This window comes from Grampus griseus (genome assembly GCF_964374135.1).
Source record: "Grampus griseus genome assembly, chromosome: 2".
Taxonomy (NCBI): Eukaryota; Metazoa; Chordata; class Mammalia; order Artiodactyla; family Delphinidae; genus Grampus; species Grampus griseus.
This window is the reverse complement of record NC_139018.1, coordinates 96,304,074-96,537,059: the sequence shown is the minus strand read 5'-3', so window position 1 is coordinate 96,537,059 and position 232,986 is coordinate 96,304,074. Positions and strand designations below refer to the sequence as shown.

Genomic DNA, 232,986 nt, shown 5'->3' with positions numbered 1-232,986 from the left:
AACACAGTATCAGTCTAGATGGGAAGTAGGCTTTTCATCATGGTAGGAATTCACTCTCAATCCCTAAGACTGTCTCTGTGTGACATTGGAATCAGCTCATTGTAGTCCACCATGGATTATCTGTGAGAGATGTATGTCTTAAACTTGAACACTGTTGGAAGAGGCGGGGAACATATGAATGCCTACTGTGTGCCAGGCATTGTAAACAATTTATATGTTATTTAATACTTAAAGCCATGATTCAGAGAGAGTATGGATATAGTCTACAATGAAAGAAAAAGGACACTTGAAGTACTTGCCCAAGGTCCCATGGTCAGTAAGTTGAAGAGCCAGGATTCAAATCTAGGTTAGATCTTCTCTTTTCCACTCTACTACACTGGCATTTCACCCCTTTTTCCTTTTTTCTTTTTTCTACTACTAATTGTGGCCTGGCATCAAAATATACTTTTCATCAATATTCTTGGCAAAAAGTTAATTTGCTGTGTAATGAGATTATATAATAAGGCAATGCCTATTAATCATTAGGGGGGAAAATATTTTGATTAAAAAATAAAAGACTTTAGGAAGGAATGTCCTAAAGCAACTCAGAGGCCCTTCAACTTAGTATACTGTCAGGAGGCATGCAAATACAGTTATGAGAAGTTTTAGAAACATATTGTGGCAAATATTTTATGAGATTTAAATGTTTAAAGTTTTAAATATCTCTTCCATACCCCACCGTTCATCATTCTTTTTAATTCATTCAAAAATTTCCTATTCCAGCCTTTCCAGTTCGTATAATGTTCTCTTGTCTCACTAAGTCCCTAGAGAAGTGGCATCCTCCACTTCCAACACTCAAGTTGTTAAAACTTTTTTTTTGTTTTTTTACAGTTCTCTGACTTACTTATTCAGGTAATGTTCCCTGAGTTTTCTCACAGACATCACCATTTATACTCAGGGTTTTTTGGCACTCTGTTATCTAACTTGGTTTCTCTGCATTGATCTTCCAGTCTCTCCCTTTCATCAAAAATGTATTCTGTTTTTAGAAAGACAAATATCATATGATATCACTTATATGTGGAATCTAAAAAAAATGATACAAATGAACTTATTTACAAAACAGAAACAGACTCACAGAATTAGAAAACAAACTTGTTACCAAAGGGGAAAGGGAATAGGGATAAATTAGGAGTTTGGGATTAATAGATACAAGCTACTATACATAAAGTAGATAAACAACAAGGACCTACTGTATACCACAGGGAACTATATTCAATATCTTATAATAACCTATAATGGAAAAGAATCTGAAAAAGAACATATTTATATATATATATATAAAAGAACATATATAAAAAAATATATATATATATGCATCACTTTGCTGTACACCTGAAACTAACACAACATTGTAACTCAACTATACTTCAATTAAAAAAAAGGTATTCAGTTCTTGATACTTGCTACAATATCAGCAATGATGCAGGTAGACTTCCTCACTCAGCTGTTTGAGGAATGGATGGGGTGTGACTTCTCATCTCCTTTACTCACTCCTACAAACCCTTGAGCTAGGGCACCTAAACCTCAAAAAGACCCCTGATCTTTTTAAAACTTTTATATACCTACCTAGTTCCAAGCCTGAAAAATCTTTTGTGTGTGTATGCACCAGAATCACCAGGGGGAGCTTTGGCTAAACATCAGTTCTTTGACTTTGCCCCAGACTTAATGCGAATCTCTGTCACTAGGGTTTCTCAGTGATTCTAATCCTTGTAGCTAATTTAATTTAATTAAATAAAATTGAAAATTCACTTAGTTGTGCCAGTCACATTTCAGATGCTCATTATTCATATATGGCTACTGGCTACTGTATTGGCTAGCACAGATACAGAATATTTCCATCATCACAGAAAGTTCTCTTGGACAGCACTGATCTAGAATATATAAATGGCAGTTGAAACTATGAGGATGGAAATGATTTCTCAGAAAGTATAAAACTGGAAGAGAAGGGGATCCAAGGACAGAATTGTTAAAATCCTCCCATTAAGAGGCAGGTAAAGACTCAGCGAAGCAATGACCAGAGAAGTAAGAGAGAATAAGGGAGTGGTATCCTAAACATCAAGGGAAGAAAGTTTTGAGAAACAGGGAATTGGTGATCGCTGTGTAATTTTAAACATTAAGGTACATGGTTGATGATGCAAAAAGGAATATTACTTGGGGAAGGATGGCTTCTCAGACAGTCCCCACAGTGGGACATTGGCCTTTGTGGATTCTCCATTGACCAAAATCTGCCTCCCAGAAATCCAAACTTTCCCTCATGTGAGTGTCAGTATCTTTCAGGAACAGATTCTCTCTATCTAAGGTTACATATACTGATTTTCTATATATGTGCATCTATCAGATTTTAGCTCACAAATACATTGATGTAGGATATATACCAGAATGTCAACTCAATAAAAATAAAACTGTTAGATGCTTAAGTTAGCCTGACTAGTGCATTCTGCCTTCTCCCTGTAGGTCTGCATAAAAGAAAGGCAAATTTTCAGTAGGTTACTTTGTGAGTATGAAATGAGAACAAATATTTAGTTGATCTTATGAAGTTTCTCAGCTGGCCCAGCTTAAGTCACTCCCAAGGCATATACTTGTCAAAGAAAGAGCTCAGTCTCTTGAACCCTTGTATTTTAAATGCTCCCTTGCCTGACAAACCCCTTCTTTTCTTTCTCTAAAAGGAGTGTACTTTTTGTTTTTCAAGTTGCAATCCCAGTGCAATTTTTCCTGCCTGAGAGTCTACGTAGGACAACCTGGTTGAGTTTTTATGGTTTCCAAATTCCCACAGAACTGCATTCATCATCTGTTGCTTTTTACTAGTTTAACTTTTAGAGGGCAATCTTATTTCCAAGTTTCTGAGAGATGCTTCATTGGAACCACCACATATTGCCTGTATCTATTCAGATGTCAAGTAGAATAAGGATTCAATGTAAAGCCAACGGATTTGGCAATTAAGAAAGTCATTGAGGGACCTCCCCGGTGGCACAGTGGTTAAGAATCCACCTGCCAATGCGGGGACCATGGGTTCGAGCCCTGGTCCAGGAAGATCCCACATGCCACGGAGCAACTAAGCCCGTGTGCCACAACTACGGAGCCTGCACTCTAGAGCCCGTGTGCCACAACTGCTGAAGCTCACGTGCCTAGAGCCTGTGCTCCCCAACAAGAGAAGCCACTGCAATGAGAAGCCTGTGCACCACAGCAAAGAGTAGCCCCCGCTCACTGCAACTAGAGAAAGCCTGTGTGCAGCAATGAAGACCCAACGCAGCCAAAACTAAAATAAATAAATTTATTTTAAAAAATCATTGGAGGAGTTTGGTGCCAGCAGTTTGAGTAAATTTGTGGGAGTGGACCCCTGGGAGTTGACAAATGAGTAGAAGCTGAATTCCTTCATCAGATATTTATTAACTATCTAGGAATTTCTGGGCTCTGGGAACAAAACATAAGCAAATATGGACGAGGTCCCTGCCCTGATGTGGCTTATCTAAACAGGAAAGGTGACATAAAGTAATCACAACAAATACTATCTAATGATAAAGCGTGCATTGTCGAACTATGCAGAGATGTGACAGCATTTAAGAGGTGGATCTGACCTAGTAGGGTCTCAGTAAAAGCCCGAGGCGATGACGTAGTATTGAAGATGTGAAAAATAGGGTTAAGAAGGCGAAGCAGAGTGGGGAGAGACTTGTGGAGCACAGAGCTATGGGGCGCCCAAAAGAAAGTATGTATGGCCGCAGTGCGGAGAGCCAGGAGGAGAGCGGAACCAGGCGAGCCTGGGGAAGTGAAAATAGGAACGCTCCTGGAACCGAAGGGACCAGACTAGGTAGGTAAGTGCGGGGAGAAGCGGCTCCACTCATAAACTACAATTCCCAGGAAGCGTTCGGCGGACGGATGTGAGGTGAGGCGCGAGCCGCGACCTTTGAAGGAAAGAAGGAAGTGCTTGGGCGTCGCAGAGCGGGAGAAGCGGGCTAAGGTAGGCGAGGGCGCGGCGGGGAAGGGGCGGCGGGCCGAAGGGGCGGCGGGCCGGCGGCGGGCCGTAGTGGTGGCCGCTCTCCGGGCGCGGCGGGGCTGCGTGTCGTCATAAGGCGGCGGCCATTTTTGCGGGCAGAGACGGCCCGGGCGGGCGCTCGGGGAGCGGGGTGGGCTTGAGGCTGCGCGGCGGGCGGGCGGCCTTGGCCACCCGGTAATTGCTTCTCTTCCCGGCGTTTTGTCCGCAGAGGGAGCAGTATGTCCGCGGAAGTCCCCGAGGCAGCCTCCGCGGAGGAGCAGAAGGTGAGTGTGCCCGTGGAGCGGGCCGGGGAGCCCGCAAGGCCCGGGGCCGTCGCTGCCGGGGGCCGGGCCTGGCGGCGGCCTGGTCCCACCGCGGGCGAAGGGGCGCAGCCGGAGCCAGCCCGGCGCCGGTGCAGAGCCGGTGTGCCGCTCTTCCTCACCTGGCAAGGCCACACACTCCGGAACCGGCCGCCCGCAGGAGCTCGGGTAGTTAGCGCCGGCGTGGTGCGAGTTGGAGGTTCTCAGCGTCCTGGCTGAAACGTTCCTTTAGCGCCTGGGTGTGTCGGGGTTTCCCTTAATACTCAACTGTACACAAGAGCCCGTGACTTGGTCCTTATGCGTGGAGCCTAAGTTTTTCCGTGGGCTACACTCGGCTCATGAACCTTTATTTTTCTCTCGAAGAACTAACTGTCCAACTGCTTGTATTGTCTGCGTGTTCTTAGCTCTAAAGGCGGTATCTCGTGTTGGGGCGGTGACTTAGACCTGGGTTGGAATTTCAGGTCCAGTCATTGTTAGCCGTGTAACTTTGTTCAGTTACTAAACTGTTCAAGCTTCAGTCTTCTCATCTGTAGAATAAGAATAATAGTCCTTGCTGGATACAGTTGTTGTGAAGCTTAAATGTGGTGGATAACTTACCGCTTTGGCGCAGCGTGTGCTCCGAAATGTGTGCCAGTGGGATTCGCCTGTGGTGCTTGACTAAAACTCGAAAGGTTGGAATTTAAATTTTTTTTTTGCCAGCTGACTTGATCACGTGTTTCGTGGAAACATGGGAACATTTTGTGAACTCACTTGGTAATACCTTGCTGATGTAGGGAAATAGGCCACGGATCGGTGTGATTCAGATTATGGATATAAAGGCTTTATATTTGTCTAGGTTAGTGCTTGCTTCTAAATAACCATAATTATTTAAAGAGTCAGAGGGCATTGTCATAAATGAGATTTGGTCTAATACTTGGATTTTGTAAGGGCTTCTGCTTTAGGTTACAACCATGCTCCTAATCAGGCTGAAAATTTGATTAGTGTTTTAAACCCATTCCATGTGTTGTTTACCATGTTAACTTTCCCTGAATTGGATGGTTCTGTTATGATATTACTTGTAAAGTAACTGGAGAAAAAAGCAATAACAAATAATAGGCCAAGTCACTACCTTATTCGAGAATATTCCGATGTAAACTATGTTGGGTATTTTTCACACTTTGCTAAAAATCGAACTTGGGGGCAAAAAAAAAAGTATATATGCTATATATAATTTGAGGATTACAGTCATAATAGTAATATTAAATATTTATTGTAAAATATTTATCGTGATGTTCATTATTGCTTAGGATTTAGGAGCCCAGATAAAACAGCAAACCCATGTCTGTGCTGTCTTGTCCTAAACACTAAAATCAAGCTCAGTTTTGACTTCTGACGCACAATAATGTGCTATGTAATTTTCTTTTATGAGATTTGTTAATATGTTGCCAAAGCGTGGAGTGTTGATTTCTGCATTGTAAATGCTTTCACTTGGGAGAGCCTAATATTTATGTCTCTTAACAAGTTTAAGGCTGTCTTCAATGTGTTCTTTTTGTGTCTACATTAAAATTTTAATTCAGGTCTTTTGGTTTTAGGGCTGCTGTGTGAGGTTAGTAATATAATGTCCCTTCTTGAATTAAGGTTTGGCTGTAGATGTTAAGTGCCCGTAGCATGGATACCATCCCTAAACATGAGGAAAATGTGCAGAGTCACTTCTGTGTTCCTGTGAGCCAAATCACCTGTTTCTTGTATTTGGAAGAATAGTTAGATGACCTAAAAAAATTGAATTATTGTTTTTGTACTCAATTGACCTTTGAATTAAAGCCAAAGTAGTCAACTAAAATACCTTTATAGTTTTATGGTACGTCAGCCTATTGCTTCTGAAAAACTAAGGTAAAGAGATGATGAGCCTGGCATAGAGTAAGAGCTAAGTCACTATTTATCTACCTGAGTAGTATGTGCACCCTTGTTAAGAGAAGAAAACTATAGGCCACTATTTTTTATTGCGATACTAATTAAATATTACAAACGTAAAAATAAGTATAAACTCCTATCTCTCTTACACCACTCTAAATCTAAAACAAACTAAATACAGACAAAAACATTCTAAATTATTAATTCACTGTCACATGGTGTTTTGCTGAAACTGAATTTCCAGTGTATTGAGACTATGGTAGCAATTGTTAAAGTACAGGAGCCTTTTGAGTTTGGCAAGTTAACACTCCCTTAGACCATATGATCCCTCAGTTCTCCCTTTTTTAAGAGTTAGCTGTATGGTCATTTAACTGTAGTCTTAGGTAGATCATTTACATTTTAAATTCAGCTCTGTAGTTTTCTCATTATTTGGACAAATGGAGTAGTAGATGAAAGCTCAGACACCCAAGCACCATAGGACTGCTTAAATATAAGATGACAATTCAGATGCCCTAAGATATGCTTATATTTTTCTTTAGACTATCACCGAAGTGAAAAGTAAACATTATTTTAGCAGAGACCTCGTGGATCCATCATCCACTTTGAATAATACTTAGCTGAGACAGGCATGCAGTCTGATCCTGGGGGTGAAAAGGGACATGTGGAGCCTTAAAACACATAGTTCTGTTTTCATTGTGAGCATCTTAAACTCAGGACTCTCCTTTATTTATCTTTTCTCCCATGGCACCTAGGATAGTGCCTGGCATTGTTCTGAAAATGTTGGTTGAATGAATTTTTCTCCAAACTTTTCAGTTGAAACTATTGCCAAAGCACTATGTCAATACAAATGACGATACTAGTACTGCAGTTAAAAAAAGAGAGGGATAGACCATGGTAATATAAAAAACCTTAGCTTAGACCCACTTAAGAAATCTGAATGAAAGTAGAAGGATGTTTATATGTATTTTTTCATATATATGGCTTTTAACTTTTTCTTAGAGAAGATCTTAATAGCAGGTTCTCTAGAAAACAGGTTTTCTAGAGATTTTATTACAAAATTCATCAAATTAAGTTAGTAAGGTGTCTTGGGAAAGGCTAACTCAAGTAGAGCTTTCAACTTAAATATCTTTGTCAGTTTAAAAGGTATGCTTGGTGCTTTTATGACTGGTGGAGGAGGAAGAGAACTGCTGTTTAAATTACTTCATTATGTCATCAGTAAAGAGTGGATATAAATTGCTGTCCCATTTTCCCAGTTTTTAAAAAATCGTGGTTAATATTGGCCTTTTCTGGGACTGTTTTGACAGTACTTTTGGTAACCAAAAGGCTTAAGATATATTCAGTTTGGACCACAACCTGCTCCTCTGGTTTGTTGTGCAACCATTGATTCTTAACAATCTAGAAGTAAACCTCAGAAAAGTTTTAAAATGTCTTTCAAAAAAAAAAGGCTGTTTCATTTGTTGTATAGTAAATTGCTGAGATAGCAACAGTGTTTAGGCTTGCCTGTTGTTTGTGCAAGACTTCAATACTTAACAACTTCTATTCCTGAACTTATAGTGTCTACTAAACATGAAATATTCCAAAGATAAGCTGTTGGTGAAACTATCACGCGTTTAGAAAGTTTCTTAACTTTTAAAAAACAGTTGGAGTACATTGTATTTGTTCATTCAGTAGACTTTTATTGAACACCAGTTAAATGCTGGGGACTGGGCAAGCAGCAAGGACTTAATAGAACTACAGAATTTTTCCACAGAGGTTGATAACAGTATTGGTCCCTTCCTGACACTATACCAAAGGATTTGTTGGCTTTCATTAATCTTATTCATCAATCAGTGCATCAATGAACATATTGCTGAGCAGATTGAGAATTTACTTAGAGCGGTCAGATTTTTATTTGCTGATGTAGTTGTGTAACTTCCCTGCTGAAGAGCAAAAAGTGGTATTAATCATTCAAACTTACTATCAATTCCATGACAGACTACAAAATAATCCTTAATTATTTGAATATATGTATGTTTATATATGTGTATATATATGCTTTTATACCTTATACTCCTCCTACTTACAGAAAGCTTAGCTAGTATATTTCAATAGACTGATTCACAAAAATGCAAGTGCCTAACGTTAATAAATATTAGGCCCTGTGCTAATTGTAGAGTATACAACGAAGATTATTTTGGGGCATATGTTATTGCCAAGAGAATAACTATCACTTAAAATATTGTTTTTAAGTTTTTGTTTTTTGTACATCATAAGCATACATCTCTGTTGCAGTATCCTGGATTTCTGCTTTCCTAGTTTGTAGCCTAGAGTAAAAGTTCCAGAATTCTAATGATGCTTTTTCCCCCCTCCTCCCAAAGCTATTATCAGCATAGAAACCACTTAGCTAAATGAAGTCACTCATATTCCAGCATCTATTTCTAAAAACTAGTAAAATTTCAGTGTAACACAAAGGCCTCTTGGAGAGTAAAGATTCAAAACCAGATTTGAATTTTTAAAAATACTTTCTTCTTGGTTAAGCATGTCATTTCCCATCTTTGTTGATCCTTTCTATTGTATCTTTCTTTTTTATTTCATTAATTTCTGCTTTTTGTTTTCTTCTGTTTTCTTTGGGTTCCGTTCTTTGTCTAACTTCTCAAGTTGGATGCATAGCTCATTGAGTTTTAGTTTTCTTTAATATAAGCCCTTAAGGGACACTTGTATCCCACAAATTTGGTATGTGTAGAATTTTTATTATTAGTGAGTTCCAAGTAATTTTTTTTATTCCTATGATTCCTTTTTTAACCATGAATTATTTAGTAATGTACTTTAATTTCCAAATGGCAGGGATATATACAGTTTGAAATAATTGACTTTTAACTTTCTGAATTGCAGTCATAGATTGTGGCCTGGATGGAAATGGTTAAGACTCGCTTTATGGCCTAATATTTAGTCAGTTTTTCCATTTGTCCTTGAGAAGAATATGTATTTCCTAATTGTTGGATGCAGAATTAAAATCAAGTATGTTGACTACTTTGTCTTTTTCACATACCAATATGAGGAAGGTCTGTTGAACTCGCCTATGCTGATAGACCTATCAGTTGCTCCCTATAATTTTGTTGATTTATTTATTTTGAGGCTTTCTTACTAGAGGCATAAACATTAGATCTTCTGCATTCCTAATAAAGCTTTTTGGTCTTTTTTTTTTCCATTTCTTGTCCTCCTCCCCCCCCCCCCCCCCCCTTGTTTTTTTCAATTGACTGATTTTCTTCTTCCATTTTACCCCCACTATTAGTTTGGAAGTTATATACTTTATTTTGTTATTAAATTGATTCCCCCTGAAATTTTATCAAGCCTCTTCAACTAAGCAAAGTGTAAAATTAATATCATAAATCTTTTTGTAAATGAGACAGAAACATAGAACACTTAAACTTTAAAAAACTGTTGTATATTTTTGTTGTCCTTTTTTAACCTCACATATTAAGACATTAAAATTAGGAAAGTGTGTCAATTATATTTCAATAAAGCTGGGGAAAAAATAAGAAAAGTGACTTGTTCAGTATACATACATACATACCAATTTCTTGTTTGCTTTTTCCTTCTTTATCTCAGACCTTTTGAGGGATGTATTTTCATTCTAGCTGGAATAAATGTTCAGAAATTCCTTTGAAGGATGTTCAGAAACATGCAATCACACCAAATTTTGTGTGCTTCTTTGCATTTTTTAACGTGACTGTAGGGATAAATTGCCTTTTTAAAAAAAAATTTCTATTGCAGCTTTTTATTTTAAATCACTGTGAAATGAAATTCTCACAACATAAGACCTCTTCAAACTCCAAAGTCAGGCATCTGGAGTAGACTCTCAGGTCACTTCTCCCTCTTAGCCCTGTGTCCACCCCAGTCACCCCAAATCCTGCCAGGACCATCCTGGTGATCTCTTTTTATTTGTAATAGTTCTAGCAAAAGTTATACAACAGTTTATTCCTTTAATTTTAATTGGCAGTTTACATATATACATACTGCTATACATATTATCTCCTTTCTTTTAAATTACACAAATACTTTCTAGGAACTATTTCAGTAAATTGCTTATTTTACCTGATTTTGTCAGTTAATGTCCTGCTCTGGAGAATAGAAATCAATTTGGGTATTTCAGACAGAAAGGGATATGATTTAGGGGGTTAGGTTACAAATTATTTGAAAGGATAGAGTAGCAGAAAGGGGAAGATGATGTTTCCAGAGGTGAGGGATTACAAAAAAACCTTTGACACTGCAAGAGTGAGCACTATTCTGAGCCCAGCATCCTCTGCCCTATCTCATGTAGCTGCTACAATAGACCCTAATCATGAGCTTGATGCCCTTCTGCAGGAACACACAGGAGCTACTGCTGTCTGCACATTGTGTGGCATCACCAGGAATAAAATGGATTCTTTTTCCCATGCCTTTTAATTTGTTGTAGGTACCATTGGCAGAACCTTATAGGAATTCAGTCTGAGAAATGTGCTTTCAGGCTTATTCTAACTGTGGTGATTCAGAGGAGTGTTTAGAGAAGGGTGAGTGTGGGCTGAATGCCCATGGACACAGTCCACCACCTGACATGTTATTAATACTCCACAAGCAAACTGTACCTGCGTCAGATCATTGGTGAACATCCAGGCATTTGAACTTGCTTATCAATAAGCCCTAGAACTGTATACATTTGCAGAAGGTTTAAGAATGTTTCTGTATGATCCATTAAAAGTATTGTATGTGTCTTGATGGTACTGACTACATTTAAAAAATGTAGCTTAGGTCATATTTTCCACCCTTTTGGTGTTAAATGTAGCTGAAATCCTGAATCCAACTGCCAAGTTACACCTAGCAGGGACTTGCCATTGTGCTATGTATTTGGCCAGGAAGTCCAAGAATTGGTTTGTTTTTCTAGGACATATTACAAATTTATTGTAAATCTAAATAATATTTTCAGCTGTAGGTGCTGTTTTGCCCAAAATATTTTTTGATAGTAAACTGTTTCAATTTAATTAAACTGTTTCATTTAATTCAATATTATATGTAAATATATACATAAATGTGTTCCTTATTAAGAAAATAGGGGAGTACCAGATAAGATGGCATATTGTGCACAACTTTTTTCCCCTCGTATATAAAATGGAGAAATCTCCAGAAACGCTGGAAATTAGGGAAAGTTGCTACCCCATACTAGAAATTTTAAGGAATCTTTCTTAGATACAGAGAACTGATAATTCAAATCAAAGAAGTAGAGTGCTCTCATTTCGCAAGCCTAAGAAAGCTGGATGGTTTTAGTGGAAATGTAGGACTCTGTTAACATCCTTTAATTTTAAGGTGCTGGGACTGAAAGGCTATAATTGGGTTGGAGTCCTTTTCAACCAGTGTCCAAATTTAACGTCAGCCAATTTAAAAAACAATTGTATAGTGGAACCCAAGAGGAGGTCCCTCCCAAGTCCACTTATAAATTAACCACTATGGATACCCTGGGGCTGTAGTAGCGAAGTGAAGCCTCTGTGGTGACCCAGCGCACTGTCTTATACTAAACTGGGAACCTTAAATTTATATTATTTCTCCAGCTTATCTGATTAATACAATGTAGTCATATCTTGTATAGGGGTTAGGTTCTAAAGTTAGTAAGGCAAAAAATCACATATAACTGAAATCACCCTTGAAAAACCCAGTGAAGTCATGATCACATTAGAGACTGCCCCGTCAGTTCTCAGTAGGTCAAGTGGTAGTCACTTTTTTGTCTAGCGTTTGAACAGATGGCCGAGCTGGTTCTTCAGTTGATTGCCAGCTGAGGTAGTTGACTCCTGTTACAGGGGCCGAGTTTTTAAACACTGGAATGATAAACAGCATGTTGATACACTTACACTCTGAAAGAGACATACTCTGGGATTGAGACTCTCCTGGGAATGCAGGGTTGCGTCATAAACCTCACACTTGAGCTACCCTTTTTGAATGGAATGACTGGCAGAATCACCGATACTATTTAGAGTCTCTATCTCTGGCTGGGCACACATAGTTGAGTTTTTTGTACATCGAGTGAATGATGCAGTCACTTTAAAAAGAATGAAAATCAAAATATGTAGACGCATGAAACTGCAGCATAAGAAGAGAGTAGAACACTTGAAGCAGAAGGAAGCATACACATAAAAGAAGCCCCATAGAAAGGGTATATTTGACAGCAGCAGCAGCTTTTTTCTCAAAATCCTCTAAGACTAAAAATGAGAAAAGGTAACAACACATGAGGAAGCTTTTGAAGATGGAAAAAAATATTGACAATCTATAGGGTGAATAAAGTTGATTATAAAACATGTATGAAAATACTTTTGAGGAAGATATATGCAAAAATTATATGAAGTTTCTTGAGTTCCTAGATTAATAAATGATTACTTGCTGCTGTGTAAGAACAGTAGGCTTGACATTTATGGATAACATTTCTGCTTTTTGACTATTCATAAATAACCTGGAAGAATCAAGATATGCAGAGGTGTGTAATTTTGCTGAGCTGGTGTGCAGAAGTGAGTCCATTAGCTAAAAAGTATGCCTTGCCATTGCCCAGCCTCCCCTATCAAGGCAGCTCTATTTTTCTTGATTCATTCTTTCTTCTGCACTACTTGCCATGAAGTGGTAAACACTGCTTCCCTATAAAATACTACTCTTGGGGACTTCCCCGCAGTCCAGTGGTTAAGACTCCCCGCTTCCACTGCAGGGGGCACAGGTTCCATCCCTGGTTGGGGAACTAAGATCCCACGTGCCGTGTGGCACAGCCTATATATATATATATATATATAAATATATTTTATATATATATTATATATATATATATATGGAAGAAAGTAAGCTATATCAAGACTGTGTTAAAAGTGAATAGGCTTAAGATATTGATAGTCCTTGGTCAGAAAACATATTTTTGATGCATTAAAGATGGGATCTTTGGCATGAAAACTGTTTTCCATTAAATATGGGTAGAAATTAGGCAATAAAATATACAGATGTAAAGATTGGCAGAGATGATGTTTCTCTCCTTTAAAAATAACAAGGTCTTCTGCATTATTCAAGGAAAATATGATGGTAAGTAAGCTGCTGTTAATTTCTATTAAAGACTCTCAGAGCTTTCAATTAAATATGATTTTGAATAAACAGGAGGTCAAAAAGCTCTTTTTTATTTTAACAGTATTAAGATGGTTCTCTAAATATGGGCAAAGAGCTGATGAGTTCCATAGAAGGTGACTAACTATAAATGTATTATACATGACTGGAAAGTAATGGCAAGCAAGACTTCAGAGCTGAGCTATCTTGATATTTTTATCCAGTGTGTGGGGTGTTATACATGCATCACAGCTATAATAGAGCTGTCACATGGATCATTTGAAAAACAAGACAGAGATGTTTTAAAAGCCTCTGTGCTTGATTTCTTAGTCTGTTGCTGCATTATTTGGTATTTGACAACTAAAACCAGAATCCAGATATTTAAAAGGTGGAATTATCTAAAATAACTGAATTGTGATAGACAAGTAATTTATTTAAAATTATTTCAGGAAATGGAAGACAAAGTGACTAGTCCAGAGAAAGCTGAAGAAGCAAAATTAAAAGCAAGGTATCCTCATCTGGGACAAAAGCCTGGAGGTTCAGATTTTTTAAGGAAACGATTGCAGAAAGGGGTAAGTTCTCATGTGTAAATCTTCATATGTTTTAAGTCCTGTGAACTCATTGTGCCGAAAGAGATTGTGAAATGGGTGTCTGTGTATATAGCTCTTTACCACCAGATGTGTGTGCATTGATAAGTATATATGTTGGCTATAGTTATATGTGGATTATTTTCTCAAATAAACCAAATTGCAAGGGAATTTTTTTTCAGCTTTATTGAGTTATAACTGATGTAAAATATTATGTAACTTTAAGGTGTACAGTGTGATGATTTGATACATGTACATATTGCTAAATGCTTACCATAATAAGGTTAGCTAACACATCTTTTACCTCACATAATTACCATTTTCTTCTTGTTATGGTGAGAACGTTAAAGCCTGACTCTCATAGCAACTTCCAAATATACAGTCCAATATTGTTAACTGCAGTTAACACCATGTTGTCCATTTATTAGATCCCTGGAACTTACTTATCTTAGAATTGAAAGTTTGCACCCATTCACCAGCATCTCCCCATTTCCCCCACCACTCAGCCCCTGGCAACCACTGTTCTACTCTGTTTTCTATGAGTTTGATGATTTTAGATTCCACATATAAGTGATGTCATACACTAATTGTCTTTCTACCAAAAGAATATTTTAACATTAATTTTAGTTTAACAGATTACTTTTAAAAGTGGCAAAATATAGAATGGTGTTTTTATACAGCATGAAAGAATGACATTCACAGCTTTGAAATAATAGAATGACAAAGAAGGATTATACCAAAACATAAAAATAAAATCCTTGATCCATGAAAAGTAATATGGTGGGGAAATTATTATAAAAATGTTAGTTAATATTTGTAATACATAAAATGGTTTTTCAAATACACAAGGAAAACATTAAGGTGCCCTAGATAAAGGATTTTAGCAGAGGAAATATTGTTATGAAACACAAAAAAATGTTTATCCAGGATAGAAATCAATGGAGTATGAATTAGAACAATTATTTCTTTGTAGCTTTAACTATAATAAAAAGCAGCATCATTATTCAACAGCAGAGATATAGTAAATAAATTGTGATAAGTCAACAAAGTAGAACATTATGTGGTCATTTGAAAAGCAAAGACCATAATATACAGGATAAATAGAAAAAAGCAGCATTGAGAAACATGTTATGCATTCTTTGTAAAATGTATCTGTACCAAGTCTCATTTTGAAATCATTCCATCAGATGTGGTTTTAGTATGGAATTATGTAATTTTCTTTGATTATTATTATTTGGATTTGGGATTTGACTGTTAGTGTTTAGGAAACTTTTTTTCCTTTGCTAATCTTCAGTATAACTTATGCTAACAGCCTTTCCTCCAACATTTGGGCTGTTGACTTCGTCATTTTTCTAGCTTCAACGATTTATGACTTTAAGTATCTTCAAGTTAGAATTTATATACATTGTATCTTGGCGTTGGTGTTATAGATGTAAATAGTTGTCAATAAGAAAATGCCACTTGAATCAAGAAATTTATATAGAATTTGAGATGGGAGCTCTTGAATGATTCTGTATTTTACCAAAATGTCAGTGAATAAGCACTTTTATATTAGGGAAATGAAATGTTATATTCAACTATATAATTTCTTACTATGTTAAAAGAGTTTTTTTAAAAAAAAATGTCTGGATCACAGGGTTTTAGTTTTCCTCTGTCGTAATAGCAAACTGACAAGTTATCTTAGTATCTTTAAACAGTTTCTTGTTCATTGGAGAGGGTTGGTTAGATATCATGTATTTTAGGTCCCTTTCTGTTTTATTGTACTTGTTAATGTTATTTATTCGGATACCTATTTTTAGGCTTTTAACAATATGACGTGTGAGGGATATCAAGCAGCAGTCTGGCCCATGTTTTTTCGTATTTGTTGAGTTTGTGAAGTCCCAAGAAAACTGAGGGTCCAGTTTTAAGAAACATGACCTTAAAATTAAGTATTGTCACTTTGGTGATCCATTAGTGTCAATGCAATTATAAATATGGATGTAAGTGTGGCCCTTAAATTGAAGTGGGAAAAGGCTCTTATAAGAGTGTCATCTAGATGGTACAGAATATGTTAATTTTTAAAATTTTCACTTATACAAAATTTAAAAATTGTTAAAGACAAGTAATATTGCCTTCTTGAACTGTATCTTTTCCAATATGAGAAACATTGATCTAGTTCATTCCTCTACCTAAAGCAGTTATAATTATTAAGCATTGAGTTTAGTTTTTCTCTCACCACACTAAATAAATTTAATTCCTTTTCCTCAAGCAAAGTAGCCTAATCTACAGATAAGTGTGATCCCCTTGTGATGAACCTTTGTTTAATATAAAATAGGTAACATTAGAAACAGACTTTATTACGTTGGGGAAACTCTGCCTAAAATTTGCACTATGTGTTAAAGTTCTCATTTTGTGCTTTTGACTCTAAGAAATTTGGCAGTCTACTTTCTCTTTTAGAGGCTACTAAACTTCAGAAGTAGCTCTCTAATATAATATAGTACATCAGAAGTTCTGAGGTTTTTTTTTTCACTACACTTATTTTAAAACATGCAGAAATGAAGCTGCAGCAAGTCTTAGAAAGGCCTGGTCCAAGTTTCCTACTCTATGTGTAGTGACACATGAAAAGCAATTTCTAACTTTAGACTCTGGCCTAAGGCCAGATGCTTATAAAAGAATAGTCACTGGAGGGAGGCAGCCAGTGAGACCTTTTTTTTCAGGCCATTCAGCAATCTTAAACTAAGCTGTGAGTTCCTAGCTCCTTGATTTACCACTTGAGTTACCCCTGAAGTCTCAAAGAGAATATTTATATTTCCTCCCCTTCATCGTTTGTCCAAGCCCTCATCTCGTATCTGGATTCTTGTCTATGCTATAGGCAAAGGTTAGGTTCCCCTCCTTTGAGTAACCATAGCACCTCATGTATTTAAAACTGTAACAGTGGATTTACTTGACTGTTGTCCATCTTTATATCTCTCTTCATGATTCACACAGTGCCTCATGTAGTATTGCAGGCACTCACTAAAGGTAGGCTAAACATGATAGGTGAAAGTCGTAACCCAGGCAAATTCATCTGTTTTTACCTCGGAACAGACTAACTCATTAGGTTATCTATATTAAGGTTGATCTTTAGCTCCACAATTTATATTTCAGTGATAAATGGTGTGGTTGTTACCGCATCCATCTCCAACTAATAAGAGCGATTGTTGTACTTAGTGTCTTAGGTGAAAAATGGTGGTATAGGATAGGGTTGTGTATTTTAAGTGATAATTAATTTCTAATGAGTTCATTTCTTTTATTACCCTAAGCATTTATATTTTAACCTTAATTTTTATGTTAGTGAACTGCTGTAATTCAAATAAATGGTTTAAATCCTTACAGAACAGTTCATCTTAGATGACAGAGTACCAGCAACTATAAATAATAGTTTTAATAATTGTAAGCTTGATTGGAGGTGGGTGACATCCCAAATGCAAGTTGGTGGATTGTGTGTTTTTATTTTCAAAATCATTTAAACAAGAAATTCATGCTGGTTTTTCCATTAGTAAGTGAAAGGCTTGTGTCCCACTCTTTAAGTCCAGGGCTATTAGCTCCCAGATAGATTGATATGGAAGTTGATGTCAATATTGAGGGTTCCATACTGGCACTAGAATGATATATGTAAGCCTGAAGAAAGGGTTCTTGCCTGACTTCTCAGCTGTTGACTTGTGATAGAACTCACTGTAGAGTCATAGCTATTTCGTGTAGTTGATGTTTTTGTTTAAAAACTTTTAGGTTTATTTTATTTTGACAGTACAGGGTCACATCTATATCTTAAACCAGTGTAATTGCATATGAAAGCTTTTTAAACTCTAGTCTGAATTTTTTTTTTCTTGTAGCAAAAATATTTTGATTCTGGGGATTACAACATGGCTAAAGCAAAAATGAAGAACAAGCAACTTCCTACTGCAGCTCCGGATAAGACAGACGTCACTGGTGACCACATTCCCACTCCACAGGACCTTCCTCAACGGAAACCATCTCTTGTTGCTAGCAAGCTGGCTGGCTGATTAAAAGAGCTGAACTGCATGAATCTTCTAATTCCCATTATTTCTCCTTAATATGTTACTTCTCCACTTTTTATTTCCTTTCACTCACTAAGTCGTTTGAGAGTTATGGCTTTGCAGGTAGTGGTAGTGTGTGTGTAAGGGAATATACATGTGTAGAGTTTTGATTAGTTTAACAGTGCACTGATGAAAAGAACATGTTAGAGCAATGTAAAGTAATCTACTTGAAAATAATTGTATATATTACCTAACTCCTAGTGTAGGACTGGTTCCAACAAGTAACAAGCAAGTTTTACAATTTTAATGTTTTGGCTTTCATTAATTCATCTTAATTATAGCTTTGTATGTTACTCTTATTTAATGTAACCTTTATTGTATTGATTTCTTCTGTATTTTCCTTTTGAATTTTGTAAAACAGAAGTTTAAGACCACAAGTTAGAAGAAAGGTCACATATTTCAAACATAAATAGATGGGGCTTCAAAAGATTTGTATCCTGTGCTTGAACTTGAATGGCCTTAAATCTGTTTCAGCTTTAACAATAGAATTTTACTTGGGCAATATTTGCCCATTCTGGTGTAACTTATGTGACTCTAGTGCTTAACAGCTGCTGTTGAAGAGTATTCTTATTCAGTTCTGTAGTGTTAGAATACCTTTTGTTGTTGAAGATGTGAATGAAGTGTGCATGTGCATCGACTGTTGAATTCACTTTTGTGCCATTTTTGTAAATACAGTAGTTTTGCACAACCTCTCACAACTGTCTGTATTAATTTCACATATTAAAGAGTAGATGATGTGCCAACCAGAAGCACAAGAGTTCCTACACAAAACCCTGTGTGTCATTAGAGCTTTTGCATAGTAAGAGTAGTTTACAGTCTTGGGGTTATAGAATACCAAACTGAAATCTTTGCTCAGTCTGCCATAGACTTAAGCTTTTTCATTTGTTCCTCATATCCATGACATTCAGTGGCCTTGTGCAAATATGATATGTTGCTTAGGCATATCTTTTGTCCTATGCAGAACATTTCATTTTGACTTTTATGAAAATTACAATTCATGTAATTTATATAAACTTTTTTAATGTAGAAACTTTTTACTTCCATAGTCAATTTTGGGGACACTAGAATAAAATACTTTGCCTCCTGTGGCCCCTCCCTTCTTTTTTTCTTGCTTCTTTGACTCAAATTGTGTTGGGCTGTGCCGTTCAGTCTCTTCAGAAACATAGGTGTCTATATCTTTACTCTTGAAATTTGCTCTATTGAATGCTGTATATTCTAACACAATAATGATATTTTCCTTATAATATTTCTCAGTTGTTAATTAACCACTCTTAATCCTGTATTGTTAAGAATTGACAATTGTTTAAATAAAAGGAAATTTATAATGAAACAAATATTTGAGAAGATTGGCCCAGGAACCTAGTCAGGATGAGCTGAACTTTAAGTAATATAATGAGCTGGGTGAATTAGGCTTGTGACAATTAGAGGAATTTACATGATAGGTGGAACATATTCATAATAAATACTTAGATATTTTGTTTCTATAGATGTCACTTTAATAAAATACAATACTTATGGTTTATCTAGTTAGTAAGAACTTTAATTAACAGACTTAACTGGGACAAATTTGCTGGTCTTTTAGGAGCTCTTCCCATGATGCTGAGGATATGTAGCCTGAGATGACAGTATGTTTTTCTTCATCTTTGACTTGTGCAGGGCCTTCCCCTCTTTTGGATCCAGGCATCTTTTCTGGATCTTGGCTCCATTTGTATACCTGCTTTCCTGTGACCGCAAATCACCATAGATGGTGCCTTGAGCATAGTACCTGCACTTAAAGGCTGCCTAGCTCTCTGAGGAAAACTTGCTGATTATCTTCGTGCTTCACCCACCCCAAAAGGCAGAAAACAACAAAATCGATAATGTGTTAATTTGTTATTATAAGGATTAGTTATATATAAATAGATTTCTAACAGGAGTATGTAGGTTATTCCAAAGTATGTATAATCATTGTAGGATTATTTAAGAATTACAAAATAGCCCAAAGTAGAATATCTAGTGGTTTTGTTTTGTTTTTATGACTATTTGCAAGCTATCACCATTAAATTCACACACACACATCAGAGATTAATCTCAAAGATCAGACCATGTTACTGATTATGGTAGGACTCCTGCTATGGTTTGTAACAAGTGATGTAATCTCTGCCTGAGTTTTCATTTGTAAAATACAATGCTAATATTAACCTACCTCAAAACTTGTTGAGGATCTGTGAAATACTGAGTAAGTGCCCAAAATAAAACATTGTTGATTGTCTTTTTATTAAAAGTAAATTTCCTCATTAAACCAACCTGCCTTCTGTAAAGTCACAGTAATAGAAATCTCAGGATTTTCCATCAGAAAAGACCTGTCATTTAGGACTTGTAGGTATAATTGCTTAGCCTCCATTATTGGTGCTTGGGATAGAGGTTTTACATTTTTCTGTTTTTGTTCTGCTTCAAAGCTCAGTTAATTGAAGACATATTTGCAGGCTGTTTCACCATTGCTTGAATGAAGATTTTTGACCAAGGTGGGCTTAATCAAACATTTCTGTGATTTCAGAATTGTGGTTTGAGAAATGGCCAGTTTTAATCATTGTCCTTATTATAAATGAATGTTGGAGTAAACAAGTTGGAGATAAATACTTCATGAAAACTAGCTAATGTCTGAACTCAGTTATCTGTTTTATGTCCAGTAGCTCCTATTTGATAATACAGTTCTGAGAAACATTTCACTTTTAAAGGCTACATCTGACTAAAACAATTATTGGCATGTTGGGATAGTAAGGACTGTTGGATTGTTTTGAGGAACTGAAAGGAGCATTTTTGCAGTCTATTTACAAGTTATTCAATATTCCTTTGCTGCTCACCTAAAAATAAGTCTTAACTATTCATCAAGCCCTCTACTTGTTGTTACTTCACTTGGAATTTGTTGCTGTTTTTACTTAATGTAACAAAACTATACCTCTGAATGTTTATTGATACTTTTTACTAAATCAGACATATATTCTTTCTCAATCCAAATTAGTGAAGTTTTATCAGTGCTGAAATATGATCTCTACTTGAATTGTGCTCTAAACTTGGTGTTTGGTGATCCAGGGGCAAGTATTCAATAGGAAGAGCATGTCTGAATGGCAACTTAAGCAGTTTCTGTGGTGGCCTTTTTACATTCCCCAACATTCAGACACATTTCTTCCATTTTTCATTTTCCTTTTTCACCTCATTTTACTTCACTTCTCCCCCCTCCCATCCTTGCTTATTTCTTAAGCCGCCTGATGGCATCTGTTAAATGGTATTTAGGACTGATGAATGATCAATCCTTTAATACCCTTCTCAATATAACACAATTAAGGACCCATTTAAAATTTTCTAAAACACTGTCCTCATCTGGATAATGACAAGTTTGAGCCACCGTCCCAACTCTGCAATTCAGCATGCACTGCCAGTCTTCCCCCATATCCCTTCTCCCCCTGACATCACACCACACCTTGTAAAATTGGGATCAAAGAAGTCTCATTCTGGGATTGTTAATCTAAGGATAAAAACACTGATTTTAATACTGTTTTACTAGTTTCTGCCTTTTAAAGCAGGTAGGCCTATAGGTTTTATTCTGGAAATCACTGATGGTCACGACAGCCATTAATTATGTTTGTATTTTGTTATTTATCAACTAAACAGCATTTGAAAGAAAAATCTAATTTCTTTAATATACCCTCAGATCTGTTACTGCATCTTTTATTTGTGATGCAGTAGGACACTTGCCTGTATTAAAAGGGCCAAGAGTAAATGCCTTTTTTGTTGAACATGTCTATAGAGTTGGCAGTTAATGCTGAAATTTGTTAAATAGCCCTTCCAAAATTATACTTGTGAAATACACAAAAATAAATTGATCTACTTAATTTCTATTGATTCGATTTGCAGTTTTTGTCTCATTTAAGTGTTATATTGTTTTTCGGTGTATTTTCTGAAGTTGATCCCTTTAGATTTCAGCTACTACAATATGCAGAAAGAATTTGACTATTGTAGTCTTAAATTTTGTTTTAATTTACAGTGTTTGTTTATGAGGTCTTAGCAGCCTAACTTACATTTGTAAAGGCTTTGTAATTTAGGTAACATGAAATGCTTGCAGATTGTGAGTCTTTTCCATCTCAGGTATAAAACACTCTAGTACAATACTGTCAGAAATAGAAAGATTGGATGAGACATTCTGAGAAATTTTATATACATACAGTTGACCCTTGAACAATATGGGGGGTTAGGGGTGCCAACCCTGGGCGCAGTTGAAATTTTGTGTATAACTTACAGTCTGCCCCCCTTATCCGTGGTTCTGCATCCACGGATTCGGCCAGTCACAGATCGTGTAATATTGTAGTGTGTATTTAGTGAAAAATTCCACCTCTAAGTGGTCCCGCACAATTCAAACCTGTGTTGTTTAAGGGTCAACTGTATGTGTGTGTGTGCATTTAGATAGATGGATAGATAAAACTTAATGCAAGGTGGAAGTATTACATTCCTTAAGAGAAATAGGAATAATAAAGTTCCAGGAAGTCTAGAGGAATGCATTATTAAATTTAGGGGATAAATGGGATGAGTGGTAAATTAGGGAAATTTTAGAGGTAGTTTTGAGAGATGGGTTGCTGTAGGCATTGGTGGAGGGAAAGGGAGAAAGAAGCATTTTAGGTGGAGGGCTGTTATTTTCAAATAGGCAAGGAGTTGGGAAAATGTGGCTCTGTATAAGGAAGTTTGGTTGGAGATCAGGGCATGCGAAGGAACTTGATTTTCCTGCATAACACTGTCCTTTCCTCCAGCCTTCAACTCAGTAAATACACCTCTGTGCACTTGCCCACTTGAGTACTTGAGCCAACGTTAGAAGTTATCCTTTATTCCTCAGAGGCTGTGACCAACACCCACCAAAATACACTGAATTTGTCCATTTCTCTTCCCTGCTGGCACCATACCCAAAGCCACTATTTCTTAACCTGGACAACTGCTATAGTTCTAACACATAACTTTCTTTCTTTTTCGTTTTTTTGCGGTACGCGGGCCTCTCACTGTTGCGGCCTCTCCCGTTGTGGAGCACAGGCTCCGGACGCACAGGCTCAGCGGCCATGGCTCACGGGCCCAGCCGCTCCGCAGCATGTGGGATCTTCCCAGACCGGGGCATGAACCCGTGTCCCCTGCATCGGCAGGCGGACTCTCGACCACTGCACCACCAGGGAAGCCCTAACACATAACTTTCTACTCCTGCTCCCTTGTGCGTGCTGCAGTCCCACCCATTCCCACTGCCCCATCCCATTTCCATTCTGAAATCATACATCCAAGATCCTTTTGCCCCTGTTGAACATGTTTCTTTTCCATTAAACACTTCCCCTGTTTCATAGTTTGGCTAGCTCTTTTTCATTCTGAAGTCGGATCAAATTTAACTTCCTTAGATGAAGTCTGATTCGTTATTGCATCCCTAGCACCTAGAAACAGCTTATACATACTACATGCTTGTTGAATGAATAAAGTGAAATGGAATATTGGGTTGGAAATTAAGTGAGAAACCAGATTAAGGTTATGGATGCAGAGAGATGATGATTCTCCATTCAGTCACGTCTAACCTTTCCTTCGTTGCAGTAGGCCTTTATACTCTGTTTCTCTGCATGAGGAGAAATGTCAAGGAGCTTTGCTCTCATAAACCTCACATCACTGAAATTGGTGCGCCTGATTTTCCATGGCAAGGATGTATTAAATGTTCACTGCTTCTCTACTCTTGCTTGTGATCACAACCTTGCAAACATTCTGCATCTGGTTTCTGAGGCTCTTTATTGCCCCATTACCAATAACTTGGGCTGGTTAGTGTCTTGTAGACTCTCACTTTCCTGCAACTATACAAGCTAACATTCCTAATGACTTTGTCTATAGATGTAAGGTGCCAGTTGCTTGAGTTACTGCAAAAATGATCACTATAGGGCAGCCATATTTTTAGGATAAAGATCAGAAGCAGACACACCAGTGCGCAGCTTTCTGTCACACCACACTTAACAAGTTACAGAACACAAACCTTTCACTTCTTCAGTAGAATATCCTGGGTATATTCTGTTACAGTATTGCCAGCTGTTTGCAGTATATTCACATTCCTATGGGAGATTGGTTCTACAGAAGCAAAGGGAGGAAAAACTTCAATAAGAGGATGGTCGTCTACAGAGTAGAGTGCAGCAGAATGAAGAGTGGCACCTGAGAAAAGGCCACTGGAAGTTGGTATCACTGATCATTTGGAGAGAGCAGTTTCAGTAGAGGTGTGCATGGGCCTGGGACAGAGGGACAGAAAAAGAACAATAAGTGATTAAAGGTGAGTTAGTGGAGAGGATGTGATTTTTTGAGAATTTCTGAGGTACATAAAAGAAGATACAGTCTTTGGCTTTGCTTTTAAATGTAGGAAAGATTTGATTTTGGTTACAGATAGGCAAAACAAAAGCATGGGAGAAAAACCAAAGATATAGAAGAGGCAAGAGGGCAAGAGCTGGGGTTGAGAGCATGCGTGAGGAGATTAGCCTTGGCATGTCTTCTAAACAGAGGATGAATGACTAGAGTGCAGGCGGGGGAAAGAGATACTAGAGGAGAGTGGTCACTGAATGACCTTAGTCTTACTTGTAAGAGGGGGGTTGAGGTCATTTTCCTGGAGGGTATGAAGAGAAGAGGGTAGAGCTTTGAAACCCAGGGACTCTTTATAGCTTTGTAAAAGCATGTATGTACTTAACAGATCCAGAAAGGATCTAGAAATTTAAAAGTGGTTTCGTTGGGATCATTGTTTGAATTCACAACGTTTTTTAAAATTTAAATTTTTTTAAGGAGAACTGAATGGAGCAAATGCCTTCTGTGGGGCATCAGTCGTTGGGGTAAAAATGTGGAAAAGAATGGTAGAACCAAAACCTGGTTCTAAATTAAATTATTAGATTTCTTTTCCTGCTCCTCTTCACTTTTTTAAAAGGTAGAAGTATACTTGTAATGATTCTAAAGTCAAGTAGTACAGAAGGACATGGTGAAAAGCTAAGAATCACAAAATATGCCTCTACCACCAAGTTTAGCTCCTCTACCACTGGAGACATTCAAGCTGTTTTGTGTTTCTTCTGGTAGTTGCCCCCATGCCTCTCAATAGTATGTTTATACCACTGTTGCTTAATTTCTTAATTTTAAACATAAATTAATAGTTTTCAAGACTGATAAATGAGGATTAAGCTTATATTTCCCACCTCCCTTCCCTCCCACCCTCTTTCTAGGATCATATCACTACTTTTGATTCCTCTATAGGCTTCCTTTACAATGTCTAATATATTTTCACCATTATTTCTTATCCCATTGGCTGTCAACAGTATTTCTTGTCTCTCTAGTGTGTAATATGACAATATGAACACCACTGTCCTTCCTTTTGACTCTCCTCCCTTCTCTTGGCCTTTGTCATCTGTGTTCTTACCTTATTAAGGTTGATAACACTTGCATTCTATTTTATAATCATTATTAATAGTCCTCTTAGCTTTATAGGTTGATATAGTTCACTGCAGATCACAGTGTATACTATGATTTCATTTTTTAAATCGCTTTTTGTTTTTCTTGGTGTTTCTGATTATTTTTTCTCTTCATCCTTTTGGCCTCTATCATAACCACAATTATTTTAATGTCTCCCATCACATGAAGTATTCTATAGAGTCATCCTTTTACTCCAGAAAACTCCCCTGTAGGCAGGTCTCCTTGCTTCAGTCCGACCTTGTTGATTTCTTATCCTAATGCATAGTCATCACCTTGGGACTCAGCTGCTCCTCCTGAACTGAATCCATTATTTTCTAGATTGCATATGGCAACCATTGCCTTTTGCCAGTGTCTTATGTCATATTCCCCAGAAGTGGGAACTTCCCTAGAAGTGGAAGTTCTTTATTTTTTAAAAATTTCATGGATAGTTTTATGTGTCATGAACATCTTTCTCCAGTCTGTGGCTTGCTTTGTCTTAGTTCGTGATATCTATTGATACATTCCTAGTTATATTTTAGAACTTAATTCAAACATACCTTTGTGAAAACTGAATATTAATTGTTAATATTATTAATTAACAATTAATAATTGTTAATTATTCCATTTTCTGAGACACAATAACCATTTCCATATAACACTGTTTTAGCACTTAATCACAATACATTCTAATTGAGTTCATTTATCCTTTCTTACAGGAAAATTATCTTATTTTGCTCCAGCACTTAGCCTAGTGCCTGGCCGTTTTAAGTGCCCAATAAATATTTTCTGAAAGAAACTATACCCTTGAGATATAGCCATTCCCATTCACCACATTCATCCCATATACCACTCTATAATGGTCAGGGTTCTTAATCACAAATTCATAACTGGCTCATTTAGGTGAAAATGGATTCACTGAAAGATATCAGGTCACTTACAAAATTGTTAGAAAGGCTGGAGAAACAGTCTTGATGTAAATCTAGGAACAACCCCAGAAACGTGCTACAGCAATGGCCTGATGTGGATGCTGCTGCTGCTATCGCTGCTGCTGCTACCACTCCTGCCACCAACCACTGAAAGCCAGGAGCCCGACTTTGATGTGACCACTGTTGTCCTACAAACTTGGCTACCTCTGCTACTACCTTCATTGGCAAATGGAAGTTCTGGGCAGAGCCTGTTTCTCCATGTTTCTCACTTCTGTAACCTAAGTCTTGTGCAGATGAATCTGATCTTTGTGGCTTAGGTCATATGACTGCATCCAAGCTGCAAAAGAGGAGGGAATTTGCAACTATCAGGAGGCAGAACTAGTGTAGAAAATTCCCCCAAATAGAGAAAAGATGACAGACAGGCACAAATATGATAGAGACCATTATACCTTCCCGTGTGCTTCTGCAATACAGCATTGCAATGTTGTCTACTTGAGGGTGCAAGAACTTCATGGAGCTTATGATTTCCTTACTCATTTTGATTTGACATGCCTGGAAGCATTAAAAGAGGATCTTAAACTATACAGCGGTATTATACCCAAGTAAGTCAATAAATTGACACAGTGCTAATCTTTGAACTATTCATCATTTCTGGCTGACCCATCAAAATGCTCTTTTAGAAGTCACTCAGTTTTTATTCAGCTTCCATTGGATCCTGCAACATGGCACAACCAGGCAGTCAAAGGCAGGGAGTGAATATGTGAGGAGAGATAGGACTGAGAATTTGATTAATAATATCTTAAAATTGTAGAGCACTGTCGAGTTTCCAGTACACTTTCTCATTTATCTGATTTGAACCCCTCAACAATACACATATAAGTTGTCTGGTTTTTGCTTGTTTTAAAAAAAAAAAAGGCTCAGGTTTCTCACACTGGTAGAGTTTACAGGTGAGCTAGGGGACAAGGCAAGAAATCTATGTGGTAATAGATACAGAGTTGGAGACATCAGTATGAACTCTTGTTTGATTTAATATAGAGAGCTACATCAGAAATATTTTTAGAAATGTGTACATACACAGGTTAGTGTACACATAATTGCTTGCTCTGTGGCGGAGAGGGCCTAGAAGCAATGATACCCCAGTAGCAACAAGGCCCAGATCATAGCTTCTAATATTGTTCTCCAATGAAATGAACCAGGACTCCCTGGAGAAATGGCTGATTCTAGGACTGTGGCAAGGAATAGACAAGATAGAATCTTGTAGTGCTAAAAAGAAAGTGCTTAAAAAATAAAAAAACAAAACACACAAAATGATGGGGCAGTATGTCAAACGGACACAGGTATCAACTGAAATCTCCCAATGGCCAAAGCTTGAACAATTTGAGCAGCAAAATAAAGCAGTATTAGATTATAATGCAGGGACTTCCCTAGTGGTCCAGTGGTTAAGAATCGCCTTCCAATGCAGGGGACATGAGTTCGATCCCCAGTCGGGAAACTAGGATCCCACGTGCTGCATGGTGCAGTCCCCCAAAAAAAGTCAATTATAATGCAAAGTGTAAAATAAATATCCATGAGTCTATACTGATATAAATGAATGAATGAATAAGTGGGGGAGATGAGACAAATTGCCCACATAGAAGAATTCCAGGTTTATGGAGGTACTCTCCTCAAGGAGTTGGAGAACAACTCTCCACTCCTTAAGTGTGGGCTGCATATGGTGACTGTGTTAAGTGTATGGAAAGGGGCCCGAATTAGTTTGCTAGGGCTGCCGTGACAAAATACCATAGACTGGGTGGCTTAAACAACAGAAATTTATTTTCTCACAATTCTGGAGGCTAGAAGTCCAAAACCAAGGTGTCATCTATTTTGGTTTCTTCTGAGGTCTCTCTCCTTGGCTGACAGTTGGCTAACTTCTCCCTGTGTCCTCACACAGTCTTCCCCTTGTATACATGTCTGTATCCTAATCTGTTTTCCTAAGGAAACCAGTCATATTGAATTAAGGTCCAATTGACCTCATTTTAACTTAACTACCTCTTTAAAGACACTATCTTAAAATACAGTTATGTTCTGAGTTATTGGGGGTTAGAACTTCAACATACGAATTTTGAGGGGACACAATTTAGCCTACGACAGGGGAAAAGAATTGCTTTACAGTGAAAAAAACTTGACACTTCCTGAGCCAGATGATCAAGGTCGATATCAATCATGATGTTACGTCAACGGTGTTGTCATGTTGATACTATGACCCTTGATATAATGTGGTGAAAATAGCATTTTACCTCTGTGGTCTTCCTCACAAAAACCTATAACCCCAGTCTAATCAAGACAAATCCCAACTGAGGGACATTCTACAAAATACATGACTGGTACTACTCAAAATTCATGAAAAATATCCTTGTCATCAAAAACTAGGAAAGGGAGAAACTGTCAGCCAAGAAGATCTGAATGAGACATAATGACTAAATGTAATGTGGCATCCTGGAGGGATCCTGGAACAAAAAAGGACATGAGGTAAAAACTAAAGAAAACTAAGGAAACCTGAATAAACATAGGTTTTAGTTAATGATACTCTATCAACATCAGTTCAGTAATTGTAACAAACCTACCATACGAATGTAAGAAGCCAATAAGGCAAACTGATTTCTGGGTGTTTTAATCTGTTCAGGCTGCTGTAAAAAAATACCATAAACTACCGGGTGGCTTATAAACAATAGAAATGTATTTCTTACAGTTGTGGAGGCTAGGAAGCCCAAGATTAAGGTGCCAACACATTCAGTGTCTGGTGAGAGCTGACTTCCTCATACATGACTGTTTTCTCACTGTATCGTTACATGGCAGAGGGGTGTGAGATCTTTGGGGGGTCTCTTTTATAAAAGGCACTAATCTCATTCATGAGGGCTCCACCCTCATGACTTAATCACCTCCCAAAGGCCCCACCTCCTACTATCATTCCCTTAGGGTTAGGGTTTCAACGTATGAATTTGGGGGTGGCGGCATAAACATTCAGGCCATTGCACAGGGTATATGGAAACTCTGTAATATCTTTGCAGTTTTTCTATAAATCTAAAACTGTCTAAAACAAAATTTATTAAAAGACAAAACAGGGAGTTCCCTGGTGGCCTAAGTTAGGATTCCAGGTTTTCACTGCTGTGGCCCAGATTCAATCCCTGGTCGGGGAACTGAGATCCAACAAGCCCTGTGGCGTGGCCAAAAGAAAAAAAAAAACAAAAAGCAAGGCTCATATTGGCTAAGAGGCTTGCCCCAGGTTAGCACTGGGACTAGCATCTAGGTCATTTGATTCTAAGTCATTTTCACTACCGAGGGGCTTCCACCACTACCTCACGGAAGGGAGCTGTGTGTCAGTGGTTGCGGGAGGTACGGGATGAGAGTAGCTAATAAGTACTTACAATCCAGTAATTCTGGAAGATCGAGGCAGTATAAAGCACATGAGTGCTATGGATTCGAGCAGAAAGTATTTCACGATCTAGAACAAACAATCAACTGATAGAAGGAGCTAGGTGCAGAGGCTGCTCCAATAGCAGGTGGTCAGCACACAAGCTAGAAAACTGGGAACAAAGGGCCAGAGATGAGAGATATTTTAGGAAACCCAAGATTAGAATCTAGAATTAGAGTAATAGGTACTGGGAATAAAAATAATTGCACCGTTTGAATTAAGTACTGTCCTTTTTATCCTCCTTGCCTGGGGAGACATAAAGTGTGGCTAGGCCTAAGCTCCCAAGTGAGAGGGAGTGAGGATAACTGGCTGGAGCTAGGGAATTGAAGGGGTGGGGATCCGGGAGTACCTGTCTGCCTTCCAAATTTCAAGTATTTTAGGTCAGTCTTCCTCTCTTCTTCACTCTGCTTTTTCTGCTTCAGAGCCTAGGTCCCTCTGGCTGTTCCTTTATATATCTTGCAATGATAAATGACCCCTCCTCAACTCCATATCATCATTTGGATCTCCTGATGAGCTATTTGGGGTTCCCACCCAAATGTCGCCTATGCCCATGGCTAGTCCTCCGAAACGTTAAATATTGGGATACGCAAATGCCAATGAATGTACTATAACCAGTAACACAGTACTTTGCCTCTGGCCTCTAGAATTACGCCAGTCTTACAGAATTAGAATTACTACTTTATATGACCATGCAGCATGGACTGCCCCTTCTCCTACCCTTGCAGCCACTCCTTGCAGTGAGCTCCCCCAGGCCAAGGACCATATTTCATTCATCTCCATCTTTACTCTCTTCAGTGCTACCACGTGATAGACCCTCAATAGATTTTTTCTTCAATTTGAATAAAGCAATGACCACCCTACTAAAAATTGCTTTTTAGTTTTTCTCTCTCTTCCCTATTTAGTTTTTCTCCATTGTACATTGTTATGTGTTGAATTGTGTCCCCCTAAAACATGTTGAAGTCCTAACCTCCACTACCTGTGAATGAGACTTTATTTGGAAATAGGGTCTGTGTAGATGATCAAGTTAAGATCAAGGATTAGGGTGGACCCTAATCCAATATGACTGTGTCCTTAGAAAAAGGGGAAATTTGGACACAGAAGCACACATGCACACAGGGAGAACACCACGTGAGGATGAAGACAGAGATTGGGGTGATGCAGCCGAAGCCAAGGAACGCCAAAGATTGCTAGCAAACCTTTAGGATGTAGGAGAGAGGCATGGAGCAGATTCCCCCTTCCAGCTCCCAAAAGGAACTAACCCTCCCAACACCTTGTTCTGGGACTTCTAGCCTCCAGATCACCTAGTACATTACTGTCTAAAACACCCAGGTCATGGTACTTTATTGTGGCCCTAGCAAATTAATACACTTATCACCTTCACCTTCTAACTTTATAATTGTCTATCTTCCAGACTAAAATGTAAGCTTCGTGGGGTCAGGGATTTTATCTGTTTTGTTTACTCTCGAATCCTCAACATGTAGAAGAGTTTCTGGTACAATGTAGCTCTCAATATTTGTTGGAAAAAGTAATATCCATGAACACTTTAGAGGAAAGGGATTGTTCACAATAACTTGGACACTGTTTTTATTTGGAAAACAACCTACATGAAAATATTCCCACTTATAAAGCAATAGTTGAAAACATTATCAATTTAAAATAATATACAATATACTCTGGCTACTTTTTCAGAGGGGGAAATCTTAAACCCTCAGAAGTTGGTCCTATTGCTGGTTTCCCCAGTTTACCAATGACAGAGTGCTTGGGACTGTGAATATACATGGTTAAGGTAGGGAGGTCAGCCATCAGGGCTTCCTAGTTGTTTCTTCCAGCTTTTTTTTTTTGCTGTACGCGGGCCTCTCACTGCTGTGGCCTCTCCTGTTGCACAGCACAGGCTCCGGACGCGCAGGCACAGCGGCCATGGCTCACGGGCCCAGCCACTCTGCGGCATGTGGGATCCTCCCCGACCAGGGCACGAACCCACGTCCCCTGCATCGGCAAGCGGACTCCCAACCACTGCGCCACCAGGGAAGCCCTCTTCCAGCTTTTAAGTCTGCTCTTCTGAAGGAGATAACGTAAGGTCCAGGGCAGAAAACCCTTCTCCCTTTCCTCATCCTTATTACCTTCCTCCTACCATGGGCCAAATATTTGAGTGGTTGAATGCATGTGTTCAGGTATTAGAAGAGAATAATTCTAGTGTCTTTTCTTCCCTCTGTCACTAGGGAAAACAAAACAAAACAAACCAAAAAACTTCACTGACACCTGTAACACAACACCGTTTTAATTTTTTAGTTTTTTCTCAGTTTAGGGGAAGAAAATGTTTTCCTCCACCCTCCTAGGGTCCCTGGTTGGGCCTAAAAATTAAACTGACAAAAATAGATTAATGCAAGAAAAGCATACTAATTCATATTGTTTTACATGATACAGGAGCCTTCATAAGGAAATGAAGACCCAAATAAATGGCAAAACTTATTAGCTTTTATATTGGGTTGAACAAAGAGAAGCAATTGTGGACAAGTGACTTAACAATGTGGGGAGGCTAAAGGAAGATAAGAACTATTTTAACAAGGTCTGTTTGTTTAGAATTCTCTTGGTCTTAACTTCTCCCCTTGATGATAAGAACAGTACTTTCCTTCTGATATTAGGGAGGACATCTTTCATATAGGAATTTCATCTTCTGCTTTTAAGAAAAAGAAGGAAGGTCATTATTTTTCTTGTATTTGATGTTTTGCAAGTGCCCCCAACTCAAGATAGTCAATATACCAAAGCAGCGTCCCCTGGGGTGATACACCCTGCACCGCTTCATCGGCATACTCAGCATTTCTCAACAGTCCTAGGAGGTAGGTACTAGCTGGAGGGTGAGAAAACAGAGTGGTTACCACCTTACACAAGGCACAAAGAAACTCTTAAATCTCAATCCAGTGCCTTTTCTGGTGTACTGCTGATAGCTGCACAGGTTTTCTCTTTTAAAGAAAGGGTGGTATCCAAAAAGATGAAAGAGATTTACTTTCAGAATTGGAAGGTACAGAGCATTATGCAGGACTCTGTAGCTATTACCTCTGGCATGTCTGAGGAGACTGTGGGCAGTGAGCAAGGGGAGGAGAGGCCTGAGTTCCAGGGAGTGAGGACTGGCCTCAAATGTCCCCCTCATCAATGATCTTCCTTCAAATATACACGCAGGATACACACACTACCAAGGGGGCCAGCCTTGAGAGATAGTTTTGATAAAAACCATCCCAGAGTCCCATGACTGGCACTGGGCACCACTTAGAGTTCAAAGAAATAAGGAAAGATGAGCACACTAAAGAGGCTGGGATGAAAAAATGGAGATTAGCTAAACTGGAATGAAAGCGTGGGTGGGGAAGAGGTAGAGGGTGAAGACGGCATCAGGGTGGGGTGGAAAGATCACATTCTTGGGCTTGAAGTGCAAGGATAACAGCGATTAGATAGAGAAAGAGGGCTGGGGCAGAAGGTGAGTGGCACCGTTACGAAGGCGCAGGCCTAGGATAGAAGGAGGCTCTAGGGCCGCCCCCTGGGGGCATCTTGTTACCAGGTGCACTTAAATTTCTGTAGCTTAAAACAGGCCCCTACGCTCTGGCTTCACGAAACGACCCTACGGCAGATGCCGAGGTGTTCAGGGTGACCTTGGTGATTCTTTCAGATTATCCGTCCTCGCTCACTCCCAGACGTGTACTGCTAATAAGGCTCTTCTGGAATTCTAGGTTATTCCATGGCCTTCCAAGAAGCTTCTCCCCCTATCCTTTCCCTACCAATGTTTGGAAGCACAGGAAAAGCAGCCTGCAGACTCCCATTTACCTGGACACCCTGAGTGACACCGCTATCGCTGCCCCTCTCGGAGGCTGGGCTATTCTGCACGGTCCAGGGCTCGCTTGGGGCCTGGGGCATCCCGGGGGCGGTGTGCGGCCAGTGGGTGTCCTGGGGCGGGCTTCTGGGTCTCGGCAGCGCGGGAGGAGGCAGCGGCGACGCTGGCTGACAGGCTGATGATGCCCGGTGCCCGCAGCCGATGGGAGGCAGCGTGAGCCCGAGAGAACCCGGAGCAGCCGCGGTGGCAGCGCTGGAGCACAGCCTCCTCCCGCTCCCACAATGCACAGGGCGAGGGCGGCGGCGGCGGCGGCGGCGGCGGCGGCAGCGGCAGCAGCATCACCGGCTGTAGGGTTGGCAGCGGCGGCGACCCCGAGGACCCCGGGCACGCCGAGCGCGCGACACAGCTCGCGGCGAGCCCGGGAGTGATGGCGAGGCCCCCACTGGCCGCCCGCGGCTGAGACGCCCCACCCAACCCCACCCCGCCCCGCCCGGAGCGGCCCGCCCGGCCTGGCCCTGCCCTGCTCCCTGCCGGCTGCAGCCCCGGCGTTTCCTAGTCGGCGCGGGCAGCCGCCCAGAAGAGGTGCGGCCTCCGCACAGGCGGGGGGCGTCGGCGCCGCGGGGCCCGCCATGGCCGCGTCGGAGCTCTACACAAAGGTAAGGCGCCCCATGAGCCGCGCCTTGGGGAGGGGGCCGCGCGGCCCGGCGCCGCCAGCTGTCAGGCCGGGGAGGGGCCGGGGCGTGGGGACCCAGTCCGGCCCCTCCGGCACCACCCCCTTTCCGAGCATTTTGAAATCCTCTGCCTTGCCCGCCGGTCGCCCGCAGAGGCACCTTCCTTGTTCGGGCGTTGATGGTTAAGGCGGCGGAGGGAGGCCTGCCTCGGGGTGCCTCTGTGGCCCCTGCCACCCTTCTTGGCCTGGGAGCAGTGCGGGTTTCTAAGTGGAAAGCGGGTCTGTGTGGCTTTAGTAGGGCGAGCCTGGGGCAGGATTGCTCAGCCCTCCGTCTTGCTTTAGGAAAAATCCTGGCTGGTGGGAGATCCTAGATCTGACAGATTAGATGGTCGGTCCCTCCCCTGGGGACACGCGCTTAAAATAACGTCTGGTGTTGGTATGCGGTGCCACTTCTACCGCCACCCAACCTTTCTGTGAGGTATGGAATCTTGCAAAAGGTCGCCAGTCGATTTTCACCTTTAGGTGCCCGGTTTCAGATTGCTACCCTGGGGTGGAGAGCCCCTGGGGAAGATGCAGACGAATAAATGCGAGCTGATTCACTGGGGTGGTCGGTACTCATTTGTCGCTGGGAGTTTGCAATCTGCATGTAATCCCTTAGAGCCTTGTTAGGCTCCATGTCTTCACCATCCTCTGGGGTGAGCCTTTTCCTTCTGGGTTTTGTTTAAGGGAAGTGGCAGCCTTTCCTTCTTATACTGACAGCAGTATTCTCTGGGGCTGGTAATCTCTGAATGGCATATTTTGGAGAACTGTCCCTTCAAGACAGTGTGTGGTGCCCTTTGTGACTGTGTGTAGTCATGGCATTTTATACTATCACTCCTGTGTAGGTAGATGTTTTGCCAGCTATTAATTACCTCTAATTCCAGTTAACAGAATTAACCTTAACTTTTTGAGTTTGCATCTGAGGCCAAGTCTACATTTATGGTCTCAGAATCACTGCTTCCAAATATGACCCAAGTAAGCCCAGGGCTCAAGTTGCAGCATGTTATAGAAGGAAGAGGTCTGGACCCGCCATCAAGAGAACTGGATTCTAGCCCTTGATTCTAGCCGGGGCCTTTTCACTTACTGTGTGACCTTGGGCAAATCACTTAACCTCTCTGTGCTTTAGTTTCCTCATCTGTAAATGGAGTTAATTATACCTGCCCTACATCTCTTACAAGGTTGTTGTTGTGAGGATCAAACAATAATACATGGGAATGCTTTTCGTAACCTGTGAATTTCTCTACAAATATGAGGTATATTTCTTCAACCATGAAATGAGTTTGCATGAAACATTTCCTGGGACCTCTCTCTTTCCAGCTTCAGATTTGAGGACTGCACAATGAAACTTCTCTCTAAACCTGGTAATTCTTTAGGCATTGTAGATACCTAATGTATGATTGAATGCAATTGGAAATTGATCCAAAGTTACTTTATAAACAAAGATTTATATAAAGCTAACTATGTGCCAGGTACAGTTTTAAGTGCTTTACAAATATTAACTCATTTAATCCTCATAATAAACATATGAGGTGGGTACTAAGAAATATCAGAGTCATTTTAACAAGAAGAGATATGGTCTGTAAATATTCCTTAGTTACTTTGTATAGACCCCATTCTTCACTGCCCGAGGAGTCCATCCTTCAGCTGCCTGACTAATTGTAGGCTGCTTAACTAGACACTGGTTGGATAATACGTTGCTCTTGGGTTTTGGGTCTGCTTTTTTCTCCCAAAATAATTGGCAAGAAAAAATTTAAAAGATCCTGTGATTTTTAAAATTGTAAGGTTTGGGGTGGGCTTTGGTCATAATCACAATCTGTTTTAAAATTCACCTTCTAGTCATTGTAAAGACAAACTGGTTTAGACATCAGTAGGGAAGTTGAGCTTAAGTTGCCTTCTCCTAAATGCATTTATACCTAAGGATAATCTGGTTACTTGGTTTGTTTGTTGGCTCATTCTTTTTGTGAATGGACCTTAGCTTAATGGCGGACAAAAATATTTATTGAGCACCTCCTGGGTGCCAGGTACTCTGCTTAATGTTGAGAGGTTCTAATATAAACAAGACACAGTCCTTTCCCTCGAAGGGTTTACAGCCTGCTTCTTATATTCTTGGCCCACTTTGAATCTTCAAGGGCATAAATAACCTGCTGTTACCTCAGCAGCAGGCAGACAGCTGGTATGGTATTTATTTGTAGAAGTTAGGGAAGAGGTTGGGACATGAGAAGGTTGGAATGATTCTAGAGATAAAAGCTTGGGTAGTGATTTTTAGAGGACGAGGGAAATCATTAGAGGTAATATAAATGGATATTAAACACAAGGATTAGACTTCCCTGGTGGTGCAGTGGTTAAGAATCCGCCTACCAATGTAAGGGACACAGGTTTGAGCCCTGGTCTAGGAAGATCCCACATGGTGGAGCAACTAAGCCCGTGTGCCACAACTACTGAGCCCACGTGCCACAACTGCTGAGCCCACGTGCCACAACTACTGAACCCGTGTGCCACAACTACTGAAGCCCGTGCACCTAGAGCCCGTGCTCCGCAACAAGAGAAGCCACCGCAATGAGAAGCCCACGCACTGCAATGAAGAGTAGTCCCCGCTCACCACAACTAGAGAAAGCCCGCATGCAGCAACGAAGACTCAGCGCAGCCAAAAATAAAATAAATAAATAAAATTAAAAAAAATTGTATATAAACACAAGGATTTTCCCCTTGCAGAGGATTATAGGGAAGGAAGTTCTGGGGGTAGACTACAAGGAAAGATATAATAGTGACATGCCATGATTATGGTATTCAACATAGTGGTTAAATTTGAAAAGTGCCCTTTTCAAAATGTCATTCAGAGCTTAAAGGCAGATTTTGATGTGTGATAGAAATCAGCTCCTATTACAGTGAAAGACAAAAGACCATTCAGTTTATTCTTTTTAGCTAAAATGATAATGGTTTTGTCACAGCAGTTTAGCAGGGCTTCTCTTTTGTAAATTTTTCAAGCAGTATAAACATTTTAAAGGCAATAGCTGGGTTACTAGGATATAACATTTCTGGAAACTAACATTTTGGTTAAAACATGTTTGTTGATTGTTAAAATAACAGCTTTATTGAGGTATAATTCACATAATGTACAATTCACCAATTTAAAATGTACAATTCAAAGGTTTTTAGTATAATCACAGAGTTGTGTGTTGATTTATTTTTAGATCCACCTGACTCGTTCCTGAAAGAATTGAAGGTGGTTGTGACATCTTATTGTTTCTGGTTTTGAAAATATTTGCTGGTCTTGACTTTCCAGTGGGTGTCTGAATGATGACATCACTTGTAGCTACTTTCAGCACCTTCAAAGGATTCAGCATTTGTGGAGCAGGGTTTATTAATTAGACCTGGATGGATCACCAATAGCAATAAAATGGCATCCTAGTCATCCTCACATGAAGTTCCCAGACACCATGGGTACCACATAAATGCTGTAGAATGGCCAAGATTACCTGAAGTTTAATTAGGAGTCCCATAGTATGTCAGGATGCTGAATTTTCTAACAGTACAGAAACAGTCTAAAACCCTCACTCCAGAAGCCAAGTACACTTTCCTTAGATGAAACAACTATTAGGCCAGTAGATTGTATATCTGTAATCTTCCTTTCCCACCATATTTCCTCATACCTACTGAAGCTGCATGGACTAGATTTTTTCTGAGATAGTCCCAATTTTATATTCTATGCCATTGTCCCTTTAAATCATCAATCCTGGAAATTCTAATATTTTGGTGTTGAAATTGCATTTCTTAGACTGCTTCCAGCCTCTTAAAGCAGAACAGAAATCTCTGATCATGTTCCCTGATTTGGGCTTTGGCAAGTACATTCACTTTTCTTAAATCTCCTGTCATGCTCCTTCTATCTGTATTTCTTCCTGATGTCCTTTGGCCTGTTAATGGCTCTGCTATTTTCCTAGTCCCTCATGCTGGAAACCTCTGTAGCTTTTTCTTTGTCTCATATTCTACTTCTTCTTTACCAATTCTGATTTTACTTGACATCCAGCTGACAGTTCTCTGTCTTAATGACCTGTACACATTTCTATCTTATTATAGTTATCTGTATATATGTAAGCCACTCCCACAATACTGTAAGCCCCCTGAGATGCTGGTCAGGGTTTGTTTACCTCCTGTAGAGCCTATCACAATGTCTTCCACATAGTAGGTGTTCATTAAATATTTGTTGGATGGATTAAAAAATATTTAAACAGGAGAGAAACAGAAAATAATGGTTTGGGATGATTAGTCCACTTGTAGGAATGAAGCAGGGTGTAATGGAGTGGTTAAACAAGTAAGCACATTTTCAGGCATGATGAACAGGGTGAGTAATAGAGAAGAGAGCTGGGAGCCAGGGAGACCAAGGAAAATGTTGTAGGAAACAAAATGGAAAGTGATGGAAGTCTGGTAGATTGAAGTGCAGGCAGAAAGTGTGAGAGACAGGTCTCTGTGATGGAGTAGATACAGGAAGAGAAGGAGAGGGAATAGTGTAAGTTAACACCAGTGGCTCTAGCTTTGGAAACTGGAAGTTAATTCTCATTATATCATGAATTTTTGCTGACTCTGGAATTTGTAAGTGGCTCAGAAATACTTCTTTAGACTGTTTGAGCAAAGCAGAATGGTTGTGATCTCCTCTTGAAATTTGTTACTGTTTCTTGAAGTGTGACAGTTCGGTGTATTGCCCAGTGGCTAAAAGATTACAAAAAAGTTATAATTTTAATGAGAGTTGCTACTGCCACATAAACAGGTTAATTCTTCCTGGTGCTTTTAGCTTTTTGAAGTAAGGGGATACTGGAGGAAGGTCTGAATGGGGTTCCGGGGATTTAACTTAAACCTCCAAAAGGTTGAGGTGGAGTGGGGGGGATAACTTTCCTATAGGAGACTGTGGGAGAGGAGGGTAATTTAGCTTTTGTGTTCTTCACTTTATCATGACTTTTGCCTCCATCAGGAGAATCTAGGGGCACATGGCCCACTAGAGGATGGATTGGATTTATCTGTCTCCACTTTAGGTAATTCCTAATGAACTATGAGGTATTATCAGAAGTATAAACTCCTGGCTGATCTATGGAATGAGGTCTGGCCCTAGGTGAAATATTGTGTGGGCGACACCACTCCACCCCACCAGGCGTGTCCTGTCCTACAGTAGTTTTCGCAGACTTTCTCCATTTGTCTACCTGGGGAGGTTGTCCTCTCCCTTCCCTCTGGCTCCTGCCTCTGTATCTCTCTAATCAACTTTATTGAGGTATAATTTACATTTAATAAAATTCACTCATTTTGGGACTTCCCTGGTGGTCCAGTGGTTAAGACTCCATGCTCCCAATGCAGGGGGCCTGGGTTCGATCCCTGGTCAGGGAACTAGATCCCGTGTACCACAACCAAAATCCCATATGCCACAACTAAGACCTGGTGCAGCCAAATAAATAAATATTTTTAAAAATCACTAATTTTAAGTGCACAGTTTAATGAATTTTGATAAATATATTCTGTCATGTAATCACCATCACAAACAAGATATAGAACATTTCTATCACCCTCAAAAGTTCGTTGGTGCTTAGCTCCTTCTCTTCCCCAGCTTATTCAGAGAGTTTACTGGAGTTGGCTTGCCCGCTGGGGCAGAGGAAAGAGTTGTTTGTTTTCAAAAGTGTATGTTATGATTCCACCTTAGCTCAACGAATATTGATAACTGAATATAGAGACTTGACCTTGGGTGTGACTCCCATGGAGTTTCACTGACAGTGGGAAGTGAGCATAGTTGGAAAGGAGTTTAAGTGATTTATTTAATCTTTTCTTCACATACTTACCACCTTACCTTTACTAATGGTGTCTGCTTTTGATGCCTTGTTTCCTTAGGTCCTTAGTGTGCTAAAATGCCCTTTAGTCAATTCTGCCCTTTAACAGTTCTCCTGCCTCATCTACCTTGGTAGTAATGTCCATCTGGGTTCGTGCTGATAGAGATTTTAAAACTTTGCAGAAACTTATCCCCGGCTTCTTCATGCCTCAGACAGTCTCCACTTCGCTTCAAAGCCCTTCTCAGTTGAAAGTCTCCTTAACCAGCTGCCATTTGCCTTAAACATCTCCATGTACCACAGAGGCTTTTTGCCAATTATAGAACTTAGGGATGATATAATTATGCTTTAGTTTCAAAATAATGGCTGCAAACTTGGTTGAAATCAAGGAAAAAGTGCGTTATCCACTCCTAAGTGTTCATGGAAATCGTCTATCTACCTCCTTTGGCCCGATGTCATGCCGTGTTCAAAAATGTGAGCACAGGGACTTCCCTGGCGGTCCAGTGATTATGATTAAGACTCTGCCCTTCCACTGCAGGGAGCGGGGGTTCGATCCCTGGTCGGGGAACTAAGATCCCACATGCCACACGGCATGGCCAAAAAGTTAAAAAAAAAAAAAGTGAGCACAGTGCTGGACTGGAGGGAGATGGGACATAAAAAAAAGACAAGTTTTGTCTCTCTTTAGTCACTCACACAAAAACATGCATTGTCCTGGCCAGGAATCCTGTGTATGTGGTTGGAGTTTCCTCTTTTTTTTTTTTTTGTATATTTATTTTTGTCTGCTTTGGGTCTTCGTTGCGGCACGTGGGCTTTCTCTAGTTGCGACTAGTGGGGGCTACTCTTCGTTGTGGTGCGTGGGCTTCTCACTCTGGTGGCTTCTCTTGTTGTGGAGCACGGGCTCTAGCCACACGGGTAGTAGTTGTGGCACATGAGCTCAGTAGTTGTGGCACATGGGCTCAGTAGTTGTGGCTCGCGGGCTCTAGAGCGCAGGCTCAGTAGTTGTGGCGCATGGGCTTAGTTGCTCCACGGCATGTGGGATCTTCCCGGACCAGGGCTCGAACCCGTGTCCCCTGCATTGGCAGGCAGATTCTTAACCACTGCGCCACCAGAGAAGTCCTGGGTTTCCTCTTGATAAATACATTCTGAAGGAATTTCAGAATGGGAGAAATAAAATGATCAGGGCAGTGAAGAGGCTAGACAGATTAAAAGGACAGACCCTTCAGAAAGATGAAGGTGAAGTGGGAAAATGGTGAAGTATTTATTTAACACCAAGATTAGAAGTTTATAACATCAAATCCCAGTTTAGTAAGGATACTTGTTAGTTCTTTAAATAAATAAATATGTCATTTAAAATGAATTTCTACTCTAGCCGTTGTTTTACACATATGAAACTCATTATCTCAAGTTATGATATCAGCTAAGATATGGTAGATAAACAGAAAGGGTCTGGCTAATTCATGGATCATAGTTCTGATACACCGACTTTCCGAACCTCTCTTTGACAGTGTTAAACAATTTACCAGCCAGAGCTGTTTTAGTTGGAAGTGATGGAAACCCAACTCAAAGCCAAAAAGCATTTTATTTGCTTAGGTGCCCTGAAAGCCCAGGCATGGCTAGATTCAAGACTCTGACATGGTACCTCTGGGGCTCTCTGTCACTGGCTTTCGTGTCAGACTGCTATTTAATATTGCTTTCATCCTCAGGACAGCTCTTTTCAGGGTCAGTGGCACCTGCAGACCACATGGTCTAGCTCTGGGCCTGGAGGAAGAGAGCCTGGTAGAGGAATTCTGGTTGTCCTTGCTTGTGGTTGTGTGCCGAGTAGGTGGTGGGAGGGAGACCGTGAGCAGTCCAGTCTTGCTCATCTCAGAGGCCAGAGGGAGGATGGGGCATCCTGACTGATAGTCCTACTCAGACCTGGTAGGGTGGCTGAAAGCTGTTCCCCATCAGAAGGAATAGTGCTAGAGAGACAGAACAAAACAGCTACCCTCAAACAATGTCCACTATGAATCAGTCACCAAAAGTGACAAAGTGACTGAGTTCTGCCTCTCCTTTGCTGATTTTTGAGAAGATGAATAGGAGGGTTTTGACTAGGAGGACATTGGATATCTTTCCCCTAGAGAATCATTTTTAATTAAAAAAAAAAAGGCCATGGAGAATCAAGTGCAAATGTTGATAAAAGCATATGAGGGGCAGGTAAATTAGGAGTATGGGATTAACAGATACACACTACTACTATATATAAAATAGGTAAGCAGCAAGGATTTATTGCATAGCACGGGAATTATATTTATAACAACCTATAATGGAAAATAATCTGGAAAAAAAATAGAACTGAATCACTTTGCTGTACACCTGAAACTAGCACAATATTGTAAATCAACTGTACTTCAACTAAAACAAAAAAAGCATATCAGAGATAGATGATTTAAAAAGTATTTTTTATTGTCTTATTTAGGGGGCTCTGAACCCTATGTAACCTTTCCTTCTGATCTCTTTCTGCCATATTTCCTCAGCATTTTATTTTCCTTTATTTTCTTCACATCCTTGTATGCAAACATTATTCTCTTACCCCATTTTCACCCAAGGATAAGTTGCAAAATTTCTTATTTCCCCCTTTTGACTGTTCAGATCATCCATTATTCATCTACAGTGTTCTAATCTTTTTTTTTTGCTCTCTTCCTTTCCACCATGTCATCTACTTCTTGATCCTGTACTACTGACTGTAGTTCATGTACCCACTCCTAATGCTCTCTTGTGCTTTGTTATAACCAAATTTCTTATGGAGTGAATTATTTAGTAATTTAGACTGAGGAGGGTACTTCATTTCCTCAAAGCTTTGTATTCTTGCTTTGTTACCATTCCCTGAATCTGACATCACCAAATAGAAGTAATTTTGTGTGAGTTTACATAAATCATTTTCTGTGTATGTGAGTGTGTATGTGTTTCAAACAAACACTTCTGTGTTAGACTGGTTTTGACTAGTTAGACTAGACTAGTTAGAACTTAGTTTTTCATCTTATCATACTGGAGTGATTACAATAGATAATCAGCTATTCCCTTAAGGATATGAGCTCACTTTAAAACATTTTTATAGCAGTACTTAAAAAACGTTTAAACAGATTTGGTCTCTCTATGCTCAAGCTGAAAAAAATCTTCTAGTTCGATAAGCATCATGCTCAGTTTGGGAGCAGAACTGCTAGAGATATTTTCCATAAAATTAGGAAAAGTATATCTTAATAAGAAGAAATTTGGGTCAAAACCTGGACTAAACTTTCATCAATTCAGAATGTGTATTTGTTAAATCTTATTTTAGAAATGGAAAGTTAAACCCACTAGAGTTAATATTGTATTTTAACCCAATCTTCCTGCTTATGCTCATTTTCTTCATTCTAACCAAGATTTCTCAACCTCTGCACTATTCTTTTTTTCTGGGGGCTTGTCCTGCATGTTGTAGGATATTTAGCCTCATCTCTAACCTTTATCTGCTAGATCCAGTAGCATCCCCCACCCCTAGTTGTGACAGCCAATCTGTATTGTCTACAGACTGCCAAATGTTCCCTGGGGAGCAGTCCCCCTTCCCCCTGCCCCTGCTTGAGAACCACTGCCCTAGACCTTAAGACTTAGATTAGGGTAAGAAAAAGTGGGAAAGAGTTAAAAATAAAAATGGAGATTAATTGGAAAAACTTCTTAAAAATTGCCTTTTCAGGGAACTTCCCTGGTGGCGCAGTGGTTAAGGGTCAACCTGACAATGCAGGGGAGAGGGGTTCGATCCCTGGTCCAGGAAGTTCCCACATGCTGCGGAGCGACTGGGCCCGTTTGCCACAACTACTGAGCCCGCGCTGTAGAGCCCATGCTCCACAACAAGAGAGGCCACCACAGTGAGAAGCCCGTGCACCGCAACGAAGGGTAGCCCTGCTCGCCCCAACTAGAGAAAGCCCACGCACAGCAACGAAGACCCAACGCAGCCAAAAAATTAAAAAAAAAAATTTTTTTTAAATTGCCTTTTCAGTAATATCTCTTCTGCTTATAGGAATGATATATTGTAGACAATTTGGAGAATACAGAAACATAAAAAGGGGGCTTCCCTTGTGGCACAGTGGTTAAGAATCGGCCTGCCAATGCAGGGGACACAGGTTTGAGCCCTGGTCCGGGAAGATCCCACATGCCGCAGGGCAACTAAGCCTGTGTGCCACAACTACTGAGCCTGCGCTCTAGAGCCCGTGAGCCACAACTACTGAGCCCACATGCTGCAACTACTAAGCCCACGCACCTAGAGCCTGTGCTCCACAAGAGAAGCCACCGCAATGAGAAGCCTGCATACCACAACAAAGAGTAGCCCCCACTCGCCACAACTAGAGAAAGCCTGCATGCAGCAACAAAGACCCAACACAGCTGAAAATAAATAAATAAAATTAAAAAAATAAAAAAGAAACATGTAAAGGAAGAAAATTAAAAAAAAACTGCCATCCAGAGATGATCATTTTCAACAATTAATTTACTTCAAGTCTTTTATCTATATTCATAATGTTAATTTTTATGATTTTTAAGCTTAATATGTATTGTGATAATTTTTATGTTATAGAATATTCTTTTTTTTTAAATGAAAAAAATTTTTTTAGGCTGCGCCATGCAGCATGTGGGATTGTAGTTCCCTACCAAGGATTGAACCTGCGCCCCCTGCATTAGGAGTGCGGAGTCTTAACCACTGACCACCAAGGAAGTCCTATAAAATATTCACTGAAAATGTTTTTAGTGGCTGCATAATATTCCATCATCTGGGTGTACCATAATTTATTTACTGTTGGGCATTTTCACTGTAATAAGAAATGTACTATGATGAGCATTTATTGTACATAAATCTTTGCTTGGATTAGTCAGCTTTAGTCAATTATAGAGTCCACATTTCCCTGGCAAGGGTTCGCATTTACAATTATGCAAGGTAGGGTATTCACATTTATTTCATTTTAAAAATAGCACTTTTTATGTACATTGCTTCAGGGCTAGGATGACCAGATGTCCCACTTCTGTGAGATGCTTCCTGCCATCCAGTACCTTTATTCTGCTTTGAAAAATCCTCTAAGAGTAGAACTATATACGTTTATTTCAAAAACTTAACCTTTTGGAAATCTAAACTATTTCCTTTTTCTGACAGTTTTCCTTATTGTTGCTCTTATTCACTGTTTCTCCTTGATCTTGGGTGAATCTGGGCCAGAAAGTACAATTGAATTAGAAAGATTTTAATTTTATTTTTTTAATCATCATCATTATTTGGTTATGTTTATTTTTTAAATTTATTTATTTACTTTTACAGATCTTTATTGGAGTATAATTGCTTCACAATACTGTGTTAGTTTCTGTTGTACAGCAAAGTGAATCAGCCATATGCATACATATATCCCCATATCACCTCCCTCTTGAACCTCCCTCCTACCCTTCCTATCCCACCCCTCTAGGTCATCGCAAAGCACCAAGCTGATCTCCCTGTGCTATGCTGCTGCTTCCCACTAGCTAACTGTTTTACATTTGGTAGTGTATGTATGTCGCTGCTACTCTCACTTTACCCCAGCTTCCCCTTGCCCACCCCATGTCCTCAAGTCCATTCTCTATGTCTACGTCTTTATTCCTGTGCTGCCACTAGGTTCATCAGTACCATTTTTTTTTTTTTTAGATTCCATATATATGCGTTAGCATACGGTATTTGTGTTTCTGACTTACTTCACTCTGTATGACAGACTCTAGGTCCATCCATCTCACTACAGATAATTCAGTTTCGTTTCCTTTTATGACTGAGTAATATTCCATTGTATATATGTGCCACATCTTCTTTATCCATTCATCTGTTGATGGACACTTAGGTTGCTTCCATGTCCTGGCAATTGTGAATAGAGCTGCAATGAACATTGTGGTACATGTCTCTCTTTTTTTTTTTTTGCGGTGCGCGGGCCTCTCACTGTTGTGGCCTTTCCCGTTGCGGAGCACAGGCTCCAGATGCTCAGGCTCAGCGGCCATGGCTTACGGGCCTAGCTGCTCCGCAGCATGTGGGATCTTCCCGGACCGGGACACGAACCCGTGTCCCCTGCATCGGCAGGCGGACTCTCAACCACTGCGCGACCAGGGAAACCCCCATGTCTGTTTTTGAATTATGGTTTTCTCAGGGTATATGCCCAGTAGTGGGATTGCTGGGTCATATGGTAGTTCTATTTTTAGATTTTTAAGGAACCTCAATAGTGTTCTCCCTAGTGGTTATATCAATTTACATTCCCACCAACAGTGCAGGAGGGTTCCCTTTTCACCACACCCTTTCCAGCATTTATTGTTTCTAGATATTTTGCTAATGGCCATTCTGACCAGTGTGAGGTAATACCTCATTGTAGTTTTGATTTGCATTTCTGTAGTAATTAGTGATGTTGAGCATCTTTTCATGTGCATCTTGGCCATCTGTATGTCTTCCTTGGTGAAATGTCTATTTAGGTCTTCCATGCATTTTTTTTTTTTTTTTTTTTTTTGCGGTACGCGGGCCTCTCACTGTTGTGGCCTCTCTTATTGCAGAGCACAGGCTCTGGACGTCCAGGCTCAGCGGCCATGGCTCACGGGCCTAGCCGCTCCGTGGCATGTGGCATCTTCCCGGACCGGGGCACGAACCCGTGTCCCCTGCATCGGCAGGCGGACTCTCAACCACTGCGCCACCAGGGAAGCCCTTCCACGCATTTTTAAATTGGATTGTTTGTTTTTTTGATATTGAGCTTCATGAGCTGTTTGTATATTTTGGAGATTAATCTTCTGTCCGTTGTTTCATTTGCAAATATTTTTCCCATTCTGAGGGTTGTCTTTTCATCTATTTATGGTTTCCTTTGCTGTGCAAAAGCTCTTAAGTTTCATTAGGTCCCATTTATTTATTTTATTTTTAAATTTTCATTACTTTAGGAGGTGGGTCAAAAAAGATCTTGCTGTGGTTTATGTCATAGAATGCTTTTCCTATGTTTTCCTCTAAGAGTTTCATAATGTCTGGTCTTACATTTAGGTCTTTAATCCATTTGGAGTTTATTTTTGTGTATGGTGTTAGGTAGTGTTCAAATTTCATTCTTTTATTTGTAGCTGTCCAGTTTTCCTAGCACCACTTATTGAAGAGGCTGTCTTTTCTCCTTTGTATGTTCTTGCTTCCTTTGTTGTAAATTAGGTGCCCATACGTGCGTGGGTTTATCTCTGGGCTTTCTATCCTGTACCATTGATCTATATTTCTGTTTTTGTGCCAGTACCTTACTGTCTTGATTACTGTAGCTTTGTAGTATAGTTTGAAGTCGGGGAGCCTGATTCTTTCAGCTTCATTTTCCTTTCTCAAGATTGCTTTGGCTATTCGGGGTCTTCTGTGTTTCCATATGAATTGTAAAATTTTTTGTCCTAATTCTGTGAAAAATGCCATTGATAGTTTGATAGGGATTGCATTGAATCTGTAGATTGCTTTGGGTAGTATAGTCATTTTGACAATATTGATTCTTCCAATCCAAGAAATGATATATCTTTCCATCTCTTTATGTCATCTTTGATTTCTTTCATCAGTGTTTTATAGTTTTCTGAGTACAAGTCTTTTGCCTCCTTAGGTAGGTTTATTCCTAGGTATTTTATTCTTTTTGTTGCAATGATAAATGAGATTGTTTCCTTAATTTCTCTTTCTGATTTTTCGTTGTTAGTGTATAGGAATGCCAGAGGTTTTTGTGCATTAATTTTGTATCCTGCAACCTTACCAAATTCATTGATTAGTTCTAGTAGTTTTCTGGTGGATTTTCTATGTATAGTTTCATGGCATCTGCAAACAGTGACAGTTTTACTTCTTCTTTTCCAATTTGGATTCCTTTTATTTCTTTTTCTTCTCTGATTGATGTGGTTAGGACTTCCAAAACTATGTTGAATAGGAGTGGCGAGAGTGGACATCCTTGTCTTGTTCCTGATCTTAGTGGAAATGGTTTCAGTTTTTCACCATTGAGTATGATGTTTGCTGTGGGTTTGTCATATATGACCTTTATTATATTGAGGTAGGTTCTCTCTATGTCCATTTTCTGGAGAGTTTTTATCATAAATGGGTGTTGAATTTTGTCAGGAACTTTTTCTGCATCTATTGAGATGATCATATGGTTTTTATTCCTTACTTTGTTAATGTGGTTTATCACATTGATTGATTTGCATATATTGAGGAATCCTTGCATCCCTGGGATAAATCCCACTTGATCATGGTGTATGATCCTTTTAATGTGCCATTGGATTCTGTTTGCTAGTATTTTGTTCAGGATTTTTGCACCTATGTTCATCAGTGATATTGGTCTATAATTTTCTTTTTTTGTGATATCTTTTTGTGGTTTTGATATCAGGGTGATGGTGGCTGCGTAGAATGAATTTGGGAGTGTTCCTCCCTCTGCAATTTTTTGGAAGAGTTTGAGAAGGATCGGAGTTAGCTCTTCTCTAAATGTTTGGTAGAATTCATCTGTGAAGCCATCTGGTCCTGGACTTTTGTTTGTTGGAAGATTTCTAATTACAGTTTCAATTTCATTACTGTGATAGGTCTGTTTATATTTTCTAATTCTTCCTGGTTCGGTCTTGGAAAATTGTACCTTTCCAAGAATTTATCCATTTCATCGTGGTTGTCTGTTTTATCGGCATGTAGTTGTTTGTAGTAGTCTCTTATAATCCTTTGTATTTCTGCAGTGTCAGTTGTGATTTCACCTTTTACATATCTAATTTTATTGATTTGCATCCTCTCCCTTTTTTTCTTGATGAGTCTGGCTAAGGGTTTGTCAAATTTGTTTATCTTCTCAAAGATCCAGCTTTTAGTTTTATTATCTTTGCTATTGTTTTCTTCATTTCTAGTTCATTTATTTCTGCTCTGATTTTTATGATTTCTTTCCTTCTACTGACTTAGGGTTTTCTTTGTTCTTATTTCTCAAGTTTGCTTTAGGAGTAGGGTTAGATTGTTTATTTGAGATTTTTCTTGTTTCTTGAGGTGAGATTGAATTGCTATAAACTTCCCTCTTAGAACTGCTTTTGCTGTCTGTCATCAGTTTTGGGTTGTCATGTTTTCATTGTCATTTGTTTCTATGAATATTTTAAATTTCTTCTTTGATTTCTTCAGTGATCTCTTGGTTTTTTAGTAGTGCACTGTTTAGCCTCCATGTATTTGTGTGTTTTTCAGGTTTTTTTGCCTGTAATTTATATCCAGTCTCATAGCATTGTGGTCAGAAAAGACTCTTGATACAATTTCAATTTTCTTAAATTTTCCAAAGCTTGATTTGTGACCCAAGGTATGATCTATCCTGGAGAATTTTCAATGTGCACTTGAGAAGAAAGTGTATTCTGCCACTTTCAGGTGGAATGTTCTATAAATATCAATTAAATGTGTCTGGTTTATTGTGTCATTTAAAGCTTGTGTTTCCATATTTATTTTCTGTTTGGATGATCTGTCCAATGGATAAAAGTCTATTTTATCTGATACAAGTATTGCTACTCCAGCTTTTGATTTCCATTTGCCTGGAATATCTTTTTCCATCCCTTCACTTTCAGTCTGTATGTGTCCCTAGGTTTGAAGTGGGTCTCTTGTAGACAGCATATATATGGGTCTTATTTTTGTATCCATTCAGCCAGTTTGTGTCTTTTGGTTGGGACATTTAATCCATTTACATTCAAGGTTATTATTGATATGTATGTTCCTATTAACATTTTCTTAATTGTTTTGGGATTGTTTTTGTGGGTCTTTTTCTTCTCTTGTGTTTCCCTCCTAGAGGAGTTTGTTTAGCGTTTGTTGTAAAGCTGATTTTGTAGTGGCTGAATTCTCTTAGCTTTTGCTTGTCTGAAAAGCTTTTGATTTCTCCATCAAATCTGTATGAGAGGGCTTCCCTGGTGGCGTAGTGGTTGAGAGTCCGCCTGCCGATGCAGGGGACACGGGTTCCTGCCCCAGTCCGGGAAGATCCCACATGCCACGGAGCGGCTGGGCCCGTGAGCCATGGCCACTGAGCCTGCGCATCCGGAGCCTGTGCTCCGCAGTGGAAGAGGCCACAACAGTGCGAGGCCTGTGTACCGCAAAAAAAAAAAAATCTGTATGCGATTCTTGCTCGGTAGAGTAATCTAGATTCTTGCTCGGTAGAGAAATCTTGGTTGTAGATTTTTCTCTTTCATCACTTCAAGTGTATCCTGCTACTCCCTTGTGGCCTGCAGAGTTTCTGCAAAAATCAACTGATAACCTTACTGGGATTCCTTTGTATGTTATTTTTTGTTTTTCCCTTTCTGCTTTTAATATTTTTTCTTTGAATTTAATTTTTGTTAATTTGATTAATATGTGTCTCAGTGTGTTTCTCCTAGGGTATATCCTGTGTCTCAGTGTGTTTCTCCTAGGGTATATCCTGTATAGGGACTCTCTGCTTCCTGCACTTGGGTGACTTTCCTTTCCCATGTTAGGGAAGTTTTCCACTATAATCTATTCAAATATTTTCTCAGACCCTTTCTTTTTCTCTTCTGCTTCTGGAACACTAAAGTGCGTTTAGTGTTGTCCCAGAGGTCTCTGATATTGTCTTCATTCTTTTCATTCTTTTTTCTTTACTCTGCTCCTTGGCAGTTATTTCCACCATTTTGTCTTCCAGCTCACTTTGTTCTTCTGCCTCAGTTATTCTGTTACTCAGTTATTCTGTTATTTGTTTGTTCTTTAGTTCTTCTAGATCTTTGTTAAACATTTCTTGTATTTTCTTAATCCGTGCCTCCATTCTACTTCTGAGATTCTGGATCATCTTTACTATCATTACTCTGAATTCTTTTTCAGGTAGCTTGCCTATTTCCTCTTCATTTATTTGGCCTTGTAGGAAGGATTTTACCTTGCTTCTTCATCTGTGACATATTTTTTTACTGTCTCTTTTTTTTTTTTTTTTTTTTTATGCGTGGGATTGTGTTCCTGTCTTACTGGTTCTTTGGCCTGAGGCTACCAGCACTGGAGTTTGTAGGCTGTTGAGTAGAGCTGGGTCTTGGTGCCGAGATGCTGACCTCTGGGAGACCTCAGTCCAATAAATATTCCCTGCAGTCTGAGGTTCTCTGTTAGTCCAGTGGTTTGGACTTGGAGCTCCCACCACAGAAGCTTCAGCCCAACCCTCAGCTCATGAACCAAGATCCCACAAGTTGCACAGGGTGGCAAAAAAAAAAAGAATGACAACAAAGTAAAAAATAAAATTAGACTAGGAAACTAACAGATATGTTAGAAAGAATATAAAAGTAAAAATACAGATGAAACAACAACTGGAAGGTAAAACAGAACCACAATAGTAAAAAAGAGGAGGAGAGGGAAAAAAAAAGGTGGAAAAGGCCTTGTCTGTGGAGGTTGGGGCCTAAGCAGGGGTGGGGTTTGTGCAGTGGGCGGGGCATATGCTTAGGATCCACAGGGCTGGAAAAGGCCCTGGGAGGGGTGGGGGGTGGGGCTTAGGCTCAAGGAACAGAAGGGGCCCAGGCGTGCCTCTGCCTCTGGTCTCAGAGGCCAAGGGACCCCACCTGGGAGTACAGCCCTCTCCTGCTCCTCCCGTCCTGGAGGCCTCCTCCTTTCTGCCTCTCCTTTTCTCCCCTGGCCTCCCTCCTACGCCCCCAGGACCAACGCGGCCTGGAGGGGCCTCTGAGTGCATAGGACCTGGCCTGAGAGCTTGGCAGACTTACCCGGCTGATTGCGCAGGGGAAATGCTCCCTGATCTGAGCCCCTGAGGGACCCTCCAGGCGTGGGAACCCCTCCCCACTCTCAGCCACCCTCAGGGGTGCTGGTCCTGTCCAGCCTCCACTTCTCCTCCCTCCTCAGTCCCCCCACGTCCTACCAGTTTGCTTGGGGGTTCCGCTTGTCTCCTTGGGTGTTGAGGTCCCCCACCAGCGTCTGGCAGGCACCCTAGTTGTGGGGAGACACATACTCTGTGTCTTCCCACACCGCCATCTTGACTGCCCTAAAAAGATTTTTAAAAAGAGAAAAAAATCTGTGAAGCTAGTCTTTTTTTTTTTTTTAAAGCATTAGTATTTTTATTTTATTTTATTTTATTTTGGCTGTCTGCGTTGGGTCTTCGTTGTAGTGCGTGGGCTTCCCCTTGCAGTGGCTTCTCTTTGTTGCGGAGCACCGGCTCTAGATGCACGGGCTTCAGTAGTTGTGGCACATGAGCTCAGTGGTTGTGGCTTGCGGGCTCTAGAGCACAGGCTCAGTAGTTGTGGTGCATGGGCTTAGTTGCTGTGCAGCATGTGGGATCTTTCTGGACCAGGAGGGTCAAACCCAGTGAAACCAGGGATCGAACCCATGATCCCTGGGTTCGACCCCATTGGCAGGTGGATTCTTAACCATAGCACCTCCAGGGAAGTCCCTAAAACTACTGGCTTAAGCATATCAACAATATAATTTTAACTTGAAAATTACCTGAAAATATGTTATTTCATTATAGACAACATACCCTTCTAATTAGAACAAACTACCATTTGTCTGGAGTGGTCAGAGGATGAGTTTTCCTTCAGTGGGCAGTCAAGAAGCTGAGGGACCTTCAGTATCAACTACCTGCTTTAAAGCAATTAAGATGGAACAAAACACACCAGTGCTAAAGACAGTGCCATAGAATGGAATGTTCATAGCTCCCAGAAGGTGTTTTGAGGTTTGTGAGGCCTGCAGGCATTGCTGTGCACAGCAGCCCTCCTTAAGGCCTGGTAGCCAGAAATGTGGTTAAATGTTGATTGTGTGGAAGTTTAGGTATTGAAGACGTAGGAAACTGAGTCGAAGCCTTAGCATCCTTGGTAGTTCTTTGCTTTTCTTCCTCCACTAAAACCTAAGATTTTTTACCTTATTTAGTTTTCATTTGCTTTCTTCTAAAAGCTGTGACTAGCATAAATGCATGATTCCATGGCAGTATAATTAACAAATAATAATGGCTAATATTTACTGAGGCCTTACTGTAGACCAGATACTGTTCAGAGGACTTTGTTACAATTGTTCCTTCCGGAACAGAGAGGCTTCCGCCTCTCACAGTACCCGAAAATCAGGCAGTGCATTATAGCTGTCAAGGCATGAACTCTACACTTGAATTCTGGTTCGAATCCTGGCTTCGCTATTCACTTTCTCTGTGACCTTAACAAAGCCACTTACTCTCTCTATGCCTCAATTTCCTCATTTTTATAATGGGGATAATAATATCTACCTCATGTGGTTTTAATAATGACTGAATTGTTTAATATATAAAATATACATGATACTACACACTTATAAACATTAGCTGTTAGTATTGTTGCTGTTCAGTTATGGCTATCATTCTCCATTCTGTCCGGCTGCTTTGTCTTCTTTATAAACTTAGCTACCTCTTATTGCCTCTTAGAGATTGGTGCTCCTAGGCTGTGTCCTTGACCTACACTTTCTCCCACTGTGGCCTGATCTGCTCCTGATGAGTCAGGACCAACCCTGTGCTGATGATTTCCAAATCTGTTTCTGACCTACTTGCTCTCCTTACAAACTGAGATCCTTTACAGACAACTGCCTATGGACACCTTTACAAGCACCTCAAACCTAGTGTAATTAAAATTGAAATTGTCATTTACTCCCTCTTCATGCTACTTAATTTCTCTGTGCTACTTAATTTCTCTGTCTTAGTTTTCTCATCTATATGATGGGATAACAGTAATACCTACTTCATAGGGTTGTTTTGAGGATTAAATGAGATAGTTCATGCAAAGCACTTATAAGAATGCCTGGTACAGGGACTTCCCTAGTGGTCCAGTGGTTAAGATTCTGAGCTCCCAATGCAGAGGGCCCAGGTTTGATCCCTGGTCAGGGAATTAGATCCCACATGCCGCAACTAAAAGATCCCACACGCGGCAATGAAGATTCTGTCTGCTGCAGCTAAGACCTGGTCTAGCCAAATAAATAAATAAACAAATAAATAAATAAATATTTTTTTAAAAAAAGAATGCCTGGTACATATTTAAGAAATGTTCACCATTCTGATTGTTGTTTTTATTTGCTTTCCTTGTCTGGTGAATAGCATCAACATCTAAAGCATTAACCCAAACCAAAACTTAGAAATTTTCTTGATTTACTTCCCCTCCCGCATTCCCACCCCTGTACCCTAACTGATCAGTTTCCATTTCCTGGTATTATTTTCACTCTATTTGGACCCTTATTAATTCTTTCCTGGCTCCCCAAAAAGCTTCCTAAGCAATTTTTGGTCTTTCCTCCTGTGATCTGTTTTTCGTTCTGCTACCAGAGTGATCTTTATGTAATGCACATATTTGATCATGTCACTCTCTGGCTTGAAATTCCTCAGTGATTCCCCATTGAATTTTGTCTTGAGAATAAATTTATTAATGTAGTGCTTCCTAAACTTTGGTGTCCATCTGAATCACCTGGGAATCTTGTTAAAGTGGAGATTCTGATGGGGATCTGTGATGGAGCCCCAAGACTGTATTTCTAGCAACTTCCCGGTGATGCCAGTGCTGCTGGATTGGGGGCCATGCCTCGAGCAGTGGGGCTGCAATGCATAGGGCTCTTCCTGACCTACCTTCACCTTGGACCTGCCTCATCTCTTGTGTTTCCCTCCAGGCATTCGGGTCTTCACTTTAAGTCAAGAGCTCTCCAGGGTGCCTTTTTGCCACATTGCAGCATTCCCCTTGCCTGGTTTTCTCTACTCCTGTTCGTGAATTAGTTCCCCCAGACCCATTCTGCCTAAGATGCCCCTGTGTCCTGACACTTACTACACTGCATTGCAGTTGTTTATCTCCTTGTGCTTCTCTGAGCCCCTTAAGGACAGGGGAAATATCTTGTTTGTTTTGTTTTAGTAACTTTATTTTAGATGTATATTTCACATACAATACAATTCATGCATTTAAAGCATGTAATTTAATGGTTCTCATCTGTTTTTTTTTTTAAGAAGATGTTGGGGGGTAGGAGTTTATTAATTAATTAATTTATTTTTGCTGTGTTGGGTTTTCGTTTCTGTGTGGGGGCTTTCTCTATTTGTGACAAGCGGGGGGCCACTCTTCATCGCGGTGAACGGGCCTCTCACTATCGCGGCCTCTCTTGTTGCGGAGCACAGGCTCCAGACGTGCAGGCTCAGTAGTTGTGGCTCACAGGCCTAGTTGCTCCGCGGCATGTGGGATCCTCCCAGACCAGGGCTCGAACCCGTGTCCCCTGCATTGGCAGGCAGATTCTCAACCACTGCGCCACTAGGGAAGCCCCTCTCATCTGTTTTTTGAACCAACATCTAGACCAGGGTTTGGTCTAGTAACAAGTCCATGATTGAATGAATGCATTAATTAAAAGACATAAAGTACCATTGGTAAGTTTTCTCTAAATTTTCCTCTCCATATCTATATTTTTGGGATTTAACGTTTCGGCATTCACATCATCTTATTTATTCATCAATAACTCTTCATGAGCTTCCTCCTCCCACCCCTCTTTTTGGCACCAGAGATGGGAACCACTTCATTCTTCCCTTGGTCAGTTTTGAGGCATTATTATAGATCACTGTCCTGGGTTCTCCAGTGCTTCCAGTTCTCTTTTTCAGCTCATGCTGTAACAAGCAGTACTGACTGAAAGCACAGATCTTTTTTTTTTTTATTTTAAACATCTTTATTGCAGTATAATTGCTTTACAATGTTGTGTTAGTTTCTGCTCTGTGACGAAGTGAATCAGCTATATGTGTACATATATCCGCCATCCCTTCCCTCTTGCGTCTCCCTCCCACCCTCCCTATCCCACCCCTCTAGGTGGTCACAAAGCACCGAGCTGATCTCCCTGTGCTATGCGGCTGCTTCCCACTAGCTAGCTATTTTACATTTGGTGGTGTATGTATGTCAGTGCCACTCTATCACTTCGTCCCAGCTTACCCTTCTCCCTTCCCAGGTCCTCAAGTCCATTCTCTACGTCTGTGTCTTTTTTTTTTTTTTTTTTTGGCAGTACGCGGGCCTCTCACTGTTGTGGCCTCTCCCGTTGCGGAGCACAGGCTCCGGACACACAGGCTCAGTGGCCATGGCTCACGGGCCCAGCTGCTCCGCAGCATGTGGGATCTTCCCAGACCGGGGCACGAACCATGTCCCCTGCATTGGCAGGCAGACTCTCAACCACTGCGCCACCAGGGAAGCCCATGACTCTTTGAATTACGGTTTTCTCAGGGTATATGCCCAGTAGTGGGATTGCTGGGTCATATGGTAGTTCTAGTTTTAGGTTTTTAAGGAACCTCCATACTGTTCTCCACAGTGGCTGTATCAATTTACATTTCCACCAACAGTGCAAGAGGGTTCCCTTTTCTCCACACCCTCTCCAGCATTTATTGTTGTAGATTTTTTGATAATGGCCATTCTGACTGGTGTGAGGTGATACCTCATTGTAGTTTTGATTTGCATTTCTCTAATGATTAGTGATGTTGATCATCCTTTCATGTGTTTGTTGGCAATCTGTATGTCTTCTTTGGAGAAATGTCTATTTAGATCTTCTGCCTATTTTTGGATTTGGTTTTTTTGTTTGTTTTTGATATTGAGCTGCATGAGCTGTTTGTATATTTTGGAGGTTAATCCTTTGTCAGTTGCTTTGTTTGCAAATATTTTCTCCCATTCTGAGGGTTGTCTTTTCAACTTGTTTATGGTTTCCTTTGCTGTGCAAAAGCTTTTAAGTTTCATTAGGTCCCATTTGTTTATTATTGTTTTTATTTCCATTTGCCTAGGAGGTGGGTCAAAAAGGATCTTGCTGTGATTTATGTCATAGAGTGTTTTTCCTATGTTTTCCTCTAAGAGTTTTATAGTGTGTAGCCTTACATTTAGGTCTTCAATCCATTTTGAGTTTATTTTTGTGTATGGTGTTAGGGAGTGTTCTAAAATCATTCTTTTACATGTAGCTGTCCAGTTTTCCCAGCACCACTTATTGAAGAGACTGTCTTTTCTCCATTGTATATCTTTGCCTCCTTTGTCATGGATTAGTTGACCATAGGTTCGTGGGTTTATCTCTGGGCAAAGCACAGATCTTAACATGCTGCTCTCCAGCTCAAAACCCCTGGCTAGTCTCCACCCCCCTCCCCCGCCACCTCCAAGTGTCTACTATAGAATTAATTTATTCCTTAGCCTGACATTCAAGACTTGTGATCTCTCTAACTGTAATCTCTTGACTTGATCTTTTGCAGCACTGGGAGTTCTCAGACTTTACTATATGTAGCAATCAACTGGAATACTTTTTAAAATGTAAATTCCTGGGTCTTTCCTGCAGAAATTTAGCCAGTGGTTTTGAGAGTCCCACGAATCTGTTTTTAACCAGTGCGCCATAAGGGATTCTGATACAGGTGGTCTGTGGAAGCCCACTCTCAGACGCTGAAGCAGCCTTGCTGCTGGAGACTGTGTTCCAGTGTTGCTTGACTCTGGACTTTGTTCACCATGCTTCCCTCTTGCCACCTAGGAAACGCTCAATAAGAGTTAATGGAATTGAACTATTTGTTGAGTGGTGGTGGTGAGTCTTTTTAAAATTGTAAGATGACATTACTGTAGACATATTTTCAGCCACTTTTTTTTTCCTGGCTGTCCTTAATGTGTTACTTTTAATAGAATATGTGAGAAGACCTGGCACATGGTAGTGACCCAGTAAATCTTTTTGCTATTTTTAAAGGCAACTGGAAAAACTGCCTCTCTTATATTAAAACTTAATTGAGAGTCTTCTATGGTGAAAGATATTCCATTACCTTTACTAATAATAGGTGTGAAATAGTATAAGAAATGACTTGCAAAATTACTTTGGGAGCTTTTTTTTTTTTTAAATAAAGTTTTTAAAAAGCGGTAAAAATAGGGACTTCCCTGGTGGTTCAGTGGTTAAGACTCTGTGCTTCCATGCGGGGGGCCCTGGTTCAATCACGGGCCGGGGAAATAAGATACCACAGGCCACACCGTGCTGCAAAAAAAAAAAAAAAAGTAAAAATAATGTTCAGTGCAGAACCTTTGGAAATTCAGAAATACAAAAGGAAAAAATTGCATGTACTACCTCTATCCTTAGCTACTTTTAATATTTGATGTAAGTCTGCTCATTTTCCTGTGTATATTTTCTTTAGCAAAATGATTTATTTTGTGCATAGTAGTTTGTAGCAAGATTTTTTCTCTAAGGAGTATATGTGAACATTTTCCTGTACCAATACATACTCTTCTACACTGTGTTTTTAATGCTTCAGAGTATTATATTGCATGAATTAGTCATATGTTATTCATCCAATCCCCTATGATAAGTACGTCCAACTTTTTGACAATTTAACTGAAGAGAACCAAAAGCCTTTGTGTGTTCCTTTGAAAAGAAACGAGTTGTAGTTGTTAATGAATCTGACTATAATTACAAAACATCGCATTTTTCTATGATAACAATATTGGTACAGAAACTTGGTGATTATCATATCAATATTAAGAAGATTAATCTAGTTAGAGCTTAGAAGGACTAAAAAGAATACAGGGCTATCAAAGCACTCAGGAATAAGTCCTTAAATGTAACTGCATATTTGGTCTCAGAGTGTGTCAGCCACAACCGCTCTCTAGAAGGAAATTCTCCAGACTAGAGTTAGATAGATCAAGATTATTAATCAGAGTGCCAAGGCAATCAAGCGGTAGGTTAGCTCCAACCTGAGAGGACACTGGATCCCTTCCTTCTCTAGTATTTTGGAAACCATACAGTAGGATAAGTTGTATTATAATGAACACATTTACATACCTGCCTATTCTTGTTAGTCGAGGAGACTATCTCTGACTGGTAAAAGCTATTTGGGATTTGTCAAGCTCCTGCATCCATATTTAATGGCAGGATAGCCTGGTTGCTCAGAAACTGCTGGCTTTAGAAATGAAAAAGTTGACTTAGGCTAGAGGGGAAAGAAATATAGCAGAGGCAGTTATTTAAAAAAAAAAAAACACATCTACTAAGTAACTTGGGAAATAATCCATGAGACCTGAGATCTTGAAAACCCTGAAAAGGAGTCTTTTTGTTAATGTATTTCAAATAGGCCCCCCTGGTTTACAAATACTGTAAATACATGTTTCTTACAATGAGCTTCCAACTGAAATATGTCTGGGAAACTGGCCAGGGGTTCTTAGGGTCTGGTTCTTCAGAAGATGTTCGGTCCCCTGGGGGCAGAGGTGGCACCTCTTTGGGTCCAAGAGTTTTCTGAGTCTGTGTCAGGAACAGCGCCTTATACTCAGGAAAATTGGAATAATTTGCGGACCGTGCAAAGTTGCCTCCTCGGTCATTGCCTGCTGGAGTCCTCAAGGTCCAGTTTGTCTCTTGGAGCCACGGCTCCCACTACGGTGTGTTTAACAAGGATCCGGACAAAATGTGTAGCGTGCAGTTTAACTGTTTAGAGTAAGGATTGGGCTGTCTCATTTGAGTTTGTGAAAATCTACGTGGTGGGGTCATTTAAAAGAACGCTAGTACCAATTTAACAAATCTGTAAGAGTCAGTTGTAATCTATGCCATTTTGTACATTAAACCTAGATTCTTAAAATAATGTTTTTCTTAAGGTTAAACATCTCCTATATTCTTATTTGGGTTGCGTATCTGTTGGTTATTTTTCAGGATTTTCTAAGGTAACTATCATAGACTGGTGAAATTTAATAAGTCTGAATGAGTAGAGGCCAAATTAATTATTGTAACATATATATGGGTAAAATAGTGTCACTACACATGATTCCAGCTTACAAACTGCTCCTCTTGGGCAGCAGTTAAGGTTTTATAAGAAAGTATATAGGTTGAGTTTATTCAGAATGTGGTCAATACATAGACACAGAGTCTCAGCCAGAGTGCCAGAACTACCTCTGTGCATGCTTTCCACTTTAATTCCATAAGTAGCCAGTTGTCCTTTGGTTTTCATTCTTCACTGTCATAGCATAGTAACATCAGATGCAGCTGGAGCTTAAAGAAGAGGGGTCATGTTAATTAATTCCAGTGAAACAAAAACTGCCTCAAATAATTAATGGAATACAGTCTCATTAAAAGACCTTAGAGCTTTTTTTTATCTGCTCTTCCCCCCCTCCACTCCCCAAGGACTAGAGAAGGAGAATGGCACAGATTGTTCACTTGAGACCATTTTAAGCTATTGATGCATCATCTTACAGTCCTCATTTGGTGGTTCTGATTTCAACATGAATCATTCAGGCCATGTAGTAATTTTCTCTTATTTTCTGTTGAGGCTCTCTTTTTGCCTTCAGTGACAGTTTTCAAGAGAGCAGTTCATGAACTTAGGCTTTGTCAGAATCTAAAAATGGCCTCTATTTTATTGTCTTATTTATATCTGTCATATTTTAGTTTAAATACAGCTGACCTAGCAAGCAAACATTTGTGTGTACAAGTAGGGTGGCAAATACCAGGTCAGGTTGCCTGCTGGGTTATTGGAGGGAAGAAGAGGCTATGTGTGTTCCCATCATTGTTTCTATCAGCTGATCTTGCTATTATAAGGTTCTTTCTTTTTTTTTCTTCCAAATAGTTAAGGAAAGAGGGATTATTGGACTGAGAAAGCCAGAGTTAGGGAAAACCAGGTTGAGAGATAAGTAGGACGATCTTTTCCCATGCGATTGATTATCTTGGTTTTCCAACCCAACATCTTATAATCAGTAGAAGCTTCCATCCTGTGACCTATCCTTTGAGGACACTGCCTTTGAGCAAACTAGAAAGTTTAATCCACTTCTAATTTTAATAGTAGGTAAAAAGAGAATAAGAGGAAATTAACATATAACATGTGGTTTGCAGGGTTTTTTTAACAGATAAAAAGATCTAGATTTTGTTGTGTTGTTGAAAACATGTTCAAGATTTTATGTGTGTTCCAGAGCTTCATTTTTGGTAGTGTAATAACAAAGATGTAAAGAAAAATACATACATACATACATACCATAGAAATGTAAAAAAAAGCTGAGGAAAGGATGGTTTGAGACTGAGAGATTTGGGTATGCTTGCCCAAATATGTGTTACCATGTATGTGCGGGGCAAGCATTATTATGTCTGGGAAGGGAAACAGCCCAATAACTCAGGGAACCAATGACTCATCTACAAGTAATATTGGCCATTGTGCTGTAGAGGTAGCACACTCAAGAGTAGATGAAACGGAGGAGGGGTCAGACAAACAGGGCTAATAGAGATATATAGTTATGTTTCTACTTTTGTTTGTACATTGTGTTGTGATATCTTTTCTTTTTGGTTGGTGGTTTTGTCAGGTTAGTTGTAGTTTTTATCTAAGCTTTCTCAAACTAGCTACAAAAGGTTTGGATTATTTGACTCTACGTTTTGGAAAGATGTGATGTGATTGAAACAGCTTTGCCACTTTAGGATTTGTGTGAATCAGATACATTATGAAAAGGAAGTAGAGAAAAGGCTATTTAAATATATAAACAAGAGTTAAGCTTTATGAATCTGAATGAATTAAATAACAAATACATAAAGTGAACGGGAAATACTGAGAACAAATAGTATTTGTTCAGTAACGTGACATGGTTAAAAGTATGGTGTCCAGTGTTATGTTGAGCTTCTTCCTGTGTGACTCTAGGCAAATAGTAAATGTACCCACTCACAGGGCAGCTTGGAGGTTTTATATATAAGTATATATGTAAATCACTTAGCTCAGTACTTGGCACATCATAATGGAGCCCGTTAATATTAATTCTTCAGCTGGTATTATTGGCTTGTGTATTTCAAGTGATTTGTTAGAATTCATTTTGTTAAAAGAGAAATCATAGCCCTAGGTAGTTCTCTACTTATCGTACTTTTAAAGCTTCTAGAAGGTTTCAGGACCTAAGTTATATACATGAACACAATTCTCCCTTCATTCTAGATAGGACTTGGCTAGAAATACTCTTTCAGTTATAATCCATCTACAATTCAGCATTGTCAGCACCATCTGACATAGCTGTAGCTTTCATACCAGGCCCTTTTTAATGTCTCCTTCATCAGCATTCTCAACCTTTTTTTCCTGCTAGAAAGAGGAACTTATTCTAAACCAGGGCTCTTAAAGGTCCAGTTGTAATTAGCCAGCATAACCAGCACTTTATGAATCATATAGACATGTGTCATAAACTACTGGTTAAATCTCAAGAGCTAGTCCCAACCCTGTTTCTCTTGCCAGTATAAAGGTTTGAAAGACAGATACTCCTTTTTCTAACTCTCGTTGTAGTTAGAGCTAGCTGTGTGATTCAGCTTTGGTTAATGTGATATAATCAGAAATCTTCTGGAGGGCCTCTACGGGGGTGGGGAGGTGGGGATTGCTTTTCAGATAAAAGGAACAGAAGCAAGAGAACAGTTTGGTTGCATATCTTCTTTCTTCCATTCATAAGTGTGGAATATGATGTATGGACTTGTGGCAGCAAAATTGCAATCATGAGATAACAAGCCTGAGAATGGAAAGTTAACAAGCGGAGGTGGCAACAGCAGAAAGATGGAGTCTGGGTTCTTAGAGATATTACTGAGCTGTCAGAACAACCCTGAGGTAACCTTCTCTGGACTCTTCATACATTATTAAAGTCTATTTAGTCAGACTTTTCTGTTCCTTGTAGTTGAAAGCATTCCTAACTTAAACAAGATGTAGCAGCTTTAATGTGAATAAATTAATATAAATTTGGGAGATTTTTTCAATTTGTACAAATACAAATTTGTACAAACTTATGCATAAATAACATGGGAATATGACAGAATCCAAGAGGCGAAATGTGAATTCTCATCAAGCTTTTGACATTGCACAATATCAGCAGTAATGTCATATAAACTAGTCTTAGTCATAATTTATAGGTTCTCTGGCTACCTTGTGAGTCCTTTCCCACATTACCTATGGCTTTTTAAAGTCTTGCTTTCTTCAGGCTTAGCCACCTGAACATGACAGGGGCAAGGACTGAAGTTTCAATAATAAGGGAAAAACTGGATATGAGAGAAAATGAGTGGGTGGAAGACATCAGTTAAAAGATGAATGTGTAAAGACCATACCAGTCTTCCAGCCAGGGTTGTCTCTAGGCTGTCCTGTAGTTCCATGTTCTTGAATTCCAGTGGGGGAAGAGGAGAACAAGATATTAAAAAGGCAAAGAAGGGCTTCCCTGGTGGCGCGGTGGTTGAGTCCGCCTGCCGATGCAGGGGACATGGGTTCGTGCCCTGGTCCGGGAAGATCCCACATGCCGCGGAGCGGCTGGGCCCATGAGCCATGGCCGCTGAGCCTGCGCATCCGGAGCCTGTGCTCCACAAGGGGAGAGGCCACAACAGTGAGAGGCCCGCGTACCGAAAAAAAAAAAAAAAAAAATCAAAAACAAAAAGGCAAAGAAGCAGCAGCAGCCGCAGCAGCCGGTGAAGGCCTAGAAGAATTCCTGGCAAGCATTAAAAGCTCCTTCAACTCTGGGGTTCATTTCACTTGGTCTCTCAACTCTTATATGAAGTTTATGGTGAAGCCATACCAAACATACGCTTAGCTCAATGCTTGAAATTTTAGATTATCCGGTGGTGTTAAGATGTTTGGTAAGTCTGTCCGTTTGGTATGAAAATTTAAAGTAGAGGTAGGCAAGGAAGGGAATACAGGTGAGAAAATAAAGAGAACTCTTGTGGAGAAAAGTAGTTAGAAAATTAAGAAAATTTGACCATATCATAGATGAACATGGTAGTAACATTTTCCACTGAGGAATTGCTCTTACTTAAATTTTGTCATTTGCTGAGACTTCCAAGGGAATGCCTCTTATGAGCATCTTTTTAAAAGTTAATCATAAAGGAAGGCTAATTTTTTGTGTAACTAAAGAAATAAACCAAAATATTTTTTTACCAATGGCACAAAGAATCATACTTTATTTTTTTTAATTTAAAAATAAATTAAAAATAATTAATTAATTGATTTTTGGCTGCGTTGGGTCTTCGTTGCTGTGTGCGGGCTTTCTCTAGTTGGGGTGAGTGGGGGCTACTCTTCATTGTGGTGTGCGGGCTTCTCATTGCCGTGGCTTCTCTTGTTGTGGAGCTCAGGCTCTAGGTGCGTGGGCTTCAGTAGTTGTGGCATGTGGGCTCAGTGGTTGTGGCTCACGGGCTCTAGAGCGCAGGCTCAGTGGTTGTGGCGCTTAGTTGCTCCGCTGCATGTGGGATCTTCCCAGACCAGGGCTCGAACCCACATCCCCCGCATTGGCAGGCGGATTCTTAACCACTGCACCATGAGGGAAGTCCGAGAATTATAATTTAAATGGAGGCTGGCACATGCAAACTCATATTCATGTTCATTTGTTGATCATCAAGCTTGACAGTCTCTCTTTTCTCTCACTATACGTTTGGCATGACTGGCCTTACTGATCACACATTTCTGTAGATGCAGCCTTGTTGCTGGTACAGAGTGAGAAGGCATTTGTAAAAGCACTGTAGGCAGATATGGAGGGGCTGCAACAGCAGCAGTATTAGATTTAGATCTTATGTATAAGTGATATAGTGTAATCACAGGCTCCACTTTCCATTTCCTCCTCACTCTGTTGTTAATAGACTCTGAAGTGCTTTTCATCTTATTAGAGTCTGTTTATCTTGTGAATTTTTTAAAATTCAATTTTAGCTTATGTATATAGATATTTTCATGACTGCTATTAAAAAAGATAATTAACGTTTTGTATTGATATGGATAGGTGTCCAGGATATATTGTTAAGTCAAAAAAAAGTGTAGAAGTATATATGTGTGCACATATGTGTGCGTGTGTATGCCTACGTTCTGGAAGAATTTATACTAGACTGTTGAGATTATTGAAAGCAGTTATTTCTAGAGGTGTGATTATGGGAGACCTTCACTTTCTAATTTATCTATATCTATAATATTTGGATTTTTGTAATCAGCATACTTTCTTGTAATCAGAAAAAAACAAGTCTTTTCTTTCTTTAAGTAGTATAAACAAAGATGTTTCAGGGCTTCCTTGGTGGCGCAGTGGTTGAGAGTCCGCCTGCCGATGCAGGGGACGTGGGTTTGTGCCCCGGTCCGGGAAGATCCCACATGCCGCGGAGCGGCTAGGCCCGTTAGCCATGGCCGCTGAGCCTGCGCATCCGGAGCCTGTGCTCCGCAATGGGAGAGGCCACAACAGTGAGAGGCCCGCGTACCGCCAAAAACAAAAGAAAATGCTTTTTGTTTGGAAACCAAGAATGGTACTGCTCAGTGATGATCACATGTTTTCCTCATATAAGACAGGAAAAATGTATGAGCCTTTATTCCTGGTTTGGGCTGGTCCTCCCTGCCTCATTTGTCTCCATCTATTACAGGTTGAGCTATCATATCATGGGGTGTTAGAGCAAGGGGCCAGGCAGCGAAGCTTGTTATGCTGGTAGTTCATCCTTTGGCTTTTAGTTGTTCTTTCCAACCTTATATAAGACAAGCAAAAACATGGTTTTGTTATATTTTTGTTACAAATAATTTATTATTAAAATCAGATTATTTTAAGCTTCAGAGGAAAAAGTATATACTTTTACTCATATTTCTCCCTACCTCCTGTATGCCCAGCTAAGTAAACCAAAATTTAATGGGGTCTATGGAGGCTGTATAGCAGTGAGTCAGAATGCTCAGTGTGTCTAGTGTTTGGAACTTCTTGCCAAGGTTGTAGATGCTCTGAGTCTAATGTTTTCCTGAGTACAGTATTGTGTAAGTTGCATGTTTCAGTGCTAAAGAACACATTTTTAAAATGGAAGCATTCTCCAGTCTTTGTTAATGGGCTTTGGAGAAGAGTGGCTACATATTTATTTTACAGTTCAGCAATTAATGACGCAAAGTATAATAAATCTGATTTGCAAAACACTATAAATTGTTTAAGATCATTTGTCGGTCACTTAATCTGTGGGAACAGTCAAATCACTCTCAAACTGTTGGCTTTTGAGATATAGTTTGCCTTGGACAAGAGGCTGCTCTTTCTGTCCCTTTCTTCCAGAGCATGTTAAATGACTCTCGAGTGCCAAGGTTCACAGCCTATTCACACATGGCCTGGGACAACCTCTCTCCCTTCGAACCGTGGTAGCAGCCCAAGGGTTCTACAAGCATCAGTTCTTATCCCCACATGCCCATAGCCCTGTTGATGGTTCTGAGTTTTCTCCTATGATTAAAAACAAACAAAATAGCTTTCCATTGATGGAAAAATCTAAAACATGTACTAAAGTAGAAAAAACAGTACAATAAGTTCCCATGTACCCATCCTCCATCTTTAACAATATCAACTCATGGCCAGTCTTCTACCCCCACCCATTTCTGCTCTTCCATATTATTATTATTATTTTTGGGGGGGTACACGGGCCTCTCACTGTTGTGGCCTCTCCCTTTGCGGAGCATAGGCTCCGGACGCACAGGCTCAGCGGCCATGGCTCACGGGCCTTTCCCAGACCGGGGCACGAACCTGTGTCCCCTGCATCGGCAGGTGGACTTTCAACCACTGCGCCATCAGGGAAGCCCTCTTCCATATTATTTTGAAGCAAATCCCAGATGTACTGTCATTTTATTCCAAATATTTCAGTATGTGCAGAAAAGAATTACCATATTAGGCCTGACTGTTGTTCTTTGAAAGGCTTGCTTACAGGTTTGGCCCTTGGCTAGCAACTGGGAACTTGGATTTTGGGAGGGTTCTCACTGTCTTAACTGATAGTGGTGCACTGTGCTTAAGCTTTGTGTACAAATAATATCGTTTATGCTGAACACCTGCTTTCCTTCTGGGAAACTGGAATCTTGGAACGTGCTAGACAGAGTGGGCCTCTGTAACCAGCCCCCAATAAAACCTTGGGTACCAAGTCTCTAATGAGCTTCTCTTGTAGACCCTATTGTCACAACTTGTTCCTGGGAGAAATACAGCGCATCCTGTGTGACTCCACTGGGAGAAAACTCTTGGAAGCTCTCACCTGGTTTCCTGTAGACATCACCCCATGTACCTTTTCCTTTTGCTGATTTTGCTTGGTATCCTTTTGTTGTAATAAATCTTAGCTATGAGTATGGTATAGACTGAGTCCTGTGAACCGTCCTAGGGTATCACTGAACCTGGGAGCGGTCTTGGGGATCCCTGACACAGCATCTCTAACACAAGCACTTAAAAAAAAAAAATATATATATATACACACACACACACACACACACATATACACACACACACAAACATACATACAATCTCCATAATATCATTATTATTCAAAAAAATTAATAAAATTTTTTTAATGTCATCAAATGTGAAATCGGTATTTGCCTTTCCAGTTGTATCATAAATTGAATCAAGGTTCTGGTACTACAACTGGTTGATATTTCTTTAAGTCTCTCTTAATCTATATGTTCCCTCTCCTTCTCTTTTCTTTTCTTTTTCTTTCTTTCTTTTTTTTTTATTTCCTTGAAATTTATTTGTTGAAGAAACTGGGTCATTTGTCCTATAGAATATCCTACAGTCTGGTTTTTGCTGATTATATTGCCATAGTGTAGTTTAACATGTTCCTCTGTAAATTGCTAGTTGAACCTAGAGGCTTTTTGTATGAGTTTTTGAAAGCCCAGTGCCTTCATATGTCTTGAGGCTATGCATTAATTTCTATCTGATTAATGTTTGCCAAACACTTTGAGGTACTTGGATAAAAGGGGTTCTAACAGTAAATAGCTTTGTTTTCATTAGCATGAGACTACATCTTCTGACACTTGGAGCCTGAGTCATTGCACTTTAGAGAATCCAATAGAAAGTACATGGCTTAGTGTTCACTATCTGTCTTAAGGTACTACCCCTGGCAGAGTTCCCTGAGCTAAAGCTGGCTTTAGTGATTTAGGGTTGGTACAGTGCCATGGGGACCAGATATTATGATGTAAGTGGAAATGTAGTTTTTTCTTAAAATCTATCTTACTGGTTTTGAAGACCCTAAAACTTAAGATAGAAAACATCAGAAACCTACTAAAATCTGTAAACCCATTAAATTAATTTGCTATGCAACAGATCCCTTCAGTATCTCAGTAACTAAGTTCTAATTAATGTTACTAAGTTCCTCTTATTTCAACTCTATAGGAATAGTCTGACAACAGAGGTCCAATGTAGGTATCACAGGTCATCTTTGGTGATGTGCTTTTTTGAAATGACTATGTATTTGGGCATTTAATAAACATTTAAAATACAGGTGTACACTTTAATTTTTAAAATTTTTAATAAAATAAAGATTTCCATCTTAACCATTTGTAGGTATACAGTTCAACAGTATTATGTACATTCATATTGTGTAACTAATCTTTGGAACACTTTTCATCTTGCAAAACTAGAACTCTGTACACATTAAACAACAGCTCCCCATTCCCTCCTCCTTCCAGCGCCATGGCAGCCACTCTTCTACTTTCTGTCTATGAATTTGGCTACTCTGGGTATCTCATATAAGGGGAATTACAGTATTTGTCTTTTTTGTGACTGGCTTATTTCATTTAGTATAATGTCCTCAAGGTTCATCCTTGTTGTAGCATGTGTCAGGATTTCCTTCCCTTCCAGAGCTGAATAATATTTCGCTAAATGTATATATAGTAGTCCCCCCTTATCTGTAATTTCATTTTCAGCTTCAGTTGCCTGTGGTCAACCACAGTGCAAAAATATTAAATGGAAAATTCCTGATATTAGATTTGGCAGAGATTTCTTGGATATGAAAAGTCTTCATAAGTTTTAAATTGTGCACTGTTCTGAATAATGTGATAAAATCTTGCACCATCCTGCTCCTTCCTGCCCAGGACATGAATCATATTTGATGTCCTTTGTCCAGCATATCCCGCCTGTTAGTTACTTAGTAGCCCTCTTGGTTCAGATCAACTGTCCTGGTATCACAGTGCTTGTGTTTAAGTCACCCTTATTTTACTTGATAATGGCCCAAAGCACAAGAATAGTGATGCTGGCAATTCAGATATTCTCTTACTGTGCCTAAATTATAAGTTACTTTATCATAAGTATGTATGTATAGGAAAAAAATAGTGTGTATACGAGTTTGGTACTATTCAGAGTTTCAGGCATCCTCTGGGGGTCTTGGAATGTATCCCCCACAGATAAGGGGGAACTACTCTACTACATTTTGTTTACCCATTCATCTGTTGATGGGTACTTGGATTGGTTCTACGTTTTGGATGTTATGTATAATGCTGCTGTGAGTATGGGTGTACATATATCTCTAAACCTGCTTTCAATTCTTTTTGGGTATATACCAAGAGGTGGAATTGCTGCATTGGATGTCAATTCTCTGTTGTTTTTTTTAAGAACTGCCATCTTGTTTTCCACAGCAGCTGTACCATTTTACATTCCCAACATCAATTTCTTCACATCCTCTTTAACAGTTGTTATTTTCTGGGTTTTGTTGAGAGGTTAGGCAAGTATCTCATTGTGGTTTTCATTTGCATCTCCCTAATGATTAATGTTGCTGGCCATTTGTATACCTTTTTTGGAGAAAAATCCTTTGCCCATTTTTAATCAGATTGGTTGTTTTTGTTGTTGTTGAATTGTAGGAGTTCCTTATATATTCTGGATATTAGCCCCTTATCAGATACATGATTTGCAAATATTTTCTCCCATTCTCTGGGTTGCCTTTCACTCTTGGCCACACCTCACAGCATGCGGGATCTTAGTTCCCAGACTAGGGATCAAACCCGTGCCCCCTGCAATGGAAGCGTGGAGTCTTAACCACTGGACCACCAGGGAAGTCCCTGCCTTTTCACTCTTGATTGTGTACTTTGATGCACAGATTTTTAATTTTAATGTAGTCCGATTTATCTGTTCTTTTTCTTTTGCTGCCTGTGATTTTGGTGTCAGAGCCAAGAAATCATTGACAAATCTAGTGTCAGGAAGATTTTCCCCTATGCTTTCTTCCAAAAGTTTTATAGTTGTAGCTTTTACATTTAGTTCTTTGATCCATTTTGAGTTAATTTTTATACGCGGTGTAAGGTTAAAGTCTAACTTCATTCTCTGCAGTTACGCTTTTACACTTTGGTTTAATAATGCATGAGCACACCATCTCAAAGGTTGGGGGAGGGCTCTCAAGTCAGTTGCACTGTTGATAACTGCTTGCTGTGGGAAACTTGGGTCAGTGCCTCTCCCCAGGGGCAGTTGTTACCGATCTATCTCATTTTTCCCCAAAGAAAATTTTTTCTAAGTTTTAATAAGGTAAGAGAAATTGTTAAATAAATATTACTAATTATAAGTAGTAATTAATTTATGACTTTTAGCTTAGATTCTTAAACTTTTTGTTATGAAAAGTTTTTAAACATACACAATGTAAAGAGAATAGTAAAACAAACCCCTAAGCACACAGCATCATCAGATCTTAGCATTTTGCACATATTGCTTCTTCTCTTCCCTCTCCAAACATTTTTTCTTTCTGGAGGAGTATTTTAAGGCAAACCCTAGTCATTTTATCATTTCGCTCATATTTATATGTTTAATGTAAACATACAGATTTCAAATCAAATATGTATTATGTCAGAGTATGCTTTTTCTATGTGCTTTATAGTAGAATATTTGTATAATCAATTTGTATTGTTTTAAAACCTAGGACTCGGACCAGCAGCATAATTTTAATATTTGAAATTGCTTCACAGTTTTATAATTTTGCATATTGCTTTTTGGCATTTCTTGGATCATATCTACGACTAGTATGCTACCTAAGCCTCAGGGACCCAAACCTCAGTTGTAACATTGCTCTTTTAGGAAAATATGAACTGCTTTACAGCTCTCCATGGTAGAATGTGGTTTCCGAGAACTCATTATTTACAGTTATCAGCTACATATATTTATAAACTGCTATATGAGAATGCACAGGAAAGATTACAAAAATATGCTTCTCTTTTTTTACTTTCTCCCTTGATGTTTTGAGTCCTAGTAGATATCATGTAACAAGTCCAGTCACCTGATCCATTATTCTTTCAACCCCTTACTTTTTTTTAAACTGGAGAATTTAGTAAAGTGGGGGATTTTTTGCTCTAGAAGAAGGGCTACTTGGAAGTTAAGAATTCAGAAACACATGACCATTGAATTGAGAGATATTCAAAGGCCTCATCCAAGGTTAAGAAGTTTTCTTCTTAGTTTTCTTATTGCCTGATTATCCAGTGCTACTGGAACCCAAAGATGAACTCCAGATAGGTCATCTCATCAGGCTGTTTGGTAATTGGGAGGTTGGGAGCGAAGTGGATCAGAGGTGTTGAGAGCTCTTGCTGTACAAGTTAATTTCTTTAATCAGAGAGGAATAAACACCTTATACAGGGTCTGGAAACCCAAGAATGATGGTGAAGAGTAATGCAAAATTGAAACCAAGAAAAGCCATAGTGTAAAACCCATTTTAGCACACTGGCCCATACATGGCTCAGATAGATAGTTTTGTGTCGTATAATCTATTTCTCCTCTCTGAGAGCCCCTGCATTTTTAATATCGAGGTAAAAACTATCACAGAGTCTTCTGAATAGATATTTAAGAAGTATTCATACCTAACACAAATACTAATTCATTACTTTCTTAAGAAAGCCCACATTCCCCATGCTGACATTTCAAACTCTGAATATCTGCTTCACCCACGTGCCTAAAGGGCTATTTGTGGGGAATCTTCCACAGAGCCTTGATTGTAAGCATCTGATGACTCCAGGGAGCATGATGGTGGTTAGGTGTGCACACTTGGCTTTTGGAATCGGCCCCCACTCCTCTTAGCCTTTCAGTGAATGACAAGGAGAAAGTATAATTCTGTTTCATTTCTTTTTTTTTTTTCTCCTGTTTTAGAAGAATTTCACCTAAGTTGCTCTTTGAAAAAATAGCAAAAACCTTTTTTTTTTTCCAGCTGGAAAAGCCTCTCATAATTTATTAATGGAGCCAATCTCTTTAAAAAAATGAAGAAAATAATAAAACTGCTAATATAAAAGGATGACCTCTCTGAGATGGTGACATTTGAGCTGAGGTTTGAATAAGAAAGCTCCTAACAGCACAGTGTAATACAGAGAGAGGTAAAGTTGGGACTAGACAATCTTGGGTCAAATCCTGGCTCCACCATTTAACTAGACATGCCATCTTAGTTACCTTACCTCACCCAACTTCAGTTCAGCGTAAAAGATTTGCTGTAATGTTTTCACAAGGACAACATGCAGAGCAGACAAATAGGTTTTATTGTTGTTATAGGAATGACTTAAGAAATTTGATGATTTAGCATTACCATAATGGTAAAAAAAAAAGCAGGGGGGTAGTTTAAAAATCTTTATTCTTCTCCATTAAAGTTGTGGGGCTTTTTCTACCAAAAGTGTTTTTTTGTTGTTGTTTTAAAAATAGTCCATCCACTTCACTTCCTAGCTGTAGTGTGTAAAATTGTTTGTATAGTAGAAACATGTACAGTTAGTATCCATGGAGGAGGTTACTTAATAAATCTAAAAAAAAAGTGTAAAGATTATGCTAATTTATGTTTTTATTTCATTTCAGTAACATTGATCAGTACAACCCAGGGTAAGAATTTCCAAAAATAGACCTTGTTTTGTGAGAATTCAGTATCTCATGATCTAATCAGAGGTTTCATGGAGAGATCAACTGACTTCTTTTAAACAGGCTACTTAACTCATGTGATGGATAACTTGACGTCTCCAGGAGTCCCCTTTATTCCAGGAGTATTTGTGAATGTGCTCTACTTTGTTCAAATCTAATATCCAAAACATTTTTTGACAATGAAATGATTCATCATCTGACAATCGTTTTTCACATGACAAACTCTTATATTTTATTCTCTTTTAAAGATTAGTGCACTATCATGTACAGATCATTAGTAGAGGCAGAGTAATTTAAAGTATTAGGAACTTCTGTGTCCACTGAAGATCTGTTAGAAACGAGGATAATTTTTAGTGACAGGTACTTAGGTATGAAAGATCTGTAATTATTCAACTCAGTCTCTTTGCTTATTATGATCACTCAAAAGAATAGTTTATTCAATTTAAAAAAGACAATATTAAATCAGAAAATATTGGGGAGAATAAGAAAATACCTGCAATTTTTGATTCTGTCTACAAAATTGTTTTATTAATTTAGGAACATAAAAATGCACTCTGTATTCTATGTCATCTCATATAATGATCACTTTGAAATATTTACATCTGCAAAAGCCTGTGAAAACTGAAACAATGGTTAGGGTTAAAGTTCATCTCCTGCCCCTTTTTTTTCTGGTAACAAAAAGAATTAGAAGGGTACAGTGTTTTACCCCTAAATATCTACCTCCTTCCTCCCTGGCTGTTGGAACAGGTTTACATTATTATTTTTTTAAAAGGGGCGTGTGTGTTTGTGCACATGTGTTCTTTTGTAGCTACCCAAATACCCAGGGCCTCTTGTGTTACACTTCTTTGCATCTAACTCAGCTATACTTTTGAGAAAAATGTAATGTGTGAAAGCAAGGCACAGGTATAAAATATAAAATGTTCAACTTTCTACAGTTGTCACAGAATAGTTTTGATTCTGCTTGTATAGTTATTTGTTCGTTTAGTGAATGAATCTAATCAATTTATTTTTCCTTAAAATGGAGCTTCAAAGACTAGCTACCTTCTACCTGACACACTTATTCGTGTGTCAGAGCTCAAAATTCCTGTGTATACTAACAAATCTTTGAGGAGGAATAAAGAAAGTGTCTCTCTAGTGCCGACTGATTTCTTAGGGAGACTTCCGGAGCTCTGGTTCCTCTGGATGCTTCCCGATTGGGAGAGGGCTGCTTGTAATTACTTTAGGAAGGGATTAGTACCACCAGAAGCAAGGCTTTTGGTCAGAACTACTCACTTCTATAGTGTGACATTAGCCATACAGACCTGACTGTTTTTCCAAATTACTATAACGATAAAAGTTGAAGAACCACAGTTAGGGCTATGATAAGGGTATGGACACTGCCATAAACTAAGGAAAAGTTCATCTGGTTTAGGAATGGAACTTCACATCCTTGCCATTGCGTCTTTTAAGGTCATTTGCTCGATTAAAATGCCTTCAGAACCTAGGATACTGGAGAGTGGGGGCAGATGTTTTTCTAAATTATGGGATTGGAATGGGTGGGGAAGGAGTGCTGAGTGCTAGGAATGGATTTTTCAGAAATGTCTAGGTGTGTCTTGACTGCTAAAGGCCTCACACACAAACTTTTTTATTGCTAAGTCTCTACTACCACCCAGGTGTCACTTTTTCCATCTTCTATGCCTGAGACTTCTGCCAAAGCATTGCCATCATCAGTGTATCATAAATGAATTCACAGTGCTTGCCATACCCACAGTTCCTTCTAAGGGCAACTGTCCTCACCCTCTAGGACTCCTGCTGAGGAAACACATGACCCAGCCTCTCCGGCCAAGCTGACTAAACCAGGGGAGGACCTGACCCAAGGATAGCTCATTCATAGGCCAACTAGGGTCATATGATGTTGGCTAGTCTCAAAAGTTCAGTCTAAATAGAGGCAGTAGGATTTAACTGAGCCCTTCAGATGTTCTGTTTTGGAAATCGCAACTGAAGAGAATAAAAAAGATAAACTAGACAAGAGTGATGTAGACACATGGGCAATAATGACCCCATTAACAGTGGTACATCAGAAAGGCCAACAAATCCCTACCACTGAGCTTCCTGAGTCTGCCTTGGAATCAACACTATGTGTCAGTTTTGGCCTCTGTGAGACTCAGCCCTTCTTTAGTTCCTTATCCTTTTGTTTCCCCTGTATTCTTAATACTGTATGCTCTTCCTGTTCTTCACTTGAATGAGCTTAAGTGAGTCTCAGATTCTCGTAATCATCTGACCCCAATTATAGGCCCTTAGATACCCAGAGGAATAAAAACAGGTAGGTGGTCCAAGCGTGTCAGGGGTCAGAGTCACAATTCAGGGCCAGGGATTAGGAGCCTGGGCCTTATGCTCCCAGCCTTGAGCTGCTTCAACTTCTATACTAATGGACTGTGTCATGTTTTTGTTTTTTGTTTTTTTAAATTTTAAATTTATTTAATTTTGGCTGCATTGGGTCTTCGTTGCTGCGCGTGGGCTTTCTCTAGTTGTGGAGAGCCGGGTCTGCTCTTCATTGCAGTGTGTGGGCTTCTCATTGCGGTGGCTTCTTTTGTTGTGCAGTACAGGCACTAGGCGCGTGGGCTTCAGTAGTTGTGGCTCGCGGTCTCTAGAGCACAGCCTCAGTAGTTGTGGTGCACAGGCTTAGTTGCCCCGTGGCATGTGGGATCTTCCTGGACCAGGGCTTGAACCCATGTCCCCAGCATTGGCAGGCGGATTCTTAACCACTCAGCCACCAGGGAAGTCCTGTCATGTTTTTTTAAAAAACAGATTTTACATTTTAGAGCAGTTTTAGATTCACAGCAAAATTGAGCAGAAAGTAGAGAGCTCTCATATACCCCTCCCCACACACATGCACAGCCCCCTTTTTAAGTAAAAAACAAAAATAAAAAAAGATATACTGTGAACAGAAAGTCAGTGTTAGAGATATCAAAAGGTTAAATTTCACCTTGTTGAGTTGTTTTTTCCTCTATTTTATTTTTATTTTTTATTTTATTTTTTGGCCACGCCATGCAGCATGTGGGATCTTAGTTCCCTGACCAGGGATCGAACCTGCATCCCCTGCATTGGGAGCACGGAGTCTTAACCACTGGACCACCAGGGAAGTCCTGTTGAGTTGTATTTGATGTAAGTGTGATGAAACAGTTTTAGAACTTATGACCAGTAGTTATGGTGTCTTCTGCCCCTTAACCTCATTGCTTCTGTTTTCTTATACTTATAGAAAATCTGTTCTGGCCCAGAGTTCCTATTGTTTTCGATATGGAATTGTTAGAGTATAGGTTGTGTTAACTTCCTTTTCTCCTAGCTCTGGGTATTCTCTTGCCTCTTCAACAGCAGCAAAGGCCTGAAGCCCACTCAAAAAACCATCAGCAGGGCTTCCCTGGTGGCACAGTGGTTGAGAGTCCACCTGCCGATGCGGGGGACACGGGTTCGTGCCCCGGTCCGGGAAGATCCCACATGCCGCGGAGCGGCTGGTCCTGTGAGCCATGGCTGCTGGGCCTGCGCATCCGGATCCTGTGCTCCGCAACGGGAAAGGCCACAACAGTGAGAGGCCCGCGTACCGCAAAAACGAAAACAAAAACAAAAAAAAACAACCATCAGGAATAATATGAGTTCTGTTCCTTTCTAGTTCAGGGTTTCCTCCATGTGATGCCATGAGGAAGGACGGGTAGAGTTACAGACACTTGATTTATTTATGTGGGCTGTGTCTAGGCCAGTGGGAGAAAAAAGACATGGTTGCCATATCCAAGAAGGTTTCAAGCTCACAGATCCTGAGCATCCCCCTCTTATCCTTCTCCATATGATCTCAGCCCATATCTTCTGTACAGACACCACCCCAGCTCTTCCCTCTCTTGTGGTCATAAGAATATCACAACTATGCAGCCACTTTCTCTTTATTATGCCTGCAGCTCCAAGTATCATGCTGAGTGAGCCATATTCTTGCTGACTGCCTCATTTTCTTATAATTCTACTGATGCATTATATTCTGTTTCTACTAACAAAATGAATATACAGAATTTGCCCAACATGCATAACTATATAATCATACCTTTTTTTGTTGTTTGTGTTTGTTTTTGTTTTTGTTTTTTTTGCGGTACGCGGGCCTCTCACTGTTGTGGCCTCTCCCGTTGCGGAGCACAGGCTGCGGACGCGCAGGCTCAGTGGCCATGGCTCACGGGCCCAGCCGCTCCGCGGCATGTGGGATCTTCCCGGACCGGGGCACGAACCCGTGTCCCCTGCATCGGCAGGCAGACTTTCAACCACTGCGCCACCAGGGAAGCCCCCCTCCCTTTTTTTTTTTTTTTTTTTTGATGAAAGCTCTAGCCAATTCTTTCATCAACAGGTATTTATTGAACACCTATTATGTGCCAGGCGTGAGCTCTGGGTATCTCTCTGGTGTCCTCTCATTTCTTATTATAATGATTCTAAACTGCTCATTATTCCTCACACATATTTCATTCTGCTTCACATCTTCATGCCTTTACTCATGTTGTCTCTGTCTGGAACACGCTTCCCCCATTTGCCTAGATAATTCCTTTTTGTCCTACTACCCCCTATTCAGGTGTCCCCTCCTTCAGGAAGCCTCTGTGTGCTCCATTCCTTTGCCCAAGATGAGTGAGGTTTGCCTCCACTGGGCTCCTGTGTTGTCACCTTGTGCATACCTCCACCACCACCCTTACCACATCAGTGTGACCATGTCTGTGTCCATCTCATCAGCAGACCCTTGAGGGGAAGGCCAATATCTTACTCATCTTTGTTTCCACAGTTCTTGGAACAGTGCATGGAATAGAATATACACATAATAAACATTTGTGGAACCAAACAGAAAATCTTGTAGAATCGCCAGGTAATCCGTGGTTGCATTCAACATTATTTTTTATTGCTAGAGACCATTTCCCCAAATCTCCAGCAAGGATAACCCTAGCATCCATTGCAACAATATGCGATCATGAATTGTAGGCACACCAGCTTTTTTTTTTGTTACAGGTGAATTTATTTATTTATTTACTTACTTTTCAATTGGGGTATAGTTGTTTTACAATGTTTTGTGAGTTTCTACTGTACAGCGAAGTGAAGTAGAGTTCCCTGTGCTATACAGCAGGTTCTCATTAGTTATCTGTTTTATACATATTAGTGTATATATGTTAATCCCAATCTCCCAATTCATCCCACCCCCCCTTTCCCCCCTTGGTGTCCATACATTTGTTCTCTACATCTGTGTCTCTATTTCTGCCTTGCAAACTGGTTCATCTGTACCATTTTTCAAGATAAATGTTCTTAAATCTAGTGCTGGTCTCGACCTCTGAGGCCAGTCAGTGGGCATGATTATGAAGATTCTTAATTCAATGAGTGTGTACAGTGTGGTCCATAGCACAAATGCCATGGCTCTTGCAGACCCTCCAGTACTCCCAAGTGGATAGGTATAAGGCAACCCAAGCATAAGCCTAGCTACCAGTGCAGATGCTATATCCCAGGACCTAGATCTGTGCCTCGTACAAAGTCGGTACTCAGTAAATACTTGTTGAGTAAACAAATACTGTTGGATAAATGGATTTAGTTATATGTGAAGGAAGCTATGATTTGTCACTTTGTAGCTGTGTAGATTTTCATTGTGCTGGAGGGTTGAAGTTAAGGGGAGATGATATGAAGGAAAAAGTTTTCTTGTGGGACTTCTTATACAACAGTCTCCAATAACTGTTTACTAGGGAAAAAGTGTAGGAAACCAGTTGTGCAATAATGAAAGAATTTTAGTTGAGTCTTGATTTTGCTTTCCTCTTGCCATCTGTGCTGCTGTACAATTTCTTACAGATCTGTTAACTCTGACTCAGAGAGGAAGTTGATGGGAGAGAGGCAGAGGGAGCCAGAAAGAGCCTTAGGACTTGGGCTCAAGGCTTCCTGGGTCTGGTGCTGGGCCTGGGTTGAGCCAGCTTTGCGGTCTAGGTATATTGCCCTTGGAACTTTACATTTCCTTGTGAATGAGATGTTTGGGCCAAACGAGCTTTAACCTCTCTTCTGGTTCTGAAATTTCACACTCTCTATGGGGTTTGAAAGAGGGGATTTCCTAAATTCTGCAGGTGTTTCCTGGGTAGGTTAAAAGCTGAATATAAATAGATCAAATTATAGATGATATAGTGGAGGTTCCTTGAGTTTTAGGTAAAGACTCTGTAGTTGTTTAACAATTAAATTTCCATGGTGATTAGTATTTAGTTCTTATTTCTTCTCACATGAAAAGTAAAATAAACATGCTGTAGAAAATTAAAGGAACCAATTTCTTTTCCTGTCATAATCCCAATTCATTATTAGAGCCAACACTGTGATTGATATGAAAAGATAGACCTCGTTTATGTAAATGACAAATTTGAACAAAGTGGGTAACCTTTTTTTAAAGACATTTTTTTTTTTAGAGCAGGTTAGGGTTCATAGCAAAATTGAGTGGGAGGTACAGAAATTTCTCATATACCCCCTACCCTCACACATGCACAGCCTCCCCCATTATCAGCATCTCCCACTAAGGTGGTACATTTGTTATAGTTGAAGAACCTACACTGATACTTTATAATAACCCAAAGTTCACAGTTTACACTGTGGTTCGTTCTCAGTGTTGTACATACTTTGGATTTAGATAAGTAAATAATGACATATAGCTATCATTATGTTATCATTACAGAGTTTGGGTTTTTTTGGTTGGTTGGTTGGTTGTTTTTTTCTTAAACTGCCCTAAATATCTTCTATGCTCTGCCTGTTCATCTCTCCCCACCCCCATCCCTGGCAACCACAGATCTTTTTATCGTGTGTACCTGGAGTTTTGCCTTTTCCAGAATGTCATCTAGTTGGAATCATACAGTATGTAGTCTTTTCAGATTCCTCATGCCTTTTCATGGTTTGATAGCTCATTTCTTTTTAGTGCTGAATAATATTCCATTATCTAGAGATATACCAGTTTATTTACCCATTCACCTACTGAAGGACATCTTGGTTGCTTTCAAGTTTTGGCAATTATGAATAAAGCTGCTATAAACATCTTTGTGTAGGTTTTTATGTGGACATAAGTTTTCAGCTCCTTTGGGTAAATACCACAGAGTGCAATTGCTGGATCATATGGTAAGAGTATATTTAGTTTTGTAAGAAACCACTAGGCTTTCTTCTAAAGTTGCACTACCATTTTGATTCCCATCAGCAGTGAATGAGAGTTCCTGTTGCTCCATATCCTTGCTAACATTTGGTGTTGTCAGTGTTCCAAATTTTGGACATTCTAATAGGTGTGTAGTGATAGCTCATTGATATCTTTTTTTTTTTTTTTTTTGCGGTTTGCGGGCCTCTCACTGTTGTGGTCTCTCCCATTGTGGAGCACAGGCTCCAGACGCGCAGGCTCAGCGGCCATGGCTCACGGGCCCAGCCACTCTGCGGCATGTGGGATCTTCCCGGACCGGGGCACAAACCCGTGTCCCCTGCATCGGCAGGCGGACTCTCAACCACTGCACCACCAGGGAAGCCCAGGGGCTACTCTTCGTTGCAGTTCCCAGGTTTCTCATTGTGGTGGCTTTTCTTGTTGTGGAGCACCAGCTCTGGATGTGTGGGCTCAGTAGTTGTGGCTCGCAGGCTCTAGAGCACAGGCTCAGTAGTTGTGGCACACGGACTTAGTTGCTCCACGGCATGTGGGATCTTCCTGGACCAGGGCTCAAACCCATGTCCCCTACATTGGCAGGCGGATTCTTAACCACTGCACCACCAGGGAAGTCCCCAGTGCCATTTATTGACAAGACTATTTTTGCTCCATTATACTGTCTTTGTTCCTTTGTCAAAGGTCAGTTGACTACATTTATGTGGATCTATTTCTGGCCTCTCTATTCTGTTCCATTGATCCATTTGTCTTTTCTTTCACCAATACCCCACTCTTTTTTATTACTATAGCTTTATAGTAATTCTTAAGTCAGATAATGTCAGTCCTCCAACTTTGTTCTTCTTCAGTATTGTGTTGGCTCTTCTGGGTCTTTTGCCTCTCCCTGTAAACTTTAGAATCACTTTGTAGATATCCATAAAATAACTTGCTGGGCTTTTGATTGGGATTTCACTGAATCTGTAAGTCAAGTTGGGAAGAGCTGACATCTTGAAAATATTGAGTCTTCCTAATCATGAACATGGAATATCTTTCTACTTATTTAGTTCTTCTTTGATTTCATTAATCAGAGTTTTGTGGTTTTCCTCATGTAAGTCTTGTGCATATATTGTTAGGCTTATACATAAGTATTTCATTTTTGGAGGATTCCAGTGTAAATGGTACTTCCAGTGTAAGTGAATTTCAAATTCTACTTGTTCATAGCTGGCGGTAACTTTTTATATGGTGTGTTTAATATATTATCCATAATCATACATTCATATACACATACTGTTCATTCATGTGCCAGGCACTGTTTTGGGTGGTAGACGTGCAACAGTGAGTAAAAATAGACAGGATGGAGCTTAGTGGGAGGAGAGAGACAAATAACTGTGCTAAGCACCCAAAAGGGGAGGTTTCACATTGCTGTGAAGACACACAGAGCAACAGGAGGTAATCAGTCAGGGGAGCTTCTCAGAAAGAGTGTAGGCCAAGCTGAGGTTTGAAAGAAGCCAAGCTGTTAATGAGGGGAGGGGAGGAGAGTTCCAAGCAGAGGGCATAGATTGTGAGAAGTCTCATGGTAGGGAGAGTCTGGCACTTTTGAGAAACTGAAAAAGACCAGTGGAGTTGGAGCACAAAAAAGTGAGGGGAGGTGTGGTCAGAGAGAAAGCTTGAGAGGAGGGCAGGGACCTGTGACTTTGTGGAACAAAGCTGGGCAGGGGTGTGGGGATTGGGATAGAGGAGATAGCATATGGTTAGAACAGTCACTTTCAGAGACCTCTTTACGTAAGCTTCACTTCTATCACACGTGCAAACAGGTGGCTTTTTTTTCACAGCTCTCTCCTACAAAGAAACATTTTCTTAAATCTCTTTAGGAGGACACACATAGACTAATGGAGAGGAACAAAGCCACACTGAGATGGAGTCCAAGGCACGGCCAGCCCCACTGCCCAGCTGTGGTCTCCCTTCCCCAGAGAGGTCTCACAGAGGGTGTCACTCATTCATGATTGGGCAGAAGGATGAATGTTCTAATGACAGACTTTAAGCATTGTTCACAAGAGTGTAAACCATAAATGAAAACCTGTTGACTGTCAAGCTACCATATTATATGGATATATGAATATATATAAAACAAAAATAGAATCATAAAATTATGCTGTTTTGCATCTTACCGTTTCCAATCAACAGTAGCTTTCCATGTCAGTACATATAGACCTACCTTATTATTATTGTTTTTTTTAATATTCCATTATATAGATATACCATAAATTTTTAACTATATATTACTATAGTTATATTAACCTTTATATTAATGTAGATATATATTAACCATTTTGATTTCTAAGTTTTCACTTTTGCAAACAATGCTACAGAACATTTTTGGAAATAATTATTTGTATTTTCTAGTATTTCGTGGGAAAATCTCCTAAAGATGTTATGAGTCAAGGATGTGCATATTTTTAAAACTTTTGGTTTTATTATAAAACTAATACTTATCAAGAAATGTACAATATAGAAATACATAAAATACAAAGTCAGAAGTCTGCCTGCATCCCAGTTTGGTATGCATCCCTGAAGTATACATTTTACATTGTAAAAGAAATTACCAAATTGCTGTCTAAAAAGGTTGTGCCTGCTTATCCTATCACCAATATGTGAAAATGCTTAATTGTCCACTTTCTTCCCCACACATGTTATTATCAACTCTTTAAATCTTTTCAAATCCAGTACCCATTATTTTAAATTGTGCATTTGCATTTCTTTAACTATTAGTGAATTGGACATCTTATGTTTAATTTTTTTTAATGATGCTTCTGAGAGTTGCCTGTTTTCTTTTGCCTATTTTGCTACAGGGTTATTTGTCTTTTTCTTATTAATTTGTAAGAGCTCTTTATATGATAAGGGAATTAGTTTGCTACAAAATTTTTGGGGAGCCAATTTGTATTTTGACTTTGTTTATGATGTATTTTGCCACCCACAAGTTTTAAATTTTTCTTAAACATCTTTTGAGCCAGCCTTTTTTTTCCAAATATAAAGCCTAGGGCAACTTTTTCCACTGCTTTCCCCAGCTAAAATTCAGCTAAAAGGACATTTCTTTTAAAAAAGAGGGGCGGATGGGATAGGGAAATGGCCTGGAGCCCAGGGTTAGTGCTTTCATTCAGAAGCAGGCTAGCAGGGTTCTTTTCCTTAGGTGATTCAACCAGCCTGCAAGGTGTCTTGCTCATTTGCTCTCTCAGAGCTATAGCTCATTTAAGTGTCCCTCCCCTTGCCCCTGCCACTGAACTTACTCCCAAGGCTCTTGCTTCCAGGGTAAGAATTTTTCCTCTAGCTCCCAGCATTCATGAAATAATACAAACTGGACCACCCTCCCAGCCCCTGCTTTTAGGCAAAGATGACTCCCAATCCCTCCATTGCAGACCCCATTTGCCTAATATGAATGACATTTTGGAAGCATTGTGTATATTAGATAAACTTCGTTTACATTTAAAATGTGAGTGACAGTAGTATACACACAACTTGGGGGAAGAACAACTAATAACAAGCAGAAGTGGTACAAGATATGCTTTTGACTGTGATTAAGGAACTGCTGATTAGAACTAGGCTATTAGAAACATCTGGTCACTCATTACCCTGCTTACAGGCCTTTGATGAATCCCTATCTTCTGCAGTATAAAGGCCAACCTGCTTAACATGTGATGTGAGGTCTTTCACCTCCTGGTCCTGACCTATTTTTTCAGCCATATAGACAGTATGCTAACCACTTTTATCCACACATATTTATTGATTACTTGCCAGGCATTGTTCTAGGTTCTAGAATTAGTGGTGGTCCCTGCTTTTACAGGGCTTTCAGACTAGTTGGGGAGACAGATAATCAAGTAAACAAATCAATTTATAGGGTGGCCAGGGAGGACCTTTCTGCAAAGGAGACATCTAAAGTGAGACCTGAAGAGTAAGGAGCCAGCTGTAAGAAGAGTTGGGGGTTGAGTGGAGGATGCTCTCAGCAGAGGGCACAGTAACAGCCTTGAAGTCAGAAAGAGTTGGGGTGTTCTAGGAACAAGAGAAGGCTGGCACAGTCAGCTCAGAGGAAGGGAGAAGACCCCAATGAGGTGATGTTAAACCCAAGGGCAGGAACCAGACTGCACAGTACATTGTAGACTCTAGTAAAGGAATTTAGGCTAAGCCAAATGAGGTGCTTAAATCTGGGGTTGGGGTGGAATAGGGATGGTGACGATATAATGTAAAGGTCTTTAAATTTTAGCTCATTTTTCTGAGGACAACTTTTGACGTGAGTATTATTAGTAACTAGTTTTATATGGTGAGGTCACTGAGGAAGGAAGTTGGGTAATTTGCTCCAAGTCTTCCAACCCAGTTGAAGTATTGAGCCACTGGATCTGTCTGACTCCAAAGCCGGTGTGCTTAACCTTGACTCTAAATTCTCTATTGTCTAATTGCTTTATTTTGTAAGTGAGAAAATTGAAATTCAGAGAGATTAAAAATAAGCAAGAATAAGGCACTGTTCAAAAAAATTGGACTCTTCAATCTGAAAGGATAAAGAATGAACTTTTTATCTGGTGAAATCTCAGAAAGCTGTGAAACACAAGAAGAGGGCAACGTGGACTTATTCACTGTATACATAAGAACTCGGGGGCATCCTCTGAAGCCTCAAAGAAGTAATTAGGTCAAATAAAAGGAAGTACTTTTTATACTGTGGGTAGTAAATAGAAGAAGCTGATTATCCCAGATACAGATTGAAAATGAAATAAATTTAGAGTAGCTTTTATGAAGGCTGTAGAGTGAGATAGCAAAGCAGAATCTGTTTTGTATGAAGCATGCTAAAATAACTTATGAAATTGTCCGTAATAGAAGCTTAAATAACTAAGAAAATTAGGAAAAATGAGTGAGGGAAAACTAATTCTATGTATAATAATAAAAAAGGAAAGCAATTTTAGGTGTGATAATTTTGCAATATTTAAAAATTTTAGTTTTTTATGTATTAAGAAGAAGTACATAGACTCATAAAATTTTTGTAAGAGTGAGAAGCCACCATAAAGGGATAGAAAGAAGTAATGTCTTCCTCAGTCATCACAGACAGAATAAAATTTTTATTTCCAGAGAAATCCATTTTGATCAGCTAGAAGGGTGTGGTCACATCAGTGCCAGGACCCCAGCTTGACGTCTGAGGAAAAAGCTGAGGCCTCAGTTCTTTTACAGCCTCTGCTTCTTGTGCTGCATTTGTCTTTTAAAATATTCTCTCAGCATATGCAGTTGGAGTAACTCTTGCTTAAGAACCAATGTCCTTTATTTCATAAACTAGGAGATTTTTACATCCTAAAATAGAGCAGCAGTTGAATTTGAGCTTTCTCATATCCCCATTGTCCAGTCAATTTCTGTCAGTCCTGTTGAGAACCCCCAGCCCTTGTCAGTTCAGTGCTACTGATGCTGATTCGGATGCTCTTGTCAGTTCAGTACTGCTCTTTAGCGCCTTAAGGCTGTCACAGTTGAGGGAAGAAGAGTGTACTCTTGGTCTCTAGAAGTTCGGGAATTGCTGAGTTAGAGTTTCATAACCTCAATATCTAATGATTTCTGCTTCTTGGTTTTCTAGTAATTGTCTCACCATGATCAAGATGCAAGCATGGCCAGCAGCTGGCCTGAGTCCAGCAGCACTTCTTCTGTGGTTCTCTTCCCTTAGGGTATCTCTGCGGGCACCTGCCTCCTTGGTGCTCATCGCACACCTAGTTGAACTTTCAATATATCAAACGAACACCGCAACCTTGTATTATTAGCCTAGCCTGTTGTATATGCAATTAAAAATATTAATGCTACAAAGTAGAAACTGTGAGTTTTGTTCAAACAGTCTTTAAGGGAATTCTGTTGATCAAAAGTCTACCCAAGCTAAGGACAGAGAGATAGTTAGCACATAAGATATAAATATGAATATCTTTTACTAACACAGAGGCTCTTCATGTTCTGTTCCTTATCTTTAAAGTAACTTCCTGTTGGGAAATGGTATTTCATTTGGGCAAGCCAGCCTTTTGTATTTTTAAGTGTGAGTGACTCATGCTTGCACTGGTAGCTAATGAAATTATTTTCAGTTCTATGGCTTCTGCCATGACTGGCTTTGTGTTTTAGTGTACCATTTCTCACATTTCAAATCTGTGGAAGTTCTGTGACTCCTAAAGACTCGTCTATTCAGTTATTCATTCATTCAACTGACATCTCCTGGCATCTACTTTGCTAAGCATTGGGCCAGGTATGAGTATGATACCAATGGGTATATCATAGATCCTGTCCTCAAGGAGGTCACAATCTAGTTAAAAAGACAGGCCTGTGGGAAGATAATTACAGTGGAATGTGAAAAGTGCATAGAGATAAAACCCAGAAATTATGGAAGGTCCAAGCAGGAGCCCCTACCTTAACTTAATGGTCAAGGAAGGCTTTCTAGAGGTCAGAACACTTAAACTGGGTTTTGTTAAGTGGGTTGTTTTATTTTTAAAATTCTGCCTTGGGACTTCCCTGGTGACGCAGTGGTTAAGAATCTGCCTACGAATGCAGGGGACACGGGTTCCATCCCTGGTTCGGGAAGATCTCACATGACGTGGAGCAGATAAGCCTATGCCCCACAACTACTGAGCCTGCACTCTAGAGCCCGCGAGTCACAACTACTGAGCCCGTGTGTCACAACTTCTGAAGCCCGCGTTCTTAGAGCCCATGCTTCACAACAAGAGAAGCCACTGCATTGAGAAGCCCGCGCACCACAGCTAAGAGTAGCCCCCGCTTGCCGCAACTAGAGAAAGCCCGCATGCAGCAACAAGACCCAACGCAGCCAAAAATAAATAAATTAAAAATTTTTTAAAAATTAAATAAAATTCTGCCTCATTCAAGAAAGGGTATAAATTTTTTTTAGACAAATTTGAAAAAGTGGCAGAAAAAGGGGAAAAATGCAGAGATATAGAGTCAGATGTGGGTAAGAACAATGTGTACAATAATAACCTGTCATATTTATTGAATTCTAACATTTACAATGGTTTTCACATTAGGAATGTATCATTATTGATGGTGTCTTAGATGTGATGAAACAGGCAATTCATTTATTCAGTACGTACTTATCAGACACCTGTTATAGATAAGACAATATGTTTAGCTCTGGGCATCAGTTTTGAGCAAAATAGACCCAGTCCCTGTCTTCGTGGTCTTTATAGTGAAGAAAAAGTACAGGATTATGTGAGAAAGCATTAGCAACAGGGCTTAATTTAGATGGAGAGGTCAGGGAGGGTCTTTTCAAATAACAGATACTTAAGCTGAGAATGTGAAAGATTAAGTAGGAATCAGTCACATAACCAGTGAAGCTAAGGGTTCCAGGCCAAGAGAAAGCATGAGAGAAGGTCTTGAGGCTTGAGGTAGCATGAATTGTTTAAGCAGTTGAAGGAAAACCAGTGCAGATGGCCCTTGGTGGGGTGAAGAAAGGGGATAGAGTAGGGACTGTCATGAGATGAGGCTGGTTCTCCAAAACCTTCTGGAGGAGGTGCCAAATAATACAAGGCTCTAGAGGTTATGTGAATGTTTTATCCCAAGTCATTAAGGATTTTAATAGTTATGTGAATGTTTTATCCCAATTTATTTAAAATGATTTTTCAAAGTAATTTAATATTTTATTTATTTGTTTTTGGCTGTGTTGGGTCTTTGTTACTGCGTGTGGGCTTTCTCTTGTTGCTGTGAACGGGGGCTGTTCTTCGTTGTGGTGCGCAGGCTTCTCAATGCAGTGGCTTCTCTTGTTGCAGAGCACAAGCTCTAGGCATGTGGGCTTCAGTAGTAGTTGCAGCACGCAGGCTCAGTAGTTGTGGCTTGCAGGCTCTAGAGCGCAGGCTCAGTAGTTGTGGCGCATGGGCTTAGTTGCTCCATGGCATGTGGGATCTTCCCGGACCAGGTCCCCTGCATTGGCAGGCAGAATTTTAGCCACTGTGCCACCAGGGAAGTCCCAAGATGAGACAGTCTTAAGTCTTACCTGATGACATGGACCAGTGTAATAGCAGTTTGCATTACAACACAAAGGGGAACAATTTTGGAGTGGGAGAGGGCAGTTTCTTCTTTCTGAAATCTACTGTTTTTACTAGGGAGAAGGGAGGTGGAAGGGAAAGAATGTTTGGCTTCTAGTGTAGACATAGATTTGGATCCCAGCTCTACTACCTTTTTTTTGTGTGTGTGTGGTACGTGGGCCTCTCACTATTGTGGCCTCTCCCGTTGCGGAGCACAGGCTCTGGACGCGCAGGCTCAGCGGCCATGGCTCACGGGCCCAGCCGCTCCGCGGCATGTGGGATCTTCCCGGACCGGGGCACGAACCCGTGTCCCCTGCATCGGCAGGCGGACTGTCAACCACTGCGCCACCAGGGAAGCCCACCAGTTCTAGTACTTTTAAGGTCTAAGCCTTGGCACAGGCATGCCTTGGAGATATTGTGGGTTCAGTTCTGGACCACCACAATAAAGTGAATATCGCAATAAAGTGAGTCACAATAATTTTTTGGTTTCCCAGTGCATAATAAAAGTTATGTTTACACTATACTGTAGTCTATTAAGTATGCAATAGCATTATGTCTAAAAAAAACAATGTACAATACCTAATTAAAAATTACTTTATTGCTAAAAAATGCTAACCATCATCTAAACCTTCAGTGGGTCATAATCTTTTTGCTGGTTGAGGGTCTTGCCTCGATGTTGATGGCTGCTTGCTGATCAGGGTAATGGTTATTGAAGGTTGGAATGGCTGTGGCAATTTCATAAGACAACAGTGAAATCTGCCACATCGATTGACTCTTCCTTTCGTGAACTATATCTCTGTATCATGCAGTACTGGTTTATAGTGCTTTACCCACAGAACTTCTTTCAAAATTGGAGTCAATCCTCTCAAACCCTGCTGCTTTATCAACTAAGTTTAAATCTTTTGTTGTAATTTCAGCCATCTTCACCAGGAGTAGATTTCTCTCTCAAAAAAAGTACTTTCTTTGCTTCTCCACAGGAAGCAACTCCTCATCCATTAAAGTTATATCATGAGGTTGCCCTAATTCAGTCACAACTTCAGGCTCCACTTCTAATGCTAGTTCTCTTGCCATTTCTACCACATCTGTAATTACTTCCTCCACTGAAGTCTTGAACTCCTCAAAGACATCCATGAGGGCTGGAATCAACTTCTTTTAAACTCCTGTTAATGTTGGTATTTGACCTATTCTCATGAATCACAAATGTCCTTAATGGCATCTAGAATGGTGACTCCTTTCCATAATGGTTCAATTACTTTGCCCAGTTCCATTAGAGGAATCACTGTCTATGGCAATGAAAAGTATTTCTTAAAGAATAAAAAAAGTATTTCTTGGGACTTTCCTGGTGACTCAGTGGTTAAGAATCCGCCTGCCAATGCAGGGGACATGGGTTCGAGCCCCGGTCCAGGAAGATCCCACATGCCATGGAGCAACTAAGCCCGGGTGCCACAAATACTGAGCCTGCGCGCTAGAGCCCGCAAGCCACAACTACTGAGCCCACGTGCCACAACTACTGAAGCCTGTGCACCTAGAGCCCATGCCCCACAATAAGAGAAGCCACCACAATGAGGTACCCGTGCACCACAACAAAGAGTAGCCCCTGCTTGACACAAGTAGACAAAGCCTGCATGCAGCAACAAAGACCCAACGCAGCCAAAAATAAATAAATAAATAAATTTCTTTTTTAAAAAAAAGTATTTCTTGGGCTTCCCTGGTGGCGCAGTGGTTGAGAGTCCGCCTGCCGATGCAGGGGACATGGGTTCGTGCCCCGGTCCGGGAGGATCCCACATGCCGCGGAGCGGCTGGGCCCGTGAGCCATGGCCGCTGAGCCTGTGCTTCCGGAGCCTGTGCTCCGCAACGGGAGAGGCCACAATAGTGAGAGGCCCGCATACCGCAAAAAAAAAAAAAAAAAGTATTTCTTAAAGAATAAGACTTGAAAGTCAAAATGACTCCTCATCTGTGAGCTGCAGAATGAATGTTGTGTTAATAGTTATGAAAACAATATTAATCTTGTTTTACATCCCCATCAGAGGTCTTGGATAGGCAGGTGCCTTGTCAATGAGCAGTAATATTTTGAAAGGAATCTTTTTTTTTCCTGAGCAATTGGTCTCAAGAGTCAGCTTAAAATATTCAGTAAACCATGTTGTCAACAGGTGTGCTGTCATCCAAGCTTTGTTCCATTTATAGAGCATAGGCAGAGTAGTTCTAGCATAATTCTTAAGGACCCTAGGTTTTGGGGAATGGTAAGTGAGCACTGGCTTCAGATTCAAATCACCATCTCCACTGGCCTCTAACAAGAGAGTCAGCCTGTCCTTTGAAGCTTTGAAGCCAAGCGTTGACTTTTCTTTAGCTATGAAAGTCCTAGATGGCATCTTCTTCCAAAATAAGGCTGTTTTGTCTACACTGAAAATCTGTTGTTTAGTGTAGCCACCTTCATTATCTTAGCTAGATCTTCAGGATAACTTGCTGCAGCTTCTACATCAGCCCTTGCTGCTTCACCTTGCACTCATGTGATGGAGACGGCTTCTTTCCTTCAACCTCATGAACCAACCTCTGCTAGCTTCACATTTTTCTTCAGCTTCCTCACCTCTCTCAGGCTTCATGTAATTGAAGAGAGTTAGAGCCTTGCTCTGGATTTGGCTTTGGCTTAAGGGAATGTGTCTGGTTTGATCTGCCTTCCAGACACTAAAACTTTCTCCATATCAGCAGTAAGGCTGTTCCTCTTTCTTATCATTTGCGTGTTCATTGGAGTAGCACTTTTAATTTCCTTCAAGAACTTTTTCTTTGCATTCACAACTTGGCCAACTATTTGGTGTAAGTGCTTTCAGCCTATCTCAGCTTTTGATGCACCATCCTCACTAAGCTTAATCATTTCTAGCTTTTGACTTAAAGTGAGAGGCCTGCAACTCTTCCTTTCACTTGAATGCTTAGAGGCCATTATAAGGTTATTAATTGGCCTAATACCAATATTGTTGTGTCTGAGAGAATAGGGAGGCCCAAGGAGAGGAAGAGACAGGCAAAGAGCCAGTAGTTGGTGGAGCAGTCAGAACACACACAACGTTATCATTTAGGTTCGTCATCTTATGTGGGTGCGGTTCACGGCACCACAAAACAATTACGATAGTAACATCAAAGATCACAGATCACCATAACAAATATAACAATAATGAAAAAGTTTCAAATATTGTGAGAATTATCAAAATGTGACACAGAGATGAAGTCAGCAAATCCTGTTGGAAAATGGCACCAGTAGACTTGCCTGAAACAGGGTTGCCACAAACCTTCAATTTGTAAAAAAGCCATATCTGCAAAGTACAATAAAGCAGAGCACAATAAAATGAGGTATGCTTGTATCTGTTAAAAAGCCGCAGTAGGGGCACAGGACACTTTTGCTCTTTACTTCCAGCCCTACTCAGAATGCACCTTGTGTTCACTGCAGCCAATCTTTTCTCCTTCCGCCATTTTAGTGTGACCCTCTTTCCCTGCTCTAACCCCTTGGCCTACCTTTCTTCCCATCTGTTCTCCCCTTTGCTGCTCCAGGAGATGGCTGGTAGAAGTGGTGGTCACAACACCTCTTTGCCTTCTAAGTAAAGAATTTGTAGTGGGATTGGAAGTGGGGCTCTCTGTTCTGGAAGTGAGGTATAGCTTCCACTCTAAATACATGAATTATGAAGGGATGGAGGTTTGCGGTGGCGGGGAGGAAAGGGTGTTTCATTACTTCTGTACTCCTCTCATGTCTGGCTCTTTTTCCTTCTGTCACACCAAGATTTCCTGTATAACTCAACTCTCCAATGTCACTTTCATCTTTCTCTACTTCTGGAAATTATAGACCCTTTTAGAAGATTCTGGGAGCCTCTAGCCAATACTTCTTTTAACCTACCCTCTTCGAGTATAATGTCTAAGGCCAGGAACATTCATATAACAAAAGTTTATTAAGAAATTATTAGGCAGGCCCTGTGTTAAGTGCTGAAGAGACAGAGATGAATAAGATGCACCCCTCCTCTCAAGGAACCTACAGTCTACCGAGTGAGATAGGCAAGCAAAGTCATCATTTAGTGGGATAAGGATTCTAGAGGAAGATTGTATGAGGTAATGAGGACATTGAGAACAGAGTGCCAAATGATGATGATAAGTCAGGAAAGTCTTCTTAGAGAAGGAGGTACTTTAACACAGATGTGAAGAATGAATAGGAGTCTGCTATCTGAAAGGGGGAGGGGTTGTGTTTCAGAAGGAGGAAATAGGCAAAGCAAATGTAAGGCAGCAGGGCTTATTCAGGATACTGCAAACACATAGATTGGCATGACTGGACAATGGCAGTAGTGATTGAAAATGGAGAGAAAATGAAATGTTTAAGAATATATCCCCCTGAGGAGTAATGTTCTATTTCTGAACCTAAGTGGTGGGTATATGGGAGTTCATTATATCACTCTTTCATTCAACAGATATTTGTGTGTGTGTGTGTGTGTGTGTGTGTGTGTGTGTAATTTCTGGAAGCCCATTATGTGCTTTAGCATAGTAGGAATAGAAAATTCCATAGAATTTTCTACCTCAAAAACATGCCTTAAAGGTTATGTGAATTACTTAGTAACCATATGGAGTGTCAGTGTTAATGTCAGGGTTCAGAGGAAGGGGTGTTGATGATTTGGGATTTTTCTTCTGCTTCAGTTCATAGCCTAGAGGGACACATAGTTTTTATTATAGGCTTGTTTGAATTGTCACATAAAGCATTCATTTTTTGTGAACATTCACAATGGGGTATCAAAAATGAACCAAGCAGATTCCATGTTGCCAAGCTGCTTATGATTTAATAGGGGAGCTAGGAAAGATGTGCACATGTGCTGTATGAAAAGCAAATTATGTGTGTGGGAGTTTGGGGAAGGAGAGAGAATCACATGGGTCAGAGTTTTGGGGATTCAGGGACTGGTCATTTACTGTTAGTGCTGTCAGTCTTGTTCCCAAAGTGTCTGAGGCATCAGAAACAATTACTCTTGGTGCCCACACTTTAGGGTTCCTTGACTGACAAAATGCAAGTTAGCAAAACTTCCAGTGAATCATCTGCATTAATCAAGGACCTCTTGAGTGTTGTCCTTGTGGTAGGATACAGTAAGAAAAATGCCTGCTACCTCCTTACGCACACAGGATGGGTGTAACCCCTGAGAAGCCATGTTAGGCTGAACCAGTGTTGTTTGGTTCCCCTCTCTGCACATACCAGCGCAGGCATGTCCCCTGAACCCACCTTTCCAGTGCTTTCCCATTAGACTCGGTCAGAATTACCTCATCATAAATTGTATTGTAGAAGAACAGATGGTTTTTATTTTCCTTGAAAGCTACTATGCAACTTAAATCTGTGCTAGCATTCTTTTCTCAGATTTTGACTGTTTCCGTAAGATTGAGCCCATCTCCATTTTTGCCCTTACTCTCCTTTCTAATTAGGGGTACCTTTGAATTGTCATAAATCTTTGATGTGTGTTTATATTTTAGTGTATCTAGTTTAAGGCTTTTTCTCTCTTCTTCATCTCCTACAGTTTTTGTGGCTTTAGTCACAGTACTTCAGATCCCAAATCCTTGTTTATCCTTCTCCTACAGTTCCTACATCAGTGTTTACCCTTTCTTTGCCTACTACTCCATGAATCTCTTCCCTGAGTCTCTGACTCCTACCCCATCTCAGCTGTGCTTTGTGGCTTCAGGAAAAATCCTGAGGTGGGTCTGTGATGTTTGCCTTTGCTACCTCTCATCCCCATTCTCCTGACTTTGTTTCCTTCCCTTGTCCTACCTCTGCCTTACATAAAATCAAGACAAATGCCCCACGAACTGTGGGCAAGGAGCTGAGCCAACCTCTAGGGGGCTCAAAGATGGCTTAAGGAGCATGCAGCCTAGTGTAGGAGGTGGACAGATCCATAAATAACTAAAATAAGGTCTGAGGAATCATAAGTGAGATATTTGAGGGACTCACAAGGTAACGAGGGGTAAAACTAGAGCAACACGAGTAAAAAAGGGAATGGGGAGCATTGCAGGAAAGTCACACCCTCTATTAGCTAGTGGAGACAGCTGGTGACAGAGCTGTTATGTGACACTGGACCCTCCCTTGTCTTGCTGGGAGCTCTGTCGCGGCTGGTTCACTTTGGCTTGGGTTATCTGTCGCTAACTGCTTCTGTTTCACCAGGTACCTGAGCAGACTCAGTGGGTAGGTGTGTCCAGCCCTATTTCTAATTCCTCCCTGACTCTTGCTGCCACATCCCATTTCTAGATTTCTCATGGGATCTTGGGACCTTGCCTTCTTGTCTTCCTTCCCAGTCTTCACACTGGATGTGGCTGAACAAGCTTAGTCCTCTTCCTCAGGGCTGCCATGTGTATTTTCACTGGGGGTCTAAGGGGAGAGTGGAAAGTAGGGTTGGAGGTGATAGAGGCAATAGGAAGGGGCATTGTCAAGTTGAGCTTGCTCCCTATCTCAACATCTAAGTTATATATACCTTCCAGACTGACCCAGTTCTGGTATAGTTGTTTCTGCAGAGCTACCGATCTCATTGGCTAAGATGGAAAAGAATCATAAAAAGACAGTGGTAATAATAGACTGACTTCTGACCTGTTTCTCTTTGGATACCTTCCCCAGAGATAGAGATAGGATAAAGGGGAAGTTGGTTGTCAGAGTGATGTTTGCTATTTAAATATCTTGTCTCTGGTGAGTGTAAGGGCCTTAGCCTCTGTCTACTATCTGTAAGTGTTGTTAACACCTAGCTCTTGGAAATCTAACCTTTGGCAAAGTACCTACTCATTACTGTTTCCAAAATACTTGTGGAAATCTGAGCTGGAGCTTGCTGTTGACAAAACACAAAGGTGCTTCTTTCCAGATTTAGTTGAAAATCTCCTCATGTTTAGCGCAGGTCAAGAATGCTTGATTTGCTGGTTTAAAATTTTTTTTTCTTTTTGTCTTCTAGTTTGCCAGGGTTTGGATACCTGATCCCGAGGAAGTTTGGAAGTCAGCAGAGTTGCTCAAAGATTATAAGCCAGGAGATAAAGTCCTCCTGCTTCACCTTGAGGATGGAAAGGTAAAAATTTTGCTTTTATTTGTTGTTATTGGCATAAAGTGAAGGAAATTCAAAAGTGTAAATTTGCTGTGACATACTTAACTTCACTTGGAAGTTAAATTTTGAATCAATACAATATTTTCACTTACTTAATTGATAAAAATAGCAAAATGGCAAACTCAATTTTCTATCCCAATGGCTTAGTGAAAATAGCAGGTACTTTTAAAAATCCATTATTTTGATTTATGAATTTATTATGACCTGGCTTAGATTCACATCTAATCCTCCCAAAGATATTCCTGTTTATCTGTATTTTGTTTAGGATACTATTAAAATTATTCACATTAACTAAGAAAGCAACATTTAAGGAGCCAGTTTGAGATATGATATTTGCTGGAACTAGGTATTAGAAAAATATTTACTTAGAAGCTGTTATATAAAATACTTTGCTAGTGGCCAGAAAAACTTAAAACCAGTTGTATCTCTTTCCCATCTGCATTCACTGCATGAGTGGAGTCTTAGTTCTACCCTTTTTAATCTCTCCACTGCATTTAACAGGGCATGTCACACTTTTTTCTTAAAAACCTTTGTGACGTTAATTTCCTCTAAACAAGTTATAATCTAGCCAGGAAAATACAGGATATAAAAAGTAGTTCAACACAGCAATATTAAGATGTCAAAAGATAAGCTTATGATTAACTGCCAAGTGAATAATGCTGTCCTGACTGTTAATATATATTGAGCACTTACTATGTACAGGCATAGTTCTAAGTGCTCTTTATATGCTGTAACTCACTTAATCCTCATAACAGTCCTGTGAGGTTGGGCTATTATCTTTACCACTTTATGGATGAAGAACCTGAGGCTCAGAGAGTTTGGGACTTGCTCTGGGTTATACACGCATTAAGGGATGAAGCTGGGACTTAAAGCCAGGAGATTGCCTTTCTGGTCTGTGCTCATTACCACTCTGCTGTACTGTAAAGACAGTGAGGATTTTAGGATCCCAACAGAGGGAAGCATCACTGTGGGCTGCTTCAAGGAAGGCTTCAAAGAGAAGGAAGAATTTTGACTAAATAGAATTTGGATTAACAAAGAGAAGGGAGTAGACTTTGTGAGGATTGGAATATATTTTGGAGATAGTGAATATCACAAGTTGACTGGAGCCGAGATTTAGAAAGGTGTGTGTACTAATTCAAGGCTTGTGTGTTAAGGTACCTGCTATAGACCATGTTAAGAGGTGGCAAAAGATATGCTCTCTGACATTAATGTCAGGTAGGAAAAGTACATATACTTATGAATAGTGTGACACATGATATAATAAATATAAACAAGAAACAAAAATAGAACAGAGTGGGTCGTGGCCAGAGGGACTGGTGAAGGTTAAGGGTCAGAGAGGCATTGTCTAAAGAATGAGTAGACAAGGAGGAGTGCATTTCAGGGATCTAGAAAAGCATGGACAAAGGCAGGGAGGCTTGTACAGTGATGTGTGTTTGGGGAACTGCGCAAGTTCCATGTTGTTAGGATGTGAAGTGAGGGTACAGGACTGGCAAGAGGATGGAGGTGGGAACCAGATCACAGAGGGCCTGGTGTTCATGCTGAAACTCTTGGACTTCAACTGGTGTGCTATAGGGAGTGATTGTAGTGTTTTTAAACAGAAGAAGGGTGCCAGGTTTGTGTTTTAGAAAGGACTCACTGTTGGCAGCATGGAGGATGAATTTTAGGAGAGCAAAACAGAGACAAGGAGTTTATTCAGAAAGAAGGCAGGGAAGAATTGAGGGCCTTGACTGCTAACTAAGGAATTAATTTACTCAACATTCATTGATCATCCACTCTGTGAGGCACGACGTTAGGTACCTTAGGCTATATTTTCTTCTTCTTTTTTGGCTGTGCATGTGGGATCTTAGTTCCCCAACCAGGGATTGAACCCGTGCCCCCTGCAGTGGAAGGGCAGAGTCTTAACCACTGGACCACCAGGGGAGTCCCTGTATTTTCTTATGTTAATTGTCACAGCAATCCTGTGGGTTCACAGGTGGTATTATAACCATTTTCCAAATAAGGAAGCCAAGACATTAAGCAGTCTACCTGAGATCACACAGCCAGAAGTGGCTTTTTTGTATGGCAGGAGCCAATGCAAGGACCAGTCTGCTTTGGAAAAGTTTTATTATTATACCCTAATAAACAGGCAGAGAGAGGTCGAGGGGCAGATTGTAAAAATTTCCTCCCCATTTTGCAGTCATTCCAAGCTGATTTGAACATTTGACCTCTATATATCTCTTTAGTATTAACAAAAGTATTAACAAAAGTCTTTTTACAAAATCAGCTTGTCCCTCTCTGCAGTTATATTGCCATTTTTTTTCCTTTTCATGTGTCGTGTGTTGTTTGTCCTTAATACGTAGTTGAGTAACAATCTCCATGCTTGGCTTTGCCATAAAGCCATAGTCCCTTGGCTTTAAAGTGAGTAGTACTTCTTAATTTGGGGGCCCAAGCACCTCATTAAAAGTTGAATAAAAACTATGGACTGTGTTTTTTAAAAAATACACATATATGTGTATATTTACACATATGTTCATACACACAAAGTGTTAACACCTAATTTTAGGGGATTCTTGGACCTCTCAGGGTTCAGGAGTTCCCAAGTACTTAGCACATACCAGGCACTGTCTCACTTAATTTTTACCACACCCCTATGAGCTACTTCCATTATGCCCATTTTACAAATGAAAGATTTAGGTTAAATAATATACCCAAGACCACAAAAGGAGTAAGTACCAGTTTTAGGATTTGAACCTGGGTTGATCTGGCTCTAGAGCCAAGCTCTTACCACTCTCTTATGCTGTCTGTCACTTATAATAGGTGAAGAGGAAAAATAAAAAGCTTATTTAACTAAAGATTAAAAACTCTGGTCTAGTAACTAGGTAAAAAAAATTCTAGGCTTTGATTTTTCAAAGTGTATTATCAAAAATTGTTAATATGAGTTAATACATGTAGTGAAAACGAAGACTTTCCTTATTTTTTTTGCCATTTCCACCAGTTTCTGTGGTTTTGGAAGGTGCCAGGAAAAGAATGCATTTAATAGCTGAGAAGCAAATCAGGAATAGGAAATAAGCAAAATGTATGTGCCTGTTTTGGGTTTGTTGTCATTATTTATCCAGATGCTATATCTTGTGCATTTTCAGGATTTGGAATATCGTCTAGATCCAAAGACGAAGGAGCTGCCTCACTTAAGAAACCCTGACATACTTGTGGGTGAAAATGACCTCACAGCCCTCAGCTATCTTCACGAGCCTGCTGTACTCCACAATCTCAGAGTCCGCTTTATTGATTCCAAACTTATTTATACATATTGTGGTGAGTGTGCGTTGCTGTCTGAGTGAACTGTGAATTCTTTTCTCTAATGGACAGGGCCATGGAAATATTGTGCATGGGGACAATTCTTATTTTCTCCCATGTCCCCAGCTCTTTTTTCTCTACTAACTTCTTATCCTTCTTTCACTAATCATTCTCTGCTGAGACCCAGGTCTGGGATTTCCATTCATTTCCTTCTAAATCTCTTTGCTTGGTGTACCCAACTCAGCACTCAGCATTTCTTCATTACGCTCCTGTTTTGGAAAGGAACAGGTATCTTTTCTTCTTAAAAGAATTTATACCTTTTATATCCTTGATATTTGCTCTTTTTCTTCCCTACCTATTAACTGAATATTTATTTTTCTGAATTTTCATTTTTCTTCAATTTATTTTTTTCTTGCACATATGCTACCTTCTCAGTGAAGCCTTTCCTGTCCGCCGTATCTTTTCTTCCCCTAGTTGTCTATCTTCCTTCTCTGTTTAATTTTCCCCCCTTTTCCTTACTACTGTCTAACCTATGATATATATTTTTCTTACTTATTTTATTGTCTGAATTTCCCTCTAGAATATAAGGTTCATAAGGGCAAAATTTTTTCCTTTTGTTAAAAAATTTTTTATTGAAATATAATTGATGTACAATGTTATATAACTTAGAGGTGTACAGTACAGTGATACACTTTTTGTTTTGTTTTGCTTTTTTCGGCTGCGTTGGGTCTTTGTTGCTGACATGGGCTTTCTCCAGTTGTGGCGAACAGGGGCTACTCTTTGTTGTGGTGTGCGGGCTTCTCACTGTGGTGGCTTCTCTTCTTGCAGAACACAGACTCGAGGCACGAGGGCTTCAGTAGTTGTGGCCCGTGGGCTCAGTTGTTGTGGCTTACAGGCTCTAGAGCACAGGCTCAGTAGTTGTGGCCCATTGGCTTAGTTGCTCCACAGCATGTGGAATCTTTCCAGACCAGGGATGGAACCCGTGTCCCCTGCATTTGCAGGTGAATTCTTAACCACTGCGCCACCAGGGAAGTCCCCACAATTTTTAAAGGTTATACTCCATTTAGATTTGTCTTTTTGTTTGTTTACTGTTATAAATATAGCACTTAGTAATGACTTGAAAGCTAGCTGTAGTCAAATATTTGTTGAATGAATGACTTTATTAAGTTAATATATACTTGCTGTAAAATTTAAGGAAATGCCAAAAAAAGTATAAAAAAGAATTACATGTAATTTACCACTGAAAAATAACCAGTATTATGTTGTCTTATATCCTGTGTGTATATGTGAGAGAGTATAAATAGATATAAAATTGGAATCAGTCTATATATAGTTTTGTGTCATGTTTTCCTATGACACAATATTTTTTATAAACATGATTTGTGGTGGTAGCTCAATAGTCGTTACATGGATATAATAATACGTATTAAATCACTCTCCCTTTTTAAAAAAAATTTTATTGAAGTATAGTTGATTCACAATGTTGTGTTTAGTTTTTGCTATACAGCGAAGTGACTCAGTTGTACATATATATATATTTTTTTCATCCTTTTGCATTAAGGTTTATCACAGGATATTGAATATAGTTCCCTGTGCTGTACATAACCACTCTCCCTTTATTATATACTTTGTTTCCACTTTTCACTATTATGAATAACATTATAATAAACATCTTTATTTCAAAAACAAAACCTTTATGTGAATCTATGATTATTTCATTTGGATAAATTTCTAGAAGTGGAATTTTTGGTTTAAATATTACAAAAATATTTAAAGTCCTTTCAACATCGCCACCGTTTTTATTATTTTAAATCACCTAGTCTAGTTCGTAAATGGTGTTTTAGTTAGGACTAGGTATAATGGGTTCAGAGGCAAAGGCTATGATATATTTTGACCTTAACAATTTGTTAGTTCAATATTAACTGAAATTGAGTTAGTATTAACTATGGTTCTCACTTTACCAAGTTTGATATGCCCCTGAGGATATTACTGACTTCTTCTTTTGCTTTTTTTTTTACCTTTCTCCCCAGGTATAGTCCTAGTAGCTATAAATCCTTATGAGCAGCTGCCTATTTATGGAGAAGATATTATCAATGCATACAGCGGTCAGAACATGGGCGATATGGATCCACATATCTTTGCAGTAGCTGAAGAAGCTTACAAGCAAATGGCCAGGTTGGTGGAAGCGCTATTTATTATTTCATGACTTTTATTAGATGTGATAATTTCTTCTTTGCTGAGTCACAGATATTTTAAAATACAGTGAATAACGACTAGTAAATTATTCATTAAACAGCCTTGATTGATTTGTCTCAGATGGCCTGCATTTTTTTTTTTTTGGCCGTGCCATGCGGCATGTGGGATCTTAGTTCCCTGACCAGGGATCTAACCCACGCCCCTTGCAGTGGAGATGCGGAGTCTTAACCACTGGACTTCCAGGGAAGTCCCTGGCCTGCATTATTATTAAAGTAACCTAACATTTGTAAAAGGACATATCGTTTTTAAAAACTGCCTTTGGAATCTCGTTGTAATTCTGTGACCATGCAAGGACAGATGTTATGTTTTACAGATGAGTGGATCAAGGTTTGTAGGTATTAAGTGACTTGCCCAATGTCATTCAGCTAGTGAGTGGCAGACCAGAACTAAAAGGCCTAAGTGCTGAAAGAAATCTGTCTGTATCTGCTAGAATTAAATCTCAAGGCAAGTGTGAATTTTAAGGTTAGCAGATGCTGGGGCGTCAGGGATCCTGAACAGCATCAGGGAAATGTCTTTGATGTTAATCGGGGAACCCTACAATTTTGAGAGTGGAGAATGGGAGAAAAAAAGCTGTTTTCAAGACTAGATTATACTCTTGATAATATAATGTAATGCAAAACTGTGCATGCATAGAAAAATAGTCTGACAAGTGAGAAATGGTATCCTAGTGTTGTTTTTTTTTTCTTTTGCGGTACGCGGGCCTCTCACTGTTGTGGCCTCTCCCGTTGCGGAGCACAGGCTCCGGACGCGCAGGCTCAGCGGCCATGGCTCACGGGCCTAGCCACTCCGTAGCATGTGGGATCTTCCCGGACTGGGGCACGAACCCATGTCCCCTGCATCAGCAGGTGGACTCTCAACCACTGCGCCACCAGGGAAGCCCCTAGTGTTGTTTTAATTTACCTTTCTCTAAGTAGGAAAGACTTTGCACTTTTTTACACACATACACATGCACATACCTATTTGTATATTTAATATATATATTAAAAACCATAAGTTCACACTGATACCTCCAAATCTAGTTCAACACCACAATTTTTATTCTTGATTTCTTTTTCCTTCTTTTAACTTTTTTTTTGACCTTGAAAACCCTGGCTCTCATTATCCGTAGTTTATTTACTTGTTTGCTCAATCCTGGAATACTCTTTGTATCAGAAATGCTAACCCATATCCCTGTGAAAAGCAAATTTACCACTCAAGTACATTTGCGTCCAATTCATTTTGTCTTTAGCCTTATGTAATATAAAGTGCCAGTTTCCAAAGTTACTTAGGTTGGTTCCTTTCTTCCCTACCACTTTATGAATTTATTCAACCACTCTCCCATATATGATCACTTAGATTGTTTTCAACATTTTGCAACTGCAAACGGTGCTACAGTAAATAACCTTGTGCATATACATTTTTGTATTTATTTATTGCTCTTCCGAATTGCTTTTAATGAAGCTATGGCAGCAAAATATACAACGTGACCCAGATACACAGTGGAGCAAAAGCCTAGATAATGAGATGGTTTTGTCCACATCTTGGGGAAAAAGGTGATATGTATGTCTTTATGAATAAAATATCTAGGAATAAACTTGCCTCACATTCTTGCCAGTCTTTTCTCATGCTGAAACTCACTGCTCTCTGATAACTAAATCACAATATTATATTCCTTAAAACATCAGGGTTTTTTTTTTTCTTTTTGTTTCCTTAAAACCAAATAATACTGATTGCTTTGATTTGGTATTTTTTTCCTCCCTTGTTAATGGTAGAGCAAATAAATTTGATCGATTAAGTTTCATTTATGAGTTTTCTTGAAATAAATTAGAGAGTTATAGTCATAACCTTAGTGTAATGGAAGAGATATCTATGCTAGTCACAGCTCCATCAGTAAATAACTATATAAGCTTAAATCTTCTGGTCTCCCAGGCCCTCAGTTTTATCACCTATAAAATAGAACACTTGCACTAGATGGTCTAGCTTTACATTTAAGGCATTCTGTTGTACACACTTGTTACCTTTCAGTTTCATGGGCACTGATGCATAAGTCTTTTACTCTTTCTAGTGGAGGGCAGGCTATGATAAGGAGCTTGTAGCAAAGCAGAAGGAGCATAGTGTAGACTTTTCCTCTGGAAACTAAGAGATGTGGAGTATAACAACCCAACTCTACGCTAAACTTGGATAAGCCATCTGACCTCTCTGTGTTATTGTTTCCCCCAATGAAGAAAAGATAATATTTATCATGCTTACTTCAGAGGTGAAAATTACATTAGATGATAAACATGAAAAGCACTTTGAAAAACACTATTTAAATATAAGCTGTTACTGTCATCACGGTCTTCATCATCATGGAGTCTCATGGCTGCATTCTCTTTCTGTTCATTTTAGCCTCTCATCGGGTTTTATTCTTCCTGACTCTCTTGCTAGGCCTTTCCTTAGAGTGGCCCCTCCTTGCATTTGTTTAGGCAGACTCTGAATGCTTCACACTTCTAAGGTCCATTGGTCAAGTGGATGCTGGCTGTTATAGATTATAAAATCTCTCCTGTTGCCAATTGTGACTCACCTGCCATGTGGTACCAAGTATTCCTACTTAGGCAAGTAGACATGCTACCTGATAAGGAATTTTATGTATGATATATAAAGGTGAATTAACTTCTATTAGTTAGCAGCTACCATGTTTAGAGGTATACTGTGTGCCAAGCATGATGTCAGGCATGTTACCTCTAATCTTCATTACATCCCTGGGAGCAGACATCATCACCTCTGCTTTACAAATGAGGAGACTGAGGAAAGTAACTTTCAGACTATCATGCTAATAAATAGTATCTGGGAGCTGAGATATGAATCAAGCTCTGAGGCTACAGAGCCTTTCGTCTTTGTTGTTTAATTTTCTTACTTCCAACCGTATGACCCTATTCTAACACAGTATTATCACAATATTAATCTATTCCCTCAGATTAACTAACGTTGCATACTTTTATTTCTGTACCTTTTATTCAGCCTAGAATATCCTTCTCCATGCTCTGTTATCTGCCTGGTTTCTATTTATTCTTCATGATCCCACTCAATTTTTACTTTGAGACCACCTCAGTTCCTGATAAATGATTCCTCTTCAGAATTCTTTACTATATGAATTTGGGACTTACTGAGAACTATCTACCCAGTAAGTTTGTAGTAGGAATAAAGTACAGTAAGTATATGAGTCTATAAAAGTTACAAACAAATAAAATTGGCTATTTCTGAGAGAAAGACAAATACCATATGATGTCACTTATATGTGGAATCTAAAATACGACACAAATGAACTTATCTATGAAACAGGAACAGAGTCATAGAGAACAGACTGGTGGTTGCCAAGGGGGAGGGGGTTGGGGGAGGGAGTGAGTGGGAGGTTGAGGTTAGCAGCTGTAAGCTTTTACATATCGGATAGATAAAAAACAGGGTCCTACTGTATAGCACAGGGCACTATATTCAATACCCTATGATAAACCATAATGGAAAAGAATATTAAAAAATATGTATAACTAGAAACAATTGGCTATTTTTGTTATGGAATCTTTATATTAATTTCATAGGCTCTATACTGATGGAACAGAAAATCAGATTGACATGAGAAGATCTGATAGTCATGTGACAGACTTCTCAGCAGGAATTTGGTGTATCTCCAATGCTTATTTTCATTTCCTGAATAATCTCTCTACCTCTCTAGCACAGCTTTCATCAGTGTGCCAGCACAGTCTTATGGTAAATATTTATACTTAAAAACTGATACTGCACATTGTCTTGTGAACTCATTGTCTAGTATCCACTTTAGAGTGTAAATCTTTTCTTCTTGGGATTTTGATCAAGAGCAGAAATCTTGGAAAAACAGAGCTGAGCAGCTTGAGGTTTGACAAGTGATAAAAATGTAGAAAAACTTAGCACCTCTCTAACAAGAGAAATAAGGATTAGAGTCTCAAGTGAAAGCCACATCACAGTAAATACACAATGTTGGAAGAAAGCATTATATTACACTAACTTAATAATTTTCCTTTTTAGCAAGGGATCAGATAAAGGAGAAGCAATTAGATTGAGTGCCTGCAAGAAAATAAAACTCTAGATTTTGCTTCATGAGAACATGTTCACTTATAAGCTAAAAATTAGACCTAGGTGCTTGTACACTTAACCAAGGTACATGGCAACACCCAGTGGATGGTTATGAGAGAGTCAACATTGAGGTGTGTGGATATAGTAAAGTGGGTCCTGCATGAGTCAGGTCTGAGGCTGGCATTACTTAGTTTCCTCATTAACAACCTGGATGTGAATGGAAAGTATGCTCATTAAGTTTGCAGAGGACAAGATGATGGTCTTGGAAAATATGAGCACCATAACCTAGAGAGATTACATTTTTAAAGGGTAAAGTTCAGAAGGAAAATGTATAAAATAATATAACTGATATGAAATGAATCTTACTAGATATAATCTAAGGAAAGGCTGGACAAACCAAATACATATATAGATAGAAGGAATATAGACTCAAGTGTAACATCTCTCTCTTTCATCAACCCAGAGTGGATAGTCTATCCTTGAATAATTTATTTCCTGGGGTTTCAGGTACCTCTCCATAGTTTAATTCCTATTGCCTTTTCCCCATACAACCTAGTTTTCTCCTAATTATTGTATAAGAGTCAATTCAGGCATCACCTTCTCTAGAAAGCATTTCCTGACAGCTCTTCCTCACAGCTTCCACTAGTTCTATACCCCTTCTCCATGCTTTCATAATATCCTGGATAGACCTCTTTTCTTGTAATTACTCCACTGTATTTAAACTGTACTTTTCAGTCTCTCTCAATAAGCTATGACCCTAGAGTCTTTTATCTTCATAAAGTGTTTGGCACATTGTGGCTACTCATTACATATTTGTTGCATAAATGAATGAAGCAGTATATTTACGTAGTGGCTTTTTGTTCACATTATAGCCTCTGGAAGCAACATTGACTGAAACAGGCCACAAGAGTTCACCTCTGCTTTGGGGCACCCAGTACGCAGGCTATTTAGGATCATTGCGGGGGCCCTTGAGAGGACTGGCCAAGCCAGAAATCATAAATTTTCAGTTCCTGCATCCTTAGGATGCTCCAGATTGATCTGTCCTTGAGGAAGAGTGGTGAATCTCTGTTCCTTAACTTGGTTTTATCAGGTCCTTGAAGTGATATCTACATCCCAAAAGTAAAAGAAGGTTCTTATAAGGACAAGAAACCTGAAGAATTGTGAATAGTGGCTGACCAGCTAATCAAACTTTCGAAGAATAATGAATTATTATTTACATAGATGTAACAATCTAAAGCTTACAGCTCAAATAAATAGAGTAGGGTAGACTCTGATATTCACGTTAAAACCAAAAAATTTTTTATCCCTGGTGTTTTTGTCTATTTCCTCCGCATCTCTATTATACTTTTCTTGTTTTTCCCTTTGCACGTCTTTATTATGTATTACCCTTCTCCCTTCTGTGTCTCTAGTCGGCTCCCCACTTCTACCTGTCTCTGCTCTTGTCTCTTTTTGGCATTTCTTCCTGTGGCCAGGAAGAAATATATATATTTCTGAAATATAACTGAAACGTTTTAAAGACTACTGTACCTTTATAAAGATTTCTGTTTCCTGTTCTTAATTTAAAAGCAGGGGGATGGAATTTACATTTTTTATAACTGAAAAACGTTTTAAAGACTACTGTACCTTTATAAAGATTTCTGTTTCCTGTTCTTAATTTAAAAGCAGGGGGATGGAATTTACATTTTTTCTCTTTGTAGCCCTTTATTGATTTTGGCCATCTCAGATTCAGGGGTCCTATGGAGAAGAAATGTTTGCCCATTTCAAGTCCAGCCCTTCAAGCCCATCTGAGCATCTGTAAGCGTGTCCTATTCCAATTGTACTTGAGTTTACCTGGCTTAGACTGCAGACTATGGCCCATCCAACATCTGAAAAATCAACGCCGGAGTTAGTTTAACTTTTAAGTTATAGTACTTTAGAATTGAGAAAGACTTTAGATGCTATTTAATCTTAAAAATGAGGGAAACTGTGACCCAGAGAGGGCATGCAATTGCTCAGAGTCATGAAATTGGGAAATGACAGATTGAAGACCAGAGCCCAACTCAGAGAAATTTATGTAATGGAAAAGTTGTACTTATTTATATATTGGAATGCTCTACTAGGCTTCAAGAAGAAGGGAAGCCTCTGCCAAAGTCAGGGAAATGTAATGAATAATAAAGTCCCTTAAAAATTGTTGGTCATATGGATCCAGGATCGTAAATCCTGGAAGAGAAAATGTATCTGGTATGTGCTTGACATCAATGTGTATATGTGTGTATTTGTACAAATCTGTGTGATTCATTTGAATAATCCTCAACCTTATCTCCTTTAACAGTTCTCTTCTTCCCCATGGTATAGGAAAGGGCTACTACATAATGAATGCTTCAGTTTTTTTGACGTAACATTTTGTCATAAAGACTTGAAATGGTATTTCAAAGGCAGTATAGTTTAGGATAGCAGTTCCCACTAATAATTCCTTTTTGTCAGACTAGCGGAAGCCTCTTCACCTTGTTTATTATTGGAAGAAATGCTGGGAGAATTTTGTCAAGGTAGCTATCACACAGGGTGTAGTGACAGAACTGATCATGCAGGAATTAGGAAGAGATCATTTTTCTAGTTATATTTTGGAAGGGAATCCAAAGAATGATGATACTGTCCTTGATTAATGTATCAAAGACATCAATTCTGAGAACATTAAAATATTCTAAATGATGAAAAAGAAAGGGACATTGGCCCCACAATGAGAACTGTTTGGGTTTTTTTGTTTTTGTTTTTGAGTGATTTATCTTGAAATCAGGCATGTATGAACAGAGGCAGTGGGAATATCCAGTTGAGTCTAGAAGTTCAAATAAAAAGGGAATGAGATAGTATGAGGTTCAAGGATGTTTTATAAAAATGAGGGTTACATGCAAGCCTTTACTATGAGTATTAAACATTCCTTGTGTCACCTAGGTCCTCCTGATTTTCCCCACAGTATGGGAGTCAGAGTATCTGAACAGGCTGCTTACAGGTGCTGGTAGTGTGATGTGAATGTACTTAATCAGGCCTGAGTTGGGTACTCCTATTGTATTTTTCAGTTTGTAAAATAATACAGTGACCACACTTTCTCAACGAAAAAACAACCTTTACCGTAGAAAAATCTTTCTACTTTGGAAACTTATTGCAGGTACTTTTGATTCTATCACTTTGATGTCTCTTAAACCCATCTGCCTCTCTCGGTCATGGCCACCACAGTCTTTGTTCAGACTTTCATATCTTTTCATCTGGACCTCTGCCACCCATATCCACATTGCTGCCAGAGCGTTTTTACTAATTAGATTGTTTATTTTCTGTTTAAAACCCTGCAGTAACACTCGGTGACCTTTAGGTAAACTTCAGATTCCTTAACATCTCATTTAAGATCATTATGATCCATTTCTCGTTAACCTCTGCAACCTTATCTGTCATTACTTCATGTTCTAGTCAAATTAAATTATCTGATGTTTCCTAATTTCTCATGCATCTGAGCCTTCATTTATGTTATCTCCTTTCCCTGGAATGTTTCCTTCCTAACTTACTTTTCCCTTGCTTGCTTTCTCTTACTCATCTTTCTAGACTTTGCTGAGGTGTCATCTCCAGGATGCCTTCCCTGATCACCTCTTCCTTCTCTCAGTACCCCATCCCATGTATTATAATCTTTAATTATTAGTTTGTCTTTCCTCTTAGACCCTCAACCACTTGAGGATGCAGATCATGGCTTTTTAAACTTGTATCCCTAGTATTTAGCACAATGTTTGCCACGTAGTAGGTGTTTGCTAAATGTTTGTTGGATAAATAAATTTCTTTTAAAAGATAAAAAGATCGTCTTCTATAGTGAAATAACCTCATAATCTTGTGGCCTAAAAACCTTTGAACTCATCTTGTCTCTCCATAAATTAAGGGCAAAAATGTTACTACCGGGCTTCCCTGGTGGCGCAGTAGTTGAGAGTCTGCCTGCCGATGCAGGGCACACGGGTTCGTGCCCCGGTCTGGGAGGATCCCACATGCCGCGGAGCGGCTGGGCCCGTGAGCCATGGCCGCTGAGCCTGTGCGAACGGAGCGTGTGCAACGCGAGAGGCCACAACAGTGAAAGGGGCCCGCATACCACAAAAAAAAAAAAAAAAGTTACTACCTTTATGTACTTGTTCAGTTAATTTGATGGATTGAAGCTGACTGCTGGTTTCATCTCAGGAAGTGGAAGTTTCCTGCTTCTTTCGCAGTCGAAATCGTGGCCAAAGCAGATTTATTCCTAGGCTAGGTTGGTTATTAAAGTTTTATTTACTTATAATCAATACACATTTACTGAGCGCTTGTGATGTGTCAGACTCTGGACTAGTTGCTGGATATTAACGATACGGTGACATAGGTCCTTATCCTCAAGGAAATGATAGTCTTATGAGCAAGTTCTTCACCTAGAGTTTTGAGTCATTGTATGAATGAATTAAAGATGTAATAGTAGATAGTCTTTGTTTTTTTAATTAATTAATTAATTTGTTTAGCTGCATTGGGTCTTCATTGCTGCATGCAGGCTTTCTCTAGTTGCAGCGAGCGAGGCTACTCTTTGATGCGCGGGCTTCTCATTGCAGTGGCTTCTTTTGTTGCAAAGCACGGGCTCTAGGCACTTGGGCTTCAGTAGTTGTGGTGCATGGGCTTCGCTGCTCCGTGGCATGTGGGATCTTCCCGGACCAGGGCTTGAACCCGTGCTCCCTGCATTGGCAGGTGGATTCTTAACCACTGCGCCACCAGGGAAGTCCAGTTGGTAGTCTTTGAGTTCTAACATATTTGAATGAATCAGCCAACAAATGAACCATTTCTTCTCTGGTAATGAGGGTACTTTAGTAAGAGCTGGAGTTTGTGGGAGACACTACGGACAGTTAGCTAGTAGATAATTTTTTTTCCAATTAAGTAGTATTTTCTTCTAAATTTGTTTGCTGTAACTCCTGTCTCTTCTAAAGGTGGTTGACAACAGTACTCTAATAGACGAAAATAATTCTCTAGGAATAAAGTGTGTTTCAGATATGTACACACAAAAAATTCAGAGACTATTACAGATTCATCCTTAGATGTGATGCTCGCTAATTTAATGCCTGATATTTCTTCTCCCTCTCTGTTCATTGTTAATTTATAAGTAGTTGTTTTTATTAGGAAATGTCATTCTTAGGTTCCTTCCCACATTTTTGCATGTGTGAACGAGCAGGAACTCTCCATGGCTCATTGATGAGAATACAGAGAAAATCATGTTAATCACATTCAAAAGTGAGCAGCACTGTCAGTTACTCTTCTTTGTTTTACAGAGATGAACGAAATCAGTCCATCATCGTAAGTGGAGAGTCTGGGGCAGGAAAAACAGTTTCAGCTAAGTATGCCATGCGATACTTTGCAACTGTAAGTGGTTCCGCCAGTGAAGCCAATGTTGAGGAAAAGGTGTTGGCATCCAACCCCATCATGGAGGTAAGGCCATGGCGTTCTTACTATATTCTCTCATTAAGAAACAGGCTCAAAAAATTGATTGATACAGCACATGTCAGAAAGTCTAGGATCTCTCAACCGGTAATAGTAGGAAAATACTTTTCTGGATGTTAGTGAGAGATCTAGGAAAAGTAAAAATTCAGTAAGGTAGACATTTTGAGTAAAGTCTAGCTATAGAGGAAGCTACTTTATTCCATAAACCTGCATTTTGAACCTACCATTGGATCGTTGCCTCCAAGTAGCTGGCAATGGCACTTCATTTCCTAAAGTTTCTTTTCTCTCAGTTAATTGACTTGTATCTATTGCTCCTTATCCTGGAAGTATAAATTACTCCTTTTCCCACAATCCTGAGCTTATTTAAGCTCTTTCTAAAATACAGGATTCACTGTGCTCAAGCATGAATGAGTTTCATTATTCCTCTGCCCGCATTTCATTTTCTGTACTTAGTCCAACCTGTTTAGCTATAAGTTTTTACATTTTTCCAGATATGAACTATAAACTTAAATCATAGTCTTGAAAGCATTTTCTGCTTGTTTCTGTCAAGCATATCACACAGCTTTAGTTTAGAAAAAGAAATTCAATAATATAAATTCTTGGAAAAGGAAGATCTATGAAAGGATATCCTTTCAAAAGTGGACTATGTATACAAAGTAGACATGCTCATGCCAAAGAAAACAGACCTTTTGTGTGAGAATTTGAGTATTTTAGGATTTGTAATTAGAGAATTATTTGTGTATTAGTATGATTTTAGGCAAGTTACATTTTTGTAAGTATTGCCATTAAATGGAGAAAATAAGTCTCAATAAATGGAGAGAAATTACTTTGGACATGCAGAAACAAACCTTTCTTAATAAAAACCCAAGTCAGCATTCTTTATTCCTGTTTTTTTCCTTTGTCAAGCCTTACATGTCACCCAAACACAGATGGCGTTTAGGACTGGCTTGGTGCACCTGTTGTGCAAGTGGTTTTCGCACTGATCAGTCCAGAGGTAATTGTGCCTGGTGTGCAGTGCTGTGTGTGACACTTCAGAATAGTATGCTGTGACCCCTTGCCCACAGGGCTGCCCTCTAGTGCAGCATGACTTCTGTTCTTGGGATTAAGAAAATAAGAGATGCTGGGGTAGTTAAGAGCCTCCTGGGCTGGGTGACCTATGGAAAGAGAACTGGAAATGTTTTCTGAAATAACACAGACAGGAGAAAACAGATGCTTATGCCAAAAGAGAGTAGTAAAGATTTTAAGCAAATATTAAGATTTTGAAAGAATTTAAGCTACAGATATAGAGGTGAATCCCACTTGTGTTAATATTGCGAAAATATAATCTGTATAGCCAGTTTCTGATTTCGGTTCAGAAAACAACAGGGCTTGGCTTTCTACGATTATTTTGACTGTTTTTGATCATAGCAACAAATTCTTGGTATTTGGCAGTAGTTTAGGCCATTCTTAGTCCCTAATGTTAGAAGATCCCAGAGTCTTGATTATGAACGCATCAGGAAATCCCATTTCTCCTAGGCCTAGACCATATAATAACATAACTCTGGAATACGTCAAGTTGAATGAACTATTTTATGACCTTGCTATAGTCTCGTTCAAAAACTAGCTATACTGTTTTTTCTACAACGCAGATTTGAGTTGTGTTAGTAGGAGTGATATTAAAAATTTGGAATGACTACAGATACTACTTTTTAATATGCAGTTATAAGGAATTTACCCTGTTTGCTAGGATGAACAAAAAAAGATAAAGACAGCAGTTATACTTTTTAAAAAAATTTAAGAAAAAAAAATTTTTTAAAGACAGTAGTTATACTTAGCTACTTCACGCTATATTACTTAGTTTCTCTGCAGGAATTTGGATTTAGAAAATTTGTTAAAGAGAGAACTAATTTTCAACAGCTACAAATGAGGGCATCCCAACTTGAAAGATTAAAATGGAATGTAGGGCTGAAGAATGGTGAAAAAGGGTTTCCAGTTACAGGAAGAAAATATAGGTAAAATATTGAATATGTGGCCTAGAAAATTTGTAGCTTTTAAACCTGCCTCAAGATTATGTCTCTGGAGGCATGGACATATATACACTACCAAACGTAAGGTAGATAGCTAGTGGGAAGCAGCCGCATAGCACAGGGAGATCAGCTCGGTGCTTTGTGACCACCTATAGGTGTGGGATAGGGAGGGTGGGAGGGAGGGAGACGCAAGAGGGAAGAGATATGGGAACATATGTATATGTATAACAGATTCACTTTGATATAAAGCAGAAACTAGCACACCATTGTAAAGCAATTATACTCCAATAAAGATGTAAAAAAAAAAAAAGATTATATCTCTATATCAGAGCCCTTTACTGTGATGTCAAGAAAGGAATGTCTGGGTCTCCAGTGATCATGAGCATCCCACACCTTGAACATCACAGCCCAGTGGCTTATGGGATTTGCACATTATCCTTTAGAAAGCAAGCTCCTCATCCTCGTCATAGGCTCCTTTTGCAAAATACGAATAATGTACAGTGAAATAAATGATTCTCTTTTACTCAATTTTATGACATTTTCCTTTTCATCCTTTTTTCCTAGAAATTTTCATCCTAAGATGGGGACAGGGAAGATGTTGGGGGCACACTGGGTCTTTTTTTTTTTTAATTTTAATTAATTAATTTATTTTTGGCTGCGTTGGGTCTTTGTTGCTGTGCATGGGCTTTCTCTAGTTGCAGTGAGTGGGGGCTACTCTTCGTTGTGGTGCACGGGCTTCTCATTGCGTTGGCTTCTCTCGTTGCAGGGCACGGGTTCTAGGCACACGGGCTTCAGTAGTTGTGGCTCGTGGGCTCAGTAGTTTTGGCTCGCGGGCTCTAGAGCGCAGGCTCAGTAGTTGTGGCGCACGGGCTTAGTTGCTCCGCGGCACGTGGGATCTTCCCAGACCAGGGATCAAACCCATGTCCCCTGCATTGGCAGGCGGATTCTTAACCTCTGCACCACGAGGGAAGGCCCCACACTGGGTCTTAATAGTTCTACTTCCTCTTGAATAACTGTAGTTGAAGATTTTCATCTCCATTTAGTAAAGAAGAATAATTCACTCACCATTTCTCTGAAATCAGTAGTAAAATCAAGACCACAAAACTTCTTTCCTTTAACAGTTTCTTGCTGATTGAAATGCAAATAGCATTAGGGAGGCTGTTATAAATATAGTACTTATAAGGCAGAGGGCGCAATTGGGGGAATGAACAAAATAAATGAATAAACATCATTTATATACAGAACCTTCTTTCCATATTGGGTTAAAGGCTTAGAATCATAGAGTTTTATTTTTGAAAGGGACCCTAGAGCTCATCTATTCCAGTCAGTTTACGCCTGGGTTCACTAATGCTCCTTAGAGGATTAAATGATGGCAAGTTAGTGGTAGGCCCTGGTGTGATACCCAGATCTTCAGACTTCTATTTCATTTACTCCTTCTACCATTCTTTGCTATATGTTTATATACCTTGTACTCAAAGACAAAAGGGTCTGTTTCAACTCTGGCCTACTCACTTCTTCTTCTCACAGAGTCTAGTATTATCTTGGCAGGTTGGCCACTCTGATCCCCACTGTAAGTAGATTGGGGCAGGGGGATGACATATGGAGGTTGGGATAAGAGTCTGGGAGGGAGGAGAAGCTGTGGACCACCCTCCCCTAACTTGCTTAGTTGCTGGGGGAAAGTGCTTAGGACAGTGCCTGGTAAACACTCAGTAATTATTACTGCTGCTGCCACTGCTACTACATGTAACCCTTCATCTGCTCTTTGACAGAATATGTTGTGCTGAAAGAAAATTTCACGTTTATTTTCTAAACAAAATAAAAATAATGGGAATATATGGAGACTTTTTGTTGTGCTTTTTGTAATATCAAGTTTTGCTGGGAAAATAGCTTCCAACTATTCTTTCAATCTATAATGTTAATCTGAAAGTTAGCAGTGTTCTGATTGCCAAAACAGAATAGGGTAATACATGTCTTATATTTCAGAGAGTGAAAATACGTTTTCTTTGATTGATCAGAGAATCTAATGTGTTGACTTTTATGGCTCTGTTACTACTGTTTTCATCACTTGTGTTTGTATTGCTTTTTTTTTTTTTTGTATTGCTTTCTTAATGCTCCAGAGCATTTTCATATCTTTCTCTCTGCTGTGGTTTCAATATACTGATCCTAATAGTCACAGGCTTTGCGCAGTGAAAGATACTAATTGTATGAAATTATCTTATTAAGCATTTAATTTATGCAGTATGTTAACACTTGCTTTTCTAACTACAGCATGTTTTTTGCTTTGCTTTGAAAGAAAAATTTATAGATGCATGTTACCTAAATCAGAAAGCAGTGCATATTCAATTTAAATTTTTAGGATTATATGAAAAATTTAGCAGAAAGTTACATTCTCTGCATTCTTTAGCAGATGTCTTGCAAGTTAGATACAACTATCAAAATCCAAAGCCAAATTTTACTGTCTCTGGTTTCTGAAAATGGCTTTGAATTAAGTGGGTAATTACTAACACTCCACTAATAAGCAGTCCAGCTGGGCCTACTGGCTAAAGAGACCCTGAACACCAAAGCAATATTTCCAGGAAAATATTAATTTGTCTTAACCAGCTTATTTACATAAAACAGACTAAGTTTTTCAAGAAACCAAACCCTGTTATTTAACTAAGAGGGCATGTGCCTAGGCACATGGTCCCATCCATTCTTTTCCTTTGTTGACATGAATGAGTATGTTCCATACCACAAATGGTGGATGAAGACCTCCCAGGCACTGGGCTCGAGTCTGCTATTTCTGAAAATAATTTGTGCGAGAATAACAAGGCCGATACGGACTATTAGTGTATACCTGTGTGGTTGTGCAGTGAGCAAAGCATACAGTTGTGCCTGCAGGGGCAAAACTGGTTATGTTTTTAAAAGAATCAATTTTAAAGGGTTGTGTTCTTTCTCTCCCTGAACAAATCTGTAAATGTCAGGGCATGAATTGCACTTCGAAAACCTTATTGTTTTCCCTTTGTCTCTTAGTCAATCGGAAATGCTAAGACAACCAGGAATGATAATAGCAGCCGTTTTGGGAAGTACATTGAGATTGGTTTTGATAAGAGACATCGAATCATTGGTGCCAATATGAGAACTTACCTTTTAGAGAAATCCAGAGTGGTGTTCCAGGTAAGCCGGGCAGGTATACATATAGATTGCCATAAAATTCCAGAGCTCGTGTTTGTTGGTGTGCATTTTATTCCCAGATGTTCTTGAGCATGTTATGACAATATTACTGCAATATTACTGCAAACCACACTTGGACTGGAACATGTAAAACAGTGCCTATCAGAGGGTACCCCTTAGACTAATAGTCTTTGGGACTGGGCACTGATTTAGGTTTAATGGTTTTGACTGTTTCCTCCAAATGCTTGTAGGAAAAGCTTAGTTAAGAAGAGGCGCTATCAGTTTAGTCTCGTCTGTCACATTTCCCAGTTGATAGGGAAGACATTGGTCTATGCTTCAGTGAGTTACAGTTTAAACTCAGTTCAAGAAAAAAATAATTATCCTTGTCCTTCTTCCTTCCTTCTTCTCTCAGAATGTGATACTGTTTAGATAGAATAATGAGGGTTAAAAGAGCTTCACAACTCAGTTGTGAACTACTGTCAGAGAACACACTCAAGTGTATGGATCAGTGCCAGACTTGCATTTGCACATATGCACTTACTCCTTTTCGGGGGGCGGGGATCTCAGTTCCCCAACGAGGACTAAACCCAGGCCACGGCAGTGAAAGCCCAGAATCCTCACCAGGGAACTTACTCCTTTTTTATTTGTAAATGGGAAGTACTACACATTACAGCACTGGCAGGTGTGCATTTACATGTTTATAGGTATACTCGGAATGTGGACTTATCATTGGAAAACTCCCCATATAGGACTCCTGGTGACCCACTGCATGCTGAGATGGGGTTCCTGTAGTCCCTTAACTAGATGCTCACCATATTGAGGTTCAAATAGCCCTGGCACCGCCATGTAGCAGAGACTACAATTTCCATTGCACAAGTGTCTTCAGGCTTTGAAACTGTCTGGGACATACTGAGAGTCATGAGTTTGGGCAGCCTAGAGCTACCCTGGCTTTGACTTTGGGGGTGTGGCTGATTTGTGGCTACCTAAATGTAATACCTGATTTGTATAGCGAAGGAATAGTCACCCTCCTCCATTGTTCTAATATCTAGATACATGCAGAGCTGTGTTACTGTGCTCACATGTATACTTGAATAGGTCCAAAAAAAAAATGTTTAGTAGCCAGAGGAAACAGTGGGGGAAATATATGTAGATCTAAGAGAAGATTGAGTCTAAATAGTACAGATTTGATTGATAGGTAGACGATTAAAGGGAAAATGGGTATGGTGACCAGAGGCTAGTAGTGCTTAAGACAGAATGTTAAGGCCTAATCCTTATTGTCTTGCCTAGAAACATTGAAGCAATTCTAGCTGTTCCTCAACCCACAGGGCTATATAATATCGTGGGTATTTGGTTATATCAAAGTGAGTCAAACAGTCAGAAAGCGCATACTTGATATTGTCCTTCGTGTACAAAGATGACCAAAGCACTTCTGCAGATCCCCCTGATTTTCTAGTTGTCTGTGTACTGAAACCCCTGACCTCTTGCCTATTCATGCTTGTGGTCATTGGTATATTGTTAATTTGTTTAGTGTATTCTGTGCACTAAACACAGAAAACTAAGTTTTCTTTACCAGACACCAGCCCCTGTTGGGCATCAAACCTGACCTTGGCCTTACTTGCTCTATTCTTCAGTTAACTGAATACACTGCAGAATTCAAGGATATGACAATAGAGTATAATAATATTGTGTAAACAATATGATTACAACTGTATTTTTAAAGTATATATGTGGAAAAAGACTGTCAGAAAATAGTAAGAAATGATCTTAGCATTGTACATGATTTATTTTCTATTTAAAATTTTTTAAATTTATTTTTAAATATATAAACTGGAATGATATGGATGATGTAGTGCATTTGTGGATTTCTTACAAACAGCTACAGTAGATATGGCAAAAATGGGATTTTTTTTTCTAGTCAAAAGTCTTAGGAAGACCATGAATCTAAGAAAATACTGTGAGAAAATATTGAGTGTTGCAGGGAAAAAAATAAAAAGGTTTTAGCTTCCCCCAGAGGCACTGATCTCTTATGACAGTGCCATAGAGCAAGCTGTTCACTAGTTCAAAAAGCATTACTATCAGGTATATTATTTTGAATGTGACCAACAGATACACACTCACACAGATGCACATAGCTAATAAATCACAAGGTTTAATAATCATAGATATGTATTAGGAAATTTGGGAGAGGACAGTTTATTTCATCAAATGAGATAATTAAATTTTTATGATTGAATTTTCTGGGTTTTAGATTAAAATGCTGTAATTGAAAACTCTTCTTTTTTCAAAGGCAGAAGAGGAGAGAAACTATCATATATTCTATCAGCTTTGTGCCTCAGCAAAGTTACCTGAATTTAAAATGCTGCGATTAGGTATGAATATGGCACTAGATTTATTGTGCTGGTATTGTCTTATGTTAATTTCTGAGTTCACAAATTTACTTCTTAAAAAGGAGATTATCTCATACTGAAATATTTATGGATGAAATGATACAGTTGGCTTCAAGATAACTCATGGGTTGAGGAAGTGGTGAGTGGCTGTGTAAATGGAACAAGATTGGCCTTGAGTTGATACTTGTTTCAGATGAGTGATGAGTACACAAGGGCTCATTATACTAGTTTCTGTACTTTTGTATATGTTTGAAATTTGCCTCGATTAAAAGGAAAAAAAATGTAAAGGAGTTTACGTGGTGGAAATCTATGAGGTTCCATAGGTGGAACTCTATGAAGAAGGGAGTAAAGTGTTTGAAGAAATTATCCTAGCCTGTAGATTGGAATAAAACCTTTAGGAAAGGACTATTCATTTCACAAATTCTACAAACATTTCACTCCATTATTTAATTTTGAATCTTGTATTAAAATATAACTAAAAACACAGGAAGTCAAATTTCAGACTCTATACACTTAATTGTGCTGTCACTGCCTCTAATTCAGAGTGGACATAAGGGTAGAAGTCAAGGCCTTTTCATAGACTGCACATCTTTCAAAAAATTTTCCTTAATTGCAGGAGATGCAAATAACTTTCATTACACGAAGCAAGGTGGCAGTCCTGTGATTGAAGGAGTAGATGATGCCAAGGAGATGGCACAAACCAGGCAGGCCTGCACTTTGCTAGGTATGTAATCTTATTCTTGAATTTTTAGAAGCAATAGCTTTTTGACTCGAGCAACCTTTGATTGGAATATTGGCTTAGCTTCATATTAAGTAGTGAGAATTGTTGAGAGATTTAACATTCATTTTTGGTGTTTTGTTTTTAATTTATTTTTAGATTCTTTATAAAACACAGTTGGACAGCAAATGAGTAAAGTGTTTCTCTTGGAGGTGATGGGGACTGTACTGAAATTAGGTTATGATGATGGTTGCACAACTCTGTAAATTTACTAAAAACCATTGAATTGCATATTTAAAATGGATAAATTTTATGGTATGCAAATTATTCCTCAGTAAAGCTATTTAAAACATACATTCGGGGGCTTCCCTGGTGGCGCAGTGGTTAAGAATCCGCCTGTCAATGCTGGGGACACAGGTTCGAGCCTTGGGCTGGAAAGATCCCACATGCCACGGAGCAACTAAGCCCATGCGCCACACTACTGAGCCCGCGTGCTGCAACTACTGAAGCCCACACACCTAGAGCCCGTGCTCCCCAACAAGAGAAGCCACCATAATGAGAAGCCCGCACACCACAACGAAGAGTAGCCCCTGCTCACCACAACTAGAGAAAGCCCATGCGCAGCAACAAAGACCCAGTGCAGCCAAAAATAAAATAAATAAGTTTATTAAAAAAACATACATTGAGGGCATCAGGGGATGTGGGACTGTTTACTTAAATTTTTACAAAATCTGAAAGCTAGAGCCAAATGAAGTGGGTTTCTATACAGAAACTCATGTTTTATAGGATTTTTTTGTGTTTGTTTTTTCGATTTGGGTGTCTTTTGTGGCCTGGAAATGTGGTTGAGCTGGCTTGGTGACAAAATACTGTATTACATGTAGTTTATTCTGTTTCTGAAATAGCTCATGTCACTGTCTTGTTTCTGGATTAAAAAAAAATATTGGATCTACATATAAATAAATTGACCTTTAGAAATGTACTTATATAACTTTTAGTGTTGAATTATTTATTTAAAAGCTTCAGAATATGAATAATTCTAAAGTCATATATTGGTACTTTGAGGAGTAACTTGAGGTGAGTTAATTTAATTTAAAAGCATTGCTAATCAGAGTATGGTCCAGGACCACTATGGAGCTTGCAAAAATTTAGAATCTCAGACCCTGTCTCAGACCTACTAAACCAGACTCTGCATTTTAACCAGATCCATTGGTGATTCATATGCGTATTATAGTTTGAGAAACACTGCTTTACTTCCGGGGCTAACTCTGTTTGTAAATAGAAAATTGCAAATTTGAAAAAGCCATAATTCAGGAGATGGCAGAAACATTCCTTGTAAGATGAACTGTCAGTTACTCTGTATATAGTTACATATTTGGAAATCATTTTACTATTTTTACTCGAATATAATTTATATGTAATATTCTGGAAAAACCTTACCTTACTGAAAAATGAAGCCCAAGCTGGTAAAATACCAAGGGCTGTCCGGCTTTCTCATCCTGCCTGATCCTTCAGGTCCTGCTCTAATGCTGTGTTTAGATACTCGCTTATCAGGCTGGGGTGCAACACCAGCCTGAGCACTTCTAATCTTGGGGTCTCCTTGACTTATAGTTGGTCTGTAGTTAGAAGAAGTAATTAAATAATCTGACTTAAAACAGCCTTATTGGGCTACAACTTGCATTTGGAGTAAAGATAAATAGAAAAGGTAATAATGTTAATGAGATACTTAAATTCAGTGTGTGACAATGATGGTGATAGTTTATTTAGCACCTACCATGTGTCACATAGTGTGTTAAGTTTACTATGTGCGTTTTCTTATTTAATGTTTACACACTCCCTTTGAGATAGTCCCTATTGTCCCTGTATCTCAAATGAGAAAACAGAAGGATAGAAGGGTGAAGTTACCTGCCAATGTGAGATGGCAGGTCAGGAGCAGAGCCAGGCCTCAAGCTGAGGTCTGTCTCATTCCACAGCCCATGCTCTCAACCATAATGCTAAAGCGCATTATGTGTTAATGTCAACAAAGATGAAAGTGTTGTTAACTATGACACATTATAATGTGTACAACATCTGGCATTATTCAAGGGTTAAAGATGGGCTTAAAATTGTGTGCTATAATTGTTTAGTTCCTGTTCTGAAATTGATCACTTGTTCATTTACTCTGCTGTTTCAGGAATTAGTGAATCTTATCAGATGGGAATTTTCCGAATACTTGCTGGCATCCTTCACTTAGGCAATGTTGGATTTATGTCTCGAGATTCAGACAGCTGCACAATCCCTGTAAGTTCAGAGCAAGCATCCTGTGATGACAGTTGATTTATATTTTAGTTTTGTTGATTCTTTATGGAAACAATGTGTTTGAAGTCTCTCTATTAACTAACATTAGTAACTATCAGAGAGGTAATTATTAGACAGATACACTATGCAGAGTAGAATCTTGAATTGTAAACAAAGAAAAGTGGATTCAGGTCTCTGGTGCACAGTGATTGGGGTGGGGGGCGCGGAGGGAGGGGAAGAGAGAACTTGGATATATGTCTGAGCCATATAAACAGCAGTGGGAAATATTAGATGTAAAAGTTGGATTGGTGAGACTAGAGAGAAGGGCTCATTTGGCCCATGGCTCACATAGCAGAATTGGTAGGTTCATTTGTCTCCTCAGCTGTGGAAATGTAATATGGTTTAAAAGTTACTGAAGAAACTGTTAAAAGTGGTTACTCCTGGGAAGAAGAATTAGAAGGCTGGGGAGATAGGGCGTCTTCACTATGATTTATATATTCTTCCGCACATAGTGATAACTACACACTGAGAATTAAAATTCAGTTCATTTGTTTAAACTGTAACAAAACCTGACAGTCTCAGATTGTTCTCATTGGGCATTTGTGATTTGTGGTATTTTCTGATCACCAGCATCAAAGATCACACACATACACACACTCACACTTACACACACGTACATATACAGTATATATTTATTAGGTATTTTTAACTTTATTAAAATGGAGGCAGTTTTAATATAATTCTTTTTCCATCCTGCTTCCTCAAGGAGTATAATAGGAAACAATTTTGAGATTTATGTTTCACTCTTAGGACACCCAAGTTGATATTTGCAAATCTACATGTAGATTAATTCATGTGACTTAAATTTGGGTAAATTAGACTTTAGTTTTGAAATACGTGTTTCAGTGTCTCTGCCTGGGTTCAATCCCAACTTTACTATTTACTCTCTATGTTTTGGGATGCTTAGCTTTTCTGAACCTCAGTTTGCTCATCTGTAAAATGAAAGAGACTTTCTTTTCTAGCAGTTTTGGACTGGTTGCTCTGATTGAGCTTCATGCTGGATAAATTATATTTTAAAATATTTTTGATAAATACATAAGAACTTCTCAGAGCCATAAACTGAGTGAAAACAGGAACTCAGAGAATGAAGCAGAACTCTGAAACTAAGACTCACTTGGAGGGCGTTTGCTGAGCCCAGTGACGTTGAGCTTCGGTTTTCATAACCAAATGGGGTGCAGAAGACAAAAAAAACAAAGCCTAGGACTCGTATAAACAGAGGAACAGGAAGGAAAACTTCTGGCTAAAGCTGAGACCCTAAATGAGGAATTTGCTCACCACACTCTCCGAGAGTACAAAGAAAAAGCAAGTCTCAAAGCTAAGTGGAGGGGGAAAACATAGTTCCCTAAAAATTTATAACAATAAACTGACCCTCACACATACTTCCCAGTCTGATTTCATAGTTCCTGGATGGTCCTCAAAAGCCACATACACAAAACTTAGTTTAAATTGGGCCTGGATTGGTAGTGCCCTGGATGCCTGACAGAAGCAAATGCAAATCCACCTTCAATCCAGGACTCAACAGAGTCCCAGAAGAAAAGTTACAAGAAATATTGGCTCACAGTCAAAAATCTCAAATCCCATGATAAAACAAAATAGAGCTAGGTGAAACAACAGAGAGCAGCGTCAAACCTACTAATAATGCTGAAAGAAATTAACAGCATATTTGACACAACTGAGTAGGGAAGTGATGAGCTGGAAGACAGAAGTGAAGAAATGGTGCAAAATGCAACATGGGCCCCAAGCTGGAACCCTTAACAATAGTTAAAAGAGATGAAGGATGGAGTAATAAAATCTAATTTTAATATAATGAGAATTCCTAAGGGAGAGAAAGAAGAGAATGAGGCAGACATAATGTTTGAAGAGGTAATTACTAACAAATTTCAGAACTTGTGAAAATGACACTACACCACAGATTTGGAAAGGCCAAAAAATCCCAGTTAGGATAAATAAAAAGAAATCCACACCTAGGCACACCGTAATGCTACCACAGGCGAAGAGAAAAATCTTAAAACAGGAGAGAAATAAGACATACTACTCTTGAAGTAGCAATTAAACTGATAGCTCACTTCCCAACTGCAGTAATAGGAGCCAGAAAACAGGGGACTATCATCAGTGTTCTAGAGTAAATAACTACTAACTTAGAACTGTATATCCAGTAAAGATACCTTTCTACAATGAGGAAAAAAACAGAGGTGTTTTCAGACAAATAGAAACTTGTGAGAATTTGTCACCAATAGGCCCTCACTAAAGGAAATATTAAAAGACATAGTTTAGGCAGAAGGAAAGGGATCCAGATACAAGATCTAAAATTCCAGAAGAAATGGTGAATCAATAAACTAGTAAAGGGCTTCCCTGGTGGCGCAGTGGTTGGGAATCTGCCTGCCAATGCAGGGGACACAGGTTTGAGCCCTGGTCCGGGAAGATCCCACATGCCACGGAGCAGCTAGGCCCATGAGCCACAACTACTGAAGCCTGTGCACCTAGAGCCCATGCTTTGCAACGGGAGAGGCCACCACAATGAGAGGCCCACGCACTGTGGTAGGGAGTGGCCTCGGCTCGCCACAACTGGAGAGGGCCCACACATAGCAGCGAAGACCCAATGCAGCCATAAATAAATAAAATGTTTTTAAAAATAAATAAACTAGTAAAGTATGGGCAAATGTAGATAAAATTTGATTAATTAAAAGAATAATAATAATGACTGGTGTATTGGGCCACAAAATACTTATTCAGTACAGAGGGAAAGGTAGTGGAGAAACCTGGCAGATACTCCCTTAACCAAGCAACCAGTCAGCATCACATGAGTTCTGATGCAGCACCCTGAGGAGGGTGCCACATCACTTCTCTAGCATTCCGGCCAAAAAGGCATGGCCCAAATCCGAGGCAACATAATACAGACCCAAACTGAGAGACATACTATTCTTCTAAAATGTCAAGTTCTCAAAAGACAAAAAAAAAAGAGTGAAGAGCTATTCAAATTAAAGGTGATTAATGAAACAAGATGACTAAATTCAATGTATAAACCTAGATTGGATCCTGGACCACAGAAATGTGCCCCCCCCCAAGCCCGCCCTCACAGGACATTATTAGGTCAATCAGCAAAATTTGAATTAGATCTGCAGGCTAGGTAATAGGGTTGTATCATTGCTAATTTCCTGATTTTACTCACTATACTATAGTTTTATAAGATAATGTCTTTGGATTTTAGGAAATGAACAGTGAAATATTTAGAACCAAAAGGGCATCATGTTTGTAACATGCTCTCAAAAGGTTCTGAAAAAATAACATGTATGTATATGTACGTGAAAGAGTGAGAAAGAGAATGATGCAAGCAAACTCGGTAAAATATTAACATTTAGGGAATCTGGGTGAAGGGAATTCTTAGTACTCTTCTTGCAACTTTTCTGTTAGTCTGAAATTAGTTCAAAATAAAAAGTTTAAAAAAAATAAAGTGAATCACCAGCCCCTCCTTCCCCCCAAAAAGATGGAACTAAAGTACTGGGTAACAAAGCTTATAGATTAGGATGGAGTGTTTGGAGTTTGTGTTAGTTAAGTACACTAAGTTAACAAATGTAACTTAATGCTTCTATCATAAAAATAGAAACAGAAGGTAAACCTTTCGAACTAGTAGAGAGAAAAATTAACTGAAAAAAATAATCCGAACATAGCAAGAGAGGTAGAGAAAATTTTGGAAAAGGTGAGACAAGTAAAGGCACAAAAGAAGGTAGAAATAATTACAAATGAACCAATGTTTCAGCTAATATGGATTGTCAGACTGGTTTTAGAATTCAGGTATGTACTTTTGAAAGACGCATTCCTAAAACATAAAGGTACAGATAGTTCGAAAGTAAAAGGTTTAGAAAACACACACCATAATAGCTAGAAAAAAACTGGCAGACCTGTATTAATACTGGATAAAAAAGACTTTGAGGCCAAAAGCAATACTGGAGGTAGAGTCACTATGTATTTTTATTTTGAATTTTATTTATTTATTTATACAGCAGGTTCTTATTAGTCATCCATTTTATACATATCAGTGTATACATGTCAATCCCAATCTCCCAATTCATCACACACACACACACACACACACACCTGCCACTTTGCCCGCTTGGTGTCCATACATTTGTTCTCTGCATCTGTGTCTCAATTTCTGCCTTGCATACTGGTTCATCTGTACCATTTATCTAGGTTCCACATGTATGCGTTAATATATGACATTTGTTTTTCTCTTTCTGACTTACTTCACTCTGTATGACAGTCTGTAGATCCATCCACGTCTCTACAAATGACCCAATTTCGTTCTTTTTTATGGCTGAGTAATATTCCATTGTATATATGTACCACATCTTCTTCATCCATTCATCTGTCGATGGGCATTTAGGTTGCTTCCATGTCCTGGCTATTGTAAATAGTGCTGCAATGAACATTGGGGTACATGTGTCTTTTTGAATTATGGTTTTCTCAGGGTGTATGCCCAGTAGTGGGATTGCTGGGTCATTCTATTTTTAGTTTTTTAAGGAACCTCCATACTGTTCTCCATTGTAGCTGTATCAATTTACATTCCCACCAACAGTACAAGAGGGTTCCCTTTTCTCAACACCCTCTCCAGCATTTGTTTTTTGTAGATTTTCTGATGATGCCCATTCTAACTGGTGTGAGGTGATACCTCATTGTAGATTTGATTTGCATTTCTCTAATAATTAGTGATGTTGAGCAGCTTTTCATGTGCTTCTTGGCCATCTGTTTGTCTTCTTTGGAGAAATGTCTATTTAGGTCTTCTGCCCACTTTTGGATTGGGTTGTTTATTTTTTTAATATTGAGCTGTGTGAGCTCTTTATATATTTTGGAGATTAATCCTTTCTCCGTTGATTTGTTTGCAAATATTTTCTTCCATTCTGAGGGTTGTCTTTTGGTCTTGTTTGTAGTTTCCTTTGCTGTGCAAAAACTTTTAAGTTTCATTAGGTCCCATTTGTTTATTTTTGTTTTTATTTCCATTACTTTAGGAGGTGGACCAAAAAAGATCTTGCTGTGATTTATGTCAAAGAGTGTTCTTCCTATGTTTTCCTCTAAGAGTTTATAGTGTCAGGTCTTACATTTAGGTCTCTAATCCATTTTGAGTTTATTTTTGTGTATGGGGTCAGGGAGTGTTCTAATATCATTCTTTTACATGTAGCTGTCCAGTTCTCCCAGCACCACTTATTGAAGAGGCTGTCTTTTCTCCATTGTATATCCTTGCCTCCTTTGTCATAGATTAGTTGACCATAGATGCGTGGGTTTATCTCTGGGCTTTCTATCCTGTTCCATTGATCTATATTTCTGTTTTTGTGCCAGTACTATATTATCTTGATTACTGTAGCTTTGTAGTATAGTCTGAAGTCTGGGAGCCTTATTCCTCCAGCTCTGTTTTTTTCCCTCAAGACTGCTTTGGCTATTCGGGGTCTTTTGTGTCTCCATACAAATTTTAAGATTTTTTGTTCTAGTTCTGTAAAAAATGCCATTGGTAATTTGATGGGGATTACACTGAATCTGTAGATTGCTTTGGGTAGTAGAGCCATTTTCACAGTGTTGATTCTTCCAATCCAAGAACACGGTATATCTCTCCATCTGTTGGTATCATCTTTAATTTCTTTCATCAGTGTCGTATAATTTTCTGCATACAGGTCTTTGGCTCCCTAGGTAGGTTTATTCCTAGGTATTCTATTCTTTTTGTTAAAAATGGGAGTGTTTCCTTAATTTCTCTTTCAGATTTTTCATCATTAGTATATAGGAATGCAAGAGATTTCTGTGCATTAATTTTGTATCCTGCAACTTTACCAAATTCATTGATTAGCTATAGTAGTTTTCTGGTGGCATCTTTTTCTCTACCTATAGTATCATGTCATCTGCAATCAGTGACAGTGTTACTTCTTCTTTTCCAATTTGTATTCCTTTTATTTATTTCTCTTCTCTGATTGCTGTGGCTAGGACTTCCAAAGCTATGTTGAATAATAGTGGTGAGAGTGGACATCCTTGTCTTGTTCCTGATCTGAGAGGAAATGGTTTCAGTTTTTCACCATAGAGAATGATGTTTGCTGTGTGTTTGTTCTATATGGCCTTTATTATGTTGAGGTAGGTTCCCCCTATACCTACTTTCTGGAGAGTTTTTATCATAAATGGGTGTTGAATTTTGTCAAAAGCTTTTTCTGCATCTGTTGAGATGATCATGTTTTTAGTTTTCAATTTGTTAATATGGTGTATCACATTGATTGATTTCTGTACATTGAAGAGTCCTTGAATCCCTGGGATAAATCCCACTTGATCATGGTGTATGATCCTTTTAATGTGTTGTTGGGTTCTGTTTGCTAGTATTTTGTTGAGGATTTTTGCATCTATATTCATCAGTGATATTGGTCTGTAATTTCCTTTTTTTTAATAGTATCTTTGTCTGCTTTTGGTATCAGGGTGATGGTGGTCTCATAGAATGAGTTTGGGAGTGTTCCTTCCTCTGCAATTTTTTGGAAGAGTTTGAAAAGGATGAGTTTTAGCTCTTCTCTAAATGTTTGATAGAATACACCTGTGAAGCCATCTGGTCCTGGACTTTGTTGGAAGATTTTTAATCACAGTTTCCATTTCATTACTTGTGATTGGTCTGTTCATATTTTCTATTTCTTCCTGGTTCAGTCTTGGAAGGTTATAACTCTGTCAGAATTTGTCTGTTTATTCTAGGTTGTCCATTTTATTGGCATAGAGTTGCTTGTAGTAGTCTCTTAGGATGCTTTGTATCTCTGTGGTGTCTGTTGTAACTTCTCCTTTTTCATTTCTAATTTTAATGATTTGAGTCCTCTCCCTCTTTTTCTTGATGAGTCTGGCTGATGGTTTATCGATTTGGTTTATCTTCTCAAAGAACCAGTTTTTAGTTTTATTGATCTTTGCTATTTTCTTTGTTTCTATTTCATTTATTTCTGCTCTGATATTTATGATTTCTTTCCTTCTAATAACTTTGGGTTTTGTTTGTTCTTCTTTCTCTAGTTCCTTTAGGTGTAAGGTTAGATTGTTTATTTGAGATGTTTGTTGTTTCTTGAGGTAGGATTGTATTGCTATAAACTCCCCTCTTAGAACTGCTTTTGCTGCATTCCATAGGTTTTGGATCGTCATGTTTTCATTGTCATTTGTCTCTAGGTAGTTTTTGATTTCCTCTTTGATTTCTTCAGTGATCTCTTAGTTATTTAGTAAAGTATTGTTTAGCCTCCACGTGTTTGTGTTTTTGATGTTTTTTTCCCTGTAATTGATTTCTAATCTCATAGCGTTGTGGCCAGAAAAGATGCTTGATATGATTTCAGTTTTCTTAAATTTACTTAGGCTTGACTTGTGACCCAAGATGTGATCAATCCTGGAGAATATTCTGTGCACACTTGAGAAGAAAGTGTAATCTGCTGGTTTTGGATGGAATGTCCTATAAATATCAATTAAATCTATCTGGTCTATTGTGTCATTTAAAGCTTCTGTTTCCTTATTAATTTTTGGTTGGGATGATCTGTCCATTGGTGTAAGTGAGGTGTTAAAGTCCCCCACTATTATTGTGTTACTGTCAATTTCCTCTTTTATAGCTGTTAGCAGTTGCCTTATGTATTGAGGTGCTCCTATGTTGGGTGCATATATATTTATAATTGTTATATCTTCTTCTTGGATTGATCCCTTGATCATTATGTAGTGTCCTTCCTTGTCTCTGGTAACATTCTTTATTTTAAAGTCTGTTTTATCTGATATAACTATTGCTACTCCAGCTTTCTTTTGATTTCCGTTTGCATGGAGTATCTTTTTCCATCCCCTAACTTTCAGTCTGTATGTGTCCCTAGGTCTGAAGTGGGTCTCTTGTAGACAGCATATATATGGGTCTTGTTTTTGTATTCATTCAGCAAGCCTCTGTCTTTTGGTTGGAGCATTTAATCCATTCACTTTTAAGGTAATTATCGATATGTATGTTCCTATTACCATTTTCTTAATTGTTTTGGGTTTGTTTTTGTAGGTCCTTTTCTTCTCTTGTGTTTCCCACTTAGAGAAGTTCCTTTAGCATTTGTTGTAGAGGTGGTTTCGTGGTTGCTGAATTCTCTTACCTTTTGTTTGTCTGTAAAGCTTTTGATTTCTCCATCGAATCTGAATGAGATCCTTGCCGGGTAGAGTCATCTTGGTTGTAGTTTCTTCCGTTTCATCACTTTAAATATGTCATGCCACTCCCTTCTGGCTTGTAGAGTTTCTGCTGAGTTTCTGAACTCCTTATGGGAGTTCCCTTGTATGTTATTTGTTGTTTTTCCCTTGCTGCTTTCAATAATTTTTCTTTGTCTTTAATTTTTGCCAATTTGGTTACTATGTGTCTAGGCATGTTTCTCCTTGGGTTTATCCTGTATGGGACTCTCTGTGCTTCCTGGACTTCCTGGCTATTTCCTTTCCCATGTTAGGGAAGTTTTCGACTATAATCTCTTCAAATATTTTCTCGGGTTCTTGCTCTCTCTCTTCCCCTTTTGGGACCCCTATAATGCGAATGTTGTTGCGTTTAATGTTGTCCCAGAGGTCTCTTAGGCTGTCTTTCTTTCTTTTCATTCTTTTCTCTTGATTCTGTTCTGCAACAGTGAATTCCACCATTCTGTCTTCCAGGTCACTTATCTGTTCTTCTGCCTCAGTTATTCTGCTATTGATTCCTTCTAATGTAGTTTTCAATTCAGTTATTGTATTGTTCATCTCTGTTTATTTGTTCTTTAATTCTTCTAGGTCTTTGTTAACCACTTCTTGCATCTTCTCGATCTTTGCCTCCATTCTTTTTCCGAGGTCCTGGATCATCTTCACTATCATTATTTTTTTATATATTTTATAACATCTTTTTTAGAGTATAATTGCTTTACAATGGTGTGTCAGTTTCTGCTTTATAACAAAGCGAATCAGTTATACATATACATATGTCCCCATATCTCTTCCCTCTTGCATCTCCCTCCCTCCCACCCTCGCTATCCCACCCCTCTAGGTGGTCACAGAGCACCGAGATGATCTCCCTGTGCTATGCGGCTGCTTCCCACTAGCTATCTACCTTACGTTTGGTAGTGTGTATATGTCCATGCCACTCTCTCACTTTGTCACAGCTTACCCTTCCCCCTCCCTGTATCCTCAAGTCCATTCTCTAGTAGCTCTGCATCTTTATTCCCGTCTTGCCCCTAGGTTCTTCTGACCATTTTCTTTTTTTTTTTTTTAGATTCCATGTGTATGTGTTGGCATACGGTATTTGTTTTTCTCTTTCTGACTTACTTCACTCTGTATGAGAGTCTCTAGGTCCATCCACCTCACTACAAATAACTCAGTTTCGTTCCTTTTTATGGCTGAGTAATATTCCATTTTGTATATATGCCACATCCCCACATAGCCCAGGGAGATCAGCTCGGTGCTTTGTGACCACCTAGAGGGGTGGAATAGGGAGAGTGGGAGGGAGGGAGACGCAAGAGGGAAGAGATTTGGGCACATATGTATATGTATAATTGATTCACTTTGTTATAAAGCAGAAACTGACACACCATTGTAAAGCAATTATACTCCAATAAAGATGTTAAAAAAAAAAGACAAATCCATCATAGTGGGATATTACTGACCTCTCTAAATTACTGATAGGTAAAGAAGTCCAAAAATTAGTTAAGTTATAGAAAATTTGAACAAAACAGTTAACAACGTTGATCTAATAGAATGTTTAGAGAGTGCTGATCCGCTTCTAAATGGTGTCACACCATTCATGTATATGAATGAATGAAATAAGCTGCTTATTTAAGGGAGTTGATCCATGTTGTTGGTAATGGTGGTGATTTGTATCTGAAGTGATTACTTGGGAGGAGGGGAGATGAAAGAAGGAAGGGACTGCTTCAGTGGGAAGGGTCAGGGGATGAGGCTGTCAGGAGACCCAGGTTCTAATGGCAATTCTGACATAAACTTGTTGTGTGATATTTTTTTAAAAATATTTATTTATTTATTTGGCTGTGCCGGGTCTTAGTTGTGGCATGCGGGATCTGTACTTGCGGCATGCGAACTCTTAGTTGCCGCATGTGGGGTCTAGTTCCCTGACAAAGGATCAAACCTGAGCCTCCTGCATTGAGAGCGTCGAGCCTTAGCCACTGGACCACCAGGGAAATCCGTGGTTGTGTGATTTTCAACAAACTATTCTCTTGGATCTTATTTCCTCATTTGTAAAGTAGAGATAAGAGTGTTCACCCTACCTATTCCCCAGGAATGTTATCAGATGCAGTTGAAACGTGTGAGTGAAGATGTTGAAAAATATAATGCACGAACATGGGTTAAATTAAACAAGTATTTATTGAATGCCTACTCATGCAAAGCCTGTGGAAGACAGCTGTAGGGGATACAGGGATCCCTGTAGGTGATACAGGGATCCCTGTAGGTGATACAGGGGATGCTTAGATTAGAGATTCTAGTCTAAGAAGTCACACAAATAACCATCAGGTTAACTGTTTATAACCCTTCAGTACCCCCCCATGGGCCCCCATTGCTCTTAGCGGAAAGACCAGCCATAGTATAGCCTCTGGCTTCATCTCATATATTTTCTCCCTCACTCAGCTTCAATCCCTCACATCTCTGGTTTCCCTCCCACCACACGACTTCTCTACCAGATGTCCCCTCAGCTTGGAAGACCCTTTCACTGAATTAACACCTTCTCATCCTTCAGATCTCAACTCCATTTCTCAAGGCCCTGTCTCCTGCCTCCCTCAATAGGGCATTCTCCTTTCACATGGCATCTTAGTATAGTGTCCTCCTTTGTAGTAATTTTAATTTTAGGGAGCAATCATTTAGTTAACACCTATTTCCCCTGGTGACTCTAAGTTCTAGGAGGACAGGGTACATGTCTGCTTTTGTTTGCTGGCATATAATAGATGCTCAGTAAACATTTGTAGACAAACTGACTCATTTTCTGACTGACTGACTGACTGACTGACTGAATGTGGCTGAAGAGAGATCCAAACAAGTACTCTCAGGAAACAAAGGAAGAGGTAATTTTAAAATGAGCCCTAGAAGAGATTACAAAATGCTGCCTAGATGCTGGTTTGATGGGTGATTGTGATTATCATTGATCAGCTTCAGGTGATCTTGGTGTTTGTTATAACAAAGAAATTGTGGGGTTTTAATTGTTCCCTCTTTGTTAGTATTTTTTAGTAAATTTTTGCTTAATTGATCTGGTCCTAGGAAATAACCCATTCTCTTTTGGCAGCCCAGGCATGAACCTCTCAGCATCTTCTGTGACCTCATGGCTGTGGACTTTGAGGAGATGTGTCACTGGCTCTGCCATCGGAAGCTGGCTACTGCCGCGGAGACATACATCAAGCCCATCTCCAAGCTGCAGGCCACGAATGCCCGCGATGCACTGGCCAAGCACATCTATGCCAAGCTCTTTAACTGGATTGTAGATCATGTCAATCAGGTTCTCCATTCTGCTGTCAAACAGCACTCTTTTATCGGCGTGCTGGACATTTATGGGTAAGTGTGTTTGGCTTAGTGGTCTGAGCGTTTCTTTCTAGAGACTATCTAGTAACTCTAAGTGGGTATTTGATTATGTTTCCTACTGGTGAGGAGAAGGGAAAATTAGAAGAGAATTTTTAAAAGTCTAATTTCATTTGCTAGTTTGCCTTCTCTGGGTACCTTTCTTTAATGTTAAAACCCTTCCTGTACATTTGCGCTGTACGATGCCTTTTTCATTATCTGGTTCAGTTTTTCAAAAGAGTGTATGAAATTTCTATTCCCCGTTCCTTTCTATGTGTATATAGACACTGTGCATCTGTGACCTGACAAGAGCAATGGCTTTATCGTAATTCTGATCGTTCCCTACTTGAGGATGAATATGCCGTCCAAAGCATATACTGTTAGACACGTCCATAGGCTGCAGCCTTTAAAAAATCTCTCTGCCACCTGGCTGATGCTTATCTGCTGGGTACATATTTCATGTTACTGAGTTAAAAACCCTTATTTATCTTCACTGATGTGGAAAGAAAGTTTCACAATGTTGAGGAATTTCCTATTTCTTTCTTTCTGATTTGCACATTTTGAATATTTTTTAAAGTTATTTCTTCCTTTTTCTCCTCTTCCCATATTATTTTTGGTTTTACAGATTTGAAACATTTGAGATAAATAGTTTTGAACAGTTCTGCATAAATTATGCAAATGAAAAACTACAGCAGCAATTCAATATGGTAAGAATTTTCTTGCTTGAATAATATTCTACCAAAAATTATTCTCTCGAATTCCTAGTATGTGTTTAAAGTTTGGTTCCAGAAATGAAGTTGTGAATTACAATTATTATCTATGGTTTAAAACAGCTAAACTGCTGAGGAATTTAGGATTAGTAAATGCTGCAACCTTGGAAAGATGTTTATGGTCCAGATTGGATTCAAGGTCATCCTTGGATTGCTGTCTGAGAATAGTGAAAACTTGGTCCAAATAAATTGAGAGAGGGAAGCCGAAAGTGTGTTAAGTAGCAATATAGGGGGTGTAAAACTTTGATCCCAGGGATATCCTTCAGTTGGTCGTTCCTGAGGCTAACTATATGTGGAGTTATGACTGTCTTAACTCTTACTTGCTGTATTAGCAAGAGGTAAGAACAAGAAAGCCAGGACATATTCTCTTTTCTATATATATATATATATCAATAAATCAATAGATAATGTTTCAAATGAATAAATAAAAAAATAGCTGGTAAGCATATTCTTTAGAGGTAAATATCAGAAGAAATAGCTGAGGGAGTTAAAAATGGTCACTTCCAGGGAGTGAGACTGGGGTGGGGGAGGGATAGGACAAAGGATTGTTGCTCATCATCATAAAACCTTTAAACTATTTCATTTTCAAAAAATATTGCATGTACTTTGAAAAAAACTTGGACCACCTTTATTTAGCAAATTAAGCTACTTAGTACAGTGAAATAATGTAGAGGTGATCTTAAAATCTTAGGCTTATGACTGTTTCTACAAGAATATGACTGGTGTATTTTGCATCTCTGCATAAGGAACATTAATAAAAACCTATCAGAGACTAAACTGAGCTTTATTTTTTCTCAAGGTTTTCCTGAGTTTCTTAATATTTTAATCAGTGGCACAACCTTCTGTTCTTTCCCAGTATATTTTGGCACAAGGTGACTAGAAGAAAAGGAACCAGTGCCAGCCTTATTAAGGACTGGCTAATTTGTTTATTTCTCAAGGACCTCATATCTCTGCATGTGTGTTTCTGACTCTCTCCTTTCTCTTTCCCTCTTTCTGTCTCTATCCATCTGTTTCTCCTCTCTTTCTCTCTCACACACACACACACACTTACATACACACACACACACACACACACACACTGCATCCTAGCCTCTCTCTGCACAACTGCTCCACTCCCTCTTATCAGATGGCATATATTTTTCTTCTGTTCTGTATATATTTTGTCAAGGTTTCTGCTTCCTCACTCACCTCACACTTCCTGTGAACCAAGCAGTGGTTGGAATGCTCCCATCCTCTTAACTTGTTTAACTCTCATTCATCTTGACTTCTTTCAGCATCAGCTTCCACTGTTAATTGCCTGTTTCCTAGTTTTTATACCCGAGAAACAGAATTTGATTAACCCAGTTCATTCGTTCATCAGAGATCTCTGGCACTTGACTAGCTGTGACTAGGAGCATGGGGTCTCACAGTAAAGAATTTGGTGCTTAGGGCTGCTCCCTCAGCAGGGGCTGTGGGTAGGGCAGTGGGCAGGAGAAACGTGGTGATTGGCAGGTTTAGTGCTTGGAGGCATTACCTTATCCACCAAGGATCTCTTGCCATATTGAACCTCATGCCCACCTGTCATTTTGGCAATTGAGAATCGAAAATTTTTGAGGCGCCATGGATTTTGCCAAACTAAACGTAGAGACTTGTATGAGAAACAGGCTCTAAAGTTTGGAGCAGTGTTTTTGTTGTCAATGTGGAAACTGCACTGCATGTAAATTAATGAATTTAAAAAAAGATAGGGCTCATTGTTTTGGAAATTATTGGTACCATCAGACAGAGCATCTTGCTGACACATGGTGCCCTATTTGCCTTCTCATTAATCAACAGAAGAAATTTGCTTTCTAATTAACATGACATAAATATTCATATGGATGACAGGTTTGGTTGTCGTTGTTTTTTTTAACTAAAGCTTTTGCAGCTGGTTAGACTATAAATGCTGTAAATGAGCCAAGAGCAGTATTATAATAAGTGTAGAATAAAGTGGAAAAGTTCCAGATGTGTGAGGAGAGTAAAGCATCAGAAATCTTGGTAACCCCTAAGTTTCATGGGGTTTGGTGTTCTAGGAAATATATGTTGTCTGGTAATAGCCACAGAGGGCTTATCTTCCTAGAAAAGTTGCAAGATGTGTGAGATGAACCAAGGTGACAAAGGAGACAAGAAAGAAACCAGAACCCTCCAAGAACAAATGAGTAGAGGTCATTAGCATCTGTGGAGACTAGAATTTATGGGTTGTCTTCATTGGCTGTGCAGCTTGAAGCAGGAGCTGCAGCAGTGGTTGGATTGCCCTTCCCTCCTGGACCAACTTAACTACCTTTCACTGAAGAACCCAGATCACACAGCCCTTCCTCAAGGAAGCCTTCCCTCGCCACCCTGTATCCAAACTGGATAAGGACTCCTGCTCTCATAGCTCGCCATTATTTTCCTCTGGAACATTATTACAGTTTGTAATTATATTTCTTGTGAATACTTGATTTCTGTTTCTCCCACTAGTCTTCAAAGTCCATGAGGGCAGAGCCCATGTCTATTTTGCTAATGGTATGCAGTGACTGGCCTAGGATAGGCAGTCAATACATATTTCTGCTAAATGCTTCAGCCATTGCTTCTCAATGGAGATGAGAAGCATTTAGCAGAAATAGCAATGGATTCATAGTGGTTGCAGCTGCTTGCAGATTTGGGTGTAGAAGCCAGAAAAGTGAGCCGTAGATTCCCTGACTGTGGAGGATAATCAAGGCAGACAGAAAAGACCAACTGTTAATCTAATTCTGAGACACATGAACTTCAACACCACAGTCCCTTAAGAGAATTACTTTGTTATGCTGTAAGCATCACCCAGAATGCTTCAGTAGTCTGGAGGGCATCCTCTGCATAGTTGTTCAAGGCCAGCTAAGGCATTTCTATGCCCATGTGGTCAGCAACACTGTGTAATAATTTAAGGGACCAAAAAGTATATAGTGCAGTTTGGGATGTATATCAAAAAATCAAAAAGACTGCCATATTTATCAGCTATTTAAGTATTCACATACTTAGATTTTCTTGTTTGCCGAAAATCCTATATTGCGGAAGCTTTGCTGTCTGTGGTTTATATTTGCTTTCTCATTTTGTTCTCTGCATGTAAATCATGCTTCTCCAAGATGGTTGCTAGAAGCCATTGACTATCTCAAATTATGTTGGTGTCCTTTTATAAATGTTTCTTGACTAACATTATTTATGACAATGATGCAGTAATGCCAGCTTTTTCTTTTTCATTTCAGCATGTCTTCAAATTAGAACAAGAGGAATATATGAAAGAACAAATTCCATGGACACTCATAGATTTTTATGATAATCAGCCTTGCATTAATCTTATAGAATCTAAACTGGGCATTCTAGATTTGCTGGATGAGGAATGCAGGGTAAGTATGATCTTCTGATGTACTTAGTATATGAAAATTGATACATCAAGGTCAACTGGTAAATGGGTTTAAGCAGAGATTCACTAGTACACCATGAGGTGCCATGGTGGCAACAAGTGGAGGTCACCCTAACTTGCATTCTGAAGGGTCACTAGACCCAAAGAGTTCAAAATACGTTTGAAACCAGGAGAATCTCCCTTCTCATTGGCATTAGATATAACTACTACCAATTTTAGCCACTTTTGTTATTGATATGCTTATATTTGGTACTTTCTGTTCAGTGGTATGGTATAGTTAAAGAAATGCAAGAAATTGTACAAAAGGCATTTTGAATAACAGTTCTAAATATCCATAATTTTAAAATTGACTAGTTGTTCTTTAGTACTGATATATATGGTGGAAAGGGAGTTTTAGCTTTAATATTTGAAGATGCAGCATGTGGAAAGTATATCAGATCCCCAGCTTTACTGCTAACTGAGTTATCCTAGACAAATAACCTATCCTCTCTCTTAGTTGCTCTTTAATTTATATGCCATAAATTACCACTTAACGTAGGTTGATCCTCCTAAGCATCCAGATTTCCTGCAACATTAAGAATGCACAGACAAATACTGTATCTTTTCACGTATATGTAGAATCTAAAAAATAAAACAAACAAGTGAATGTAACAAAACAAAAAGAGCCTCACAGATACTAGAGAACAAACTAGTGGTTACCATTGTGAAGATGGTTGGGGGAAGGGCAAGATAGGTGAAGGCGGGATTAAGAGGAACAAACTACTAGCTATAAGATAAATAAGAGATACAAGGATGTTATGTACAGCACAGGGAATATAGCCAATATTTTATAATAACTTCACATGGAGTATAATCTATAAAAATATTGAATCACTATATTGTACTGAAACTAATATAATATTATATGTCAACTGTACTTCAGTAAACAAAAAGAATGCATGTAAAGGTGCTCAACCTTGCTTGAAATTAAATAAAGTGTAAATCAAAACAAAAATGGGATACTGCTTTTTACCTATCAAATGAGTTTAAATTTGATAATACCAAGTTGATATTTTTTTAACGACTTTTTTTTTTTTGCGGTATGCGGGCCTCTCACTGTTGTGGCCTCTCCCGTTGCGGAGCACAGGCTCCGGAAGCGCAGGCTCAGCGGCCATGGCTCATGGGCCCAGCTGCTCCGTGGCATGTGGGATCCTCCCGGACCGGGGCACAAACCCGTGTTCCCTGCATCGGCAGGTGGACTCTCAAGCACTGTGCCACCAGGGAAGCCCCTTAACGATGTTTTTGATGTGGACCATTTTTAAAGTCTTTATTGAATTTGTTACAGTATTGCTTCTGTTTTATGTTTTGATTTTTTGGCCACAAGGCATGTGGGATCTTAGCTTCCCAGCCAGGGATCAAACCCGCACCCCCTACGTTAGAAGGCAAAGTCTCAACCACTGGACCCCCAGGGAAGTCCACCAGATTGACATTTATTGCATATATACTCTTGATGAAGGGCATGAGTTAGTACAGCATATTTTTGAGGAAATTTGACAATATTTGTGAAGATTTTAAATACACATACCTTTTGACCCAGCCGTGGAACTGCTGAGAATTTACCGTATGAATATGCTTACAAAAGTATTCAAGCTTTTTGTGTAAAAGGAGCCATTGTGGCAGTTTTCATAATAACAAAAAATCAGTATCAACCTAGTGGCCATAAATACAAGAATGCTATTGTTAAGAAGAAAAAAAAAATGCAAGGAGTTTATAGAATAATCCTATTTGTGTCCATGCCTTTAAAGACAGAAAGATAAAGAAATTGGTGGAAATGGTGAGAGGAGACTATTCTCTATTTTATACCTTTCTGAATTATATAAATGGCCCACTGTGTGCAAATGTTATTTTTATTTAACAAATTTTTAAAAATACATGATAGTCATGATATTTCATCTTTCATCTGTGAGGCTTTTGTTGCTTTAAAAGCATATCGAATATTTATTTGATGACCTCTGGTATAGGCAGGTTGAGTTGCTGAAGGTCTGAGTCATAGCTTTTCATTAGTCATTGGTTTGGGGCCTCTAAGAGAGAAATGTGGAAGGAATGAGTTCCTAAACTGGATGTAAAAGTTGTTAGGAAAGCCAAAACATGGTCTCTTGGTTGATGCATCAGAAGTGTCTCATAACAATTTTCACCTTGTTTTCTCTCTTTTTTTTCCCCTGAATGTAGATGCCTAAAGGCACAGATGACACTTGGGCCCAAAAATTGTACAACACACATTTGAACAAATGTGCGCTCTTTGAGAAGCCCCGTCTATCAAACAAAGCTTTCATCATCCAGCATTTTGCTGACAAAGTAAGGAAGTTTTATTATCTCTTTTCTTTTTGAATACTTAAGCTCAAAGAGGAAAAAAAATCAATAGTCAATAGATAGCATTTTTTTCTTTGCTGAGCTTGCATTCGTTAGCTCCGTTTAGGAAAAGTAAGCTTAAGTGTTGGCTTATTGGTTTTCTCTTTCTTTAACCTAAATGGGATTATATTAAGAAATAAATACATGTTTACAGTCCTCTATCTATAATTCTGAAATCCAAGAAACGCTGAAATCCATGTCTTTTCATAATTCATTTAGTGGCTAAGCCTGATTTTTGACCTGAACTAACATGAGGTTATTTATAGTCTTTATTTATCCCAGTTAGGCTGGATATTTATATATTTCAATGTAGAAATGTTAATATGTTTGATTACAGATTGCTGCCTCAGATTCTGCTAAAAGATTCTGGGTTCTGAAACCCAACGGTTTCAGAATAGAAACTGTGGGCGTGTGTCACCCTCTGTGATTGATTCAGTGGGTCCCTACTAATGAGGCATGCAGACTTGCTGCTTCACAGGTTCTGTAGTCTACTCAGAAAATCTGGAGCTATGACACTAGTTTATATTTCCAGGAGGTTGTGGGGTGGCCTTCTGGTAAGCTCCCCATGGTCCCCTTTAGGAACCCTTTAGGAGGGTTTTCCGAGTCTGTCCTGCTCCTAGCTGGAGACCTTGGAATGGCTTCAGGGCCGCCTAACGGTTTTGTGGTACAGGCTGGGGACTCTGAGTGGTAGATGGCTGACGTCTTCTAGAAGCAGGGAGAGTCCATTCTCATGTAGTTCTACTTACCAGATCATATAGCGTTTACCCAGCCTCCATCTACATCCATCGTCGCCACTTCAACTTTCTGCCAGACAGCCATTTGTTCCTTCTGACCCTCTCTCCAGCTTTTATCTCTTCCCTCCCAGAGGAGACTTACCCCTGCGGGACGGTGAGCTAGGTTTGAAGGAAATACAGTGGGTCAGCCTTGGAGGAGCTCTCTTTGGCCTGCATGAGAGAAGAGAACAGCTTCTTATGAGTCTGCTTACCCATGAACTGGGATGATCTTAGATCACAGTTAATCAGCACTGCCACTCTTCCCTAGGAAAAACAATATTTGGGGAGTTTTACTCTAGAGTTAACATGCTTCTTACTAAGAATGGTACTAGTTTCTTAGAATAAAACTAATGATAACACTTCATTGAGAGCCCATCACATAGCCTGAGCCTAATAAATATTTTTGTTGTTGATGACAATCATATCTATTCAAAAGTTTATTAGCTAAGGAGATTTTCCCATGTGTTTTCAGGTGGAATACCAGTGTGAAGGCTTTCTGGAAAAGAATAAAGACACTGTTTTTGAAGAACAAATTAAAGTTCTTAAATCAAGCAAGGTAACCATGTATAGGCTTTCTCCAATCAGGATATATTCATTAAAATGTTTCTTATTTAAGCATTAGCTTTTTAACAGTAATAATAATTGTTCTAACAAAATCAGCTTTACTGTTAGTTTTCTATTTATCAATACATGTGTCAGGTCCTGTTTTTTAAATGCCTTACAAGTGTTAACCCACCTAATCCTATGATGAGGTGATATTATCATTACTCCCATTTTACAGATGAGGGAACTGAGGCAGGGAAACTTCATAGCTAGTAAGTTTTCAAGCCAAATTATTGATAAAACCCAGGCTATTGAGCTCAGAGTCTGCACTCTTAACCACTATGCGGTGGTGTTTTATGTGAAATTTTTGCCTCCATGGCAGTTATAGGCTCTCTTGTGCCTTTGAGAGAGACCATGAGAGAAAACATTTTGTTGTTGTTGTTGTTTTTGGCTGTGTCATTTTGAAGGGATACGCTAGAGACATGGCCTTAAGCATTCCATCCAAATAAAGATTGACCTCTGGATCATTGAGTGCAATTTTCAGGTATGGTCCAAAGCACTTTGAAATTATTCTTCTTAGGTATAGATACCAGAAACACTGCTTTCTAGTGGGAGCAGAATATTCCAGATTGCAAAGAACTATGATGGCTCTCTGAGGTTGATCCCAACCTCCACCCTTTGACTCTCTTCAGGAAAGTATGGGGAGGGGAGCACGGCTCACTTTCATCCTGTAGGGAGCAAACCAGAAAGCTGGTTACTTACATTTAATAAAGTAAATATTCAAATATTCAGTGAAAGACTAACAATATTCATGTGAATTCTTCTGGATTTCTGACCAGCACTTTTTGTTTTTCTGGTTTATTCTAACAAAATCGTTTTAACTTCAATGGAATGTTATATGAACCTTTTTTTTTTTTTTTTGCAGTACGCGGGCCTCTCACTGTCGTGGCCTCTCCGTTGCGGAGCACAGGCTCCGGACGCACAGGCTCAGCGGCCATGGCTCACGGGCCCAGCCGCTCCACGGCAAGTGGGATCTTCCCGGATCGGGGCACGAACCCGCGTCCCCTGCATTGGCAGGCAGGCTCTCAACCACTGTGCCACCAGGGAAGCCCCTATATGAACATTTTGACTCTTGTTTTTGAAATAAAAACTTTTACTTTCAATTATTTTGATAATAGAAAGATGATGTAAGGACCAAATTCCAGTTTTAACTCTCAGAAAAGAATGAGTCTATAGTCTTAAATGTCTGTAGAAAAAATCATTTTTTCATTTATCCTCTTAAGCCCTGGACATTAACGCTTTATACCTTATAAGAATGATGTATAAGAGAAAATTCTCTCACAGTGCCAATCCCTGATTCAGTTAAAGATTATAAATCATTTTAGTTTATGAATACTGATGAAAACCCTGGAATTCTAGTGTTACTACTCTAAATAATTTAGCTGACACAGAACATTCACAGGTTCTCATTCCCCAGGCACCCATAACCTTTTGTGTCTTTTTTCTGACCTAACTTTTCTGACTGGCTCGTGGCTCCTTAATTTCCAGAAAGTAGCTATGCATTCTGAGGAATCATTTGGAGTGACTGCCAGTCTATATAGCACTGTTGCAGTTGGGTGGAGGTGGTTTGAGGTTTACATAGCTTAAAGGCCTACACTGCTCCCAGTCAGCAGAAACCCAACCCAAGGGTATGAACTTTATGTTTTAATTTTTCTGCACCTGATAGGAAGCAAGTGTAACCTAGTGTTGATTTGTCCTCTTGGAAGTACTAATTTTAGAAGATCAGTATTTGTGTTATGTGTTTTCAACAGAATTATTTTTGTGGTAATACAGTGTGGGGTTCTGTTTGTGTGTATGTGTTTTGTCTTTTTTTTTTCTTTCTTTCATTTTGCAGCTTCTAGCCACTTTAAAAGGAATTAAGGTATAAAAAAACTTAACAGAAGGTGTCTTAATTTATGTTTTCCCACCATAAAGAAATCTGTTGCTACATCAAATAACAAGAAGCACATAAGTAAATTGCAGCTTGATGAAATACTACTAAATTGCAGCTCTACTAAATGTCATTAAAAAGAGTTATATCCCCTACTTTCCATGTTGCTAATTGATGAAGGGAAGCACAGCTCATCTACTGAGTTTATGCCTCAAATCTCTCATCTGTAAAATAGAATCATGATAGTATCTACTTTCAGAGGTTGTTATGAAGATTAAATAGGTTGTATTAAGCTCTTAGAGCAGTGCTTCATGTGTAAAAAGCTCTTAGTGAATAATGTTGTTGTTGTTGTTACTGAGATGATTTCCCACATCTTTATGAAGCAGTTACTTGGATTCTTCTGTCTTCTTTAACACTCTTTCCTAGACATATAAGTTCAGTCTGAAGCAATTCAGAGCCCTGTCTTAAGCATAGACAGATCAAAGAAACAAGATGGAATGTCCAGGCATATCTACCTACTTACATATTTGACTTTCTGTTTATCTGCCTTTCTCTCTTCAAATGAAGTTGGCCTCCTCAGTCAGTGGGGAATGGCTAAATTTTTCAATGAATGATTTAAGAAAATTGGGGATTTAGCAAGGTAAACAGGTAAATGAGATAGGCAGAGGAGTTAGGTAATAACCCCTTAACCAAATATTTAGATGATATCATATCATAAAGTGGTAAGTGCTATAAAGAAAGTAAAACAGGGCTTCCCTGGTGGCGCAGTGGTTGAGAGTCCGCCTGCCGATGCAGGGGACACGGGTTCGTGCCCCGGTCTGGGAAGATCCCACATGCCGCGGAGCGGCTGGGCCCGTGAGCCATGGCCGCTGGGCCTGTGCGTCCGGAACCTGTGCACTGCAACGGGAGAGGCCACAGTGGTGAGAGGCCTGTGTGCCGCAAAAAAAAAAAAAAAAAAGAAAGTAAAACAGGGTACCAAGCTAGAGAGTGACTAAGCTTGGGCAGAGGTGAGGTGCTCCACTAGCCACAGTGGTCAGGAAAGGCCTCTCTGAGGATGTGACATTTGGGCTGTACCCTGAATAATAGGAGACAACTGTGTCAGTGGAAGAGCAAGTGCTGAGAGGAGTGCTGAGACTGTATAAGATGGTTGTGTTTGAGGTCCATAAAGAAGGCCAGTATGACTGGAGCATGGTAGCTGAGTAGGATGGGTAGACAGGGGCCACTTTCTGGAGGGAAGTGTGGTAAAGAGTATAGATTTTATTCCTGTTCCTGTGGAAAGTCTGAACAGTTTTCATATGGGGAATGATATGCTACTGTGTGGAGATATGGTGGGAGGGCTGGGGATAGGGGCGTAGTAATCTAGGGGACAGATAGTGGACTGAGATACTGAAATTATAGCAGTGGAAATGGCTTATGATTTGTGGGTAGAGTTGACTGGTCTTGTTGATGGTTTGAGTATGGAGAGTGAGAGAAGGAGAGAAATTGAAGATGACTTCTATGTTTTGGGCCTGAGTTGCTGGATGGATAATGGTGCCACTTACTGAGGTGAAGACTTGTAAAAGATCAGGCTTCAAGAGAAAGAATCAAGAGTTCTGTCTTGGACTCATGGATATGGAGAACAGACTTATGGCTGCCAAGGGGGAGGGGGTTGGGGGAAGGATGGAGTGGGAGGTTGGGGTTAGCAGCTGTAAGCTACTATACATAGAATGGATAGACAGTGGGGTCTCGCTCTGTATAGCACAGGGAACTATATTCAGTATCCTTTGATAAACCATAATGGAAAAGAATATGAAAAAAAAGAATGTATATATATGTATAACTGAGTTGCTTTGCCGTTCAGTGGAAATTAGCATGACATTGTGGGTCAGCTATGCTTCAATTAAAAAAAAAAAAGAGTTTTATCTTGGACATGTTTTGCCTGAGATGGCAATTAGATAGTCAAGTGGACATGTCATATAGGAAGTTGTAAATGAAAGTCAGCAGGTCAAAGGCAAAGTCAGAGTCAGTGATATAAATTTGGTAGTCTTTAGAACTAGATGGCATTTAAAGCAATAGGACTGGATAAGATTGCTTAGGGAGAACAAGTAGGTGAAAAATAGTAGAGAGTAAGGCATTCCAACTCCTAGAGACTGGCCTGAGGAAGAACCAGGAAAGAAGTCTGAGAAAAATGGCCCACAAGGAAGCAGAAATACTGCCTAAAGAAGAAATTGTAGAGTAGTTTCTAATATGACAATGTGAAATGTTCTCTTTTTTTTTTTTAATGAAAACTCAATGTAGAGAATTTTAAATTTATAACTTGTATGAAGAGGAAGACATATATATGCATCTATATGTGTGTATGTGTTCTGAACTCTCAACACTGAGTAGTTTTCTGGTAGATATTGTAGAACTTCAGTTAAATTCTAACACTAGTGGTGAATATGATATTTCAACCCAGCTCTATTAACTATTTCACACAGAAGAGAGAAAAACAAAGTTTAGGTAGGCAGCGCTAATGTAGAGCTAGCAATTTACTTGGAAATGACAGAAGTGTGTCAGATAGATCCTAGAGTCCTTGGCCTATTATCGAATAGCCTTACATCTTAACTCTGTGCTGAGTTTTCAAATCAAATCTATTAGGAACTCTTATTTTTCCCCTTTGTGATACAAGATAATGGTAAAACGTTCCCCTACCCCCACCCCCTGCCCTGCTTTGTAGCTAACCAAGCTATATGTATTCCGTAAAGCAAGGGATACATTCATTTGTGCAGCAAGCAACCATTATTGGTATGTCATGTATAACAATTTGTTATATACATCATGAATTATATCCTAAATTACCCTTATAATTGATAGATACATTATACCAAATGAAATTAATTTTGTTTTTAAATGAAAGAACTCTCTTAAGAAAATTATTGCTTCTGGAGATATTCTGAGTTTATTAGATAAATAATTGGCTATTGCAGTTACACTGACTTATAAGAAGGATTTATTTTATTTATGTGGACTGTTTCACTATTGTAAAGATATGTACATATATCAAAATGTTACTGTCGATTAGTTTGAAGTCTCTTTTGTTCCTTAAAATGTATTCCAACCACATTAAATTATACTATCCACCCATTTATTAACGACCAGAGCTTTTAATAGACTTTCATTTCCTTAACCTGGTAGAACACAAAATTGATTGCAGGAATTATGCAGTCATGCAAAGCTTACAGGATACGGGCAGGGTTTCCTTTTACTTTTTTTCCCAATAATGCACATTACTTTCTAAAAATTACTGTTAATTCATGATTTTTTAAAATCTTATTAAATTGTAGAACTAGTTCGTGACACCCTTCCTGATGAGATTTTCAGTGATAGTTTTTAGTTGGTACCCACCATTTGAGTTATTGGGTAGACAGATGAAGCATGATGATAAAACATTTGGTGGAACTGATGTAATAAGACTTTCAATTAGTAGGTTGCTCATAAAATAATTATCGTTTAAAACCAGTAAAATGGTTAGAGCGGCCATTTCCTGTGGATTAAGATTTCAAGTCTCAGTGGAGTAGTTTTGATTTTGTTTTCCCCCAAATAAGGTTGTAGAATTACTGCATTTTTTCCATCTATGTTTTTGTAGCATTGATGTCACCTCCTTCTCACATTTTTGGCTCCTAACACAGATACTGATTATTTCTGGAATGTGACTCTGAAAGGGGTTACTTAAGGAAGGGAATCACTATGGATTGCAAATCATCATAGTGTTTCTGTGAAGATTTCCAATTGAGTTTGGGTTTAGATTTCCTTTCACCTAAAAGGTGATTTCCTTTTACTGTTTTTGACTCAGTTTAAGATGCTACCAGAATTATTTCAAGATGACGAGAAGGCCATCAGTCCAAGTTCAGCCACCTCTTCAGGGCGCACGCTCCTTACCCGCACTCCTGCAAAGCCCACCAAAGGCAGACCAGGCCAGGCGGCCAAAGAGCACAAGAAAACGGTGGGGCACCAGGTGAGTTCAGGGAGCCGCTGCTGCAGTGCTACTTCCCCTCTGGCTCAGCTGGAGCCTCAGGTCTTCCTTTGTCAGCCTCCCAGGTGGGGTCCTCAGGTGAGGAGAGGCTGGAGCTTTCACTGTGAGAACACAGAACACTGTCCACTCATACTTCTCCCCTCCTAACGTAGACCCGTAACTCTGCTTAAGCGTTTCCCAAAATAATTTTCTCTACATTTTAATTCTTCCAGTACATATCCTCCCTCACAAACCACTGCTGCCTCTGTTTTGTTCTCTGGCTGTTTCCTCTCTGGATTTGTACAGCTCCTTCAGCCCAGGAACCGTGCCCTCTGCTTTCTTTGATGTTTTATGCACCAGGGGACTGGGAAACATGACACACGTGCTTAGTGCCTGAACTAGGGCTGGGGGCTTTGGGCAGGAGGCTGAGTGCTAGTCAGCTTGTTTTCCTGAGCAGATAGGAAGCAGGGCCTGGCACAGGTCCACAGCCCCCAGGTCCCATGTCCCTAAAGGTAAGCCCACCCTGGCTGTACTCTTCCATCCTCTGCCCCTCCCCATTTCCTATACTCTTTTAAGTCATCTGCTACTTTTTTCAGTATCATACAGCAAAATTCCTACTGTACATGATTAAATGACCTTAATATCTTTAAAGCAAGCATATTTTTAGTCAAAGTTTTAAGTGTACAACAGAAAGCTACAGAAATCTATATTAAAAGGGTGGGTGGAAGAATGAACTCTAATGTAATGATGATAATGATGTGTGATAATGATGTGTCTAAGTAGGTTCATCAACTGTAACACATGTACCGCTGTGGTGGAGAATGTAGATAATGGAGGAGGCCATGCCTCTGCCAGGGTAGGGGGTATGGGGGACATCTCTGTACCTTCTGTATGATTTTGCTGTGAACCTCAAACTGCTCTAAGAAAATAAAGTCTGTTTTAAAGAGGCGGGGGCAGTGGTGGTGGTGGGAGGAGCGAGAATATCTGTTTAGCAGAGTGATCATGTAAATGGTAGGGTTTAAGCAAATTTGAACCAAAAGCCCTAGCAGCTCCACTGTTGAGGGCTGGTCAGGTTCACAGGTGGCAAAGTCATCTCCACTAGTGTCATTTGAAGAAAATTTTCAGTTGTTTTATGTCATCTTTGACAAAACCTTGATGCCCCTTTCTGCTCTTTTTCATGCAGTTCCGAAACTCCCTTCACCTGCTTATGGAGACCCTGAATGCCACTACCCCTCACTACGTGCGCTGTATTAAGCCTAACGACTTCAAGTTCCCATTCACGTAAGTATTTCTCAACTGCTGAATTTAAAGTATCCATATCTCATAAGGATTGCCAAACCAGCAGCAGAGAAAAAATACTTAGGTAAACCTTCATGTCTTGTAGAGGGAAACAACTAGTTAATAGAACTTTTTCCGTTTTTGTTCCCTTTTAAGAACGTGAAAACAGGGAATTCCCTGGTGGTCCAGTGGTTAGGACTCCACGCTTCCACTGCCAGGGACCCGGGTTCCATCCTTGGTCGGATCAGGGAACTAAGATCCCACAAAGCCTCACGACGTGGCCAAAAAAAAAAAATGTGAGAACAAATTAGTAGTTGGCCTTCTGATGATTTTAAAAGTTGAGATCAACCACACATTTCTAGTACTATTTTCTATTTGTAATTTACTTCATTTCAACATCTTTTTGGTTAACTTGGACTTTAGTTAAAACCAGAGCTGGGTGAGATAAGGTTGCTTTGGCAAAGGCTCACAATCATCCCTGCTACTTTTCAACTGTTGAAACTATCAGAGAATGTCTACTTTTACCAAACATCTTGTCCTGTGTCAAGTACCATTTGCGAGAGGAAGTTTTTTCCAAAACGGAAATATTTCTCTAATTTTGAAAGTAATGCATGCACATTATAAAAACAATTTTCAGGAAATATAAAGTGGGGTAAAAATAAATGAAAGAGCATTTCATTATACCCAGAGAGATAAAAAGTATTAACTGGCATAGATCCTTCTTGATCATTCCTTCCCTGCTGTGTGTGTGTGTGTGTGTGTGTGTGTGTGTGTATGAGAGAGAGAGAGAGAGAGAGAGAGAGAGAGAGAGATTAATAAAATGGAAGGGATCATGCTGTAATTGTTGTTTTGTATCTGCTTTCAACTTATGGGTGTTTTCTGTGTTAGTAAATACAAATCCACATCATCATTTTAATGGCTACATCATATCCCATTATATACACATAACACCATTCTTTTAAATTATTCCCTATTGATGGCCGTTTGGGTTATTCCTATGGCTATGATAAACATCTTTTGCCAAACATTTTTATATATTTGCCTGATTATCTCCTTAGAATAATGTATTTCTAGAAGTGGAATTTGTGGGTCAGAGATTAGGCACACTTACCAAAGGCTGTAATAACTCCCACTCCGCAGTGTGTGCGTGCTCCTTTACCTACACACATGCCAGTCTTGCCCTTGGAGAGTCGGCCTTAGACTGCAGGGCACTTCTCAAAGACTGTTGTATTCTTCTCATTGCCAAGAAGCCCTTTCTGGAGGAAGTGAGAAGCTGGAAGAAGCTGCCACGCCCTGGGTGACTTTCCTGGACAGCCCTAGGGGCCATTGCCTTCTGTCAGCCAACCGCATCTCCCATCACCAATAAAACACTTGAGAAGATAGCGCAGCAGAAGCCTCGGATAGGTTACTCAGGGCTTAACTGGGGAGTAAGAGGAATCATCATTCCGTAAGAAGCAGGCCTTGCTACTTCTTCTTTTAGTGTCAATTTAACATTAAGGTGCCGTTTATCTAGAGTGAAATACACATAAGATATAATATAAAATATTTTTCACTGACATGGACACTATTAATGCTTAGTATGTATACACTGAGTTGAATAGCTTTTAGAACACCAATAATTTTTTAAAAATACCTGAATGGGGCATATTTAATTTGTTCTTCTTGTTAGAGAAATCTCCAGGGCTGGCCAGTCTTTATTCCAGGGGAGCTCTGCATGGTGAACTAAAGAGTTATGAGAACAGCTAGTCAGGCCAAGGCATGTAATGAGCATGGCACAGTGCAGAGGAGTTTGGGCTTTTAAAATATGTTTAATGGAATTTCTTATAAGTTTGTGGTATGTATTTTTACTGCTAATGGTCTCTTCCCCTCTCTTACATGGAGTTTTCCATTCTGATCACTGTTCCAACTTTTGAATTTTTTTTCTAATTTATCCATTTGGCTCTTTACAAAAGAATTCAGTCTCTGGACTGAGGAAAGTAGTTTGTGGCTAGAGCCACGCTTCTTTGTGTATTAATGATTTCCATTTTTACACATAGGTTTGATGAGAAGAGGGCAGTACAGCAGCTGAGAGCGTGCGGTGTCCTGGAAACCATCCGAATCAGTGCAGCAGGTTTCCCCTCTCGGTGGGCTTGACATTTTTCAAATATAAGGGATCCTAAAGGGGGAGGTTCCTGCTTCTTTAAATAAGCTGACATGAGTTTCTTTTTATAGGTGGACTTACCAAGAATTTTTCAGCCGCTACCGTGTCCTAATGAAGCAAAAAGATGTGCTAAGTGAGAGAAAACAAACATGCAAGAATGTTTTAGAGAAACTGATAAAGGTAAGAAAGATTTTTCACTTACCTTTATCGGAACAGATGTTTGCCAAAGGCCTTGTGATTGTAACCTGTGAATGTCCTAGGAATATCCATATACTACTAATCCGGGTTATTCAGGGGTGGAAAGGTGGAGAGGCACACTGTCTTGGAGGTCAAGGCTCCCTATCTTTACGATGGAAGGACTAGTAAAGATGATGGTCCAGTATCAAGATACAGGATGGTGAGGCCTGGACCCAGACTTGAGACACATTCTTTTTATTTATTTATTTATTTTGCGGTACGCGGGCCTCTCACTGTTGTGGCCTCTCCCGTTGCGGAGCACAGGCTCTGGACGCGCAGGCTCAGTGACCATGGCTCACGGGCCCAGCCGCTCCACGGCATGTGGGGTCTTCCCGGACCGGAACACAAACCTGTGTCCCCTGCATCGGCAGGCGGACTCTCAACCACTGCGCCACCAGGGAAGCCCCCAAGTACTAAATTTTTATTAAAAATTACTTATGACAGACACCAGGCCAGATGCTGTGTGATTAAGAAAAATAAGTCTTGTCCTCAGGTGACATAGTGTGTCTTGGAAATTAATGCATTTTAAAGATAAGTATAATATACCTTAGTGTCTGTCAAATGCTGAGTGAGTGAGACAAGAAATCAACGGAAGACAAAGCCACATCTGCTGTGGGAAGGAGGAACTATTTCATGGAAGACATGTATTTTGAGTCAGGCCCTGAAGAGTGGGTAAGATTGTATAAAGTGGAAGGAGACTATCCTAATAGGGAGCAAGGAGCAGAAAAGCATAGTTTTCTCAAAAAGCAGTTAGAGTCGGATTTTTGTTTTTGCTTTTGCAGTAAAAAAAAATGGTGCATGGGACAGTAGGGAATTGGTTAGGAAATGTGGGTTGGTGTTTGAAGAGACTTGCATACCAAGCTAAGGCGTTCACAGACTTTAGAATGCACCAGAGTCACCTTCAGGGCTTGTTAAACTTCAGAGTGCTGGGCCCCACCCCTAGAACACCTGATTTGGTAGGTCTGGGACGTGTCCAATAATGTGCATTTCTAACAAGTTCCCAGGTGATGCCGATGCTGGTTTGAGGACTACATTTTGATAACCACTGATGTAGGTTGTAGAGAATTTAAGACTCATGAGATGCTGTTTAAAGAATATTTTCACTTATTTGACACTAGGTTGGATGGATTACCTCACTTTGAAGTAATTAGTCATAATTATTAGCTATTAACTAGATGTAATATCTCTTCTTTGGTGATAATAACTTTATTTTTCTTGAAAGCACTTAGGCCACTTTCCTGGTAATGTGTAAAAGAATCTGATACATTTTGAATCTGGCCTAAGTCCTTTCTAGGGAATGGAGAGCAGAAAGTAGGGAAAGTCTCCTCCCCCAGACTGCTCCCCCCTGCGCTTGGGGCCACAAGGTAAAGGAGTGTAGGCTTGGGGGCGAGGGAGAGAGAGCTGAGATGAAATGGGGCAGGGAGAAGGAGACAGGGAGAGGGAACCACTTTCTAGCTCTTCCAGCTAGCCTCCTTTGCAAACTTTATTGATTTAAACTGAAACAGTTTTAGATATATGTGGAGATTTCTGATTTTCTGTTTTCATGTACAAGATAGGAAATATTTGCTTACAGTGAAAAGTGATTTTTCTCTGTTTTCACTTAGAATTTCAGATCACAGTATTGATTATTATAAATAAATTCTACTCTTCTTTTGATATAAGATGGTTAATAACTTGCATGCTTCTAGATAAGCTGGATCGGAATATAGTAGACCAAAAATAGCATGCATATATATCTGTGTTTACTGCTCAGCTTTGTTTATACTCAGAAGTCAATGAGCATTATAAATGATTACATGTTTGTAAGAGGAGTTTTGAAATCTGTAGGAAGATTTACTGTTGATAAAACCAAGAGATAACTGTTGAGAAACTTAACTCTTAACATGAATATGCAAGATTTTTTATCTTTTAGTTTTTATTTTGTGTGCATTACTTCCTGCCTTTTTCTTCATATTGGTGTTTTTGTCCCTTCAGCTTTCTCATGGAACACACAGCCCGATGTAATTCTTACAGCCTGGGTCAGTCAGAGGGAGTGTCAGCATCTCCATTTCCTTGAGATATTTAAAATACAGACAAGCAAATAGTAGCTGCCTATAACCCACAACCAAGTTTTGGGCCTCAGATAATAATTCCAGGTAGAATAATTCTGGAAAATAACTCTTAACCTGCAGTTTTCCTTAAAGTCCCTTCTATTTGCTCCACTTGCATAGGATCAAAAAGCTGGCTCCATTAGTTAATTGTGATGTAGCCCAAGTTTTAGCTAATAGTTTTATCCCTTTACTGATTCTGCTTTTAGACATATATTTTCTCTTTAAAATTCATTTATCTAGTCATCATTTCTACTTCTGAGTATACAGTTTCTTCCAAAAATAGGACAAGGACAAATACCAGTTTGGGAAGACAAAGATCTTTTTCCGTGCCGGTCAAGTGGCCTATCTGGAAAAATTGAGGGCAGACAAATTGAGGGCTGCCTGCATCCGGATCCAGAAGACGATCCGAGGGTGGCTGCTGCGGAAGAAGTTCCTGCGCATGCGCAAGGCTGCCATCACTGTGCAGAGATACGTGCGAGGCCACCAGGCCCGATGGTAGGTCTCCTGGCAGCATGTCCACTCTGGCTCATGGGCAGCGAAGATTGGCGGGCTTATCTGATTGATTGTCCAAACTAGGACAGTTTTGAGTGGTCACCCTACCTGAGAAGACAGCACCTTACCTCTTCTTAGGTCCAAGGAATTAACTCATAAGACAGTTAGATAGAATACAATTTCACTCACCTTTGTGAATGATTCAGATTGAACCTCAAAAAAATAATTACAAATTACTGCCTACTCATGTCCTCAGTATTTATTTTTTATACATTTATATGGGCTTGAAGAAATCATCTGTAAATTAGAACAGTCATGAATATAACTAGTTAATAATGACTCTGTTTAGGAGTTTGGGGGAGCAGTTAGCTGAGAAGGTGTAGAAGAGAGTTAGTTACACTTACGTGTGATTACATATTAGGATAATTTTAATTTAGAGATATCAAAAGACATGAATTAATGGTTAAGAACTTGTGCCCAAATGGATAGATTAAGGAAAAACATCGTGCATTAGCAATGGATAGAGCTAAGAAGGCTGGGTGATAAGTAAGCACAGGATTACTGTGTAAGCTCGTCTGCTATGTAAAGGGGACATAGCCTGGGGTAATGAGCACAGTCCTAGAAGGAATAAGCCTTTATGACCTTCGCTTTCTGTATTGTAAAATCAAGTAATATGGGACATCCCACTTTTCAGGGTTAGGTAAGTCTCGAATGAGATAATGGATGCACAGATATTTGGGGGATCATCAAATAACTATACAAATATAAGAAATATAAATGTTGATTTAACGTGTATGTTATTAGAATAATACAATGGAGGTGCTACTTATTCTGCCAAAGGTACTGGTGCTTTCAGCCTCTACAAAATGTATTCATGGGTTTTTCTGATTACTGACTACGCACCACTCTTTCTCTGGCCAGTTATGCTAAGTTCCTGCGCAGAACCAAGGCAGCAACCATCATTCAGAAGTACTGGCGCATGTATGTAATCCGCCGGAGGTACAAGATCTGGCGGACTGCCACGATCGTCCTTCAGTCTTACCTTCGAGGCTACTTGGCCAGAAATAGGTATCGCAAGGTGAGGCCTTGTTTTCAACTTTGTTTGTTCATTCCATTAATGTTAATCAAATTCCACGTCTGTACAAAGTGCCACAGGGGCTCCTATGGATGTAGGAGTCATATGGAGACAACCAACAATTGAAATACATTTTTAAATATTAAATAAGCCACATATATTTATTAACATGATGTTGAAAAAGAAAATTTACTTTTTTCTTCCCCTGTCTGTAATTTGAAAAAAAAGTGAGTATATTAGTTTCCTGTGGCTGCTGTCATAAATTACCACCAACTTGGTAGCTTAAAACAACAGAAGTTTATTTTCTCACAGTTCTGGAGGCAAAAACTGTGAAATTAAGGTGTCAGCAGGGCTGCTCTCCCTCCAGAAGCTATGGGGGAGAACCCATTCCCTGCCTCTTCTAGTGCTGGTGGCCACCAGTATTCCTAATAATTGTGGCCATATCACTCCAGTCTCTGATTCCATCTTCACATCATCTTCTCTCTGTGTCTAACTTCACTTCTTTTGTCTGTCTCTTATGAGAACACTTGTGATGGATTTAGGGCCCACCCAGATAATCCAGGATAATCTCTCCATCTAGAGATCCTTATCTTAATCATATCTGCAAAGGCCCTTTTCCCAAATAAGGTAATATTTACAGATTCTTAGTATTGGGGGCCTTTATTCAGCTGACTATGGTGAGCTTTGAATAGGTAAAAATATTGGATAGACCAAAAAGTTCGTTCGGGTTTTTCTGTAACATCTTACAGAAAACCCAAACGAATTTTTTTTTTTTTTTTTTTTTTTTTTTGCGGTACGTGGGCCTCTCACTGCTGTGGCCTCTCCCGTTGTGGAGCGCAGGCTCCGGATGCGCAGGCTCAGCGGCCATGGCCCACGGGCCCAGCTGCTCCACGGCATGTGGGATCCTCCCAGACCGGGGCACGAACCCGCGTCCCCCGCATCGGCAGGCGGACTCCCAAGCACTGTGCCACCAGGGAAGCCCCGAACGAACTTTTTGGCCGACCCAATATATGGCAGATGAACAGATTAAGAATGAAACAACCTTGGAACAATTTACCATGGTAAAAATGAAATCAAATATAACATCGATGTGGTCAAAGTTGTATTGACTGGAGTATTATGCTCTAGAAATTTTTGACAAATAATCTTTATGTCTAGCAATAATCATCATGGCTATAGATAGTGGATCACCAGATTAGTCTTAGTCCTCACCTCTAACAATATATGATCTGGTCGATGAAAGTTTTTCCTCTTTCATTTTGGCAAGGTTTTGAGTCTGTTCTTTAGAATATAGCCCTAATAAGCCAAAAGTACAGTCTGGATCTTGGAGCTCTCTGGGCATCACTGTTAGTAGAGTGATGTGAAGGACATTTCTCTAATCACAGGCAGTGATTATGTGGGCGTGCCCTAGGCCCTATTCATGTATTTATTTTATTTTCTTATTTTGAATTAATTTTATATAACAAAGAAAAATGGAACGCTAATGAGGTTTGAATGAGCATATTTAATAGCTGTGTTTTGAAGAAAATTTGAAGACTTAGCTACTCCAGGTCTTTCTGCCCACGCCTGGTTTATAGTCAGATGTTCTTTCTCTTCAAGCATGAGCTTTCAAGGGAGGGAAAAGCCTTATTAAACTTGACCTTTTAGATATACCAAACCAGTTACCCTCCTGTTTTCCTCACTACTCTCCTCAGGAACATCTGAACTGGCGTGTGAGGCCTTTGGTTTAGCAGTAGCAGTCTCTAGCTAGCTTAGCTCCCAGTGTGACTGGACATAGTAGGGAAGGCAGGTTAGAGACAGGCTCGTGTGTAGGCCAGTAGTACCCCCTTAGTGATCCTTCTAGCTGTGATTCCAATCCAAGCTTCCCCCAAGCTTTGGGGGTCTTAAAGTGAGAGCAAGTGTTATTTAATGTCTCTGACTCACCGATGGAAATGAGATTGAGAATGGAAGCTCTAATTATATACTGTTTCCATTTGACTGAAATTAGAGAAATGGACCAGTATCTGAAGTTACATGGGGAGAAGGAAATGGAACAGGAATATTGGCATTAATACCTTTGCCACTGTGTGCTGCTTGAGTTTTAAAGTCTGAAAGCCTTCATTTTGCCATCACTGAGTCTTATCCAGTTTGTCACTAGTCATCCAGATAAGATAGGTGGCTCCCTTGGGATTGTGTTGTTGAGTGAGAGCTCAGGATGCCCTGCCTCACTGCGGCATGATGCACGGTGACTGCACTTAGTGGGAACTGAAGGCTGCCTTAGCATTAGGAAGACATCCCAAAGGGACAGCCTTGAGTTGGCTGAAGATACTATGAAGGTCTCCTAAACACCTATGTTTATTTTGTATTTGTTGGCTTTAAACACAACGACTTATTTCTTAATTGTATCCTCTAGCATGGCATATGTTTTTCATGGTTTTTCTCAGCTACATAACCTAAAAATAGGAACTGTTCTTTTAATGATCTTACTAAACTGCTACCTATCTGAATAGATTGTTTCAGAGATTTTTTACATTTAAAATTTTCATAAAAGATACATTGTTTCCATTTATAATAATCACTAATAAGTACTTAATCAAGTGCATACATTTAAACATTTATATCACACAAGACTTATTTTGTAATATCGTAGACTTGAAAGGACATCAAAGTTTTGCTAGTTTGCTAGTTCAACCGTTCTTAAAATTTAAGAACTTCTTCCCCATCATTCCTGGAAACTGTTTACACAATCTCTGCTTGATGGTCATTAGTGACAAGAAATTCATCTCATAAGGCAATCTTATTTTTTAAATTTTATTTTTATTATTTTTTTTTTTTTGGCTACATTGGGTCTTCATTGCTGCCTGAGGGCTTTCTCTAGTTGCAGCGAGCAGGAGCTACTCTTCGTTGTGGTGCACGGGCTCTAGGCAAGTGGGCTGCAGTAGTTGTGGGACGCGGGCTCAGTACTTGCAGCGCGTGGGCTTCAGGGCACACAGGCTTCAGTAGTTGTGGCCTGAGGGCTCTAGAGCACAGGCTCAGTAGTTGTGGCACACAGGCTTAGATGCTCCGTGGCGTGTGGGATCTTCCCAGAGCAGAAATCAAACCCGTGTCCCCCTCATTGGCAGGCGGATTCTTAGCCATTGTGCCACCAGGGAAATGCAAGGCAATCTTATTGTTATAAGTTGTTTATAAGTTTAGGGCAATATCTTTTTTTTTTAAGAAAATACAATATAAAATTAAGATTTGTTTACTTCACTTTATCTTCTTTTTAGCTTTCCTTTTAAAGTTCTCTCCCTACTACCTTTGAATCCCATAAATGGATTTGTGCTGCATTTATAATAGCAATGGGAAATCCTCACTAGAATGGTATTCCTCAAATATGGCAAACAAGAGTGTCATTTTTTTGTTGCTGGGGAAAAAAATCAATAAATCAGTAATAAACTTTGCAGTACCCCAAGTGTCGTCTTCTACAGCCTGCTTACTGGCCATACCCCATGTCCTCAAGCAGAGACCTAATGCACAGTGACATGGTATCAGCAGTAAGGGTAGTGGGTAAATCTCTTATTTTACTAGCACGTAGTTCACAGGGTACCAAGTTCTGCTTATTTTCTAAAGGATCACCTGTTGCTTATAGAAATCATATAGCAATAAGAAACCTAATGCATTTTTTCTTTCTTTGTAGACTAGTTTTCTATATAGTAATCTGGTACCTTTTATTTAGACAGCTTCTATCTGTATACTCCATTTATCATCATACATATACATGTAATCATACATATGACATGTGGATATAATACATATTTTTATATATGTCTCTCAAATTTCCTCTTTTTTTTATAAAATGAGTTGAGTTTTTAAAAATTTATCTTTATTTTATTTATTTATTTTTGGCTGTGTTGGGTCATCGTTGCTGCATGCAGGCTTTCTCTAATTGCGACGAGCGGGGGCTACTCTTTGTTGCGGTCCGCGGACTTCTCATTGCAGTGGCTTCTCTCGTCGCAGAGCCCAGGCTCTAGGCACGCGCGCTTCAGTATTTGTGGCTCGCAGGCTTAGTTGCTCTGCAGCATGTGGGATCTTCCCAGACCAGGGATCAAACCTGTGTCCCCCGCATTGGCAGGCAGATTCTTATCCACTGCGCCACCAGGGAAGCCCTCAAATTGCCTTTTAAAGACTACATTTCAATCACCTTTTAAAATAATTTTGTGCTTCCATATATTTGTGATAAATACAATCCACATAATACATTGTTGCTTCAACTTTTATGTCTTTCCCTTTAGGTAATGTGTGGGTTCTCAGCCTGACATCCATAGGTTGATAGAGTTGAATATTGAGTCTAGTCCAGGGTCTGACGTTACTTGCACTTACCCTCTTCTGCAGATACTCCGTGAGCACAAAGCAGTCATCATTCAGAAGTGGGTCCGGGGCTGGCTGGCTCGCACCTACTACAAGAGGAGTACGCACGCCATCATCTACCTTCAGTGCTGCTTCCGGCGGATGATGGCCAAGCGCGAGCTGAAGAAGCTCAAGATCGAGGCCCGCTCCGTGGAGCGCTATAAGAAGCTCCACATTGGCATGGAGAACAAGATCATGCAGCTGCAGCGCAAAGTTGACGAACAGGTGTGTTTTAAACAGGAGTCCTGAAAGTGCAGCATGCCTAACAAAATCCACTGGGGTCATCTTCAGCATTGTCCCCTCTTGACTTTACCTTTCAGTCTTCGCAAAAAAAGTAAAATAATAATGGCATTAATGAATGTGGAAATAGTGACAAGCTCATAGGTAAGATTATAATTGCAAGGACCAAGGCAGGAAATTATTTTCGAGAACACAGACAGGTTTACTAGCACTCCAAACAGTTAGGACCGAGAGTCATATTGTACTTTATATTTTACAAAGCTCTTTCATCATTATCATTCATTTGTGTATAGTGTATTGTTCCTTTTACAGATGAGTTGTTTAGCATTGAGGTGGCAAAAGAAGCAGGAAAATGTCCATGCTTCTGAGAAATCTGCAGTCTATTTGCAGAGATAAAAGTTTGATTTCTTAGAGATAGTTACCAAGTAATATTTTAGCACATGCAAATGATATAAAGGTAGTTAGTAATACATAAATACTAAGGATGACAAAGAAAAACAGAAAAGAGAATGAAATAGGATTCATCAGAAAGGTTTTCTGAGTGGGAAGAGGAGTTTCCAGATGGTAAACAAAGGGATTTGTAAGAAACTTGTGATTTTTGAGGCCATTTTATCATTCTGATGCATCACTAGCCAGCACATGGCTTTCAGTAGCACACTGATTTGTTTTCAAAAGCAAGTATAGATTTTCCTATTCCTGGATTAAGAATCAAGAAAGAGAATTTACTGTGGGAACTCACCTTGTGACTATGAGAAAATCACATCTATGTTGCTCATCATGTAAAACAGAAATAACTGTGCCCATTCTCTCTTTGTATCACTAAGAGGGTGCTGATGGTGTTATTTTAAATATTGTCATTAGTAATTTTGGTTAGATACTATATCAGCACTATGATGATATAGCATGAATACGATGAATAGGCATGGTTTTCTCACTAAATACATTTGTGGTGTGTATATTTACTTTTTGTCACTTATGTGTGTGTTTAAAGAACAAAGACTACAAATGCCTCATGGAGAAACTGACCAATCTGGAAGGAATATACAACTCTGAGACCGAGAAACTACGAAGTGACTTAGAACGTCTTCAACTAAGTGAGGAAGAAGCTAAGATTGCTACTGGACGTGTCCTCAGTCTGCAGGAAGAAATTGCCAAGCTCCGGAAAGACCTGGAGCAAACTCAGTGTGAGAAAAAATCCATTGAAGAGTGTGCTGATAGATACAAACAAGAAACTGAGCAGGTAGGAGCTAATGTTCATATCCCCATCTACTCCTTCCACAAAGGAGTTGTGCTGTCATCTTGACCCGGCCCTTGTGGCTCAATATTGGTTTCAATCGAAGGTAAACACACATTTCAGTTGGTTTACTGTTCATTATTAGTGTTTCCCCCAAGCAGCTGTTCCATGTGCTGGATGAGTACCTATAGGTCTTTTAGTAAAATCTTTTACTCTCCTAAGAACAGAGGCAAAGCAGTGTTATAAGAAGAGAAGTGATGGCCAAGAACCTACTATACACCCTTTTTCTTTGAAGAATAGATCTGTGTGGAGTGTAGACTCTTTTTTCTTCAGCAGGTTAAAGGTGATTAAGAAGTAAATCACAATGAACTGTCAGTAGCTGATAGTAGGGATCTTTATGGAAACCTGCATTAAGACTGTTTTGAGAAGTCCAACAGGAAAAAATCCAAATGTCTGCACACTGATCGTAGCCAAGAGCTGCTATGCAGATAGAACAACAATGAAAATGCTTACAGATTGACCAGTGCTTCCACACTACAAATTTGTATTAACTTATATCAAAACTTTATTAAATACAGAAAACACTAAGGTTCTCAGGCAGTAATGAGATGTATTGGTTAAACAAAGTAAAGCTACCTCAACATAAGGCTTACTGGAAAAAAGTAATAGGTTTTCAGAGATTCCACTAGTATTACCATCTTTAAATGAAAACAGAGTTGACTGATGGCTGTAACTATGGCAAGAATCCCAATATGCTTTTTCCTTACTGACTTCTGAACCTTAACAGCAGCTTATACAGTAAGAACCTCGAAGGAGCTTAGACACAATTCAGGTAGGATAGTGTAGCTAATAAAGTTGCAATCCTTCCATGGTATTCAGGGTCCTGATAAAATAATCCCTTCTATATCTATAGCAGATCTGGGCTCTGATCTGGAAACAGCAGTGCTATTAATATGTTACTTTGACATAGCAAGCTTGTTCTCTCAGAATTCAAATATGTATCCAACGGGATACTGTTGAGGTTTAAGATCTCTCTTTCTTGTGCTCTCTCTTTTTTTCCCCATTTCCTGAGTCCCTGGAAGCTTTCCAAATTCCTCCGAAACTATAGAGAATTAAGCTTGGTAGGAGTATTCTCGTTTCCTTTTCAAAGTCAAGTTCATACCTTTCTCGTCTGATAGAATAGTATACCTGAACATATTCAGATTTCTCCTTTCGTTTTATTATCTGCTGCCTTCACAAGGATAGCTGTAGGCACTACCATTAATTCTTTTAGATGGAGTGTGATAATGAGGAAGAATGAAAAAATTTCCCTGTGAGAGCTAGCTTTGTGGTCTGCAAAGCTACATTGCCAGTTAGCCTGACCAAGGAGACTAGAAGGTCCAGTAGAACTGTGGTTCTTAACCAGGAGTGTATTTCAGAATATGCTGGAGAGTTTTTAAAAACATACCTGCCCAAGGTCTGGGAGTGTGGACCAGGCACATGTATTTTGAAAAAGCACCACAGGTGATTGGTTGCATACTCTGACAAAGAGCAGCCTCTCTCAAGAGCACATAGAGAACTCAACCTTTCTACTGAGAGCAGACGTTAAGACCTTATCAGCACAGAGGGAAGACACTGGACCATCAGAAGGAACACCTTCTGGCCTGACTTGTGCAGTGGCACAGTGCTGTAATCTCAGTTCCCTGTTCTTCAGGGATCCTTAGTGAGAGAGCCCGCTTTCTCTGTCTCTGAACTCCTAAACTTTCTCTTTATTAGTAAAGCTGTTGCTTTAAGAGTGCCTTGAACTTATGCTTAGAGAAAGGAATTCAAATTTCACTTATAACAAGCACACATTCTATTCCAAAGGTGAACTGTATAAATTATGAACTTAGCAAAGTTTCCTTTGGTTTTGATTTTTGCTTCCTGAGAATCCTTATCCAACCAGGAAATAGAAAGTTAAAGGTCAATATTTTTTTATTGTGGTAAAATATGCTTATATGTAACATAAAATTTACCATTTTAATCGTTTTAAGTGTACAGTTCTGTGGCATTAAGTGTATTCACAGTGTTGTAAGGTCAATGCTTAAATGTGGAATAAAAGTTTACAACCTTGCAAAACTCTTGAAAGGAGATGAAAATGAAATTCTCTTTCTCAAGACAGAGAGCAGGGAGCTTCGGAAGGTCTTCAGTGAATTTCCAAAACCAAAATGACTTTCATATTTTTCTTAACCTCTGTAATCTCTCTGCTTGAATCATGGGTACACATAAACGTTGCATTAGGTTGTTGGTGTGAAAAGGCATTATCATTGCTTCAAGCGCAAATGCTTACTAGGTGCCAGGCAATTGCTAAATGCTCAAGGTACAAAGTAAAACAATAACAGCAAGTCATTTTTGTCCTCCAAGAATTTCTAGTCAATCAGGAAAGTAAAAGTAAATCATTTATAAGGGCTATAAAGAGGCATATTCAGGGTCCTGTAGTAGCCCAAAGGAGAGACATATAATTGGAGGGAGTTTCTGGGAAAGCTTTCTGGAGGGTAGTGCTAAAAACAAGTTTGAAGGATGACCAGATATAACTCGGCAAAGAAGTGAGGCAGTGAGATGTGGAAGTAAGGAGTGCCTGCCGGTGACTGCTGTATGTATGGTCTTTGTATTCAGTATCCGGCTGCCTCTGTCTGTGGCAGCCATCTCAGTTTATTGTTTCATTTTATAGTTGGTATCAAATCTGAAGGAAGAAAATACTCTGCTGAAGCAGGAAAAAGAGGCCCTCAATCACCTTATCGTGGAGCAGGCTAAGGAGATGACAGGTAAGCCTCATGTGGGCCCAGCCTACTGCACTCCAACCAATCTCAGACCAAAGGTTTATAAGTTACAACTTTGCTTAGACTGTGATCAGTAAATTTGCAGAGTTCTGGAGGCAGGCACTCTAAATATTTGGTTGAATTAGTTGGTGAACTTGTAAATCTGGTCTCCCTAGGTACAAATATCAATTCGTATTAGTCAGTATCATGTGACTTTTTAAAAAATTGTTCTATATGTATGATTTATGGCTTATAGGAGTCCTGTTGTTTTAGGACCAATTCTTGAGCTAATATGTATATGAGTATATGCATCTGTGTATATTATTTATTTTGCTAAACCAATGGATATTATTTTCCTAAGATCAACCACTTTTTGCCACCTTAAGAAAAAAAGACACTAGATGTGGACATTTATTTCATTTGCTGTTTGTAAGATAAATTAAAATGGTGATAATTTACAAGGAATCCACAGGTACATAAACATGAGCTAAGAAAATATATATCTAAACTACAGTAATTGGTGATAGAAATAGAAAGGAAGAGATTTGATTAGAGTGAAAATATATGAAAAGAATTGTATATCATATATAATCATTTTTGATGTGGTATTCAAAAAAGGAGTAAAAATTTTCTAAAGTTTCTGAAAATTTTCTAAAGTTTTGAGATGAGTCATCAAACCAATAATGTGTTATTAGTAATGAGGAAATTGAGGGGAACAAGTCTCTGTTTATGAGGCAGATTAACGAGGTCAGTTGTTTGAGTATTAAAATTTGGATGTCAGCTGGGGCCTCCAGATAGAGATGATGTGAAAGCAAATTGAGATGAAAGAGAGAGCTGTCTGTGGTTTTCCCCATACTGCCCCATTCCTCCCAGTTAAAGGGAATACTATATAGAAAAGAGAAGAAAATCTGGAATTAAGCCTTACAGGATAACCATAAATAAGGGATAAGGTGAAGAAAAGGAGCCAGAAAAGAAAATTAAGAGGGAAGGAGAAAAGTCATTGAAAACATGGAAAAAAGGAGGCTAGGATGCAGAATGCAGTGGAAAAATCCAGAATGATGAGAATTCTTGAAGGAAAATAGAAAATGTTATTTGATACTGAAAGATAAGAACAAAGACAATAACAGTGGATTTGCCTAAGGAAAATTTGTTGATAGCCTTGGGCAGCTTCCACAAACTTGTGAGAATAAAAAGCAATTTACAGAAGAGAAGAAGTCCTTTCATTCATTTATTTACAAATTATTAAAGCCCTAGGGTAGGGAAACACTGTATTGGACACCAGGGAGGCAGTTGTAACAAGACATTTGGCAGCCCTTGCCCTCATGGAGCTGACAGAGAAAGAAATGGTGACGCAATAGAAGCAGGCAGGGCAGATTAAGATATAGCCACAAAATATGAGGGTAAAATGGGCCATAATGGTAGGAAGCTTAATGTTTATAAATGTGACTGGGTCAGCTCATTGAGATAAAACATGCAGCTGAGATTTAAGGCTTTTTTACTGCGCTTGATTTGCAATCAAGGGCTAATCTCCGACCTCCAGATGATGTCCTATCTAAGTGCCAGCCCCTGGCAACAGAGAGAGTAGAGTGAGGTGAGTAAATGGAAAGGTCAGGTCCCCCAGCAGCACATAGGAGTGGTAACAACAGAGGACCAGGTGTGGGGATCTTACCTGATTAGAATCGTGGGAGTAATAGGACAAGGGAGCTCACAGCGTTGGGAAATTGTAAGACAGAACCTGGGGACTGAGATGAATGGAGACACTCTGTAGAGCAGTACAGCTGGGTCCGCTGAGAAGTTGCCGTTCCCCCAGAGGCTTGAGGAATGTCTCTGACTTTTGGGACAAAAGAATTTTATGAATAGCCTGAAACAGAATAATAAAAAAATGTATACTCTAGTTACTGGATGATGGCTAGTGGAAGTTTATGAAGGATGTGCTGTAACCAATGAATGAACTAGTTCTATTCATGGAACAATGCAATAGATGATGGTTGTTGTTATTAATAAATTATTCTTTGGTCATGGTATTTTCTCTTTCCCTACCTCCACTGAAATACTCTTCATAGATCATAGTGGTGCTAAAAGTAGAACCCCTCCCAAAGAAACTGGAAGTCAGTGTCCATCTTTGTATTCTTGCATTCTGTGGAGCCATCTTTGGTATGCTTTTCCCTCTCCTTTCTTTCAGAGACGATGGAAAAGAAGTTAATAGAAGAAACAAAACAACTGGAACTCGATCTTAATGATGAAAGGCTGAGATATCAGAACCTTCTGAATGAGTTCAGTCGCTTGGAAGAACGATATGATGACCTCAAGGAAGAGATGACTTTGATGATTGTGAGTCAAATACTTTTGATTTTTTTATATATATAAAAATTTGAGGGCTTCCCTGGTGGTGCAGTGGTTGAGAGTCCGCCTGCCGATGCAGGGGACACAGGTTCGTGCCCCGGTCCGGGAAGATCCCACATGCCGCAGAGCGGCTAGGCCCGTGAGCCATGGCCGCTGAGCCTGTGCTCCACAACGGGAGAGGCCACAACAGTGAGAGGCCCATGTACCGCAAAAAAAAAAAAAAAATTGAAACATATGCAAAACTAGATAGAAAAGTAGAATGAACCCCCCTGTACTCCATGTACCCATCACTCAATCCAAAATGGTCAACACGTTTCTATCCCCCATTCTACCCTCCATCCCACTCCATCCAGTGGATTGGATTGTTTTAAAGCACATCCCAGAAATCATATCACTTTTTTCATAAATATTTTGTAAAGTCAAACACTTTGAAGACTGGATTATAAGATAGTATAAAGTCAGTGTAGGTGGACTTTGTTTTATGTGTTGAATGACTTAAAATAAAATTTGCTTATAAAGCAAATATTTATATAATCAAGTATTATATAGTTTTTGTAGTTTCAAAGATATAGTCCTAGAAAAGAAAATTCAGCCTCTATTTGTAATAAATTGTCTTATCTATTTCAAGGACTCTTCTGCATCTGCCAAAGTACATTTTGAACTTTTAATAGTTCTGCGCACCCTCCGTGTTCTACTTATCCTGCTATCAGGAAACAAAGAGTTCCCTAGCAATCTTGTTCCTACAGCTATCAGCTTTAAACGTAACCTAATGGCACAGATGGCCAGAAATGCTCTGAAATATCTGTTATAAAGCACAAGGTAATTTGGAGGGGAGTGGCCAAGACGGCAGAGTAGGAAGACCCTGAGCTCACCTCCTCCCACAGGCACGCCAAGATTATAACTATTTACAGAGCAGCTGTATATAAGAATGACCTGAAGACTAGCAGAAACTATTTTATGAAACTAAAGATATAAAAGGGAACCTCAACAAGATGGGTAGGAGGGGTGGAGACACGGTATAGTCAAGACCCACACCCCATATAAATGACCCACAAACAGGAAGATAAACACAATTGCAGAGGTTCTCCCCAAGGCACAAGGGGTCTGAGCCCCACATCGGGCTCCCCAGCCTGGGGTTCCTGCACCAGGAAAACAAGTCCCCAGGCATCTGGACTTGAAAGCAGTGAGGCTTGTGTACAAGAGAGCCACAGGGCTGTGGGAAACAGAGACTCCACTCTTAAAGGGCATATACAAAATCTCACATGTCCAAGACCCAGTGCAGAAGCAATAATTTGAAAGGAGCCTGGTTCAGACCCACTTGCTAACCTTGGAGAGCCTTCCAGAGGGCATGAGGCCACTGGAGCTCACCCTGGGGACATAGACATTGGCTGCAGGCATTTTGGGGAGCTCCAACCATGAGGACACTGCTGCAGACAAGTTTCATTTTGGAGTCCTCCCTCTAGCCTATTAGGGCCAGAGGTTTACCTGCTCACACGTGAGCTGGCACCAGCCCCATGAGCCCCCCATCCAGCCACCCTGGTCACTGACCCATCCATCAGTAACCTGGGACCAGCCTTGAGACACCCACCAGGCTATGCAGCCTCTGCCACACCAGCACCCAAAGCCACCACCAGCCGGCTGGCAGTTTTTGCACTAGGTAGGACCTGGAAGCCAAGCAGGCCGAGGGCCATCCCAGTGTACCAGTGCATCCAAGCAGTGATCCCCACCACAGCAGAAGGGCCCATGCAGCCCCCATAGGGGCACCCACAGAGCATATAGATCTTGTGACTAAAAGGATGGGCTGCTGGGGCCCATAGGATGTCTCCTTCATAAGGCCACTTCTCCAAGACTGGGAATCCTAAACAACCTACCTAATGCACAGAAATAAACACAAACAGTAAGCAACACGAGTAGGTAGAGGAATATATTCCAAACAAAGGAACAAGACAAAACCCCAGAAGAAGAACTAAACGAAGTGGCAATAAGCAATCTACCCAATAAAGAGTTCAAGGTAATGATCATAAAGGTGTTCAGTGCACTCGGGAAAAGAACGAATGAACATGGTGATAAGTTTAACAAAGAGAAAATATAAAGAAGAACCAAACAGAATTAAGGAATACAATAACTGAAATTTAAAAATACACTAGAAGGAATCAACAGTAGGTTAGATGATACAGAGGAATGGATTGGTGAACGGCAAGACAGAGTAGTAGAAATCAACAATTCAGAACAGCTAAGAGAAAAAGGAATTTTAAAAAATGAGGATAGTTTGAGAGAGGCCTCTTGGACGACATCAAGCATAATAACATTCTCATAGGGGTCCCAGAAGGGGAAGAGAGAGAAAGGGGCAGAGAAGTTATCTGAAGAAATAATAGCTGAAAACTTCGCTAACCTGGGAAAGAAAACAGACATCCAGGTTCAGGAAGCACAGAGAGTCCCAAACAAGGTCAACCCAAAGAGGTCAACACCAAGACACATTATAATTTAAATGGTAAAAATTAAAGATAAAGAGAGAATCTTAAAAGCAGCAAGAGAAAAGCAACTAATTACATAGAAAGAATTTCCTTGAGACCGTAAGCTGACTTTTCAGCAGAAACTTTGCAGAACAGAAGGGAGTGGCATGATATATTCAAAGTGATAAAAGGAAAAAACCTACAACCAAGAATACTCTACCCAGCAAAGCTATCATTCCAATGTGAAGGGAAGATAAAAAGATAAAACAAGCAAAAGCTAAAGAATTCAGGACCACTAAACCTTTTAACAAGAAATGTTAAAAGGACTTCTCTAGGCAGGAGAGAAAAGGCCACAACTAGAAAGGGAAACTCTCACTGATAAAGGTAAACATACAGTTTTGGTAGTAGATCAATCACATATAAATCTAGTAGGAGGGCTGAAAGACAAAAAAGTAGTAAAATAACCTATATCCACAGTATGTAGTTAAGGGATACACAAAACAAAAAGATGTAGAATATGATGACAGAAACACTAGTCGTGGGGAGGGGACTGAGAATGCATGGTTGTTAAAATGCGTTTGAACTTGAGATCATCATATTTAAATAATTAAATATATTTGTATATGTATATATGTGTGATTGAACCTCATTTATTGTTGTTTTTATGAACTTCATTGTAACCACAAACATATTATAGATACACACACACACACACAAAAAGAAAGTAATCCAAATATAACACTAAAGAAGGTCATCAAATCACAAGGGAAGAAAGCAAAAGAAGAAAGGAACAAAAAAGAACTACAACAACCAGAAAACAACTAACAAAATGGCAGTAAGTACATACCTATCAATAATTACTTTCAATGTAAATGGACTAAGTGCTCTAATCAAAAGACATAGAGTGGCAGAATGGATAATAGAAACAAGACAAATACACACACACACACACACACACACACACACACACACACACACACCTGTGAGAGACTTCAGTTCTAAAGACACACAGACTGAGAGTGAGGGGATGGAAAAATGTATTCCATGGAAATGGAAACACAGCTGGGGTAGCAATAGTCAGACAAAATAGACTTTAAGACAAACACTATAACAAGAGACAAAAAAGGACATTACATAATGACAAAGGGGTCAGTCCAACAAGAAAATATAAGAGTTGTAAACATATGTTCACCCAACATAGGAGCACCTGAATACATACAGCAAATATTAACAAACATAAAGGAAGAGATTGACAGTGACACAATAATAGTAGGGGACTTTAACACACCACTTATATCAAAGGACAGATCATCCAGAAGATTGAAATCATATCAAGCATCTTTTTCCACCACAATGCCGTGAGACTAGAAATCAACTACAAGAAAAAAAACTTGAAAAAGCAAACACATGGAGGCTAAGCAAACCACTCCTAAACAGCAAATAGGTCACTGAAGAAACCAAAGAAGAAATTTTTAAAATAGCCGGAGACAAATGAAAGTGGAAACAAAATGATTAAAATCTATGGACTGCAGCAAAAACAGTTCTAAGAGGGAAGTTTAATGGCGATACATGCTACCTCAGGTAACAAGAAAAATCTCAAATAAACAATCTAACCTTACACCTAAAGGAACTAGAAAAAGTACAAACAAAGCTCAACATTAGTAGAAGGAGAAAAAAAAAGATCAGAGTGGAAATGAAAGAGACTAAAAATCAGTTTAAAAGATGAACAAAACTAAGAGCTGGTCTTTTGAAAAAAATAAGAAAAATTGATAAACTTTTAGCCACACTCATCAAGACAAAAAGAGAGAACCCAAATAAATAAAATCAGAAATGAAAGAGGAGCGGTTACAGGCAACACCACAGAAATACACAGTATCATAAGAGATTACTACAAACAATTACATGGCAATAAAATGAACAACCTCGAAGAAATGGACAAATTCCTGGAAACATACAATATCCCTTTACTGAATCAGGAAGAAATAGAAAATATGAACAGATCAAATATCAGAAATGAAATTGAATCAGCAGTCAAAAACTCCCAACAAAAAACATTTAAAGAAGAGTTAACACCTATGCTTCTCAAACTATTCCAAAAAATTGAAGAGGGAGCAGTTTCCCAACTCATTCTGTGAGGCCAGCATCACACTGATACCAAAACCAGACAAAGATATCACACACACAAAAGAAGAAAATTACACTAATGAACATAAAACATACAGGTTGGGCGGGGCTGAGGGGCTTTCAACTGCCCCTGGGGGCTGGCTTCCTTGTGGTTGCACAGATGGGTCTGCTTTCTATACGCCTGGATGTTGGAAGGAAAGAGGCAAAAAGCCCTTTGTGGCTTCTGGCTCTTTTCCTGCACCTGGGAAGGAGTAAAGGAAATTGGACAGATCCCAAAGCTCTTGGAGGCCTTTCTGAAGCTCTCAGGATTTGTAACCCTAGAAAATCCAGGCCACTGAACATTTCCGTGTCTTCTGCTGGGGGCACCCTAGGAGTGAGGGGCCCAAACCCAGCCTTTTTATATCTTCTTCCTTCAAGTCATTCTCTAACCCCTTTTCCTACAGAAAGGAAGGGACTACAATTGCTTAACTTTTCTGTTCCCCACAAGCTTTCTGAACACTAGTTCATAGGTACCACATGCCATAAAAGTGTCACCTGGACTCCCTGAATTAATAACCCAAGGATCTTCCCAGGATTCTTCGAGCAGCTTCCTTGCCTCTTCCGCACATTCATCCTTCCCACTGCTGACTCCAGAGATTCAGCTTCAGGCATAAAACTAACAGAAATTGTAGTCGCCTAAGTGGAAACCCCCCTCCCCTAACTTTTTTTTTTCTTCTTTTTACCATTTATGCCCAAATACGGTGCAGTAAAATGATTATGCTATCATTAAATATATCCTATGAACTTTTTGGTAGGTTTTAGTTGATTGCAACATGGAAGTCAGTTACAGTCCTTAGATGCTGAGGCATCATACCTATGCTTCACCCAGTGCGACTAGCCACTCACAACTTTAAAAAGCGGACTCTGCCAGTAATCACAGATGATTTTTGTTCGAGTATTTGGTTTTGTGACTGTGCTTGTCATGCCCTCCTGGTGCATCTTTCTCATTCTTTGAGGAGCTCCGAAGGTGACCCTTTTGTAAGAGTTTGTTAATACAACATGGAACAGATCGTTTGGGCATGAGAACATTAAGTCAGCGAGTGAGGATTAGAACTGAGTTAAGGTGGATGCTGTCTTGACTATGCCTAGTTCAATTATTTAATTATGTTGTGTTAACTATAACTGCTTATTTGTCTTGCAGAATGTGCCTAAGCCTGGACACAAGAGAACAGACTCCACCCACAGCAGCAATGAGTCCGAATACACCTTTAGCTCTGAAATTGCAGAAACTGAAGACATTCCATCAAGGACAGAGGTACCTTTTAGACACCTATCAGTAAAAGGAAGATGTGCCTATGCTGTTACTAACAGAGAACATTTTCTTTGCAGGGAGGACCCCATTTGTCCATAAATGTAACATTTGTTTTATGCTGTTTATTCTTCATAAGCGACTTAAAGGTGCTTAATTAGCTGTGTACATACGTACTTATTGCATATATTTTTTTGTCAATAAACATTTTAATTTTCATTTTTAATGTAATTTTGAGGATCAGATTTTCCCTTCTGTAATTCCCTTTTACACCTTAACATGTTCTATGTGCAAAAAACATAGCCTATCATGAATTTATTTCAGACTGAGGTAAATTATTTGAAAGGTAAGCCCTCTGTCCTAGAATATTATAAATACCAATGCCCAAGAGTTTAGCAAAATTGCTGCCTGTTGGATGATAGTTTGTACCAATGTAATTCTCTCCCACAAAAATGCATGAAAAACAGCTTATAAATCTGCCTTAGTGTTTTGTGTTACATGGTTTGAAATCAAAATGACATGTTACTGTAATTCCAAGAGTACAGTGACTTTAAGTTAGATCGTTCCCAAACCAATTCTCAGATCTTCTTCAAATATGACATTAGTTTCTGTAACGGGTAATTCAGGCACAACTCTTCTATTTTTGTATCATATTCTGCGAGAATGGCCAAGTCAGAAATAGACTGCTTCTGGCAGAACAGCTGAAAAAAATTGAATAATTCTTTCCTTTCTTGTCTTAGTTCCACTTGGGATGAAAAGTTTCTCCATCTCATTCTGTTCCTTTTAAAGAAAAGTGTCATATAATTGGACTCATACATAGGAGAGGGCTAAGTTGCTGGCCCAAGGTCACAGCTTGTAAGTGGCAGAGCCAGTATTCTAACTGAGGCCTGTCTGTTCAGAGCTCCACACTCTACCTCCTTGCACTCAGGGGTTCTACACTGCGGTTCTCCAGTCCCATTTCTGTCTACAGATAACGTTAGGCTGGGGACATTGATACAGCAGTATGGCCTGTATATAGCAGGACAGAGGTTGTTCAAGTTATCTGTTGTTGTGCAACAAACCATCCCTGACTTTAGTGGTTTCAAACTACAGCAATTCATTATTGCTCACAGTTCTTTGGGGGGTTTTTTGTTTTGTTTTGTTTTTTCTTGAATTTTATTTATTTTTTATACAGCAGGTTCTTATTAGTTATCCATTTTATACATATTAGTGTATATATGTCAATCCCAATCTCCCAATTCATCCCCCGCTCCCCCGCACCGCGCTTTCCCCCCTTGGTCTTCGTGTCCATATGTTTGTTCTCTACATCTGTGTCTCTATTTCTGCCTTGCAAACTGGTTCATCAGTACCATTTTTCTAGATTCCACGTATATACATTAATATACAGTATTTGTTTTTCTCTTTCTGACTTACTTCACTCTGTATGACAGTCTCTAGGTCCATCCACATCTCTATAAATGACCCGATTGCATTCCTTTTTATGGCTGAGTAATATTCCATTGTGTATATGTACCATTCGTCTTCTTTATCCATTTGTCTGTAGATGGGCATTTAGGTTGATTCCATGACCTGGCTATTGTAAATAGTGCTGCAATGAACATTGGGGTGCATGTGTCTTTTTGAATTATGGTTTTCTCTGGGTATATACCCAGTAGTGGGCATTACATTTTTAAACTCAAAACTCTTATATGCTTTACCTAATTTTTACTAATAACAGTTTTTGTCAGGGTCTCTATTCTTTTCAGGTTTTCTCCAGATTCTTACAGATTTGAGGGGAGGGGTAACCTTTTCATTTCTATTCTCACTTGTTTTCTGTCAAGTCTTTTCTCAAGTTAAGAGATAGATTAGAGTGGGATTTGGTACATTTTTCATCTTTTTTGAAAAATGAAGTGTGAATTGTGCTCTAGAAATCACCTACAGATCTTGGATTATTGTAGTGTCTGTCATGTGCACTGACCACCAACAGTAGGTCATACACTGGAAGTCTTCTCTCAATAATGAGGAAGGCTGTTGACAAGTAGTCATGCTTGTTTCTTGTGACTAAGTGCATGCATCTGAGATGTGGCTGGCTTTGGTTAGGGCTGTCTTTACCATGGGACAGACTACAGTAACTCTCCTCCTTGGGACTGAGTCCATAACCTTAGCCTCAATCTCTCTGTGTTTCAGTTTCCTCATCTGTGAAGTGACAATGCTATTATTATCTTACTTTATAGTGATATTTTGAAGATTAAATGAGTTAATTTTTATAAAACACTTGTAGCAGTGTTGATACATAGTAAGTGTTCAATAAACAGAGGTTTTTGCTCTAATAAACAGGCTTCCAGTGACCACCCTACAATTCTGACTGTGTGTGGCCAGGATCAGAAAGATGGAAATCTACACTAGTAATAGAAAAAGAGAGATTGATTATCAGAAGGGAAATTGTGCAGGACATAACTTTGTACTTCGAATTACTTATGACTTGCAGGTTTGCATTTCTTCCTGCAACTACCTCTGTAATGGCCAGGTTTACAAATTGCCCCTTTCAAACTAAAGGAAAACTTTCAACTCCTATGTGTAATATTCCCAAGTAGCTCTTTTAGAATCCAGTGCAAGGAAAATAATGGGATCACTCTTGTTTATGAATTGATTTTTTAAAAATTAAAACAAATAAATTGTTTTGAAACAGAATTCTGACCTTAGTCATGTAATAATAGCAAAATTTGATGTAAAAATAAAAGATTAATGTCTCTCTAGTCACAAATCAGAAACTTGTGATTGTTTGTTCACAAGACACAATGACACCTCCATTGCTGTTTCTCTCTGAAGAACTCACCTGCCAGCTCCACTTGCCTTGCAGCCCTCCCACACTTCCAGCATCTTCGTGGTTTGGGGTTATTTTTTTGGAACCATTGCTTCTCCACGCTCTGTAATGCCCCTTTCTTAGTAGCCATTAACTAATTATCTCAGTTCTGCTATTGCTGTCGAGCTTTCTCATACCTGTCAAATCCAGGGAAAGCGTCACCATAACTTTCTCAGCTATTGTCAGCAGTAATTCCAGAATGACTGCCAGGCCTGTCGTGGTAATTTTGTGAACAAATTCTGTTATCTTCCTGATTTTCCTCTAATGAGAGACTGTTGCTATTTTTTAGATTAGTTTTAAAGCTTCACTTTCTTGGAAAAGCCCTAGATGACAAAGTCCTAACAAAGGAAAGAAAGCAAAACAAAACCCCAGACACTTCCCTGAGCCAGATGGCCCAAACTTCCTTCTTGCTTACGTGGTATATCTCTTTGATTATACGTGTCATTAGGGATAAGAATGGGCACCATTTGGAGCTCTCTTAATTACTTATCATTATGCCTCAATTTTTGCAGTTGTCAAATGTTCCTATCTATAGGTACAATGATGAAATATTATATTCATTCATAGAATGAAGGTTTCTATCATAGTGTGAAAAAAGGCTTAAATAGTTAAAAGTTTTCAGGGATACATACACCATTAATAGAGGAACAAACATTAAAATACATCAGATAGAATGTTTACATTATAAATAAGCTAAAATATAAGTATTTGTGGGATGTATAGAAATGAATTTTTTTGTTGTTGTTGTTTGTTTTTTGTGGGGTTTTTTTTGTGGTACGCGGGCCTCTCACTATTGCGGCCTCTCCTGTTGCGGAGCACAGACTCCGGACGCGCAGGCTCAGCGGCCATGGCTCACGGGCCCAGCCGCTCCGCGGCATGTGGGATCCTCCCAGACCGGGGCATGAACCCACGTCCCCTGCATCGGCAGGTGGACTCTCAACCACTGCGCCACCAGGGAAGCCCCAGAAATGAATTTTTGTATGAATGAAATTCTGTAGTAATTTCATGCTCAGGGAAGATGCTACCTCTGTTCTACTAAGTTGGGACAGACTTTATGGTGAAGGTCATATACCTAAACTTTTTGTTACGCTGAGCAGTGCAAAAGTGGATAGATGGACTTCCCTGGTGGCGCAGTGATTAAGAATACGCCTGCCGATGCAGGGGACACAGGTTTGAGCCCTGGTCTGGGAAGATCCCACATGCCACTGAGCCCGTACGCCACAACTACTGAGCCTGCGCTCTAGAGCCCGAGAGCCACAACTGCTGAGCCCGTGTGCCACAACTACTGAAGCCTGTGCACCTAGAGCCTGTGCTCCACAAGAAGAGAAGCCAGCACAATGAGAAGCCCGTGCACCACAACAAAGAGTAGCCCCTGCTTGCTGCAACTAGAGAAAGCCCTCACGCAGCAACGAAGACCCAACACAGTCAAAAATAAATAAATATATAAATTTATTTTTTTTTTAAAGTGGACAGAAAGAAAAAGACCAGGTCTAACTAGTTTGTAGATAAATGACCCTGACAGCCTATAAATGCCCCACTTCTTAGTTTAGTTGATTCTTCTTAGGTGTCTTTTTAGAACTGGAATAATACTGAACTTAGCACTACCAAGAATTCACAAAAAATCAAAGATTGCTCATGAATATAAAAATTATTCAACCTCATCAAAAAACAAAGAAATATAAATTAAAACAATAATGAAAAACCACTATTGGTCTACCAGCTGAGCCAATTTTTTTTAATAACAGTCATTGCTGTTCCAGGCAAGTTGGTGGCTGCTGATGGAAGTATAAACAGGCTCAACCAATTTAATAGACTTAAAAACATTAATGTTTAGATATTTATGTACTAGGTTGTTTATTTTAGTATATTTCAATAGCAAACAATTAGAAATAACCCCAGTGGTCACCAGTAAGGTAATAGCTAAGCAAATGATGGTACACATGTCAATACAGCCATTAAAAATTGTGCTTTCAAGTATCATATTATAAATTTGGAAAACGATTATAGTACAATGCTAAGTTTTAAAGACAGTACAAAATTATAATGAAAGTATTATTCCAGTTCTTTAAATTTATTTAAAAAAAAAGACTGGACAAAAATTGTGCGTTTTCTCTGGATACGAGATTATGCTTACAGTTCTCTTCTTTGTACTTTTCTTATTTCCTAAACTTATTTTGCTTTTATATGAGGAAAAAACATTTTTTTAAAAATTGACAATTGGAAATACAAGATTTGCTGATCAGTTAAGAATTATACTTCCATCATTTAATTAAATAAGTTGTTGTTACCATTCTCTTTCTCTCTAACAAAAAGAGGATCTTTATCCTCTCAAAATCTAATGATACAATTGTTTCTCTTCTTACCTCATTAAAAATTCAAACCCAAAGTAAAGAAAGTAAAACAATTATGGAGCCTCCAGAATTTCTATGATGGTGGATAGGGGTTAATTATTTCCTTTTGCTTAGCTTTAGTTAGTGTATCTTTATTTATCCTACTAGTTCTCCCTGTGACTCTGTTTTAGAACCAATTGACATGATTTTAAATGCTACTAGGTTATCTTTCAGTTTATTAGGGGCTGTATATATTTTGGTTTTTTAGTTTTCTCTCTGACCTCAATATATTTATGCTAGCATCTCACCTTTTCAAAAATCATTTTTCCTAATTACAAAAGTAGTACATGCTCATTGTAAACAATTCAAATATAGAAATGTGTGAAGTAGAAAATGAAACTTTCCCACAGTACCTCCCATTCTCTAAGATAACCTCGATGGCCTTCTAGTTATTTATATGCCATGTGCTAGGTATACTTAAAAGTCACATGTATTGGGTTTTGGGTTTTTTTAAGAAAAATGAGATACTATCCTGCAACTTGTTCATTTCACTTAATACTTTTATCTAGAACATATTTATTTACTCATGTAGATCTACTTCATTATTTTTAACAGCTATAAAATACTTCATAGTTTGGCTATACCATAATTTATTTAAGCAACTCTCCTGTTGACCAACATTTGAGTTCTTTTTAGTTTTTTGCAGTTACAAAAAATATTACAGTGAACATCTTTCCCCATATATTTTTGTGTACTTGTGTATTTGTGCAGGATTAATTCTTAAACATATATTGCTATGTTTGTCCTATGTTAAAGAATATACAGACTTAAATTTTAATAAATACAGCTAACTTGCCCTTCCAAAGGGCCTACTTATAACTTCCACCAATATCTTATAAGACACTGTTACTAACACATGGCCTTATTAATCTTATTACTCTTTGCCAATATGATAGGGGGAAAGTGGTACCGTGCTGTTGTTTAATTCACATTTCTCCATTTATTAGCTGGTTGGATGTGTTAGTTGTATATTCTTTGGCCATTTATATTTCTCCTATAAGTTTGCCTGTTTCTCTGTTGAGCTGTTCATCATTTTCTCATTGGCTTGTACATCTTCCGAACCATCTTGACCATCTTCTGATTTCTGGGGTTTAGGAGCCAAGCGAGAAGAAGGTGCCTCTGGACATGTCATTGTTTCTCAAGCTCCAGAAGCGGGTCACAGAGCTGGAGCAGGAGAAGCAGGTGATGCAGGATGAGCTGGACCGCAAGGAGGAGCAGGTGCTCCGAAGTAAGGCAAAGGTGCGCAGTGCTCTCCCACCCTAGGTCCATGGCAAACTGAGTTCTGCAGTCTCTTCTTTAATGGCAACTCAGCCCAGAAGTACTTTAACTTTAACCAAGTAGGTTTTGGTTCAAGTAGTGAGGGCTTAACTCTCCTCACTCTTTTCTGCTGAGCTAGGAAATATTCTAAGAGTAAAAATGTGACAATCAAAATATAACTACTTACTTATAAAGTTTTTAACTTTGTGTGTTTCCCTAGGAAGAAGAAAGACCACAAATTAGAGGTGCAGAACTGGAATATGAGTCACTCAAGGTAATGGGAAGTTTCAGCCCAAGACTTTGAATATCTTGTGGCGAGAGACCTGCTCGGAGCTTCTGTCTCTCAGAGAACATCCTTAAGGGTACCTGAGGCCCTAGCTTAAGGCTTATTCAGGCATTAGTTGTAGCCCTGTGTCATTCCCTTTTTAAAATTCTCTTTCATATAAGCTAGAGTTCAGTCTAAGCAGAAGCAGGAGCAGTAGCTGCCATTTGAGGCTGTAGAAGGTAGGAAAGGACATGGACCCAGGTGACAGACTGCCTGGGTTCAAATGCTAGATCTGCCACTGTATGACTGTGTGCAAATTCTCCTTTCTGTGCCTTGGTTTTCTCATCTATAAAGCGGGAATAATGATAATATGTATCTTATAGGACTGTCATGAGGATTATATGAAGTAATTCATGTAAACTGCTTAGAATAGTACCTGGCACATCATAAGCACCCAACAAATGTTGGCTGCTGTCATTATCTTCATCATTTTAAAATACAAGCACTTTACACATCAGCCTTAATTTTTAACAACCATCCTGCAAGTAAGCATTTTAATTCCCATTTTATAGATGAAGCAACTGACACTAAGAAGTATAAGTAACTTCCCTAAGATGACCCCACTAGAAACCGACAGGAATGGAATTTGAACATTGGTATCTCTAGCTCCAAACCCCATGCTCTAACCATCAGACCCCACTGAAACTATGTGTTTGTAGAGAAGGACAGTTCCCAAGTATTAGCTCAGTGTTTCTCGAAATGTGGTCCCTGGGCCATCTGCATCAACATGACCTGGTAATTTGATGGAAATGCAAATTTATGGGCCTCACACCAAACCTATTGAATCAGAAACCGTGGGGGTGGCACCAAGCCATCCGTCCTCCGGGTGATTCTGATGCACATTAAAGTTTGGGAAACATGGCATCAGAGCTTAGGTGTCGAAGTAAAGACATTCATACGTTTTCAGAAATAGCAATACGAATCTGATTAACAGTTGGTAGGAGACTGGGGATAGGAAGGAGCATTCATTTTCACGTTTGAATGGACTAATTCATGAAAGAAGGTGTTATACATTCTTAAACTAGGGGTAAAAAAGGACTTTAATTAGTCTTACTATAACATGTTGAAAGGTCTAATATGGTGCTATAAACCTAAGATTGCTTCTCTGGAAGAAATGGTAAAATATTTTATCTTTGTGTGGAAGTGTCTCACTTCCACTATCATAAAGCCTTAATGTCATGTGCTAAATAAATCAGCATGGTGCTTTTAAATGCCCGTCTGCTTCACTATTTCCCAACCAGTATCCTGTGACATTTGTATTTTAGGGTCAATAAATAGAGTTTAGCGGCAGATCTCTATTCTGGGTTCCACTGCCGTTGGTTGAGCAGAGCCTACAAAGGGCAGCACTAACTGGTGATGGGAGGATGGCTGGTAGTATGTGAAAGTATGGAGATGGTAAAGGATGTGTATGTCCATCTAGATGACTGAAGGAAGAGGTCGCCCATCCTCTCCTCCTGCTTCTCAAGGCTTCCGCCAGCAGCTTCACAAGCATGTCACACAGGAAAGAAGTTTCAAAAATATATTGTTTGTTGTTATTGAAACACTATAGAGAATTTTATTAGTTTAAATACTATGTAATTTTTAAATTAGAAGTTAAAAGCCTAAAATTTCAGTGGTCTTTCCCCTCTCCTTTACAAAAGAAATAAGAGGGTACTACTCAACACTTCAGGGATCTGCTCTCTGAACAATTCATTGGAAATAACCTGACCATTTGGACCTTCATATTTGTGCTTGTATTTACCCATAAAGAAAACCTGTGCTTCTTAGTACTGAGATAAACTCACCCCTTAGGACTCAGCCTTCTCTTCAGGCCTGTGACCACACCCTGGGCGGCCTGGAATAAATTTGATTCTGGAATTTAGGTTGATGAAGCAAACTACCATTCACCTTGCTCAATTCCACTTGACGCTGACTTTCTTAATTTTAAGAGCTGAGTTCCCAGTAGAACCAGGGGAGCCATTCACTGTGGAGCTCTGGCGATCTTTTCCAGCAGAATTCTTCTACTATCTTAGAGAAGGATGAGTATTGCAACGTAAAGTTGAGGATGACAGTGATGAACTTCTTTGTCTATTCATACAGCGTCAAGAACTAGAATCAGAAAACAAAAAACTGAAAAATGAGCTGAATGAGTTACGCAAGGCCCTTAGTGAGAAAAGTGCCCCCGAGGTGACCGCTCCAGGTGCACCAGCCTACCGTGTCCTCATGGAGCAGCTGACCTCTGTGAGTGAGGAGCTCGATGTCCGCAAGGAGGAAGTCCTCATCTTGAGGTCTCAACTGGTGAGCCAGAAAGAGGCCATCCAACCCAAGGTAAGCATGAGCAAGTGGCTCAGGTGGGTGTTTGGGGACTGGGCTCTTTCTTCATACCCTTTCCCTCCAACTTATTTATTTATTTATTTATCTTTGCGGTACGCGGGCCTCTGACTGCTGTGGCCTCTCCCGTTGCGGATCACAGGCTCCGAATGCACGGGCTCAGCGGCCATGGCCCACAGGCCCAGCTGCCCCACGGCATGCGGGATCCTCCCGGACCGGGGCACGAACCCGTGTCCCCTGCATCAGCAGGCAGACTCTCAACCACTGTGCCACCAGGGAAGCCCTCTCTCCAATTTAGAACAAAGCAAACATTTAAGAGCATTTTTAGTCTAATTGAGGATATCATCATTTTGGGGGGAAAATCTCAATGTTGTTTTAAAACTGTTGCAAATACCAGTTGGAGTGAACAAGAAGCAAATGATATCTCAAATGCTCTTCAAAGTTTCACCGCTCACTCATGAGCAAAGGGCTTTTAAAATTAATCGTTTTTTAGTAATCTGGTCATGATAAATTTTGATCAAAAATACAATTCTATTAAATACAAAAATCCATAAGTTGTCTTGCTGTAGGAAGGCATTAAGTACAATTTTAAATTATTTGTTGAAAATAGCCTGTTTAAAGATAGGAAAGATAACACATGAAAAGGTTAGAAATGAGATCAGTGAGTAGAAGTGACATGGAGATGATTTCTGCTCACTTCAAGAAGTTCTGTTTAATGGTGGGAGTTGTCCCAGCTAGGAGGGGCTGTGTTTAGTGATTCCACAGAAGGGACCCAGGCTGAAGCATATAGATGGCCCTTTGAACGCCTTCCCTGACCTCAGATAACTTGAGATCCAACTGCCATGTGTTGGTGAGAAATGGACCTTTTAGTCATTTGACATCGGGGGGAATCTGAATAATCATCTTAAAACCTGGTTTTTGTCCCTGCCCATGTTCATGAAGCAAAGTGTTACCAAGAATTAGGCAATCAAGTATCCCAGCTGCATGACCTGCCACATAAAAAATGACTATAAGACAGAGAATGAAAAAAAAAAAAAGAGAATGACACATACCATATGATTTCACTTAGTATGTGTGAAATCTAAAAAACAAAACAGAAGCAGACTCATAGCTAGAAGAAACTAGTGTTTGCCAGAAGGGAGGGGGTTAGAGGGTTGGGTGACATAGATAAAGGGGATTCAGAGTTACAAACTTCCAGTTATAAAATAAATAAGTCACAGGGATGTAATGTACATCATAGGGAATATAGTCAATGATATTGTAATAACTCGTATGGTGACAGATGGTAACTAGACTTATCCTGGTGATCATTTCATAATGTATAAAAATATCAAATCACTATGTTGTATAAATGAAACTGATATTGTATGTCAATATAATTCAGTTTTTAAAAGACTATAACATATAGTGAATGGGATGCCTGAAAGATCTGAGAGCACTTCTCTTAGAAATGGTAGTTCTGGGGCTTCCCTGGTGGTGCAGTGGTTAAGAATCCTCCTGCCAATGCAGGGGACATGGGTTCGAGCCCTGGTCCAGGAAGACCCCTCATGCCGCAGAGCAACTAATCCCGTGTGCCACAACTACTGAGCCTGCGTACCTAGAGCTCGAGCTCCACAACAAGAGAAGCCACTGTAATGAGAAGCCCGTGCACTGCAACGAACAGTAGCCCCTGCTCGCGGCAATTAGAGAAAGCCCGCGTGCAGCAACGAAGACCCAACACAGCCAAAAATAAATAAATAAAAATAAAAGAATATTGAAAGCCTCCAAATTCTAAAAAAAAAAGAAAAGAAAAGAATAAAAGAAATGGTAGTTCTGCATGTGGTTAAGATACCATACCTGGCACATAACATTTGTATTTGATAACGACAACTCACACCTGGGACTGGGCCTCAAGAAACAAGCCTCCCTCTGCATGCTAGCTGGAACAGAGTCCAAAATTAGAATTCCTTTCTCTGGTTCCCTGTGATGAACTAATATTCTAACAAGAAACTTTAGTAAAAGTCAATAGAAAGAAAAAGAAAAATGAACCAAGGGGTATAAAAACAATCCAGCTCACAAGAGCACATAGCTCTGGTACCTCACACTGTCACCTACCCAGCTCACATACTCCATGTGACAACTTATCTCCAGCGCCTAATGGGCTGGCCCTGTCTAACCAAGGTCCCTGCTCTTCAGGCTTCAAGCCTACACATAGCATCAGCTTGTTTTCTCTTAGGAGAAATGCCCAGGACACTGACTAAGCCCTTTCAAACCCAGGACTGTTTATCCCACTCCGTTTCTAGTCAAGGGACACATCATTTCACAACTCCTTTGCAAGCAAGTGGTAAGTGATATCCCGTGGGCCAGGTGATGATCCAGCCCAGCCAGCCACATCTAGTTTACGTGCTCCACCTCCACAAGTGTTCCGGGAGGCTTCACTTGGACAAATGACCTCCTACCAAGGCGTTACTGTTAACTCTCACAGACCTGGGATAAGAATTTTACCATAATACATTAACAGGAGGTTCATTTTCCTCATACCCTCACAAATACTTTATAATTAGAAAAATCAAACCAACTCAAAAGAATTTCAAGAGTCTGTTCCTGAGAATTAAGAGTTGCCATTACATAAATATATATTAATGTCCACTTCATGCCAGTTCCATGGATAGTAATTTACATACAGAGTTAGTTTTAGGAGAAACAAACTTGGTTGTTTTCACAGTTAGCTTTTATCTGTTTTGATGAGGACTCAAGATGGAATTTATTTATGGAACTAAGGGTTTGTTGTTTTCTCCATTTGTTTTTTGTGCTTGCTGACTTGTGATTTTCAGGATGACAAGGTAATTATATATTTTTTTAAATTTTTAGTAAACACTTCTATTTAATCCTGATTTTTACAAGTATCCCGCAGTTTTGCAGTTGATATTTTCTGGCCAACAAGTCTATTTTGATATTTACAAATTAATTTCCTATTTGACCCCCTGCTATTTGAGAAGTCAGTGGGAAAATAATGGATGTCATAGGCTCCAGTCTGGATCGCAGAGAGGCCTCCATGACTTTTGAATTCGTAGTCAGGTCTGTGACTCATAGTGGTAGTTATGGCAGGCCATCCACAAGCGGGGGAGGGAAGCCCTTAACTCGGAGCACACTCCAAAGTGCAAGCGTTCCCATACTCTCATTTCTACCAGCTGTGGGTTTGTTGGCCAAGGGTGAGGAGGGGCCTGAGGAGCTGAGCATGCCCTTGGGAAGAGTGGGATTTCCTACATGGCGCAACCCTTTCAGAACTTCTGGTCCTGTCTTGGCAGGGACTCTTTGAGCAGTGAGTCAGGAACTTCCTAGCGCTGGCAGTCCAAGTCTGACCCCATGCCCAGCCCCTGCTTCTTAGCTATGATAGGCCGGATAAGGGAAGGACTGGCTACTTTCTACTACCTTTCCTTTGGATGAGTTCATTAGATCTACTTACCTAATTTACTAAAAGTTAAAAACCAGATCATGTAGGTCCTCAGATGTCAAAGAATACATGTAGCGTTATTTAACATAGAAACTGTTTCTTTGAGTTACAGTCTAAAACTTAAAAATCTGAGTATGGCCCTTTATAGAGTAGAAAGATTTTCTGCCTTTCAATAAAAGAGAAAAAGAAATTTTCTATGAAATATGCAGTAAAATATTTATAAAACATACCTAGAATATTTATAAAAATGCTATATGTGGTGCTTATGGGAAAGATTTTTAAAATCAGTAAAGCGTAAGCTCTTGTTATAGCTCTTATCAGGTTATATTTGGTCTTCTCTAAGTGTGCATTTATAGACTCACAAAAGGACAGCATTAGGATAAAAGTGGGATTTTTTTTTAAAAAAGGATTTTTTTTATTATAAACACTGGAATTCAAAAGCGAGTATTTGTAGGCCTCTAGTTGACATTAAAGTTATCTTGGTCTCTAAGATCATGATATTTGAAGTGTATTCTGTAATCTCTACTTCACTGTGAGATCTGGCTTTAGAGCAAATGTTGACTAAACCATCAGACATATACTATTTAGACAAATAGAATGGGCTCTTGGGTTCTAAAGAGTATTATTCTTTAGAGGCTATAGAGCAGTTGTTCTTACTGTCTATTCTTGCCCTGGTTTAGGAGAGAGAGAGAGTGGCTGAGTAGAAGCAAGATTTTGAAATTACATTGGTTGTCAGACAGATTACACCAAAAAAGAAAAATAAAAAAGGAAGTAAAAATGTTAGCAGAAAAGTCCTTTCTATGCAAAATCGTTAGTAATTCTGACCTGCCAGATGTTTATTTCAAAAGCTTATGAACCATGCTATACTGTAACAGAGGAAAAAAAGAATTGAATAACAGCAGATGGTAGATATTTCCAAGGAGCTAAATCCTTCCCATTTATATATATCTAAAGATGTGAGGAAAAAAACATTTAATTTTGCTGAAACACATGATCTGAACACCACTTGTTTTGTACTGAGTTGTTAATGGGAAAATGAGCTTTATGTCAAACTTTTCGTGTTTATTAGGGTATTTGTTTTGTTATAACTGGTCCAGAAGTAGAAGAAAGAACAGCTTTGTACATTGCATTGAATACTTGGTATTCTTGCCTGGTTATTGTTTTAATGCTGTATATAGTTTATATCTATATGTATATTTTTTAAAGTATATATACAACATTAGAATAATAACCAGGCAAGGGCACTGAATATATATATTTACACTGTGTGTGTGTGTGTGTCTGTGTGTGTGTGTGTGTGTGTATACACACACACACACAGTGTAAAACACACGTGGCCCATCAATGATTTTATTTACTCTAGAATCACACCACCTTTGTAGTAGAGTGTTAGGGATTCTCAAGAGAGGGACTGGAGGTGCCTCTTCCTCTTAACTGCCTGTGCCCCACTCTCTGTAGTTGTACCGGGGCTAGGGCAGACGCTCTGGTGGGGCAGAGGTGTTGTAGAACACCCCCTATTCTGGAGGAAAGAAAATGTTGTATGAGGTCCAAAGCTTTAGAGTTAACACTTAATGTGGAAATGTGTCTTTTCCCCCTTCAGAATACAATGACAGATTCCACAATACTTTTAGAAGATGTACAAAAAATGAAAGATAAAGGTGAAATAGCACAAGCATATATCGGTTTGAAAGAAACAAACAGGTAAGTTGATGTTTCTTTTATTCATTTTGGTTTAATCATATTGATCTTTAATCTTCAAGCCAGCCTCTTATACAGTAAGTCCAAGTATTTATGCGTTGTTTTGTTAGACATCAGCTGACCTTCAAAGGGGATCCAAGGTTTCCAATATATTCCCAGTTAAAATCTCATTTATAATAATATAAGGTAGCATTACCTTATATTATTATAAGAGGTGAGAGATGGAAAGGAAAATATTCTTTACATTAAGGGAATATATTTCTGTATATTTAGGGTCTTAGCCTTGAGAAGAAAACCAGTTGCTTACTATACAGCTTGGACTATCTTGGGTAGTCACTTCCATTTGTTATTCAGGATGGTTATTGTGAAAATTTGTAGGGACAGCTGCAGCTTTCAATAATTGAAATTTAGTGTGAAGAGAAGTGATGAAGTAGCGGAATCACATCTGTGTTGGCCATGTAATTCTAGAAGGGTACCATGACTTCTAGGATGGGACCCTGATATATGAGACCAAGTTTTTGTCACGTTTCCTAAGGTGTTCTGAGAAAATTCTAACCTTGGTTTCATCTCATTTACTCGTGAGTGAAGTTGTAGATGGCATTTAGCTCAGTCTTAAGAGCCTTGGGTGGGCTGAGAGTATAGATTTGCAGTCACTAAATGACCAAACTTTCCCAAAAGTTTTCCCTATAGCTTAGAGTATCACAGCTCATTTCTGGAATTCGTCAGCCTTCCTACGATTCCTGCTTCCCAAAGAGCCTTCATGCTATTGAACTCTGAACTTAAAAGACTACATGCTTAAAAGAACACAGCCAGTGATGATAACAGAGATTTATCAGTGTACATCTAGGTCTCCTGATGCGTAATGTTAGGATTGGTATACAGAAATACTTCACAAATTAAGAATATTACCATGCAAAATGTAAGGTACTTATTACCTTCTTTTATGGGCAAGAGTGGAGAATGCTTATAAAAGTATTTGGTTAAACTTAAATTTTAATTTATGTATGTAGGTTGTAAGCATATCTTATAGCTAAGGATGTGTTAGTATAAAAAGAGCTATATTACATTGTTCATCCATCCACTCAGCTATTCAGTCACCAGATATGTATTGCATGCCTGCTTCATCCCAGGCCCTGTGCCACACACTGGGAATATAGCAGTAAGCAAGATAAATACAGTCCTTCCTTTCACAGAGTTTATAGGCTGTTGGGGAGACAGCCAAGATAATTTGGACTTCCCTCCAGTGACAGGAAGGAAGTCATTTTTTTAAAAAAATAAATTTATTTATTTTTATTTTTGTCTGCGTTGGGTCTTTGTTGCTGCCCGCTGGCTTTTCTCTAGTTATGGCGAGCAGGGGCTACTCTTCGTTGCCGTGCATGGGCTTCTCATTGCGGTGGCTTCTCTTGTTGCGGAGCACGGGCTCTAGGCGCGCAGGCTTCAGTAGTTGTGGCTCGCGGGCTTAGTTGCTCTGTGGCATGTGGGATCTTCCTGGACCAGGGCTCGAACCCGTGTCCCCTGCATTGGCAGGCGGATTCTTAACCACTGCACCACCAGGGAAGCTGCTGAAAGATTTTAAGTAGGAGAATGATATGATGAGATTGGAATTTTAGAAAGCTAGCCCTGGCTTTTATGTTAGAGAATAGATTGTAGTGGAACAAGATTGAGAGCATAAAGACCAGTTAAGAGGTTATCACCATCATTGAATGACTGATTATAGTGACTTTGACTTAGTTGGTAACAGTTGGGATTGAAGAAAATGGGACACTTTGAAAGATACATAAGAAGATGGGGTGTGTAGCCTTGCAGTTTGTTGGCTGTGTGGGATGGGGACCGTGAAGGGTAACTTTGCAGTGTCTGCTATGGATACTTGGTTGGATATAGTGATGCCAGTTTGTGATCCTGGGTCTGGGATGTGGGGAAGTACAGGAAATGATCAGTAGATTTACAAATATTTAAGGAGGTAGGAAGACATCCAAGGAGAGAAATTCATTAGGCAGTTGAAAATATAGATCTGGAACAGGAGAGATATGTAGGCTGAGATGTAAATATTGAAGTCATCAGCATGTAATAATACAGTTGAGACCATGCAAATAAATCAACTCTCTAGGGATAGATGGTAGATGGAAAATAGAAGAGCAATGTCTGAAATTTGTTTTATGTAAACATCGTATCAACAAGAGAAGTCTAGGGACTTCCCTGGTGGCACAGTGGTTAAGAATCCGCCTGCCAATGGAGGGGACATGGGTTCCAGCCCTGGTCTGGGAAGACCCCACATGCCGCGCAGCAACTAACCCCGTGTGCCACAACTACGGAGCCTGTGCTCTAGAGCCTGTGAGCCACAACAGCTGAAGCCCACGCGCCTAGAGCCCGTGCTCTGAAATGGGAGAGGCCACCACAATGAGAAGCCCGCGCACCGCAACGAAGGGTAGCCCCTGCTCGCCGCAACTAGGGAAAGCCCGCGCGCAGCAACAAAGACCCAACACAGCCATAAATAAACAAACAAACAAACAAAACAGAAGTCTAGTAGGAGAAGTAAGAACCTGGGCTCTGGAGTCACATAGCCCTGGCCTTCACCACTTGCCAACTGTGCAACCCCTGCAGGTATCTTACATCTAAGCCTCAGTGTCTTCTTCTGCAGTGTGGCAAATGATATATATTGGGTTACTGGGAGAACTAAATGAAATGATACATGTGGAAGGTTGTAGAATGGTGTCTGACACTTGACAAACAGTCAAAAATATTATTTTTATACCCTCAGTAGAAAAAAAACTATAACCAACTCTGTCAGTTTTGTTAATTCTACATACTTTTAATAAAATGTGTCACACTTCTAGTAAAAAAGAAGTTTCCCCAGGTCTTAAAATTAATTTTTGATACAACAAACCTTTTAAAAGTTGTGTCATAAAAGCTGGGAACTTTGGACATATACTGGCTTATAAGTTACTCCTATAAGAATTTTAAAAAATAATTTTAAAAATACAAAATCAGATTTTATTACGCTAAAACAAATTCCTACCCAGAAGACTTAAAACTTCATTTTGAAATGAATTATGAAAATTGCCACATGAAGACAGTAGCTGAAATTTTCATTCTATATGTATATGACTATTTTGGTTAGTCTCTAACATAATATGTGACATATAAGATCACTCCGCTAGCTGAAGTGGGAAGCAGCCACATAGCACAGGGAGATCAGCTCGGTGCTTTGTGACCACCTAGAGAGGTGAGATGGGGGAGGGTGGGAGGGAGCCGCAAGAGGGAGGAGATAATGGGGATATATGTATATGTATAGCTGATTCACTTTGTTATAAAGCAGAAAATAACACACTATTGTAAAGCAATTATACCCCAATAAAGATGTTAAAAAAAAAAAGATCACTCTGTTAGCTGAATAAAATGTTAAAAATAGAACCTCCTTCTTACCTCTTCAGTCATTTATTATTTTGCAGGAAAAGTAGCTCTAGATGTTGATTATTTTGTTTTAATTTCTACACATTTACGTGTGATGTTACACGTTACCCATTTTTTTAAAAAAATTAACCAAAAATGATTTTTGTGGTAACATCTTAAAGTCATCTGTAATTAATAAAAACAGTCCTGTTGACTTAACAAAATATTGAAATATCACATGCTGCTCTTGACTATCATCATCTCATTACCATCGCTTTGTGTTTTGCATTATTGTTCCTTTTGCATGGAAGATCATCTGCTATGGATGGCCATGAGTTGAATGAGGATGGAGAGCTGCTGCTGGTTTATGAAGGGTTGAAACAAGCCAACAGGTTATATTTGTCTCCTCAAAATGGAATGTTATTAATTTGTTGTTTTTCTTACTAACAGTGGCCTCCGGACTTTAACTTCTGTATTTCTTATATTAAGTGTCTTCCTGGGTAAATTTCAGACACTAAAATTTGTGAATATCTCACTAAAAGTGGAAGAAATTCCAAACCTCTCAACTGGAGCCCAAGCTACTACTGCAGGAGAGATTAATACCTATTACTTAGTGGTTTCTTGTTTGGAATAATGATCAATTTAAAGGATATATGTGCCTGGGCAATGTGTCTACATTCTCATATATTATGATCATGCTGCCTAACAGCAGTGTTAAGCAGTGTTAAGTGCACGATTTGGCATTCTGTGTGGTTATTGTGAAATTCCGATTTGTGAAACCGCAAACAAAGAGGGTTTCCTGCATTGCTACAGTTCAAAGTAATCACCCTAACTCAACATGTTAAATATGTTTAGGGGAAAGCAAATGAAATTGAAACAGCAGCACCTTTCTGACACAGACACTCATCTCCTCTAGTGAGATTTGTGTCTTAAAATCTCTTAAAAATGCCATTTTAGTGATGAATTTTTTAAAATATTTAGAAATATTTAATTTTTAATATTTATATTAATATATAAATATTTAATTTTAAAATATTTAGACTCTTTGTTCGAGGGGCTTCTACTTATTCTGCTTTGTTCTAATCACAAACGATTGTCATTAACTTTGTGGTGTTATTGGTTCAAATCCTTTTGAAATTTTATAATCATTAAAATATTTTTAGTCTGCTGCTAACCGTTTGCTTGCAATGGCATCAGTGTTTCCCAGAATTTGATAACTAAGGGGTTTGAATAAAAGAACATCTTTTCTTTCTTCATGTTAGTTAATTCCTATCCATAACTTTGTCTTGGCTTTGGAAAAGGGGGTGAATGTAGAAATGGGGGTGCCTGGTGAAGGGAGGATGCCAGTTCGCTCTAGTATCCTCCTGCCCTAGACTACTCACGGTGCAGCTGACTTGTATGTTTGCTCAGAGAAGCAGTAGCTGCTTTGTTGGTCCCACTAATATTGATGTTCTAAAACCATATCTTGTTAGGATTCTGTTACTGATAAGGAAGTGTATGGGGAAAGAGAAAATGACAAATTTTATATATATATATATATATATATATGAAATTTCAGAGCTATCTGTCTGGATTTGGGTAAATCTGTATGTATTTCAGAGTAGCACTCCAGCCTTTCTGCCCTTCAGAGATAAAAGTAGAAAGTAAAAATGGGACCCTGGTCACACCCTCTGCCTGGAATTAGTAATGCTGAAAGTCTTCAAGGCATATTTAATTAGACGGGGCATTTGTAATCTTGCCCTCCATAGTGCGGTGATTTTGTGACGAAGGTACGAGCTTTGCCAACTTTAATACTAGTTTGTGAATGTAGTAAGCCAGGTTCTTTAACCTATGTCTTTTAATTGATTGATCAATTTTTAATTGATTGATTGATCATCATTTCCCATGAACCTTTTAAAAGAGCTAAAATTTTCCTGTTTCTAGGGGCCTTTGAGAACTTTGTAGCAGGGTCCACAGTTCAGAAAGACACAAATGTGAGCACATTTGTTTCCATTTCTGGCCCTTGGTTGAGTTCCTAGACTCTAATCAAGTCAGAAGCTACACAGTCACTACAGAATCCCTGCTTTTCTGCCCTTGCAAGTGAGCATGGAGTCTTGTACCCTTCAAGCAGGGACTCTGGTGTCACCTCCCTTTCCTACTCGTGTGGCTTCTCCGCAGGCTCCTGGAATCCCAGCTGCAGTCGCAGAAGAGGAGCCATGAGAATGAGGCCGAAGCCCTCCGCGGGGAGATCCAGAGCCTGAAGGAGGAGAACAACCGGCAGCAGCAGCTGCTGGCCCAGAACCTGCAACTGCCCCCAGAGGCCCGCATCGAGGCCAGCCTGCAGCACGAGATCACCCGGCTCACCAACGAGAACCTGGTAAGGGAGGTGCCAGGCCACACTCCTCAGCACGCAGGCCCTAGCCCTGCAGGGCAGCCTTCCTTGCTTTTTGAGCAAAACGTCTTTCCTGACTGGGAAGCACTCACTTCCCCACACTTGTTACCCTCTTTCCCTATCAGGGACAGAGTAAGGAAAATAGGACTGTGTTGGTAGAAGTGAAAAAGGCGTGTACTCGGATTGTTTCTCACAGAAGGCTCTGGTGCATCTCAGCGTCCTCAGCCCTCACTTGGAGGGTCTGGAAGATATCGGCCGACTGTGTGCTGGGCTTTTGATATCCTCAGGAACTCAGCTTCCTCCACGTCAGCTGCAGCTTCTCTGCCATCGAGGAGGTTATATAGTTGTCACAACCTTTGGTCCCCAAGCACCACTGTGGCCATCCCAGCCCCTGTCTCTAGCAGACAGCGGGGTTAGAGTTAGGGTCAGGGAAGGCAGTTGGCAGAACCAACGTGGGGCTGTAGGTTGACCTTGGTTGGAGCTCCAAGGTCAGGGAGGAGGAACGTCAGGATTCACGTTTATACATTCGTGGTTCTTTTGTAGCAGAACTTGGGCAGTGAATGAGGAGATTTTTTTCCCCTTGCCAGATTCTGAGTGCTGGCACAGAGTCCAAGTTTGTTCTTTTTCTCTTTTTTTCTTTCTGTCTGTCTTTCTTTTATAGAAAATATTTTCTAGAATGTTTCTCAGTCACAAAATAACTTTTATTACAGATTTATACTTAAGTTTGATAAACATATTTATTAAAGTAAAAGTCATTGAAAAAGTATAATTCCACTTTTTTTTTTTTTATTTTTGGCTGTACCACATGGTTTGTGGGATCTCAGTTCCTCAGTTACCCGACCAGGGAACTCCCAATGCCATACTTCTATATAAAATCTATATTGTAGTGTCAGTCTGGTTTTGAGAAAAGCTGTTTAGGGCTAGTGGTAATTTGTTTCTGTTTTGGGTTATTTTTAATTAATTTGTTTGTTTGTTTATTTATTTATTTATTTTTGGCTGTGTTGGGTCTTCGTTGCGGTGTGCAGGCTTCTCGTTGTGGTGGTGGCTTCTCCCGTTATGGAGCATGGGCTCTAGGCGTGAGGGTTTCAGTAGTTATGGCACATGGGCTCAGTAGTTGTGGTTCACGGGCTCTAGAGCACAGGCTTAGTAGTTGTGGCGCATGGGCTTAGTTGCTTTGTGGCATGTGGGATCTTCCCGGACCAGGGCTCGAACCTGTGTCCCCTGCATTGGCAGGCAGATTCCCAACCACTTCGCCACCAGGGAAGCGCTGTTTCTGTTTCTTCAATTCAGGGTTTTAATGAGCTGTACTAAAATAGTTTGGATTTTCTCTGAAGATTTAACAATCTGAATTATCCCTCCATTATTTCATTAGTGATCATTTACATTACAAATAGTTTTCTGGTGTCATCTATTCAACCATCTTTTATATTATTTGAAGCAAAACTTAAAGGTATGGGACTTCCCTGGTGGCGCAGTGGTTAAGAATCCACCTGCCAATGCAGGGGACACGGGCTCAAGCCCTGGTCCGGGAAAATCCCACATGTCGCAGAGCAACTAAGCCCGTGTGCCACAACTACTGAGCCTGTGCTCTAGAACCCAAGAGCCACAACTCCTGAGCCTGCGTGCCACAGGTACTGAAGCCCACGCACCTAGAGCCTGTGCTTCGCAACAAGAGAAGCCACCACAATGAGAAGCCAGCACACCGCAGTGAAGAGTAGCCCCCCTCACTGCAACTAGAGAAAGCCTGCGCACAGCAAGGAAGACCCAATGCAGCCTAATTAATTAATCTAAAAAAAAAAAAAAAAGCTCAAAGGTATTCTTTTTCCAGTCTGTCCTTCCCTCTGAGGACAGCTTGCTGGTGAGGCTACATTGTAGGAATGGGAAAGGTGGGTGAGGGCAGAGTTTGGACTCTTTTCAAAGGGCCTGAAATATCACTAATTTGTGGGGGAAGTTCTTCTGAATCATGGAATATTTCTGAGATGTCATTTTATTACTCACAAGTATATTGTTGCTTAAATTAAACTAACAATGCTTTATTGTCTAAGAATTGATATACTAAATAATATAATAATAATTGATCAGCATATAAATTCTGTGCTTTTTAAATGATTATCTTAAAATACAAGGTGAAACCATGAAATAAAGATGATTCTGGGTGGTAGATTCTCAGAGTTTTTTCACTAAGCTGGTTAAGCATTTCCCTTTCAACCTTATGCACAGTATTACTTTTCTTCTCAATTTTTAATAGCTAATACAAACATAAACTAAGCCCCCAAATTCTCAACTGGTAGAATCTAGTTAACGAGTTTGAATTTTAGGAAAACCCTTCGTAGGTCAGCTGCTTCTGCCTCGCTGACTACTTACTCAGGAGAGTGGATTCAAACTTACAGACAGGGGATGATGTACTTTTTCACAATCATTATAGTGTCTCAATCTTAATTGTGCATTTCTTTAGGAAACACTTGGGCAGATATTAAAGCAGTGGTGGGCCTAGGCTTAGTGTTCTGAGAAACTACCCTGCAAATCCTTCCCACCCACCTACCTCCCAACACAATCACAGAAATGGTTTTTCTCCCTCCTCTAGTGGACAAGCGTCACAGGCCACCCGCAAGCTGCCTTTCAGGGAAGGAAGGCACACAGCTTCTCATCAGTCTTTCCAACTTCAAACAAGAGCTCCAACTTTGCCATTATTCTCACTTTTGTTTTAAGGGAATTCCCCACTCTTGCCACTGCTACTGGCAGCAAAGAAAGTGCAGCAACTTGTGAGCAGGTCTGAGAATTGAAATAACAGCCTTATCTGGGGAATATGGACCACAGCTCTGTTTACCTGCTAACATAGCCTGTTTCCTCTGAGCATGTGAAAATATATTTGTGTATATATAATCAGAATCATCTGTATTAGAAAAATTAGAGGGCAATGGCAGGTGACAAATCAGAGCCTTTTGAGTATACGTGGTTTCATTATTTGTGTTTTAAAATATTTTAAAATTGATTTTGCTGAGAGGTAGCATTCCCCTCACAGAGAAAAACAAATGTCCATTGTGCCTGTTTTTTCAGTATTTTGAGGAATTATATGCAGATGATCCTAAGAAGTATCAATCATATCGGATTTCACTTTACAAACGGATGATTGTATGTAAACTCAGAGTGCTTCTCTGTCGTCTTCCCTGCTAATTCTAGCCCTCTGTAACTGAAGAGCACACCGCTGCCTGCCCCGCCCCAGGAAGTCTCTTCAAAAACTGTCACAAAACCTTTCTCCCCACAGCTGTCTTTTAGCCAGTGATGTCGCCTCTATCAATGTCCTGCGTCCATTGTCACCTTCAGTTTGTTATTAACACTAGGCTTACAGTGTGATGGAAGCAAAATTTGAAAGATAAAGTAAAATCCAAGAAACAACTGAACCCTTTGAAATGTTAGCAACTGTTCCTTTTGAAACATTGGTCTAGTATCTAAATCAGCCTTGTCTAAACTAAACTGGAAAATGAATGAATATTTGTATTTATAAAAGCTTTTCTAATCCATAACCTGAATAACAACCACAGACTTATTAAATCACTGATTTATTTCCCTTCCAAGCTCCTAGTCTGCTGTTATCCACTTTTCTTCTTAATTATCGATTTTTTAATTATGCCGGTCATTTGAAAGAATTCTTGATTAGAGAGCCAATTATCACAGTTTTTTTAACCCCCCACCTTTGAACGAACTGCTTTTGTTTTCTCTTTTTGCATAAACCATGTGGAATTATCCCTTTTTCTCTATAAACAAACTTATATCACCTGGGAGATTTTTATGGGAATGTTATCCAACCTGCCACTTGGTCTGCAGACCACTCTATCCTGTTTTCTGTCGTTATTTATTTTTTTTAAACACCTTTATTGGAGTATAATTGCTTCACAATGGTGTGTTAGTTTGTGCTTTATAGCAAAGTGAATCAGCTATACATATACATACATCCCCATATCTCCTCCCTCTTGCATCTCCCTCCCACCCTCCTTATCCCACCCCACTGTCGTTATTTTTTAACTTACCTTTTAATTCCCAAAACTTCTTAACTTTTCTTAAGTTACAGGACTAGTTTTAGCCTCTCCAAAGGGTGGGACTCATAGAGACAGTGCTTCACACACATAGGTGTTAACCAAAAGCCCCTAAGTTCAACCATCCTTAAAACTTCCCAAAAAACTGTGTGCATTCGTCAGAATTTACTTTGCCTGTTCCCCCTTTAAAAGAAAAACTTGCTACTGGAATAGCAGTACATTTTACGAGCATTTTAATTGTTGTGGAGTCTACTGGAAAAGACTCCACAGTGAGCCTGCTGTCCATCACGCTGTAAAGGAGTTTACTGCCTTGTATATTTTAACATTTGGCTTTTATTATAGCTGCATTTCCCATTGCCTGCCAGTTTTAGCCAGGTGGGGCTCCACCCATGAGCTTTCATGGAGCTTTTATGTAAAACTAACAAGTGCTGTTTCTGTAATTTTGTGTCTGCTCTCCTTCTGTGCATTTTAGAAGGTTTATTTTGGTCTTTCTGTTATATTTCTCATTTTGATCTTTAGGATTTGATGGAACAACTCGAAAAACAAGATAAGACTGTCCGGAAACTGAAAAAACAACTGAAAGTATTTGCCAAAAAAATTGGTGAACTAGAAGGTATTTAAACATGTTTCTATGACAGTTGCTGAACCTTGGTTTTATATGCAATACTAGTGGCTTAAAAGGTTTTTGTGTGACTATTAGGGACAATAACAAAAATGACGTTCAGCAAACCTGGCCTCCGTGGAGTGGAAATTTTCATTACTAGGTGGGGGAAAATGTTCTTTTCGTGGTAGTAATAATTTACAAAGAGAGAATTCATTCAGCAAACATCTAATGACCGTCTTCTATAGACCAGGCACTATGCTAGGCAGTATTGCATAGTGGTTAAAAGCATGGATTCTGTAGCTAAGCTTCTCGGATTTAAATACTGCCTCTTCCACTATTAGTCATCTGATATTGGGCAAGTTACTGAACCTCTCTATGCCTCAGTGTTCCCACCTGTTAAATGGGAATGATAATGGTGTCTACCTGACACGGTTTGTAAGGGTTAAATTAATTAATATGTGGAATGCATTTGGTATATTTCCTGACACACAGTAAATCCTATATACAACTTATTTTTATTACTGTTAGTATTAGGGATACTAAGATGAGTAAGACAGAGTCTGTGTCCTCAAAGAACTTACATCTAATGGAGAACAAAAAGAGAAGTAAATAAGAAAAAAATGAATTATGATTATAAAGAAATAAGATTTTAGAAAACATCTCATGATTTATATATGATGATGGGAAAACACCTTGAGAAGTGATCAAATATCGGTTATTATTATATACAAATGATTCTTGTCTTGTGGGTTAGTGTTTGTTCCTTCAGTAAGTAGGTGCCAGGGATATAGCAGTGAACAGGGCTAAAGCCACATTCTCAGCTTAGTCCAGCAATGATCTCATTGTTCAAGAGATTCTGAGACCCTCTTTGGAATTGCCTTCAGACCTATGCAGGCTATTACCATTTTGACCAAAAATGATACTGTGCAGCCTGCCCGTCTATTTGTCATTGTCACTCTGAATAATTTTTGCTCTGCTCAAAGGGTGAAGATTCCCCATCACTGGGAATGTTCAAAAGAATCTACCATGATTAACTGTGTGGCTCTCATTCCTCCAACGTGCCAGGCCTGTCGTAACTGTTCCATCTGTTTGATCTTTTTGCTTCTCTTAGTCAAGTCCTGCTTATCCTTTGAGACCAGAGTTATATGTCACATGCTCAAGAGCAGCCTTTCCTGATCACACAGATAGACCCTACAGCTCTACCCTCTGTGTACTGCAATTTGGCTCCCATCTTTTGTGGTTTTCACTGTCATATTTTTAGCAGTTTTTCTGTTTGAATTACTGCCTTCCTCAATGGACTATGAACTTCCTGAGCATGGTGACCACCTCTTATTTCCTCTTGTTTTCACAGCACCTAGTATATTGTCTGACCTGTCATAATCATTCCATTTATTAAAATTTTGAACCTCTGAATCACAGACCCAGACTATATGTCTGTTGGTGGAACTTTAAAAATCTTTATTCAGGGCTTCCCTGGTGGCTCAGTGGTTGAGAGTCCACCTGCTGATGCAGGGGACGCGGATTCGTGCCCCGGTCTGGGAAGATCCCACATGCCACGGAGCGGCTGGGCCCGTGAGCCATGGCCGCTGTGCCTGCACGTCCGGAGCCTGTGCTCCGCAACGGGAGAGGCCACAGCAGTGAGAGGCCCGCGTACTGCAAAAAAAAAAAAAAATCTTTATTCAGAGAACCTTTCTGCACTTAACTCTGCATTAATTATATCATGAGATGATAATTAGACAGCAGAGTATCTGCTTGAACGAAACTGATTTTAAGGGTATTAACTTGTAAGATTATTTTTTAAGCTCCTAATCGTTTCTTTACCATATGTTAGTAACTTTTGATAAATAGAAAAGCCATTTATTATTTTACATTTTTACTTAGCTTTCTTTGATATGTATATTTTACTCAAAGAGAAAGCTTAGAGCAATTTTAAGCCATTATCAATCAGAATTCAACCTCATCAGTTAAACTATCCTGCCAGCTATATTCTTAAATCTATAAGTACATTTGAGAAGGCAATTCATAGATTAAACAAAAAAGTCATTATGATATTCTTAAGAAAAGTTGAGTTACATAATACATATCTACAGAATAAGATGAAATAGATTTATGTGACTTGAACGTTTGCTGAGTGCAGTGTACCTCCCCTCCCCAAGGCAGAGAAGAAAGACAACACGCTTTTCCAACACCTTTCTCTCCTGTCCCCTTATCCCCACAGTGTACAGAAAACACTGATAACCTTGTACAGCAAAGCACCTTCTAATATCTAAAAGTTTTCTTATATTTTTCTAAATATAATATACGTAAATGCTTCTGGTTTAAAATAGCAAGACTCTTACCTCCTCCTATGGGCTACACTTAATTAAGGAGACATTTTTAGAAGCCAGTGAAGGCTTTTTAAATGGCAACATACATAATTTTTAGCAGAAATTATATGGCTAAATGGAGAGTGTTTCAAAATTTGATATGCTTTATGCTGTATTTTAATCCAGGAGTGGGTGTTCCATCTCAATTTTCGTAGAGTCGGGGAATTTAGACCTGAAAGAATTCTAGAAATCAGTTAATTATTTCATAGGAGAACAGAGCTGAGGCCCAGAAACCATAAGGGACTTCCAAAGTCTCAGCCACTTAGTGGCCAAAATGGGACTAGAACCCAAGCCTTCTGAAGAGCACTGACTTCTTTGTGTCATATTTTCCGACAGACCCTCTCTACTTACAATAATTCATTTGACTCTCAATTAAACCTGAGATCAAGATCTTCCCTGTACCAAAGTGAGGGGAGGAAAAAAAATTTTCCAATTTCCTTTCTATTTCTAGGACAAAAAGGTTCAGGAATGTTTTTCTCTCAAGCATAAAGAATCTATTATACTTGAAAATGGAAATAGATGTTGCTTCAGATCTTCCTAGAAGATTGCTGTATTAGATGGAGCATTCGACTAAATGACCCCCAAGGTCCCCTGAGTCTCTTAAAAACTGGGTGGTATTCTGACTTCTCTCTTTCAGGCTTTATATTTTCCTGATACTATGTAAGGGTTGACATTTTAATTATATGATTATTTTAATTATATGATTTGTTAAATAAATCAAGGTCATGTTGAGCTGACATCTATATTTTACCTGTGAGTTTTTGTGAAGACTCTAATCTCTGGGAAGAATTCAAAGACAGAGTAAAATTTTAATGAAAGTATGGCAAATTTTATCTCTGACATTTTTGTACAGAACCAAAAATATCTTCGTTAGAGATTTTGCAAAAGGAAAGTGAAGCTTTCTTTTAAAACGTAATATCTCTTAGTTAAAATATTCACCATATTTCATAAATTCTGTGGTGCACAATTTTTCATATTTTAACATCTCTGAAATTAGGATGTATCTTACAGAAGTTGATGGGTTTTAGTTTAACTGGCAATATTTTTCCTTCTTTAGTGTTATATAAAATAATACTATATGTCATAATCAGTGGCACCTTAGATATGATAAGATCAGTAGGTTTAAAACATTCTTTTTGAGTTATACAGAGTCCAAATGTGTGCATTTGTTGATAAACTTAGTATGTTGAATCTGTTTTCTCCCAGTTTCCCCTCGTTGAATTGTTTCTGTAGCTTAAAGCAACCAGTAACATAGATGGCAGGGATCTTATTATTTTGTTTTACATGCAGAATATATACAGGAGCTGTGAAGGTCACAGCTGTGTACTGATCCTGAGATCCTCATGCTGTCGTGTTTAAACTAACTCCAGAAATAACTTATGTAAAACTAAATAGTTTGAATCTCCTGTCTCTTGTAGAGAGGCATACAAGGCATTCAGTTAGTCCTGCGGTTCCGGACTGCATCATGCATATGAAATGCTAGGTTATGGGAGGTGGCCACAGCCCTGATTTGTCCAATCACAGTGTGATCGCTCTTTAGATATCATAACGTTGGTGGATGGTGGTGATTTTCAGCGCTGATAGTCCCGGTGTGTGATGCTGCGGCATAAGGTGGACGAGGTGTCACCAGGCTCTGTGCCACATGAGCAAGAGCACTGGCAGGTATTGGTGTTCTCTGTGATAACCTCATGCTGTGGAACTGGCTTCCCAGAACTAACACCGGAAGTTGCCCAGAGTGACAGGAGAAGCATGGCTGATACCTTGTGGAGTCAGCAAGATTAAACTTTCTAATGCATCTGATCTGCGTTTTGTTTGTTTGCCAGCAGTCTCTGAACTCAAACTTAAACTACACCCAAATAGATTTCTTTTTTTTTTTTAACATCCTTATTGGAGTATAATTGCTTTACAATGTTGTGTTGGTTTCTGCTGTATAACACTAAATAGATTCCTTAACTGCCCCCCTTCCTGTAGATAAGAGAATTAAAAATCTTACTAGCATATAGCTCCACAAACACCATCATTACTCAAGTTTCCCTTTACCTTCCCTTGAATTTCCCACTCAATTCTCAATTTTGAGATGGAATTGGAGACTTTTTCTTAACCCTCAGTTCTTCTCTGGCAGCTGCCATCAACAGTGGTGATCATTTTTAACATCTGAAAGGGTTGTTAGCCAGCAGTTGTACTTTACTGTTTGCAGCTTTGTGGTGGGACTTTTAGCACTTTACTAAAAACAGACAAACAAAAAACTGAATAATATTTAGGAAATCATATTAAATACAGGTTGTTTTATCTGCTCATGATTTCTTTGGGAGTGAGGGGTGACAGGAGAACATTAAGCCTTTTCCTTATGAAGGCTTTGTGAGAAATAATACATTTCACATCAACTAGTGTGAAGAAACTCGGTTCTACCAGCTATCTTGATGTGGTTTGAACTGATTGCAATGATACATTTAAAGTAAATGTTCTTTCTCTTTAATGACCAGATTCATAGAGCTAAAGGTAAAGGGGAATCTTTTATAGTCTGGCTGCCTCTTTGTAGAATATTGTTTTTTCCTTCTGTAAATTAAAGTCGAAATATATTTAGACATTTATGATTGATACTGATTAGTTAACTAAGAAGTTAAACCACTTACTTTGGAGACATTTAATCTTATTACAAAGTTAACCTTATTACAAAAGAAAATGCTTTTGAATCTAGTAAGATTCTTTGGTGTTCATAGTAGCCAAGCACTAGTGGTTGTTAGAGTGACATTACCGTATAATTTTATCATTTATCCACCCAGTTTTACCAGAAAAAATACTGAAAGAAGGGACAATTAAGTGGTAAATATGGCAAGCTTCTGTTGTTATAGAGTTTACTTAAAATTATAGGAACATGGAAACCTCTCATCTTTTCTACCTGGAAGACATTTTTCTTCTTTTTGTTTCTGATGAAGTGGGCCAAATGGAGAACATATCCCCAGGACAGATCATTGATGAGCCCATTCGTCCAGTCAACATTCCCAGAAAAGAAAAGGATTTCCAAGGAATGCTGGAATACAAGAAGGAGGATGAGCAAAAACTTGTTAAGAACTTGATTCTGGGCAAGTATTTCCTGCGTAAGATAAAAGGTCTTTCTGGTACACGTGTCGGTGGTGGGAAAGGCTAGTCACTCATTTATTAAATATTCACACTGGTTTCTTTAGTCATCCTTGACTGCTGTGCGTATAGTGCTGTAGCAGCATCCTGACCACATCATGGATGTCAGTCACACTGCAGGGACACTTGCTAGGACCCACCTAACTCCTGGAAGAGCAGGTTCCATAAGGAATGAAGAGTTTAGTTTGGGATGGGCTTAGTTTGACATGCCTGAGCAGAGATGTCAAAAGCCACTTGATACATGAGCCTAGAATTCAAAGGAAAAGTCAGGGCAGGAGATAGACATTTGGGAGTTGTTGTATAAGCAGCTAAGATTCACATGTTCCTACCCTCAAGAATTTCTCCGCTTAGTCAGCCTTTAAAATATGCTTTTTTAAAAACACGACCTATTTACCCTGAATGATTGAACTCTTACATGAGAGCTGTGCTTTTGTATCTCAAAAAGCATTCCTCGTGAAGACTTTCAAAGTTATATAAGATTATTTTTCCTCTTTTCTTTTTTAGAACTGAAGCCACGTGGTGTAGCAGTCAATTTGATTCCAGGGTTACCAGCGTATATCCTGTTTATGTGTGTTCGACACGCTGACTACCTGAATGATGATCAGAAAGTAAGGTCGTTGCTAACATCAACAATAAACAGCATCAAAAAAGTATTAAAGGTCAGTTCACGTGCAACAAAATTCTCATAATGAATATTAATGATGACAGAGTCTGCACAGAGGTATTTTTCCTTCCTTAGACTTGAGCTAAGTTTCCAGTTATGACCACTTTCTAGTCTCAATCTATACCTTCCATTGTAGGAAACATTCATTCTGTAAAGTGTCTATGTGCCTTCTTTCAAAACAGGGCTCAGGTTGAACAGTAATCAAAATTAAGTCAATATACTTGCATTTGATTGTGAAGCAAATTCAGTTTTGTCATAGAAGTTTTCTGCTTTGAGGTCTTAGAACTAAATTAAAAATACCTAGTGAAGTTCATATATACAGGGAATATGATGCTATAGTTAAAATAGGTGTTAAGTAAGTTTAGTAATACCTAGCCCATTCATATAAAAAGATGTTTGATAAAACATTTAAAATTCTCTTCTGACTTTTCTTCCCATTATTCTCCAGCTCATCTCATAATTTTCCTTGTTACCTTAAATGCCTGGTTCCATGTGAGAAGCAACACACAGATACTAATCAGAGAGGAAAGACTTGGAAAAGGCAGCAAAGTTACATAATAGAACAGAAAGCCCTGCATAACTCAGTAATCACTGAGTCACTTGCATGATCATCCTCTTGACAATCTAGAAAAACAGTGAACATTATTCTTAGTTTTCACCATTTTTCAGTTCTTTGGCATTAAGTACATTCATACTGTTGCATAACCATCACCACCATCATCTCCAGAACTTTTTCATCTTCCCCAGAACTTTTTCATCTTCCCCATCTGAAACTCTGTACCCATTAAACACACCCTCCCCCAGCCCCTGGTCATAACTTTTAATGCCGGTTCTCAGTCCCTCCTGCACAGATAGTCTATGTGGTTACTTTCTACAGTGCTTACTAAAGTGTGGAGTTTCTGAATATTTAACATTCAAAAACTGATGAATGTCTTCCGAATGTAACTCATTTAATTTTTGGTGTATTGATGCTGTATTACATTTAGATAGACTACGAGTTTTACTACTTCTTAAGTCAACTCCTACAAAGACAACAAAGCCAAATCGTAAAGTTTTCTCCCTCTCATCTTACTTGCAAGATGAGAAAATTTGGATAAATTCTTCCAAATTTATCTAATTTGACTAATTATTGTACCAAATTGTTTAAAGATTAAAAAGGAATAGATACTTGAACACAGCACCCTTTTGATACCATTTTAAATGGATGTGCATTTGTTTCACATCCCTTTTTAAACTGAAGTGTATTTGTCATGTGTCCCTGGTTTGATTTCGCAGAGGTGGTTTGACATGTGGCGCAGACCTGATGAAGAGCCAAACTCTCCACTGCTCTGCACAGGGCTTCCTCCATTCCATTTCTCATTAGCTCGCCAGAAATTTTATCTTATCATTGACAAGATTTTTAACCTAATCTGGGTTTCAGTGCTTCACAATATTTGTAATTCCCTTTTGTGCCTTTAGTCCTTTCTGATTCCCTTCAGTAACCCTCAGGGAAGTGAGTTCGGGTAAGCTGTGGCTTGGTGAATTGTTTTCTGCTTAAAGGGACTGCTAAGCGAATATCAATTGCATGACCAGGCATCATTTTCTAATGGCATTTTCTAATTGCCAAGCAAAGTAACAAACAACCAGTGAACTCAGTGGTTGAAATTCTCTAGCAACGATATGAGGCTTTACAACTGCAATGTGATTTATTTTTATAACTGTTGTTAATGGTAAGTGAAGGAAATGGGCCTTCTGGTATCTGTTTGGTTTTTTCAGGCTATTATTTCCCTAAGGAAAAAGCTAATTTAGGCTTATTCTCTCTTTCAGAAAAGAGGTGATGATTTTGAAACTGTCTCCTTCTGGCTTTCTAACACATGCCGATTTTTGCACTGTTTGAAGCAGTACAGTGGAGAAGAGGTGAGAAAGCCTTGATCACAAAACCAGCATGCTATACTTTCTCTGACCTTTTTAAGGAAAAAAATTTAAAGCACAAACTATTTAGCCATTTGTTAATTTAGAAACCTGAATTCAGAGGAGGCTTGGAAGTTCATAGCTTTGTTTGATGTTCATTATTTACAAAACTGACTTGGGAAGTGACATAGTTTCTTCCCTCTGAGAGTTTGTATTATGAGAAAGCACAGCAGAAATAAAATGAGCATTGGTCATTGAATGGTTATCGCACTGAAACTTTTTGTTAAGATGTGAAAATGGGCTTTTCAAGGACTGATGTATGAATATTGAGCTATTTAAAGAAATTAATCAGTTTTGGCTTGTGTAATACATTAAAGGTGATCAAGGTAAAACATGTCTCTTTAGATTCGTCCACAGATATTTTTGCTTTTGCTTATAGTGATGTGGTCATCAGTTGGTTGATAGACTTCATATTTCAAAACTATGTAATATATTAATAATTATCATTTATTAAGGGCTGCTTAGTATGTATCAGACAGCATTTATTGTACATTATGTTGTTTAATTCTTGTTTAACATCTCAGTGAGGTAGGAATTATAACCCAGTTTTACAGATGAGGAAACTAAAGCTCAAAGAAGTTCATCACTTTGCCCAGGTGCTCTCAGTCATAAGGAGCTTAGCTAGGATTCTGGGTCTGCCCACCTCCAAGAGCCTCTGTCCATAACCACTGCCCTTCGTACCTCCGCATCCTTTGCCGGGAGGGCAGGCAGAGAAGCTGAGCAGTAGTACTTTCTGAGCACCCACAGGCTAGGGGCAGAGGACTGTCCTGGCAGATGATGGGAAATGCAATATGAGCAAGACATGGTCCTTGAGCAGATGGGACTAGCAGAACAGAATCCTCCAGAAGGCCTATTAACCGTCCTTCCAGTCCCCAGTTCTAGACCATGTTGTTAAGTAGGTTGCAGGGAGGCAGATGCTTGAGTGTGGGCAGAATCCATCAAGTAGGCAATTGTCTTTGTCAGGCAGTGCCTGACGAAGTACCTGCCTGTACAGTTGGCTTTCCATTTTAACAAATACCACCAAAAGATTCCATTCTAAGCTCAGACTGAGAATCATGTGTGGATACAGTAAAATATAGTAAAGAGAATTTTTTTATTTATTCACCAGTCTCTGTAGAAATTGATCAATTTTAAGAAGATTACTTACGTCCTTCCAGTGTAGTATTTATAAACAGGGCTGTATTTAATGAACTGAAGTTAAGAGATTACTACTTTAGATAATTAAGTGCTTGGCAGTGAACCAGCTGTTTCATAAGTGAAAACACTCATTAGTTTTTTTTTCAAATCAAGTTCCCCCATCTTGTTTCATTGACATTGCTGGTGGAAAAGCTTAAATGCTAGGTTGCCAAGTTTAGATTATTCAAACGCTAGTAAGAAGTGGAAGGGGAGACATGATGGAAACAAACACACAGAATTTGAGAAGGAGTGTCCTGGCATTTATGTGTAGGTTGGAATGGGAACTCTTTGGAGAAAGGAAAAAAGAGCATGAGGATGCCGATCAAATGAGAGAGTTAAACAGGAGACATTTTACTTCATCTGTATCATTAACTCTCCGTTATGGCTCTAGGGCTTTATGAAACACAACACATCTCGCCAGAATGAACACTGCCTCACCAATTTTGACCTGGCCGAGTACCGACAGGTGCTAAGTGACTTGGCCATTCAGATCTACCAGCAGCTCGTGCGGGTGTTAGAGAACATCCTTCAGCCAATGATCGGTAAGACCAGGGCATATTGATGACATCCAGGTCTGTCTACCTCATGTGCCCGCCAAGAGATGACCACCAGTGGCACATGTGTTGGAGCATGTATTCATATGGAGAACAGAAAGTAGTAAGACTCAGTCCCAAAATTAGCTGAGGAATCTCAGAACCCCAGCCATGATGAACTGGGGTACCTCAAAATCACTGCTTCCACATGATGGAAATGGCAGTATATAGTTTACTTCCCTAATGTGTAATGCCTCTCTCTTATGATTGGGTCATGCTTTATACCTAGCAGTAGACCTCAGACCTCATCCAGTTTTCAAAAACACTTTAAACTTTGGTCTAGCGTACTACTACACTGAGCTTCCTAGGGACCCATCTAAAATGAAGGAGGCTTGGGAGGGTATGTACTTTGCCTATTAGGCTACAGTAAGAGGGCTGGGAAGGTACCATGGCAACAAGAACAGGTCTCAGACACTCCATGCTGAGTGGAACATCTCATGACCCCTATGGAATTGTTAAAGGCAATTTGGTTTAAAGTAGCAGTTTCTCATTGGATGAGAAACTGGTGTGTGTGTGTGTGTGTGTGTGTGTGTGTTTCTATGTATGTGTGATTTCATGTACCTATCTTTATATATGTATACTCACTCTGGGTGTGTATTTATGTATCATTCTACCTGTATTCCTTTGGAATGTGTAGCAGGTGTGTAAAGGAATTAGAAGGCATGTACAAATTGCAGGCTGCTAATTTTGAATGCATTGAACTTTTTTTTTTAATTTTTTAAGTTACCAAACTGTATTATCGTCAAGCAAATTATCAACAGCCTCTTAAGGCTACTACCAGTTACCCTTTCTTTCCCCATCTATGTGCTTTCCACATTTCTACAACTTCATCTCACCTCTGTGGGCTCCTAGTGTCCCATGTTTTATTGCAGGCCCCCCTTTAACCAACTAGAAACATAGAAGGCTGAGGAAGCCATGGGGGATGGCAGTGGTTTCTTCAGCTGACGTCTAAAAGGTCATGAATTTAAAGCAACCTAGGTCAGCAAAAATGCTTGAGGTAACACAGATGCAGAGGTCAGCTTCAGTCCATTCTCTTCTACTTTTGCCTGGTTTCATTGGCTAAATAAGAAATTTTACCTTTAGATGTGCCGCTAGCTGCATCTCCCAATGATTTTACAACAACAAATGTTTTGAGTCAGTATGAGGTTCTTTGGAAGCTGCATTTAGCTCTAGGACATATAACAATGAATCAGGAATGGCCCCTGCTCTCAAGGGGGCTTCCAGTCCAGGGAGTGGGCATCCCAAAACCATCCTAGAGGAGGCATAAGCCAAACGCTGCAAGAGCGTAATAGAGGGAGCAGCAGTGCCCCAGATGAGAAGACTGAGTCCTGGGAGGCTAAGGCCAGCCCGAGGTCTCCCTACTGTCGTGGGCAGCTCAGGGCAAGGAAGGGCCCAGCTCTCTAGCCCCACACAACTGCCCTCTCCCAAGTCTTCTCCAAGCCCACTGCCTGGTCTCCTGCCTTTCTTGCTACTTGATTTGTTTGCCTCTGGGGCTCGATATTACTGGAGAATTTTTTTTTTCTTTTTTTTTTTTTTGTGGTATGCGGGCCTCTCACTGTTGTGGCCTCTCCCATTGTGCAGCACGGGCTCCGGACACACAGGCTCAGCGGCCATGGCTCACGGGCCCAGCCGCTCCGCGGCATGTGGGATCTTCCCGGACCGGGGCACAAACCCGCGTCCCCTGCATCAGCAGGCAGACTCTCAACCACTGCGCCACCAGGGAAGCCCTATTGGAGAATTTTTATCTTCTCCCTAACTGCTCCGTACATCTCTCTCAAAAACCCTCCCAAGATACCTCACACGTGCTATTACAAGGCTTCATATTTCAGAAAATGGGCCATTAAGAGTTCTTAATTTCATGGTAAATTTTTGAATTTAAGAATTATTACTATTTTTTTGAATTTAAGAATTATTCCTTCATTAAAGTTTAAAATCCAGAAGCCCTTTTATTGAGTTCTTTTTCCCTCTATATTGATACTCAAATCATTTTCATAAACTGAATGTGTGTATGTCTGTGTCTTTGTGTGTGTGTGCACACGTTTACTTCCAGATCTTCTTTTCTGACACTTGAACTTCTCTTGCAGTCTCCGGAATGCTAGAGCATGAAACCATTCAGGGTGTGTCTGGGGTGAAGCCCACAGGGCTAAGAAAGCGAACCTCCAGCATTGCTGATGAGGGTACCTACACACTGGACTCCATCCTGCGGCAGCTCAACTCCTTCCACTCAGTCATGTGTCAGCACGGCATGGACCCCGAACTGATCAAGCAGGTGGTCAAGCAGATGTTCTACATCGTGGGGGCCGTCACACTGAACAACCTCCTCCTCCGGAAGGACATGTGCTCCTGGAGTAAAGGCATGCAGATCAGGTGAGCGAACGCCAACAGCTGCCATGGCCTTTTCATGCTGCCCAACCGCTTGCCGGGGCTCGTGTGAGGCTAGTGTACCTGATGTCCACTGCCCCCACCCCCACTCCCCGCCAGGCGAGCAGCAAGGGCAGACTGGGCACAGAGCTGCTTCCTCTTTTCTGGCTGGACCCTCCACTCTCATTCGTGATTGCTCCTGGCTGTGCCTTGCAACCCACTGCTTGTTAGGAACCCTGCTCCATGTGAAGATAACTCGTTTTTGTTTTTTGTTTTTTTAAAGGGAACTTTATTTATTTTTATTTATTTATTTTTGGCTGTGTTGGGTCTTCGTTGCTGTGGGGGCTGTTCTTCATTGTGGTGCGTGGGCTTCTCATTGTGGTGGATTCTCTTGTGGAGCACGAGCTCTAGGCATGCGGGCTTCAGTAGTTGTGGCACGTGGGCTCAGTAGTTATGGCTCGCAGGCTCTAGAGCACAGGCTCAGTAGTTGTGGCACGTGGGCTCAGTAGTTGTGGCTCGTGGTCTCTAGAGCGCAGGCTCAGTAGTTGTGACGCACAGGCTTAGTTGCCCCGCGGCATGTGGGATCTTCCCGGACCAGGGCTCAAACTCGTGTCCCCTGCATTGGCAGGCGGATTCTTAACCACTACGCCACCAGGAAAGCCCTGATAACTCATCTGAGGGAGTGGGGAGATGATGAAAACTACATAAAGATGAGATAGCTGCTTCCTCTCCTTTTGTGTGTGCTTTAATTGTACAATAACAAAATATCAAACTATAATGAAGATTGCTAATGTTTGATTGCTCTTATAAATTTATTTTGACAAAATACTGTTTTGTACCTATGGCAACAAGAACATGTCTAATAGATCTTTTACTGATGTTTGAAATACGCCCCTCTCTATTTTAAGGAAAGCTGTGCTCAATTTTGTCCAGCTGCTCCTCAGCATAACCTTATTAGCATAATGGAATTTTTTTTCAAATAATTTATTTTAAAACAGCTAGAAAATTCACCAAGAGGGGGAAAAAGGATTTCTCCTATGAAAGCCTGTAGTTAATCTCAGGAAGCATTGGCTTTCTTTTCAAATTTTCCATTACTCACATCCACTGTAGGTAGTGGTAAGAAGATAATGCTTTCTACTCAGGTCGTAGAATTTATTTTTCTGCAAGTTCTGTTCATACCTATGAAGCCCCTCTTTGCCTGATTACTAAGTCCTGACTGTGGGTCCATTTATCTCATTTGCGAACCACTATCACTTGGTTGGCCACCTCTTAAAATCTCGCATCTGTGTAGTTTCTATGTCTCTCTTCATATTTTGGGTCTTTGTCTCTTCCCATGGCCCCCACTTGCCCTTCTCGCCTTCATCCCTGAGCTTCCTCAGGCCACTACCTCCATCACCCAGACTCTTCCCTAAAGAGGGCCGGAGCACAGGGTCTATGTGGGGGTCTTGTTATTATGTCTACTAGCTTGGAGTCTGACTTAAGGAAGAGAGAGTACTTAAAGGATTATCAATTCTCACCTCTCAAGTTGTAAGAAGCTATAAAATGTTTTCTGCTTGGCTCTTTAATAAGGACACAGCCATATTATGTGTTCTATTTTGGTTTTTAGCACATCTTATTTCATAACTTGCTGTAATGGCTACATTTCTATCTCCCATTAAAGAGAATTATAGTCTCTAGAATTATACCTACTCTTATATAATTATGATTATAAACCTCCTGATTATGTATAGTAATAAATTTTTAAGCACAGCTAATGATTTAAAAAAACAGAATTTCACTGAAATTCCTGACAAACCCATGCACAGAAAAATTAAGACATTTATGATAACATTCAGTAAATTTGCATCACCTCCCTTTTTCTGGCTTAGGTACAATGTCAGTCAACTAGAAGAATGGCTGCGTGACAAGAATCTGATGAACAGTGGGGCTAAGGAAACCCTGGAACCTCTCATTCAGGCTGCTCAGCTTTTGCAAGTGAAAAAGAAAACAGATGATGATGCAGAAGCCATTTGTTCCATGTGCAATGCTTTAACTACTGCCCAGGTAAGGCGATTTTCCCTATTATAAAACAAGTTAACATTCATCAACGGTGACATTTAGGGAAGTAAAGAAGGCTTCTAGCTATTGCTTTTGTCTCTGAGCTGACTTCATCTGTGTCAGAGATGATATATATCAACATTGTAGATCTTGAAGAAGGGAGATTTTACCACAAAGTATATTTCAGTACTAGTCACAGTCCTGCACATTCAACATTCAGTACTTATTTATCCACTCTCTACACTGTTCTGTATAATGTTCTAGCCACTAAGATAAAACCATGAACAAAACAAAGTCCCTGTTTTCGTGGGGGTGTACATTCTACACATTCTATGGAGTTTGTACTCCATAAAAGAATTTTCCATATTATTTAATAATTGAATGATTCTTTAGACTTCTCTATTTTAAGACAAATAATTGTGTTTTTTTAATTGAAATATAGCTGATGTATAATATGATGTTAGTTTCAGGTATACTACACAGTGATTTGACATTTCCATACATTATAAAATGATAACCAAGATAAGTCTAGCAATCATATGTCCCCATACAAAGTTATTACAATATTATTAACCATATTCCTTATATTGTAGATTATATCCACATGCTTTATTTATTTATTTTATAACTGGAGGTTTGTACCTCTTAACCCCCTTCACTTATTTGAATACCCCATGCCCCTCCCCTCTGGCAACCACCCATTTGTTCTCTGTATCTGTGAGTATATTTTCATTTTTTTGGTTTCTTTGTTTTGTTTTTTGGATTCCACATATAAGTGAGCTCTTATAGTATTTGTCATTGTCTGACTTATTTCACTTAGCATAATGTCTGCAAAGTCCATTCATAATGTTGCAAATGGCAATATTTCATTCTTTTTTATGACTAAGTGATATTCTTTGTGTGTGTGTGTGTGTGTGTGTGTGTGTGTGTGTGTGTGTACACCAGTCTTCTTTATCCATTTGTCTGTCTACAGACACTTAGATTGCTTCCATATCTTGGCTATTGTAAATAATGCTGCAATGAACAGAGGGGTGCATATATCTTTTCAAACTAGTGTTTTTGTTGTCTTTGGAAAAATACCCAGAAGTGGAATTGCTGGGTTGTATCATAGTTGTATTTTTAATTTTTTGAGCAACCTCCATACTGTTTTCCATAGTGGCTGCACCAATTTACATTCCCACCAGCAGTGCATGAGGATTCCCTTTTCTCCACCTCCTCACCGACACTTACTATTTGTTGTCTTTTAGATAATAGCCATTCTGACTAGTATGAGGTAGTACTTCATTGTGGTTTTGATTCGTATTTCTCTGGTGATTAGTGATGTTGAGCATTTTTTCATTTGCCTGTTGCCCATCAGTATGTCTTCTTTGGAAAAATGTCTGTTGAGGTCCTCTGCCCATTTTTTAATCAGGTCATTTGTTTTTTTGATTTGAGTTATATGAATTCTTTGTATATTTTGGATATTAACCCCTTATTAGATATATTGTTTGCAAATATGTTCTTCCATTCAGTAGGCTGCTTTTTCATTTTGTGGATAATTTCTTTCACTGTGCAAAAGTTTTTTAGTTTGATGTGGTCCCATTTGTTTATTTTTGCTTTTGTTTCTCTTGCCTGAGGAGACAGATCAAAAAAATATTGCTAAGACCAGTGTCAAAAATGTACTGCTTGTATTTTCTTCTAAGAGTTTAAGGTCTTAAATTTAAGTCCTTAATCCATTTTGAGTTTATTTTTCTAAGTGGTATGAAAAAATGGTCTAGTTTGATTCTTTTGCATATAGCTGTCCAGTTTTCACAACACCGTTTACTGAAGAAACTGTCTTTTCCACATTGTATATTCTTGCCTCCCTTACTGTAGATTAATTGACCGTAAAAGAGTAGGTTTATTTCTGGGTTCTCTTTCCTTTTCCATCAATCTATGTGTCAGTTTTTGTGCCAGTACCATACTATTTTGATTACTGTAGCTTTTTAGTATGGTTTGAAATCAGGGAGCATGATACCTCTAGCTTTGTATTAGTACTTCTTTCTCAAGATTGCTTTGGCTACTCAGTTTTTTGTGTTTCCATACAAATTTTAGAATTATTTGTTCTTTGAAAAATGCTTTTGGTATTTTGATAGAGATTACATTGAATATGTAGTTGCCTTGGGTAATATGGTCATTTTAACCATATTAATTCTTCCACTTTATGAGCCCGGTATATCTTTCTATTGGTTTGTGTCACCTGTACTTTCTTTTATCAATGTCTTATAGTTTTCCAAGTTCAGGTCTTTCACTTCCTTGTTTAGATTTATTCCTAGGTATTTTATTCTTTTTGGTACAATTATAAATGGGATTGTGTTCTGATAATTTATTATTAGTGTATAGAAATGCAAAAGTTGTCTGTATATTAATTTTGTATCCTGCAACTTTACTGAATTCATTTATTGGTTCTAATAGTTTCTTGGTGGCATCTTTAGGATTTTCTATATACAGTTTCCTGTCATCTGCAAACAGTGACAGTTTTACTTCTTCCATTTCAATTTGGATTCCTTTTACTTTTTTTTTCCTGTCTAATTTCTGTGGCTAGGATTTTCAATACCACTTTGAATAAAAGTGGTGAGAATGGGCATCCTTGTTTTGTTAGAGGAAATGCTTTCACCATTTTACCATGAGTATGATGTTGACTGTGGGTTTGTCATATATGTGTTTTATTATGTTGAGGTATGTTCCCTCTATACCCACTTTGTTGAGAGTTTTTATCAAATGGATGTTGAGTTTTGTCAGAAGCTTTTTCTGCATCTATTGAGATGATCATATGATTTTCATTCTTCAATTTGCTAATGGGGTGTATCACATTGATTGTTTTGTAGTTATTGTAAAATCCTTGCATCCCTGAGATAATTCCCACTTGATCATGATGTATGATTCTTTTAATGTTCTGTTAAATTCAATTGGCAGATATTTTGTTGAGGATTTCTACAACTATGTTCATCAGTGATACTGACCTATAATTTCCTTTTTTGTGGTATTTTTGTCTGGTTTTGGTATCAGGGTGATGTGGACTCGCAGAATGAGTTCAGAAGTTTTCCTTTCTCTTCTGTTCTTTTGGAATAGATTGAGATGGGTAGATTCAGGTGTTAACTCTTATATTTGGCAGAATTCCCCTGTGAAGCCATCTAGTCCTAGACATTTGTTTGTTGGGAGTTTTTTGATTACTGATTTGATTTAATTACTTGTAATTTGTCCATATTTTCTATTTCTTCCTGATTCAGTCTTGGGAGACTGTACATTTCTAGGAACTTATCCATTTCTTCTAGGTTGTCCATTTTATTGGCATATAATTATTCATAATAATGTCTTACGATCGTTTGTATTTCTGTGATGTCAGTTGTAACTTCTCTCTTTCATTTCTGATTTTATGTATTTGGGCCCTCTCTCTTTTTGTCTTGATAAATGTGGCTAATAGTTTATCAATTTTGTTTATCTTTTCAAAGGACCAGCTCTTAGTTTCATTGATTTTTATTCTGTTGTTTTTGTAGTCTCTATTTCATTCATGTCCATTCTGATTTTTTTTCCTTCTACTAACTTTGGATTTTGTTTGTTCTTCTTTTTCTAGTTCCTTTAGGTATAAGGTTAAATTGTTTATTTGAGATTTTTCTTGTTTCTTGACGTAGGCCTTTATCTCTTAAACTTTCCTCTTCCCTCCCTTTTCATATTTCTAGTTGTGGCCTTTTCTTTTCCACTTAGAGAAGTCCCATTAAAAAAATAAAAATATAAACATAAAGCTAGTTTGATGGTGCTGAACTCCTTTAGCTTTTGCTTGTCTGTAAAACTCTTTATCTCTCCTTCAAATATGAATGATAACCTTGCCAGGTAGAATATTCTTGGTTATAGGTTTTTTTCCTTTCATTACTTTGAATATATCACCCCACACCCTTCTGGCCTGCAAAATTTCTGCTGATGTTGTTATGGGAGTTCCTTTTTATGTAACTAGTTGCTTTTCTCTTGATGCTTTTAAGATTTTCTCTTTATCTTAAATTTTTGCCATTTTAATTATAATCTGTCTTGGTGTGGACCTCTTTGGGTTGACCTTGTTTGAGACTCTGTGCTTACTGGATCTGGATGTCTGTTTCCTTTCCCAGCTATTATTTCTTCAAATAAGTTCTCTGTCCCTTTCTCTCTGTCTTCTCCTTCTGGAACCCCTACAATGTGAGTATTAGTGCACTTAAGTTGTCCCAGAGGTCTCTTAAACCATCCTCATTTTTTTTTCATTCTTTTTTTGTTGTTGTTCAGTTTCAGTGATTTCCACTATTGTCTTCCAGCTCACTGATCCATTCCTCTGTATAATTTAGTCTACTGTTGTATTCTTCAGCTCTTTTGGTTCTTCTTTATATTTTCTAACTCTTTGTTGAAGTTCTCACTATGTTCATCCCTTCTTCTCCTGAGTTCACTGAGCATCTTTATAATCATAACCTTGTAGATTGCTCAACTCCACTTCTATTAGTACTTTTTCTGAGGTATGTCTCGTTCCTTTGTTTGGAACATATTGCTCTGTCTTCTCATTTTTCCAGTTTGCTGTCTTTTTTCTGTGTATTAAGTAGGTCATATACATTTCCCGATCTTAAAGAAGTGGCCTTATGCAGGAAACATCCTATGGGGCTCAGAAGCATGCTGCCCTCTGGTCACCAGAGCTGTATGTCTAGGGGTACCCCCTATGTGGGCTGTGTAGGCCCTTCTGTTGTGGCAGGGCTGAACTACTGTTGGCTTAGTGGTGGGTGGGGCTGGCCCCTGGCGTGGTTGGCTGCCCCACCCTGTTTCCTTTGGTTTCTGCTGCCCATTTTTTGGCAGGGCCAGCTTATAGCACGGCTCGCCACAGGGCTCAGGGGAGGCCAGGGCTGGTGCTGGCCCATTGGGAGATAGTTAAGCCCTCAGCACTAATTAGCTAGAGGGAGGATTCCAAAATGGTGCTGAGGGGCAATAACTGATCATTCAGGGAAAGTCTTATTTAGCTGTGCATTGAATTTAAGGAAATGAAAAGATGGGAGGGGCATTTGAGAACAATGGCCACAGCATGAGGCAAGGCATAGGCATAAACATACCCACTTTTCTTTTGCCTAGTTATTTCTGTGCTGACTCTTGGATTTTTTAATGTTCATCACTTATCTCAAAACATAGAAATCTTACATAGATTACACATAGAATACATATAGAAAGTAACTAGCTGGATACACAGGACACTGTTAACTATTGTTACTTTGAGAGATTGAGAGCATGCAGGTGGGAGCACTTTTATTTTTCATGTTTTTTCAAATTTATGTTGCTTCTTAAAGTGTAAAATATTACATTAATACATTCTTATTTTAAAAATTCAGCTAATAAAGGTAAATGTGCCTTCAGAACCACTCCCTCTCCCCTCTTGCCCTAACCAAGCCCTGAGTAGAACTGAAAACTGTATGCAGAGATCCTTTTAGTTTTCCAGATAACAGGTACCCAGCATGTATGTATTTGATAATATGCTAAAGACTTTGATCATTTTATTTCTCCCAGATTGTCAAAGTGTTGAATTTGTATACTCCAGTTAACGAGTTTGAAGAAAGAGTCTCTGTGTCATTCATTCGTACTATACAGGTAAGATCTCCCAGGCTTTCTTTTGCTGTGATTCACCAACACAGTCGTTTGAATGGAAATTTTATAATTTATTGAAGGGTAATGCAGTTTTTATTATAATTATTTTATCTCATTTTTATAGTGCATTAACTTTCTTGATAACACCTTATTGGAAAAATGAAGTGATTTTAAAACAAATATAAATATTCTTCATTAGTTGAGGATTTTGGGTAGAATTTTGTCAAAAAAAATCTTTATAGATTCAAAGAATTGATGCTCTGTTTTTTTGTTTTTCTTTTTTTAATCTTCTCAGATGCGTTTACGAGACAGGAAAGACTCTCCTCAGCTGCTCATGGATGCTAAACACATCTTTCCTGTCACCTTTCCTTTTAACCCATCTTCCCTTGCACTAGAAACCATCCAGATTCCAGCCAGCCTGGGCCTGGGATTCATATCACGGGTCTGAAAGTGATATCAAGGAAAATATTGACAATACAATACTTGCCTGAAATAACCCATTATTTCAAGTGAGGTACTGAAAACACATTTTAAAAGAGATAGTACTTATTATCTCCCAAACAAGGGGTTATTGACTGGAACTCCCCCTAGAATACTTTTCATCATCTTGGAAAGAAAGATAGGCTCCTTTGTGCTGTGTTACCTTTTAACAACACTCATCCTTGATCAGTTAGGTATCTGCAGTTGATGTGCAGGTGAATGATGGAAGGAAGGAAAAAAATGTGTCTTCAGCTGCCAGCATTTATTTTAAATCCTTATCACTGCATCTAAATGATATCAAAAACCTAAATTCCAGATATGAATATGAGCTGTTGTTAGAAAGGTACCAATAAGGAACCTCCTGTGTGCTAACCAGAAGAATTGAAAGAAAAATCATCACTGAGTACATATCATACCAGTTTAGGAATCAATTATGTTGCTACTGTCCAACTGGAACAAAGAAATAAACTGGCAATATGTAAAGTAACTGGCCAAGTAGCTCCCTTCTATGTGTCACTATGATGTAGAGATACTAAGAGAATGTTGGTTTGCTATAGAGCATGGAAGTCCGTTTGTACCATAGTTTACTGAGCATTTTAAATTGCTGCTACATACTATGTTCTTTAAAATGTAAGCGATATTCATATTAGGCACTACAATAATAAGCTTCTCTTTTATCAACTCTGTTTACAGTTCAATCAGATCAGTTTTAACTGGATTATGTGCACATAGCTACAGATTCACCTGCACAAGTAGCAGACACTGGGAAGTCATGTAGTAATATGACACAATGTTTGACATTTAGAGATAGGATTAGGCAAAGTGGCTATTGATGTTGATGTCCTTTATTCAGGATGTGTTACATTGATGTGCTCATTGATTTTCCCTGGGCGCATATCACATCAGGGTACAGTGTTCTGTGAAGTGACCTATTTTTAGTTATCAGATCTGCTTCCTGCAGTGCATATTTTCAACCTTGACAGGTTTTCTTTCTTCTTAATTTATTAAGAATTAATGTCAGTCAATATCTAGAGAGGATTGTCAGAATATTCATGATTTAGGTCTTGAAATCTTAATTATTTTATAAATTATGCAAAAGAAAGTATATAATAAATAATTATGATTCCATTTTTTAGGCTTTGCAACTTCTATAAATGTTCTCAATGCCACTAGATACTTTAAAGAGCATCATATTAGAAATACATTGACCTATATAAAAGTATAAGGAGATTGCTGAATTTTACAGAGGATTTGGTTTAATAAGACCCAGATTCTATATGTTTTCATTCTGAAATTCTAATTAAACGTAGTCTCCATTTTTCCTACAAATCTTATACAATAAATGTTTCAGGTTGTGCAAAAACAAATTCTTAGCTTTCTTTAGAAACTTTGGTTCTGAATTACAATCATAGATTTATATAAATTAACTATTAGATCTATAAAAAAGACATCTTATTAAAATATGTGCAATATTATAAATGCAAGTAAAACATTTTCAAATCAGTGATAAATATTGCTATTAAAAGATAAATTCTGTCTGTTAACTTATTTGGGCCTCAAATTCCTCATTTATTCAGTGAGAGTGTTAGACAGCTGGTTCTTAAGGTCCCTTCCACATCTGAAGTTCTCTCCTCGCCGTACCTGAACCACAGAGAAATGAGATGCAGGTACTCAGTAAGGTTACCCTCTAATGGAAAGACTAGTGTTTGGTGCCTGTTAATTTTGAGGGATTAATAAAATGTAAAATCCCAGGTTTGTGTAGCTGTAATCTTTCTTAAATGTACATGATTTATGTACATACTTTTTCAAAGTTAATGAGTTTAGGTAGTTTTTATTGAATTGTGCACTGCTGTATTCAGTTTGGATACATTTATTCATTTGCAAAACCAAGAAAAATACTAACTCAATCCGATTTTCTCTATTTTCCCTGGTTGTCAGTGTGGTTTTCAATGAACTGTTGAAACCACGTGGTTAGTACTGAATCTGTCAGAGTCTTAAGAACATAGATGGGACTTGGGTGGGAGAGATGCTCCAAAAAATGCCACCATGATTGTAGGCTCTCCCCGTCAGACCTAGAAATCCTCCCAGGCCCTTTCCCAGCTCAGTCCTGTGTAGCATGTCCCGTACACACCCTGAGTCTTGTCAGGTCTTCAGGATCACGCTCTAGCTTCCACTGCCACTGCAGCCCTTTATCTTTCCTGCAGACAGCTCATATCCCGAAGCATGTCTTGTCTGGGCCTTTCTCTCTCTCCTGTCTTCCATCTTTCTGCTGCAAAGTGCTGGAGCCTCTGTTCCACACCTGGGCCAGAGTCTTTCCTGTTCAGGGATGGCCACACAAAGATTATGATATTTCAGGGCTCCAACTTCCTCCAAGGCCTATCTAGAACCCCAGAAGCGGATCTGAATTAATTTCTCTTAGTGGTCTGAAGATCTTTAGTCATAACAGAAATACCTTACAACCAGGGAACCCCAAGTCCTGGTAAGTCATTCTGTGTCCTACTTTCTTGAGGATGCAGTAATATTCTGCTGACTGTGGGTATCCTTGGCCTCTGAGGACTGCTCACCTTTCCCTTTGTCCATCCACACTTTCTCACCCAGCTTCAAACACACCTGCACCAGCCCTCCAGTCCGTCCACCCACTCATTTATCTGCTCACTCTGTCCCTTCCTTCAGCCACATCCTGTGTCCCATCGCCTGTCCACTCACCTGCTCTGACTCTTTTGAAGGCTGTGGGTGAAGGCAGTCCTCAGTTGCCCCACTGGCCTGCCTGGGGGCTTCCCTTCAGGCCACTCTTTGCATGAGTTCTTGCTGTTCTCACTTCTCTGCAGTACGATCTTTAGCATTATCACTAATTTGCTTTTTCATAATTCCTCTATGACATACAATAGGAATTCAAAGAAAGAATTATTTGAGAAAGCAACAGTTCATTGCTTTAATAGCCCCTTCTCAATAGTCTCCTCCCCACTCACTGTACAGAGAAACTCAGCTCACACCTTGGAAAGCAAAGCTGAAAACTTAGAAGTAGTTTTCCTTCTTGTAGCTTTTCTCAGGTTACGGCTTTGCTCTGCCTGAGAGTAACTATAATGAAGGGGAAAGATGAGTATGGGGTAAACTCCATGAAGTGTAGCTTCATTATTCCTTTGGAAGCTGTGAAAATGCACCTGACACTTCTTTCATCAATTGCAAAAGTGCAACAATATATATTCCAAAGCCAACTGATAGGAGATTTGGGGATTCGGGCCAGTTTGTGTCATTTACTTTATTATTTCCTTCATTTTAATGGATAATTGAGAGTTGTCTCTTTCTGAGTAAGTGATTATGTATAATATAGATCAAATCTTTTAATAACAGTGGCGGAGGCTGTGAAAATATTTTATTAGAATTTCAGTATAGTGATTGTTGTGAGAAATGACTTCCCTGGTAACCCTAGGTAAAAGGGCATCTGGCACCATCCTGAGATGTCCTCATATTCTCTCTCTCTCTCTCTCTCTCTCTCTCTCTCTCTCTCTCTCTCTCTTACACACACACACAGAGTCTTCAGTATCTTCAACTATTTAGAATAAAACAGAAAGCAAAATGTCATGTGTGGCCCTTCAGTTCTCCTGGTGAAAGGTAATGTAGAGACAGTACCTCGTGTCTGGCTATGCTTCACTTCAGCCTTTCTCTGTTACCTCATTGTGTCCTCACAGCAGCCCTAGAAGGTAGAAGGGCAGCTAGTACAGTCCTTAGCTGATGATAATTTGAGAGAGAGATAAGGGCAGTGACTTGCCTGAGGTCACTCAGCCCTCCAGCTGTGCTGTCTTCCCATATGCAGCAGTGGCACTGAGGGCACATGCGGGGCAGGAGACTTTAGAAAGTCCTGAGGTTCCATTCTGTTCCTCCTGGTACCTGTGGGGTGCCCCAGTCCAGCAAGAGGTGCTCCTTTTCCTTATCACAGTTGGCAACTGGCATATGGGAGGTGAGGAAATGATGGGTACCAAGTTCTTGGTGCTAATCAGTTGGGGTGCCTTGTGGTTTCCTCTTTGTCGTAGTTACCTGCTATAACTAGGTTTGGCTTTTGTAATGAATCAGTGCCCCCCTGGAGGGTACAGTACTCTGTTTTGGTCATTAATTAGTAGCAAGCTCTCCCAGCCTGACCAGAAGCGGTGAGAGCCTCCCAAAAGGAAAGAGGAAGTCGCTCTCAACACACAGACCTCAGAGTCACTGTCAGAGCCACCAGGTGAGCTGTGCAGCCTGCAGAGAACCTGCAGCTGCAGGCCAAGCCCCTGGGTCCCTTCTGAGGGCTGTCTCCCAGGCAGGCCATACATAAGTCAGTGTGTAGTTGAACATGACGGTGTGTGCATGCTTCCAGTGTTGGCTTTGGAGCCAAGAGGTGTGCTGTGTGCATGTGTGTTAGAGAAGCTCAGTGTATGGGTAAGTGCATTGTGATTTCTTCTCAGGCTGTGCTGTGAGGGCCGCCTTAACCCCTGCTCCCTTCCCTCCTAGAGCTGCCTTAAGTTCTCTGGAACTTCTCCTCTGTAAGGGGATGTCTTGCCTGGAAAGGATATCTTGCCCTGTTTCTCAAGGTGTTGTGAGGGTTTGGGTGGGTGTGGCCTCCTTTCTTCCTTCGTTCCCTTTCTGCATGACCCTCCCCTCCTGTTACTTCTCCTTCCTTTCTTTTCTCTCATTTCCAAACAGGTATTAGAACTGTGAGGCAGCAGCAATCTCAGAGCCAATGAAATGTGGTCTGAGAGAGTGTTTCCTGAGGTTAGGGGGCTCTGTGTTACACTTAAGCAAATGAATACATGGAAGAAATATAGAGATAAGTTAGATTCTTGGTAATATTTAAATGGCTTGTTTTCCACTGAACTGACCTGTGCTTAGTAAAGCTAAAAGGTATAACTGTAAAATCTTTCATGGACATTCATTAAAAAAAATTTTGAGAACTCTTTACCCATATCAAAGATGGAGTGAAAACAGGAAAAAGTGCTATAAATTCTAATTCATTGTATTCAGTATTACCCTAAATTAAGTGAACCTGAGGTTACAGTAGATTTCTCAATAGATCAGGAACTGAAAAGCACTATGTAAAATATCTGCCAAAATGCATTTTATACATTTTTTTTAATTTTATAATTTGGTTTAGCTAAAATGTTCATTAGCTCAATTTAATGGGTGTTATTAGATTCATTAAGATGTCTGAAAATGACTAACATTTCCTTAGTATTGTAATGTTTCTTGAAATATTTGAAAGAAAAAATGTTTTTTGAGTTGAATCTGGTATGTGCAATTCAGTGCTTGGTAGGTCAGTACATTTTCATGGCATTTTTCAGAGTCAGTAGTTTTAAATATTGTCATATGTTATAAAAACTTGGTCGACATTTCAGGCTCTCTACATGAGCCATTTAATTTTATCCAACATATGCTGAATTTTTCCTTTAAATGTGGGTATGTGTGTTATAATTTTTGATTCCTAGTTATGTATTTTTGTGGAACACTGGAGTTAGGTTGATTTTCATGTGTCCTTGGAAAATTTAAATTGCTCTAACAGTGTTGCACAGAAATGAGCTTATGACATTTAATATATTGTATTTTGATTACTAACTTTAATTGTTAACTTACTGTGAAATGGATATGCCTTTTAACTACAATGACATTGAACATTGCCCATTGCAGTTTTTCAAATGTTTTCCCTTGTTGGATCTGGAAAAGAAATTCTACTCTGATCTACATAGAAAAACATGATATAGTTAATGTTTGAAAAGTTCTTAGGTAAAATAGTCATCCATTAAAAATCAAAAGTAGGGCTTCCCTGGTGGTGCAGTGGTTGAGAGTCCACCTGCCAATGCAGGGGACGCGGGTTTGTGCCCCGGTCCGGGAAGATCCCAGATGCCGCGGAGCGGCTGGGCCCGTGAGCCATGGCCGCTGAGCCTGCGCGTCCGGAGCCGGTGCTCCACAACGGAAGAGGCCACAACAGTGAGAGGCCCGCGTACCGCCAAAAAAAAAAAAAAAAAAACAAAGCAAAAGTACTGAGAAGTGAAACGCATTATCAACCAATACTACTTTTAAACTAAACCTACCCCAGCATATCTCACATGGAATTTTAAAGAATAAGTTAATAATACACCTCATATCAACAAAAGCCTTTGAAACATGGGTTTTCACCAGATATCACCTAGTGCTAAGACGAAAACCAAAACAATATCAGATTGACATTTATGCTCTAAATTTGTAGTTGTCTAATGTTGTACTTAGTAAATGTGCATCACTAATGCTGTATTCTCCTAGATATTATAGAAAATTGTTCAAATAAAGATATGGATATAAAGGATTTTTGTTAGTGTCTTATAAATAAACCCACAGCACATACACCAACGTAGATCACATTTGGGACTATAAAACACACCTTTAAAATTTAAAAGAATAGAATTAAACTAGAAATCAGTGACACAAAAATAGCTGGAAAATCCCAGAATACTTGGAGATTAAACAACACACTTCTAAATAACACATGTATCAAAGAAGAAATTGCTAGAGAAATTTTAAAATATTTTGAAGTAAATATAAATGAATATACAGCTTAAAATTTCTGGGATGCAGGGAAAGCGGTACTTAAAGAGAAATTTATAGCATTGAATGCATGTATTAGAAAACAAGAAAGACCTAAAATCAATCTTCTAAGTTTCCACTTTAGGAAACTAAGAAAAGAAGAGAAAATTAAATACAAAGTAAGCAGAAGAAAAGAAATAATAAAAATTAGAGCATAAATCAATGAAATTGAGGACAGGAAATTAATAGAGAAAATCAGTGAAACCAAAAGCTGGTTCTTTTTAAAGATCAATAAAATTGATAAGCCTCTAACCAGGCTTACTAAGAAAAGGAAAGAGATGACATGTAGTAGATTGGTGGTTGCTCAGGGCTGGGAGGAAGAGAGGAAGTGAGGGGATAGGGAGCAATAACTAAAGAGCAAGGAGTTTCTTTTTGAGATGATGAAAATGTTTTAAAATTGACTGTGGTGATAGTTTAACATATCTGTGAATATATTAAAAAACACTGAGTTATATACTTTAAATGGGTGAAGTGTATGCTATGAGAATTGTATCTCAATAAAACTATTTTTGAGTAAACTTGTGACCTCTAATATGGCAGACTGAAGAGCTCAGCAAATTCTCCCCTCAAAAAAGCAAGGACAGGGGCTTCCCTGGTGGTGCAGTGGTTAAGAATCCACCTGCCAGTGCATGGGACATGGGTTCAAGCCCTGGTCCAGGAAGATCCCACATGCTGCAGAGCAGCTAAGCCCGTGTGCCACAACTACTGATCCTGTGCTCTAGAGCCCGTGAGCCACAACTACTGAGCCCAAGTGCTACAACTACTGAAGCCCGCACACTCTAGGGCCCATGCTCTGCAGCAAAGAGGAGCCACTGCAGTGAGAAGCCCATGCACTTCAACAAAGAGTAGCCCCTACTCGCCATAACTAGAGAAAGCCCGTGCACAGAAACGAAGACCCAATGCAGCCAAAAATAAATAAATAAATAAATTTATTTAAAAAAAAAAAAACCAAGGAGATGAAAGACCCATATGCTGAAAACTATAAAACATTGATAAAGGAAATTGAAGATGATTCAAAGAAATGGAAAGATATCCCATGCTCTTGGGTTGGAAGAATTAATATTGTTAAAATGGCCATACTATCCAGAGAAATCTACAGACTTAGATAACAATCCCTATCAAAATACTCATGACATTTTTCAAAGAACTAGGACAAATAATCCTAAAGTTTATATGGAACCACGAAGATCCAGAACTGCCAAAGCAATCCTGAGGAAAAAGAACAAAGCTGGAAGCATAACCCTCCCAGACTTCAGACAATACTGCAAAGCTTCAGTAATCAAAACAGTGTGGCACTGGCACAAAAACAGATATATAGTTCAGTGGAACAGACTAGAAGGCCCAGAAATAAACCCACACACCTACCTACAAAAAAGGGGGCAAGAACATACAATGGAGAAAAGAGCCTCTTCAACAAGTGGTATTGGGAAAGCTGGACAGCTACATGTAAATCAATGAAATTAGAACACTCTCTCACACCATATGCAAAAATAAACTCCAAATGGTTTAAAGACCTAAATATAAGACATGACACCATAAAACTCCCAGAAGAGAACATAGGCAAAACATCCTTGGACATAAATCATAGCAAAATTTTCTTAGCTCAGTTTCCCAAGGCAAAAGAAATAAAAGCAAAAATAAACAAATGGGGCCTAATCAGACTTGAAAGCTTTTTCACAGCAAAGGAAACCATCATCAAAACAAAAAGACACCTATGGAATGGGACAAAATATTTGCAAATGCTATAACCAACAAGGGGTTAATATCTAAAATATACAAGCAGCTCACATAACTCAATATCGAAAAAACAATCCACTTAAAAATGGACAGAAGGGGGGAGCTTCAAGATGGCGGAAGAGTAAGACACAGAGATCACCTTCCTCCTGATAGATACATCAGAAATACATCTACATGTGGAACAATTCCTACAGAACACCTCCTGAATGCTGGCAGAAGACCTCAGACCTCCCAAAAGGCAAGAAACTCCCTCACGTACCTGGGTAGGGCAAAAGAAAAAAGAAAAAACAGAGACAAAGAATAGGGACGGGACCTGCACCAGTGGGAGGGAGCTGTGAAGAAGGAAAGGTATCCACACATTGGGAAGGCCCTTCGCGGGCGGAGACTACAGGTGGCAGAGGGGGGAAGCTTTGGAGCCACGGAGGAGAGCGCAGCAACAGGGCTGCACAGGGCAAGGCAGAGAGATTCCCGCACAGAGGATCAGTGCCGACCACCACTCACCAGCTCGAGAGGCTTGTCTGCTCACCCGTTGGGACGGGTGGGGGCTGGGAGCTGAGGCTCGGGCTTTGGAGATCGGATCCCAGGGAGAGGACTGGAGTTGGCTGCATGAACACAGACTGAAGGGGGCTAGTGCACCACGGCTGGCCGGGAGGTAGTCCGGGAAAAAGTCTGAAGCTGCTGAAGAGGCAAGAGACTTTTTCTTGCCTCTTTGTTTCCTGGTGCACGAGGAGAGCAGATTAAGAGCGCTGCTTAAAGGAACTCCAGAGATGGGTGCAAGCCGCGGCTATCAGCGCAGACCCAAGAGACGGGCATGGGACACTAAGGCTGCTGCTGCAGCCAGCAAGAAGCCTGTGTGCAAGCACAGGTCACTATCCACACCTCCCGTCCCGGGAGCCTGTGCAGCCAGCCGCTGCCAGGGTCCCGTGATCCAGGGACAACTTCCCCAGGAGAACACACAGTGCGCCTCAGGCTGGTGCAACGTGACACTGGCCTCTGCCACCGCAGGCTCGCCCTGCACTCCATACCCCTCCCTCCCCCCGGCCCGAGTGAGCCAGAGCCCCCGAATCAGCTGCTCCTTTAACCCCGTCCTGTCTGAGGGAAGGACAGACACCCTCAGGCGACCTACACGCAGAGGTGGGGCCAATCCAAAGCTGAACCCCAGGAGCTGTGCGAACAAAGAGAAAGGGAAATCTCTCCCAGCAGCCTCAGGAGCAGCAGGTTAAATCTCCACAGTCAACATGATGTACGCTGCATCTGTGGAATACCTGAATAGACAACAAATCATCCCAAAGTGTGGAGGTGGACTTTGGGAGCAACGATATATTTTTTTCCCCCTTTTTCTCTTTTTGTGAGTGTGTATGTGTATGCTTCCGTGTGTGATTTTGTCTATATCGCTTTGCTTTTGCCATTTGTCCTAGGGTTCTGTCTGTCCGTTCTTTTGTTTTTTGGGTTTTTCTAGTATAGTTTTTAGCACTTGTTATCATTGGTGGATTTGTTTTTCGGTTTGGTTGCTCTCTTTCTTTTTTTTTTATTACTTAAAAAAAATTTTTAATAATTATTTTTTATTTTAATAACTTTATTTTATTTTATCTTCTTGTTTCTTTCTTTCTTTTTCTCCCTTTTATCCTGAGCCGTGTGGATGACAGGCTCTTGGTGCTCCAGCCAGGCGTCAGGGCTGTGCCTCTGAGGTGAGAGAGCCAAGTTCAGGAAGTTGGTCCACAAGAGACCTCCCAGCTCCATGTAATATCAAACGGTGAAAATCTCCCAGAGATCTCCATCTCAACACCAAGACCCAGCTCCACTCAAAGACCAGCAAGCTACAGTGCTGGACATCCTATGCCAAACAACTAGCAAGGCAGGAACACAACCCCATCCATTAGCAGAGAAGCTGCCTAAAATCATAATAAGGTCACAGACACCCCAAAACACACCACCAGACGTGGACCTGCCCACCAGAAAGACAAGATCCAGCCTCATCCACCAGAACACAGGCACTGGTCCCCTCCACCAGGAAGCCAAACACCCACTGAACCAACCTTAGCCACTGGGGACAGACACCAAAAACAACAGAAACTGTGAACCTGCAGCCTGCGAAAAGGAGACCCCAAACACAGTAAGATAAGCAAAATGAGAAGACAGAGAAACACACAGCAGATGAAGGAGCAAGGCAAAAGCCCACCAGACCTAACAAATGAAGAAATAGGCAGTCTACCTGAAAAAGAATTCAGAATAATGATAGTAAAGATGATCCAAAATCTTGGAAATAGAATGGAGAAAATAAAAGAAACGTTTAACAAGGACCTAGAAGAACTAAAGAGCAAACAAACAGCGATGAACAACACAATAAATGAAATTAAAAATTCTCTAGAAGGGATCAATAGCAGAGTAACTGAGGCAGAAGAACGGATAAGTGACCTGGAAGATAAAAGAGTGGAAATAACTACTGCAGAGCAGAATAAAGAAAAAAGAGTAAAAATAATTGAGGACAGTCTCAGAGACCTCTGGGGAAACATTGAACACACCAACATTCGAATTATAGGGGTCCCAGAAGAAGAAGAGAAAAAGAAAGGGGGCTTCCCTGGTGGTGCAGTGGTTGAGAGTCTGCCTGCCAATGCAAGGGACACGGGTTCGTGCCCCGGTCCGGGAAGATCCCACATGCCGCGGAGCGGCAACGGGAGAGACCACAACAGTAAGAGGCCTGTACACTGCAAAAAAAAAAAAAAAAAAAAAAAGAAAGGGACTGAGAAAATATTTGAAGAGATTATAGTTGAAAACTTCCCTAATACGGGAAAGGAAATAGTTAATCAAGACCAGGAAGCACAGAGAGTCCCATACAGGATAAATCCAAGGAGAAACACGCCAAGACACATATTAATCAAGCTATCAAAAATTAAATACACAGAAAAAATATTAAAAGCAGCAAGGAAAAATAACACACAAGGGGATCCCCATAAGGTTAACAGCTGATCTTTCAGCAGAAACTCTGCATGCCAAAAGGGACTGGCAGGACATATTTAAAGTGATGAAGGGGAAAACCCTACAACCAAGATTACTCTACAGGGATCTATGAGCAAGGATCTCATTCAGATTTTATGGAGAAATTAAAACCTTTACAGACAAACAAAAGCTAAGAGAATTCAGCACCACCAAACCAGCTTTACAACAAATGCTAAAGGAACTCCTCTGGGCAGGAAACACAAGAGAAGGAAGAGACCTACAATAACAAACCCAAAACAATTAAGAAAATGGTAATATAAACATACATATGAATAATTACCTTTAATGTAAATAGATTAAATGCTCCAACCAAAAGACATGGACTCGCTGAATGGATACAAAAACAAGACCCATATATATACCATCTACAAGAGACCCACTTCAGACCTAGGGACACATACAGACTGAAAGTGAGGGGATGGAAAAGATATTCCATGCAAATGGAAATCAAAGGAAAGCTGGAGTAGCAATTCTCATATCAGACAAAATAGACTTTAAAACAAAGAGTATTACAAGAGACAAAGAAGGACACTACATAATGATCAAGGGATCAATCCAAGAAGAAGATGTAACAATTGTAAACATTTATGCACCCAACATAGGAGCACCTCAATACATAAGGCAAATACTAACAGCCGTAAAAGGGGAAATTGACAGTAACACAATCATAGTAAGGGACTTTAACACATAGTAGGGGACTTTAACACCCCATTTTTACCAATGGACGGATCATCCAAAATGAAAATAAATAAGGAAACACAAGCTTTAAATGATGCATTAAACAAGATGGACTTAATTTATATTTATAGGACATTCCATCCAAAAACAACAGAATACACATTTTTCTCAAGTGCTCATGGAACATTCTCCAGGATAGATCATATCTTGGGTCACAAATCAAACCTTGGTAAATTTAAGAAAATTGAAATCGTATCAAGTATCTTTTCCGACCACAAGGCTATGAGACTACATGTCAATTACAGGAAAAAATCTGTAAAAAGTAAAAGCACATGGAGGTTAAACAAGACACTACTTAATAACCAAGAGATCACTGAAGAAATCAAAGAGGAAATAAAAAAATACCTAGAAACAAATGACAATGGAAACAGGACAACCCAAAACCTATGGGATGCAGCAAAAGCAGTTCTAAGAGGGTGGTTTATAGCAATACAATCCTACCTTCAGAAATAAGAAACATCTCAAATAAACAACCTAACCTTATACCTAAAGCAATTAGAAAAAGAAGAACAAAAAAACCCCAAAGTTAGCAGAAGGAAAGAAATCATAAAGATCAGATCAGAAATAAATGAAAAAGAAATGAAGGAAATGATGGCAAAGATCAATAAAACTAAAAGCTGGTTCTTTGAGAAGACAAACAGAATTGATAAACCATTAGCCAGACTCATCCAGAAAAAAAGAGAGAAGACTCAAATCAATAGAATTAGAAAGGAAAAAGGAGAACTAACAATTAACACTGGAGAAATACAAAGGATCATGAAGAGATTACTACAAGCAACTCTATGCCAATAAAATGGACAACCTGGAAGAAATGGACAAATTCTTAGAAATGCACAATCTTCTGAGACTGAATCAGGAAGAAATAGAAAATGTGAACAGACCAATCACAAGCACTGAAATTGAAACTGTGATTAAAAATCTTCCAACAAACAAAAGCCCAAGACCAGATGGCTTCACAGGTGAATTCTACCAAACATTTAGAGAAGAGCTAACCTCTATCCTTCTCAAACGCTTCCAAAATATAGCAGAGGGAGGAACACTCCCAAACTCATTCTACGAGGCCACCATCATCCTGATACCAAAACTAGACAAAGATGTCAAAAAGAAAGAGAACTACAGGCCAATATGACTGATGAACATAGATGCAAAAATCCTCAACAAAATACTAGCAAGTGGAATTCAACAGCACATTAAAAGGATCACGTACCGTTATCAAGTGGGGTTTATCCCAGGAATGCAAGGATTCTTCAATATATGCAAATCCATCAGTGTGATACACCATATTAACAAACTGAAGGAGAAAAACCATATGATCATGTCAATAGATGCAGAGAAAGCTTTCAACAAAATTCAACACACATTTATGATAAACACCCTCCAGAAAGTAGGCATAGAGGGAACTTACCTCAACATAATAAAGGCCATGTATGGCAAACCCACAGCCAACATCATCCTCAATGGTGAAAAACTGAAACCATTTCCACTAAGATCAGGAACAAGACAAGGTTGCCCACTCTCACCACTCTTATTCAACATAGTTTTGGAAGTTTTAGCCACAGCAATCAGAGAAGAAAAAGAAATAAAAGGAATCCAAATCGGAAAAGAAGAAGTAAAGCTGTCACTGTTTGCAGATGACATGATACTATACATAGAGAATCCTAAAGATGCTACTAGAAAACTTCTAGAGCTAATCAATGAATTTGTTACAGTAGTAGGGTACAAAATTAATGCACAGAAATCTCTTGCATTCCTATACACTAATGATGAAAAATCTGAAAGTGAAATTAAAAAAACACTCCCATTTACCATTGCAACAAGAAGAATAAAATATCTAGGAATAAACCTACCTAAGGAAGCAAAAGACCTGTATGCAGAAAATTATAAGACACTGATGAAAGAAATTAAAGATGATACAAACAGATGGAGAGATATACCATGTTCTTGGATTGGAAGACTCAACATTGTGAAAATGACTCTACTACCCAAAGCAATCTACAGATTCAATGCAATCCCTGTCAAACTACCACTGACATTTTTCACAGAACTAGAAAAAACAATTTCACAATTTGTATGGAAACACAAAAGACCCCGAATAGCCAAAGCAATCTTGAGAAAGAAAAACGGAGCTGGAGGAATCAGGCTCCCTGACTTCAAACTATACTACAAAATAGACTCAGACAAAAAAATACAAAATTCTAGAGGAAAAAAGGACATTTCATAATGATAAAAGTCAATTCATCACAAAGATATAGCAGTTATAAATGTACCCTGGGTAAATTAAGAGAAGCAGGCAGTTTGTGGTGGGAAGAGATAAAAAGGCACATAAGAAGCAGAAATGAAGGACAGTGGCTGAGCCCAGTCATGCCACGTGCAGATCTAGAGACTCACCGCTCAGTGCATGGGGAACCTGGCCCAGATCTTGGTGAGTTATCTTTCACCAGATCCAGATCTTAGTGAATGCTATTTTTCTGTTCCCATTCCACTATGATTCCCTTGCAGTGTCTGTCCACTCCCCAACTTGCCCAGAGTTTCGCAAAGAAGGGCAGTCAGAGATTAATATCCATTCTCCCTTCTTTCAGTCATAACCTACATTTCCTAGGCTCCTTTGCTACTAGGTGTGGTCATGCGACCAAGTGGCCTGAGAAAGAGCAGATCTTCCCACTTAAATGCAACATGTGGGGAGCAATCTTGGACCATTTGTTTGAAGGATAGCGGAAGCACAAAACAGAAGTTTCTTTGTCCCTGGCACTGAGATTACCACCCCAACTCAGACTCCTGTGTCCACCTTCTATATGAGAAAGAAATAAGCCTTGCCTGAGCCCTTCTTTTAAAAAAAGAAAAAACTGTAGACACCTAACAGAATCCCGATATACATGAAGTAAATGTGACAAAATTGAAAGGAGAAATTGACAGCTCAGCAATAATAGTTGGAGCCATCAATATCCTATTCTCAAAAATTAGCAGAACTAGACAGGAAATTAGCAAGAATATGGAAGACTTGAAAATAATATCAAGCACTTTGATCTAACTGACATTTATAGAACATTTTACCCATATTCTTTTCAAGCACACACAGATCATTCTTCAGGATAAATTATATGCAAGACAATGAAACAAATCTTAGTACATTTAACAATATTGAAATCACATAAAGTGTGTTCTCTGACTACCATGGAGAATGGAATCAAATTAGAAATCAACAGAATCAAATTAGAAAACAACTGAAGGAAATTTGAAAAATATGCAAGTATTTGGAAATTAACTAAGACACTTCTAAATAACAAAGAAGAAATCACAAAGGAAGTTAGTAAATATTCTGAGTTGAAAAAAACAAAAATGCAACAAACCAAAGTTTATGGGATGTAGCCAAAGCAGGTTATAGAAGGAAATTGATTGCCTTTATTAGAAAAGAAGACATGTCTGAAATCAATAATTTAAGCTTATATCCTAAGAACCTAGGAAAAAGAAAAGAACAAACTAAACCCAATGCAAGCAGAAGGAAATACTAAAGGTTATAGTGGAGATCAATGAAATGGAAAACAAAAGAGAAAAATTTATGAAATTAATGAAACTGATGAAAAGATTAATAAAATGAAAAACTTTTATCCAGATTAACCACACAAAAAGAGAAAAGATAAAAATTACCAAAATCAGGAATGAAAGAGGGAACAACATTTCTGAGCATCATTTCTAGGGTGCAAAATTTAGAGAGGCAGGGTCAGGCAAATACAAGCTCAGTACCTGAGAATGAGTAACCTCCCCCTAGGCACCTCACTTTAGTCCCAGCCCTCCTACAGAGACCCTAACAAAATGTAAAGAATTATAGTAGAATACCATGAATGACTTCACACCAACAAATTAAACAACTTAAATGAAATGGACAAATTCCTAGAAAGATACAAATTATGAAAACTGACTCAAAAAGATATAAAACTCTGAATATATGTATAAGTAAAAATTAAATGAGTAATTAATAATCTTATAAAGAAAAGACCAGGCCCAGATGGCTTTATTGGCAACTCTTATCAAATATTTAGAGATGAAATAATACCAACTAACTTTGACAGCAAAGGCAAACAAAATACACCACAAGAGAAGAAAACTACAGACCAATACTCCTCATGAAAATAGAGCAAAAAACATTACGAAAACCAAAACATTGGGCTTCCCTGGTGGTGCAGTGGTTGAGAGTCCGCCTGCCGATGCAGGGAACACGGGTTCGTGCCCTGGTCCGGGAAGATCCCACATGCCGCGGAGCGGCTGGGCCCGTGAGCCATGGCCGCTGAGCCTGCGCTGTCAGGAGCCATGGCCGCTGAGCCTGTGCGTCAGGAGCCTGCACGTCCGGAGCCTGTGCTTCACAACGGGAGAGGCCACAACACTGAGAGGCTTGCATACCGCAAAAAAAAAAAAAAAAAAAAACCAAAACATTACACACTAAATCCAGCAATACATAAACAGGATTACATACCATGATCAAGTGGGGTCTATCCCAGGAATGCAAAGTTGATTTCACATTCAAAAATCAATTAATATAATACACCATATTAATAGAATAGGGGACAAACCCCACATGATCATCTCAATAGATGCAGAAAAAGCATTTAACAAAATCCCATTCAATGTTTTTTAAAAAATCTTATAAACTAGGAATAAGAGGAATTCCATGAATTAGAATACTCGGTGCTACTAAGATGGCAGTTCTCCCCAAATTGAAATACAGATTCAACACAGTCCCTAACGAAATCCCAAGCTGAAATTAAAATTTATATAAAATTTATATGAAAATGCAAAGGACTCAGAATAGTCAAAACAATTTTGAAAAAGGAAAACAAATTTGGAGGAATTACACCTTCCAATTTCAAAGCTTTGACACTACAGTCATCAAGACAGGCACGGATGGTACTGGCACATGTGTTGACATAAAATCTATGGAACAGAAATGAACATCCTGAAATTATGGTCAACGGATTTTTGACAAGGCTGTCAAGGCAATTCAATACAATTCTTTACAATAAGTGATGCCAGAACAATTCAATATCCAAATGTAGAAAGAGATTAATTTAGACCCTTACCTCAATAGCACACACAAAAATTAACCCAAAATGGATCATAGTCTTAAATGTTAGAGCTGAAAGTATGAAACTTGTAGAAGAAAATTTTTGTGACTTTAAGCTAGGCAAAGATTGCTTAGATACAATACCCAAAGCATGATCCATAAAAGAAAAAGAATAGATAAATCGGCTTCATCAAAATTTGAAAGTTTGTACTGCAAAAGACACCATGAAGAAAATAGAAAGATAATCTACACAGTGGGGCAAAATATTTGCAAATTATATATCTGATAAAGGATTTGTGACCAAAATATATACAGAAGGATGGTCAATTCAATGCTTTTATTGACCTTCCTTTCCTCCTGAAATGCCCATAAATGATGATAAACACAATATGAGAAAGAGAACGGAAGAGAAGTGACAACAAATTTTGGAGGATGAAAAACAGACAATTGTTGCTTATTTTCATAAATGACAGGAAGGCTGAACCTAAAGGTGCAAAGGTGGAGAGTCCAAAAGTAGTAGCCTAGTTCACAGAGCAGAAGTCTGAAACACTCGGGAACAGAACTCAGAGACAGCAACACAAAGTGATGTGGGGCTGAAAATAGAAGTTCTGTTTAAATAGCAATCGAAGTGGCCTAAAGACTCGAACAGATATTTCACAAAAGAGAATACCAATATGGTCAACAAAGTGTCATCGTGGAAATGCAAAGTGAAACCACAATGAGATATCACAACACACTCATCAGAAAGGCAAACATTTAAAAAGCTGACATGTCAAGGTTGCTGAGGATATTAAGCAAATGAAAATTTCATATACTGCTGATAGAGGTAGAAATTGATACGAGTTTTGGAAACTCTTTCAATATCTACTAAAGTTGAGCATTGCATACCTTATGATCCAGCAATCCCATTCCTTTTATGTACCCAACAGAAATGCATAGATCTGTGCATATAAAAAGTTCATAGGCCCATATAAAAAAACCCATATAAAAAAGGTTCATACCAGCATTA

General features: G+C 39.3%; 2 protein-coding genes across 3 annotated transcripts; both read left to right on the top strand.

Moving 5' to 3' along the window:
* Positions 1–3,916: 3,916 nt before the first annotated feature.
* Positions 3,917–21,844, top strand: ARPP19 (cAMP regulated phosphoprotein 19). Of its 2 annotated transcripts, XM_082649734.1 has the most exons (4): positions 3,917–3,994; positions 4,239–4,293; positions 13,749–13,871; positions 17,738–21,844. In XM_082649734.1, the coding sequence occupies exons 2-4, from the start codon at positions 4,249–4,251 to the stop codon at positions 17,906–17,908; spliced, it is 339 nt and encodes a 112-aa protein (XP_082505860.1). In that variant the 5' UTR covers positions 3,917–3,994; positions 4,239–4,248; the 3' UTR covers positions 17,909–21,844. The 2 variants fall into 2 exon arrangements, with proteins under 2 accessions (XP_082505860.1, XP_082505861.1); XM_082649735.1 differs by lacking the exons at positions 3,917–3,994; positions 4,239–4,293 and adding an exon at positions 13,527–13,648.
* Positions 21,845–34,236: 12,392 nt separating this feature from the next.
* Positions 34,237–216,581, top strand: MYO5A (myosin VA). The gene is made up of 41 exons (XM_082648646.1): positions 34,237–34,276; positions 94,631–94,741; positions 97,897–98,068; positions 100,081–100,225; positions 109,660–109,816; positions 114,847–114,990; positions 117,275–117,356; positions 117,991–118,098; positions 120,263–120,369; positions 131,663–131,928; positions 132,557–132,638; positions 135,938–136,078; positions 138,304–138,429; positions 139,729–139,812; positions 145,544–145,705; positions 146,886–146,983; positions 149,017–149,103; positions 149,192–149,300; positions 151,731–151,942; positions 152,861–153,017; positions 157,368–157,607; positions 158,614–158,862; positions 161,546–161,639; positions 163,816–163,964; positions 169,734–169,847; positions 176,169–176,312; positions 176,551–176,604; positions 178,735–178,962; positions 183,999–184,099; positions 187,798–187,878; positions 189,644–189,842; positions 192,915–192,989; positions 194,411–194,504; positions 199,798–199,944; positions 200,504–200,658; positions 202,470–202,559; positions 204,181–204,331; positions 206,467–206,749; positions 208,612–208,786; positions 214,304–214,384; positions 214,677–216,581. The coding sequence occupies exons 1-41, from the start codon at positions 34,250–34,252 to the stop codon at positions 214,827–214,829; spliced, it is 5,634 nt and encodes a 1,877-aa protein (XP_082504772.1). The 5' UTR covers positions 34,237–34,249; the 3' UTR covers positions 214,830–216,581.
* Positions 216,582–232,986: the final 16,405 nt, after the last annotated feature.

Bases quoted from the DNA above. Each gene is read 5' to 3' on its own strand.
- MYO5A (XM_082648646.1), top strand. From the start codon at position 34,250: ATGGCCGCGTCGGAGCTCTACACAAAG. The intron at 118,099-120,262 runs GTATGTAATCTT...CTGCTGTTTCAG, and splicing joins GCAGGCCTGCACTTTGCTAG to GAATTAGTGAATCTTATCAG. The intron at 202,560-204,180 runs GTGAGAAAGCCT...TTATGGCTCTAG, and splicing joins AGCAGTACAGTGGAGAAGAG to GGCTTTATGAAACACAACAC.
- ARPP19 (XM_082649734.1), top strand. From the start codon at position 4,249: ATGTCCGCGGAAGTCCCCGAGGCAGCCTCCGCGGAGGAGCAGAAG. The intron at 4,294-13,748 runs GTGAGTGTGCCC...AAATTATTTCAG, and splicing joins CCTCCGCGGAGGAGCAGAAG to GAAATGGAAGACAAAGTGAC. The intron at 13,872-17,737 runs GTAAGTTCTCAT...TTTTTCTTGTAG, and splicing joins GGAAACGATTGCAGAAAGGG to CAAAAATATTTTGATTCTGG.